The sequence below is a fragment of the Tamandua tetradactyla genome, chromosome 11 (assembly GCF_023851605.1).
Source record: "Tamandua tetradactyla isolate mTamTet1 chromosome 11, mTamTet1.pri, whole genome shotgun sequence".
NCBI lineage: Eukaryota > Metazoa > Chordata > Mammalia > Pilosa > Myrmecophagidae > Tamandua > Tamandua tetradactyla.
The window spans coordinates 76641812-76930169 of record NC_135337.1 but is presented as its reverse complement, the minus strand read 5'-3'; the positions used below and the strand labels follow the sequence as shown (position 1 = coordinate 76930169).

The 288358-nt window shown below is 48.9% G+C and overlaps 2 protein-coding genes, 2 long non-coding RNA genes and 1 pseudogene across 11 annotated transcripts; all 5 read right to left on the bottom strand.

Annotated features, from left to right (window-relative positions):
• Window positions 1-70881: 70881 nt before the first annotated feature.
• PTPRS (protein tyrosine phosphatase receptor type S) lies at window positions 70882-176530 on the bottom strand. Of its 7 annotated transcripts, none has more exons than XM_077121056.1 (34): window positions 176415-176530; window positions 136962-137155; window positions 129028-129173; window positions 128289-128430; window positions 123466-123654; window positions 117279-117389; window positions 105995-106264; window positions 103815-104396; window positions 102290-102423; window positions 100974-101118; window positions 95126-95431; window positions 93772-93965; window positions 91289-91406; window positions 89433-90041; window positions 88829-88926; window positions 87688-87941; window positions 86861-86954; window positions 86541-86756; window positions 85968-86125; window positions 85417-85428; window positions 85051-85163; window positions 83281-83328; window positions 82015-82112; window positions 81790-81913; window positions 81036-81211; window positions 80834-80953; window positions 79375-79529; window positions 78962-79247; window positions 78680-78858; window positions 77804-77930; window positions 77202-77327; window positions 73090-73244; window positions 72793-72928; window positions 70882-72212 (listed from the first exon to the last, which is right to left on the bottom strand). In XM_077121056.1, exons 2-34 carry the CDS (start codon window positions 137050-137052, stop codon window positions 72144-72146), a joined length of 5781 nt encoding a protein of 1926 aa, XP_076977171.1. In that variant the 5' UTR covers window positions 137053-137155; window positions 176415-176530; the 3' UTR covers window positions 70882-72143. The 7 variants fall into 7 exon arrangements, with proteins under 7 accessions (XP_076977171.1, XP_076977172.1, XP_076977173.1 ...); XM_077121057.1 differs by lacking the exon at window positions 176415-176530 and adding an exon at window positions 143443-143539; XM_077121058.1 differs by lacking the exon at window positions 176415-176530 and adding an exon at window positions 140659-140825.
• Window positions 176531-179564: 3034 nt separating this feature from the next.
• LOC143649599 (uncharacterized) lies at window positions 179565-184117 on the bottom strand. Its single transcript, XR_013159131.1, has 3 exons — window positions 184030-184117; window positions 183778-183935; window positions 179565-180411 (listed from the first exon to the last, which is right to left on the bottom strand). It is a non-coding gene; the product is annotated as an uncharacterized LOC143649599 (long non-coding RNA).
• A 62835-nt stretch (window positions 184118-246952) lies between these two features.
• Window positions 246953-284310, bottom strand: LOC143649598 (uncharacterized). Of its 2 annotated transcripts, none has more exons than XR_013159130.1 (3): window positions 284119-284310; window positions 272067-272158; window positions 246953-247408 (listed from the first exon to the last, which is right to left on the bottom strand). It is a non-coding gene; the product is annotated as an uncharacterized LOC143649598 (long non-coding RNA). The 2 variants fall into 2 exon arrangements; XR_013159129.1 differs by lacking the exon at window positions 284119-284310 and adding an exon at window positions 283592-283971.
• On the bottom strand, window positions 262784-264717 carry LOC143649597 (nucleosome assembly protein 1-like 1; annotated as a pseudogene).
• ZNRF4 (zinc and ring finger 4) lies at window positions 265808-267286 on the bottom strand. The gene has a single exon (XM_077119534.1). The coding sequence runs from the start codon at window positions 266944-266946 to the stop codon at window positions 265897-265899; it is 1050 nt and encodes a 349-aa protein (XP_076975649.1). The 5' UTR covers window positions 266947-267286; the 3' UTR covers window positions 265808-265896.
• Window positions 284311-288358: the final 4048 nt, after the last annotated feature.

Here is a 288358-nt window from a genome sequence, read left to right as displayed (position 1 = left end):
TGTGGATAGACCTTTCTGAGTGGGCTAAGAACATGAAGATATTTGTGTCCCATGTGAATGCGCACCAGAGGGTGACTTCGGCAGAGGAAGGTTTTAATAGTCAAGTGGATAAGCTGACCCGTTCTGTGGATATTTCATCACCCCTCCTGCCAAAGGGAAAAAACATTGCACTGGACAAGTAAACAGGCAAGGATGGCTTTATTCAAGAGAATAAGAGAGAGACTAGAACCAACTCAGTTGAGAACACAGACAGCAGGAGGTTTGGGGGCTGGGGTAGGTTCGTGGAAATGTACCTTAGGTGTTAAGGGAGTTTGATCACAGTGGGTGGTTTCCTGAGTTTGCAATTAGGCATTTGGTTGGGACACTTTTCTTTGACAGTGATTAGAGCACCTAGACCTTGTAAGGGTTGCGGGGAGTAGGGGGTGGGGGGCGAATAAGGCACCACTGCCCAGTTAGGGCTTCTCAGGCTCCTGGGAATCTTAAGGGCTGAGATGAGAGGGGGGCCAGGGGCCAAGCTGAAAATTTTAACCAAGCTAATGGGAAGGTAAAGCTGTCCTGGTCACCCCCAAAGAAACCCCAGGCCTATTAGCAGTCACCCCCATTTCCCCCTTCCCCAATTCCCTGCAACCACTGCTGTACTTTCTATCTCTGTGGATTTACTTCTCCTGGGCATTGCATACAACGGCATCCTAAAACATGTAGTTTTCTGTGGCTGGCTTCTTTCATGCGGTGTCATGTTTTCAAGTTTCCTCCATGTTTTTATCGTGCATCAGAACTTTGCTCCTTTTTATCGCCACCTAGCCCATTTTGTTTTTCCCTTCATCTGTTGATGGACAAGCCCTTTCCACTTTAGGGTGACAATCAGGCTGCTGTGAACTTTTGTGAACAAGGGTTTTGTAAGGACGTATACATTTTCACTTCCCTTGGGTGTATACCTAGGAGGGCAATTGCTCGATCCTACGGTAATTGGATGCTTAATTGTTTGAGGAGCCCACAAACTGCTTCCCGCAGCATCTGCAGCCCTCCGCTATTCCCACCGACAGGAGGGATCCAATTTCTCCCTATCTTCACTAACCCTTACGATTGTCTGGCTTTTTTTCCTGGCTGGAGGGCAGTGCAGGGTTGTCTCATGGAGTTGGGTTGGCCTGTAAGCCTGGGAGTGGAGGTGCAGCTCAGACTGGGATGGAGAGGCTAAGTGGGCTCTAGGGTGGGATACAATTGGCAAGCATCCTCAGTGCTCCCAGGCGAGGGAGCCCCAGATGAGGGAGCCCCAGGTGAGGAGCCCCAGGTGAGGAGCCCCAGGTGAGGGAGCCCCCAGGTGAGGGAGCCACCAGGTGAGGTGCTCCCAGGTGAAATGTCCCCAGGTGAGGGAGAGCCCACCAGCTGGGAGGGAGGCAGCTCAGAGCTGGGAAATCCAGGAGGCTCAGCCAGATGGAGCTCCCTCTAAAAAGGGCCTGGGGGGGAGGAGGGCAGACTGCTGTTGCCTACAGACAAAGGCTGAGAAGCTAGGCTGAGGGCCCTGCATTCTTTCTGGCAGCAAGAGGCCCCTTTCTTTGTCTGGGGAGACCTGGGGGTGGAGAGACTCTGCAGACACCCAGTTGTCTGCCCTGATTGAAATGCAAAGAGAAAATTAGAATTGGCCTCCTTATTTTCCACCCTTTTCTTCTGGGTTTTCATGTATTCAGCCGTTTCAGACTTAGCAGGTGAAAAAAATGGCTGTTGAGGTTGTTTTCTTTTCTTTTTTTTTTTTTAAAGAGATGATTTTCGTTTCCTCCTGGTTCAACTTTATTTAAGAGGATGTGGCCCAAAATTTAGTGGTCTCAGCTGCTCCATCCTGGTTCCTAGCCCAGTGGCCAGAACTCTCCATCAGTTCACTTTTTCTTTTTTGATTTATAAGGGTGTGATGGACTGAACTCTGTACCCCAATTTAGGCATGATCTTGCATTCTTGTGGGTGTGAACCCATCGTAAAAAGAGGATCTCTCCAAAAAGGATGTTTTGGTTAAGATGTGTCTCAATTTAAAGCTGGGCCTTAATTCAGCTTACTGGAGTCCTTTATAAACCAAAGAAATTCAGGCAGAGTCAGAGAGACCCACCTGCAAGCTGGAATCTGGAAGGCAGAGGGGCTTGGAAGAGAAAGGAGAGGACGTGGCCACGTGATTCGATGTTGGGACACAAACCAAGGAACCCCAGGGATTGCTGGGGGCCGGCAACAAATGTTACAGATTTGGGGAAGAAAGCACCGCCTTGCTGATGCCTTGAGTTTAGACTTTTAACCTCAAACGGTGAGCCAATTAATTCCTTTTGCTTTAGTCATCTCATATTGTAGTATTTGTAGTGGCAGGCCCAGGTAAACTAAGACACCAGGAGACTTTATAGAGCAACAAGTAGTGTCACCTGCCTTAGGGGACAGATAACCATAACAATAAATGAAATAATGTCATAAGAGCTTGTCTGCCCACCGTCTTGCACCCAAGACTTGATGTCTTTTGCAAAAAAAGAGAAAGAATCCAGTGCTCTACTCCAATGGATCATCCTTTTTCAATGCTGTATAATATTCCATTGTTTTAATGAAATGCGTTTTTCAAGTCTTTGTACAAGAATGTTCATAGGGGCTTTAATTCCAAACTGGAAACAACTTAAACACTTACCAAAAGCGGCATGGGTGAACAAAAACTGTAGTATATTCACACCATGGAATATTATACAGCAAAAAAAAAAAGATAGAGAGAGAGCAAACCAGCAAGCATGAATCTCACCATCATAAATATGCAGTGAAAGTATCATGACCCCAAATGAATCATTCTACATGGTTTCATTTCTACGAATCTGAAGACCAAGCAAAGCTAGTTCATGGTGCTAGAAATCAGAATAGTGGTTGGTTACCTTTGGGTTAAGAAGGTTGACCAGGAGGGGGCATGAGGGAACTTTCTGGAAGGGCTGGAAACATTCTATTATCTTGTCTGGAAGCAGGTAAGGATGGGTTGGGAGCTGAAGGGTGGTGATTTGGGTGGGTAAACATGTAGAAATTCATCCAGCCAGACCCTTAAGCTCTGAAATTTTACCGCATGTAAATTAAACTTCATTTAAAAAAAAAAAAAAAGGATGGGGAGGAGAAAAACTGCACCAGACAATGTTAAAACAGGCAAGGTCACCTTTGTTCTGGACAAAGGGGAGACAGAGCAGAACTCAATTCAGTGGAAACAAAGGACAACCTGTAAAAGACAGGCCAGGAGTGGGTTGGGGAGAGAAAGCCTGGAAGATGGGAAAGGGGAATTGGTCCCTGGTGTGGATGAGGTTTACTGAGGTTGCAATTAGGATGGGTTTGGTTGCAATGATCAGGTTACCTGGAGTCTCTGAGGGCTGGGTGGGGAGGGGAGGGGAGGGTGAGGTCAGAGTGATTTGATATTTAGAACGCTTAGGGTCTGAAGTTGCCTCTTTTTCCAATTTTTCTTGCAGTCTGAGTCCCATGTTTGCAAAATTTTCTGCAGTCCCGCAGCTGCAAAAACTAGTTTCAAGGTAATTGGGAGAAGGGAGGAAGTGGCAGGGGTACGTGATTAGCCAGAGCGTCTTTTTTGCTTTGACCCCAACAGAAGAATCAAGAGAGAATTGAAAGGGGATGTCCATCTTTGCAATCTAAAAGTATTGCATGCCATTTCCTGCACCACTTAAAATCATCTATTTATCGTCTGTGTTGGGAAGCCCTGGTTTAACTCAAAGGGGATCAGAAGAAGGGTGGGCTAGCCTGGCAAAGGCCTGGGAGGAGGGGAGCCAGTTTCCAAGAGCCTGGAGAGAATGGGGCTGCCCAGAGCTCTTACATGACACTTCCCCAACCCCAAGAGAAAGTGCTGTTTGTGACTGGACAGAATAGTTGGGGGTAGGTGATTCCCATGGGGTCAGTTCAAGATGGGCTCTGTTGTCTGCTAAAGACGTGACTGGTGAAGGCAGCTTGCAAGTTAGGGAGGAGCTGAATTTCTGGGACCACAATTTTAAGTTGAGGGGGAAAGACTCTAGCATTCCATCCCAACTTCCCCGCTGCCGCCAGCATCCAACTCCCCCACACATGCCAAGCTCTGTGGACATTCAAATGGTCCTTTGGGAGGGAGCCACATTTTCAGCCTTCCTGTGCCCCCTCCCCCCCATCAATAAAAATGACTTAATTTGCAAAGTCCCCTTCCGGGAATGATGAGAACAGGGGAAAACTCAACCTCCCCAAGTGGAATTCTTGATATTCTCACAAGCAGTGGGGACAACCAAAGCATTAGGCTGGGCCCCCAGTCTTGGGGGTTGTTCATATGAAACTTAGCCCCACAAAGGATAGGTCAAGTCTACTTAAAATTAGGCCCAAGAGTCACCCCCAAGAGAGCCTCTTTTGTTGCTCAGATGTGGCCTCTCTCTCCAGCCAACACAGCAAGCAAACTCACCACCCTCCCCCAGTCTATGTGGGACATGACTCCCAGGGGTGTGGACCTTCCTGGCAACGTGGGACAGAATCCTAGAATGAGCTGGGACTCAGCATCAAGGGATTGAGAAAAATCCTAGAATGAGCTGAGACTCAGCATCAAGGGATTGAGAAAACCTTCTTGACCAAAAGGGGGAAGAGTGAAATGAGACAAAATAAAGTGTCAACGGCTGAGAGATTCCAAGCAGAGTCGAGAGGTTATCCTGGAGGTTACTCTTATGCATTAAGTAGATATCACCTTGTTAGTCAAGATGTAATGGAGAGGTTGGAGGGAACTGCCTGAAAATGTAGAGCTGTGTTTCAGTAGCCATGTTTCTTGATGATGATTGTATAATGATATAGCTTTCACAATGTGACTGTGTGATTGTGAAAACCTTGTGTCTGATGCTCCTTTTATCTACCATATCAACAGACAAGTAGAACATATGGAATAAAAATAAATAATAAGGGGAACAAATGTTAAAATAAATTTAGTTTGAAATGCTAGTGATCAATGAAAGGGAGGGGTAAGGGGTATGGAAAAAAATAATAAAATAAAATAAAAATGACTTAAATGATGGGTTCAGTTAGCTTGCGTCAGTCCACACTGCCCTCCAATGCCGCTCTCACTGCCTGATCTCTGCAAGCTCTGTGCCCTCTGCCAGACATGCGCTTTTCCTGACTCTCACACCCTCTGCCTTGAAGAAATTAAAATCCTCCTTACCATCATGTCTGGAAAGCCTTTCCTGACATCCGCCATCTACCCAAAGCCCCTTTGCTCTGCGGACAGAGTCCTTGTACAAAAGCTGGAGAGGAAAGGCAGGGGTATGTCTTGTTCACTCTTGAATCTCCATTGTCTGCCCCATGCTCATTCAGAACAGTGAAAACTCCAGCCCCAGAAAGCCCAGCTTCAAGGCTTGGCTCTTTCATCTCCTGGCTGTGTCACCTTGGGCAAGTTGCTTACCCTTTGTGTAAAGGGTACCTTGTCATCGTGGTGTGAAGGACCATAAGATGCCACTCAATCTGGGAGCCCTTTGTGTGTTTGCTTTTTACAATCGTGATGGGGCCCCCCTGAGAAAATGGCAGAGTTGACAAGATTTAGCTCTGAGATTGGAAGTCTGGGTGACCCAAGGGGAGCATTGAGAAGCTTCCAGAAAACAAACCAAAAAAATGTTTCAAGAGAACCAGGTGGAAGCTGTTGGCCTCTTGTGACCTGGTCTTGGAAATCACAGAGGTTGAAAGAGTCACGAGCCACCTGCATTCAAAGGTAGGTGTCATGGTCAGGTTCATGTGTCAACTGGGCCAAGTGGTGGTTGGGCAAGTGCTGGCTTGTCTATTGCGATGAGGACATTTCATAGAATTAAATCATGATCACGTCAGCTGCATCCACAGCTGATTCCATTTGTCATCAGCCAAGGGGAGTGTCTTCTGCAATGAGTGAAGCTTAATCTGATCACTGAAAGCCTTATAAGGAGGATTCAGAAGAGACAGTCTCTCTTCCTGTTTCAGCCGGCGAGCCTCTCCTGTGGAATTCGTCCAGACCCTCCATCGGAATCATCAGCTTCACAGCCTGCCCTGTGAATTTTGGACTCTGCATTCCCGCAGTCACGTAAGACACTTTTATAAATTTTATATTTGCGAATGTTCCCTGTTGCTTCTGTTTCTCTAGAGAACCCTAACTAATACAGCAGGACGTAGCCCCCAACTCTCAATGAGACCAGAGTCAACAAATTTGTGGCTCATAACCCACCAGAGGCAAACACTGTTCTCCATGGGGTGTACGTCTTCCCAATCATTTTTCCTATGTATTTATAGTTATATAGATGACCCCCCCTAGAAAACATCTAGTGTCTTTCTTGTTGTTGATATTTAGCATGCTGTTTTTTTTTTAATGGTGATAAAGTATAGATACCATGGCATTTGTCATTTTTTAAAATACTTTCCAAAATACAATGCTTCTGAACTTTTTAATATAAACAAATGTGGTAGTTAGATTCAGGTGTCAACTTGGTCAGGTGAAGGCACCTAGTTCTGTTGCTGTGGACATGAGCCAATGGCACGTGAACCTCACCTGTTGCTGATTACATCTGCAGTCGGCTAGGAGGTGTGTCTGCTGCAATGAATGACGTTTGATTTAATTGACTGGTGCTTAAATGAGAGAACTAAACGTAGCACAGCCTAAGCAGCTCGGCATTCCTCATCTCAGCCCTTGCAGCTCAGCCCAGGCCTTTGGAGTTGCAGAAAGAAATCACCCTGGGGAAAGTTGTTGGAACCCAGAGGCCTGGAGAGAAGGCCAGCAGAGATCACCCTGAGCCTTCCCACGTAAGAAAGAACCTCAGTGGAAAGTTAGCTGCCTTTCCTCTGAAGAACTAACGAAATAAATCCCCTTTTATTAAAAGCCAATCCGTCTCTGGTGTGTTGCATTCTGGCAGCTAGCAAACTACGACACCTCTGCACAAAGGGATAGAAGATAATGAGAAAAAGCTCGTGAATTTCCACCAATCTCGAGATAAGGTTCATGAGCATCATCTTTGCTTTAAACTTCTCCTTAGAGCTCTCTAGCTACTTTAGTAATTTTTCTGAAAAATCTTGGGGCTCATGAGTCAAGTGAATAGCTGAAAAGTTAAACCCTTCTGGCTTTTCTTTTTCTTTCGTTTTTCTTGAACACTTTCATTACCTTTTCCAGTGTGGCATACCACACTAGCAGGTCTCTTACTGTTGGTCCTTCATCTTCAGATTCTGAGTCACTGTCCTTTTTCTCCTCTTCATCTTGTCAAAGCAGCAAATAATATCTTGGTAACTTTGGAGAAACATGCAGTTGTGATAACATTGACAGTTCTGGCACCATTCCAAATGTTTCTTTTGTAGAGTTCAGTCATCATATCCAAAGATGTTTTGGCTACAGTTGCATTGCTCTCTCTGAATATGGTGTGTCCCTTTGTAAGCTGCCAGAATGTGATATACCAGAACTAGAATAACTATTTTTTAGGGGGGGCATGGGCAGGCTCTGGGAATCGAACCTGGGTTGATGGTATGGCAGGCAAAAATTCTGCCACTGAGCTGGAATAGCTTTTTAAAAGGGGAATTTAATAAATTACAAGTTATGGTTCTAAGGAAGTGGACGTGTCCAAACTAAGACATGCAGAGAAAAATACCTTAATTCAAGGAAGGCTGATGGATCTGGAAACACCTGTATCAGCTGGGTCATCATGAGGCTGGCATCTGCTGGTCCCTAACTCTTGGGCTCTACTACTTTCAGCCTCTGTTCCTGTGGGGTTCCTCACTTTGCTTCTCCAGGGCTGGTTTTCGTCTCTTGGCTTCCTTTGGTTCTCTCCAGGTTCTAGTTTGCTTAGTATCACACGGCAAAGTCCGCTGGGCTCCAAGCATCTCCAAACATCTGTTCTCCGTGTGTCTGCATCTTTCAGCTCTGATGCTTCTGTCATTTCTCTGGCCTCTGTCGTTTCTGTCATTTCTGAAGTTTCTCCAAAATGGTCTCTCTTTTAAAGGATTCCTGTAATCGAATCAAAGGTTAATACCCACAATTGTGTGTGTCACATATCCATGGAGATAATCTGATTAAAAGATTTCAATCCGGGTGGGCTCAGTGGCCGAGTTCTCGCCTGCCATGCCGGAGACCCAGGTTCGATTCCCGGTACCTGCCCATGCAAAAAACAATAACAATAAATTTAAAAACAACAATAATAAAAAGAATAGACCATTAAAAAAAAAAGACGCCACCCTACATTATTGAATCGGGATTAAAAGAAATAGTTGCACCACAATATGGAATCAGGATTTAAACATGGCTTTTCTGGGGTACGTAATATTTTCAAACCAACATACATGTTGTACGAGGAATTCTGCAATACTACATTCACTTCATTGTTTTTGTGTTTTGCATTTATATACTTGACATCAGTCACAATATGAATGTATAAAGTCTTTCACAGAAGTTCATCACGTCAACCCAAAAGTTCAAAGAAGAGTTCTAGCAACCCTGCTGGATTGATGAGATTCTTATTTCTCAGCAAGATCAAAGCTTTGCAAAATGTCATTCCAAGACCTCAATCCAAGACAGTGTGATGGCAGGAAAGCAGATCTTTAGGACTTGAGGAAGCTTCTTAGATGTTCTGGGTAGCAGTGACCGATGTGTGCCATAAGCATCACTACTCCACCAGTTCTTTGCTGGGCTTATTTAGTTGGCATTTGACAATCCCCACATTGGATCTGTAGTGGTTATATTGCGGTAGAAGCTCCCTCGATGTAGGCCGGTGGGTCCTGCTTGATCAGATTCTGCAACTGTGGCAGGTTGTTGCACATCTTATTGCTGTTTCTGCTGGACATGTTGACTGCAGATGGGCTCAGCGGTGAGCGGTTCTCAGAAAACCCACATCCCTCAGAATCGTGCTTCATGGCATGACCTGAAGCAGCACGTAGGACACTCCGCAGGCAGAGCCACCTTCATTCTTAAAGGAAGCATTTGTCATTTTAGCCATTTTTAAATGTACAGGTCAGTGGCATTAATTAAATTCACAATATTGCACAACCATCTGGTGTCTTTTTTTTTCTCTTATTTTTCCTTGTTTTTTGCATTTTTAATTTTGGTAAAATATACATGACCTAAAAACCCTCTCAACCATTTTAAGTGAACAATTCTTTGACATTTTTTAATCACTTATTTTTCCTTGTTTTTGCATTTTTAATTTTGGCAAAATATGCATAACCTAAAAACCATCTCAACCATTTTACGTGGACAATTCTCTGACATTAATTACATTGACAAGACTGTGGAATTTTCAGCATGGTCTATTTCCAGACAATTTTCATCATTCCAAACCCAAACTCAGACTCATGTAGCAGTAACTCTGCATTCTGCAGCCCCCTTCCACTCCTGCTAACCACCGCTCTGCTTTCTGTCTCTATGAATTTGGTGTCTGGCTTATTTCATTCAACATCTCGTCTTCAAGATTCATGTATGCTTAGCATGCATCAGCACTTCATTTCTTTTTACAGTTGAATAATACTCCATTGTATACACAGACCACATTTTGCTTATCCATTTATCCATTTATGTACACTGGGATTGCTTCCACTTTTTGTCTATTGTGAATAATGCAATGAACACTGATGTGCAGTTATCTGTCCAAGTTCCTGCTGTCAATTCTTTTGGGTATATATCTAGGAGCGGAATTGCCAGGTCATATAGAAATTCTACATTTAATTTTCTGAGGACTCGCCAAACTGTTTCCCACAGCGACTGCACCATTTTACATTCTCACCAACAATGTACAAGGGTTTTTGTTTCCTCACATCCTCACCAACGCTTGTTCTTTTCAGTTTTTTTTTTAATACTAGCCAACCCAGTGGGTGTAAAGTGATTTTCATAATTTTAATTTGTATTTCTCAAATGACTAATGATGTTGAGCATGTTTGCATGTACTTATTGGTCATTTTAATTTTTTTCTTTGCGAAATATCTTTTCAAATCCTTGGTCCATTTTTTAATTGGGGTTGTTTGTCTTTTTGTGGTTGAGTTGTAGGTATTCTTTATATATTCTGGATATTAAAACTTTATCAAATATATGGTTTCCAAATACTTCTCCTTAATTGGTTGGTTGCCTTTTTATTTTCTTGCTAATGTCCTTTGCACAAATGTTTTTTATTTTGATGAAGTTCATTTTATATAATTTCTTCTTTTCTTGCTAATGCTTTTGGTGCAAAATCTAAAATTCATTGCCTACTATAGGTCCTGAAGATATTTCCTTATGTTCTCTTTTATGTCTTTACTTCTTTTTCCATGAAGTATGACATTTATGGTGAGTTTTTCATAAATGCCTTTTATCAAGTCTTTGGGAAGTCCCCTTGGGGGAACTGTGAGAAAGGGGGAACATTCAACTTCCCCATTTGGAGAATTCCTGATATTCTCACAAGCAGTGGAGACAACCAAATCAATAGGCCAAGCTCTCAATCTTGGGGTTTGTTCATATGAAACTTATCCCACCAAAGGGTAGGCTAAGCCTACTTAAAATTATGCCTAAGAGTCACCCCCAGAGAACATCTTTTGTTGCTCAGATGCGGCCTCTCTCTTTCTCAGCCAACATGGCAAACAAACTCACTGCCCTCCCCCTCTCTACATGGGACATGACTCCCAGGGGTGTAAACTTCCCTGGTAACGTGGGACAGAAATCCTAGAATGAGCTGGGACTCAGCATCAAGGAGTTGAGAAAACCTTCTTGATCAAAAAGGGAAAGAGAAATGAGACAAAATAAAATGTCAGTGTCTGAGAGATTTCAAACAGAGTCGAGAGATTATCCTGAAGGTTATTCTAATGCATTGTATAGATATCCCCTTTTTAGTTTAAGGCTAAACTGAAAAAGCTAGCGGGAACTACCTGAAACTGTAGAGCTGTGTTCCAGTAACTATGTTTCTTTAAGATGATTGTATAATGATATAGCTTTCATAATGTGACTGTATGATTGTGAAAAATTTGTGTCTGATGCTCTTTTTATCTATGGTATGGACAGACGAATAAAACATATGGATTAAAAATAAATAAATAAGAGGGGGAACAAATGTTAAAATTAAAAATATATATATTGGGTAGATGAAAATACTAGTAGTCAGTGAGGGGCGGGGGTAAGGGTATGGTATGTATGAGTTTTTTCTTTTTATTTATTTTACTGGAGTGATGCAAATGTTCTAAAAAATGATCATGGTGATGAATATACAACTATGTGATGATAATGTGAGCTACCGATTGTACACCATGTATGGAATTTTTATGTTAAGAATGTATGTGCTTGTACATTGTTTTATCAATAAAAATAAAAAATAAATGCCTTTTATCATGTTCAGTGAGTTTCCTTTGATTCATAGATTTTATCATGAAAGGATGCTGGATTTTGTAAATCACATTTTCTGTATTCAGTGTGATGATCCAGTGTATTTTTTCCCCTCATTCTATTAATGTAGCATATTACATTGTTTTTCTTATGTTTGAACTATCCTTACATTTCTGGAATAAATCCCACTTGGTCATAATGTACAAACCTTTTAAATGTACTGAAAGATTCAGGGTGTCACTATTTTGTCAAGGATTTTTGCATCTATATTCATAAGGGATATTGATCTGGAGAGTTTTTGTAATATCTTTATCTGATTTTGCTATCAGGGTAATGCTAACTCCATAAAATGTGTTAAGGTGTGTTCTGTCCTCTTTAATTTTTGGAGGTGTTTGGGAAGGACTGGGTTAAATGCCTTTAAATATTTGTTAGAATTCAGCAATGAAACCATCTGAACCTGGACGTGACTTTGTTGGGAGGTTTTTGGTTACTGATTCAATCTGTTTACTTGTTATAGGTTCATTGAGATTTTCTATTTCTTCTTACGTCAGATCAGGTCATTTATATCTCTAAGAATTTGTCCATTTCATCTAGGCTACCTAATTTGTTGTCATATAGTTGTTCATAGCCTCCTTTTATAATCTTTTTATTTCTATAAGTTTGGAAGTAATGTCTCTGACTTTGTTCCAGACCTTAGTTATTTGCATCCTCAGTCCTTTTTCTTTTTAAGTCTGCATAAAGTTTATTGATTTTGTTGATTTAAAAAAAAAAATAGAAAACTGACATTTTTACACCCTGTTTGTCACTATGAGCAAACTAGGGGCTGAACCCATGGTGGCCTGCTGTGGAAGCGGGGGATGAGAGTAGTAACCATCACAGGGAGAAAGCAATTTACTAATCTTTGTCATTATTTACCTGCCTCTCCATCCTGCTCTCCCCTGGATGCTGTACAGTGTTCTGCTCCATTCCCAAGTTCCAAAAGAGTTTCCTGCCTATTTAATAGTTGTCCCAGTGGGAGGACTGAGCCCTGGAGCTCCCTGCTCTGCCGTCTTCTCACAATCCTCTACGTCACTTCACTTCCTCGCAGGGCCGAGTGATAGTCCATCACATGAGTGGACCACATTTTGTGCATCCATCCTTCTGCTGATGGACACTTGGGCTGCTTCTACCTTTTGGCTCTTGTGAGTAATGCTGTGAGGAATGTTGGTGTACAAATATCTATCTGGCCTCTGCTTTCAGTTTTTTTTTGGTGTATACCTACGAGTGGAACTTCCAGATCCTATAGTAATTCCATGTATAATTTTCTAAGGAACCATCAAATTGTTTTCCACGTGACTGCACCATTTTATATTCCCAACAACAATGTACTAAGGTTCCTGTTTCTCAGCATCCTAGTTTCTTTCTTTCTTTTTCCTTCCTTCTTTTGTTTTCTCTTCCTCTCTCTCTCTCTCTCTGTCCCTCCCTCCCTCTTTCCTTCCTCTCTTCTCCTTTTCCTTCTCCTTCTCTTTAAATAATAGCCATCCTAATGTGTTTGAGGTAGTATCACTTTGTGATTTTAATTTACATTTCCCTAATGGCTAACAATGGTAAGCATCTTTTCACATTCTTATTGGCATTTGCATACCTTTTTTGGAAAAATACCTAATCCAATTATTGGCCCACTTTTTAATTGGGTAGTGTATCTTTTTGTAGTTGAGTTATAGGAGTTGTTTACATATTCTAGATATTAAACTCTAGAAAGTTTAAAATATATTTTCTTTCATCTCGTGGGCTTTTTACTTTTTGATAATGTTCTTGCATAAAAGTATTAAATTCTGTGTTTCTATTGCTGCTTGTGCTTTTGGTGTAAAATCTAAAAATCCATTGCTTAGTGCAAGGTCCTGAAGATATTCCCATGTTTTCTTGTAAGAGTTTCATAGAATTAGCTTTTATATTTAAGTCATCGATTCATTTTGAGTTCATTTTTATGTATGGTGAGAGGTGGGTATCTACATTCATTCTTTCACAAGTATTTTCAGTTGTTGAAGAATTTTTTCTTCCCCCATTGCATGGGTTGGCACTCTTTTTGAAAATCAATTGCCCATAAATGTGTGGGTATATTTTCGGACTATTCCATTGGTTCATATTTCTGTCCTATGCCACTATCACACTGTTTTAATTAATATGGCTTTTGTAGTAAGTTTTGAAATCAGGAGGTGTGAGTCCTCCAACTTTGTTCTTTTTCAAGATTGATTTGGCAATTCCAGCCCTTTGTAGCTCCATGTGAATTTTAAGGTCACCTTATCCATTACTGCAAAAAAAAAAAAAAAAAGGCTGCTGGAATTTTGATAGGGATTGCATTGAATTTGTAGATCACTTCAGGCAGTATTAACATATTAACAATATTAAATCGTCCAATCCATGAATACGAATGTCTTCTGATTTACTCAGCTCTTCTTTAACTGTTCCAGCAGTGTTTTGTTGCTTTCAGTGCACACATTTTTCACCTCCTTGGTTAAATTTATTCCTCAATATTTTCTTCTTTTAGATGCTGTTTTGAGTTTTCTTGATTTCCTTTCCTGGTTGTTTATTACTGGTGTATAGAAATGAAACAGATTTTTGTGTGTTTAATCTTGTATCCTGCAATTTTGCAGAATTTGTGTATTAGTTCTAGTAGCTTTCTTGTGGATTCTTTGGGAAGTTCAATGTGTAGAATTGTGTCATCTGCAATTAGGCATAATTTTACTTCTTCCTTCCCAAGTTGGATGTCTTGTATTTCTTTTACCATTAAGTATGATATTTGCTGTGGGTATTTCATAAATTCCCTTTATAATAGTTAGAAAGTTTCCTAAGATTCAGATTTCATAATGAATGATGTTGTATTTTGTAAATCCCCTTTTCTTCATGTATCGAGATGTTTGCTTTTTTCCCCTTTATTCTGTTATTGTGGTGTATTGATTTTCTTTTGTTGAATTATCCTTACATTTCTGGGATAAATATTCCTTGGTCACTGTGTATAACCTTTTTAATATACTGCTGGATTTGGATTGTCATTGTTTTCTTGAGGATTTTTGTATCTATATTCATAAGGGATGTTGGCCTGTAACTTTTTTGCCATATCTTTATCTGATTTTGATATCAGGGTAATGCTAACTCCATAAAATGTGTTGAATGTTCTGTCCTCTTCAGTTTTCAAAAGAGTGGGAAGGATTGGGTTAAGTGCCTTTAAATGTTTGTTAAAATTCAGCAGTGAAACCATCTGATCCTGGATATGACTTTGTTGGGAGGTTTTTGATTACTGATTCAATCTGTTTACTTGTTGTAGTTCATTGAGATTTCTTTTTCTTTTTGTGTCAGATCAGGTTATTTATATCTAAAAATTTGTCCATTTCATTTAGGTTTTCTAATTTGTTGCCACATAATTGTTTATAATAGCATCTTATAATCTTTTTATTTCTATAAATTTGGTTGTAATGTCCTCAGTTTTGTTCCTCATTGTCATGGTCAGGTTCATGTGTCAACTTGGCCAAGTGGTGGTACCTGTTTGGCTGGTTGGATAAGTGCTGGCCTGTCTGTTGCAGTGAAGACATTTCACAGAATTAAATCATGATCACGTCAGCTGCATCCACAGCTGATTCCATTTGTAATCAGCCAAGGGGAGTGTCTTCTGCAATAAGTGATGCTCAGTCTAATCACTGGAATCCTTTTAAGGAGGATTCAGAAGAGACAGGCTGTCTTCCTGCTTCGGCTGGCAAGCCTCCCCTGTGGAGTTCGTCCAGACCCTCCATTGGAATTGTCAGCTTCACAGCCTGCCCTGCTGATTCTGGACTCTGTGTTCCCATGGTTATGTGAGACACTTTTATAAATGTTATATTTGCGGTGTTCCCTGTTGATTCTGTTTCTCTAGAGAACCCTCACTAATACACTGATCTTAATTCTTTTTTGCATTCTCCTTCTCCTTTTCTTTTTAAGTCTGCCTAAAGGCTTTTATTGATCCTTTCAGAAAACTAATTTTTGCTTTTGTTAATTCTATTATTTTTCAAGTCTTTATTTCATTGATCTTTACTCTAATCTTTAATATTTCCTTCTGCTAACTTTGAGTTTCATTTGCTCTTCTTTCCCTAGTTTCTTTAAGTATAAAGTTAGACTATTGATTTGTAAGTTTGTCTTCTTTTTAAAATATGGTCATTCATAGCTATAAATATCCCTCTGAGTATGCCTTCACAAAGGTCCCATAAGTTTTGGTATCTTGTATTTTCATTTTCATTTGTCTTGAGATATTTCCTAATTTCCCTTGTGATTTCTCCCTTGACCCATTGGTTGTTTAGTAATGTGTTGTTTAATTTCCACATACTAACTTCTAGCTTTATTCCATTGTGGTCTGAGAAACTACTTTGGATGATTTCAATATTTTTAAATTGATTAAGATTTGAGTTTTTTACTTAACGTAATGTTCCATGTGTTCTTGAGAAGTTTACAGTTCTAAGCCTATGAAAATGTCCAAAGGAAGGCATCCAGGGAAAGATAGCCTTAATTCAAGGAAGGCTGATATGTCAGAACACCTCATTCAGCTGGGTTGTCACTTGGCTGGCATCTGCTGGTCCCTTGCTCCTGGGCTCTACTACTTTCAGCCTCTGTTCCTGTGGGGGTTCCTCATTTTGCTTCTCTGGGACTGCCTTTCATCTCTTGGCTTCCCGTGGTTCTCTCCAGCTTCTGGCTTGCTTAACATCTCATGATGACGTCTGCTGGGCTCCAAGCATCTCCAAACATCTGTGTCTCTGTTTGCCACGTATCCACATCTGTGTCAGCTCTGCTCTGAAGTTTCTGTTGGCTCTGCCGTTTCTGTCATTTCTGACTCTCTCCAAAATGTTTCCCCTTTTAAAGACTCCAGTAAACTAATCAAGACCTACCTGGACTGGGTGGAGTCACATCTCCATCTAATCAAAAGTTCACTCCCACAATTGGGTGTGTCACGTCTCCATGGAGATGATCTGATCAAAAGTTTCTGCCCTTCAATATTGAATTAGATTAAAATTAGATTAAAAGAAAGCTGTCCCCGCAAGATTGGATCAGGATTAAAACATGGCTTTTCTGGGACACAAAATAATTTCAAATCAGGGCACCCATTAATATAGATTTTATTTAACATATTTGCCTGTTAAATCATGGGGGTGATGTGAAGAAAAGTGGCTACAATTCCAAAGTACAATTATATGGGGTTTTATATTTACCTGTACAGTTTCCTTTACTCCAGTGTTCCTTGTTTTACTTATGGCTTTGAGTTACTGCCCAGGGCCCTTTTATTCAGCCTGAAGGACTGCCTTTAGCATTTCTTATAGGTCAGGTCTTCTGGTTTTTCAGCTTTTATTGATCTGTAAATATCTTAACATCTCCATTTTTTAAATGCAACTTTATTGCGATATCTTCACACAATCCATCCAAAGTTTGCAATCAATAGCTCACACTATCATCATACAGTTGTACATTGATCACCACCATCAATTTTAGAGCATTTTCATTACTCCAAAAATAAAAACTCACCAAACTTTCTGAGCTCCTTATCTCCCGTGTGTTAGTTTGCAAGCTGCTGGAATGCGATATACCAGCACTGGGACAGCTTTTATAAAGGGGAATTGAATAAGTTACAAGTTTGCAATCTAAGCCTATAGTAATGCCAAACCAAGCCATCCGGGAAAGATACCTTAATTCAAGAAAGACTGATGCATCTGGAACACCTCTGTCAGCCAGGAAAGCGCACTGGTCCCTTCCTGGTCCCTTGCTCCTGGGCTCCGTTGCTTTCAGCCTCTGTTCCTGTGGGGGTTTCTTACTTTTCATCTCTGGGGCTGGCTTTCATCTCTTGGCTTCCCTTGGCTCTCTCCAGGTTCTGGCTTGCTTAGCATCTCATGGCAATGTCTGCTGGGCTCCAAACATCTCCAAACATGTGTCTCTGTTCTCCACGTGTCCACATCTGTCAGCTCTGTTCTGAAGTTTCTGTCGCTCTCTCTCTCAATGCTGTGGTTTCTGTCATTTCTCTAGGTTCTGTCATTTCTGACTGTCTCCAAAATGTTTCCTCATTTAAAGGATTCTGGTAATCTAATCAAGACTGGCCTGGAATGGGTGGAGTCACATCTCCGTGGAATCAAAAGTACATACCCACAATTGGGCACATCGCACCTCCGTGGAGATAATCTAATCAAAGGATTCAGGCTACATTATTAAACCACAATGAAGGAAACAGCTGCCCCCTAAAGACTGAATCAGGATTAAAACATGGCTTTTCTGGGGTACATTATATCTTCAAACAGGCATATTCCACCCTCTGGACCCCCCCAAAAGACATGTATTTTCCATGTGCAAAATATGTTCACTCCATCACGATATCACAAAAGACTTAAACCATTTCAGTGACGTTACAAATACAGTAAAAAGTGAAAACCAGAACAAAGGTCGTCAAAGTCAGTGCCAGGCATGATCTGTTCTAAGGCAAAGAGTCTCATCTGACTCTGGACCTGTAAAACACAGAATGAGTTATCAGCTGCCAACATACAAAGGAGGGACAGTCTTAGGACACATGTTTCTATTACTGTAAGGAGAAATCGAAAGGTAAACATGGGTCACTGGACCCATACGGGGCGAATTCCATTAGATTTCGAAGTCCGAGAGTCATTTATCCTTGGGGCTCTCGAAAGCGGCAGTCCCACCTTTTCCAAGGGCCTTTGCAATGGCCTTGCTCTCTCCAAATGCTGGGGTGAGACTTGCAATACTGGGGCTCATTATGGGGACCACCCTTTTTGGATCCACTCCCTCCAAGCATCGGGGGAGAACCCTGGATCTTGGCCATCTCCGGGGCACATTCTCAGCACCCCCAGAACATGGGGTGGCAATCAGGCTCCCCCTAACCCCCGGTGTGTGTGCTCCACCCTCTCTGAGGCCTGAGGTGCACAAATCTTCCTGAACGACAAAGTGGATTGCCACCCTCTGCTTTGGAGGCAGTTACCCTTTCTACGTGCATAGGTGGGTCTGCTTTTCTGGCCTGAGGTTTCCTAGCTCCAGACCCCAGCCTCCTTGGTTCTGCCTCTGTAGACGTTCTTCCTTCACTTTGTCCCTTTTCTCTCCCTACTTTTTTTCTAAATACAAAAAAAACCCCACCAAATAAACACAAACATTCCTATTTTGATCATTCCGTTCTACATATATAATCAGTAATTCACAATATCATCACATAGTTGCATATTCATCACCATGATCATTTCTTAGAACATTTGCATCAATTCAGGAAAAGAAAGAAAAAGACAACAGAAAAAGAAATAAAATGAAAACAGAGAAAAACTAAAAATATACATACCCCTTACCCCTCCCTTTCACTGATCACTAGCATTTCAAACTAAATTTATTTTAACATTTGTTCCCCCTATGATTTATTTTTATTCCATATGTTCTACTCGTCTGTTGACATGGTAGATAAAAGGAGCATCAGACACAAGGTTTTCACAATCACACAGTCACATTGTGAAAGCTGTATCATTATTCAATCATCCTCAAGGAACATGGCTACTGGAACACAGCTCTACATTTTCAACCAGTTTCCTCCAGCTCTCCCTTACATCTTGACTAACAAGGTGATATCTACTTGATGCGTAAGAATAACCTCCAGGATAACCTCTCAACTCTGTTTGGAATCTCTCAGCCATTGACACTTTGTCTCATTTCACTCTTCCCCCTTTTGGTCAAGAAGGTTTTCTCAATCCCTTGATGCTGGGTCTCAGCTCATTCTAAGATTTCTGTCCCACGTTGCCAGGAAGGTCCACACCCCTGGGAGTCATGTCCCACGTAGACAGGGGGAGGGTGGTGAGTTTGCTTGTTGTGTTGGCTGGAGAGAGAGCCACATCTGAGCAACAAAAGAGGCTCTCTTGAGGGTGACTCTTAGGCCTAATTTTAAGTAGGCTTGACCTATCCTGTGTGGGGTTAAGTTTCATATGAACAAACCCCAAGACTGGGGGCTCAGCCTATAGCTTTGGTTGTCCACACTGCTTGTGAGAATATCAAGAATTCAACTTGGGAAGGTTGAATTTTCCCCGGTTCTCACCATTCCCTCAAGGTGACTTTGCAAATACTTTCCCACTCACTGATTGAATCACTCTGGGATTCATTGGGGCATCACTCTGGACAAACCAACAATATCTCATGCCCTACCCAAGGTTCCATGTACTTATAGTGTTCAACCAAGCTATCTACATAAGTTATATTAGGAAATGCACTAGTCAAAATATAAATTTTGTACCAAATAAACATTTTTTGCTTTAGTTTCACACATAAGTTGAAATTTTAAAATATTAATTACCATCTATTTTCAGCACCCTGCAGTAATGACATTCCTTTGTTCTTCCTCATGCAAAACATTTTAAAGGTTTGTACATTTAGTCACTATCATTATACACTCTGGGCATTCCTAGATTATACCATCTTAGTCTTTATCATCTATCTTTCTGATTTCATTTGTGCCCCCAGCCCTCCTCCCTCTATCATTCTCACATTTAGCTTCATTCAGTGTTTTAACATAATTGTATTACATTTTAGGTAATATTGTGCTGTCCATTTCTGAGTTTTTATATTCAGTCCTGTTGCACAATCTGTATCCTTTCAGCTCCAATTACCCAGTATCTTACCCTGTTTCTATCTCCTGATGGTCTTTGTTACCAACGAAATATTCCAAGTTTATTCACTAATGTCAGTTCATTTCAATTTTTCTCCCCCTTTTTGTACAAACTAGCAGTGGTTCCGTTTATATAGATCCCACGACACCCTCATTGGTTTCCTATGCCATATGCTGGGATCGTGCCCATCAAACAAAAGGATTTTCCACTAATCTTTCCTGGATAACTCTGTCTCCCATCCTGGCTTTTTCTAAAAAGGCTGACTGGTTCCACATTTGGTTAAATCCTCACGTGGGGCACTATTCTCTGGGGTCTCCCTTTTTGGAAGCCCAGAATTTTCCAGACCATCAATTTTTATTTCTTTGTATCTAAAATTTGAGTTCTCAGCTTATCTCTTTCCTCTTACACTTTACTATAAGCTGCAAGGAAAAACCAGGCCGCACTTTCCTTGTTTAATTTGGAAATTTCTTCTACGAATTATCCAAGTTCATGGCTTTTAAAACCTGCCTTCCAACTAAAACCTGCAGATGATTTTGCCAGATTCTTTGCCACTTTAAAATAAGGATTGCCTTCCTTCCAGTTTGCAATAACACATGCCTCATTTCTGTCTAAAGCCTCATCATAGGTAGCGTTAGAGCCTGCATTTCTACCAACAGTCTCTTCAAAGCATTCTAGGCCTTCTCTATCAAGCTTCTCACAGTTCTGCCAGATTCTACCCCTTAGCCACTTTAAAATCCATTCCAACATGTTTGGTATTTGCAAATTGCAGCGGCATCCCACTCTCACTACCAAATCTGCATTAGTTTGCAAGATGCTGGAATGCGGTATATCAGAACTGAAACAGCTTTTACGAAAGGGGAAATTCTTAAGTTGCAAGTTACACTTCTAAGACCATGAAAATGTCCAAATTAAGGCAAGGCTATAAAAATGTACAAATTAAGGCATCCAGAGAAAGATTCTGTTCTAGTTTGCTAGCTACTGGAATGCAATATACCAGAAACAGAATGGCTTTTAAAAAGGGGGAATTTAATAAGTGGCTAGTTTACAGTTCTAAGGTCAAGGAAATTTCCCAATTAAAACAAGTCTATAGAAATGTCCAATCAAAGGCATCCAGGAAAAGATTCCTTGGTTTAAGAAGGCCAATGAAGTTCTGGATTTCTCTCTCAAGTGAGAAGGCACATGGCGAACATGGCATCATCTGTTAGCCTCCTCTCCTGACTTCCTGTCTCATGAAACTCCCTGGGAGGCATTTTCCTTCTTCATCTCCAAAGGTCACTGGCTGGTGGACTCTGTGCTTCGTGGTGCTGCAGCATTCTCTGCTCTCTCTGAATCTCTCTCATTCTCCCAAATGTTTCCTCTTTTGTAGGATTCCAGTAAACTAATCAAGACCATCTGAATAGGTGGAATCACATCTCTATCTAATCAAATTTAATACTCACTCTTGATTGAGTCACACCTCCAGGGAGAATTGAGTCACATCTCCAGGGAGATGATCTAATTACAGTTTCAAACATACAATATTGAATAGGGATTAGAAGAAACGGCTGCCTTTACAATGTGGGATTAGGATTAAAACATGGGCTTTTCTAGGGTCCATACTTTCTTTCAAACTGGCACAGATACCTTGGGTCAAGAAGGCCATTGATGTTTAGGGTTTCTCTCTTAGCTGGAAAGGCACATGGCCACATCTGCTCACTTTCTCTCCAGGCTTCTTCCATGGCTTCCCTGGGGACATTTTCTTTACCCATCTCCAAAGGTTTCTGGCTGTGTGGGCTCTGTCAATTCTGATACTGTCCAAAGTGTTTCCTCTTGTAAAGGATTCCAGTGTACTAACCAAGACCCACCTGGAATGGGTAGAGTCACATTTCCTTCTAATCAAAAGATCATGCTCACAACTGGGTATGTCGCATCTCCGTGGAGATAACCTAATCAAAAATTTTCACCCTAAAGTATTGAATCAAGATTAAAAGAAAGGACGGTTCCTACAAGACTGGATTAGGTTTAAGACATGGCGTTTCCGGGGTACCTAATACTTTCAAACCAGCGCACCCCCTATTATTGACCCCTAGTAATGGTGTGGTACGTTTGTTACTGTTGACGAAAGAATATTAAGATATTACTATTAACTATAGTCCATAGTTTATAATAGGTGCATTTTTTCCATATTCCATTCTATGATTAACTCCTTGTAATAGTGGCGTACATTTGTTCCAGTTTATGAAAGAACATTTTTATATTTATATACTTAATCACTTTAGGATTATCTGTGTTTTACAGTTCCATGTTTTAACCTCCAACTTTTCCTTCCGGCGACATACATAACGCTAAACTTTCCCTTTCAACCACATTCACATACTTTTCAGCACTGTCAATTGTGCTCACAGTAAGATGCCCCCATCACCTCCATCATGTCCAAATATTTCATTTCAACCTACTTAAACATTCTGCATCTATTAAGCAGCCGCTCCCCATTCTCTATCCTCATTCTGTCTCCTGGTAATCAGTAACATTTCAAACTGATTCATAACCTAGAGGCCCATTGTTTACATATTGTAATCAGTTCACATCAGCTAGGTCACACGATATTTGCCCTTTTGTGTCCCACTTATTTCACTCAATGCAATGTCCTCAAGCTTCATCCATGCTGTCACGTGCTTCAGAACCTCATTCCTTCTTACGGATGAATAATATTCCAGCATATGTATATACCACATTTTGTTTATCCATTCATTTGTTGATGGACTATTGGATTGTTTCCATCTTTTGGCAATTGTGAATAATGCAGCTATCCACAATTGGTGTGCAAATGTCTGTTCACATCGCTGCTTTCAGATCTTCAGGGTATGTACTGAGTAGCAGGATTGCCGGATTATAAGGCCACTCTGTACTTGGCTCTCGGAAGAACCACCAAACTGCCTTCCAGAGTGGCTGTACCGTTTTACATTACAACCTACAGTGAACAAATGTTCCTTTTTCTCTACATCCTCTCCAACCCTTGCAATTTCCTGTTTGTTAATAGCAGCCATTCTAATAGATGTGAAATGACATCTCATCGTGTTTTTCATTTACACATCCCCTAACAACTAGTAACAATGAGCATCTTTTCATGTACTTTTTAACCATTTATATTTCCTCTTTGGAAAAATGTCTATTTAAGTCTTTACCTATTTTTAAATTGGGGTTGTTTTATCTTTTTATTGTTGAGACATAGGATTTCTATGTATAATCTGGATATCAAATCTTTATCTGCTATGTGGGTCCCAAAATTTTCTCCCATTGAATCAGCTGCCTTTTCACCCTCTTGACAAAGTCCTTTGAAGCACAGATGCATTCAGCTTTGAGGAGCTCCCATTTATCTATTTTTTTTCTTTTGTTCCTTGTGCTTTGGGTAAAGTCTAAGACATTTTTTGCCTATTGCTAGGTCTTGAAGATGTTTCCTTATATTTTCTTTTAGGCGGTTTATGGTATTATCTCTTATATTTAGATAATTTGATCAACTGTGAGTTAATCTTTTAAATTTATTTTTCATTTTATTTAGTCTTTATTTTATTACTCATCTGCCCATTTACTGGATAAAGGAAGTGTCAGTCACAGGCTGTTCGTAATTACAATTACAAAAACCATATAGTTATACAAACATCACCAAGAATCAAGGCTACTGGATTATATAGTTCAACAATTTCAGGTCTTTCCTTCTAGCTGTTCTAATACACCATAAACTAAAAAGAGATATCTATGTGATGCATAAGAATAACCTCCAGAATGACATCTCAACTCTATTTGAAATCTGCCAGCTGCTGAAACTTTATTTTGTTTCATTTCTCTTCCCCCTTTTGGCCAAGAAGTCTTTCTCAATCTTCATGATGCCGGGTCCCAGCTCATCCCTAGTAGTCCTGTCCCAGGTTTCCAGAGAGATTTATAACCCTGGTGGTCATGTCCCACGTTGAGGGTAGTGTAGTGAGTTTCTTTGCAGAGTTGGCTTGGAGAGGCCACATCTGAGCAACAAAAGAGGTTCTCTGGGGGTGACTCTTAGGCATAATCATAAGTAGGCTTGGCTTCTCCTTTGCAGGAATAAGTTTCATAAGTGCAAGCTCCAAGATCAAGTGCTTTGCTTACTAAAGTGGAGTTCCTAATGCTTGAGAGAATATCAGGAAGTTTAATATTTTCATATTTTCCCCAGTCCCTCAAGGGGACTTTGCAAATACTTTTTTATTTTCTACTCAAAATACTTTGGGATGTATTGGGGTTTTTATATTTTAACCTGTACAGAATAACAAGAGCTCATTCCCTATTCTAGTTTCCATGTAATTTTGTGGTTTAAATAAACTGAACATACACTTAGATAGTGTGCTACAAAATATATAAATTTTGTACCAAGTAAACATCTCTTCCTTTGGTCTCATACAGAAGTTGAAATTTTAAAATACAGTCAGTATCATCCTTCACCCTATATTCTGATTTACCTTAGTCCTACCCAATTCTATTTCATTCATATCTCTAATAGAAGTCGGATCTCCTTTTTAGCTTCTTTAACAGTTGCTATATGGAGTAATGCTGACTTTCAGAACTGCAGAACTCTAACTGTGAATCTCAGGTGTCACACAGACACCCAAAGTTCCAGGCAAGTACCAGGTTATATATATATAAACAGCTCAGCATCTCAGAATTTGGAAATAACTATTAAAACTCAGGAGTCAATGTGACTTCTGTACGAGTTTACAATCTAGGAACCTTTACAATAAACTTTATTGAACATTCAGTATTCTTTTTTTTTTTTTTTATTCAGTGGTCTTTGCAGCTTCTCAAAAATGAGTTAGCTATAAATGTGTGGGTTGATTTCTGAACGCTCACCTAGATTGTAGTGTCTAGGTTTCTGTCCTTGTGCCAGTACCATGGTGTTTTGATTACTGTGGCTTTGTAATAAGTTTTAATATCAGGAGGTGCGAGTCCTCCAAATTCATTCTTTTTTTTCCCAGAATGACATTTACTATGCAGGACCCTTTACCCTTCCATATAATTTGATGATTGCCTTTTCCATTTCTGCAAAGGTTGTTGGAATTCTGAGTGGGATTGTGTTGAATCTGTAAATCATTTTGCATAGAATTGATACCCCAATAATATTTAAGTTTCCAATCCATGAACATGGACTATCCTTCCATTTCCTTAGGTCTTCTCTGACTTCTTTAGCAATGTTTTCTGGTTTTCTGTATACAAATCCTTCACATCCTTTGTTAGATTTATTCCTATATAATAGGTTATTTTAATTTGCTATAATAAATGGATTAAAATTTTATTCTTCTGATTTTTCATGGCTAATGTATAGAAATACAATTAATTTTTGAGTATTGATCTTGTACCTTGCCATATTGGTGAAGAATTCATTTATTAGCTCTATTAGCTTTGCTGTGGATTTTTCAGGATTTCCTATATATATAGGATCATGTCTTCCACAAATAGGGAAAATTTTCCTTTTTCCTTTCCAATTTGGATACCATTTATTTCATTTTCTTGCCTAACTGCTCTCAGTGGAACTTCTAGTGCAATATTTGAATAACAGTGTTGATAGTGGCCATCCTTGTTTTGTTTCTTTCTTAGAGGGAAAGCTTTCAATCTTTCATCATTGAGTATGAAGTTTTCTGTGGGGTTTTCTTTTTCTTTTTTTTTTTTTTTTAATATTTTATTAGTTTTTGTTTGTTTGTTTGTTTTTTACATGGGCTGGGGCCGGGAATCGAACCGGGGTCCTCCGGCATGGCAGGCAAGCACTCTTGCCCGCTGAGCCACCGCGGCCCGCCCCTGTGGGGTTTTCTTATATGCTTTTTTTTTATCATGTTAAGGAATTTTGCTTCGATTTCCAATTTTCTAATGTTGTTATAAGGAAGGGACATTCAGTATTCTTTAATCAACAATTACCCAATCTCTGCCCACATCTGTCTCTTGATAACCTGTGCTCTCAGATTCAATTTTCAGAGTTGTTCATTAATAGTTCAAAAAGCTTTTCTGGGTGGGCCACAGTGGCTCAGTGGCAAGAACACTTGCCTGCCATGCCAGAGGACCCGGGTTCGATTCCTGGTGCCTGCCCATGTAAAAAAAAAAATAGTTAGTTCAAACTAGTGAGGCCTTAAATTATTTGTCCTTTCATCTCTGACTTATTTCACTCAATGTCTTTAAGGCTCATTCACCTAGCTGCATGCCTCATTACTTCATTCTTTCTTGCAGCTGCTCAGTGTTCCATTCCACAGTTCACCCTTCTATTCATCAGTTGATGTACCCTTAGGCCACCTCAATCCACTGCAAATTGTGAATAATGCCACCATAAACACCAGTATGCAAATGACCATTCCTGTCCCTGCTTTCAGTTCTTCCAAGTATATACCTAAAAATGTGGTTGCAGGATCATAAGGCTATACTTAGCTTCCTGTGGAGCCACACACTGCCCTCCAGAGGGGCTGCACCAACCGACTTCTACACTAACAGCGAATAGGTACACCTCTCTCTCTACATCTTCTCCAGCACTTATATTTTTCTGTTTATTTTTCAAACAGTTTCATTCACACACCATGCAATCTGTCCTAAGTAAACAATCAGTGGCACCTGGTATAATCACATAATTATGCATTTACCATCACAATCTATATGAGAACATTTCCATTTCTTCCACAAAGAAAGAAGAAGGGAAAAAACAATTAAGAAGATAAAGAATAAAAATAATATAAAGGAGGAACAACAGCAAAAACAGTAAGAATTCCATAGCCCTCTGTTATATCCCCTGCTATTGACGTTTAGCTTTGGTATGTTGCCTTTGTTATAATTAATGGAAGAATACTACAATGTTTCTATTAACTATAAATCCTAGTTTGCATTTGTCACGGTCAGGTTCATGTGTCAACTTGGCCAAGTGGTGGTACCTGTTTGTCTGGTTGGACAAGTGCTGGCCTGTCTGTTGCAATGAGGACATTTCATAGAATTAAATCATGATCACATTATCTACATACACAGCTGATTCCATTTGTAATCAGCCAAGGCGAGTGTCTTCTGCAATGAGTGATGCTTAATCTAATCAGTGGAAGCCTTTTAAGGAGGATTCAGAAGAGACAGGCTCTCTTCCTGCTTTGGCTGGTGAGCCTCTCCTGTGGAGTTCATCCAGACCCTGCACTGGAATCGTCGGCTTCACGGTCTGCCCTGTGGATTTTGGACTCTGCGTTCCCACGGTCATGTGAGACACTTTTATAAATTTTATATTTGCACGTGTTTCCTGTTGATTCTGTTTCTCTAGAGAACCTCACTAATACAGCATTGATTGTATTTTTCCATATACCATCCCATTTTCAACACTTTGCAATGTTGACATTCATTTTTTCTCCCTGGTGTGAAAACTTTCTTTTATCTGTACATCTAGTCACCATCATTGTCCATTCTAGGTTTCACTAAGCTATACAGTCCCAGTTTTTATGCTTTATCTTTTCTCCCAGTGTCATACATGCCACTAGCCTTCCTCTTTCAACCACATTCACACTCATCTACAAACCTTTCTCTCCTCCCTTTTCTTATCTGCCTGTAGTGCTTGCTTTAGTTTTGCTTGTAGAGCTGGTTTCTTGTTCACAAACTCTCACAGTATCGGTCTGAAAATATTTTAAACTCTCCCTCATTTTTGAAGGTTTGCCGCATATAGAATTCTTGGGTGTCAGGTTTTCTCTTTCTGTATCTTAAATATATGATACCATTGCCATCTCACCTCCATGGTTTCTGTTGAGAAATCAGCATATAGTCTTATCAAACTTCCCTTTTTATATGATGGAACATTTTTTTCTTGCTGCTTTCAGAATTCTTTCTCTTTGACATTTGACAGCCTGATTAGAAAGTGTCTTGAAGTAGGTCTATTTGGATCTATTCTGTTTGGGGGACACTGTGATTCTTGGATCTGTAAGTTTATGTCTGTTGTAAGAGATGGGAATTTTTTGGTGATTATTTCCTCCATTTTTCTTTCCTCCCCTTTTCCTTTCTCTTTTCCTTCTGGGACACCCATAACATGCATAGTCATGCATTTCCTGTTGTCATTCAATTCCCTGAGACACTGTTCATATTTTTCCATTCTGTTCCTCCCCTTTTATTTTGTATGTAGAATTTCAGATGTCCTGTCCTCTAGTTCATTAATCCTCTCTTCTGCCTCTTCAAATCTGTTGCTTTTTATGCCACCATTGTGTTTTTCATCTCTTCTATTGTCCCTTTCATTCCCATAAATTCTGCCATTTGTTTTCCCAAGCTCTCAAGTTCTTCTAATATGGTCACCCAGTATCTTCTTTATGTCCTTCATGTCTTTTGCCATATTTTCCTTTGACTCGTTGATTTGATTTTGAAGATTTGTTTTAACATCTTCAATTAGTTGTTTCAACTCTAGTGTCTCATTTGACAAGTTAGTTTGTTCCTTTGACTGGGCCATATCTTCATGCTTCCTAGTATGACTCATGATTTTTCTGCTGGTGTTTAGGTACCTGCCTTCCTTGATTTGTTTCTTCTGGAGGTTGTTTTCTCTCTTTTACCTAGGGTTTTCTTGCTGGGTGGCTTTGTTCTCTATCTGTTTTTTTGAAATTCAATTCAACGTATTCTAGACAACTAGTATAGCTTCTGTTTAACTGATTAGTTTTTCAGTGCTTTTTCTGGTTCTTGCCCTGTCTGTACAGAAGTTTTTTTGAGGAGAGTCTCCCCAAACATGATTGGGCCCCATCAGCTCTTTCCAGAGCAGACAGGCCCAGGTTTCAGGAGGAGGGTGTAATCAGTATCAGGTTTCCCTGAGGGTGAGACTCAGCAGGTTGTCAGACTTTCCCGTGAAACCTCTAGACTCTGTGTGCTTCCTATCCTGACCAGCATGTGGCACTTGTCAGCCTGCAGCTTCCCACCAGTGTAAAGTGGTGCAGTGCCTTTTATTCTCAGCAGAACCCCCTGCCAGGGGCATGGTTGAGACAGAGGCACAGGTACAGGATGGGCGTAAGCTGTTTCTGTTTTCCAGACTCTGGTGTCTGAATTCTCTGAACCAGGGCAGCCATTTGTGCTGGGCCCTGCACCCACCCCTCTCTGCCCTCTTAGGGAATTATCTCCTTCACCTGACCGGTTACTTTGTCTCTCAGACATCCCTTAACTCCCCCCTTGCCTGGGGCAGTGCTGACTATTGAAAATGCCTTGGGCTTTCTTTAGTGGGCTGCTCCAAAGTTAAAAATAATAACAATAAAAGAAAAGAGAAGGAAATTGAGTTAGTTAGATTCAATTGTCAACTTGGCCAGGTGAGCATACCTAGTTTTGTTGCTGCGAACATAAGCCAATGGTACGTGAACCTCATCTGTTGCTAATTACATCTGCAGTCCGCTAGGAGGCGTGTCTGCTGCAATGAGTGATGTTTGACTTAATTGGCTGGTGCTTAAATGAGAGAACACAGCCTAAGCAGCTCAGCATTCCTCATCTCAGCACTCACAGCTCAGCCCAGGCCTTTGGAGATGCAGAAAGAAGTCACCCCGGGGAAAGCTGTTGGAACCCAGGGGCCTGGAGAGAAGACCAGCAGAGACCATCCTGTGCCTTCCCACGTAAGAAAGAACCTCAGTGGAAAGTTAGCTGCTTTTCCTCTGAAGAACTAACAAAATAAATCCCCTTTTATTAAAAGCCAATCTGTTTCTGGTGTGTTGCATTCCGGCAGCTAGCAAACTAGAACAGAAATAAAATCCTTTTCGGAGCTAGACCCCTTTCCCTCGGGTTTGTCAGTCATACCTGGCTCTATGGGCCCCTTTTCTAGGGGCACAGCCCTTTTCCAGCATTCTGAGCTCAGTCAACATCAAATGCCTCTTATTTTTTTCACCAACTCTGCCTCCTCTCTGCTGGGAGAGACCTTGAGATTCCTTTTGTGCTTGATCTAGGTTTACCCATGTCCAAAGCTTTCCTTTAGTAGTCTGAATTTGTTCATTAAACCCACAATTGGAGCTTGCTTGATCTCTCCTTGCCTTACTCCTAGTAGAAACTGCTTCTTTTCCACACAGGAACATGACTCCAAAACAACCTGCTATGCCCGTGAGGGAGGGGTGCCAGCATCCACAGTCCTGGTGACTAACTTACCATTCTGTACTGTGACCTCATCAGTTGTACCCACTCCAGACTCATATACAATGTGTGTTTTGTCACAGAAGTCCCCTAAACAGTTGTTCTAGATGGTTCCTGGTTATTTACTAGCTGCCCTAGAGAATGAACCAAATTCCACACCTACTTATGCCACCATCTCACCCCGCCTCCTGAGTTAATTTTTTATAAGGAGTGAGACAGAGGTCCTGTTTCATTCTTGTGGTTGTGGATATCCAGTTCTCCCAGCCACATTTATTGAAGAGGTTGTTCTGTGCAAGTTGAGTGACCTTGGGAGCTTATAAAAAATCATTTGACCATATACCTGAGGTCTATTTCTGAACTCTCAATTCAACTCCATTGATGAATACTTCTGTCTTTATGTCAATGCCATGCTGTTTTGACCACTATGGCTTTATAATGTATTTAAAATATTCTCACTGCATTTGTCTTTTTCAGGTTTTTTTGTTTTGTTTTGTTTTGTTGTTTTTTTGCTTTTTGAGCCCCCTTTCCCTACCAAATAAATCTGATAATTAGCTTTGCCATTTCAGCAAAGTGGGCTGTTAGAATTTGTTTCACCAAGCTCTCAAGTTCTTCTGTACGGTCACCCAGTGTCTTCTTTATATCCTTCATGTCTTTTGCCATATTTTTCTTCGACTCATTGATTTGACTTTGAAGATTTGCTTTAACATCTTCAATTAGTTGTTTCAACTCTAGTATCTCATTTGACATGTTAGTTTGTTCCTTTGATGGGTATTACATTGAATCTGTAGATCAATTTGGGCAGAATTGACATCTTAATGATATTTCGCTTCCAATCCATGAACATAGAATATTTTCCTGTTTAAGTTTTTTTAAATTTCTTTTAGCAATGTTTTGTAGTTTTCTGTGTACAAGTCCTTTATATTCTTGGTTAACTTTATTCCTTGATATTTGCTTCTTTTGGTTGTTATCGGGAATGGGAATTTTTCTTGATTACCTGCTCAGAGAGCTCATTACTAGTGTACAGAAACACCACTGATTTTTGTGTGTTGATCTCATGTCCTGTCATTTTGCTGAACTTGTTCATTAGCTCTGGTAGCTTTGCAAATCTAGAAGTGTGCTGGTTTGAAAGAATGTATGTCCCCTAGAAAAGCCATGTTTTAATCTAAATCCCATTTCATAAAGGCAGAATAACCCCTATTCAATACTCTATGTTTGAAACTGTCATCAGATCATCTCCCTGGAGATGTGATTTAATCAAGAGTGGTTGTTAAGCTGGATAAGATGACGACATGTCTCTACCCATTGGGGTGGGTCTTGATTAGTTTCTGAAATCCTATGAAAGAGCAAACATTTTGGAGAATGAAGGAGATTTGGAGAGAGCAGAGAATGCTGCAGCACCACGAAGCAGAGAATTCACAAGCCAGCGAACTTTGGAGATGAAGAAGGAAAATGCCTCCCGGGGAGCTTCATGAAACAGGAAGCCAGGAAAGAAAGCTAGCAGATGATGCCGTTCTCGCCATGTGCCCTTCCAGATGAGAGAGAAACCCTAATTGTGTTTACATGTGCCTTCTCACTTGACAGAAAAAGCCTGAACTTCATCAGCCTTCTTGAACCAAGGTATCTTTCCCTGGATGGATGCCTTTGATTGGACATTTCTATAGACTTGTTTTAATTTGGGATATTTTCTCGACCTTAGAATGGAAAATGAGCAACTTATTAAATTCCCCTTTTTAAAAGCCATTCTGTTTCTGGTATATTGCATTCTGGCAGCTAGCAAACTAGAACAAGTAGATTTGTATATCCTATTGTGGTTATTTTCAGGGCTTTCTAAATTTAGGATCATGTCATCTAGAATAGTGAAAATGTTACTCCATCCTTTCTGATTTGCATGTCTTTTATTTATTTTTCTTGCCTGATTGCTCTGGTTAGAACTTCCAGCACAATGGTGAATAATAGTGGTGACAGTGGGCGTCCTTGTCTTGTTCCAGATCTTGAAAAGCTTCAATCTCTATCCACTGAGGATGATGTTAGCTGTGGGTTTTTCATGTATGCCCCTTTTCATGTTGAGAGACGTTTCCTTCTATTCCTATTTTTCAAAGTATTTTTATCAAGAAAGATGCTGGATTTTGCTAAATGCATTTTCTGCCTCAATTGAGGTGATCATATGTTTTATTCCCTTTCAATTTGTTAATGTGGTCTGTTATAGTAATTGATTTTCTTGGGTTGAACCACCCTTGCATACCAGGCATAAAACCCACTTGGATATGGTGAATAATTATTTTAATGTTCCATTGCATCGATTTGCAAGTATTTTGTTGAGGATTTTTAAAAATTAATTTATTTATTAATTTAAAAATTAAGAAACCAAATAAAACATCAACATATATAATCAGTAATTCACAATATCTTCACTTAGTTGCATATTCATCATTTCTTAGAACATTTGCATTAATTCAGAAAAAGAAATAAAAGGCAATAGAAAAAGGGATTATACCTACCACACCCCTTTCCCCGCGCTTTCATTGATCACTAGCATTTCAAACTAAATTTATTTTAGCATTTTTCCCCCTATTATTTATTTTTATTCCATGTGTTCTACTCATCCGTTGACAAGGTAGATAAAAGAAGCATCAGACATAGTCATATTGTGATAGCTATATCAATCTTCAATCATCCTCAAGAAACATGGCTACTGGAACACAGCTCTACATTTTCAGGCACTTCCCTCCAGCCTCTCCATTACATCTTGACTAACAAGGTGATATCTACTTAATGCGTAAGAATAACCTCCAAGATAACCTCTCGACTCTGTTTGGAATCTCTCAGCCATTGACACTTTGTCTCATTTCACTCTTCCCCTTTTTAGTCGAGAAGGTTTTCTGAATCCCTTGATGTTAAGTTTCAGCTCATTCTAGGGTTTTTCTCAATCCCTTGATGCTAAGTCTCAGCTCATTCTAGGATTTCTGTCCCACGTTGCCAGGAGGGTCCACACCCCTGGGAGTCATGTCCCATGTAGACAGGGGGAGGGTGGTGAGTTTGCTTGTTGTATTAGCTGGAGAGAGAGGCCTCATCTGAGCAACAAAAGAGGTTCTCTTGGGGGTGACTCTTAGGCCTAATTTTAAGTAGGCTTGACCTATCCTTTGTGGGGTTAAGTTTCATATGAACAAACCCCAAGACTGGGGGCTCAGGCTATACCTTTGGTTGTCCACACTGCTTGTGAGAATATCAGGAATTCAACCTGGGGAAGTTGAATTTCTCCCCACTCTCACCATTCCCCGAAGGCGGCTTTGCAAATACTTTTCCACTCACTGATCGAATCACTCTGGGATTCATCGGGACATCACTCTGGACAAACCTTGTTGAGGATTTTTACACCTATATTCATTAGAGAGGTTGGTCTGTAGTTTTCTTACAGTATTTAAAAAAAAATAAATTATTGAGAAATATCCACACATTTACAGTCCAACCATATTATACAATCAGTGGCTTACAATATTGTTACATAATTATGTAGTCTTCACCATGATCATATTTAGTACATTTGCATCACTCTAGAAAAAGAAATAAAAAGAAAAAAAAACTCATACATCCATACCCCTTAACCCCCCTCTCATTGAAATTTCAATCTACTCAATTTTTACCCTTTATCTCCCCCTATTATTAATTTATTTATTATCCTTATTGTCTTTTTTTACTCATCTGTCCAAACTCTGAATAAAAAGATCATCAGATACAGGGTTTTCACTATCACACAGTCACATTGTAAAAGCTCTATAGTTCTTTTCTTGTCTTTAAGAATCAGGGCTACTGGAACACAGCTCTACAGTTTCAGGTGTTCCCTCTAGCCATGCCAACATGCCATAAGCTGAAAGCGGATATCCGTGTAATGCATAAGAAGCCTTCAGGATAACCCTTTGACTCTGAAATCTCTCAGTCACTGAGATTTTATTTTGTCTCATTTCTCTCTTCCCCTTTTTGGTTAAGAAGGCTTTCTCAGTCCCATGATGCCAGGTCCTGGCTCATCCCCAGGAGTCATGTCCCACGCTGCCAGGGAGATTTACACCCCTGGGAGTCATGTCCCACATAGCGGGGAGGGCAGTGAGTTCACCTGCCAAGGTGGCTTAGAGAGAGAGACCACATCTGAGCAACAAAAGAAGTTCTTGCGGGGGGGAGGTGACTCGTAGGTATAATTATCAGTAGGCCTCACTTCTCCTTTGCAGGAATAAGCTTCGTCAGGGTGAACCCCAAGATCGAGGGCTCAGCCTGTTGAATTTATTGTCCCCACTGCTTTTAAAAATAACAGGAATTCCTCAGATGAGAAAGTTGAATATTTCCTACTTTGTCCCCAGTCCCCCAAGAGAACTTTGCAAATACTTTTTTATTCTCTGCCCAGATTATTCTTGATTTTATTGGGACATCACACTAGGCTATGTAAACCAACAAGATCTCATGCCCTATTCAAGATTCCCTGTAATTATGGTGTTCAAGAAAACTATACCAGTTAAATTAGATAATGTGCTACCCAAAATATAAAGTTTGCACTGAATAAATATCTCTTCCTTTGGTCTCACACAGAGGTTGAGGTTTGAAAACATGGGCCATATCATCCTTTACTTTGCATTCTGATTTACCTTAGTCCTATCCAGATCAGCTTCGTTCATATCTCCAGATGTAGTCTGAACACTTTTTCAGCCTTTTTTTTTCCTTGCATGGGCAGGCACTGGGAATCAAATCCAGGTCTCCAGCATGACAGGTAACAATTCTGCCCTTTAGCCACCATTGTCCACCCTATTTTGTCCTTCTTTTTCCTTTTTATTTTTCTCTGGAATATTTTAAAGCAAATTTCAAATACCACATCATTTCACCAAAATATGCTTTATTTGCATCTCTAACCTATACAGAGGTTTTTAAAATTTTTTATTACTGCATAATATATATACAAAGCAAAGAAAGAAAAAAGCAATAATTTTCAAAGCACTCTTCAACAAGTAGTTACAGAACACATGCCAGAGCTTGTCATGGGTTACCATTCCACCATCTTAGATTTTTCCTTCTAGCTGTTCCAGAACACTGGAGCTAGAAGGAATATATATATATATATTTTTATTGTCACAATCAACTCTTATTTCTCTTTTGTGAGAAATAACATATACAAAAAAAGCAACAAATTTCAAAGCACATTGCAACAATTAATTGTAAGACAGATTTCAGAGTTTGGTATGGGTTACAATTCCATAATTTTAAATTTTTACTTCTAGCTGCTCTAAGATACTGGAGACTAAAAGAAATATCAATTTAATGATTCAGCAATCATATTCATATGTTAAACCTTACCTTCTCTATGCAACTCCACCATCACCTTTGATCTTTCTAGCCCACTCTATATGGTATTTGGATTATGGCCATTCCAACTTTTTCATGTTGGAAGGGGCTGTCGATAATATGGGGTAGGGAGATGAAACTAGCTGATGTTCTGGAGAGGCTGGCCTCTCTGCATATCAGGATTTATCTTGTCCAGGGACCCATCTGGAGGTTGCAGGTTTCTGGAAAGTTACTCTAGTACATGGAACCTTGTAGAATCTTATATAATGCCCTAGGTGTTCTCTAGGATTGGCTGGAATGGTTTTGGTTGGGGTTTGGCAGCTATGATAGGTAGCAATGTCTAACTGAAGCTTGCGTAAGATTGACCTCCAGAGTAGCCTCTTGACTCTTTTTGAACTCTCCCAGCCTCTGAGACCTTGTTTGTTATACCTCTTTTCCCCATTGTGGTCAGGATGGCATTGTGGATCCCACGGTGCCAGGGTCAGACTCAGGAATTTTTCAGCCTTTTCTTTTAACAGTTCCTGTTGGGGTACTGCTGACTCTCATAGCTTCAGTACTCTAACTCAGAATCTCACGTGTCACGTAAGTAACCGAGGTTTCAGGGAACGACCAGGTTATGTACAAGCAACTCAACCTCTCAGGATTTAGAATATTGGTGACAACTTCTGTGGATAGGAGACTGCTATAAGAGTTTACAGTAAAGGGTCCTTTACAATAGACCGAAACTGATGATCCATGCTCTCCACTCCAATTCTCTGAGTTCGTATATTAGCGTTAGTCCATATGAGTGAGGCATGATAATATTTGTCTTTTTGTTTCTGACATTCCATTCGACCTAATAGGTTCATTTGACCTATTCAACATTCCTCAAGGTTCATTCACCCAGTTGCATACCTCACAGCTTCATTCCTTTGGGCAGCTGCTCAGTAGTCCATTGTATGTATACACCACAGTTCCCTCTTCCCTTCCTCAGTTGTAGTACTCTTAGGCCACCTGCATCCATTGTGGGTCACGAATACTGCTGCCAGAAACACCCATATGCAAATGTCCATTTGCATCCCCACGCTCAGTTCCTCCAGGTATATGCCTAACAGCCGGGTTGCAGGATCAAAGAAAACGCCACCCACCCCTGGCCTCCTGTGGAACCACCACCCTGCCCTGCAAGGAGCTGCACCTCTCCTTTCCCTAACAACAGTGAATAGGTTTATCTCTTTTTCTGCATTTTTTCTAGCACTTGTTTCTCTCTGTTCCTTTTTTTTTTTTTTTTGCATGACAGGCACCAGAAATCAAACCTGGGTCTCCAGCATAGCAGGTGAGTACTCTGCCTGCTGAGCCACCATGGCCCGCCCTTCTCTCTGTTCATTTTTAAACAATTTTATTCACATATCATGCAATACAACCCAAGTAAATAGACATGCCTTGGGGGTGCAAAGGTAGTTCGGGGGTAGAATTCTCTCCTGCCATGTGGGAGACCCACGTTCAATTCCTATTCCATGCACTTTCACCCCAAAAAACAGACAAACAAGCAAAACAAACAAAAACAAAAATTCAACAAATAGTACTGCAATAATGAGATACTCACATGGAAAAATAATGAAGTGTGACCCCACCATAGAGCATACAAAAAAAAAAGATAATAGAAATGCCTTCGCCATCATAATCTATATGAAGACATTTCCTTTTCTTCAGCATAGAATCCAAACCCCTCCCCCATAGCCCCTCACTTGTTGACATTCAGTTTTGACGAAATGCCTTCTTACATTCAGTGGAAGCGTATTACACTGTTACTGTTGACTACAGACCCTGGCTTGCGTTGATTGTACCTTTTCCTGTACACCATCTATTTTCAACCCCTTCCAATGTTGACATTCATTTGCTCTCCTTCATGCAAAGATGTTTTTATATTTGTGCATTTAATCACTATCATTGCCCACTCTAGGCGTTCCTAGATAATGCTGCCTCTGTTTTACCCTTTATCTTTCCTTCTGGTTTCATACATGCCCCCAGCCCTTCTCCCTCAGCCGTTCTCACATTCAGCGTCATACAGCCATTAACACAACTTATATTATTGTGTTACCATCAGAGAGTATCGTGCTATCCATTTCTGAATTTTTACAATCAGTCCTGTTGCACATTCTGTATTCAACATCCTTTCTTGATGAAGGCACCTCAGAGGAAAGGAAGAGAAGGGAACTTCCGCAATACAATAAAGGGAATATATGAAAATCTCACAGCTAACATCATCCTCGATGGGGAAAGACTGAAAGCTTTCCCTCTAAGATCAGGAACAAGACAAGGATGTCCACTGTCACCATTGTTATTCAACTTTGTGCTGCAAGTTCTGGCCAGAGCAGTTAGACAAGAAAAAGAAATAAAAGGCATCCAAATTGGAAAGGAAGGAGTAAAGCTCTCACTGTTTGCAGATGACACAATACTATATATGGAAAATCCCAAAAAATCTACAGCAAAGCTATGAGAGCTAATAAATGAGTATAGCAAAGCGGCAGCTTACAAGATCAACACCCCCAAATCAATAGTGTTTCTATACACAAGTAATGAGCAATCTAACAAGTAAATCAAGGAAAAAAATTCCATTTACAATAGCAATCAAAAGAATAAAATATTTAGGAATAAATTTAACTAAGGATACAAAAGAACATACAGAAACTACATGAGATTGCTAAAAGAAGTCAGGGAATGAAAGGAAGGGCATACTGTGTTCATGGACTGAAAGATTAAATATAGATAACTAAATACAGTTAAGATGTCAATTCTACCCAAATTAATTTATATATAACCACTTACTTTGCAGAAATAGAAGAACCAATAACCAAATTTATTTGGAGGGGCAAGAGGCCCCAAATAGCTAAAAATATTTTGAGAAAGAGAAATGAAGGGGGAGGTCTCAACTATCTAAAGTATATTACCAAACTACAGTAGGCAAAACAGCATGGTACTTGCATAAAGATAAATATAATGACCAATGGAATCGAATTGAATGTTCAGAAATAGACCGTCTCATCTATGGACAGCTGATCTTTGATAAAGTGGTCAAGCCCAACCCACCTGAGTCAGAGAAGTCTCTTCAATAAATGGTGTTTGCAGAACTGGATATCTATATGCAAAAGAATGAAAGAGGATCCATATCTCATACCTTATGCCAAAATTAACTTAAAATCTATCAAAGATCTAACATTGGAGTTAAGACCATAGAACTGTTAGAAGAAAATGTAGGAAAATATCTTATAGATCTTGTAACAGGAGGTGATTTCTCAGACCTTACACTCGAAGCATGAACAGTGAAAAAAGAAATAGATAAATGGGATCTCTTATAAATTAAACACTTTTGTGCATCAAAAAACTTTATTAGGAAAGTAAAAAGGCAGCCTATGCAATGGGAGACAATATTTGGAAACTATGTATCAGATAAGGGTTTACTATCCAGAATTTATAAAGACATTCTACAATTCAACAACAAAAAGACAAAGAACCCTGTTTAAAAATGGGCAAAAGACATGAACAGACACTTTTCAGAAGAGGAAATATAAATGGCTAAAAGGCACATAAAATGATGCTCAACTTCTCTGGCTATTAGGTAAATGTGCATCAAAACCACAATGAGATGTCATTTCACACCTACCAGAATGGCCATTATAAAATAAAATAAAATAAAAAACAGAAAATGACAAGTGCTGAAGAGGATGTGGAGAAACAGGCACACTTATCCACTGTTGGTGGGAATGTAAAATGGTACAACTGGTCTGGAAGGCAGTTTGGTGGTTCCTCAGGAACCCAAGTAAAGAATTGCCATATGATCCAGCAATCCCATTACTAGGTATATATTCATAGGAACTGAAAGCAAGGACACAAACGGACATTTGCACACCGATGTTTTTAACAGCATTATTTATGATTGCCAAAAGATGGAAACAGCCCAGTGTCCGTTAATAGACGAGTGGCTAAACAAGCTGTTGTATATACATACCATGAGATACTATGTAGCTATAAGATGGAATAAAGTCATGAAGCATGTAACAATGTAGATGAAACTTGAGGATATTATACTGAGCAAAATTAGCCAGAAACAAAAGAACAAATACTGCACGGTTTCACTAATATGGACTGTTCTAGTTTGCTAGCTGACGGAATGCAACATACCAGAAACAGAATGCCTTCTAAAAAGGGGAATTTAATGAGTTGCTAGTTTACAGTTCTAAGGCCGAGAAAATGTCCCAATTAAAACAAGTCTATAGAAATGTCCAATCAAAGGCATCCAGGGAAAGATACCTTGGTTCAAGAAGGCCGATGAAGTTCAGGGTTTCTCTCTCAAGTGAGAAAGCACATGGCAAACACAGTCAGGGTTCCTCTCTCAGCTGGAAGGGCACATGGTGAACACGGCATCATCTGCTAGCTTTCTCTCCTGGCTTCTGGTTTCATGAAGCTCCCCGGGAGGCATTTTCCTTCTTTATCTCCAAAGGTTGCTGGCTCGTGGACTCTCTGCATCTCATGGCTACATCGTTCTCTGAATCTCTCATTCTCCCAAATATTTCCTCTTTTATAGGACTCCAATAAACCAATCAAGACCCACCCAAAATGGGTGGAGACATGTCGTCACCTAATCCAGTTTAACAACCACTCTTGACTAAATCACATCATCCAGGAAAATGATCTGATTACAGTTTCAAACATACAGCATTGAATAGAGATTATTCTACCTTTATGAAATGGGATTTATATTAAAACATAACTTTTCTTAGGGGGCATACTTCCTTTCAAACCAGCACATGGACTAATGTTGATGAGTGAACTTTGAGATTTTAAGTTAAGAACACAGGTTATCAGGAGCTAGAAACAGGGTTGAGATTGGGCATTTGGTGCTGAAGGAATACAGATTGGGCAACAGTATTGATTGTAAAAATTCAGAAATGGATATCACTATACTATCTTATGGTATCTCTATCTGTCTTTGGTATTAGGGTGAGGTTGGCTTCATAGGATGAGGTAAGTGGTGTTTTCTCTTCCATGTTTTTTGGAAGAGTTGAGAAGAATTAGTATACTTCTTGTAATGCTTGTAAAATTCACCTGTGAAGCTATCAGGTCGTGGGCTTTTGTTTGTTGGGAGGTTTTTGTTTCTTTTTTCTCATGGGCAGGCACTGGGAATTGAACCTGGGTCTCTGGCATGGCAGGCGAGAACTCTGCCTGCTGAGCCACCGTGGCCTGCCCTTGTTGGGAGGTTTTTTTGGTTTTGTTCTTTTTAAAAAAACATTTTTATTGACAAACATAACAACAAACAAACACGAACATTCTTAACATATGAACATTCTATTCTTGGAATTAATGTTCAGGTTCTACACATAAAGCATAGCATCTCAGAATTTAGAATTAATAGTTGAAACTCAGGAGGAGATGTGAATGCTGTAAAAGCTTTCAATCTAGGAACCTTTACAATAACACTGATTGAACATCTGTACTCTTTTGTTAAATTTTATTTATTTATTTTAAACATAACAACATACAAATACGAATATTCTTGCCATATGATCATTCCATTTTTGGCATATAATCAATAATTCATAATATCATCACATGGTTGTAGATTCATCACTATGATCATTTCTTAGAACATTTGTATCAATTCAGAAAAAGAAATAAAAAGAAAAAAGAAAATAACTCATACGTACCATACCCTTACCACTCCTTCTCATTGATTGCTAATATTTCCATCTACGCAATGTATTTTAGCCGTTGTTTCCCCTATTTTTTTCTATACCCTTTATTACCCCCTTTTCATTGATCACTAGCATTTCTTTTATTTTTAAATTAATTTTTTTTAAACATAGCATACAACGCAAACATTCTTACCATATGATCATTCCATTCTTGGTATATAAACAATAACTCACAATATCATCACATAGTTGTATATTCATCTCCACCATCAGCTCTCAGAACATTTGCATCACTCCAGAAAAAGAAATAAAAAGAAAAAAAAAATCAAACATACCATACCCCTTACCCCTCGCTTTCATTGATCACTAGCATTTAAAACTAAATTTATTTTAACATTTGTTCCCCCATTATTTATTTTTATTCCACATGTTCTACTCGTCTGTTGACAAGGTAGATAAAAGGAGCATCAGACACAAGGTTTTCACAATCACACAGTCACACTGTGAAAGCTCTATCATTATACAGTCATCATCTAGAAACATGGCTACTGGAACACAGCTCTACATTTTCAGGCAGTTCCCTCCAGCCTCTTCATTACATCTTGAATTACAAGGTGATATCTACTTGATGCATAAGAATAACCTCCAGGATAACCTCTTGACTCTGTTTGGAATCTCTCAGCCATTGACACTTTGTTTTGACTCATTTCGCTCTTCCCCCTTTTGGTCGAGAAGGTTTTCTCAATCCCTTGATGCTGAGTCTCAGCTCATTCTAGGATTTCTGTCCCATGTTGCCAGGAAGGTCCACACCCCTGGGAGTCATGTCCCACATAGACAGGGGGAGGGTGGTGAGTTTGCTTGTTGTGTTGGCTGAGAGAGAGAGGCCACATCTGAGCAACAAAAGAAACTCACAGACATAATTATAGGTAGTCTTAGCTTCTCCAGTATAGAAACAAATTTAGTAAGAGCAAGCCTCAAAATCAAGGGCTGATATGATCTTGCAATCCCGCTGCTCAGTATATGCCTGGAGGACCTGAGTGTGGGGACACAATGGACATTTGCACACTGGTGTTTCTGGCAGCAGTGTTCACAGTGATTCACAACGGATGGAGGTGGCTTAAGGTACAACGACTGAGGGAAGGAAGGGGAAACTGTGGTGTATACATCAATGGATTACTGAGCAGCTGCAAGAAGGAATGAAGTTGTGAGGCATGCAACTAGGTGCATGAACCTTAAGGACTGTAAGTTGAATAAAATGTCAGAAACAAAAAGACAGATATTATCATGCCTCACTCCTATGGATTAACTATAATATAAAAACTTGGTGAACAGAAGTCAAGAGCATGGGTTATCAGGGTGAGGCCTATTGCAAAAGGTCCTAGATTGTAAGCTCTTACAGTAGTCACATATATTCAGAAGTTGTGACTGATATTTCTGAATTCTGAAATACTGAGCTGTTTGTATATAACCTGGTGGTTCCCAGAACTTCCAGGTATTTATGTGATACCTGAGACTCAGAGTTAGAGCCCTGAAGCTATGGAAGTCAGCACTACTTCATACAGGAACTGTTTAAAAAGTTGAAAAAGTGATCAGACTTCAATTAGAGATATGAATGACGCTGATCTGGATAGGACTAAGGCAAATCAGAATACAGGGTAAAGAATGATATCATCCAAATCTTAAAACTTCAACTTCTATATGAGACCAAAGGAAGAAATGTTTATTTGGTGCAAAATTTATATTTTGTTATATTTTGACTAGTGCATATCCTAATATAATTATGTAGACAGTTTGATTGAACACCATAAGTACTTGGAATCTCAGGTAGGACATGAGATTTTGATGGTTTGTCCAGAGTGATGTCCCGACGAATCCCAGAGTGATTTCATCAGTGAATGGAAAAGTATTTGCAAAGTCCCCTTCAGGGAATGGTGAGAATGGGGAGAAATTCAACTTCCCCAAGTTGAATTCTTGATATTCTCACAAGCAGTGTGGACAACCAAAGCAATAAGCTGAGCCCCCGGTCTTGGGGTTTGTTCATATGAAACTTAACCCCACAAAGGATAGGTCAAGTCTACTTAAAATTTAGGCCTAAGAGTCACCCCCCAAGAGAATCTCTTTTGTTGCTCAGATGTGGCCCCTCTCTCCCCCCAACACAGCAAGCAATTTCACCACCCTCCCCCTGTCTACGTGGGACATGACTCCCAGGGGTGTGGACCTTCCTGGCAACGTGGGACAGAAATCCTAGAATGAGCTGAAACTCAGCATCAAGGGATTGAGAAAACCTTCTCAATCAAAAGGGGGAAGAGTGAAACGAGACAAAGTGTCAATGGCTGAGAGATTCCAAACAGAGTTGAGAGGTTATCCTGGAGGTTATTCTTATGCATCAAGTAGATATCACCTTGTTAGTCAAGATATAATGGAGAGGCTGGAGGGAACTGCCTGAAAATGTAGAGCTGAGTTCCAGTAGCCATGTTTCTTGAAGATGATTGAATAATGATACAGCTGTCACTATGTGACTGTGTGATTGTGAAAACCTTGTGTCTGATGCTCCTTTTATATACCTTGTCAACAGACTAGTAGAACATATGAAATAAAAATAAATAATAGGGGGAACAGATGTTAAAATTAATTTAGTTTGAAATGCTAGTGATCAATGAAAGGGAGGGGTAAGAGGTATGGCATGTATAATCTTTTTTTTTCTGTTTTCATTTTACCGCTTTTTCTGCTATCTTTTTATTTCTTTTTCTGAATTGATGTAAATATTCTAAGAAATGATCTTGATGATGAATATGCAACTATGTGATGATATTGTGAATTACTGATTATATATGTGGAACAGAATGATCATATGTTAATGTTTTTGCTCGTTTGTTGTTAAATTTTTTTAATTAATAAATTTTTTAAAAATTTATATTTTGGGTAGCACATTACCTAATTTAACTTGTATGGTCAGTTTACTTGAACACCGTAATTACATGGAATCTTGAATAGAGCATTGAGATCTTGTTGGTTTGTACAGGTTATTGTGATGTCCCAAAATATATCTCAGAATAATCTGAGCAGTGAATAAAGAAGTACTTGTATAGTCCCCTTGGGGCACTGGGGAGAAAGGAGGAAATATTCAACTTCCCCATCTGGGGAATTCCTGATATTCTTGCAAGCAGTGGGGACAAACAAATCAATAGGCTGAGCCCTTGATCTGGAGGTTTGCCCCTATGAAACTTACTCCTTCAAAGGATAGGCTAAGCTACTGAAAATTATGTCTAAAAGTCAACCACAGAGAACCTCTTTTGTTACTCAGATGTGGCCTCTCTCTTGAAGCCTACTCTGTACGTGAACTCACTGCCCTCCCCCTCTATGTGGGACATGACTCCCAGGGGATAAATCCCCCTGGCAATGTGGAACCTGTTCCTGGGATGAGCTGGGACCCCGCATCAAGGGACTGAGAAAACCTTCTTGACCAAAAGGGGGAAGAGTGAAATGAGACAAAATAAAGTGTCAGGGGCTGAGAGATTTCAAACAGTCGAGAGGTTATCCTGGAGGTTATTCTTACACATTAAATAGATATTACCTTGTTAGTCAAGATGTAATGGAGAGGCTGGAGGGAACTGCCTGAAAATGTGGAGCTGTGTTCCGGTAGCCGTGTTTCTTGAGGATGATTGTATAATGATATAGCTTTCACAATGTGACTGTGTGGTTGTGAAAACCTTGTGTCTGATGCTCGTTATATCCAGGGTAGGGACAGATGAGTAAGAAAATAAATGAACAATAGGGAGGATAAGGGGTAATATAAATTGGGTAAATTGAAATACTAGTGGTCAACAGAGGGCAGGGTATAAAATGTATGAGTTTTTCACTTTTCTTTTAATTTCTTTTTCTTGCGTGATGCAAATATATAAAATGATCATGGTGATGAATACACAATATGTGACGATATTGCAAGACACAGATTCGACATCAACTATGGACTGTATGTGTGTGAGGATTTATCAATAAAAATATTTTTTAAAAAGTCAAGGGCTTCTTGTTTCTTAGTATGTATTGCAATTTTTGGCTGATTTCTGGGAATCTGATCATATTGATTAACAGGATTTTGAAAGTTGGCTTCCCCCTCTTGTCTAAGATTTTGTGGCTGATTTGGCTCATATTAAATGTCTCCTTTCATCAGTATTTCCCCACCCAAAACAGGGACCAGGGTTCTACAGAGAGGTGCAGGCCAGTTCCAGAGGGTCCTGGGGAGAGAGTCAGGAAAGCAGCTTCCCAAGTCTGCACTTTCCCAGCCTTCCCAGCAGGTGGCACTCTTTTGGCAGCAGCTTTCCAAGTCTGCACTTTCCCAGCCTTCCCAGCAGATGGCACTCTTTTGGCAGCCCATTCCCCACATGTACAAAGGTAAGTTATTTTTTAGCCCTCTGTCCCCTCTGTTTCTGAGGTGGGTGGCTTACCCAGCTCTACCAGTCCACAGCAGCCAGCTGGGTGAGAACTGGGCTGACCACAGGCTGCTGTCCTCAGTGCTGGAGGATGCTGGGAGCTGGGAGCTGCAGCCAAGTTCTGGCATTCCCCACAGTTTCTCTGTCAGAGTCTCCGTTTCTTCTTTCAGCTCTTCCTTGTATGTTGCAATGGTTCTCTGAGCCCCCAACCCATTGCTTTGGATCATTTTTGACCATTCTGTAGGTGGTTTTAGTGGAGGAGTGAGTTCTGCCTCTCTTTATTCCACCTTTGTCCTGGAAGTTCTCTCCTTCATTTTTTTTTTCTCATATTGAATTGATATTTATTTCAGGACACGCCATGTCAAAATAAAGCAAAACAGTCAACCCTTGCCTTTTACAATAAGATTGCATTATAAAAGTACTTTACAGCTCCATCCTGTCTTTGAGCATAACTTACTGGTATGTGGGCTAATGATTATCTGAAAGCATTCCTTTATTCAGGTCCATAATTCAAGTGCTCTCTGAATATTACAAGGTGACAGAAAGCAGGAAGTAAAACGAGGAAGAGGAAAGAGAGGGGAATAAAATTCTCCCAGTTAAAGGGTTTTGTTGCAATGAGAAGAGAAAGTATCAAGATATTGAATATTCTAGGAATGCACCCTCTTTACGAGTTATTGTAGGATTGCTGTCTAAGTTAATAACTACATTTGTAACTACATTGTTTGCAGGAAAAAATTTCTGAGTATATAGCTTGGCCTGCTGAATTCAATTTTGTAAACATTCTTAACACAGTATAAAGGTGAAAGACGACATGTCCTTCATTTTTTGAAGGATAATATTGCTAGATGTAGAATTCTTGGTTGGCAAGGGTTTTTTTTCATTTAAGGACTTAAAAATATGTCACCCATTGACTTCTGGTTTCCATGGCATCTGATGAAAAGTCAGTTCATCTTATGGGGGGGTGCCTTGTAGGTGACAAGTGCATTTTCTCCTGTTGCTTTCATAGCTATCTCTTTGTGTTTGGATTCTGACAATTTCAGTTTATTGCATCTTGGCATCAATCTCTCAAAGTCTACCCTGTTGGGGGTTTGTTGTGTAATTCTGTCCTTCACCGTTTGGGGAAGTTATCAGACTTCCTTCAAATATGTTTTCTGTCCTTTTTGGTCTCTTGTCCTTCTGGCAGTCCTAGGCCAGTGATGGGTCTGTCTGTACATTTGTTGTCCCACAGGTATTTCAGGCTCTGCTCACCTTTCTTTTTTTCCCTCCTTTTGTTCCTCACACTGTGTAATTTCAGTTGTCTTAAATCCAAGTTTTCCAAATCTTTCTTCTGCCTGTTCAGATCTCCTGTTAATTCCCCCTAGTACATTTTTTTTTTCATTTCAATAGTGTACTTTGCAGCGTCACAATTTCTGTTTGGTTCCTTTTAATACTTTCTATTTCTTTATTTTGTTCAGACAACATTTTCCTAGTTTCTTTAATTCTTTGTATATGGATTCCTTTAACTTATTGAACAAATTATCGACAGTTGATTTACAGTCTTTCACTAAACGTTTCAATATATGAGCTTCCTCAGGGATGGTTTCTGGAAGAATTCGTTTTTCCTGCGGAATGGAGCATACTTTACTGATTTTGCGTGTGTGTTAAAATTTTTTTGTTGAGAACTTGTCATTCTGAGTTTTGATGGTGTTATAACTCTCGAAATTTAAATGCTCTATTCCTCTGGGATTGCTAGTTGTTTGTTTTTTGATTGTTGTATTTTTTTTTTAATTGTCAATGGCTGGAGCTGCCAATGTGTGACTTTTCCAAATATGTTTTTGCTTCCACATGGGGTTAGAAAAGAGAGGAGAAAAAGGAGGAAACAAAAGAGGTCCTGCCTCTTTAAGCCTCCTGTTCCAGTTTGCTAGCTGCTGGAATGCAATATACCAGAAACAGAATGGCTTTTAAGAAGGGGAATTTAATAAGTTTCTAGTTTACAGTTCTAAGGCCATGAAAATGTCCCAGTTAAAGCAAGTCTATAGAAATGTCCAATCTAAGGCATCCAGGGAAAGATACCTTGGTTCAAGAAGGCTGATGAAGTTCAGGGTCTCTCTCTCAAGTGAGAAGGCACATGGTGAACACAGTCAGGGCTTCTCTCTTGGCTGGAAGGGCACATGGCGAACACGGTGTCATCTGCTAGCTTCTTCTCCTGGCTTCCTGTTTCATGAAGCTCCCCGGGAGGCGTTTTCCTTCTTCATCTCCAAAGTCGCTGGCTGGTGGACTTGGCTTCATGGTGCTGCAGCATTCTCTGCTCTCTCTGAATCTCATTCTCCAAAATGTTTTCTCTTTTATAGGACTTCAGAAACTAAGACCCACCCAAATAACTGGAGACATCCTGTACCTAATCCAGTTTAACAACCACTCTTGATTAAATCACATCTCCAGGAAGATGATCTAAGTGATCATGCTTTTGGGAATTGAAACAAAGCCCACCCCCCCACCCCCACAGCCAGACCCCAGTGAACTGAAGGAGCTGATCAGAAGTAGTAATCAATGAGAAAACCACACACCTCTTCACCAAATTTTTTGGTGTGTTGCTTTTTTAATTAAATTTTATTAGGCGGTAATCTTCATTAAGGCAAAGACTTCCAAAAAATTCGCACATTAATTATATCCCCAAAGCTTAATACTATGATTTTATCACAGTAGGTGTGCTGGTCTGAATCTGTGGTGGACCCCAGAAAAGCCATGCTCTTTGATCCTCATTCAATATTGCTGGGTGGGAGCATTTTGATTGTTTCCATGAAGATGTGACCCACCCAATTGTGGGTGGTAACTTTTGATTAGATGATTTCCATGGAGGTGTGTCTCCACCCACTGAAGGTGGAGTTGCTTGCTAGAATCCTTTAAAAGAGGAAACATTTTGGAGAGAGTCCCTTTTTTTTTTGGTAGAGCCACGTGAAAGCCAGCAGACGCCACCATGTTCGCCATATGCCCTTCCAGCTGAGAGAGAAAACTTGAACGTCATTGGCCTTCTTGAACCAAGGTATCTTTCCCCGATGCCTTAAATTGGACATGTCTATGGACTTGTTTTAACTGGGACATTTTCTCGGCCTTGGAACTATAAAGTAGCAATTTATTAAATTCCCCCTTTTAAAAGTCGTTCTGATTCTGGTATATTGCATTCCAGCAGTTAGCAAGCTAGAACAGTAGGCAACCAGTATGTATTTGTTAAATTGATTAATTAACAGATAGCATTGGAAAAAATGTCATAAATTTCTGTATGTTAGTGGAAAACAGCCCTCCACATTGCAGATACCTTATGCACATATCCTAAATTTAGACTCAGGAATGAAACATGTTTCTCCAATTTAGGTATATTTATGTTTCCTTCTCTCTAAGAAATTTCAGACAGAACTGCTAAAGGTTCTGACTGCCGGCAGAAATTGTTATTGCCATATGAATAAACATAAAAGAAAATGCAATGTGCATATTACTGATGTTAAAAGTAAAACAAGCAGAAATCACTTTGCTAGCCTCTGTTCTTCTCGATGGATCTCCAAAAACACAGTGATATTCCAGAGGCACTAAATAGAACCTGAAACCAAATTGAGTTTCTGCAAAAAATTCAGACTGCAAAATACTGAATTATCCTCTATGGCAGAAAAAGAGTATGGGATTTATTTTTGTACTAGCTCTAAATACAACAATTTGAGTTTTGGGATAAGGTTATCTATAGTCTGAAAGATTGTATGTAAAATTGATATTATTTCTCCCTGAACAATTTCAAGAATATAAAAATGAAATATTCTGAGACTGCGGTTTTCTTAGTCTCGTCCTAGATTCTGACTCATCTAGAGGTCCCCAAACTTTTCCAGTTCATGGTGCCTTTTGGGTCTTAATAATTTGTCACACTTGTACTAGGTCGAAACAAACACTTAATAGCTCCGTTTATTAGGCTCAAACAAGTTAATAAGTATTTACGTCCTAACAAATTAGCTTTTTGAAAAAATAATTTGCGTGAATTGGAAGAAAAATAATCTCTCTCATTTTTATAGTCATGATTTATTAATAATAAGATATTGACGTTTTTATTGGGTACTGCACAACCTTTCAAACCTTAGAATCAGATCAGGCATTGCCACCCTCATTTCCAATTTAAAACTGTTTTTTTTAAACAACAGTAATTTATTTTAATCATAGCAGGTAACAAAATACCAGCTTTACAAAGATGTGAGGGATGCAGATCGTCTAAAGTTGAAGATGTAAACTCTCTCGAGCTCGTAATTTGTGAAGAGTCTGGCAGAGGTTATATATCGCTGCATTTCCCTCAAAATATTGAAGATATATTGTGGTACTGCTCCTAGGTTACTGTGTCAAATCAGTGTAGTTTAGCACAAGTATTTGGAACCATCGGGCAATCAAGACTCTATGTTTTCCTTCTGTCAGCTTTAGTAACTTATTCTGGAGCAATTTGCCCAATTCACACAAAATGTCAAATTCAGTAGCATAGGTAGACATTGAAATTTACTTCTTTTTATTGCCTCTTTAGATCTGGATTGATATCTCCTGTTTCAATTTTGTAGTTATAACCTGTATTATTTTACCTCTCCGTCTTTTATTTTATTTTCAACTTTTTTTACTGTATAATATAACATATATATAAAGCAAAGAAAGAAAAAAGCAATCGTTTTCAAAGCAGTCTCCAACAAGCAGTTACAGGACACAGTTTGTCATGGGCTACCGTGCGACCTTCTCAGATTTTTCCTTCTAGCTGCTCCAGAACATTGGAGGCTAGAAGGAAAAAACACATTTCTATCATCACAATCGAACATTTTCTTCTTTTTTGTGAAAAATAATATACATACCAAAAAGCAATGCATTTCAAAGCACAGCGCAACAGTTAGCTGCAGAACAGAATTCAGAATTTGGCTTGGGTTACAATTCCGTAACTCTAAGTTTTTACCTCTAGCTGCTCTAAAATACTGGAGACCAAAAAAATATCAATACAATGATTCAGCAATCACACGCGTTTGTCAAACCCTACCTTCTCTGTATAATTCCACCGCCATCCCTGATCTCTCTCCCATTCTTTAGGGGTATTTGGGCTATGCCCATTCTAATTTTTTCATGTTGGAAGAGTCTGTCAATAAAGGGTAGGGAGATGGAACTAGCTGATGTTCTGGAGAGGCTGGCCTCTCTAGATTTTCGGACTTATCTGGTCCAGGGACCCATCTGGAGGTTGTAGGTTTTTGGAACATTATCCTAGCACATGGAACCTTTGTAGAATCTTATATATTGCCCTAGGTGTTCTTTAGGTTTGGCTGAAATGGTTTTGGTTGGGGTTTGGCAAGCTATGATAGGTAGCAATGTCTAAATGAAGCTTGCATAAGAGTGACCTCCAGAGTAGCCTCTCGACTCTATCTGAACTCTCTCAGCTGCTTGTACCCCATTTGTTACACTTCTTTTCTCCCTTTTGGTCAGGATGGCATTGTTGATCCCACGATGCCAGGGCTAGACTCATCCCTGGGAGTCTTCTCCCAGGCCACCAGGGAAATTTTCACCCCTGGGTGTCATGTCCCATGTACGGGGGAGGGCAATGATTTCACTTGCAGAGTTGGTCTTGGAGAGAGTAAAGCCACATCTGAGGAACAAAAGAGGTCCTCTGGAAGTAACTCTTAGGCATATCTATAGGTAGGCTAAGCTTCCCCGCTACATACATAAACTTCACAAGAGCAAGTCTCAAGATCAAGGGCTGGGCCTATTGATTTGGGTGTCCCTAATATTTGACACAGTATCAGGGGTTTCTCTGGCCTTCACCAGATTTTGTAGTATCGGGTCCTTATTGCCCAGGCTGGTACTAGAAAGCTGTACTAGGAACCTGGGCTAAGGTCCCAGTGCTGTTTGCCACACAGTAGGGCTGTAGGAACAGGGGATGCTGTGGCTACATGGAATGTAGAAATTACTGGTATTTACCACAATTTACCAGTCTCTTCCTCCAGCGCTTCCTTGGATGCTGCACAATGTTCCACTAGATTCCAAAGTTACAAAATAGTTGATTCAAACAGTTTCTGGCCTGAGTTCAATCGTTGTTTTGGTGGAGGGACAGATTCCTGGAGATTCCCACTTCATAATCTCCCCACAATCTTATCGATTTTAATGCCATTTAAATTTATTCTTTTGGGTTGTCTAGGTAGGCCACTGTACCTTTTTTTTTTTTTTTTCAAGCATGGGCAGGCACTGGAACTCGAGCCTGGGTCTCCAACATGGCAGGTAAGAATTCTGCTGCAGTGCAGCCATCACCCACCCTCTACTGTATCTCTTGCAATAAAGTTTTCCTTTTTCCTTTTCCATACCTGAGGCTCAGGTCTTGTTCTTCTCTTATTGTATTTGCTGGTTCTCTAGTACTATATGGAATGGTTGATATGATAATGGGCATTTCTTGTCTCTTTTCTGAATTTAATGAACATGCTTTTGAATTGGGAATTGGCAATTTATGTCCTGTGGGCCAAATTCAGCCCACAGCCTGTCTTTGTAAAGTTTTATTGGAGCACAACTATGCCCATTTGTTTATGTATTGTCTACGGGCCACTTAAGTGTAGACTGTTTGCAATGAGGACCAAAGCCTAAAACATTTACTGTCTGGTCCTTTACAGGAAAAGTTTGAGGACTCCCTTCTAAAGTCTCAGCATTTTCAAATTAATTTATCAAGTTGTGGAAACTCCTTCCTATTCCTGGTTTGCTTGGGTGTTTATTTTGGACAGTTACATATATTTTTTATCAAATGTTTGGAGGTGAACATGTATGTCCCTTTATTTTTTCCATTGATAGTTATCTCTTTTCAATTCCAGATATACAAAAGTGATAAAATGGACTTCAAATACTTAGCACTCAAGTTAAAATAAAACATTGCACATCTAGTTGAATCCTATTTACCCTTTGCAGAATACGTTCCCGTTCCTGCTCTCCAAAGAGAGGAGTTACCCTGAAGTTGTTTATAGATGGTTTCTCCAAGAGTTTAAAGTTTTAGCCCAACATTTAGACCTTTTGTTCATTTTAACTTTTGCATATGGTGTGAGAGTACAATGTCATTTTTTTTTGCATATATCTATATGGTTGTCCCAGCACCATTTGTTCTTTTCCTATTGAGTGGTCTTAGCATCTTTGTTGAATATCAGTTACCACAGACTGTGGGTTTATTTCTGAGCTCTCAATTCTCTTCCCTTTGTCTACATGTCTATTATTACGCCTTTGCTATTCGGTTTTGATTAGTGGAGTTTTGAAGTACATTTTGAAATCAGGAAGTGTGAATCTTCCAACTTTCTTCTTTTTTCAAGATCTTGTCTATTTGAGGACCCTTGAGACTCCATGTGAATTTTAGAATCAGCGTTTCCATTTCTGAAAAAGGTCACTGGACTTTGATAGTACATGAATTTGCAGATCACTTTGGATAGTATTGTCATAGAGAAGAATTTTAATACATTTGCTGCTTTCATGTTTATTCTTAACCAACACGTATTTGTCTGTTTTTTTATTTATTTTTATTTTTTAATTTATTTATTTATTAATTTAAAAATTAACAAACGAACTAAAACATTAACATGTGATCATTCCATTCTACGTATGTAATCAGTAATTCACAATATCGTCGCTAAGTTGCATTTCATCATTTCTTAGAGTATTTGCATCTATTCAGAAAAAGAAATAAAAAGACAACAGAAAAAGAAATAAAATGAAAACAGAGAAAAACTAAAAATATACATACCATATCCCTTACCCCTCCCTTTCATTGATCACTAGCGTTTCAAATTAAATTAATTTTAACATTTGTTCCCCCTATTATTTATTTTTATTCCATATGTTCTACTCATCTGTTGATAAGGTAGTTAAAAGAAGCATCAGACACAAGGTTTTCACAATCACACAGTCACATTGTAAAAGCTATATCATTATTCAATCATCCTCAAGAAACATGGCTACTGGAACACAGCTCTACATTTTCAGGCAGTTCCCTCCAGCCTCTCCATTACATCTTGAATAACAAGGTGATATCTACTTAATGCGTAAGAATAACCTCCAAGATAACCTCTCGACTCTGTTTGGAATCTCTCAGCCATTGACTGTTTGTCTCATTTCACTCTTCCCCCTTTTGGTCGAGAAGGTTTTCTCAATCCTTGATGCTGAGTCTCAGCTCATTCTAGGGTTTTTCTCAATCCCTTGATGCTGAGTCTCAGCTCATTCTAGGATTTCTGTCCCACGTTGCCAGGAAGGTCCACACCCCTGTGAGTCGTGTCCCATGTAGACAGGGGGAGGGTGGTGAGTTTGCTTGTTGTGTTGGCACATATTTGTTTTAAGAGATTTCAAATGGTCTACAAATGGAATTTCACAGTGCAGTTCTTTCTATAACCTCCTTGTTCTTCTCACATATTTCTGAAATTCATGCATGTGGGATGCATAGTTCCAACTCCTATCATTATTTATACATTTTCCTGCTGAAGACTATTTAAGTGGGTTTCAATTTCTAATGACAAATAATGCCACTTACGATCGCGATTGTACCTATCTCCTTAGACACACAGCTAAGGGTCTCTGTAAGGCATGTATTTATGAATAAAGTTGTTCAGTCAAATGGTTATGGACATCTTGAATTTACTAGATACTTTCAAGTTCTGCAAAGCTCCAATTTATTCTCTCTTACAATGTGAGTAGATCTTCTAAAGTTAAACCATCATCACATACCATAATTAATGCCCCACTGAGTTGTAACATACTATTCTTTTGATGAGATACATTCTGTTCTTTTAATGACATAATAGATTTGCCTTACTAATATTTTCTTAGCCTTTTTTTTTTTTTTACATCTAGGCAAATAAGAGGGATATGCTTATATCTCTCTCAGGTTTTTCTTGAATAGTTTGAGTGTCTCTTTTTCCTCCTTATAATCTGACATGATTTTTACAAGATGCAGATTTGTCTCCTCCTTGAAGATTTGGCAAAACTCACCTGAGAAAACATCTAGGAAAATGTTTAAATGTCTGTTCTTTAAACGTCATTTCAACATTTTCGAAGATTGTTCCCTTTTATATGACTTTGGTTTACTGCACTTGATTTTTTTCTATTTTATCATTTTGCATACTTAGTGATATAAAGCTGTAAATACACAACATATTCTTATCCTTAAAAGTATCTCCTCTGGTCAAGTCTACTTAAAATTTAGGCCTAAGAGTCACCCCCAAGAAAGCCTCTTTTGTTGCTCAGATGTGGCCCCTCTCTCCAGCCAACACAATGAGCAGTCTCACCCCTCTCTACGTGGGACATGACTCCCAGGGGTGTGGACCTTCCTGGCAACGTGGGACAGAAATCCTAGAATGAGCTGAGACTCAGCATCAAGGGATTGAGAAAAACCCTAGAATGAGCTGAGACTCAGCATCAAGGGATTGAGAAAAACCCTAGAATGAGCTGAGACTCAGCATCAAAGGATTGAGAAAACCTTCTGGACAAAAAGGGGGAAGAGGGAAATGAGACAAAGTGTCAATGGCTGAGAGATTCCAAACTGAGTCGAGAGGTTATCCTGGAGGTTATTCTTATGCATCAAGTAGATATCATCTTGTTATTCTAGATGTAATGGAGAGGCTGGAGGGAACTGCCTGAAAATAATAGAGCTGTGTTCCAGTAGCCATGTTTCTTGATGATGATTGTATAATGATATAGCTCCCACGATGTGACTGTGTGATTGTGAAAACCTTGTGTCTGATACTCCTTTTATCTACCTTGTCAACAGATGAGTAGAACATATGGAATAAAAATAAATAATAGGGGGAACAAATGTTAAAATTAATTTAGTTTGAAATGCTAGTGATCAATGAAAGCGAGGGGTAAGGGGTACGGTACGTAAAATTTTTTTTTCTGTTGTTGTTTTATTTTTCTGTTGTCTTTTTATGTCTTTTTCTGAATTGATGCAAATGTGTGGGAAATGATCATGAAGATGAATATGCAACTATGTGATGATGTGAATTGCTGAGTATATGTGTTGGGAATGTTTGTGCTTCTTGTAATTTTTTTTTAATTAATAAAAATTTTTTTAAAAAAATATCTCCTCTGTAAGAACAGTTAACAGGATCCTCTGTCATCCTCAGTATTACCTATTTATGCCTTCTCCTCTTTTATGGATATTTCCAAAGATCCAGTTTTTTATATTGCTATTGTAGTAGTTTTCTATTTCATTATTTCTGATTTTCTTAATGTGTTTCTTGTGTTCACTTGTTCTTTTTACAGATGCTTGATTTGAAAGCTTAATGGATTTGTTTACAGTTACTTTTCCTCATAAATTTCTTTAAGGCTACAAATTTCCCTCTGAGTACATCTTTCGTTGCTTATTTATTTTCAACGTCTCCCTCTCCGCATAAATGCACTTAAAACTTTCACTCTACCTCTGAGTACATTTCAGTTTTCATTTGTAGGGCTTTCATCTTTCAGTTTTAAAATATTTTGTATCTTTTGTTCTTATTTTTCTTTAGCTCCTTATCTGTTTTACTTTAATTTTTTTATTGTATAGTATAACATATATACAAAGCAAAGAAATGAAGCAATAGTTTTCAAAGCACTCTTCAACAAGTGGTTATAGGACAGATCCCGGAGTTTGTCATGGGTTACCATACGATCCTCTCATGTTTTTCCTTCAAGCTGCTTCAAAATATAGGAGACTAGAGGGCTTAAATTTTTTTTTATCATCACAATCGACTTTTTTCCATCTTTTTTTGTGAAAAATAAGATATATACAAAAAAGCTATAAATTTCAAAGCAATGCACCACAGTTAGTTGTAGCACATATTTCAGAGTTTGACATGGGTTACAATTTCACAATTTTAGGTTTTTACTTCTAGCTGCTCTGAAATACTGGAGACTAAAAAAGATATCAATTTAATGATTCAGCATTGTTATTCATTTGTTAAATCCTATCTTCTATGTATAATTCCACCATCACCTTTGATCTTTCCATACCTCTCTTTGGGGTTGTTTGGGCTATGGCAATTCAAAATTTTTTATATTGGAAGGGTCTGTCACTAATATGGGATAGGGAGATGGAACTATCTGATGTTCTGGAGAGGCTGGGCTAGGTTTCAGGACTTATCTGGACCAGGGCTCATCTGGAGGTTGTAGGTTTCTGGAAATTTACTCTAGTACATGGAACCCTTGTGGAATCTTATATATTGCCCTAGGTGTTCTTTAGGATTGGCTGGAATGGTCTTGGTTGGGGGTTGGCAGGTTATGATAGGTAGCAGTGTCTAACTGAAGTTTGCATAAGAGCAACCTCCAGAGTAGCCTCTCAACTATTGGAACTCTCTCTGCCACTGATACTTTAATAATTACACTTCTTTTCCCCATTTTGGTCAGGATGGAATTGTTGATCCCACAGTGCCAGGTCTGGACTTATCCCTGGGAGTCGTCTCCCACGTTGCCAGGGAGAATTTCACCCCTGGATGTCATGTCCCACGTAGAGGGGAGGGCAATGATTTCACTTGCAGGGTTTGGCTTAGAGAGAGTGAGACCTCATCTGGGCAACAAAAGGGGTCCTGCAGAAGTAACTCTTAGGCATGCCTATGGGTATTCTAAGCTTCTCGTTACCTACATAAGCTTCACAAGAGTAAGCCTCAGGATCGAGGACATAGTCTGTTAATTTGGGTGTCCCTAAAGTTTGACACAGTATCAGGGGATTCCCGATGGTAAGGTTTAAAAGTTCCACATTCTTTCTCCCCTCCCTCAGGGGACTTTGCCAATACTTTTCGATTATCTGCTTAATCTACTCTAGGATGTTTCCAGGTCTTACAATGATCTATACAGGATTAAAGGCCCTCTTTCTTATTCTGTGCTCCCTGTGTTTCAGTTGCTCAAATGAGCTATACAGATAGTTGAATTAGATTATGCCCTACAGAAAATTTCAGTTCCAGATCAAATAAACCTTTCTTCCATTGGTCTCAAAGACTATGTGTGATTCTACAATATAGGCACTGTCTTCCTTTCCCCTGTATTCCGAATTACTTTAACCCCAGCCTATTCAGTTTTGTTCTTATCTCTAAATACCAGGTTATATATATAAAACAGCCTCTCAAAGTCCAGAAATATTAATCACCACTCTGGACTTAATGTGTCTGCTCTAAAAGCTTACAATCCAGGCCCCTGTTTTCTTATAAGCATTTTCTAAAGGCGACCATACCATTGTTGTTTTTTTGTTTCTGGCTTATTTTGTCTCACCAAATGTCCCACATGTTCATCACATCGTTGCATGCCTCACAACTGTGTTCCTTTTTGTAGCAGCACAACCTTCATTCATAAGTATACACCATCGTTCACCATTCTACTTCTCCGTCAGTGGATCCCTCAGCCACTTGCATTCATCGGGCATCATGTAGAGGGCCCAAAGGCCACAGTCCATCCACGCTCTCAATTTTAGATAATTTCATTGTTTCCAAGAGAAAGAAAACTAATAAACACACCCTCACCAAATAGGAAATCTGAACCTCCTCTTAGACTTGTCCCTCCCCTCATTATTTACCTCTGCTGTGGCGGTGGTAGTCCTGGTGGTTTCCTTTTGAACATAGCTCATAGCATGCAATAGCAGTTTTCCCCCTGTACCCTGGACTGAAACACTCTTTATAGATGAATCATACCTTTGAAATAATTCTTGTGAGAACTTGTTCATATTTCTAGTGTGAATCAGTGGGACACGTAGATCTGTACAACCCCTTTCAATCTTGTTCATCTTCAGTATGATAATATTACTTTTAGACCCACTAGAGAACCACCTTCACTCCTATCTATTCCCTTACATTGGAGTTCAACCTCATTAGCTAAGGGTTCACCCATCTCTAGTTTCTATGTATCCCTAAGTCCCCTATATTCTGTATTATAAACCTCTGATTATACCTTTATGCTGGTCATAAAAGTGGAATCATACAGTATCTATCCTTTTGTGTCTGGCTAATTTCACTCAGCATATGTCCTCAAGGCTCATCCGTCTTGTCATGTGCTTCAGGACGTCATTTTGTCTTACTGCTACATAATATTCCATCATATGTATATGCCACATTTTGTTGATCCACTCATCTGTTGATGGGCACTTGGATTGTTTCCATCTTTTGGCAATTGTGAATAATGCTCCTATGAACATTGGTGTGCAAATGTCTGTTTGTGTCGTTGCTCTCAGCTCTTCTGGGTATATACCAAGTACTGCTATTGCTGGGTTATAGGGCAGCTCGCTATTTAGTTTCCTAAGAAAGTGCCTGTTTTAGTTTGCTAGCTGCTGGAATGCTGAATACCAGAAAAGGAATGGCTTTTAAAAAGGGGAATTTAATGAGTTGCTAGTTTACAGTTCTAAGGCCGAGAAAATGTCCCAATTAAAACAAGTCTATAGAAATGTCCAATCAAAGGCATCCAGGGAAAGATACCTTGGTTCAAGAAGGCCGATGAAGTTCAGGGTTTCTCTCTCAAGTGAGAAGCCACATGGTGAACACAGTCAGTGCTTGTCTCTCATCTGGAAAGGCACATGGAGAACATAGTGTCATCTGCTAGCTTTCTCTCCTGGCTTCCTGTTTCATGAAGCTCTCCGGGAGGCATTTTCCTTCTTCATCTCCAAAGGTCGCGCTGGTGGACTCTGCTTCTTGTGGTTATGTCGTTCTGCTCTGCTCTCTCTGAATCTCTTTCTCCAAAATGTTTCTGCTTTTATAGGACTTCAGAAACTAATCAAACCCCACCCGAATAGGTGGAGACACGCCTCTACCTAATCCAGTTTAACAACTACTCTTGATTGGATTACCTCTCCAGGAAGATGATCTAATTATAATTTCAAACATACAGTACTGAATAGGGATTAGAAGAAACAGCTGCCTTTACAAATGGGATTAAGATTAAAATATGGCTTTTTACATGTTTCTTGAAGATGATTGCACGATGATATAGCTTGCACAGTGTGACTGTGTGATCATGAAAACCTTGTGTCTGATGCTCCTTTTATCTACCTTGTCAACAGATGAGTAGAACATATGGAATAAAAATAAATAATAGGGGGAACAAATGTTAAAGTAAATTTAGTTTGAAATGCTAGTGATCAATGAAAGGGAGGGGTAAGGGGTATGGTATGTATAATTTTTTTTTCTGTTTTCATTTTATTTCTTTTTCTGTTGTCTTTTTATTTCTTTTTCTGAATTGATGCAAATGTTCTAAGAAATGATGAATATGCAACTAAGTGATGATATTGTGACTTACTGATTATATATGTAGAACGGAATGATCACATGTTAATGTTATAGTTTGTTTGTTAATTTTTTAATTAATTAATTAATTAACTTAAAAAGTATATATATGGCTTTTCTAGGGTACGTACATCCTTTCAAACCAGCACACTGCCAAACAGTCTTCCATAGTGGCTGCACTGTTAAAAATTCCACCAGCAGCGCATAAATATGTCCCAGTTTCTCCACATCCTCTCCAAAATTTATAGTTTCCTGTTTCTTTAATAGCAGCCATTCTTATGGGTGTGAAATGGTATCTCGTTGTAGTCTTGATCTACATTTTCCTTATAGCCAGTGAAAATGTGCATCACTTCATGTGCTTTTGAGCCATCTGTATTTGCTCTTCAGAAAAATGCTATTTATATCTTTAGCCCATTTTATAATTTGGTTGTTTATTCTTTTGTTGTTGAGTTGTACGATTTCTTTGTATATACAGGAAATCAAACCTTTGTCTGATATGTTATTTCCAAATATTTTCTCCCATTGAGTTGGCAGCCTCTTAATCTTTTTGACAAAGTCTTTTGAGGTGCAGAAGCTTTTGATTTTGAGGAGTTCCCATTGATTTATTTTTTTCTTTTGTTGCTTGTGCTTTGGGGGTAATGTTTAGGAAGCCACCTCCTATTACTAGGGCTTGAAGAAGTTTCCCTACATTTTCTTCCCAAAGCTTTATGGTGCTAGTTCTTATATTTAGGTGTTTGATCCACTTTGAGTTAATTTTTGTGTAGGATGTGAGATAGGGGTCCTCTTTCACTCCCTTGGCTATTGATATCCATGCCCAATTATTGAAAAGTTCTTCCATGCCCAATTATTGAAAAGACTATTTTGTCCCAGTTCAGAGGATTTGGGGGTCTTGTCAAAAATCAGTTGACCATAGATTTGGGAGTCTATTTCTGCACTCTCGATTCAATTCCAATGGTCAGTGCTTCTGTTTTTGTGCCAGTGCCATGCTGTTTTGACCACTGTAGATTTATAATCGGTTTTAAAGTCAAGGAGTGTTAATCCTCCCACTTTGTTCTTCTTTTTTAGGATGCTTTTAGCTATTCAGTGTCTCTTTCCCTTCCAGATGAATTTGGTAGTTAGCTTTTCCAAGTCTTCAAAGTAGGCTTGTACAAGTCCTTTATGTCCCGTGTTAAGTTCTTTCCTAAGTATTTGATTGCTTTTTTTAATTTTTTACACATAACAACATACAAACACAAACTCTCACCAAATGATCATTCCATTCTTGGTATATAATCAAAATCTCACAATATCATCACCATGATCATTTCTTAGAACATTTGCATCGATTCAGAAAAATAAATAAAAAGAAAAAACTCATATAGACCATACCCCTTACCCCTCCCTCTCACTGACTGCTAATATTTCAATCTACCCAATATATTTTAGCCTTTGTTTCCCCTATTTTTTCTATACTCCTTACCACTCCCTTTCATTGATCACTAGCATTTCTTTCTTTCTTTCTTTTTTTTTGCATAGGCAGGCACAGGGGAATCGTACCCGGGTCTCTGGCATGGCAGGCAAGAACTCTGCCACTGAGCCACCATTGCCTGCCCTGATCACTAGCATTTCAATCTATTAAACTTATTTTAACATTTGTTCCCCCATTATTTATTTATTTTTAATCCATATTTTTTACGCAACTGTCCATACCATAGATAAAAGGAGCATCAGACACAAGGTTTTCACAATCACACAGTCACATTGTGAAAGCTATATCATTATACAATCATCTTCAAGAAACATGGCTACTGGAACTCAGCTCTACATTTTCAGGCAGTTCCCTCCAGCCTCTCCATTACACCTTAACTAAAAAGAGGATATCTGTATAATGCATAAGAATAACCTCCAGGATAACCTCCCAACTCTGTTTGAAATCTCTCAGCCATTGACACTTTATTTTGTCCCATTTCTCTCTTTCCTCTTGTGGTCGAGAAAGTTCATTCAATCCCTTGATGCTGAGTCCCAGCTCATTCTAGGATTTCTGTCCTACTTTGCCAGGAAGGTCCACACCCCTGGGAGTCATGTCTCATGTAGGGAGATGGAGGGCAGTGAGTTTGCTTGTTGTGTTGGCTAAGAGAAAGAGGCCACATTTGAGCAACAAAAGTGGTTCTCTTGGGGGTGACTCTTAGGGCTAATTTTAAGTAGGCTTAGCTTATCCTTTGTGGGATTAAGTTTCATATGAACAAACCCCAAGAGTAGGGGCTCAGCCTATAGCTTTGGTTGTCCCTACTTTTATGAGAATATTAGGAATTCTCCACATGAAGAAGTTGAATTTTCCCTCTTTCCTGTCATTCCTAAAGGGGACTTTGCAAATACTTTTTTATTGACTGTTCAAATTACTCTGGGATTTATTGGGCCATCACTCTGGACAAACCTACAACATCTCATGCCTTCTCAAGGTTCCATGTACTTATGGTGTTCACTTAAACTGTCCACATAAGTTATATTAGGAACTGCACTAGTCAAAATATAAATTTTTACCAAATAAACATTATTTGCTTTAGTCTTACACATAATTTAGAGTTTTAAAATTTGAATTACCATCTATTTTCAACACCCTGTGTGGTAGTTAGATTCAGGTGTCAACTTGGTCAGGTGAAGGCACCTAGTTCTGTTGCTGTGGACATGAGCTAATGGTACATGAACCTCATCTGTTGCTGATTACATCTGCAGTCAGCTAGGAGGCATGCCTGCTGCAATGAATGATGTTTGACCTAAATGGCTGGATGCTTAAATGAGAGAGCACAACGTAGCACAGCCCAAGCAGCTCAGCATACCTTATCTCAGCACTCACAGCTCAGCCCAGGCCTTTGGAGATGAAGAAAGAAATCGCCCCAGAGAAAGTTGTTGGAACCCAGAGGCCTGGAGAGAAGGCCAGCAGAGACCATCCTGTGCCTTCCCACGTAAGAAAGAACCTCAGGTGAAAGTTAGCTGCCTTTCCTCTGAAGAACTAACAAAATAAATCCCCTTCTATTAAAAGCCAATTTGTCTCATTGTGTTGCATTCTGGCAGCTAGCAAGCTAGAACACCCTGCACTATTGACATTCTTTTGTTCTTCCTCATCAAAAACATTTTTAAATGTTCTACATTTAGTCACTATCATTGTACACCCTAGGCATTCCTAGATTGTACCATCTCAGTCTTTATCATGCATCTTTCCTTCTGATCTCATTTGTGCCCCCAGGCCTCCTCTCTCTATCATTCTCACATTCAGCTTCATTCACACTGGATCTTAGTGGGAGAGCATTAAGTCTCTCTCCATTGAGTACGATACTGGCTATCAGTTTTTCATGTATTCCCTTTATCATATTGAGGTAGTTACCTTTGAGTCCTATCTTTTGGAGTGTTTTTATCAGGAAAGGATGATGAGTTTTGTCAAATGCTTTTTCAGCATCAATTGAGATGATCGTGTGATTTTTCCCTTTTAATTTGTTAATGCGATGTATTACATTAACTGATTTTCTTGTGTTGAACCATCCTTGCATTCCTGGTATAAACCCCACTTAGTCATGGTGTATAATTCTTTTAATGTGCTGTTGGATTCGATTTGCTAATATTTTATTGAGAATTTTTGCATCTATGTTCATTAGGGAGATTGGCCTGTGGCTTTCCTTTCTTATAGACTCTTTACACGGTTTTGGTATTAAAATGATACTAGTGTCATAAAATGACTAATGTAGAGTTCATTTTTCCTCAATTTTTTGGAAAAGTTTGAGCAGAATTGGTGTTAATTCTTTCTGGAATGTTTGATAAAATTCCCCTGTGAAGCCATCTGGCCCTGGGCTTTTCTTTGTAGGAAGATTTTTGATGACTGAATCTCTTTACTTGTGAATGGTTTGTTGAGATCTTCTATTTCTTCCTGAGTCATTGTAGCTTGTTTGTGTGTCTCCAGGAATTTGATTTTATTGATTCTTTCTGTTGTTCTTTTGTTCTCCCATTCATTTCCTCTGCTTTAATCTTTATTATTTCTCTTATCTTGTTTGCTTTGAGGTTAGTTTGCTGTTCTTTCTCAAGTTCCTTCAGGTGTGCTGTTAAATCCTTGATTTTTGTTTTTTCTTGTTTTTTAATATAGGTATTTAGGCAATAAATTTCCCTCTCAGCACAGCCTTTGCCACATCCCATAAATTCTGATTAGTTGTATTCTCATTTTCCTTCATCTCAAGATGGCTACTGATTTCTCTAGAAATGTCTTCTTTGACCCACTAGTTATTTAAGAGTGTGTTATTTAATCTGCATGTATTTGCAAATGTTCTCATTCTTTGGTGGTTATTGAGATCCAGCTTCATCCCATTGTGATCAGAGAAAGTGCTTTGAATAATTTCAATTTTTAAAAATTTATAAAGGACTGTTTTGTGCCCCAGCATATGATTTTTCCTGGAGAATGTTCCATGAGCACTACAGAAAAATGTATAACCTTGTGATTTGGGGTGCAATGACCTATATATGTCTGTTAGGTCTAATTCACTTATCAAGTTATTTAACTTCTCTATTTCCTTGTTGATCTTCTGTTTGGTTGTTCTATCTATAGAGGAGAGTGGTGTATTGAAGTCTCCTACTATTATCATTGAAACATCTATCGCTCCCTTCAGTTTTGCCAATGTCTGTCTCATGTACTTTGGAGCTCCTAAATAGGGAGCATAAACATTTATGATTGTTATATCTTCTTGGTGAATTGACCTTTTAATTAGTATATAGTGTCCTTCTTTGTCTCTTATGATGTCTTTACATTTAAAGTCTATTTTATCTGATATTAGTATAGCTACTCCTGCTTTCCTTTGGTTACAACTTGTGTGGGAAATCTTTTTCCATCCTTTCACTTTCAATCTATTTGTATCCTTGTGTCCAAGATGAGCCTCTTATAAGCAGCATATAGCTGGATTGTATTTCTTAATAGATACTGCCAATCTATATCTTTTAATTGGTAAGTTTAGTCCATTAACATTCAAAGTTATTACTGAAAAGGCATTTCTTGATTCCACCACCTTATCTTTTTTATTTTATTTGTCAAATCTGTATATCCTTTTCCCTCTTTCTCTTTGTATTCTTTAAATTATCCTTAGTTTTCTCTTCAATTCTTTGCCCTCCTCTAGACCTCCCTCTCCTGTCTTTTTTTCAGCTGGCAGAACTCCTTTTAGTATTTCTTGTAGGGCCAGTCTCTGGTTGACAAATTCTTTCAGGACTTCTTTGTCTGTGAAAACTTTAATCTCTCCCTCAATTTTGAAGGACAATTGGGCTGGGTAGAGAATTCTTGGCTGGAAGTCTTTCTCTTTCAGGATCTTGAATATATCACATCACTGCCTTCTTGCCTCCAGGGTGCTAGTTCAGTAGTCTGAATTCAGTCTTATTTGAGTTCCCGCATATGTAGTAGATTGCTTTTCTCTTGTCGCTTTCAGGATTTTCTGCTTCTCTTCAACATTTGACAGACTGATTACTATGTGCCTTGGGGAAGACCTATTTGTATTTATTCTGTTTGGAATTCTTTGGGCTTCTTTGACTTGTATATTTATATTCTCTATGAGGATTGGGAAGTTTTCCCCCTTATATCCTCAGCTACTCTTCCTAGCCCTTTACTCCTCTCTTCTCCTTTTGGAACATCAGTGATTCTTATATTTGTGCACTTTGTTTTATCTATCATTTCCCTGAGTTTCCATTAATTTTTTTCCATCTTTTTTGCCGTTTGCTGTTTTGAGTCTTTGAAGTCAGTTATCCTGTCCTCTATATCACTTATTCTTTCTTCTGTCTCTTCAAATCTGGTGTTGTGTGCCTCTAGTATGTTTTTTATTTGGTCAACAGAGTTTTTACTCTCTGTGATTTCTGCTATTTTTCTGCTTGTTCTTTCAAATTCCTCTTTGTGCTCTTCTACTGTCTTCTTGATCTCCTTTGTGTCATTTGCTAACCCAGTTATTTTATTAAGTAGAGTTGTATGAACATCTTTGATTAGTTGTTCCGACACCTGTGTCTCCTCCGGTGTTTTAATTTGGTCATTAGGCAGGGTTATATCTGTCTGCATTGTTATGTGCTCATTGATCTGCTGCTGTCTTCGTTGCATGTAAATATCTTGATTAATTTACTTTGGAAGTTGATTTCTTTTCAGTAATCTAAGGCCTTATGTTTGCAGGATGGTTGTACAGCATGGAGCAGGGCATGGGGTGGGCACTCAGTGTGGTGATTTCTTTCAGGGCAGGTGGGGGCACAGGTTGGGGATGTTACACTGATGCTTGTGAACGCGGGTGCCCAGCGGCCAGGGAGGATGTAGCTGTACAGATGCACCGATCTGGGGGTGTGTAACCCTGGTGTGCACTGGTCTAAGGCACAGGGCCTTTTGCGTGCATGTGTAGAACTGCGGCAGTAGGTCGGTATTACACCTTCGTAGATTGGGGTCAGATGGGACCCGGCTGCTCAGGTCAGCACTTTCTCAGAGCTGGGAAGTGTGGCTGAGGGCTGTGCACATGCACAATTCTAGGACTGCCGTAAAGTGCAGTTCCCAGAGCTGAAGGACGTGATTGGGACCCCATGTGCATGTGTGGGTCTGGGAGTGCCGTAAACGAATGCATGGAGCTCAGATGGGGCGGAGTGAGGCTGTGCGACACTATGGACGGGGTGGGGGGGGTCAGGGGTAGCCTAGGTATGGAGGTTAGTGCCCGCAGCCTTTATGTGCTGGCAACAGCCTGCAGGGAACAGGGAGGGGGAGGGAGTGCTCGGGACGGGTGCAGGAAAGGTGGGTCAGGCTGCACTTGGGGTGGGGGTGGGGGCAGGTATGTGTACTGGGGGCAGGTGGGGTAGGGGGTGGCTGGAGCATGGAGAATGGGAGTGGGTGATGGTGTTCGGGTGCATGGAGTGTGAGGTGAGTCTCCAGTCCCGGGGCTGTGCTGGTGAGGGTAGCGCACCAAGGAACGTGGCCTGGCTTACTTCCTGGTCCCCGGCTCCTGTCCGTGCACTCCCGCGGGCTCTGCACCTCCACGCCAGGCTCCAGCCACCTGCCCCCAGTACACATACCTGCCCCCACCCCCACCCCAAGTGCAGCCCGACCCACCTTTCCTGCACCCGTCCCGAGCACTCCCTCCCCTTCCCTGTTCCCCGCAAGCTGTTGCCAGCACATAAAGGCTGCGGGCACTGACCTCCATACCTAGGCTACCCCTGACCCCCCCACCCCATATTAATTTGTAATTTTATTGCATTGTGGCTTGTGAGTGAAATCTGAACGTTGAGCTTTCCTTTGTGGTCTACCACACCGTCCATTTTCACTGTGGCTCCTCTTGTTTGGAAAGAACGTCAATTGTTTTGTTTGTCAGGTACAAAGTCCTATACATATCCATTTGATCAAGTTTGCTATTGCATTATTCATCTCCTCTAAAGCCTTATTATTTCCTCTTCATGGCTTTTTAGTTTCTGAGAGTTAGGTTCAGTCTCCCAGCCTAACCGTGGTTCTGTTCATTTCTCCTCCTGGATCTTTGTGCTTTAAACATTATTAAGCCATGTTGTTAGGGACAAGATATGTGTTTATCTAGGGTCCTTGCACTTCTCAGAGCATTAGGAGGCTTTGGCCCCTGTCAGGTCCTTGGCTCTGCTCTGAGATCTGTACCTCCCAGCCCGAGATGCTGGCCAGACCTGAGCCCAAGTCCAGGCTCTTTTGGTGTGTCCTTGGGTAAGACAGTTGACCTCTGTGTGCCTGTTTTCTCATCTCTCCAATGGCACACCTTTGGGAGGAGTAAATGAGAGTACACGAGCCAAGCATACAGTAAATGCTCAATAAATAGGGATGGGTATTATGGTATCCTGTCATGGGGTCAATTCATCAGTAGGGGCCCAGACCCTTGATGGTCATATCTCTGGGTTGAATTAATTCCTTAGGAACCCCCTCTTCCAGGAAGTCTTCCTATAAACCCTTGCCTGCCACCACCTAAACCCCCCACTCCAGCCATGAGCTCCTCAAGGGCTCAGGGTCACATACATACTGACATGGACTTTCATGGAAGATCTTTGTCCACTAGCCAGTCTGGAGGGTAAAGGAGCAAGGTACACCCTTATTCACTCCATGGGGCCAGGATTTGGCTAGTGGGATGGACATAAGGCTCAGGCAGCCCAGAAGACACAAATAAGAAAATGCCTCCTTGGAGGGGCTTCTAGGACTGGACATTGAGGACTGAATAGGAGTTCTCTGGCAGACCAGCCCATTGGTAAAGCCTTGGATGATTTAGGCAGGGCCAGACCTGGGTTAGAGTATGACTTTTCTGTCTCATGTCCTTCAACCTTTTACTAAGAAGAGGACTCCCCAGCTCTCTCCCATTCTTTTTTTTTTTTCAAAGAGAGAGTTTATCACTATGCACATAGTAGGAGAACAGACAGCCTAATGGCCCAAAATCTGTCTCCCTGAACTTGCTTTAATTCGGGCAGTTTTATTAGAGAAAAGGTGGGCAGGGCTTAGGATAAGGAGCACCATGGCTGTAGATGATGAAATTAGGTGATCTGATTATTGAGCGTGTGCAGATTGATTACCTACTTAGTCACAGAATGTATGAAAGAAAATGGTGGAATGAAGTCTAGGTGACCTGTAGGCTAAAGTCTAAGCTAATGCACGTCAGGTGGGCCCACTTTGATTATATCCAGTCTTGGTCATCAAGCTAATTTGGGACTTGGGGTGGGTTAGTTCCTGGCAGACCCAAGACCTTTCATTAACAAACATCAGGGGCTGTCTTTAGTGATTACAAGACTCTAAAGTTGAAAAATTGGATAACTAAGTACAGATGAAGGTTAGTCACAGGTTTTTACAATCACAGAGGCAGAAGATAAGGGCTGTGCAACCATTATCAGAGATCAAGGCAGCTGGGTTACATTTCAGAAATTTCAGGTATTTCCCTGCCTACTTCAATATACCAGAAAGCAAAAAGGAATATTTATACCAAAAGCATTCCTCAAATCCTGATTTCTCAGTTACAATTCCTCCCTCTCATTTGATAATTATCTCTCAGTCTTGAGGGATATCTGGGCAATGACTCTTCTAACTGCTTCAAGGCTGAAAAGGGGTATTGTTATTGAGGGGCCAAGGGATGAATCGATGAAACCAGTTCTTATTCTTGGAAAGCCCAGTACCTTTCCCACCCTCCATTCTTAAATTCAGATCTCAAGGGCCACTAAATGTAAACTTCACATGATTTTTTTCCATTTTTCTCCCTCTTCACTCCCTGACCTTCTCACCAATGTTATTTGTACTATTACTTTTTTCCCCTTGATTATACTTGCTGAAGATTTATCTATTTTTGGTTTATTTCAAAGAATTATTTTGTTAATGCAAGAAAGATTCTCAAAAATATCAATTAAAGTTGATTGATGTTTACTTTTTTCTTTCTTATTTGGGTTGGTTCTTTTCTAGTTATTTTAGAAAGCTTGGTTCTTTTATTTTTAAAATTCACTGATTTTCCTCCCCCCCCCCCCCCTTTCTAATGAATGTGTTCAAGGCTAAGAATTTTCCTCTGGTTGATTCTTTGGCTGCATCCCCACAGTTTCATCTAGTTTCTGCATGGTTGTTCAGTTTTAAAAACATCGTAATATCTAAGTTGATTCCTCCTTTAACCTATGCCTTATTTAGAAATGTTACAAAATTTCCCATTTGTGCTGGTTTGAAAGGATATATGCCCCCTAAGAAAGACATGTTTTAATATAAATCTCATTTCGTAAAGGTAGAATAATCTCTATTCAATACTGTATGTTTGAAACTGTAATGAGATCATCTCCCTGGTTGATGTGATTTGGTTAAGAATGGTTGTTAAACTGGATTAGGGGATGACATGTCTCCACCCATTTGAGTGGGTCTTGATTAGTTTCTGAAGTCCTATAAAAGAGGAAACATTTTGGAGAATGAGAGATTCAGAGAGGGCAGAGAATGCTGCAGCACCACAAAGCAGAGAGTCCACCAGCCAGTGACCTTTGGAGATGAAGAAGGAAAACACCTCCCGGGGAGCTTCATGAAATAGGAAGCCAGGAGAGAAAGCTAGCAGATGACACCGTATTCGCCATGTGCCCTTCCAGCCAAGAGAGAAGCCCTGACTGTGTTCGCCATGTGCCATCTCACTTGAGAGAGAGACCCTGAACTTCATCAGCCTTCTTGAACCAAGGTATCTTTCCCTGGATGCCTTTGATTGGACATTTCTATAGACTTGTTTTAATTGGGACATTTTCTCGGCCTTAGAACTGTAAACTTGCAACTTATTAAATTCCCCTTGTTAAAAGCCATTCCATTTTTGGTACATTGCATTCCGGCAGCTAGTAAACTAGAACACCATTGTAGGCCTTTTCAGTGGAGGCTAACTTTATCTCAGAATCAACTCCTGAACTAAGACCCAGAGATCTTATCTGGTATTAGTTTGTCAGAATTCCTGAAGATTTCTATTGTTGAGTTTTATAAATCCTGATTTTTATAAATGTACCACCTGTGTTCTAAGATTTGTTGGGGGTGGGGGGGTGGGGTTTGGCAGATCTACTCGGCTAGGCATATTAACAGTATTAGTCATATCTTACATATTTATACTTATTCTTTAGCTACTTGATTTGTTGGCTTCTAAAAGGGGTAGCCCCATTCTTCCTAAGATGGACCCCTGGCCTCACTATGACCACCTCTTCCCACCTTTTGAGCTTCTCTGTAACCTTGGTGGGGATATTTTGTCCTAACTCTGGCTCCTGTAGGTGGCTCTTCTACAGAGTTGGAAGGGTGTAGACCTTAAAATGACTCACCATCCAGTCCCCAGCCCATCCTAGGGGAGGCAGCATGATGCAGTGTCTGGGGCTATGGGTGAGGATATAAGTACAAACCTCCAGCTCCACCTCTGGCTTGTTGTGTCTTTGGGTCGGTGCCTGACCCTTTCTGAGCCTCAATTTCCTTATCTGTAAATTGAGCCCATGACTCCCCATCTCTGAAATCCTGGCTTATGGTTGACACCCAATTACGGTGACTACTATCAATGAGAATGTGAGGCAGCCCCTGCAGAGCCAGGGCTTGGGTTCTGGAGCTGCAGGGTTCTGAGTTCAAATCCCAGCCTGGCCATGTATTTGCTGTGTGACCTTGGACAAGCAGCATGACCTCTCTGGGCCAACACCTCACATTACTTTTTGCGTAATTAAATGAGAACGTCCACTCTCCAGTCCTTTCACCCACCATGGGGATGAGATGGGATGGGTGGGGGTACAGCAAAGACTCCACTCCAGGGCCCAGGTCGGACAATCTTCCTTTAATACAAAGTCGATAATATCTACATACACAGAGGTGGGAAAACCACCCAACTGCTTCCGTTTGAATAAACAAGTGTTGAAAGCAACGACAGATTTGCTCTTGTACAAAGAGAAAAACTCACTTGCTTGGGGGACTCCCGCCCATCTGCTTTTGCCCCAAAACTGCCCCAATGGTCCCAAGGGGGAGTGGTTCCTCGATCGAGGGCAGCACACACGCAATCCCTCTCCCCCAAAGAATGGGAACCTCTCCCTTGTGTTCGGCCCCCATCCTTGGCAGTGGGGATTGGTGGGGGAGCTCAGGCTGCCAGGGTGGGGGCCTCTGCGATCTCACTGGGCTCAGACTCACTGTGGGAGGGGCCGATGCCCCCCATCCCCCACCCCTCCCCCCTCAGAGCTGTACTTGATATGTCTGAGAATTTAATTAAAAAATTGTAAAACAAAATAAAAATAAAAAAAAGAAAACAGAAACAAATAAAAAAGCAGGCGCAAAAGGACTTCCCATTCTTAGTGACCTAGGCACACCTTCTGATGTTTTTTGTTTTTTGTTTTTTAAAAAAAAAGAAAAAAAAAAGGGCAAGCCGAGAGGGCAGTGGTTGGCCCAGCGCTTTGGGGAACACAGCGGTCACGGAGCACATGTCTACAGTGAAAAAATAGACCGTCTTTGAACAGACTAGGAATAAGCAGTTTTAAATTCATGGATCTGCAAGTCTTTTTGTTTCTTTCTTCTAAAAAAAAAAAATAGGAAAAAAAATACACTATTTTAAAAAAAAGGAAAAAACGAAATGTCACCGGTTACAGTTACACTGAGAGTTTAAAAGAAAGCTGAATTCCACTCCCCCCCCAGCCCAGCGCCCCCCGCCCCCACCCTGGGCAGGAGGAGCGGGAAGGAGGCCCCCAGGTCACCAGAGAGGAGGGGGGCAGCTCACGGGCCACTCACCACCCTCCTCTGGTTCTGGGGAGAATCCCTGTCTGCTTACCAACCCCCCCGCCCCCCACCCCGGAATCTCTCTTGATTTGGAATTGGAAGGAAATGAGGAATGTGCCAAGTATCTGAAGAAGGCGGCCGGTGCCCGGGGAGGTCTCTGGGGGTGGCCCAGGAGGGACTCAGGTGGCCGCGCTGTCCCTGGAGACCACACAGAAACGCTGCCACCGCTCCTTCCAGCCGTGCACGCCGTGGGGGGTCCAGGCCTCCAGGGCTCCAGGGCCAGCGGAGTCGGGCCAGGGGAGGCGGGACCATGGCTTTAGGTTGCATAGTGGTCAAAGCTTCCAAGGTATTCCAGCGCTGCCTGGTAACAGAACTGGTACTCGTCCTGCAGGGGGCGGAAGGAGCCAGCTCTTGTGAGTGCTTCCTCTGCTCTAAAGCCTTCCAGGGCTCCCTATTGCCCACCGGAGCCAGTCAAGCACCTCAGCACCCTTGGCACCCTCTGGGGGAATCCAAGCCCTGCAAGCAGCTTCACACGCCTTCTTGCCTTTGCAGAGGCTGTCCCCCTCCTGGACGCACACATACACATCTGGAATGCCCTTTCCTCTCCCTATGTGGGAGACCCAGCTCATCTTTTAACATGTGGCTGCTCTGTGGTTCCCAGTTGGAACCTTCCCATTCAGGCTAGAAGGTGGTGACTCCAGCTCTGTCGCTCCCAGGATGGAAGAGCTCCTGAGGACTTAGGGACCTCCGTCTGTGCTCTGGGCCTTGATTTCCCCATTTGTACACCATGGAGAGGTGGGGCTATTCTACTCATAAGGCCTCAGAGAAGATCCCGGTTCATCTGTGAATTCTTTGCCTGCCCCAGGTGATACTTCTCACCTCTGGACGCTAAGTCCACGCATGTGTCAGAAGACCAGACTAATCAGAAGGTGTTTGGGGCCCTGCCACCCCCAGCCCGCCCGCACCTCCGTCTGCACCATGGCCGGCCGCTGGGTCCGCAGCATCTTCACGGTCTGGAAGATATCCACCACTCCCTCGTACCGCATCCGCTCCAGCACGATGCTGAGTGTGATGAAAACGCCCGTCCTGCCCACACCAGCGCTGTCGGGACAAGCACTGGCAGGTCAGGGATAGGGACTTGGGAGAGTGGTGGTTTCACTGCCCACCTCCCCGGGGACAAAGACAGCCCAAACTGGACGTGCCTAGGGGCCGGGGTCTGTCCCTCATGGACCTCAGTGTCCCCAGGCAGGCGACAGGCTCACCTGCAGTGGACAGAGATGGGTCCATCCTGGCCAAACTGCTCCTTGGTCTTATGCACTTGGCCAATGAAGTCGATGAAGCCCTCCCCCGACTTTGGCACGCCCTGCTCCGGCCAGTCCGTGAACTGGAACTGCCGCACGGTCCGGGACTGGCCGTCCTGGAATGGGGAGAGCCCAGTTGTTTTCCTGTCCCTACCAACCTCCAATCCCACCCTCCATCCCTCAGTCCCAGGGACCATTCTTTCTGCCATCAAGCCCCACTGTCCTTCACCATCCAAATGATGCCACCTAACCCAGACATCTTCCGTGCCCCAAACCACTGCCCCTCTCACCACATCTCCAATTGCATCGAACACAACCATTCTCTACCATTCTCAGTCCCTTCACCATTCCATAGTAGTTTTCCGTTAAGATGTTTTATCTCCTTCCACCTAATGTTTACCCTCCCTGGTCCCATTTCCCATCACCACAGTCCTGTCACCCTCCACTCCACAACGAGCACCATCCCTCCACCATCTTCCCATACCAGAGAGATCCCACAAGTCATCTTCCATCCTTCATTCACTGGCACCATCTTTTACCATCCACTACTGGTAGCCAGTCATCTTCTACCACTCAACACCATCATCGTCCATCCTCTACCACTCAATGGCTCCACTGCACATCATCCACCCTTCCCCACTGATTACTAATTGATGACCCAAAGGCATCACCCAACACCATCATCTTCCACCACTCACCACTGCTAACTTCTTAACTTTGACCAACCAACAATGCCATCTTCTGCCGACCTTGTCCATGGCCCACCACTTGGCCATTCTTCTCTCCAATCCTATCTTGCCACCACCCAGCAGTGCCAGCCCACAGCATCATCATCTGCCATCTTCCATCCTTCATGATCCTCTGGCACCATGTTCCACCATCCATCTCTAACTCTTCCCTCTTTATCAACCAAGGGCACCCACCTTCCAGGGATATTCCCCATCTGCTCTTTTCCAGTCACATCTTCCATCATCAAAATGGTGCCACCCCACTATCATCCCCGCCACCATCTGCCATCCAGCAGTGCCATCTTACTGTTCCACCACCTCCTTTCTCCAACCCCATCTTCCGCTACTTTGTACCAGCCACCTTCACTGTCTCCTACCACTGACCAATACCAATGACCACCTGTCATCCTCCACTATTCAACACCGCCCTTGTTTATTATCCTCCAGCACCATCCGTGGCAAGCTGCGTTGTGTACCCCAGTTACAGTCATTAATCCTTGGTAAATAGGACCCTTTGAAGATGTTATTTTCAGCTAGGGTGTGTGTGGGTCTTAATCCTCCGACTGGAGACCTTAAAGAGAGAAAGCCACAGGGAGGTGCTTGAGGCCAGAAGTCAACTGGATCCCAGAAGAGAAAGGAGAGGACACTTCTACGTGATGGGAAAGCCAAGGAGCCCGAGGGGTGTCAGCCAGCCATCCCGCTGCTGACCCCGAAATTGTGACACAAAGTCCTGTGGTTTAAGCTAACCTACTGGTATGTGTCAGAGCAGCCTGGAAACTGAAACAGGCTATGGTACCAGAAAGTGAGGTTCTGCTATTAAAAATTCCTAAAAATGGAGAAATGGCTCTGGAATTGGGGAATGGATAGAGGCTGGAAGAATTGTGCGGGGCTTGATAGAAAAAGCTGAGGTTGCTTTAAAGAGACTGTTGGGAGAAATGTGAAACTGGTGGAAAGGTGATCATTGCTATAAAGCAACAGAGAACTTGGGTAACTACGTGCTGGTGTCAAACCGAAAGTGGAATTTGTAGGTGATGACTTGGATATTTAGCTGAACGGGTTTCCAAGCCAAGTGTGGAAGGTACAGCCCAGCTTCCCCTTGCAACTTTTAGTAAAATGCAAGAAGAAAGGGATAAGCCAAAAACTGAAGTGTTAAGCACACTACAGGCACCAACAATTGATGTGGAAAATTCTCAGCCTATCTGTGCCGGTCTGAATCTGTGGTGGACCCCAGAAAAGCCATGCTCTTTGATCCTCATTCAATATTGCTGGGTGGGAGCAAGATGTGACCCAACCAATTGTGGGTGGTAACTTTTGATTAGATGATTTCCATGGAGGTGTGTCTCCACCCACTGAAGGTGGAGTTGCTTGCTAGAATCCTTTAAAAGAGGAAACATTTTGGAGAGAGTCCCTTTTTAGTAGAGCCACATGAAAGCCAGCAGACACCGCCATGTTCGCCATGTGCCCTTCCAGCTGAGAGAGAAACGTTGAACGTCGTTGGCCTTCTTGAACCAAGGTATCTTTCTCCAGATGCCTTTGATTGGACATTTCTATAGACTTGTAATTGGGACATTTTCTCAGCCTTGGAACTGTAAACCAGCAACTCATTAAATTCCCCTTGTTAAAAGCCGTTCCATTTCTGGTATATTGCATCCCGGCAGCTAGCAAACTAGAACACTATCCAAAACAACGTGCTCTGAGAGTAGGGTGAGAAGTGGCTCTTCCAGGGACCTCTCTGAGTTTCCAAGAAGTGAGTCCCCAGAGAACGGGGCTCCAGGTGAAGGTTTCTGAACCTTCACTCAGTTTGGGGAGAGTTCAGGTGTCACCCCAATGTCTGGGGAAGGTGGGATCTAGGCCCCAGCTTTTAGGTAGAACGTGGGTGCTGCAAAAGCACTTTTGACAGGGTCTGACAGTAGCCCAAAGGACAAAGGATTGATCAACACTCGACTCTGTGACCTTGAAATCTAATGGAATTTCAGACTTGTTTGGGACCTACCACCCCTCTTTTCCTTTCAGTTTCTCCTTCTGGATGGAAGTGCCTGTCCTACGCCTGTCCCGCCACTGTATTTTGGAATCACGTGACTTGTCTTCGAGATTTCACAGGCTCAGAGGGATTCTGCCCTAGGAAAGACCATGCCCCAAACTAATTCCAATGAAACTCTGGATTTAGAGTTGTTCTAAAATGGCTAAGGCTTTGGGATGTGGTGATGGGAGAAATATATGCTGCATCTAAGGTGAGCATGTGTTTTGGAGGTCCAGAGGGTGGGCTGTGATAGATGGAATTATGAATCCCAGGAAAAAAAATATGTTCTAAACATAATCCCACTCCGGTGGGTGGGAAAGCTTCGTACATAGGACCTGTCGAAGATGTTACTTTTAGTTAAAGAGGTGGCCAGCTGAATTAGGAAGAAGCCTAATTACAAGAAGCCTTTTGGCAGAGAGAGCTATGGGAAATCACCAGAACCGAGGGGAGAAGGGAGAGGGCCTCGCCATGTCATGGGAAAACCAGGGAATCCAGTGACTGCGGGCCAGCCAAAGGACTACCAAAGCTGAAGGACGCAAGCCTAGCTCCCCAAAGCATGAGCTAATAGATTCCTGTTGTTTAAGCAAAGCTAGTGTGAGGTATTTGTCATAGCAGCCTGGAAACTAACACATCTTCCAAGGGTACCATCTTTCGCTGATTCTCTCTTCCGTACCACCTAGAGCACCCTTGCCAATGAGAGCTGTTCACGCATCTGACTTCAACATCCGCTGATGTCATCTTCGCAGACAGTACCTATTCTTGGTCTTTCCACCCCTGCATTCTCCAAGGCCCTCTTCCACCACTGATTCTCTATCACCCAACAAGATCACCTTTCCACGTTAGTCTTTACCAGTTGCCACCCAACAGCTGCCATCCTCTACCAGCCAACACCACCCTCTTCTCCTGAGCCTTCACCAGCCAACCACCCATCCTCCACCTTCAGCTTTTCAGGCCCTACTGCACCCAGGTCCCACCACCCAATTTTCATGGTCCACCATGCTTTCCATTCCACAGCTCCATTGTCCACCACCTTTTACCATCAATCCCATGAATCATCCCACCCCACCCTCAACCCTCCAATACCATCTTCTTCCCTAAGCCATGGGTTGTTGCCTCCAAAGAAATGCCCCGCTCACTCCCATTCTCACAACCCCCTGGGGCCACATTCCCTGGAGGGTGATGTCACACACACCCCAATGGGGACCACAGGGTTGGAACTGGGAAATAGCCCTCTCTTGTATCTATATGGTGGTAGGAATCTTTGGCCACTGGTTAACTCTCTCTTTCTCCTCCCAACCCTCTTAGCAACTGGTCCCCACACTCACCCGGGCGTCTGTGACCTTGAACTCCCGCAGGATGTACTGAGGCATGTTGTATTCCGCCATCGGATCCACCACAAAGTACTGGTAGCGGGCAGAGCGCTCGGCTGGCCAGTACTGGTGGCATTTCTCCTGCCAAGGAGATGGTGGCCATGGTCAGTTCTGTCCATCCCACCTGGCCCTTCAGTCCCAGCTCACCTGTCCAGCCCTGGCCCTGCCCATACCAGGATCCTCCCGCTATGACTTTTGCCCATTTCAACCAGCCCTTTAGTCCAAGCTCACCTGTCCAGCTTTGTCCCTGCCCACCTTAGACTCCTCTCACTTGCTCACCTGGCTCCTCCTCTCCAATCAGTCCTTCCATCTCAGCTCACCTGTCCAGCCCAGGCCCCGCCCACCCCAGGCTCCTCCCCCTCCAGTCAGTCCTTCCATCCCAGCTCACCTGTCCAGCCCAGGCCCCGCCCAGCCCAGGCTCCTCCCCCTCCAGTCAGTCCTTCTGTCCCAGCTCACCTATCCAGCCCAGGCCCCGCCCACCCCACGCCCACCTGGTCCCATCTCCACCTTGCACTTACCCAGCCTCGGCCCCGCCCACCTCGGCCCCCCGGGCTCACCCGGCCCATCTCCCTCAGCTTGGTAAGCATCACCACAATGGTTGAGTTGTTCTCCCACAGCATGCGCCAGAAATCCTCGGTGGTTTCCGCCAGCGGCCCCTGCGTGGCGATGTAGGCCTTCTGCTGCCTGTGGGGCATGCTGGGTGAGCCTGGGGCTGGCAGGTAGATAGAGGCCCAAGCACGGAGGGGGCCGGATGCTGCCCAGTGGGCCAGGTCTGAGCCAGGACACCCAGGGGGCCACCCACACCACCCCCGCTGCCTTCCTCCCTGTGAACGGCTGCTGGTGCTCCAGTGCCCATCTTGTTCCACCCTCACCATAATCCCCGTTTTGGATGTGGGGAAACCCTCATCCTCAGAATGAACTCCAAACTCATCACTGACTTCTCCTGCCTCTTCCCTGCACCCTCCTTGAGTAGCTTGAAGCTACATTTAGCTGTTTGGACAGGCCAGGTTCTCCCTCACCCTAGGACCTCTCCCTGCCATGCCCTCCCCTAGGCTGGGAGTTTCACCCTTGGCACTGGTGGACATTAAGCAGGGTCCCTGTCCTCTTTCTACTCAATGCCCATTGTACCTCCCAAGGTGTGGCAATAAAAATAAAGTCTCCAGACATTACCAAATGTCCCCTTGGCAGCAGAATTCCCCTGATTGAGAACTGCTGATGCAGAGGGACAGATGGAACCACATCATGGACAGCAGCCATCAGTTAAATACACATTGAAAGATTTCCTCTGCCCCCTCCTTGACTATACCAAGCTGGCAATGTCCATGGGGCTGTTTCCACATAAGACTCTCAAGGACAGACAGGGTAGAGACCCTTCCAAGGGCCCTGGCCTGACCGGCATGGGTCTGGGTGCCACTGTGGCAGGGTCGAGGTACCTGTAGCCATCGATGAAGCTGGCGTTGATGTAGTCGGAGCCCTCCACGCCCCGGATGGGCTGCAGGCACACCCGCGTACTCTCGTATGGCATGATGTTCACCAGGCGGTTTTTGAACTTGTTACAAGGCAGGTTGGCACTGATAAAGCGGGACGTGTGTGCCTTGGAGTTGGCCAGCCGCTGTGGGGTGAGCGAGCCGGCTGAGGTCAAGGCCGGGACTGCAGCTGCTCCCCTCCGGCCCGCCTCCCCTCCTCCTCCTCCAACCCGCCCTCCCGCACGGCACCTTGAACTCGAGCTCCATGCCGGTGACGTGCTCGCCGGGCTCCACCTGGGCCAGCTTCTGGATGTAGGCGTAGAGGCTGCGGGCGGGCACCTCGGTGTTCCCGCAGCCCACGGCCTCCAGCAGGGCCTCGTGGATGAAGCTGTACTGGTCCTCGGTCTGCACCATGTAGTTGCGCTGGGAGCGCATGAGCGTCACGTGCCCGTACACGTCCACCGTCTTCTCCGGCTTCATGCGCTCCAGCATGGCGTCGATGACGATGAAGCAGCCTGTGCGGCCCACGCCGGCGCTGCGGGGACAGCGAGGCGAGGCTCGGCCAGCTGCGGGGCGGGTTGGGGGGGGGGAGGGCAAGTCTCGGGCAGCTGCGGGGCGGGCGGTTGGGGCAGGCCGGTAGGAGCCCGGGCTGGGGTCCCTACCTGCAGTGGACCACTACGGGGCCCGCGTCGGGTGGGTTGCACGTCTTGACTCTCCGCAGGAAAGCCAGGAAGGGCGTGGGGTACTCGGGCACCCCGTGGTCTGGCCACGCTGTGAACTGGAACTGGCGAACCTCACGCTTCTCACTGGAGCCATTCTGGGAGTGGGGGGTGGGAAGGGGGGACGTGGCCTGTCACCGTGGCCTGGGGCCCCGCCTGCTGCCCACAAAGCTGATTGCCCGAGTTGGCGCCCTCCAGCCCGGGCCTCAGTCCCAGATCCAGCCACATCCCCGCCCCCACCATGTGGGGGTCTCCCGGGTGCCTCCTGCAGGGCTGTAGCTGGGCCCCAGCTTCCCCTACAGACCCGCCCCCCCCCACTCCCTCCCCTCAGCTGATGGGCGCACACAGGTGCTCAGGATACAACTCAGGAGACACTTTCACTCCTCTTACCCCACCACCCCATAGGTCAGCCACTGCCCTCCGCTGCGCCTTCCCATTCTAATCCACAATCCAACCAAGTCTTCCCTCCTATGTGATAGAATAGGATGTGATAGGATCCTCACCTCCCTTGGCCCCCCAGTCTGTCCTCCCCGCAGCAGCCAGAGAGTACCCGTGAGCCCATGAGTCAGGACTGGTCCATCCTCTGCCCACAACCCTCCATGGCTCCCACCTTCCTCAGAAGAAAAGTCCAAGTCCTCCCGAAGGTCCCCCAAGCCCTGCACACCCCTGCCCTCCCCTCCTCCTGCTCTCCCCCTCGCTCCCTCTGCTCCAGCCATGTGGGCCTCACTGCCCCTCTAGCTCACCAGCCCAGCCCAGCCCTGCCCCAGGGCCTTTGCACATGCTGCACACTCTGCCTGGAATATACTTCCTCCATATCGCCACACAGCAACATTCATCAAACTCCTTCCAGTCTCCCAACATACACACTCTACTGCTCTTCACAGCATTTTCCCTTCCTACATGGAAGGTTTTTACACATTTTGTCTGCATCTGCCCATTAGATGCACGCCGGGGCTGGACAATGTGTCTCAGACCCTGCTGTGTCCTAGTGCCTGTGTCCGAGGCCTGGTACACAGTAGGTGCTTAATATAGACTTGCCGGAAACACAGATGAACGAATCGAGAATCCTGACACCCTCCTGGTCGCCTACTCAGTTTCGCACCCTACTCAGGCCCAGCGTGCATGACAGGGAAAGTCCGAGCTCTCAGATTCCAAGCTGGGCGAGGCCAGAGAAGAGTGGGGTGCAGGGGTGTGTGTGACCTGGGCTGTGGCAGATAAGCCAGGGGGCAACAGGTTCCATGCCAGGCTGGCCTCTGTGGCTTCACCCTCTTGTCCTGGCCAGGGACAGAGGGGTGCCCTCTCCTGAGTCTCAGTTTCCCCATCTGTGAAGTAGGCTCTGCAAGCATGCGGTCCGCCTGGGCCCGTGGGGGACAGGGAAGGTGGGGGGTGGGGGTAGCGCTACCTTGTGCAGGGAGAACGTCCGCACGCAGAACGTGGCCAGCTCGATGGTGTCCAGCAGTGTGACCTGGATGAAACCGTATGTCTCCGTGCCCCTGTTGGGCCAGTACTGGTCGCACTTGATCTGCACCGGGCACAAGGAAAGGGAGTGAGTGGGGGCTGGGGCTGGCCAGGGCTCTGGGGGCATGGGGGCTGCTGGGCCTCACCCGCGACTTCTCCTCGAGCCGCGTCATCATGACAATGGTGGCCGAGCGCTGCTCCCACACCATCCGCCAGAAGTCGCCAAAGGTCTCGGGCAGCGGCCCCTGTGTGGCGATGTACGCGTTCTGCCGCCGGTAGCCGTCCACGTAGTTGGCGTTGATGTAGTCGCTGCCCACGAGACCTGCGGCCAGGGATCAATGGGGTGGCGGTGGTCAGGGCTCTGCTCTTCCAGGCTGGTTTCCGCCTGCTGCCTCCAGGGAGCCCTCTCTGACTGCTCCCAACATGCCCCCAAAATGTCCCCAGGGTGACTGGGGGATGTGCACCTCTCTGGGTCTCTCATCCTCAGTGCTATTGACATTTGGGGTTGGTGACTTCTGTGTGGCAGGGACCATCCTGTTTATTGTGGGTTGCTGAGTAGCACCCCTGGGGTCCACCCACTAGATGCAGTAGCATCCCTCATCCCTCAAGCTGTGACAACCATGAACATCTCCAGGTACTGCCAAGTGTCCCCGGTAGTAGAATTGCCGCAGTTGAGAACCACAGATTAGGAGGAATGGATGGAGTCACATTACGGACAGCAGCCATCAGTTAAATACTGGTCAAAAGATTCCTAGTGGCCTCTGGCTGGAGCTGGACCAGGTCTCAGTATCCCCATCGATCCACACTGGCCCAGTCCTGCAGCTGGATGGGGATATGGGTTCTGTGCGACCACTGAGGAGTGAGGGAGGGTGGGATGGAGCCCTGGGGCCCGCCTGCTACCTTCGATGGGCTGGAGGATGACGCGGGAGTGGTCGTAAGCAATGACGTTGGCGTAGCGGTTCTTGGGCTTATTTACTTCCAGGTTGGAATGCTCCCACGTGAACTGCTGCCCCGGATCGATGGACTGCCATTGGGGGCAAAGGGGAAGCAGGTGTCAGAGGTGGGGGTGGTCGGGGATACCTGGGGGGGGCTAGAGGGTTGGGATACGCAGCAGGTTCAGCTCACCTCATACTCCTGGGAGAGCTTGAGGCTGTCGTTGGCTTTGAGGCGCTCCGTGTGCTCGGCCATGTCCGCGATGGGGATGGGCGGGTGGCTGAGCATGCCTGGGGTGGGGGGGAGGGGGACAGACCCTGGCAGTGACTCGGGGGCAGGGCCGGAGGGCGGGGGGTGCTCTACAAGTGTGAGTCTGCGATGGAGCTGCGGTTAGAAGGGAGTGTGGGGTGGGGGTCGGGGTGTTGGTGGGAGGGGACGCTCCAGGGCGGTTCCCATTGGGCCCGAGTCCAGTGCCCCTCAGTGGGGGGGGCCCACCCATCCCAGGCCCCCCAATCCAGCTGGGGGTACAGGGGCTGAGGGGAGGAGGGTTACCCTGGAGGGCTCAAGCTTGCAGCGCTTCGTGGCGAGAAGCAGGCGGGTGGCACAGAAATGGAAGAAGCAGAGGCAGCCCCAGGACCTCTTGATATCCCGCTGGGGCCATCCCTGGGGTGGGGGTGGGAGGCTGACCCCGAACCCCCACCACGCCTTTATGAGATCAGAAGGACTGAAAAACCCTTTGCCCCATAGACTAGAGGGATGGGGGGATGGGATACACAAGTATGTCCGTGTTTTGGGGATCCCTCTCACTTGGGTGGGGGTTCCATCCATCCCTGAGTTCACTGGGGGCAGGAGTTGGTACAGTAAGGCCCTGCCTGGCCCTCCATCTGTCTCAGGGCTTTTGTTTCTCATTTCAGCAGATGGGAACCGTGTCATCCCTTATCCTTCAGAGCCCCATGGGTGGCTGCTGGAGAGGGGGTGGGATTTGCTTTCTCTTTCTGAGGGTCTGAAAGAGACCTTTCGGGGTCTGCCAGAGGCACCCCTACCCCGTCCCCGCCCCCCAGGGGCTGCTCGGCCGTGTGTGTTCATACATTCCGCATCTACGCTGAGGCTGGACCACGTGTCAGATGGTCTAAAGCCCCCACCGCCTGCCCCAGGCCACTCCCCGAGAGCCCACATTTTGGGGGGGGGTCCTGGACCCAGCCCGCCTCGGCTGGTACCGCCGTCTGAGCCATGTGCAGGCTGCCATCCTCACGGGCTCGTCCCTGCCCAGCACACGCGGACATGCGCTCACAACCAGCGACCACCCCCTCCCGGCCACCCCCCACCCCCCACCCTCCCGGGAAGTCAGCGCAGGACAGGCGGGCAGAGGCTGGAGACAGGAGGCGGGATGGAGAAACCAAAGATGGAAACAAACGAGGGGGGCGAAAGGAAGCCGAGAACAGAGAGACAGGAACTAACTTTCAAAGTGAAACCCCGACTCCCTGAGGGGGCTGCTGAGGCCTGAATCTGCAGAAACAGCAAACAATAAATAAATGAAAAAACGCCGGGGTGGGGCGGGGGTGTCCCGTCTCCCCCACCCCTCGCTGGGTGCGCAGGGGGAAACGGCATGCAGAACACACGCGAAGGGCAGAGTAACGATGAGGGACACATGGCCACCCGGGCCCCGGCTTGACAACCTGCTAGACACTGGCCAGTCCTGGTCCTGACCCACGACTCTGGGGAGACCCTGAAGCTTTTAGGCTCATCTGTGTGCACACACCCCTGGACCACCCTGGCCTTGGGTCCCATGCTGGGGTCAGCACAGGGGATTTTGGGGAAGGAAGAGGCAGGATGGTGATGGAGAAAGGGAGATTCGGAGGGAAGACATATGGGCCCATGCCACGAGCTTTGAGGGGAACAGCAGCCATCAGTTAAATCCTCATCTGGATGGAAACTCCAGGGACAGAAGAGAGATGAGGATACATTAGGAATGGCGTGTGAGGCCATGCATGAACCCTTAAGGAGGGCTGCAGCCATCGGTTAAATATGTATGTTTAAAACCCTCTTTTGGGTATAAATAGAGCTGACATGAGCCCATTCAGAACTGGGAAAGAGTAGAGAGTACATTAATGATGACATACGAGACTGTGCATGAGCCCTTGAGAACTACAGCCATTAGTTAAATACACATTTAAAATTTTCATTTCAATGGAAACAGAACTGACATGGCCAGTGCAGAGACAGAAGGAAAAGGGAGTACATTAGGATAGGCATTTGAGGACATGCATGAACCCTTAACAGGGGGCTACAGCCATCAGTTAAATACATGTATTTGAAATCTTCACTTGGATATAAATAGAACTGACATGAGCCAGTTCAGAACTAGAAAAATGAAGAGTATCTTAGAGATGATACATGAGGCCATGCATGAGCCCTTAAGGAGGACTGCAGCCATCAGTTAAACGCACATGTTTAAAATCCTCATTAGGGTGAAAACCAGAACTGACATGAGCCAGTTCAGAGATGGGAGATGGAGATCAGGATGCAGGTGGAGGAATACATGGAACCAGGTGAGCCCATAAGGAGAATAGCAGCCATCAGTTAAATGAAAAATTCCTTATTTGGTTAGAAGCTGCTGGCATGAGCCCATGAAGAGGGAGGAGACAGGGTAGCACATAAGTGATCAAGGACCCTGATTCATTTCTCCCACCAGGCAAGGCAGGTGACTTTAGCTGAATCCTGTTAACCCAAAGGGCATAAGCTCCTGTAGCCACTGAGAGGAGGGGTACAGGGTACAGGGAGGTGTCATTTCTGCTTCTTGCTAGGGGCACATCTCAAAGGAGTGTGGAAAATGTCTGAGAATACACCTCAACACCTGCCACCAAGTGGCCTTAAGACTAGAGGTGTCCATAGAAGTATAGCTCCTTATGCCCAGAGAAATGAGATGCCTTTTGGTTCCATTTTTTCAGATGCCCTTTAAACTCCCCAAGAGGACAGCAGCCACCAGTTAAAAGCAACGTAAAAAAAAAAAAGGACCTTCACTTGGTTGTAGAAAGAACTAACCCACGAGAGATCCAAGCCCAGATCTATGTAGAGTAGGAGCTATTTGGGAATCAGGAATTTAACCACACTGAGCACGGCCCAGTGGGGGCAGGTGAGGTTTCACCCAGTGGGCTGCCTTCTCTTCTCCCAGGGCATCTCCCTATTCCAGGGACACAGGTCTGCCTGGCACCAGGGATAAGAGTGTACCTGGGGTCTGGAAGTTGATGCGTCTCATTTCCACGGGGTCCTTGGGGTGGTGGGGGGCGAGGTCAGCATTGTTCAGGAGGCATTTAGTGCGGGGTTCTGAATCCTTGCGCTTACTTCGTGGAGAGGCAAGTGGGAGAGGTGGATGAGTACCAGGGTACAAAAGAATACATGGGCAGCCTGACTGCGTGTCCCAGCTGGCCAGTAGGAAAGGGACCGTGTACCCGTACGATTTAGGTACCCAGGACCTTGCACAGACACGCGTGCACCCTGCCCGAACAGCCAGGCATCCCCTCCCCTCAGGAGTCCATCCACTCCCCCTCCCCATTCTCCAGACTTAGGTTTCCAGGGGGCAGGGCCAGCTCTTACCTGTCAGGTTTGCTGTTTCAGAAAGTAGACGCAAGTGAGCATTGGGGAAAAGAAGAGAGATGAAGTCGTGCAGACCATCAAGGGCCTGCTCTGTGACTTTCTTAACCTCCCTGAGCCTTAGTCCTCTCTGAAAAATGGGGCTAGTTCTCCTTGGTTTCTTCCCCCAGCACAGCATACTGAGGCCTTGTCTCTCCCTCTCTAAGTTGGGACATGCCCTATGCAGCCGCTATAATTACTGTTCTCATCAGACCAGACAGAATTGGCTTTCCACCCCCTGGTCTTCCCTCTGGGACACCCCAAATCTTCTGAGTGGGGTGTAGGGCTTAACAAGAGGAGCCAAACTACTGGTTGGTTCAAATCCCAGCTGTGTGACTTTGGTCATGTGGCTTAACCTCTCTGAGACCATTTCCCCATCTGTACCACAGAGGGCTTCTGGGACAATTCTGAGACAATCCTTTCTTGGATTTTTCTAAGACAATCCCACCACCACCACCACCACCACCACCACCTCTTCCAGGAAGCCTTCCCTCCTGCTTGGGGAGGAGTCTCACTTCTTGTAGAGCAGGATGGCGATGACAATGCAAATGATGAAGACCACAGCCAGCACAGGCCCGATCACCCAGATGAGCCCCTCCTCACCATCCACAATGGGCTGGGGGTCCGGGTTATCCAGTTGGAAGGGGTCTGAGAAGGGGCTGGCCGCAAACGTCTGCAGGAACAGGGCCCTCCATCAGTGGTGGCCAGATGGATCTTTCTCAGACACAAGCCTGCCTACCTCCTTCCCCTTCTCTAAACCGTCCTGTGGTTCCTAAGAGTTTTGGCCCTTGATGCCTACGTCACTGGCCCTTGTCAACCTACTCTCTCTCTATTCCCTCCTCTGAAATCCCTTCTGTTCCTCTCATATCTTCAGATCTCTGCACATATTGTTCTGGTCACCTGGAAGGCCATTCTTTGTTAAACTCCTATTCATTCCTCAAAGCCCCAGTTCCAAAATCCCTTCCTCCAAGAAGCCTTCCCTTTGGATTTTCTCCAACCTCCAATTTCATCCTGCCCAGTCCTGATCACAGGGAGTTAGAGGAACTGTGTCTGGTTCTTTCTGAGGGCAGACACCACCAGGAACTTACAGGCTCACTCTTCTGTAACATAGCCAGCACGAAGAGTACATATCGGTGGCCAGGCTCCAGGCCCCGGTTGTCGAAGCCACCATACTGCTTCTGGTCACCGGGATGGAAGGTGGATGGCAGCACTGAGAAGCGAGCAGCAATGTAGGGCCGGGGTACCTCCAGCTGGCGTGAGTGCCGCAGGCTACGTCTCTGCAGCCGAGAGATGTCCTGGATGAGCTGTGGGAACAGAGGAGTGGCTAGCTCAGAGTCTGGCCAGAACAACAAGCCGTACAGAAGCCAGAACCTGTCCAGGCCATGCCAGTTGGGTCCCAGACCCTTACCTCCTCCAGGTCCATGTCCTCTGGGCTGCCCAGTGGATTCAGGAACTGACCGCCACGAGATTTGTGCAGAGGCACCATTACAATAAAGTAGCTCCTGTAGGGAGATGAGGGATGCTGGCTGGGGGTAAGTGGGGAGCCCTCCTTCTCTTAGTCCTTCCCTTCTGCTCATAGAACGGGTCTAGTCCCCTGCCTTCTACATACTACACCTCAGACACAAATTACTCCAATTCCTGATTCAAATCTCCAGGCCTTTGACTATAAAAGTATAAATGTTTTTTGCAAAAAGAATTCCTAAGACATAAATTTACTAACTCAATTAGTAAACTACAACTGTAAGTTGAAATGTAACTTCAATTGTACCTTCTACCAACAAAGCCCATCCCATGCGGGTCTACTGTCAAACTCCTACACATCCTCCAAAGCCCAAGCTCCAATGCCCACACATTCCTATAACCCTTAATTCTTCTCTGCCTCCTCTCCTCAATGGGCACAACCAGCCCTGGTGCCTCCCACCTCTACACCATGGGCTTACAATGTCTGTGTACAGCTCTGTTTCCCCACCAAACTGGGAGCCCAGACCCAAATCCTTTCAGGGCCCTCAGCATCATGCACATGGGGTCATTAGGAAATGTCTGAGGCACAGACTTAAGGCCACAACCACCTCACAAGCTGGGGCTGACATTGATTCCTATTTTATACAGGTGAGGAAACTGAGGCCCAGAGAGGTTAGGTGGCTGGCCCAAGTCCCAAAGCTGGCTAACATGGGTATTTTGAGGGTTAGGGTGAGAGGGGTAGCCTGGAGGGGTGGGGGTGGTGGACAAGCATACTGGACAGGCACGGGACTCTGGCCGTCAGGCAGGTACACCATGATGTAGCCGTCGGAATCAGGCTTGGGGGCCACGCTGGGTTTGGCACTGAGCAGGTTGAAGGCAGTCCAGGCAGTGACTGTTTGCTGGAGGCCACCTAGGCTGCTGCCACGGTTGGTCAGCACAAAGTTGTAGAAGGTGTTGGGTTTGAGGTGTGTGATGAGCTTCTTGGTGGTGCGGCCGTCCACATCCAACGTGAGCCCATTGTACTGGATCTGTGGGGCCAGTGTGGTTCAGCGGGGCCTGGTAGACTCAGAGCCTGGCCCTGGGCTGAGCCCTGACTCCACACTGATCCCCTATCCTGGCTGAGTTCTGGCCCCAGCTGAGCCTCAGTCCCAGCCCTGAGCCTTGAGCCCAGCCAAACCCTGGTTAAGCCCCAACTCTGGTGAAGTCTTGATACCGAACTGAGGCTTGACTCCAGACTGAACTTCAATCCTATCTGAGCCTCGATCCGAACTCAGCCCAAACCCTGACTGAGCCCTGAGCCCAGGTGAAGCCCAACCCTGGCTGAGTCCCAACCCTAGGCTGAAGCCTGATCCTAGACTGAGCTCAATCCCCAACCCTGACTGAGCCAATCCCAGACTTGACCCTGATCCCAGTTGAGTCCCAATCCTAGGCCGAGTCCCAGTCCCAGACTGAACCTCAATCCCATCTGAGCCCCAATCCTGACTGAGCCCTGATCCTAGCTGAATCCTCACCCTAGCTGGGGTCCCAGTCCCAAACTGAGGTCTGACCCCAGACTCAGCCTCAATCCTAGCTTAGCCCCAATCCTGACTGAGCCCTGATTCCAGCTGAATCCTGACCCTTGAGGACCCACCCTAGACTGGGAGCTTCAATCTCATCTGAACCTCAGTCCTAGCTCAGCTCCAACCCTAACTGAGCCCTGATTCCAAGTGAACCACAACCCTGGCTGAGTCCCATCCCCAGGCTGAATCCTGGTCTCAGACTGAGCCTCGATCCCAGCTGAGCCTCAAATCCAACTGAGCCCTGACCCCAGCCCAGCTTCATCACCAGCTGAGCATTGATCCTGGCTGCTCCCGACTCTGACCAACCAGCGGTCCTGGCCAAGCCCCGCCCCCTGACTCCGCCCACCTGCCCGCACCTTGTAGGGAGTGGGCGAATTGTAGTTGTCAGGGAACTCCCAGCTCAGCAGCACCGAAGTCTTCATGATCATCTTGACTTTGAAGTTCTTGGGTGAGACTGCACCAGGCAGCGGCCAAGCGAGGGAGAGAGAACAGGAGAGGCAGTGTGAGGGCCGAGGGCGACTGGACAGGGTGGGGGTGGGGGGTGGGGGGGCGGCCCAGGTGCGTCCTGTCGCCTGCCTGCTGTGCTGGGGCCCGTGGCCTTCCTGCCTGGCCCTGGCCCGGCCCTGCCTGCCCTGTCCCCAGACCCTGCTGCAGGAGACGGCACAGCCACGGAGGCTGCGGAGAGAAGGCGGAAGAAGAGAAGGAGGAAGAGGAGGAGGAGGAGGAGGAAGAGAGCGAGGGAGGATGGGGATGGAGGTGGCGGCGGCGGCGGCGCCACCCAGGCACGTCCCACCTTTGCCAACGCCGGAGCCTCGGGGTCCGGACTTGCCTCGAGCATTCACAAGGAAGCAGAAAAGTGGCCACTTACCTGGGCGGGGGAGAGGGAGGGGGCTGGGGTGGGGGCGGGCGCGAGGCCCGGTCCGGCTCGGAGGCGGGGAGTCGCCGTGCGCGCGCGCCTACCTTGGTCCCGCAGAAAAGTCCGGTAGCGGACGGGGGGGCTGTAGGGGCCGGGACCCTGGCGGGTGTGAGCTCGTACTTGGAGGTCGTACGCCGTGTCGGGCCGGAGGCCCTGCAGGGTGAGTGCGTTCTCCACGCCCGGCTCGGGTGCCGCGGCCAGCTCGGTCTCTCGGGCGGGGCCCAGGGCGCCAGCCTCCCGCACGGCCACCGTGTACTTGACAATGGCCCCGTTGCGCTCGGCAGGCACGGGCGGCAGCCAGCGGAGCAGGACGGTGCCCGCCGAGGCGTTGCCGGCCGCCTCAAGTATGTGTGGGTGGCCGCGGGGCGCGTCCTCCGGGATGCTCAGGACAGCGGCCGCCTCCTCGCCCAGGCCGCCGCGGCTGCGGGCTGCCAGCCGGAACACGTAGGTGGCCCCCTTGTGCACACCAGACGCCGTGTAGCTGTCCTCGGACGGGGGGAACTCAAGCGTGGCCAGGGGCGCGGAGTCCTCGCGGCCGAACTGAAGGCGGTAGCCCAGCACCTGGTCCTCGGCTGAGCTGGCCGGGGGCTCCCAGCGTGCCAGCAGGCTGCCCTCGGGGGTCTGCTGTACCGACAGGGTAGGGCGGCCCAGCACTGTAGGGACACAGGGCAGGCGTCAGGGTCCTGGGGCCACCTGAGAGCCCAGGAGTGCGGGCTGGGGGTCTGGGGAAGGGCCTGGCTAAAGAGGTGACATCTGAGCAAACACTTCAAGGAGGGAGTCATGGAGCTATCCTGGGGAACAGTGTTCCAGGCAGAGGGAACAGCATGTGCAAAGGCCCTGAGGTGGGAGGGTGCTGGGCAGGTGCAAACAAGGGCCAGGAGGCTGGGGCCTCAGAGAACCTGCTAAAGAAAACCATTCGCAGATGTCAAAGCAGACCCTTGTCCATCTACTTCCTTGCTCATCTCTTCACTTGTTTATCTGCCCCTCACCTACTGCTGACATAAGGCCAATACCCAAGGAGACAGGTGTCCCATACCCTGCCAGGTGGAACTCTGTGGTTCTCACAGTCTGGCAAATCAGAGGTTCTGGGGTCAGGTAAAGGGTGGGCAAAGTCAGGCCCTCAAAACAAACCTGGCCTTCTCCTGCTGCAGGACTTATCAGGGCCTTTAATAGTCTAGAACTGCTGGAAGGCCTGGGGCAAGGGCTTTGCTTGGCAAATTCAGCTCTAATACAACGACACTGAGAGGGGAGGGAGGTGCCCCCCTGCCCAGCAGGAGGGAGGGGGAGATCACGGGAGGCTTCCTGGAGGAGGTGATGCTGGGGCTAGGGGTTGGAGGTGACTCTGGGGCAGGTGGTTGGAGGCAGGTGGCAGGAAGAGTGAGGGCAAGGGCTGGGCAGCAGGAAAGAGCAGGAGGGGCTATGCCCAGCTGGGAGGTCTCGAATGTGGGGCAAATGGTCTGAGAGGGGGCTGGAAGGGACTCTGAGGATGGGAGAGGATGTGGGACAGAGGCCACAGGGAGTGGGAAGCAGCCTTCCAGCTGTCCCTTGAACACGCTGAGCCTGCTCTCCGCTGCAGGCCCTGCCTGGAACACTCTCCCCTTACATCTCCCCACCTGCCTCTTTCTCTTGGTTCAGCTCAGTTTTCCTGGAGAGAAACATTGCCTTTAGGATTAATGGGAGGGGTCTGGTGGAACCAGGAGGGGAAACTGAGGCAGGGCTTCCAGCAGAAAGAGAGAAAGAGACAACTCGGGGAAGCGCTAAGTAAGGCCAGATGGAGCATCTGAACAAAACGGATCCAAAGGGCAGGGAGGATCCCCCACATGCCTGCAGTCTTGGGGTGGGGGGGCAGCTCTGGTTGAGGGCAGGCAAAGGGGCATGGACAGGTGGGTGGTCCCCCTACCTGCTCCCTTCGTCACCACCACCTTGGGTTTGCTGCGAGTGCCGTCCCCTTTCATGGTGTAGGCAGCCACTGTGATGGAGTAGGCGGTCTCGGGCTGCAGGTTGCCAATGACCATTTCCTGTGGGCAGGGCAGCGGGTCAGCACCAGGGCTGGGGCCGGCCTGGCCCTCCCCTCCCTGAGCCAGGGCCAAGCAAAGCAGCCGCGGGGCCCCATCCGCGGACAGAGGCGTGCACACGAGCTCATGCAGACAGCAAGATGTTTGCACTCACACAAGCACACGCAGCCTGCCTGACTGCCCCAGCCCGACCAGCCTGGACCTGTGCAGCTGTCTCCAACCGGGTCCTTGGCTCCTACCCTCGACCCCCACCACGCCATCCTCCCTACAGTGGCCAGAAGATGCCTTCAAATGCTGAGTCCAGATCTGTCGCTCCTCTGCCCACAGCCCTCCATGGCTCCCACCTCTCTTAGGGGGAAAGCACAGCTCCTCCCTGCAGCCCCCCAGCCTCTGCACACCCTGCCCTGTCCCCTCCCTGCCCTCCCCTCCTCCCACTCTCCCTCTTGCTCCCTCTGCTCCAGCCACAGGGGCCTCCTTGCTGCTCCTTCAAAGCACCAGGCCCGGCCCTGCCTCAGGACCTTTGCACGGCCTATTCCCTCAGCCTGGATGACATCCATGGGTGAACGGGAGACACCATGGACGGGCTCACAAAGGCCGGCTTGTTAAACTTTCAGGATTCAGCGAGCCCTTTACTAAACACAGCCAGTGTTTAAAATGTCATCATACAGACTTATAATCAAGTAAGTCCCCTTAAGCTCACAGATACTCTCTAAAACCTTCCCCCTTTCTGACTGGTTTACCAAGGTTACAATAACATTGCCCTGGTGGTTATTTAAGCCTGTTGTAGCTGTGCGAACTGCACAGCCAGGCACCACCGAGGTAGCTCAAGATTAACCACTATGAGAATATTTACAGTGAGGTAAAGGAGCAGAGGCTATGAATCAGGGCTGCCGCCCCCCCCCCCCCCGGACAGCTGGTTGTTTGACACCTGCACCAGCGTCTACACCCTGCCCCTCCCATGGCTGTAGCTGCATGTATATCTGCATCTTGTTCTGTCTGCACTCCCCTTACCCCCTGCTCTGTGGCCCCCAGGGAGAGCGGGCACAGGGCTGCCTGGTGGCTGCTGTGGCCTCAGCATCTATCCCCACAGTAGACTTGTTTCTTCTACTGACACCAAACACTCATGAACACCCCAAGTTGCACACACTTAATAGCCACACATATGCCACATCCACAAAATGCACACCCACAAATGATCCAGCATGCCTGGGAGCTCTGGGGGAGAGGGTGCAGGAAAGGAGCACAGGGAGGGGGACACATATGGGGGTCTCCTGCCCCTAAGCCTCATGCTCATCTCTCCTGGGGTCTTGGAGGGAAGGGATATGCTGGAGACCCCCTGGGAACACTTCCCTTAGACTTGGAGAAAATGGGGAAGAGGCAAAGCCTATGGGAGTGGTGCCAATTGGTTACTAGACTCATTTTGGGGGCAAAAGGCAGACCAGAGAGAGGCAGTGACTTGCCCAAAGAAGCACAGCAAGCCTGACTTTCTGGTTCAGGGCCTCTTGCAAAAGCTCTGAGGGGTGACTGGTGACTGTTAATGGTGGTATTGGAGGCAGCCCCTGCCACCCTGTCCCTGTCACCCCTGGGCCCACATCACTTGTAGCTCACAGGCCAGAACAGGGAGGCCTTAGCCAGAGGGTGAAAATCCTGGGCCAGGTAGAGCGCAGGTAAGTAATAAGAGGGTGGGGGCTGGGCCAGAAAACCACTCAGGCTGTGATGTGCCAGGCCTGGGTCTGACGGGGAAGGCTGGGGAGTGAGGGGTGGGGCACCCATGGAGAAAAAGTATTCCAAGGGTGGGAGAGGGGAGCAGCTTGAGCAAAGGTGGGGGGAGTGGCCAGAAACTGATGCCCAGTGGCAACCTGACGGTGGGGGGGGGGGGGAGGGCTGGGATTCTGAGGCACGCCCAGGTGTGTCAGCTGGTGCCCAGGTAGCCCCTCCAGGGAGCCCAGCAGGTACCCGCGGGGGATGGGGGATTTCCCCAGTGGGTCAGCCTGCCTCACGGGGAAACAGGCTGCAAGCTGGAAAAGGTGACCAGGCCCGAGGGCAGGAGATCCTTTAATGGGGGGGGGGGGTGCGGAGAGGATTGGGAAGGGTAGGGTAGGGGTGGCAGCACGGCAGGGCCCGCGGGAGGAGCCCAGCAGGAGGCCGGGGGGCTACTTACGTATTCGGCCGTGTCGTCCGTCTCCCACTGGGGGCGGGAGGAGGCGGCGGGGGGGGGGGGGGAGAGAGGAGGGAAGTGAGGGGGGGGAGGCGGGAGGGGCAGAGAGAGAAAAGCGCGCAGGGGCGCAAGGAGGGCGTGGCGGGGGGGCCCGGGGCGCCCCGCCCCTCCTCGGAGCCCCGCCCCTGCCCCGCCCCCCGGCCCGCCAACCTGGGCGTCCGCCAGCATGACGTCCTTGATGCGCGGCGGCCCGCGGGCCTCGGCGCCCTCCATGCGCACGTAGTGGACCTGGTAGCCGCGGATCTGGCCGTGCTGGCGGCCCGGCGCCGGCGAGCGCCACAGCACCCGGATGGCCGTGGCATTGAGCGCCTCCGCCTCCACCTTCCGCGGCGGCGCGCTGGGCACTGGCGGGCGGGAGGGGCCGTTACCGGGGCGGCCGGCCCCACCCCGGGGCAGGACCACTCTCCCGATGCCGGGAGGCCGGGGCGCGGCCGCTTGGCTGGGGGCCCTGGGGGGGGTACGGCCCCGCGGACAAAAGGGAAACTGAGGCTGCACGCACATACACACACACCCCTACACCCCCATCCCACCCTAAGTCATCTGCCTGGGGTCTCGGGACGAAGAGCTTAATCCCTGCCGACTGTCGGTTCCCATAGCGATCCCTCTGAGCTTGTTCCCATTTTACAGGCGGGGAAACTGAGGCCCAAGGAGTTGATTCCTGGGATCGCGCAGTTGTGATCTGGATTTGATCCCAGGGAACCCAACGCCAGGCTCCTAAATGCTCCAGCAGGCAGCCGGCCCACCCGGAGCTGGAGATTTTCTCAGTTTGTCCCCCACATCAGAACAGAGGGGCTGCGATTTCATCTCTTCACTCCTCCTAGACTGCTCAGCTTCTACCGTTTGACCCCAAACTGGGCCCACCCGCCTGACTTTACGGCTTAAAGGTGTGTCTACCTTGAAAATCAGCCACTGTGGGAATATTTCCACTGCAGCAGCTGGGCCAGGGTTACAGCCCAGGGTCTGTGTCCTCCAGCAAGCTGGATGCTGAAAGCCACCAGCTCCCAGCTGGCAGCGGACTTCCCAGGACTGAGGTCACAGAGAGAGGAACCTCCACATCCTGGGTCTCTACAACCCAGGTTCCTGGGGCCGAGGGCCCACAGTTTGCTTGTGGGTGCTGCTTGCTGTTTGCTATGCTTCCCTTCCATGGTTTCCACCATTTGACCGAAATACAGGGCTGCTAGCTTCAGCTGCCGAGCACAGGGCTCGCGAAAGAATGCTTCAAAGCTGAGGCTTCCGGCAAGGTCTAGAACCCTCCCTCCCAGGATCAAGGAATTCCAAGACCAGAGAATAATAACGAAACCCCATCTGCTCCACAACTACTGGGTGTCAGTCAGCTCCTGGGCTAAGAGCTTTAGGGAAAATAATGCCCGGGATGTAACCAGGCAGGCTGCTTTTCCTGCTCTGTGTCTCCCCACAGCTGTCACCTTCACCGCTTGACCACCAGCCCAGTTCTGCAGCGAGGGAAGGCTCCATCGCGGGGGTCCCGGGCGGGGGTGGTGCTTACCGTCCTCGTCGGTGCGGATGACCACGGGCGAGCTCTCGGGCCCTGGCCCCACCTCTGTGTGAGCGATGATGGTGATTCGGTACTTGGTCCACTTCTCCAGCGCCTCTAGCAGGATCTGGGTGGTGGTCGGGGGGATGGCGTTCACCTCCTTGGGTTCCGGCTCCTCCGAGCCCAGTGGTCGGTAGCGGACGGTGTAGCCCACCAGGGCCCCGTTGTGCGTTTCTGGCGGCGGCGGGCGCCAACTTACCAGAATGGCCGTGGAGCGCGTGCTGACACATTTAACGTCTTGAGGGGGGGCTGACGGTTCTATTGGAGGGGGGGAGAGCGTGGGGGGAAGGGAGGGAGGCGGGATGGGCGGGGAGGGGAGCGGGGAAACAAAAGATGGGAAAGAGAAAATAAAAAAGAAGATGATAACAAACAAAACAGAACCAAACCAAAGAGAAGTCGAACCCAAAAGAAGCGGGTGTCAACCAAAAGTGAGATGGGTGGGCGGAGGGGGGGGGATGGGGGGCCAGGGGGCGGGGGGGGAGGGCTGGCCAAGAACACTGCTCTCATCACCCAGGGCTGCACCTACCAGGCACACAGTAGGTCTCCGGCAGAGGGCAGCCACGGTGCCCACCGAGCATATACCTGCTGTGTGGCAGGCCCCGGGACCAGAGAAATAGCAATGAAAGCCCATTTATTAGGCCCCTACTAGGTGCCAGGCACTGTGAGAAGGGCCTCAAAACTGACACAAAAAGCACCTATTCACTGGACACTTACTATGTGCGAGGCATCGTGCCAGGGGAATAGCAGCAAGAGCCACATTTATTGGGCACCTACAATGTGCCACCATTCCAAGGGCTTCAGAGAATAACAGGAAAAAATTTTTTTTGTTGAACACCTACTGTGTGCCAGTTTCAGAGCCATAAAAGTCCCATTTATTGGGCACCTACTGTGTTATAGGCACACTGCCAACAGTGTCACAGAATAACAGCAAACACACCTATTTACTGAAGACCTACTGTGTGCTGGGGAATAGCAATGAAAGCCATATTTATTGGGCACCTACTGTGTGCCTAAGGGCTTCAATAAGCACAATGAAAACTCCATATACTGAATATCTGGGGTGCGCCAGTCACTGTGCTAAGAGCTTTAGAGAAAATAATGCCCATGTCTTGAGCACCTACTGTGTGCCAGTTAGGACATCAAAGGCTTTATAGAGTAATGATGACAGTACCTATACATTGTATACTTACTGGGTGTCAAGTACTGGGCCCAGGGCTTTTACAAGATAACAGTCCCTGGTTAGCGCCTACTGTGTGCCAAGATTTTAATAGACTATAGTTCTTCTGTTTTGAGCCCCTACGGTGCACCTGGAACATCTAAGATGGACCTTAAGTCCAAATCAATAATAGGCTTCATTTATTGAGCACCTACTATGGGCTATGCATTTTAACAGCCCTTTAAAGAGTAAAAAACAGCAACTGCCATTTATGTAACACCTACTGTGTTCCAGGCATTGTGCTAAGAGCTTTATCAGGTGACAGGTAATAATGCCCACTTATTAAGCACCTACTATGTGTTAGACACCATACCTTATAGAATAAGTTAAGAGCATTCAATTTTTAAGTACCCTACTGAGTATCAAGCACCATGCTAAGAGCCTTGTTGGATAACAGTAGTAACAGTCCCCGCATATTAAGCATCTACTGAATGCTGGGTACTGTGCTAAAGGCTTCACTGAAAACCAGTACGGGCTTCCCACATATTAAGCACCTACTATGCGCCAAGTACTATACTAAAGGTCTTATAGAATAAGTTACTAAGTCTCACTTCTGAAGCACTATGTGTACCAAGCACTGTTCCAGGGGCTTTATCAGATAACAGCAATGGCACTCCCATATATTAAGCACCTACTGTGTGCCATACATTGTGTTAAGGATCTAACATAAAAATAGCAGTAGTTATATTATTTATCGAGCACCCATTATGCAAACACACTGTGCCAGGGGCTCTGCAGGCAACGGTGCGCCTGGCACCAAGCTAGGTCCTCTACAGACTATAGCAACATCCACCTAAGCACGGGCTACATGCCTAGCACCAGGCTAACCTCTTCATAGCAAGCACCCTTACTAAGCACCTACTGTATACCAGGCAATGTGCCAAGGACTGTGCAGAACAATAATCACGGCCCCCAGGTTTGGAGTATCTATTAGGTGCCTGGTACCAGACTAAACTTGTTTCACAGTGAAAATGGCTGCTGTTTACTGGGTGCTGGCTGCGTGCCCGGTACTATGCCAATCTCTTTTTAGATTGAAAACAGTCATTGCATTTATGGAACAGCAGCTGTATACCAGGTACTGTGGTAAGGGTGCTCTATAATAACGACAGTCCCCTCCTGTTAAGCACCTACTATGGGCTGGTTGAGTGCTACGCCAAGGGCCTTGTGGAGTAAAAGTACAACAGTCGTCACATATTAAGCACCTACTATGTGTTGGGCCCTACATGAAGGGCTTTGCTGAATAGATGACAGTCCGTACATATTAAGCACCTACTGTATGCCAGGAACGGTGCTAAGGGCTTTGTGGAATAATAGTGACAGTCCCCACATATTAATGAGCACTTACTGTGTACTAGGGGCTGTGCTAAGGGCAGTGGGGATAACACATTGTTAAGCACCTGTGTGCCAGATACTGCATTAAGGGCATTGCTGATGATAAATCTCATGTTCTGTGCACCTACTGTGCGCCCAGATCCCTGAACTTTTTACAGACTCACAACAGGCCCCACTTATGGATGAGGCACTGCTCTAAGCACTTTCCCTGTATTATCTCATTTGATTCCCACAAGCCCCGACAGGTGGTCAGAACTGTCACCCCCATGTTAGCAGGTAGGGAAACCCATTTCAAAGACCTCCTCCCTGTTTTTTTGGAACACATCACTGGTCGTGTACCAGTTGGGTGACAGGACCTATCTTGAGTGCTTGTTGTGTATCACCTCCTTAAATCCTTCCAAAAATCCATCTGACAGGTGAGGAAACCAAAGCTCGAGAATGACAAGGGGGTATCAGAAGTGGGACCTGAACCCCCAGCAGTTACCCGTGGGCTGCCTCCAGATGGGTGCCTCAGCCTCGGTCTGTGCCTTTGTCAGCTCAACCCTGCTGAAGATGGCTGGGGTCACATTCCCTCGACTGCTCACAGTCTCTGCCTCGCCCAAAGGGAGGCCCATAGAAGCCGCTGGTCTTGTTCGATGTCAAGGCACATGGAACCCTCCAGATCTTGCCAGCACTGTTTGCTCATGGAGCCCATGTTTACAGAGTACTTCGTACATGTGAATGCATTTGCTGGGCTGGGTTCTGGGATCCTGAGACAGATCAGAAACCCCTGCCTTCGAAGACATCGGGCAACCAAGGACCCCAGAGGCCACCCCAACAGCCCACTTCAACAAGAATGACCCTTCTAATCTCACTGGAAGCAATACACCGGGCACCCCTCTTGAGGATCTAAATGGGCCCTTCCCCATTTCTTGACCAGCCACCCCAACCAAAAGTGCACAGGTGGTCAGGCAGGAGCGGGAAAACCAACCAAGGAATGCACTGGAAGGAATGGCATTGCTGAAAAAGGGGGACGAAAAATAAAACCAAAACCATAATAAAATAAAAAACAACGATGATGGTGATAATGATGAGAAAAACCATAATAAAAGAAAGAAAGACGCCTTCCAGAAATTTCCCAGTCTGATTACCTACCTTCCACTCTTCAACTGCTAACTTACAAGACTTTCTTACGAGGGAGGGAACGACGGAGTGCTGAGCTACGAGGCCAGACCGAGCTCTTGGTGGGTCTCTGGATGGGAGCCAGCCCACAGGCCTGCTCTGATCCCCAGCATGGGGCCAGTGTGGTTCCAGGATGGTGCCAACGAGGCGAGAGGGTGGCACGGTGTCTGGAGAGACCCACGGCTGAGTGGTCTGGCCTCCACCTACCCTTGAGTTCAGCCTAAGCAACCCACAGCCCATGGGATACGCCTGGCCCTGAGTCTTTGCTGCCAAGTTTTCTTGGTCCCCACCCATCTCGGGGTGAGCAGCGGGGTGTCCCTTCTCCTCCACTCCCTGTCCTGGGCCGCCCCAGAGGGTGACGTGGCTGGGCCGAAGCCGCCTTCTAGACGACCTAGGAGGCCGTGTCATTCACAATCCAGCCCAACCTGTGTGATGTCTCGGGAAAGGATGGTTGTGTGGGAAACCCAGACGCACGTGTATGTGTGTGGGGTGGGCATGAGGGAAACCCAGACATGTGGGAAACAGACACACACGTGTGAGGGGGTAGGTGTGTGGGAAACCCAGACACACTTGTGGGGGGATAGGCATGTGGGAAACCCAGACCCACGTAGGGAGAGGTGGGCGCATGGGAACCAGACACACGTCCAAGGCATCACGCGGTAGGGGTATGGTTTTTCGAGAGCCCTCATGTCCGGCGAGGTGTGCCTCTTGGCAGCTGGGAGATTCCAGAGCCCAAATCAGAGCTCTGGATTGTCTGGGCCGCCCAGAGCTATGCGGGAGGCGTGGCGAGGGCAGGGGGCTGGGAAGGGCACACCGGGTGGGCCGTATTTGTGAATCTGCTTGAGACCAGCGTGTACTCACCTTGGCGGCACCTCTGCCGGTCTCTCACGTGGCTGCCCGAGCCACAGGCCACCCTCACTGACCTCCGTCTCACTCACAGACACACCCAGATGCTTTTGGAACTGCCCAGCAGGGTGGCTTGGCTCGGGGTTGGGAAGGAGGAAGGGAGGAGGAGGGGAGGGGACTGGGGGGGACAGCAGGGGAGCTGAGTCTCTGAGACTCCTGATGCCAGTGGCCTCAGTCGCCCTGACCAGCATGGACATGGCCCTCAACTGACCCTCTCGCTACCTGCGGCAGCCCCCATGGGCCCCCGTGGTCTAAACACCGAGGCCGCTTCGGAGACAAGACCTAAAGCAGATGTTCTGCCAAGACGGACAGGAGGCGCCCGGAACACCGTGAGGGGGCCACAGCGGGAAGGCCACGGAAGGAAAAGCCACGATTGAGGGGCCACAACAGGCTGGACTGAGCAGAAAGCAGGCAGCGGGAGTGAGGGGTGGGAGAGGCAGGAGGAGAAGAGAAGGGGCCTGCTTGGGCCCTATTTCTGAGGCAGGGAGGGTGGTGACAGGAGCCACGGCGTGGCCTGGAAGCCAGCTGCCAGGCTGGAGGACAACTTAGGTGCGATAGATAAGCGGGACAAACCCAGCAAAGAACTTGGGAAATTCATGAGTCCCATATCTGGGGCTGAGCAGCAGCTCCAGGTCTGTACTACCCCCCACAGGCCCAGCCTCGGCATGAGCTGTGACTCCAACCCCCCACCCTTGCCCCCGGGTTTTGAGAGCCCCAGTCCCCAGGAGCAGGGACATATGGGGATCCAGGAAGGCGGGGGGGTCTGTCTGTGTGTCCTTTGCTCTCTCTCCAGGAATGGCGGGAGGTGAGCTCACTTTACAACCTCAGAGCACTCCCCGGAACTTCTGGGTGCAAGGTGGCTGCCCCTTGGGGGCCCCGATCCAGGATGAGAGAGAGAGAGAGAGAGAGGGAGAGAGGGGGAGAGAGAAAGAGACAGAGAGAGAGAGAGAGCAGGTCCAATGGGACACAGGATTTGGGGTGTGCTGGGAACCTTGCCCCAAAACTAGGGGAGACACCGGCTGCTTCTCCTTGTCCCTGAGGTCGAGCAAGGCCGCCAGCCCCAGGGAGGACAAGAAAAAGTCGGGCTTCCGGCTGCGTGGAGGGGGCAGCACGGGCAGGGCCCGGAGGCGCCCCCCACCCTGGCGGCAGCGGCCCCCGCAGGGAAGGGCGGGCTGCGACACCTACTGGACTGCAGCGTGCGCTGCCGCACCACCGGGCTGTAGGCGCCCAGGCCCTGCGGCGAGCGGGCCGCCAGGCGGAAGGCGTACTCCGTGTGCGGCTTCAGGTCGTCCACCACGAAGGCCGTCGTCGGCTCGAAGGTCCTTCCCACCTGGGGGTGGGCGGGGGGGGGGACAGAGACACGGAGACACAGAGAGACAGAGACAGACATACAGAGACAGACAGACACAGAGACAGACAGACACAGAGAGACAGAGACACAGAGTCATAGAGAGACACAGAGACAGACACAGAAAGACAGAGAGACACAGAGACAGACAGACACAGAGACAGACAGACATAGAGACAGACAGACACAGAGACAGACAGACATAGAGAGACAGAGACACAGAGTCATAGAGAGACACAGAGACAGACACAGAAAGAGAGAGACAGAGAGACAGGGACATAGTGTAATAGAGAGAGAGACAGACAAAGAGTCAGAGAGACAGAGACAGGCAGAAAGAGACAGAGACAGAGACAGATAGACAGAGAGACAGACAGACAGAGACAGAAACATAGCGTCATAGAGAGACAGACAGATATAGACAGAGACAGAGAGACAGAGACAGACAGACAGAGACATAGAGAGTCACAGAGAGACAGAAACAGACATAGACAGAGACAGACAGAGAGACAGAGAAAGAGAGACACAGAGAGATACAGAGACATAGAGAGAAGCAGAGAGGCAGAGATAGAGAGACAGAGGCAGAGAGATAGAGACAGAGTGACAGAGACAGAAGAGAGATTAGATATAGATAGGAGAGAAAGAGACAGAGATAAAGATAGAAACAGAGACACAGAGAGACAACGAGACAGAGACCAGGAGAGACAGAGAGAAAGAGACAGAAGAGAGACAGGGACAGACAAGGGAGAAAGAGGCAGAGACAGAGATACAGAGAGACAAAGAGAGACCAGAGAGGGAGGCAGAGAGGCAGCGATACAGAGACAGAAGCAGAGAGGCAGAGATAGAAACAGAGAGATAGAGCCAGAGACACAGAGACAAAGAGACAGAGAGATACAGAGAAACAGAGAGGCAGAGAGACAGAGACAGAAGAGAAAGAGTCAAAGACAGAGACACAGAGGGAGAGGGGAGAAATGGGAAAAGAAGAATAAATAGACGACAGAGAAGGGAGTAAGATGCTCGGGGATAGCCAGCGCGCCAGGAGAGAAGGCAGGAAGGGAGAGGAGCAGGGCGGGAGGGGCAGGGAGAGGGACAGTGAGTGGCGTCCACACGGACCGCCCCCCCCACCCCCGGCCCGGGCCCCGCGGTGCCCAGGTACCTCTCGGCCGTGGTCACCCTCCCGGAACAGCAGCTCATACTTGATGATGCTCTCCTGCCGTGGGGGGCTCCACGAGAGCCCGATGCTTGTCTCCGACTTGGCCTCGGCCCGGAAGTTCATGGGCTGGCCGGGCACTGGGGTGGGAGGAGAGGAACAGAAATGAGGGGGCACTGGGGGTGGGGGGTTCACCCCAAGAATGGGCGCCCTTGTTCTCCCACAAAGAGACATGTGCAGCTCAGGCGCTGTCCTAGAAGAAGCAGGCCCGGCATCTGGATGTTTCTGGAAGCTTCTGGACGGTTCTCCCACTGCTTTTATATTTCTGGGAGCCCACAACCGCCCTTCATCATCAGTTGTCCGCCTCCATCCCCCCTGCCCTCTGTTCTTCCAGCGGAAAAAGACAATTTGTCCAATCCCCTTTTCGGAACATGCCAGTATCCCCTTCTTCCAAATCAGACGACAGAGACACTGGTGGGACGATGTTTGGAAATGCACGTCGTCGCCCTGCTTGGCCACAGCAGCGTCCTCAACTCCCCTTTCCCCCCGCTCAGGAGGGAGCCTGAGTCTTTCTGGATTTTAGATTTTCAGAAGGATTGGGAGGAAACCCAGGGAGCGCCATCCCCGTGCATCAGCCTAAGGGGACTGGGAAAGCAGCCCTCGGCCTTCGTGTCGTTTATTCTATCATTTCAAAAGAAACAGCCGATGGAGGGAACTGCCTGAAGATATGGAGCTGTGCTCCAGTAGCCACGTTTCTTGAAGATGACTGTCTAAGATATAGCTTTCACAGTGTGACTGTGTGATTGTGAAAACCTTGTGTCTGACGCTCCTTTTATCCACCTTGTCAACAGATGAGTAAAACATACTGAATAAAAACAAATAATAGGGGGAACAAATGCTAAAATAAATTTAGTAGATTGAAATGCTAGTGACAAACGAAAGGGAGGGGTAAGGGGTATGGTACGGATGAATTTTTTTTTGGTCATCTTTTTATTGCTTTTTTCTGAATTGATGCAAATGTTCTAAGAAATGATCAGGCTGAGGCATATGCAACTAGGTGATGATATTGTGAATTACTGATTATATATGTTGAACGGAATGATCATAAGAATGCTTGCATTTGTTTGCTGTTATATATATTTTTTTAATTTAAAAATTAATAATAAAAAAAAAGAAACAGCCGATCTGGCCGACGGGAGGGGTGACAGATGGGCGTTCTCAGGCTCAGGTGCTGGCGGGGGGCCGGGGCCGTTGGCACGGAAAGCAGGGCACTGTCCCCCTCACCTCGATTGCAGGGGCCCTAAGCGGGCGCCGAACCTGACTTCCCCAAGGACGTCAGAAACGTCAAGCTTTGGAGAATGACCCCCTACCCTCCCACCTCGGCCCGGGGTGGGGGAAACAAAGACCAGCATGCAGCTCACGGACGGCGCAACAGCATGGCCAGTTTCGGGGAGACTGGGGGTGCCGCGGGCCCCGAGTCCCACCCCCGTGGTTCCCGGGTGGGGTAGGGGTGGGGGTGGGGGGGTCTCACCTCCCTGCTGCGTCTTGACCTGGATGGGGTCCGACAAGGGCCCGTCGCCCACCGAGGTGAAGGCCAGTACGCGCACAGTGTACGTCTCGTCCTCCAGCAGGCTGCCCACGGTGGTCAGCAGGCTGTCGTCCACGTTGTGCTTCTGCCAGTTGCCCACGGGATGCTCGGGTTCCATGGTGTAGTAAACCCTGTAGCCGCGGATCAGGCCGTTGGGCTCCACCGGTTCCTCCCACTGGATGATCATGGTGGAGGAGCTCAGCATCCGGGCCTGCACATTACGCGGCGCGCTGGCTGGGGCCTGCTCGCCTGTGCGCGTCACCACCGACTCGCTGGGGGGGCCCTGGCCGATGGAGTTGACGGCTGACACCCAGATCTCATACTCAGAGTTGGGGCTCAGGCCGCCGATGCTGTAGCGCGTCGTGGTGATGTCCTCCTTGATCTGGTACGGCCCGTCCTGGCTCTTGGATTTGTACTCGATGACGTAGTAGGACACGGGGTCGGGGTTGCCGGAGTCCCACGTGATGGTGATGCTGGTGGCCGTGTTCTCGGTCACCACGGGGGTCCCGGGGGCTTTGGGGAGAGCTGTGGGCGGGAGGCGGAGGGGGGCGGTGGTCACGCGTTGGGCCATGCTGGGTGCGGGCCCGGGGGCTGTGTGGCTTTCGGCTACTGTTGCCCTCTCTGGGCTTTGATCTCCTCGGTGGTGACACGGGCCTAATGACCCTTTAGCTCGTCATCTATAGTGGGGGTAGGTTACATGCCCTGGGCTGATGCCTGTTTTTTTTTTTTTTTTTACATGGGCAGGCACCGGGATCGAACCCGGGTCCTCTGGCATGGCAGGCAAGCATTCTTGCCTGCTGAGCCACCGTGGCCCGCCCGATGCCTGTTTTTATAACTAAAATTTTTTCTGGCACTCAGCCATTGTCTACGGCTGCTTTTGTGCCCCAACAGCAAGGGCTGAGTAGCTGCAACAGAAATTAGATGGCCCATAAAGCCGGAAGTATTGATTCCCTAAGAAAAACATTAATGCTTTTAAGAAAACATTTGCTGCTCCCAGTCTAGAGCTCTCAATGGCTCCCACCTTCCCAGCCACAAAAGCCTCAGGTGTGTTTTCACCTCACATTTGCTGTTTCCTGGACCTGGGAGGGCTCTTCTCCCAACCAGTTGCATGACTGTTCCTTCTCCAGTTCTTATCACTGGAGTCGGCTCATTTTCATGTTCATTTTTGAGTTCTATTCATGGCTGTGCCCCAGTGCCTGCCATGAAGTTACCACCTGATAACTGCGACTCTCTCCCACTTGTCCCTGGATCTCTTGCAACATGGGCCGCACCCCAAAGCATTCCCCAGAAGACGTTTAATCTCAGCAAAATGACCATCAAACCTGCTGACTCGGGCACTGTCTACAGCTCGAAAGCAGAGGTTGGCAAACTTCCCCCGTGAAGGGCCCAGCAGTAAATATTTTTGGCTTTGTGAGCCAGATGGCTCAGTGGCAACCCCTCAGCCCTGCTGTTGCAGCACGAAAGTAGTCTTGGACGAAGCGTAAACAAATGCACATGGCAGTGTGCCGACAAAACTTTATTTACAAACACATGCAGTGGGTCGGATTTGGCCCCCTGCTCCAAAGCTTGAGAAGTGTTCAAAGCATCCTCTGGCTCTCACTACAAATTTGAGACACCAAAAGAATCTGCAGTCCCCTCTGTCCTCTCTCTCTCTCTCTTGCCTCTGAGCCTTTGCATGCTATTCCCCCTCCTAGAACACTGACTGTTTCCTATCCCCTTTGCCTGGCTCACTCCTGTTCAACTTTAAGGTTTTCAACTGGGACAGTCCCTTCCCTGGGAAGGCTGTATTGACTTACCTTTCCTGGGAGGTGAGACCTTTCCTCGAGTCTGAGCTGCGTCTCTATGTCCCCCGTAACACCCTAACTGGCCTGGGTTGAGGCGTCCTGGTTTCATGAGTGTCCCCTCCACCAGACTACGAGCTCAATAGACCAAGTCTATGTCTCATTTCATATGGCCAGGCCCAGGAGAGCAGACGTTTGTTCCAAGAATCACTGCCCATTTTGCAGCCAGTGAATAAGTGCCATCAAAACAGGAACCCCGAGGTCCTGCCACCATATGTCTCCCCCACCCAGAGCCGGAGTCTCACGGACAAGTCTGCCCCTGACCCCCACACCCCCACTTACATTTCACTGTGATCTGGGCCACGGCCTCGATGACACCCAGGCTGGACATGGCCACGCACGTGTAGTTGGCCGAGTCCTTGACGTCCGTGAGTTCCAGCACATTCCGTCCCACAGGCATGTCGTCTTCAGGGGTCAGGTCCTCGGCCCCCTGCATCCACTTGACGTAAGGCATGGGTGAGCCCACGGCCACGCAGGTGATGTTGACATTCCCCCCTGGCATGATTTCATGGCTCATGGGCAAGATGGAGAAACGAGGGGCCACACGGCGGACTGGGGGGGTAGGGGGTGGACGGGATGGCGGGGTGGGGGGTGGAGATGCAAGGAGGGGTCAGGTGGGATGGGAGAGGAGAAAAGAAAGGCAAGCAGGAGGAAGAAAGAAAGAAGAAAGGAGAAAAGGAAAAAAAAAAAAAGCAGAAAACAATTTAAATAGGGCTGTCTCCTTCCCCCCTCCCTGGGGGTGATTTCTATTTTTTTTTTTCCAAATGAAAAGAGAAACGAAACAAACGAAATCGAAACAAATTAAGAAACCAAAATGCCAACACAAAGAAACCAAAAACTTCAAAGGAAGGTATTTCACAAAACAATATATATAGAAAGATATATCAATATATAATAAAGAAACATGAAGCATTATTTCATAGCAACAGGGTTTCAGAGACCAGAGTGGCTGGTCACAGCACAAATACGGACACAAAAATTTATCAGCCGTTTCTCATCTTTGGTGATGGATGTGGCTTCTGGGAGCGGGCCCCCACTCCAACGCCCCCCCCCCCCAGAGTGTTGGGAAGATTCCAGCAGAGGTGGGGGGGGTGTCCCTGGGAGGGTCTGACTTCCAGCCCTTCCTGTTTCTATGGTGACCAGAGGGGGCAGGCTGCAGGAGAGCTGGAATCAGGAGACACCGGGGGCCCTGGGAACTCGGGGTTCCCCCCCACCCCAAAGCCTGGGCCCCTCTCCCGCCCCCAACTTCCCCGGGGCCCTCAAGGAAAAGATGAGAAACTCTAATGAAATTTTTGTGGTTTTTTGGGGTATAGAAACCCTTCCAGAAGCTTCTGTCGGATCTGACAAGTTTCCACCGATAAATGCAGCTCTCAGAATCACAAACATCATGCAAAACAGGTCAAGAGAAAGAGAGAGAGAGAGAGAGAGGGAGGGAGAGAGAAAGAAGGAGAGAGAGAGAGAGAGAGGCAGAAGGAGGGACAAAGAGAGAGAGAGAGGTAATGCAAAGGGGAGGCTTGAACCTCAGGGGACCTGCACCCATGCGGGTGTCCGAGAGAGGAGAAGGATGAGCAGAGAGAAAGAGGAAAACAAAACCAAAAAAAAAAAGCAAACAGAGAAAGAGGGACAGACAGAGGGAGGGACAGAGAAAAAGAAAGGAGGGGGGAGGGGCCCACTTCCAATGCTGCATGTTAATTCTAGCAGATGTGACTCAATATGACATAGCACATGTTCACATCACAGCCTGGCAGAATAATCAATAGGATATTAATTAATAATCATAATCATAATAATCGAGGGAATGAACTTGAACGCTGGGAAAACAGGGGCATGTTCTGTGCGTTTCTTAGCGGGGAAGGGGATGCGGCCTTCTGTCCAGTCTCGCGGAGCACGAAGGCAGCAGGATGCGTTTCGGGGGGCTCCATTTTCGGAAGTCGGATGGGTGGCGGGTCAGAAGGAGAAAGGGGTGGGAGCTAGTGGGCAGCGGAACCTCCAAAAGGTGCTGCCACCCCACAGGCGGCACTTAACTGCAGTGGGAACAGCTCGGGTTAGCCTGGGAAATTCTGCTGGCCGGAGAGGGGTCATCTCTGGGTAAGAGCTTAAGGCTAAAGAAGTCAACTGAGCTTGGGGTGGGGACGGGTTCTTGTCTCTAGGTTAAGGGGATCGAGTGAAGGGAAATGACTCCCACTGCCCCACTGGCCTCTGATCTTTTGCATATGGTTGGGGGGGGGGTCCAGTCCAAAGGGGACGATTTTGGGGTCTGGTCCTCCTTCAGAGGAGGCAGCAGAGGGCTAGAGGGGATGAAGACAGAAAGCCCCAGTTTCCTTCCAGATAGTTATGGCTCCTGCTGGAAATCCCAGCCCTGCTCCCTGGATCCCAAATGGATGCAAAGAGGAGGAGGGAGCTTGGAGGGGGGTGAGAGTGAGGGTCACGGGGCTGACAGCCCTTCGGAAAACGAAGCCCCACGAAAAGTCCAGAGTCACTTTGGAGACAGGATGGAGGAAGGGCCAAGTACACCAGGAGAAGACATCAGGATGTGGGGAGCGGGGGACACAGAGGGACCATGCAGCAGAGTGGAGGTGAGGGGTGGGCAGGGGTGGAGGGCTGAGATGAGGGGCTTTTCTGGCAGGGCCGGGGCGGAGGGTGGGGGAGTTGGGGAAGAATGGGGTCTGGCCGGCCAGCGGACGTGGTCCAGGCCAGCTGCTGGCATCCACAGCAAGGCGCGGGGTGGGATGCTGATGCTCAGTTGTCATGGAAACGGAACACGATGGGGGGGAGGGGTGAGCGTGGAGCTAATTAATCAAGGACAGAAAACGGCATTGACGTCCAAAACAGAACCAGGGAAAACAAATGGGAAAAAAAAAAAAAAAAAGGCCAGAAAGAAAAAAAATTTAAAAAAAATTTTTTTTTAAACCCGAAACATCAAAAACAACAGAAAAAAAGCAAACCAAAAGAACCCTCCAAAACAAAGTGAAAAACCCAAAAGCAAGAAGAAGAAAACATGGAATGGGTGTGGAGCTGAAAATCGGGGTCTGAAAGGAGGGGGGCTGTGGCTTCCCCAGGGGGGCGCTCCACGGCAGAACACAGGATCTGACCTCCCCACCAGCACCCAAAAGGGGGTCGAGGCAGCCTCGGGGGCAGAATCCTCATGGAAAAAAGAAGCCTCGGAGCAAACCAGCCCGGCCCCCTTGAGCCCCTCTCTGGGAAGGCCCTCTCAGCAACTCACTTGTCAGGGACACCCTGTCCCTGTTTTAGAGGTGCTCAGCCCTAATTAATCAATTAGCCCAGAAGCCCTAATGGCACTGCCAGGCAAATTCCCCAAGGTGCCAGACTCCCACCAAAAACCTCTCAGGGCTGAGGTGGGGGAGCTGATGTGGGGCCCTTTGGAGGTCCCTTCCATTCAGAACCTCAGTTTGCCCATCTATGAAATGGGCAACCTAATGAGAAGGGCACAGAACTGACTGAGCCCAGCTGTGGGGATCACTTAGTTTCCTTCCGGTCTCCCAGGGAGTTTGGAAGGTCCAAAGATTCTCTATCTTAAAGGAGCTTGGGGGTGATTACAATAAAAAAAAAAAAGGAAATGGCCAGAATTTCCATGGTATCCCAGCTTCATTTTATTATTCCTAACAGCTTTGACGAGCAAAGTTCTTAGGCCCATTTCACAGGCAAATCTCAGGGAAGTGACAGGACTAGCTGGAAGTTTGACGAGCAAAGTTCTTAGGCCCATTTCGCAGGCGAATCTCAGGGAAGTGACAGGACTAGCTGGAAGTTACAAAGGAAGTTGGTGGTGGGGCCAGAGCTTGAAGCCAGGTCACTGCCTGTCACATAAGTCAAGCCCTTCTCTCACCACAGTTAAGTAGGTTGCTCTAGACTGTGGGAGAAAGCAAGAATTATAGTCAGGTGTCTTTTTGTGGCATCTGGCTCTTTCAAAAACTTGCGTGTCCTCATATTCTGGGGATATCAAAGATGGCAAAAGTACCCATCAACCTATACACAGCCCCGTTAACTGAATAAGGCTCAAAATTATGCTCAGTTGCATAATATCCAGCAGCCATCAAAATACATGTCCAGAAGCCATCAGTTAAAGGCTCACAGCCTAAGGCTCACTTATAAGAGGCTGTTCAAAAGGAATAAGATCTATCCTTAGGATCTAAAGTTTGAATGTGAATCCAATTTTCCCTTCTGTGAAGAGTAAAAACTCACCCAGAAAACCCTGTTCACACCAGATCTTATCTTAAAACATCCCCCCATCAGGGTGTCATAATTTGGGAGATACTTCTAACTTTTTTTAGTAGAGACAAGGCATACACATCTTGAATACATAAAAGACTTGCAGTACAGAGTTGTTAATTAACCATGAGTCAGTTAAATGGGGGAGGACACTTATCAACAACAGTCATTTCAGTGCCCACAATCTCCAGCATGGCCGGCAGCCATCAGTTAAAACAGGCCCACCAATAAGTTGCCAAGGCTTGCTCTGACCTCTGTGAAACTCTGCCCACTAGCTTTCTCACCCACCTCATTTGTTTCTAAGGGTGAGCTGTAGGAAGGAGGCTGGTTTGCCACAAGTTTGAGGAAGATCATCCCACGGGCACTGGATGGCTCGGGGGTCCTGGGAAGGCCGCTGAGCATCCTCCCAGCTGGCACAGGTGGGTGGCTGATGCTATGTTCTGCCCGGTTCAGTGCTGACACCCCACCCGTGTTATCTTTCCACCCCCGGCTGCAAGCTTGAGGTGCGGGGTTAGAGAGTAAGGTGGGCACGGAGCCCAGGGGACCTCGAGGCCCCGCGGGACCCCCGCCCCCGATTACCGACCTGAATGGAGGGTCCAGGCGGGTTATAAGGGGACCACACCAGCCTTGGTCCTCAGCACGCTGCAGCTGGCTCTTGTTTCCAGCTCTTCTCGTCACCGAGTAGCCGGGGGGGAGGTCCCAGCAGGGGGGGGACCCGCGTGGGCGAGGGGGGGGGCAGGAGGGCAGGCTGTGGGAAGTGGGCGGGTTCGGGTGGGGGGAAGAGGGCGGGCGCTTCAAACCCCGATTCACATGGCAAAACAACTCCAAAAACCCGTCAAAGCAACCGGGAGACGACCCCTCCCCCAGGCAGAAATTCAAAAACCAAAAAAAGTTGGGAGTGGGGAGGAGGGTGTTGGGGGGGGGACGGTGGGAAACGGAGAGGGGTGCGGAGAGGTGTGGGGGAGGGGAGGGGGAAACTCAAAAGTGAGGTGGCCTGGTTGAAGCACTAGTTGGGGACCCGACAGTGTCAAACATCTCAACAATTCAGCAAGCCACAGCTCCGAGGAGGGGGACAGGGCAGGGGTGCTGCGGGCCATTTTGGGGTGGAAGGGACCGTTTCTGGTACCTCCAAACTCCAAAATGAGAGGGGGGTGGGGGGAGGAGGGCGGGGGTCGGAAAGGAGAGATGCCAGGAAGTTGTGCAGCCTCCACGGGTTTCAGTAAAGCTTAGATTACACCTGTCAGGAGAAGGGGGGGGGCAGTCCACGGCCTAATTCCAAAGCCCATTTTCTCGGACCCCTCCTCTTCTGAACCCCCCACCACCCCACCCACCCCCAGCAGTGGGCAGCCCAGGCAAGCTGGGGCCCACCTAGCACCTTTCCCTTGCCCTACCCCTCTCTGCCCTCCCGCCTCTTCCCCACTACCCCCACCAGCTCCCTCGGCCACAGGGATGGCATGCAAAGCCCGGAGGGACCTGGGGGGGGGCCCTGGCTTGAGGGCTGGCCAGCGGCCATGGCAAGTCGTTGGCAGTTTTGGCTGAACTATAGATAGACAGAGGTTTGTTGATCTGGTTGTTTTGTTTTTTTTTTCTGCTTTTTTTTTTTGCACCCCCACCTCCACCCCCCACCCCCTTATCCCTTCTCATTTTGTTTTTTTTGCTTTCCAGTTCCAGCAAAAAAAAAGGCACGGCTCTCCGGCCAATCGGCTCCCCTCGTCCCCTCGCTGCAGCCACCAGAGGGCCACCAGAGACGTGGGGCCTTCCAAACGACAAGGTGTAATCTAATATATCCCCGCAGCAACTCACCCCCCCCCTGGCTCCCCCCACTCCCCAAAACAGAGAACAGAGCGAATGCAAAGGGAGAGAGCAGGCAGCAGGCGAGAGGTTATCCAGAGCTCAGTGTTCCCGCCGCCCGCCAGGCCCAAAGAAAAGAAGGGGGGCCCGTTTTCCCGAGCCCTGGGGGTTGCCTCTTCCCCCCGCCCACCCCCCGCAGACTGAGGGTGGGACAAGGAGAAAGACTGAGTGCTCATGTCCCCCCACCAGCCAAGGACCCCGCAGGAAGGGTGAGGCCAGCTGCCAAAAGTGGGGAGCTCGCCAACACCCCCATGGGAAGGGAAATAAGGAGGGGTGTCGGGAGCACCCAGAGGTCACAGCTCCCAGATGCCGGGCTTGGGTTTGGGACGCTTAATTTTAGGAGAGAATTTGTTCCATGAGATTCCACGTTACAGATTTATCTGAATGAGGCCCCAGGAGACAGGTCTCGGATAAGGGGTTCCCAAGAAGTGGAAAGTGGGAAGCCTGGAATGATGGGCTTCCAGCGTCAGATGACAAGTCCCCACGTCTCAACTAGGCATTCGAGATCTGGGGTTAAATTATGCCCATGCTCCTCGGAAACCCTGAAGATTCCGTAGGACCCCTCGAGGTGGGATGTTTTCCCCGTGTCGGCACAGTGCTCCGATTTCTCCTTGTAGGACCGGGGGTGGGGGCTGGGTGGGGGCACCCCATTTAACTGGGTCCTTGGGCCCCGTGGCTTAATCACGCCACACTGCTGCCAGCTCCAACAGGGGGAGTGACACCGGCCTGAGCCGCTGGGCCACACTCGAAAGACTTACAGTTTCATAGTGATAAAAAGGAAAATTAACGGCCAGGTGGAGTGTAATATGAACCCATCACCTTGACACCTTGTCAACAGGCTCAGCTGCACCTTCCCGGGGTGGGGGTGGGGGGCTGGGAGTAGAGCTCCCTGCTGCCTTGAAAAAAAGAAAAAGGGCTTGGTTTTGACTTTGGCCCTTTGGCTCCCAGGGATAAATTTTAGGAGAAGGGCAAGTCCAAATATCCTACCCCTTCTAAATCACCCTGTCTGTAGAAGCTGGAAATTGTCAACCCAAGGATGCATTAGATTGGAGGTGGGGATTCCTTGTAACTTACTCCCTAGACTGACTGCTCTGGCAATAATGTAAACACTTGCAGCTTGCAGGAAAGAACAGGGCAACTAGCCCACTTTGTCTGGCAAGCTGGTTCTTATCTGCAAGGGTAGCTTACCACTTGGGCTGGCCCTTTATTGGCCCCTTCTGGCTCTAAGACTACTGAACTTCTGGCAGGGGTGGGGGACGGTTAGTGACAGGGAGAAGATAATGAGAGCTGGGGCTCTGGGGAACTGGGGGTGGGGGATGGGGTTGGAGTCAGGAGAAAATGAACTCATGGGATGGGCTCCCCAAAGAACTAGTGGAAAAAAAAGAAGTCTGAGCGGATGAATTAGCGTCTCTGATCCGATTCGTTTTAAAGCAGTTTCCCATGTATCATCTCATTCAAACAGTGGATCTGTAATGTATATAAATGGGGAACTCGAGGAATGGAAGTGGCTTGCCCAGATGATCTGTTTTTGCTGTTTTTTGGCTCGGTGGGAGCCTCTCAATTTCCCTAAGGCTGAGGAACATTTGGGATGGCTCTCACTCAAGTGTCCAGCCTAAGGTCACAATGCCAGCATGGGGTGGGGGTGGGGGGACAGAGGCAGCATTTGAACCCAGAACTTGTGCTCTTGCCCAAGAAGTTCGAGTGGTCTTTGGAGGCCCTTAGTCGCCCCTCTGTTCCCATTCACCAGGATATCGGGACAAAGCAGCCTTGGCGGTGGGCTCGGGAGACCCCTCGCTCCCGCCTGCCGGGGCATGGAGTCTCTTAACTCTGCGTGAGTAAAGGGAGAGAAGGAATCAATTCTCTCTCACTGCACCGGAAGTCCTCCCGCCAATTTGGCCTTGGACCTCATAACTGGGAAGGAAGGACGAGAAGCTGCATTGCACCTGGAGACTCACATCGATGTGGCGTAGAAGGCTGGGGGCCAAAGGTGGGAAGTCTAGAAGGAATTCGAATCTGGGGCAGGGGGGATGGTTTTCTACTGGGGATGGAGGGCGTTCTCAGGGTCTCTGCCTTTCCTTGGGGAGGGAGTGGAAGGGAGAAGGCTTGCAGGAGTGAGAGAGACACAAGAGGGAAAGAGAGATGAAAGAGAGAAAGAGGCAGCAGGAAAGTTGGGGAGGCAGGAAAAGAGACAGTGGAGGGGGAGGGGGGTAGAGGCGATGTCCAAGAGCCCTGGCTTTTTTTTTCAAGAATTCCACAGCTCTGGTACTCAGGCACTCAGAAAGTGACCGTACTTCTGGGCAAAACATGCCCCCATGGCCTGAGCCTAGAGGCTGGGGGAAGGGCAGGGGGATAAACAGCAAGCCTTGTCACCTGGGAGGCAGAGAGGGACAGCACTCCCGGGCACGAGAACTGGCCAGTTGTTTCATTTTTTTTTTCTTTTGCCAAATTCTGCCATGCTTACTCCACTTTCCAATGGGCAGTTCCTTATCTGTGCCCATCCAAGATGCATTGAATCCTTCCAACAGCTGCCGTTTTGGGAGGACGGTGCTGTCGTCGTCACCCCACCACCCCCACCCCCATCCCCCATTTTAAATTGGCCGCTTTCAGTTTAAACGTGTGGCCTTGATGGCTGAGAACCCGAAATACCCATGCCCATCCGGCTGTGCTTCAAAGGCCAGGGCTTTTTTTGGGGGGGAAGGGGGGCTCTGGGAAGGTGGGTGATGGGCTCCCGCTGGCAGAAGGATGGGGAGATACTGGCGTAAACTCCCGTCCAGCATGGGTGACCCGGGAGGGGGGGGGCAGGGTGCCGAGGCACCCCCTCTGGGAAGAGGGGGCTGGCCAGTAAGGTCCGGTGACCTGGGCTGCTTCCCCTATATGCCCCACCCCAGCTGTGACCTCCCCCCATCCTCTGCACCCCCTCCCTCGGGGCCTTGTGCTCTGGGCGGTCACTTTCTGTACAGCCCCACCCCCACCCCCACCCCGCAGCATCCCAGCTGTGGGACCCCTTCCGCCCCCCCCCAACCAGGTGGTGCTCGGACAGGAACACTGGCTTTTAAATCACGATGTGTTTGGAGAACAACCACAGCACAGCTCAGCCAGAGGAACCGAAACCAGAAAGCACGGCAGAACACAAGACAGAACAAAGAACAAAAACGCTCTGGGGTGGGGGGGGAGGAGATGGGAGCCAGGTAAAAGGGATGGGGGGGTAAAAAAACAAAAACGAACACATCGGTTCCCCCCCCGAAAAATGAAAAAAAAAGCAAAAAAGAAAAGAAAAAAGTGAAAAAGAAAAAAAAAAAGTAAAGGAAGAAAGAAAGAAAACCAAAGGAGGAAAACGGAACCGAAGACGAAAACACTCCAACAGAAGGCATTGGGAATTCACCAAACCGAACCGACAAGAGTGGCATGCAGAGAAATTTGTAACATTCTCCCAGCATGCATCAGGCCCAAGTTACCATGACGACGAGGAGTGCAAAAAAACTTAGCAACAACATTACCAACGGATGCAGAGAAGGTGACCACAATGCAAGCATCACATGTGTGCGGCCGGCCCTAGGCCCAGCTGGGCGCGGCTGAAATTTTCGTGTCTTTCTGGGTTTTGCTCTCACTTGGCGGTTTTATTTATTTATTTATTTTTTGGTCTGTTTGCTTTGCGTCGATTATTCACATTCCAGGTTTTTTTGTTTTTAGTTCATTTTTCTATGATTTTTTTTTTAAATCCGTGTGCATGTCTGTGTGTGTCCAAGTGCGTGTCCGTGTACGTTTCGTGTGTGTGCGTGTCACTTTCAGAATGTAAAAATGTGGGTAAAGAAAGTAAAAAAGAAAAAAACACACCAACCTTCTCGAAGCTCTGAGGGATGTAAAGGGGGTTTGATGCGGAACACAATGACATGGGGAGAAGAGAAAAAATAGGGGAGATACAGAGAGTAAAAAGAGGACTTCCCAAGGCTAAAAGCTGCAATAGTTTGTTGTCGTTTTTTTTCTCTTTAAACCAAAAAAAAACCAAAAAATTAAAATTAAAAAATAAAAAGAACAACAATGACCTTTTGCCTCTCTTTCCTCCACTCTGCCCTTGACATACAAGATCTATATCTGTTTTTTCACCATCCTTTTTTTTAAATCCGACTTTGGAGCATCTGACACCCAGGCGGAGCTGGAGAGGCTGGACCACGCCCCTCAGGGGCCCCCCGCAAGGAAGGAGGCTCGTACCTGGTACCCCCCACTTCTGGGGTGGGGGTCGGGGGGCTGGGATGCAGAAGATGCCCCCCTCCCTTCTGGCCCCCTTGCTAAAAGCCCCACCTCGCCCACCCCAGCCCGGTGTCCACACTCTCTGAACCCTGCCAGACTTACAAATCCCCACCCCAGGTGTCTGCAGAGAAATAAGCAGGTTAGGCGGAAACGCATCGGGGGGGGGGGGCCAGGCACGAGCACGAGGGGACTCACCCGAGGTGGTGTGGCAACGCTTCGGACGTGCCCTCTGCCCACCCGAGCACCCACCCCCACCCCCTCCTACCCCCGCTGCGGCCTCCTCCTCAGAGACCAGGTGTAAAACCCAAACCCCAAAAAGAACCGGCGTCGGTAAAGGGTCAGAGCGGGTGAAGCGGGCCCGCGGGCTGGGGGCGCCAAACGGGGGAAACCGAGGCATGGAGAAGGGTGTGTCTGGTTCGGTGACACGAAGCCAATCGGGGCCGGGCTGGGATTTGGATCGGGGTCCCCACAGCCCAGCGGGAGGACACGGGGTGCGGACAGAGGGGGCGGCCCGAGGGATGGGGGGGCGTAGGTGAGTAAAGACTTTCCCACGCTTTCTCCGCATGACTGAGTGGGACCTGACGACCGATAAGAAATGAGTGGGAGACACCGCAGTGGCTCAGGTGAGGAGGGAGGGCTGGCCGGGGGACCCTCACCCCCACCCCATTTTTGGCCTAAACGTGTCCTTTCCTGAGAGTCATTTGCAGACCGAGAGCCCAAGGCTCTGGGGACCGGGGTGGGGGCAGCTTCTAAGACCCACCCCCACCCCCAACTCGTGGATGAGAGGGGACTGGGGGGGGGGCGGGGACGGTGAAGCAGGAGCTACGAGGCCACGGACTTCGGAGAAGCAAAGCCAGCAGACGACAAGGGAGGGCACGACACATCACTGAAGCCGACTGGGGGGGGTGGGGGGCGGGGGGGGGCAGAGGCCTGCAGGCTCCCCCGGTTCCTATAGGCCCAAGACCGACTCCCCTGCCCCCAGCCCCCGCCTTCCCCTCCCCCACCCCACCCCACCCCCCTTAGCCCAGCCCTTGCCCCACCACCGCTGCCACCGCCACCGCCGCTGCCACCTCCCCCCACGTCCCGCGTGGCCCACGGGGCTCCCCCGCGACGTCCCGAGGGGGCCTTCCTGCTTGGGTCTGCAGGGACTGGGGGAGCCCGGAGGCTGTGAGCCCGAGGGAGGAGGGTGATGACACGGGGCAGGGGTCCCTGCCATGGAGCTGGGGTTGCCGGTCCCTACCTCGCACGTAGAGGTTGGCGGGTGAGGAATAGCGTACGCCGGCGCTGTTGGCGGCCACGCACTCGTATTTGCCCTGGTCAGTCTCTTCACTGCTCTCTATCTGCAGGGCGCCTGTGAGGGGGGAGGGGGAGAACACCTGACCGGTCAGGGAGGGAGGGGGGCACCCCGGAAGCAGCTGGGAGAACTGTGCCCCTGTCCTTTCCTGTCCTGCACCGGAGAGGAAAGAGTGGAGCTGGACCCCGGGGCTGCCGGGGCTCATCTCCCAACCTCACCCCACCCCCTCCCCCAAGCACCCCGAATCCCCAGCATTTCCTCCACCCTCGCTTTGATAGAAGCACACACACACACACACACACGTGGCTGGCACTTCAGAAGCAACTGCCAGGTTGCACGCCAGGGCTGGTGGGGAGCATGCCACATCTCCGGGAACCGTGGGTGACCCAGGAATCCAGAGGGGGAGGCCTCCAAGGAATGTGCAACTCCAGGGGAGCTGGTGGTTGCTTTGCTGGTTTCAACCGGCGCCCTTGAGTAAATGAACAGGGAGTCTGGGCTCCTCAGGTGTGTTTGAAATCACTGGCCTCAAAGCCCTCCCTGGTGCCTGGACATCAAGGGTGTTTTAAAGAAGCAACTCAGAGCTGGCCCACATGCCTTCAGGGATGTAGGGACTGAACTGTGTCACGTGTGTTTGAAACTGAAGGCCTAGATCAAAACCCTCAGTGTCTGAAACTAACTGACCCTGACTCTGAATTTCTCCAGATGTTTGAAGTTATCTAAGTAAATAAGAATATGTCTGAAGTCAGCACATATGTTTGAAACCACAGGCCGGGATTAGTCAAGATTCTGGTGCCTGCGAGTAATTGAATTTCGTGTGTGTGTACGCATGTGTGTGTGTGAGAAATGATTATCCTAGATCCGAAGTCCCTGATGCTGTGTTAGTAAATGAGGATGAGGTTGAACTTTCAAAAGTGTTTGAAATCAGGGTTCTGGATGAAACCTTGAATACTCACAAATAAACTTGGGGGTGAAATGCCCTAGATATGTTTGAAATCACGAGCCTGGATCAAAGAATGTATTTGGTCTAGAGTGAATCAAGATGATGCCACTTTTCACAAGCATAGCTAAAGTCACAGGCTCGAACTGAAGGACTTGTGCCCATGAGTACATGAAAATAGGGCTGGTTTCCCGGTATATTTGCAAACCAAACCTGGATCAAAGAAAGTGTTGTCTGGAGTGAATTAAGACAATGCCCATTTTCACAAACATAATTAAAATCACAGATCTGAAGTAAAGGGCTTGTGCCCGTGAGTAAATGAAAATAGGGCTGATTTCCCAGTATGTTTGAAATCTCATGCCCTGATGAAACACATCACTTCCCAAGAATATATAAAAATGAATGAACCTTCCTAAGAATATCTGACATCGCAGGGTGCGATAAAAAACCTCAGTGCCCACAAGTAAATGAAATAAGCCCTTATTTTCCCAAGTAAATGGGGCTGAATGAACACCTCTAGTTATGTTTGAAATTACAGGCCTCGAAAATATACTTCAACACCCATGAATAAAAAAAACGAGGCAAAGATTTCTACAAGTATTTCTGAAAGCACAGGCCTGGCTCAAAGTCTTTGCAGACCATGAGCAAATGACGGTGTGTTTGAATCACAGTCTCTTTAATCAGAGTCCCTGCACCCAAAATTTCAAGTCCAACCTCCCGAGGAGACCCCTCCACCCCAGCTTTGCTCATGAATATCCCACAGAGGTACTGTGGACCCAAAGAACTGGGTGCCTGCCCCAAGCACAGGGAAGTTCTCTCTGGGGGACAGGAATGAGGACTTTGCCCCTTAAAAATGCATCCTACAGTCCCCCGACCTCAAGGCTCTGGGGAAGCAGGCAAACAGGTTTCACTAGGGAGGCCCAGAGAGGCAGGGAATCTGCTCTGGATTGCACAGCACTTCGTGGCAAAGTGAGGAAGAACTACTTGCTGGCTCTTCCCCGCCCCAGGCTCTGGCCCAGGCCTGCTCTAGCCCCCTCTCTGGGGCAGCTCCAGGTAGATCCCTAGACTCAAAGTTGCCCTTTGAGTTCTGGTCTCGTGCTCCTCTAGGCTGGACCCTCCCAGAGTGGGGGATCAGGAGTGGGCTGGAGAGCCCCTTCTGCATGCCCATTGCACAGATGGGAAAACCGAGGCTGGAGACCCTTGACAAGGGCCCCTGGTTCCCGAGGCTTGGGGTGACTTGCGGGAGTGCGGGGTGCTGTCCCTTCCCCACAACCAGGGACGGGGCGGTCCAAAGAGTCACCATCACTACCAAGCTTGTCTCCCCAGCCACGGACAGCAACACAGAAACAAGACTGGACGGACACTGGGTGGAGTGGCGAGGATGAGACCTGTGGAATGGGGGGGCTGGGCAGTCCCTGTGGAGCCTGGGGTAGGGGGCTGGGCAGGCACTGACAGAGAGCCTGAGTCAGTCGAAGGGTGGGTGAGTGGGGAAAGAGCCTCTTACCTCGAATCGGAGTGCTTTCTGTAAGGGAAGCAGAGAGAGTCAGATGAAAATCATAAGGCAGTCGTGGGGGGTGGAGGCTGGGCCACAGGCTGGACCTGAGCACTCTGTACCCCCACCCCCGGGGCTGGGGTGTAGGGTCTGAGCCAGCTGGGCCTATGGCCATGAAGACCCTTGTAGAGGAAGGAAGAAGAGGCAAGGCTCCTGGGAGCAGGGTGGGGTCCGGGACTCGCCAAGCAGGAGGGCTTCCTGCAGGAGGCGGGAACCTTGGGGGAGGGCAGAGCCGAGTCTAGAAGCCTCTCTGGTCTGGCCCAAGAGGCATCTCTGCCCTGGCCAGGCCTGGCCATTGGTTGCTGCATTTCTTCTGGGCCCAAGGGTGAGAAGCCAGACCATGGCCTCTCTTCTTAGGGGGCTTTCAAGTTAGCATCAGGAGGCATTTGGGGGGTGGGTGGGTTATCTTGGAACTCTTGTTAAAAGGCAAGAGGAGAGGGGTTAGTGGCCCAGGGCCAGGCACTGATAGCGCAAAGGGAAGAGGGGAGGGTGTGACGGGGGCGACAGCAGAGGGTGGCCCTACATCCTTCCACACTTCCAAAAGGAAAAGAGGAAAGGGTTCCCTGCTTGCCTGTCAGTCTGAATCCTGGTCAGCTGGAGGGTGAGACTTCAGAAACAGAAGACCCCAGGCTAGAGTGGAGATGTGGGGACTTCTACTCTGTGGTTAACCGAGCAGAGGACTGGGAGTCCTTCAGAGGAAGGCAGAGGCAATGCCAAGAACGGCTACAGATGGTGAAAACTATGGGCTCCTTCTGTCCCGTTTTACAGATGGGCAAACTGAGGCCCCAGAGAGACCAAGGGATTGTCTGAACCAGAGGCAGTGGAAAGCCTGGAATCTAGCTCCCCAGCTTCCCAAGCCTGATCTTTTTTGGCCCCTGTATTAAAACTTGCCAAATCCTCACCCCTGGAGTCCTTCTCCATACTTTATGGGTGAGAAAATGGGCATCTGCCTAACGTAGCACTTCTAGGATCTGAAATTTATACTGTCCTTGCCTCAGAACTGGGCGGACACAAAGTACCTCTTGGATATCAAAGGTGGTTCCATTTCCCAACCTGGGGAAAAGGAGAAGGTACTCTCATGGGTCATTATCAGTCACTCTCACCTTAGTAAGAATTTGCCCAGCAGGTAGGTTTTGGGGGATTCAGGCTGGATGCTGGGAAGAGTAAGAAACACCAGGCACAAGTCAGACTGGAAGATTCCACCACCCCTACCATGGACACAACCCCCAAATTTCTATAATTAAGCCGCTTCCTAGCCCAGAATGGGGCAGGGGGGGCTCTGTTAAGCATAAAGCTCCACGAGCCCCAGGAGTCCCCTGAACTCCCTGCAGTCCCCATTTCAGGATCTGGCTGGTCCTGGGGCTTTTATTTTTCCTCTTTTCCTTGTGGTCCCCTCTGCCTGTTGCCCCCTTGGTGCCCTGCTGGGGAGGGCTGGGGACCGGGGAGGGGGAAGGCGTTAGTAAACATGCCACACGGAGCAGTCACTGTTACTGTCACGGTGGCTGTTAGTCTGGGGGGGAGGGGAGGAAAGAGGGGACGTTAGTCATGGACGTGGGGAAAAAATCAGACTTACCAAAGGTCTCTGAACATTTACAACAGAGGGGCAAGAAAAGAGAACAGGAGTGTTAACGGGTGGTCAGCGATTCAGAAGCTTATATCCCTGTCAGGGTGGAGATGGGGGCAGGGCACAGGGAACCCACGCCAATCATCGGGTTTATTATTATTAATCAAAGCAGTTTATGTTCATCGGACACGTGAGTCCGTTGCCAGGCATTCCGTCAAGGGCACCTCACGATAATGCTATGAAAATATTGCTTCCAGAGGAAACTGAGGCTCAGAGAAAGCGACTTGCCATGGGACACAGCTGCTAAATGGCAGAGCTGGGATTGGAGCCCAGAATCCAACTGGATTCCCCAAAGTTGCTATCCTCTGCTGTCTGCCCAAGTCCCCAAGCTGCAAATATCCTGAGAGGTTGGGATGGGGGGGGGGCAGCTGTTTCTCTACTCAGAGACAGAATGTCTGCTCTTTCAGGGAGGGGAGGAGAGAGCAGAGGATGGGCACACAGGCTCCTTGGAGGATGAGGAGGGCACTGAGGACCCTTGGGGCGCCTGTTGGGAGGGGTGGAGGTCCTCAGAGGAAAGGGAGAGAGAAAGCAAAATAAGGGAGTGCATGTGGGCTGCTGGGTGGTTTCAACGGGAACATGCAAAGTGGCAAGGCCTCAGACTGGTGGCAGCTGGAAAAATAAATACATGACACAGACATACATCACGTGTGTGCCAGCGTGCATCCTTGCTAAGATGCGACACATACAAGATTGCACACAGTAACATCCCTGGCATGCGTGTCTGCATATACACGCAGGGGACAGCAGTGTGGTACACGGGTAGCTGAGACACGCAGACCAGCTTTGCTGTGAGAAAAGAGAAGGCAAACCTGTGTATGCCCATGGTCTGGCCTGTGCATGGGACACAGGTCAGGCCAGCAGAGGACATCGGACACATACACAAATACACACACACACAGAGGCAGACATGCCAGGAGGCAGTGGACGACTGACAATGCACACGCAGTCCTGCAGACAGGTGGATTCACAGAGGGGGCACACAGAGACAAAGTCATGGAGCCATCCAGCCCCAAGGTGACCATGGCCTGGTGCTCCGTCCCAAGGCCCCCTGGGGCCTGGACAAACAGGCTGGACTGCCTCTGGGTCTGTGCAAGTGTCACACACCCTAGCCTCTGCCACCCTCTTCATGGCTTGTCATCACCTCTTCCATCTTGGCCCCATTATAGCCATACTGCTTCACCATTGGAGACACTCTCCCTCTGTAGCTCTCTATACCTCCCCATCATCTTACCTGTCTTTGGCCCACTGTATCTCCTCTGGATATGTCCACTGTGTCAACACTAGAAATATTCTCTTGCTATTTCCTTATATGACTTCTCTTTGCCCCACTATATCATCCCCTGGACATACCTACTGCTTTGGCACAGAAAATGCTCTCCCTCTACCACCTTCCATGGCTCCCCATTACCACGACTGTCTGTGCCCCATTACATATACAGTGATTGGGCACTGAAGAGTCTCCCCTCATCACTTTCCCTGTCTTACTATCACCTCTGCCCATCTGTCCTCCATTGTGTCCCCAATGCTTGGGCACTGCAGAGACCCACAGTGGCTTTTTGTTACCTGCAACTGTCTATGCCTCATTCTGACCCCACTGCTTGGGCATTGGAGACACTCTCTCTCTGTGGCCCTCTGTGGCTCTCCATCATTGTGTATGTCTATGCCCATTATATCCCCACTGGCCAGGAATTGAGGACCTCTCTTTCAACCATCCGCCATAGCTCCCTATTGCCCCTGCTGTCCGTGCCCCATCACATCCCCACTAATCCAGCTTTGAAGATATCCCCCTTCCATCATCCTCCATGGCTCCCCATTACCCCCGCCTGTCTGTGCCCGTAATATTCCACTGGTTCAGCTTTGAAGACACCCTCCCCCACCCCCAATACCCTCCAGGAGGCCACATCATCTCTGCCCACTCCCCACCCCCATTACTCCCCAGGGCCAGGGCACTGGCATCGTTCCCTTCCCTGTGCCGCCCCCCACGCCATGGATCCCACCCGCTGCTGGCCCCTGTGCTCACCTGACCGCAGCTGTTTGATGCGTCCGTGGCTGACGCTGGGGTCGACAGGCAGGAAATCCTTAAACCAGGTGATCTCGGGGTCGGGGTTGCCGCTGGCGGCACAGAGCATGGTGGCCGTTCGCGTCCGCTCCACGACCTTCAGCTGGGGGCCCATGTCGATGTTGGGGAAGCCGGGGGGTAGCTGGTCCTCTGTGGGCGGGGAGGGGGAGAGATGGGGCAGAGGCTCGACGGCCGCGTGATTGCCGTCCTGGCCCCCAGCCTGCCCCAGAAAATGGGGAGAAGAGCCCTCGCCTGGCAGCCTGGGGTCTCGCCGGGGTGGGGGTGGGGGGGGCACAAGTCTGCCCTCCCCATCCCGGGGACCTTTGACAATGTCCGGGGCAGGGGGTGCTCCAGGCATCTAGTGGACGGAACCCAGGGCTGCTGCTCAACACCCCACGATGCCCAGAGTGCCCCCCCACCGCAGAGCACGACCTGGTCCCGAGTGTCAACACTCCAAGATAGGGAAGTGCCATCAGCTGACAGCAACCAGGACTCTTCGAGACATCACAAGGGCTGCGCCACCCCTGCCATGCTCTCCCCTGCCCACCCCACCTCCCACCCCACCCCCACCCCTTGCTCTCTCCCACCCATGCCCCTGCTCATGCCATCCCAGGGCCTGGAACGCCTGTGCCATCCGCTGTCTACTTAGCTAAACGGTGCTGTATTATAGTCTTACTGGACAGAAGCATAATTACTCTGTTTGTAATTATCTGGGTCCTCACTCTGGCTTCAGCGCCCAGCTCACGGCCTCCTTCTGACCCCAGGGTTGGGTACTGGAGACACTCTCTCCCTGTGACCTTCGATGGCTCCCTATCATTGTATATGTCAGAGCCCATTATGTCCCCAGCTTTGGGTCAGTTTTGAAGACACCCTCCCTCCACCATCCACCATAGCTCCCCATTTCCCCTACCTGTCTGTGTCCCAATATATCCCCAGTGGTTGAGCTTTGAAGACACTCTCCCTCCACCACCCGCCATAGCTCCCCATTTCCCCCACCTGCCTGCGCTACCGTCCAGGGCACCATACCCTCTCTGACCCTCCACACCTCCACAGACAGTCAATAGATTTGTGACTCAACCACAAGCTACCATCAATCCAGAGAGGCACCAGACTTCCAGACCTCCCCATGGGTCCCCCAGGGTCATGCTCCCTTTGGCCTCCCTAGAAACTGCCGGGCCCCAAGTGCCAGCTCCCGGCAACCTTGGGCGTGGCAGGAAGGTGGTTCCAGGCTGATGCGGCCTCCACACCGCGTCAACATGTCCCAGAGTCGATGCTGCGGTGGGAAAGGTAGCTGGGGCCGGTGGGAGTCCTCTCAGACAGGCCCTGCCTGCTCCCGAGTCTTCTTTTCTGCTCCAACTCCTACTGGCCTCCCACCCTGCACCCGGCCACATCCAGGCCAAATGATGGACAAAGGGTCCCTGGGTGGGGGGACGGAGGTGCCTGATCGGCCACCACTGGGGGGCTCGTAAGTAGCGGCCAGGCCTGCGGCAAGACGGGATACTGCAAAGAACAGGAAGACTTGCTCTACCCCTGGAGTTGGAAGGACTTCCAAGATGAGTGGCAAAAACGGAGAAAATTCCAATGGACAGATAGAGGAGACCCGAGGGCTGCAAACCATGGCCCCTGGGGTGGTATCTGGCCCATCCATCTGTTTTTGTAAATAAAGTTTTATTGGGACCCAGCTCTGCTCTTTCCCTACCACAGCCCAACCATGGCAGAGTGAAATGTTCTGGGCTGCAGAGCCAAAAATATTTACTCTCTGGAGTGTCACAGGATGAGTGTGCTGACGCCTGGTGTAGACAAGGCCACTGTTCGTGTAAAAAAGGGAGACGATGTGCACGGATTTGTTCATAAATGCTCAGAAGGGACATGGGTACAGTAGGGGTGTCCGGGATGGGAAATGGGTGGCTGGAGACAGGTGGAGGGGCTGAGCACGCAGTGGGGGGCTGGAGGCGGGGACGGGACAGGGGAGGCAGGTAGGGCACAGTCACCCCCCATTCCCTGCTGGAGCAAGAGGCTGTACTTCCAGCCCAGGGGTGCGGGGCAAATCACCCCAACCCCAAGCCCCGAGTGCCAACTACAAACCAGGCAGTATCTAGGGGTCTTCCCATGCCCTTCTCACGGTCCCCCTCAGAGATGGGTCCATTTCACAGACAGAGAGACTGAGGTACAACTGGAGTGCGCTTGTCCCAGGTTGTGCAGCCAGGATGTGATGATATCAGGATTTGAACTCATGCCCAGCTGAGCCTAGAGGAAGCTGCCAAACCAGGGCTGGATGTCTCAGGGGTCACAGAAGCAAGCTGGATCCCAGTTGAGCTGGTCCAGGACCCCATCCATCCTTCCTGGGCCAGAGGCTCTGATTGGGCACCGGTGACGTCACCAGAGGTTAAGGTCAAAATGATTTGCCTTCAGGCTCATGGTGGAAGGCTGGGCATACGTGTCCGTGTGTGTGTGTGATGGTGGAGGCCTCTGATGCATGTGACAGGCCTTTCTGCACTTCCTTTTCCACCGTGCATGCGGACATGTGGGGTTCAGGCATGCCCACCGGTGCCACACCCACACCCGGAAGCGTGAACACGCATGAGCTCCTCCAGGGCACGTGCAGCCCCGGGGCGCATTCTCCGTGGGTGCCTGTGGGTGGCAAGCGGCATGCCCGTGTGTGGGGTGTTGCAGCGAGGTTAGGTGGAGAGGGGAGGGTGCGGCGGCCGCCTGGTGGCTCTGAGCACTCCTAATTAAACAAAAATGCTCCTTGTGTACCACACTTTGCCCAATTCCTCGGAGTTTAATTAAAACAACGGCTCGGCTTGGGTGGCCTGGGCGGGCTCCGCTATCAGCAGGCTGAGGCAGGGACTTGGGCTGGGAGCCGGGGCTTTGACCGGCAGTTCGCTGGCGGTGAGTTGCGGGGAGCTGGGGCAGTGCAGGCAGGGAGATGGGGACCCATCAGCCACCCTGGCCTGGGCACCCGGCCCGAGCCCCCGCGTTCTCCTGAGCCTCCCAGGAACATGGAGAAGCTGAAGGAGCCTGGGAGCGGAGCAGAGACGCTTCTTTCCCAGAGTCCCAGAGACAGGGCGGCTAACGGAGTCACAGTGTGTCCTTTTAACTCTGCGCCCTCACGACAGAAGCTGGCACGGGACGCACGGGAGACAGGCCGTTCCGTCTGTGCCCGGGAAAGGTCAGGGCAAAAATATCTGCCGGGAAGGGGGAGGAGGGGGACAGGAGGGGACGTGCAGGCTCCTCCCTCTGTCTCCAGGCATGGAAGGCTATGGAATTCACGCGGCCTGGTGAATTAAACTGAAGGGCCTCTTGTTAAAAAAAGGATTGGAGATTTCAAGGCATCGATGCCAGAACCCTAAAGCGAAGCCCTTCCCGGTGCGGGGCCCCAGTTTGCATGCTCATATTGTCCCCTGGGGTCACGGGGCCAGGGTTTGGGACAAAGTGCCCCTGGGGTGGCTGGGACAGCCCCTCCCAGAGTTTCAGACCGGCTCCCCTTCCAGGCTCCACCACCCTGGAAGACTTCTGGGGGGAGCATGGGTGAGGGGAACCCCATACTGTGGCTTCAGATAAGAGGGCCCAAATGTTCCTGCAGGTGAGAGGCAGAAGCCACCCACCCAAGAGGTGCAGAAGGGCTGGCCACAGCCGGCTTGTTAAACCCAAGATAACAACAGCGATGACAATAATAAGTAGAACTAAGGAAACCCTCGTGGTCTGCCTGCTAGGTTCTCTTAACATCCTTCACCCATCTGATTCACATCGTCGCCCCTGGCGGTGGGCACCCCTGCTGCCCCATGTTAGAGACAAAGAGATTGCAGTTCAGAGAGGTTCGTTAACTTGCCCAAGGTCACACAGCTACGAAGTGGCAGTGCCGGAATGGGAACCCAAGCCAAAACCCTTGACCCCTGTGCTCTAAAACAACCTTGGCAAAGGGGAAGGTGGCAGGGAGTGCCTGGGTGTGGGCTGGCAGCAAAGCTGTTTGAACGAGGCTGTTTTATAATGGGGAAGAAATTTCCACAGACCCCTGGCCCGTCTGCATGAGGCCAGCAAACAGGCCAAGTCAAGCGGTGTTTCCAAAGGATTTGTGGGAAAAGAATGGTAGAAGTGGCGGGCAACTTTCCGTCTACCCAGCATTGACTTGTCCTTTCTTCATTTGGGGTAATCGGCCTGGTCTGGCCATAGTATCTGCTGCTCCTGGCTGCATTGACTGGCTCACAGATCAATAAGTGATCTGAGCTGGGGGACAAGAAACATCAGCCCTAAGTTATTTAGACCTCACTTTTTTGGGGGGGGAGGGGGAATTGAGGACGGAGAGCTGTGAGCCTGGAGTTAACAGTGACTCGTTGAGGATATGGGAGAGAAACTGAGTCCTGAAAATATCATAGGAACTCCTGGAGCTGGTTGAACCTGAAGCTTGCTTACCCGGTGGAAATCTTAATTGCAATGACCAATTAATAATCCTTCTCGCTTGAGCTAGTTCGAGTTGGTTCTGCCTCCTGTGATCAGAAGAACGTGACTGAGATGATGGAAGAGGAAGGCTCCGGAATGTCACTAAACACGTGCCACTTTCAGTCCCTAAGCTTCTCTCCCTCTTGCAAAGGCTCAGTAAGCACCCACCAGCAGGCCCTGGGCCCAGAAGGTGTGAACGGGCTGGAGAAGGAAGATCGAGGACTCCCAGAGGGAAAAACCCCAAAGGAGGAGTGTTTGGGGTCATTCTCTTGGACTCCTTTGACGTCCATCCCCAAGGTCCAGTGCCCGGGCCCCTTCCCCACCCGCCTAGAGGCACCCAGTACCTCGGAGGACAGTGAGCTTGGCGTGGACCGTGATTTCCCCGACCGAGTTCTGGGCCACGCACTCGTACACGTTTTCATCCCGGGGCGTCCGCAGCGGCTGGATCCTAAGCACGGCACCTGCGCTCTCATCAAACTCGATTGTCTGCGTGGACAAGGGAAGGAGGGCAGGGTGAGGATGGGGTGCCTGGACAGCCCTAGGGACATGTCTGGGAGAGGAGCTAGGGGCTGTATGTGTGTGTGTATGTGTGTGTGTGTGCACGCAGGCACGCATGTGTGCACGTACATCTGTATGTTGGCGTGTTAACCCGTAGAGTTGCTGATGTAAACGCGCCTGAGACAGAAACTTGGGCTTGAGGACATCTGACAAGTAAAGGGTACTACATGCATGCAGAGGTGTGGCCTGTGTGTGTAAGCACGTGACCGGCGTGTAAAGTCATGTACGAGCATGTTGGATGTGGAACTGTGCACCTGAGCAGGTGTGTGTATGCAGAGTTGTGAATCCCAGTGTCTGGGTGAGTGAAGGCTCAGAGAAGGCAAGGCCTTGCTTGAGGCCACACAGCACGGAGGAGGCCGAGTGAGCGAGCCTGGCAGGGGCCTCGCTTAGCAGGTAGGAACAGTGTGCATGGCACAGAGAGGGGCCCATCTGCAGAGGGTGGTCCAGGGGCCCCCATGGCTGCTGCCGTGTTTGGGGAAGGGGTTCACACTGGACCAGGGCTGCCTCCTCCTGCCCCATACTCACCTCGAAGCGCTGTGAGTTGACCTTTTTGCCCTTCTTATTCCAGGTCACCCGTGGCTTGGGGTCGCCCGTGGCCTGGCACACGAAGGAGGCCACACCTCCTGACACGCCGATCTGGTCCTTGGGTTCTTTGATGAACCTGGGCGGCTCTGGGGACGGAACAGGGAAGAGTGGCCCGGTCCCCACGGGGGCCACACCAATGTGCCCTCTGCCCCCTGCCTGGCCACAGAGGTCCCATGTGGTCCCAAAGGTGGGTCGGAGGAGAAGACAGGCAGATACTGCCACTCAATGCCTTTTCTGGGAAGTGGCATCCAGGGCACCCCAGGATTTGCATGGCCACCCCATCCCGACCTGGACACACCACAGGGCACATTCACACATGGACACCCCCCAGAGGGGCTTGCCCGCTCTGACCGGTCCCAAGGAGGGGGGATTCCTACAAGTCTGGAGTTCCCCAATTCAGCACCTGGAGACCCCAGTGGGGTCCAAACCCTAAGGAGTTCTGGGCCCTGAAAAAAACCTGGTTGAATCTCCTGGTGGGGGCCCTGTGGGGAAACTGAGGCACCAGGCAGGGAAGAGGGGGATGGTTAAGGAATCAGGGGTTGGAACTGGCATTCGAAACCCAGGTTCCAGCCTCTCGGACCAGGAGGTAGCTGGACACAAGGGGCTGGGGTTCAGGACTGTGAGCTGGAGGTGGGGCCTCAGAGGGGACTGTCAGGGTTTCCCCAAACCTGCGCCTGAGATACCCGCGACCACTAAAGTAAGCTTTTATTGAGCACTTATTGTATGCATATTGTATGTGCGGTGTGACCAAATCCTTCCGACAGCACTGATGGGGAGGGACGGGCGCATAACCCCCATTTTACACATAGGTAAACTGAGGCAGAGCTGAGGTGAGGCACCTGCCACGTGGCTGGCAAGGGGATCTGAACCAGGCTGGGTACTGAGTCCGTGTTCTTCACCCACCCAGAATGATCCCAAGCATTAAGACTCGCCAAGAAAGTCTCAAGAACTTTCCACCAAGAACAATCTCAACTCTGTGCTTGGGCCGGGTCCCAGGAGCCAGCAGATTTTTATAACGTTTCCTTTCTAACAGCTTTTTTTTACAGTAACCATCGACTCCTTCCTGCCAAGGGATAAAGACTCCCACCCCCTCCTCCCCAGTATTCATAGTAAGACCACAGTGTAGTCTTTAATATGAATTCTGTTACTTCTAAGATTTTCATGGCAGATTCAAGTGCTGCAACGGATTTACAAGGCCCCTCAGGAAACAATCAAGTATCCAACAAAAGGGGATCATGTAACATGCTAGTCTCTCCACTCGGTGGAATACTAGGCAGCTGAAAAAAGGGACTAGGGTGCTTTTTTTTTTTTGCCCTGTCATGGAAGACAGGCAAGATATGTTGTTAAATGAAATAAAGCTAGGGAGAATATTTAGAACACTGTTCGATAAGAAAAATGAAAAGAGAGAAAAATTGTGTGTATGCACGTGAAGAGAGAAAGAGAATATATTTTCATTTACAACAAACTGGAAGTAGTAGCTGCCTCCCAGGGGAGAAACTAGGTGCCTGGATCCAGCAGTGTCAAATGCTTCATGCCTTGGCATTCTTGTTTGGATTTAGAACTACTTAAAGCAGAATTAAAATTACTTTTAAGAGATAAGATCATTTAAAATAAAAGATGAGCCAATTAACAGAAACCATTAGGTGAACAAAAGTTGGGGATTCGAGGAGAGGCAGAAGTTGCCCAAATTTTGGGCAATGCTGACTCTCTGAGCTTCTTAGGACCAGCCAGAGATGGGCAGAGTGAGTGTGGAATCCACCCGGGCTCCCCAGAAAGTTCTGGCTGCTCCGGAAGCTCTGGGAAGCTGGGAGAGGCCTCCGGTTCCAAGTTTGGGTCTCCCACAGGCCCCAACTGCTCCCATCATTGGCTCAGGCCACGGTCTGAATAAGACAGAGTCCCTGACCTGATGGCCGGGGGGAGGGGCCCCTCACCTCCCTCCTCCCCAGACCATGCTCCTATTAATATGACCATGTGCATTTAGAATGCTGTGCACAGGCACACCCAGCCTCATTCACTCTGAGCCAGTGATTGTTCATCCTGTTGAGATTGTACACAGTCTCAACTCAGGAAGGCTGCCCAGCGCGCACAGGGTCACACACAGCTCAGCAAGGGCAGTGTCGGGGTTTGAACCCGTGTCTTCTCCTCCCATCACCTTCAGGCTTTGGGCCCGATCTAGGGTAGATGATTCGCTCCCCGAGGCTGGTCCGGCCTCCCTGGCTCTGACTGCCAAGGGCTGTCCCTCCTCCAAGCCTCGGGAACGGTGACCCAGGACGACAGCCAATCCCCAGCCAAGGACACGGGGAAAAATCACTGTGGCCGGGTCAGGAATCTTACTACTTCTGGGAAAAATCCACCCACGGGAGCCCTCGGAGGGAAGAGGGGAGTGGCGGCGGGTGGCGAGAGGCCTCCAGCTGCCTGTTTACAACTCAGAGCCAGGGATACACCCCTCGGCCGCTGCGATCCAGCAAACCAGGGATGGAGACGTGGACAGGCCCTTGCTGGGGGCTGCTCCTGCTCCCCTGCATCTGGAAGCTTCCATCACAGCTTGGCCAGCACCTCCCCCCCAGGGAAGCCTTCTCAGAGACCCCCTATTGAGGCTCAGGTGACGTGCATGGGGCAGCTCCAGCTTCCTGGGACCTCCCCCCAACTCCTCTCTGGCCGAAGTGGAGGTCCCCCTGACATTTGGAGTCAAAGAAGCCACCTCTCACTGTGAGGCTCAGAGGGGTCACACACACACACACACACGCACACACACCCAGAGAGTAAGCACCTTCTAGGCCAATGTCCAGAAGGTTCTGGGATCTGAGCCAGCCAGGAGCTTTCCTGGCCCATTGTGTTTCCCCATGAGACAGTTTCTTACAGATGCCTGGACGTTCTCATTTGGGCAAACCCTCTCTCCTCTTCTTGCAATGCAGACAAAGGGCGCAGGGAGGATGCAGCGGGGCGTAAGCATGTCTTGGTGACCAAACACCCACCAAGGTGGTGGCCTGGATGGGTTGGGCAACAGTCTTATGCCCAGGTCACAGAAAAGCAAAAGCGAGGCACGGGAAGGGCGAGAGACCTACCCCAGGCTTGTGAGGGGCAGGACAGGATTCAGACTGGGTCCCAGCTAGACCTGGATCCCTGTAAATAGTGTGCGTTCAATAAATGGGATGCTAGGTCTCCGCTGACCACAAGCACTGCATCTGTGCCATTGCTTAGACGAAGAGACTGAGGTTCTAAGTGATGATGCCAACAGTGTAGAGCCTGGGATGGGAACTCAGGCCTCTTCCAAAATCTAGGGCCTGAGCCTTCCCCTCCCTGTCTCAGCTTGGCCTGATTTCTGTTTTTCCATTTAAGATTCTGCGGGGAAGAACTCTGATGCCAGAGCCTGTGACCTACCCACCCTGTTGCCTCCAACTCCGCCAGGGCTGGCCCCACGGCATCCTGGGAAGGCCTGTTCAGACCAGAGACTGTTTCTATAGCACAAACTGTTCCTCCTGGCACTGGACGCTGCCACTGCAGTTGCCTGCCCAGAACTTCCGTGGCCCAAAGGCCCATATTCTGGTGGCACCCCAAGGTCCCGGGGTCACCTCCTAAAGCTGGCAGTGGCAACCACACCCAGGAGACAGGGCTTCTGCAAAGAGGCCCACCTGCTGGGGACCAGATGCCCAGCAATGGAGCGAACCCTGTTACCTGCCAGGTGCTGATGTGCAGCTCACACTTCCTCATCACTCACCTGCACCAGCACTGAAATCTCCACCCTGGTGACCTCCCAACCCCCACTCTACCCCCCTCACTCCGTCCTCCCTGCAGCAGCCAGAGGGAGCCGGGGAGCCTAGAAGTCAGGGCCTGTCCCTCCTCTGCCCATAGCCCTCCATGGCTCCCACATTCCTTGGGGGAAAACCCCAAATCCTCCCTGCAGCCCCCCACCCACTGCAGGCCCTGCCCTGTCCCCTTCCTGCCCTCCCCTCCTCCCACTCTTCCCCATGCTCCCTTGGATCCAGTCACAGGGGCCTCCTTGCTGCTCCTCCAGCACGCCAGGTCCAATCTTGCCCCAGGGCCTTTGCACAGGTTATTCCCTCTGCCTGGAACATCCTTCCCACAGATTTCCATGGAGACAACCCCCATCTCCTCTCTGCTCAAGGGTTCCCTCCACACTGCAATTCTCTGACTAGCCTTCCCCTCGCCCCTCACCTCTTTTCCCTGCTTGGTTTTGCTCCCTGGCTCACCCACCAGGCAAACAGCACTCAGCACCCTAAGGCAGGGATGTTTCTCAGTATTGTCCCCTGTGCAGAAAATAGGGCCTAGTATGTAGTAGATGCGTAGTAAAAGCCTAGTGAATGGATTGGACTTCAACTAGAGATATGAATGAAGCTATCTGGATAGGACTAAGGCAAACCAGAATACAGGGTAAAGGATGATATGGTCTAAATTTTAAAACTTCAACTTCTGTGAGACCAAAGGGAGAGATGTTTATTTGGTGCAAAATTTATATTTTGGGTAGCACATATGCTAATTTAACTTGTATGGTCAGGTTAGTTGAACACCATAAGTACACTGAATAGGGTGTGAGATCTTGTTGGTCTGTACAAGTTAGTGTTCAAACTGATATATCCTAGAGTCATCCAAGCAGAGAATAAGAAAGTATTTGGAAAGTCCCCTTGGGAGACCAGGGAGAAAGGAGGAAATAGTCCATTTCCCCACCTGGAGAATTCCTGATATTCTCACAAGCATGGAGGACAATCAAATCAATAGCTGAGCTCTTGATCTTGGGGTTCGACCCTATGAAACTTATTCTGCAAAGGAGTGGCTAAGCCTACTTATAATAATGCCTAAGAGTCACTCCCAGAGAACCTCCATTGTTGCTCAGATGTGGTCTCTCTCTCTAAGCCAGTGTAGCAGGAGAACTCACTGCCCTCCCTCCTACGTGGGACATGACTCTCAGGGGTGTAAGTCTCCCTGGCAACGTGGGTCAGGACTTCAGGGATTCGGTGGGACCCGGTATCTGGGACTCACCAAAAGGGAGAAGAGAGAAATGAAACAAAATAAAGTCTCAGTGGCTGAGAGATTTCAAACAGAGTCAAGACGTTATCTGGAGGTTATTCTTATGCAATTTTTAGTTTATGGTATATTGGAGTGGCTGGAGAGAAGTACTTAAAACTGTTGAACTGTGTTCCAGTAGCCTTGATTTTTTTTTTTATTTTGATCATTTCATTCTACATATATAATCAGTAATTCATAATGTCATCACATAGTTGCATATCCATCATCATGACCATTTCTTGGGACATTTACATCAATTCAGAAAAAGAAATAAAAAGAAAACAAAAAAAAATTCATACACACCATACCCCTTACCCCTTCCTTTCATTGATCACTAGCATTTCAAACTAAATATATTTTAGCATTTGCTCCCCCTATTATTTATTTTTATTCCATATGTTCTACTCCTTTGTTGACAAGGTAGATAAAAGGAGCATCAGACACAGTCACATTGTGAAAGCTATATCATTATACAATCATCTTCAAGAAACACGGCTACTGGAACACAGCTCTACATTTTCAGGCAGTTCCCTCCAGCCTCTCCATTACATCTTGACTAACAAGGTGATATCTACTTAATGCGTAAGAACAACCTCCAGGATAACCTCTAGACTGTGTTTGGGATCTCTCAGCCACTGACACTTTATTTTGTCTCATTTCTCTCTTCCCCCTTTCAGGCGAGAAGGTTTTCTCAATCCCTTGGTGCTGAGTCTCAGCTCATTCTAGGATTTCTGTCCCACGTAGCCAGGAAGGTCCACACCCCTGGGAGTCATGTCCCACGCAGAGAGGGGGAGAGTAGCCTCGATTTTTGAAGACGACTGTATAACTATATAGCTTTTACAATGTGACCTATGATTGTGAAAACCTTGTGTCGGATGCTCCTGTTATCCAGGGTAGGGACAGACAAGTTAAAAAAACAAAGAATAATAAATAAATAATAGGGGGGGATAAGGGGTAAAAAAAAAATTGGGTAGATTGAAATACTAGTGGTCAATGAGAGGGAGGAGGTAAGGTACATATGAGTTTTTTCTTTTTATGCAAACATTCTAGAAAATGATCACGGCAATCAACATATAACTATGTGATATTATTGTGAGCCACTGATTGTACACCATGTATGGATTGTATGTGTGAAGAGTTCTCAAAAAAATAAAAAAGTCCACTGAACGAACTGATGACCAAGGAGCGAACCTGAACTCCGTGCCCTCCACACCCTCGACAGAGCAGCCACTCTGCAGCATCAGTTTCCCCACCTGTAAAACAGGGGATGACCCCAGCTCCAGGACTGCTGAATGATAAAATGGACACACATGCCCAGGAATGTTGTTATCAGGGCAAGATGTCGAGGCGACAAATATGTTATTTATTCAATCAATGTAAGTTAAATCTGGGGGTCTCACTTGGGGGTAGGACATTTCTGTCTGGAGACATTTCTGCTTGTCACAAGTGCGAGGGCTCCTGGCATCGAGTTGGGGGGGCCCCAAGGAGGTGGCTCAACATCCTCCAGTCTCCAGGATGCCCCAACCCCAAATGTCAACGGTGCAAGGGGCTGAGACCCTGCATTAAATGAATGAATGAAAACTCAAAACTGCTCAGCGCCTTTTTCCCACCATTCTCGCTGTGGGGAAGAGAGTCCAGGAAAACAGAGGCCCTTAGGATCGGCCAGACAGATCATGGCTAGCCATGCAAGGCCCCAGACCAGGAGACGGCATGACTGGTGGTTCAGAACCTGGATTCTGTGCCAGGTGGTCCTGGGTTCAGATCTCAGCACAGCCACTCTCTAGCAGTCACTTAACCTTGCTGTGCCTCAGTTTCCCCATCTGTAGGACAGGGACACTCACCTTGTTGGGTGTGGCGGTCGATCTAAACGTGTAAGGGGTTTATTTAAAAAACAATGTGAAAACAAGAAAAATGTGAATGGATGAGGCAGGATGTATGTCTGTGGGATCAGCCTAGCAGCAATAATTAATAGGCTCCTGGTAAAGGAGGAATCTGAATCCCATTCAATAAGGTGGAAATGGTGGCCAAGGGAGGTTGAATCAATGGCCTTGAAATCAAATGGTGAGCTGGGAACAGAGCCAGGATCCAAACCCGCCTGCAGAAAACTACTTCTTTCCACGATAGGGAGCCCCCCCGGCCTGACCCCACATGTCACCCGTGGTACTGTGCAATGCCTCCCTGCGGTATACCTAGAAATGCAGCTTTTTCATCTCCTCCAGGACCTTTACATGTGCTCTTACCTCCACCAGGAATGGCCTTTCCGTTGGTGAACTCCTATGCATCCACAAAGCCCCAGCCCCAGTGCCCTCTCATCTAAGAAACCATCCCTGATCTTCCCTGTTTCCAACTCCTGCTCCCTTTCTCTGTCTGAGAAGGTCTGTCTGCCTGGGTGCCTGCAACCTGGGTGCTAGCATGTACTGCCTGCTGTGAAGAAAAGAAGAACTAACTTTTATGGCTCACTCAGGGGTGACCTCAAGTAAGTCCCTGCTCCCTCAGAGGCTTGGTTGTTCTCAGTGGGAAAATGGGGAAAGGAATCAACCTGGCACAGGCTGGCTCGAGATAAAGCTAGCAAAGTCTGTGCTTAGCTGCTTGAGAAACGGGTATTATTGTTGGTAATTTTACCGTTTCATTAATGTCACCATTACGCAGATATTATTGTTGCTACTTTTACCGTTTCATTAATGTCACCATCACGATGTACTTGTGAACTCTCGGGGCCTAGCGCACAGCAGACCCTTAGCTCCACTTCACTCCTGGAAAAACCAGGAGCCCCGGGGAGGAGAGCTGGGGACAGGCGTTCGCACGCGCGCACAGGCCCACGCACATGTCACCGCGCCGGCCGCCTTTACCTTCTGCTGCGCAGCCTCCGATCAGCAGGACCAAGAGGAAGCCCACGGGGCCAACCACGGACGCCACACCAGGGCCCCGGGCAGGTGCCATGCTTGGCAGCGACCTCCGACTTATGCCCTGGGGAGGGGTGGGGATGGCCCCCCCCAGGTCCCTCACAGAGAGGCTTCGAGCCGAGTGTCAGACGGGGCAGCGTCTGTGGAGACAACAAAAGGGCCATGAGAGTCTGGGAAGGAGGAGGGGCAGTTATGGCAGGAGGAGGGGGAGGCGGTGGGGGGAGATGGGGAGGGAAGAAAGATGTGGGGTGGGTCCCCAAACCCCAGCTGAGTCCCTGGCTGAGCTTCCACTCTGGGCCAAGCCCCAAGTCTGACTATGGTTGAGCCTGAGCCTGGCTGACCCCTGACCCCAGCTGACCCCTGACCGCAGCTGAACGCTCCCACTGTACTCACTGCTTCTGGTTGCCATGTGGTGCTATGAGCTGCCGCCCAACCACACGGCCCCCCACTACCAGCAGTGCACACCTGCCCCTTCGCCCCTGCTCTAACACTTCCTATGGCTCCCACTGTCCCAAGGGAAAACACTCCTGCCAACCTCCCATCCTCCTCTAGCTCCAAGGCTGAGCTTGTCCTGCCTCGGTGCCTTTTTCCTGGGAATGCCACTTGCTGCCCCCCACCCCGGGACAAGTCCCTCTTCCTGCCCCTCATAGGTCACACCTCCCCATCCCCCTAAACCCCAACTCCACATCCCAGAGTCTCAGAAATGACTAAAATCAGAAATGACTAAAATTTGCAGATTAGATACAAATGTAGATCACACAGCATTCGCAGCCCCCAAGAGCCTAAATTTCTCCAGGGCAGAAGGGAACCCTTGCCACAGGTTCAACCTTGACCCAGGGCCTACCTTTCCTTCTCCCCCACCTCCACTTTGGCCACAGCCAGCAGGGCAGAGGGCCAGGGCGGGGCAGGGGAAAGCGGAGGGTGGGGCTCCTGTGGCTGGGTCAAGTCCGCAGCCACCCTAGGTCATGCCCTGAACGGAAATGGGCTGCAGCCACAGGGACGGGTGCCCTGTAATGATGGGGCAAGTCCCTGTGATTTCGGCTCCCAAAATACCCAGCTGTGGTCAGCTCACCCAGCCCCAGGGCGGCCCCGGGGAAAGGCCGGGCCAGAGGTGCCTGGGTCATGGCTCAGAGTGGAGGCAGGGGATGCCTGGGGAGGCACAACATGTGCACAGTCAGGCCACAGATGCCCAGTCAGACCATCCACACACAGAAACTAGACATGCTCACAGGTGGATGCAGATGGCCTGGCAACCATGACATATATGGGTATGCGCACAGTCAGTCCACAGGCAGGCACACGGGCTCAGACACAGTCAGACCACAGGCAGACAACGAAACCAGACATGGACACAGATACCTTCATGCACAGGCAACGGAGATGGGCATGCACACAGTCAGGCATATAAAACATGCACATAGTCAGACCACAGGCACAGATGGGCACAAAACCAGATGCCAGAGTCAGGTATGCAAAGTCAGACCCAAAGCACATACACACAGAAAGACAAGATACACACCCAGGATCACAATCGGGCAGACCACACATACCACATAGTAGGGACACACAGTAGGACCAGAGATACAAATAGGCACTCCCTGCGGATGACAGTCAGCCAGATGAGATACATAAACAGGGTCATAGTCAAGCAGATAGTACATATAACACAGCCCAGCCCCAGGCAAATAAAAACACACAGTCAGATCAGATCAGCACCTGGGCGCCCAGGCAGATAAAACTCACACATAGATGTGTGCACACAGTCAGGCAACAGATACAGGCAGCAGACCACCCCTGCACACATGGCCAGGCAGCAAATTCAGATGTGCCAAGTTGGAGTGCTATCACTCACACATGCATGCATGAAGCCAGGCTATGGGGACAAGACTGCACACAGTCAGACTGCAGGTACAGCTTCACACTCATACTCAATCAGCTGGGGAGTGGCAAGATGGGAAGAATGAAGCCCACAGCGCAACTCCTTACCCTGTGGCCCGCTCCCCACCCCCGACGGGCCCTTTAAGAGCAAAAGGAGCCAACGAGGAAGGCAGTGGCCCTGGTTGAGAATGACTGGGTGACCAGAGTGGCTGGTACCGCCCAGATGTGCCCACAGAGGCACATCTGCTAGCCCCACCAGGTCAGTAGATGTGCAGAACTTCAGAGCGCCCCTGGGGAAACTGAGGCACTGCAGCAAGTCCAGGGCCCAGAGGGGCTTGCCCCACCATGGGCCCTGGGGCAGTGGCATCCGGGCTGCAGCCTCAGTGTCCTTTCCTAGGAAGGCTGGCCTGGGCGGGGTCACCCACACAGAGGGCCTAGGAAGGGAGGTATAGGAGGACACCGCTTACTCCCCAGGGAGCCAGCAGCAGCTGCCTTCTAACCAGGCAGCCCCTAATTACTCTCCAGCTCCCGCAGCACCCCGCCCTCCTGGGCCCAAGCCCTTGCACTGCCTGGCTGAGGACAGGCATGGGTACCTGCAAGGCATGGGTGACGGAGGCAGGAAAGGGGGTGGTGAGGCCAGGACAGACAGGATAAACGTCCCAATGTCTTTCAGGACCCAGCTCCTCCCTGGGGAACTTCCTGTGATGGGGGAGGTGGGAAGGGGAGAGCCCTCCCACGGCCAACCACTTCCTGGAAGACGCATATACAGTCAGAGGAGAAGGTCAAGAAGTCTCAGCAGCTCTCCTTTCAAAGTGCACCCCAGACCCATCGCATTGACTCTCTACTCTTCTTCCACTGGGTTCATTTTCTCCTACTTGGATCCCCACTGTCTGTCCCTCCTGTAGCAGCCAGAGGGCACCTGGGAGCACTTAAATTGGGCCCCATCCCTCCTCTGCCCACAGCCCTCCATGGCTCCTACCTTCCTCAGGGTAGAAGCCCAAGACCTCCCCACGGCCTCCCAGGCCCTGCCCAGTCCCCTCCGTGCCCTCCCCTCCTCCTGTTCTCCCCATCGCTCCCTGCACTCCAGCCCCACAGGCCTCTTTGCTGCTCCTTCAGCACGCCAGGCACGTCCTGCCTCAGGACCTTTGTACATACCGTTCCCTCCACCTGGAAGCTTTGCCTCCAGATTTAATGTTATTTGGTTGAAAATTAATGGGTGTTGGGAGTGGCAGTGTAGGGGGCTGGAAGGTGTCTCAGCTCAGGGAAGGGCATGAGGCGGGACAAGAAGCTGCACTTGGGAGCTCCTAGGGAGAGAGGTGAGAGATGGAGGTGGGTGGTGGCGCCTGGATGCACAGGACATTAAGGAACCCTGGGCAGCCCTGGACAATGAAGGACATGGTTAGGTTGGCACCTGGCCCATCCTTTGTCCCTGCCCTTGTGCAAAAGGGGAAACTGAGGTGGGCGTACCAGGGTTGCATGGTGCCACAATCCCTGAGCCCTGGGGGGACGTGTGGCTGCAGAGAAAGGAACAACTGCCCATAGGAGCCACCGGCTACTGCCGGGAATAACTCGGGCAGCAGCTGAGGCTGAGCAGGAGTTGGGGAGGACAGAGAGGAGGGGCCTGGGGAAGTACAGGGGTCCCCACCGGCCCACAGTTTCCTTGCAGATGTCTGTGCATGCTTCATCTCTGCCAGGCACCGAAAGCCCACTATGGCCAGTTCACAGCAGGGACGTGCCTGGCGGGACCCCCAGCTCTGGAACCCACGTGAAATTATTTGTTCACGGTCTCCCACGGCCTCTGCATGAATGGAGGAAAGCTGGCGACTCTCTCTGCACCCAGTAGAGCCTGCTGGGGGGCCGGGTGGGCACCCATTCCTGCCAGGCACTGGGGGACGATCACGCGGTCAGCCCTGCATGCCCACGCACTCCAGGGAGCATAAAGGGGTCATTATGACTGGGCAGCGAATAGCCTCTGTGTCACCCGCTCCAGGCGGGGTCTCATGGGGCCTGAGGGTGCCCAGGGGCCCTGCCCCACCCCAGCTCCAGCCCCAGGGTCTGCCCCGTCCCGGGAGGAGCTGAGGGAGCAGGGGGGTGGGGGGAGAAACCTGGGGACTCTTCTCCCCAATCCCAATCCTAGGGGAATGCCCAGGGCCCCAGTTGAGAGGGAGCTAACAGTGGCAAAGCTGGCATGAAAAAGACCCCCTGTCTCGTCTCCCAGCTCTCCCACCCCACCCACCCCCCTTCTTGGCCTCAGGACTGTCCCTGCTGCTTGGGTCCCCACAGCCCTTCGAGGGCAGGGCCGGGGCCTCTGACCTCCCAGGACTCCGCACTGCTCTGGGGGCGCGAGACCTACACCCTGGCTTTTAGCTCCACAGCCACTGGTGGACTCAAGATGGCTTCAGGCAAGCCGCTTGCCCCCTTGGGGCCTCCATGTCCACCCCCCACTGGAAATGGGCTCAGGGTGGGATCCTTTCCCGGAACAGGGCCGAGGGATCTGGCCTTAATTGGCTATTGCTCAGCACTGGAAAGACACAAAAGCTCAGGGCGCTGTCCCCAAGGGATCCGGTGGCCAGGAGTGGCTGGGTGGGGCTGGGTGGGGGTCCAGGTCCAGCCCGAGAGAGAGAGAGAGAGAGAGAGGAATCAGTGATGCCCAGCGGGTGCTCCCCACCCCCACCCTTCATGTTTCTTCCCACTTGAGATAAGGACACTGAGGCTCACAGAGGGCCCATGGAATGCCTGGGGTCACACAGCTCTCGACAGAGTCCCACACCCCCACTCCCCGCTCCCTGGGTGCCCAGCTTTCCAGGCTTGCCTCTGCCAGGGCGAACCCCATGCTGGCTTCAAGGAGGAGCTGGTGACACCAAGATGTGCATGCATCCCTCTCCTGCAAGGCACTGGGACCCGGGATCGCCTGAATCCATGCACCCTCTCTCTCCCCGGGCTCTTCCCACAAGCCCTTGCAAAAGTGACCGCAGCTGGCAGGACACAGAGGGTTGCCTCCAGGTCCCTCTTGCAGGGACGCCCTGCCCTAGCCCAGGCCACCTGTCAATGCATCCTACAAGCTGCAGCCGCAGGCTCCTCATCCCCCTCCCAGGCAGAAGTGATCTGCCATCACTTCTGGGCCCCTTTGCCCCTACCTTAGGGCCAGCTCTGCGCTAAATAAACCCCTCCACGGCTCCCCATTGTTGTCTGTTAAAACCCAGAACCCTAACCTTGCCCTCTAGACTCAGCCTCCACCAAAGCCTATCACCCACCACCAGTGCACTCCTGTCCTCTTTGTTCCCCAGCTGCGTGCCGTCTCACTCTCCCTAAGGGGATGTGTATCTGCTGTTCCTTCCACCCAGCACACCCTTCCTCACTCCCTAGGAAGCCTCAGCCCTCACGCTCCGTCTCAGATCTTGGCTGAGCTGTCACCTCCTCTGGGAAGCCCTCCTGGATGCCCTCAGCCCCTTTCTGAGCCCCCCTGGCACTCTGGGAACCTGCCTCCCTATGCCACCTCCTCCTGTCCCAGGCCTCTCAGTCCCCCTGCCCGCGCCAAAGGTCTAGCTCATGCCCAGCCCCCTACCACCCTTTGCCCTTGGTGTTCGTACAATCATGCCCATTTCAGAGAAGGAAACTGAGACCACAGGGGGAGGGCACCGCAGGCAGGGGAAGCCCGCAGGGGCTGGCAGCCAGCTGCAAATTCCTTACCTCTGCCCCGGGGGCTGCTCACCTCTTCTTGGGGGTGGATAAGAAGCTGCAAAGCAGCAGACAGCTGGGGGCAAGTGGGAGTTCTGCAGGGTACTTCCAGCCCCCCCAGGGTTGCCAAAGCCTTGGTAGGAAGCAGGGCTGGGGACACACCAGGGGGCCCTGAGGCATGGTTTGGTAAGCAGGCATGGGGGTGTAGGAGTGGAGCTCAGACACAAGAACGGGGAGAGGGAAAATGGCAACTGAGTTGTGGTCCTAACCAGGCCAGACGATAACACCCCAAAACTCTCTTTGGGCTCTGATCCCCCTATTTTTTTAAAGCTCTGGCAGAGTACAGTGTGTCTCTGGGATCCACAGGCTGGAGCGGAGCACGGACCAATAAGGGAGAAAAAAACTTTCTGCAATTTGGGGGCCTGGCTGGAAGCTGGGGCTCCAGCCCATCTAACCCCCCACCACCCCCAACCCCCGCCATGGTACTGCCATTTCCTCTCAGGTCTTCTCCCAAGAAGGCCTAAGGAGCCCCCTGATCAGGGCGCCCCGGAGCTGGTGGAGAAGGCTGCCCCATGCTTGCTCCGCCCCCGGGACGTGGGGGAGGGGGTCGGGCCAGGGGCCAGAGCGAGGGAGGGGGCCCCCCCGCGAAGCATAACGGTCCGGAGTTTCCCAAAGTGCCAACAACAGGCCTGAATGGGGGGTGGGCGCCAGGCACTGGGGGGCTCGGCGCTGTCCCTGGGGGGTGAGGGCCAGGCACGCGAGACACGGGGGGACCCCCCTCGGAGTCAGGGCGGTGGGGAGGGCGAGGAGGGGACAAAGCCCTGCACGGCCTCGGCCTCGGGGTGCAAGGGGGCTCACGGGGTGCACTCACCCCGCAGCTCGGAGATCCGGGGCCCGGGCCCCTCCCGCTGCCGCGCGCTGCCTCCGCGGGGCCCGCAGCAGCCCGCCAGTCCCTCGGTTCGTCCCTCTGTCCGTCCCGAGCCCGCCGAGCCGCGAGGACTCGGGAGAGGCCGAGGCCCGCGGGGGGCGGGGCCTGTGGGCCGGGGGCGGGGCTGGGGCGGGGCCACGGCCGGAAGTGGGGCGGGGAGACCACAGGGGAGGGGTGGGGCCCGATGCATCGATGGGGGGGTCTGTCCGGTGCTGGGAGACCCCCCCACCCCAACTCGCCCGGGTCCGGGTCGGGGGGGATCGCAGCCATGCTTCCCCCTCCACCCACCCCACACGGCTCGTGGCCATGGCAACGCAGGAGCGGGAGGAATGATGGACAGGGCGGCCGCGGACAATCGCTCCCCCCCCCCCCCCCCGCGAACACACCCAAATCGGGAGGTCGGGGAGGGGGCATGAGGGATCCCCTCCCAGCCCGGGCTGAGTGGGGGACCCAGCAGCAGAAGAGGCCCCCAACACCGAGACAGCGGTGGGGGGGGGGAGCCTCCTGCTGCGAGTCCAGTTGGAGTCTAGGGGAATGACAAAGTGGGGGGCCACCGTGGCAGAGCCCCCACCCCCGACCTACACCTCTGGGGAGGGGGTGGGGAGCGCACGGCCAGATTGGAAACAGATGGGGCGGCGGTGCCAGGCCCGCGACACCCGAGACAGAGAGGCGGGGGTGGGGGGGATGGGGAGGATTGGGGGGGCAGGGGGAGGCGCAGCCCAGCCGGAGCAGCCAATCCCGGCCAGCGTTGTCCAGGGGTGTGGGTTTGAAAACCCTGCTGCGGCGGCCGAGGCTGGGGAGGTCCAGCGGGTCCCCAGGTTGAGCGCAACAATGGGGGGGCAGGGACCCCTCTCCAGAGGGATCCCACCCCCACCCCCCATGCCTGGTCACCATCCCTGGAGCAATCGCCTCTCAGGCCACCATCAGCGCTCAAAAAAGTACACGGGGGTGGGGAGCCAGCGTTTACTGAGCGTACCTGCGCCCCTGAGCCCTAGGGGGGAGACCCACGGCCACCCCCATTCTCCACAGGTGGGGGGGGCACGGGGGAAGAGAGAGAAATGACTTGTCCAAGGCAATAAAAGCAGAGATTCACACTCTGCTTCGGGTCCAGACGCCAGGAGGTCCCGCTGCCGAGGAGGACAAGTCATTATAATATTTAAAGCGCCTCAAGTGTCAAGAAATAAAGCACCACTCTACCACCCCCTGTGGCTCCCAGCCGGGAAGGGGAGACAGATATGGGCGTGGCCAAGGCTTTGGTGGGGGACACACAGGCAGCTGCAGGAACCCCAACTTGGGTGGGGGATAATTCACCTCCCCCCATCTGCACCCCGCTATGGCCACCCCAGCACCAAATGCCTCTCCTTGCCGGATAACCCCAGTCTGCCCCTTTCCTTGCCTCAGTTTCCTTCCCTTGCAATGAAGTATATAAATCCCACCTCCTGCAAACACTGGGGTGGCCTGAGCTGGATGCTGGGTGCACAGTAGGTGCTGCCCCAGTGTCTGGATGCAAACTCCCCACCTCATCCCTTCTATGGCAGAGAAAACAGTAGGCACCGAGTAAACACGGGACCCTTGACTTCTCTGCTTCTGTCCACAGCCCCCATCCCAGCACCCCTGGGAAGGTGCATAGTTGGTGCTTTGTGGAGGTAGCACCTGGCCACCAGACCATGTGCGGTGCACAGATTTGTATCAACACAGGTGTGAAAAAGACCAGCTTGGTAGAGAACCCACCACAGGGAAATCCCGCCGAGCGCATAGTAGGTGCCTTGCCTGCACCTACTGGCTCCCAGCCCGGGCATAGGCTGAATACAAACCCAGGTCTGAATCCCGGCATGCCCCACATAACCGTGGGCAAGGACCCACACCACTCTGGACCTCAGTTTCCCCATGGGTAATGTAAACTGGGTATACCGGATACGCTCAATGGATGCGCATCGTCAGGGTCAGCGTGGTTGTGTGAGCCGGGACAGACATGCCTGCCACCCCTTCCCCTGCTCTGGGCCTCTCACCCATGTCTCCTTGGAGACAACCTCTTGCCTCCATAGGGTGACAGGGCACCCAGGGGCCTGGAAAGAGGCCAGCATCTGGTTTCCCCACAACTGTGTCCCCCATGGCAGCTCTGATCAGCCCCGCCTGTTAAATGCATGAACAGGGCTCTGCCTCTCCTCCCCTCCCCACCTGCTTCCACACTGTGACCTTACAGCACCTGGCATGTAGTAGGTATACCACAAACACTTACGCAAAAGGAGGGCACCCACCTCACTTATTCTCCCCCCCCCCCGCAAAGTCACGCTGGGGGTGGCGCCTTTGTCACCAAGTAGGTGTCTTTATCTGCCCTCTTTCAAACAGATGTCTCGGATCACCTGCTGATTGCCAGGCTCCATCCTAGGCTCTAGGGATCCCACAGTGACCAAGACCCACGAAGATGCCTGCCCTCATGGGCTGGCACTGCAGTGGGGGCAATGAGTGGGAACCCAGAGAAGTACAATGCACAACGGGTCAGACCAGTAAAGACAAACAAAGCAGGGAGGAAGGTTGGTGTATGGGGGGCGGAATAAAGCATTAAATGGATGGGGAAGGTGGGGGGGAGAGGAGCAGGAGGGAACCAGAAAGGGGGCAGGTGACAAATGAACAAAGACCCGGTGGGAGAAGGTGAAGGAGGTGTGGACATCTGGGAGAAGAGGGTTCCAGGCAGAGGGTACAGCCTGTGCAAAGGCCCTGAGGCAGGGCAGGAGGAGGGGACAGGTCAGGGCCTGGGGGGCTGTGGGGAGGACTTGGGCTTCTCCCCCCAAGGAAGGCAGGAGCTATGGAGGGCTATGGGCAGTGGAGGGAAGGGCCCTGACTCAGGGGTTCATGGGTGCCCTCTGGCTGTTAGGGGCTGGACAGACCCTGGGAGACAAAGATGGGAGCTGGGGGAACCAGGCCGGGGGGCAAATGCACTGGTCCAAATGAGCAATGATGTGGGTTTCACTAGATGGGATAAGGCGGGGGTGGGGGATTGGAGATTGGAAATGGTCGTTGGTCATCACTTTTGCTCCCTCTACGTCAATGCCCGCATGCCCACTTGACACCCCCATTTTCCCGTACCATCTCGTTTCTCTGTCGGGACCCCCATTTGCCCAGGTCTCCCCACACTGGAAGTGACCAACACAGCCTTGGGGGACACTGCCCACACCCCACACTCCCGATAAAGCTCATGGGTTTTTCTATGCCCACCTTAGCCCCATGTCACTACAATGGAGGCAGAAAGGAAGCCGTGGAAAGGAGACCCGTTCCTCAGTTTTCCCATCTCTAAAACAGGGACAAGAATAGCATCTACCTCTATTAGCTTTGTTTCATTTTTTGTTTGTTCTGAATACCTACTATACTCAGAAGGTTCTGAAGGCACCCAGCCCACCCCTGGCGCCCATAAACCTGATGGGAGAGACAACATTCCCGCTTGGCCAGAGAGGCCGCCCCACCCTTTCTGGCCTCCAATCTGGTGCGTCCCCCAGGCTCTTAGCTCCTTGTCCAAACCCACTTCATCCCTCAGCTCCGCCACCTCCAGGCAGTCCTCCCTGACTGCCCCTGCCTTCCCGGCACCTTTCAGGGCTGGCCCCGGCAGGCCCTGAAGGAAACGCGGGGTCCATGTATCCCCTGCACACATCCGGGAGATGACTGTCCTTGAGGAGGAACACGGGACCAGATTGCCTCAGCTCTTGCAGCTGGGACATTTGGGGGTAATTTTTTTTTTCAAAATAACTTTTCTTCTAATTATAAAATAGGCGCGTGCAGCAGAAAATTAGGGAAATTCAGCATAAAGAAGAAAATAAAAATTGCCCATCATCCACCTCTCGGCCAGAGAGACTGTTAGTGTTTGGGCATCATCATTTGTTCTCTCCATGAACGTTTATTGAGCACCGACTGTGTGCAGGGCTGCTGGGAGCACAGTGGTAGGCGTGACAGAGCCAGATACCCCCACCCTGCCCTCATGCAGCTCACGGACAAGTGGGGAGCCGGGTACCCAAGGAGAAGTGTGGTCACTAACATAATGCTGGACAGCCCTGAAAAATGCCAAAGAGAAAATAAAATGGGCTGCAAGGATCCAGATATTGGGGGTACTTGGAGGAAGGGGGAGAACCTCTCAGAAGAGGTGACATTTGGGTTTAGACCCAAATGAATTGCAAAAGTCAGACATGAAATTTCAAAGGGAACAGACTTCCAAGCAGGAAGAACAGCAATGAGAGTGGCCCAGAGTCTGTCTGCTTCCTTCTGGTCTTTTTCCTATGTGTGTAGATGTGTACTTTTCTTTTTCAAATGGGGGTCACCCTTCTGATCCCAGCTGCCAACGGGCAATGCATAGAGCTTAATGGATTCCCACTTGCTGGGAATCTCTATCAATAGCCACCATACAAGGAAAAGCCTCAGACAAAAACGTTGCCAAGGTTTCCTGCAGATAACCTCCAAGGAGGGGGTGACGCCTTTGGGATAACGGCGAGGCCTTTGAAATCTGGCCTGATTGGGGGCCCTGAGGCAGAACTGTGCCCCAGACACCCCAGGGCAGGACAAATCCCCCCACTTCCAGCAGCCTGTCCCCCCTCTTCCTCTAGTTGGGACCAAAAATCCCTGAAAATTTCATTTCAGCCACAACCATGAGACTCGTGCCCTTGGCTTCCAGAGCAAGAGAAACTAGTCAGGCAGCTTCCTCAAGGCTCCGGGGCTCCCCAGAAATGGCTCTGTGCCCAGGGACCCCACCCCATCCAGCGTGGCATTCATGACCTGAGGCAGTGAGCGTGTGCTGACCGGCTGTCCCTGGGCTCTGGCGCCGCGTCTGCCTGCCAGCCTCGCCGCAGCGGGCACAGTGCCCACCGTGGGCATGCCCCTAGCTGCCTTTTTTTACCCACCAGCTCTACCAGGCCTGGCTACTTTCTTCTCCTTCTGGACACATCCAGGACTCCTTCAGGCATGGCTGGATCCAGCCAACCTGCTCCTCCCATATTCACACACACACACACACACACACACATATACACACCAATCCAGTTCATGGCAGGTTCCCTCCTTCCAGGGGCTCAACCTGGACTCCTCGCCTCGCCTCACCCCCGCACCCTGGTCTGGAAATACTCTCAAGTTTCCTTCCTAAATATCTTGTGAATTTGTCTCTTTCTCCATGAGCTCCCTACTCCTTATTTCAGCTTCCATCATCTCCTGCGTAGATCCGTGCAGTTACCTGCACCCTGGTGCCCTGGTTCCCCCCCACCCGCCCCACATAGCAGCCAGTGAGCACCTGTGAGCCCCTGAGTCATGACCTGTCCCTCCTCTGCCTACAGCCCTCCATAGCTCCCACCTTCCTTGGGGGAAGAGCCCAAGTCCCCCCCGCAGCCCCCCAGGCCTTGCATGTCCTGCCTGTCCCCTCCCTCCCTCCCCTCCTCCCACTCTCCCCCTCGCTCCCTCTGCTCCAGCCACATGGGCCTCCTCACTGCTGCTCCAACTCACTGGTCCTGCCTCAGGGCCTTTACACAGGCTGTTCCTTCCCCCAGGGACACCGTTTCCCTTATAGATTCATGGCTGTTTCCTTCTTTCTCACAGCTCACATCTCACTCCAATAGCACTTCCTCAGGGAGACCCTTGCTGGTCACCTGCTTCAGGTGGCACAGCTGTCACTCTCTGGTCACACACACCCCTGTTTTATTTCCTTTTTGGCATTTCTTATCATCTGAAATCATCTCCTTTATTTCTCATTTCCCATATTGAGCCGCACTGTCCCATACAAGACCCACCAGCCACACAGGCCTCTGTCAATTCCAGTTAAATAAAATTAAATACAACTTAAAATTCAGCTCCTCGGTTGCACCAGCCACATTTCCAGCGTGGTTCGTGTCTAGGGTTTGGAGATTGCGGCCACAGCACATTTCCATCGCTGCAGAATGTACTCTGGACAGGGGTGGAGCCAGGGACCCAGGTCAGCCTCGTCCACTGCAGGGCTCCAGGGCCCAGCACACAGTAGGCGCTCAATAATTGCTTTCTAAAGAAATGTACGAACAAATGAATGAAGAAGAGACCTTGTGGGGCCTGGTAGCTGCACATCTCTGAACTCCCCAATGGCCAGATAAGGAAACAGAAGTCATGAGAGGAAAACCCTGACGCACCCGGGATTCGAACCCAGGTCCACATGGCTCCCAGCCCAGGCACCCTCCTGGGGCTGTTGCTCCAGTCCCAAGGACAAGAATTTTTAAAGTCCACCATGGCCATGGCTAGACTCCATTCTGGAGCCCGGCGCCTCGGCCGACACGCTGACTCAGCCAGAGGCAGTCGGGCCAGTCCCTGTGCCAGGCCCCTGCGGCCAGACTGGGCCCCTGCCAAGCCTGCTGTCCCCCAGGTTCGAGCCAGAGAGCCAGCCGCGGCAGCTTTAATGGACTCGACTACATCCTCTCCCCGATTCAAGCACCTTCCCCTCAGTCTGCAGCCAGCCGGGTCTCCGAAGAGGGCAGGTGCAGCCATCCCCGTCCCAAGGCCCCTTCTTCGAGACACTGCCACATCCCGGCATCGCTCATTTAAACTTTCCTTAACCTGTGCCTTTTCCTTAAATTAATTTACTTCCTGCATGCACTCGAAAGTAACCCTAGAAGAGGAATAATGAAAAAAATGTACCCAGTTCTTGATGTTTGCTGGAAACTGTTGCTAAAGCCGGCAGCAGCCCCAGATGGGAGTTTGTTATAAGGAGATCAGCAGGAGTTGGTGTTAAAGACAAGCCTACCCCCCCCCCACAACGAGCCTTCCTCCTTGAAAGCGTTAGTGAGACGTGGCCGCTGTGTGGCTCCAAGCCACAGGAGACCTCCCCTGTGGGACGCCCCCAAAACAGCCCTCACCCAGGAGCCAGTGAAGTCCCTTTCTCTTCCCAGCTGTGTGGCCCTGGGCAAGCCCTGGCACCTCAGTTTCCCCACCTGTGCACAGAGTGGGTGGGCTATTTGGTGGCTGCCGACCCCCTGGGGCTGCTCTTTTGTGAGTTCGGGGCACGTGAAGATGAGGGAAACTGAGGCAAGCCTAAAAGAGAGAACTCCGTGGTGGGGTGAGGTTTCATCCCTAATCTGAGCTAAGTGAGCTGACTTCCCTCTGGGCTGGCTGCAGGGGGACTAGACCTGACTTGCTCATTGCTGTATCTGCAGCACCTACTGTGCGCCAGCTGCCATCCTGGGTCAGGGGATGCAGACAACCCCCGGGGGCTTCTCTTCCAGGGAGCTAGAGTGACAGACAGAGGAAGGCACGCAAAAGTAGGGGTGGGGAGAGACATCAGGGCAGCAGGCACGGCATGTGCAAAGGCCCTGGGGTGGGAGCAAGCACAGGCATTCTAGGGAAAGGGGAGGACCGTGGGGCAGGGTTGGGGGGAGATGAGGACAGAAGGGGTAATGGAGGGGTGACTGGGACCATGATTCCCGAGGCCACATCAGTATTTGAAGAAGAGGCAATCATCACAGCCCTGGGATCTGGGAGCTAGACGGGGCCTCTGAGGGAGAAAAGGGACTTCTCCTTTCACCCTGTCCTCCAGCATTTACAGAGCACTTACAGTATACCAGGCTCCAGGCTGGGGGCTGGAGATGCAACAATGACCCAGCAGCCCTGATCGAGGCAGGTGTGGGCACCACAAGCTCAAAATCAGAGCCGTGATGGAAGACGCACACCTGGTGTGGGGCAGGTCGGGTGTGTTTCCAGGTGGAGGTGGCGTTTAACATGTGCAGGGTGAGAAAAATTTCACTGGCCGAGGTGTGGAGATTGCGGAGACTGGGGAGTGGGGAGGGGGTCCCAGGCGAAAGGAACACCACGGCAAAAGGTCTGCAGGCAAGAGAGATGAACGCTCAGAAGGTCTGGGCAAAATAGAAGCAGTGGGGTGGGTTGCTTAGGCTAGGTTCCACCTCAAAGCCAAGGAGGCGGAGTCATGAGGGGCCATAGGGAGGGGCTGCAGGGTGGGGGACCCCTGCTTGGCCTTGGACCCACTATGTGCGCTCAGACGGGGCTCCCCAAGCCTCACATCCTCAGAGATCAGGGAGGTTTGGCTGTAGACCCAACCCCATCTCCCCCTAGATCTAAAGCCACCCATCAGGCACTTAATAGAGCAGAGTACTCAGAACTGAGCCAGGCATACAGCAGGTGCCTAACAAATGAACTACTTAGTATTCCTCACTCTCCCCATGTGCCAGACATATGCAAAGCAGTTCTGTGAACTCCTTGATGACTGCTATCATTCTCCCCATTGGACAGGTAGAGAAACTGAGGCACAGACAGCAGCCACAAGTGGATTCAAATTCTCACAGCTAAGGAACAGCAGAGAGGAGACTCAAGCCCAGGCTGGTTCTTAAGACCCCCACCCCCACTTGTACGGGCCTCAGTTTCCCTCCCCAGACCTCACCCTCCTACCTCAACTGGAGGTCACAAATTCCCAGAATTTTGCTACATCTCAAACTGGCCTGCCTGGAACCTAGTGGCTTACGAATGGGCAAGTGCTTTGTCTAGAGGCAAAGGATGGATTCTGGCTCTCAAATGTATTAATAATTATCATTTATTAGATATGGATTATTTCCCAGCAGCGGTCCCCTGCGATGGTGGTGGGTGGGGGTCACATTGGGGGTCCGATGAGCAGTGTGCCCTGGGAGCTGGCAGTGGGCTGGACTCCACAACTATACAGTGAGTTCTCTTGCCCCAGGGCCTTTGCACATGCCAGACCCCCTGCCCTGCATACTCTTCCACCAAATATCCACGCAGCTCCTTCTTGACAGCCTCTGTTCAAATGTCACTATCACAATAAGATCCTCCCAGATCTCCTATTTAAAATTTTGCCCCCACTCTGGCACTCCCCATCTACCTTCTCCGAATTTTTTTTCTCTAAAGCAATGTGCCACCCTCTGACATTCATATTTTTCTTCTTTCCTTGGTTTATTCTCCATCTCCCCAACTGGAGGGCCAGCAGTGCAAAGGCAGGAATTTGTTCCTTCAACTTCTTCATGCCTGGAACAGCCAGAGCCTGGCACACAGAAAGTGCAAATATTTGTGAAAGAGAAGAAGGTGGGAAGGGACGTTACCTCTTATCCACCCCCCAAAGCAACCCCTGTTGTTGGTTTGTGTGAATCTTTCATCACATAGTTTCAGACCAAACTCTAGAATACTGAGCGACTTTTTAAATGAAACTGTATCATCCTATTCGTATCATTCCCAGCCTGCTCCTTTTCAATGATACTCCAAACACTGAACACACACGTCTTTGGCCTCTTTTCACCTGCTATGTAATCTCCAATCACAAGGCTGTGGCCATTTGTGACCCAATCCCCTGTTGGTGGACACTTAGGTTAGTTCCAATTTTCCTGACCTGGGCCGATCCAGTGGTAAAAATCCCCACCGATGCCTCCCAGGCCCTCGGGGAAGCATTGCTTTTTGCATGCTGGTGGGGTGGAGGAGCTGGTTGGTTTTGGTGAAGTCTAAACACCCAGGACCCCGTCACACGCGGCTGGAATCATGTATGTTGGCACAGAGCCTGAAGAGGATAACTGGGTACTGTCGTCCCAAATCAAGTTTGCGCATTCCCTCCAGATGCATTTTGATGAGATGACACATAGGAGAAAGCCCTCACAGCAAAAGACCTGAAACAACCTAAGTGCCCAACAGTAGGGGATTGGTTAAATAAATAATGGTACAAGTGACAAATAATGACAAAGGGATACCAGGAAGATGTGAAAAGGAATGGGAACCTAGATGTACAGCTATGCAATTCATTTTCATTCTTAAGGGAAAAAAACAAGGTACAGAATGTCTGTAAAAGATGCTACAAGAAAGAAAGCTTTGAAAGCAAGAATTCAAAAAGATACTCGTACCCTTATGCTCACAGCAGTGGTATTCACAATAGCCAAAAGGTGGAAATCACTTATGCACCCATCAAAAAATGAATGGAAAAAACAAAAAACAAACAAAAAGATGAATGTAGAAACAGAATGTGGTATCTACACACAATGGAATATTATTTGGCTGTAAAACTGGATGAAGCTCTGATGGGGCAGCAACAAGCATGCAACTTGAAGGCATTATGTGGGGGGAAATAAGCTAGATACAAAAGGACAAATATTGCATGATTTCACTTATATAAAATACCTAGAAACTCATAGAAAATTCATAGAGACAGAAAGTAGATGACAGGTTTCCAGGGCCTGGGGAAGGAGAGACGGGGAGTTATTGTTTAATGGGTATGGTTTCTGCTTGGGATGATGGAAAAGTTATGGTAATGGGTGATGGAGAGGGTAATTAACACTTTAAAAGTAATTAATGCCATTAAATTATATGTTTAAAAATGGTTAAAATGGCAAGCCTTATGTTATAGATGTGCTATCACAATAAAGAGTGGGGGGAAAAAAACAAGGTGCAGCATGGATTATAAAATATTTGATTTTAAAAAAGTAAAATACATATATATATAAATCTATAAGTCTAGTGAATGTTCACAGATTGATCTCTAGATCCAGATAACTGCACTACCCAAAGTGATAACCAGTAGCCCCAGGTGGCCATGCAAATATAAATGCAATAAAATTGAATAAAATCGAAGACTCACTTTCTCAGCAGCACGAGCCATATTTCAAGTGTTCAATAGCCACATGTGGCTAGCGGTTTTACCATATTGAACGGTGCAATCAGAGACCACCTTCATCCTCTCAGAAAGTTCTATGAGATGGCGCTGCTCCAGAGCAGGGAATGGCAAGCTCTGACCCATCAGCCAAATCCGGCCCCCAGGCCTGGTTTTGTAAATAAAGCTTTATTGACACTTAGCCACGCCCACTTATTTACATATCGTCTCTGGCTGCCTTGGCATTGTTTGCAACAGTCAAGAACTCTGGGCAGAGACCTTCCAGCTGCAAAACCAAAAATATTTACTATCTGGCCCTTTACAGAAAAAACTTTGCTGAACCTTGAACTAGAAGGAGATGCAGAGAGGTCTGGGGTTGGGGAGCCGGAAGGAAACCCCACTGTGAATCCTTCCCAACGTCCTCAATTGTATTGTGTCCCAATGCATGCATTATCTAGCCAGGAAAATAAAATAAAAAATAAAAGCTGTCACAGAGCCATGAAGCCGATTTCTCCCGCAGTGGCACCCAGAGAGCCCGCTTCGCCTGGCCGTGGATTTTATCACGCTTCAAACAATTTTGCCAAGTAGACGGGCAACAAATGGCATCTCATGGCATCTCGTTGTTTTAATTTGCATCTCCCGGGCAAGAAGTAGGAGCTCTTAAAATGCAGTCTACTCATCCAGTCACCCTCCCCCCACCACCCCCCCCTCACCCAGGACTCCGTGAGGGCAGAAATCCAGGTTCATTTCTGCTGTCACTTCAGCTCTAGAGTGAGAACCCAACAAACAAACCCATGCCAAGTGGGGGGAATGCGGAGTGAGGGGTGCAAGCCCGGAGCTGGGGCTGCGGGCACAGACCTGGGATCACTGGTGACAGAGAGGAGGGCATAGAGTGCCAACCCAAGTGTCTTTTGATGCAGTCTGGGGGTGGGGGGCTGGGGCTAGCTTCTGAGCAGGCCAGAAGTGGACATTCTTCCGGGGGGGGACGTGGGCAGGGCAGGTGGAGGTCTGGCAGCCACAATTTGGGGAGCTGGGGCTGGATGGGGGGAGAGCTACGGACTCCAAGCCTGAAGAGGAATTATGTATTCATCAGAATCTTAAACAAAAGCCCCACGGCCGCCTGTCAGGAAGACTCTAGCTTTTATGGTAATCGGCGATGAATTACCCACAATGCCTGGCCAAGCACTAGTGGTTCTTGGCCTGGATCCTAAACTAATTTTTATACGCTCGTGTGTATATAATTTTGCTTGCTCGCTCTTGTTCCTGTTTCATCATTAGTGGGAGTGTGGTGGGGGGGCACCTTGAGTATAAGGTGTTGGGGGGCAGCACATGAAGACCTCCAGCCCATAAGCCTGGCTAGCATTGGGCCCAGGACCCAGAACCTATGGAGGCAGGATCTGAGAGGCCAGTCAGGGCTGAGGGGTGCCTGGAAACCACCAAATCCTGGATGCTGGCAGGCATGGGATGTGCAACTTGCAGGAATGCAAAGGGAAATGGTGGCCTTTGCCAGGTGCTGTGTGTTCTTAGGCAAGGGTCTTAACCCCTCTGGACTTCAGCCTTCTGTTCTGCTGTGTGTTCTTGGTAAAATGCCTTAACCTCTCTGGACTTCAGCCTCTTTTCTGCTGTGTGTTCTTGGGCAAGTGCCTTAATCTTCAGCCAGAGGGAACAAAATCCTTCTACACCCCGAGCCTTCTCAGCCAGCCTCTGACTCAAGAGCTCCCCATGAAGCTTGGAGGTGGCCCCCAGACCTCCCAGGGACACTACTTGGGTTGGAAGCTGTTATAAGTCTTTGATACATATTAACTCATTTTATCAGCCTGCTGGGGTACTGTCATTATCTCCATTTGATAGATGGTGAAACTGAGGCAGAGAACAAAGCATGCTCCTTGGCCAAATCTACCAACCAGCTCGTTTTCAGCACCGGATGGACACCCACTGACTAACTTAGGAGTTGTCCCCCTCCCACAGGAGTCCCACGCTGACTCCCCAAGGACAACCAGCCCCATTACTCCTGGGACCCTCAGCAGGCATCCCCCTAACTGGGGGTCCCAACACCTGCCTGCCTACCACCTTCCCCATCTCAGTTCCTCTCCTTTGTCCTCCCAGGAACTCAGGCCAAAAACCTAGGATCCTCCTCAACTCCTCTCATGTCTCCCAGCCCCCACCCCCACATCCAACCACTTGGCCAATCCTGGCAGCTCTTCTGAAAAATCTTTCCAGAATACACCCACTTCTTCTCTGCCTCAATCCTAGCTGGATCCACATTTCTTGCCTAGATCTGTACATTCGCCTCTCTGCCCTGGGCCCCCGGCTCCCGCCCTCTCCCTCTACAGTATGTCCACCTTCCACAGCAGCCAGAGGGCACCCATGAGCACCTAGTCAGGGCCTGTCCCTCCTCTGCCCACAACCCTCCATGGCTCCCGCTTCCCTTGGGGGAAAAGCCCATGCCCCCCCCACAGTCCACCAGGCCTGCATGCCCTGCCCTGTCCCCTCCCTGCCTTCCCCTTCCCCCCGCCTCTTCCTTGCTCCCTCCGCTCCAGTCACACGGGCTTCCCTGCTGTTCCTTCAGCATGCCAGGCACGGTCCAGCCTCAAGGCCTTGGCATATGCTGTTCCCTCTTCTTGGGACACTGTTCCCCCAAATCTCTGCATGGCTCTTGCCTCACTTCCTGCCGGTCTTTACTAAAATGTCACCTCCTCAGTGAGGTCTGCCCCATTCCCCTGCTTTATTTTTCTTCAAGTCACGGCATACAGTAGGTGCTTAATAAATATTTGCTGAGCAATTCATTGTTTTATTTATAATCTCTGGCATTCTATCTATGTACTTATTTCAAGTGTGTCACCCCACTGGCACTCCATGAGGGCAGGGCTTTTTTTTTTTTTTTTTTTGGCTTGTTTACTGCTCTGATTCCAACACCTGGCTCAGGGCGCAGCACACAGTAGGTGCCCAATAAATACGGATCAATGAATTTCTAGACACCCATCAGGGTCCAGGGCCCAAAGAGGCTCTGCAGTCATTTCCTGAAAACACGGACACTTTTCACGGGATCCGAAAGAAAATTTTCTACCTGGCCCCCCACATCGGCACAAACCCAGGCCAAGGGCAGGAGAGTGGGTAACACCTGTAACTGGTCCAGTGGGAGGCGGCCAAGGAAAGTGGGAAACCATCACAGACCTCCTCAAAGCTGTTATGGGGAAACAACTGCTCACCCAAGGGGTGGCAGAGTAGAGACTCACACAGCAATCGTGGTGACTGAGCAAATGTTAAAAACACCCGACGGCCACGTGCTCGGCAACAGGTCCCTCAGAGACCTGGTGAATGAGCACATAAAAGCAAAAGTAAGAGACAAATCAACACGATCATCAAGAGTGGACTAAGCATGTCAATGGCACAGTATACAGCTCCGAAAAAGGTGGTGGCAGTTCTGAAGTTATCCATACCGTTAGCAAGTGTGCATGGCCTGAGATGGGGTGTATGAGAAGGGCAGGAAAGGTTAAGAGGGGGAAATATACCCATATTTCAGAATGCTGATGTGATGAATGAACTGTACTTCCCCAAAAGAGATACGCTGAAGTCCTAATGCCCAGTGTCTTAAGAATGCAACCTTATTTGGAAAAAAGGTTGTTGCAGATGGAATCAGGCAGGTTAAAATGAGGTCGGATAGAATATGGAATTGGGTTGGCCTTTAATCCAGTAAGACTGGAGTTATTATAAGAGGGGAGAATTGGACAAACAAAGGGGAGAAGACCTGGTGACAACTGAAGCAGAGAGTGCCTTTGATGGCTGGCAAGTCAACACCAGAAGCCAGCGGAGAGGCCCAAAACAGGTTCTTCCCTCCAAACTTCAGAGAAAGCCTGGCCCTGGGGACACCTTGATTTAAATGTCTGTTGTTTTCAGCCCCTTAATTTGTGCTACTTCCTTACAGCAGCCCCAGGAAGCTAAGACGGCTAAAATCATAATAGCAATAATGACACTAGTTGCTAATATTTTATATCACATATCGTGTACCAGGCACTGTTTAAGCAGTTTCTGCAGAAGGATTCTCCTAGGGCTCCCCATTTTACAGATGAGGAGACTAAGTCTCAGAGAGGTCGGCTGATTTGCCTAAGTTTGCACAGCTTGAAGTTAGCAGAGAGTCCATGCCTGGCCTGGGATATGGTGACAATGGGAGCTGGCAGATGAACTAGACGTCTGACACACAGTGGATGCCCAATAAATGCTGTGGAGATGCCTGAGTGGGCAAAGGCAGCACTGTGCCCAGTGGAGATGAGGGAAGCTAACGAGCAGTCGATCGGACAAGGCTTGCTGGGAAGAAGAGGCGAGGGCTTGAACAATCAATGCAAATACATAGGAAATTGGGTGGCTGGGAGCAAGGGGCTGGCTCAGGAGGAACAATTGGCCGTCAGTCTCATTTCCTCCTGTGGCAGAGAAAGGCAGGCCTGGCCAGGGCCCACGGCTGGCGAAGAGCCAGGGTCTGCGGGGACCTCCCCACCTGTCACCTAGTGATGTATTCATCAGGAATGCGGGGGACATGATGACCATCTGCAATGGCCGGCAGGAGGGGGCACAATTGGGCACTCCTTGAGTAGGAAACTGAGGCCCAGAGAAGGGAGAGGGCCTGGCCTGAGGTCAACATGGGCTCCAGCCAACCTCTTCTCCTCCTTGGCAGCTCTGCTGTCTGCCTGACCATTCAACCTGTGTTTACGGAGCATGGAGCCCGAGACCGTGGATTCAACATGGGTTTGATTCCAGGCTCTGCTCTCTGCTTACTGTGTGGCCATAAGCAAGCCATCTCTCCTCTCTGACACTCAGTTTCTCCATCTGTAAAATGGAGGCTGCTGGTTGTTACCCACCATCCCATAGTGAACAGAGTGGAAGTGGAATTTAGAGAGGCCTGAGCCTGAATTGTGGCTTAGATGCCTTCTGGCTGTGTGGCCTTGGGTAAGCAGCTTGTGCTCTCTGATGGGGATGCTTTCCCTTGTCTTCTAAAGGATCCCCATTTGAGCTCCTGGATCAAACCATACCTGAACCTGATTACTAACATCAGCCTCCATAGTTAGGAGAGTCACTCCATTTCCCTGATTTGTACTAAAGTCAGTGTGATTTACGAAACCACCTAGCACAAAGTCTCGTTAGTGGCCAGGGCAGGGAGCTAAGCGTATCAGACCTCAAAGGGTATCTCGATGTGCTGAGGAACTTTGGACAAGGCCCAAACCTCTGAATCTCGAGCGTTTCAGAATGTGGTCACCAGAAAGCAACACCCATGTGGCACCCTCGTTCCTGGGGCTGAGGGCAGTTAGTAATCACCTCCCACGTGCCAGACTCAATGTAAGACCCTACCCTGCCTCTGCCCATGCTGTTCCCTCTTCCTGAACACCCTTCCCTCCCCTCTATGCCCAGGTATCTTCCACTCAACCTTCGCATCTTGGATCAGCCGCCACCTCCTCCAGGAAGCTTCCCCTGACTTCCCCTCTCATTGTCCATTCTCAGAGCTCCCACCCTGCCCCTACACTCCCCCTCCCTTTTCCCAGTTTCAGGTCTGGCAATTACCATATTTCACTGTATCGAAGACGCATCATTATTTCACTGATCAGCTGAGAGAAAAACCTCCGCGAATTCCACCAGACACGACTCCCTTATCACGTAGAATTATTACTTGACAGCTACTTAAAGAGCTTTTCTTAGACTTGTTCGAATATAGATTTTCATCCTTTTTCACTCCTGGGCTAGGTACAAAAATGGAAAATGCAAGTGGTTCGACTCTTTCTTAAACTCCTCTGGGTTTCAAGTCTTAGCTCTTTCGAATTGTTTTTTGCTCCGGAGTCATCAATGTGGGGTTTTTGCACGAGGCCCCATTTCCTGAGGATGTGGCATCGGCCATGGGCAGCTGCCCCCAGAGTGCCAGGACCCCCTCCCTGGCTGCCACCACCCACCCTGCAGGACCTATGGAAGGTATGACAATGCCAAGGGCTCCCACCACTTACTTGTGTGGCTCAAACACTGTGGCTTGTCAACTGACACACAGTAGGGGCCTGTTATGGTTAGAGAAGACGCTAAAACAACCATCCCCCCTTAAAACAACACCCGGGCACAGAGCAGGCACTCAAAAGCTGGTACTTGGGTGAACAAACCAATAACTGAGTCCAAGTTCAGAGGAAGTAGAAGCGTTCAGAGGTCACGCAGTACCCACAAAATCCCACAGCGAACTAAAGACGTGAGGGCAGAATTCAAATCCAGGTCTAACAGAATTCGTGGGCTTTTCTCACCTGTCCATGCCCCTGCCAGAACTTCCAAATAATGTTTCTAAAACAGGGCAGGGTGGGGAGAATTTGAACTCATCCAAGCCTTGAAATGCACAGTGGTTGCATCGTCTACCTATAAATTAGGAAGAAGCAGGTGGCAGGTATTAAGTGCTTGGGAAGGAAATGAGGCGACAAGGCAATTGGCCCAGACCTCACCATGTCTGAGCTGTGTGTCCCTGGGCAGGTGACTCAACCTCTCTGGGCCTCAGTTTCCTCATCTGTAAAATGGGCATAAAAGTTTCTTGTTCCCTCCTCCTCGTCGTTGTGAAGCTTGCAGAGCTGTTTGCAGCCCTCGGAAAGTGGCCAACAAATCGTGGATTTTTCTTTTTGTTTCTTCATGGACCCGCCAGGTGGGCCATCAAACCACCCCCCACCCTCAACATGACTCAGCGAGAAAGCCCACCCAAAGCCCATCCAGGGCAGTGGTCCACTGCTCCATGTTCTCCATTTAATGACAGTAAGTCCCTGGAGGGCAAGCGCCTGCCCTCCCCCCTGTATCTGCAATTCCACGTTCCGGAAACATCTATGGAAGGATGGAGGTGAAAGCAACTGCCAGGACTGGCCAGTCATCCCAGAGATGGGAGGAAGGAGAAGGGGGAAAGTTCTGCCAGTGCCTCTGGCCTGAAGACTGGAAGCTGCCCTTGACGCCTTTCTCCCTCACCCCAACATCAGACCTGCAAGGCCTGTCTGCTTCACCTTCAAAATCCCAAACCCATCCATTTCTTCCCTCTTCTCTGCCTCCACCTCACAGCGGCCCCATCATCACCCACATGGGCCCATGTCATCCCCTCTGCCCTGGCACCCCGCTCCTGCCCTCATCCCCCACAGGCTATCCTCCCGCAGCAGCCAGAGGGCGCCTGTGAGCTCTTGAGTCAGGGCCTATCCCTCCTCTGTCTACAGCCCTCCATGGCTCCCACCTTCCTTAGGATAAAAGCCCAAGTTCTCCCCATGGCCTGCCAGGCCCTGCGTGCTTTCCCCTTCCCCTGCCCTCCCCCTTGCTCCCCCTACTCCAGCCACCCGGGCCTCCTCACTGCTCCTCCAGCTTCCAGGCCCGGCCATGCCTCAGGGCCTTTGCACGGGCTGTTCCCTCTGCTGGAAATGCTCTTCCCCCAGGCACCTGTGTAGCTTACCCCCTTAATTCCCTAAGGTCTTTCCTCCACTGTCACCTCCACAGTGAGGGAGAACCCGCAACCCTGCTTCAAATGAAAACCCTCATCCCTCCATCCTAAAGCCCCCTTTCCTGCTTTACTTTTGTCCTCTCACTACCATTCAACATACTAGGGATCTGATTTTGTTGATTCGTCTCTCCTGATCAGAACATGAGCCCTGCAAGGCCATTTAGCTTTATCCACTGTTAGGTTCCAGCACAGAGCCCCACATACAGTAGATGACCATGAAATATCCCATGGATGCAGAGGAGGGAAGTGGCTGCGGCAGAGCGGGGCTGGTGGCAGAAGCGTCCACACCTACCCTGGCTGCGCCCTTCCTGTCCCCCACGTGAGCCGCTTCTGGACCCGGCAGCCGACACCTGCTGGGCAGGAAGCAGGGGCAGCTGGCCTAGGCAGGGTTAATCCCTTTCCTGGTGGGAGGGGGGCTCGGCCCCTCCCGGAGCACTGGGTGGGTGGGTAGATGAGCTGGAAACTTGAAGCCAAACAGACACTGTCACACAGACAAGAGGCCTGATATCTATTTAGCAAATAAACCTATTTACTTAGGCACCTCTCTTTTACTCACTTTGAGCCCTGTGCTTTCCTACAGGGTTCCCTTGTATTAACTCATTGGACAGCACCCCCACCCCCCACCCCGGCCGCATAAAGATCCTGGGAGGCTGGGGTTATAAGATCCCCATTTTACAGATGGAGGAACCGAGGCCTGGAGACACAAAATAAGACGGAGCTGGGATTCAAACCTAGGGCATCAGGTCCCAGAGTTTGATTCATAACCACTGACCCACAGGGGTCTCGATAAATGAGAATAAGAAGACACGATAAGGGGGTGCAAGTGTGGTTCAGTGCTAGAATTCTTGCCTGCCATGCAGGAGACCTGGGTTTGATTCCCAGTCCATGCACTTCCCAAAAAACAGACAAGCAAGCAAAACAAACACACAAAACAAAATTCAACAAATGGTGTTGCAATAATGGGATACTCACATAGAAAAACAATGAAATGTGACCCCACCATACAGGATCCAAAAGCAAAAGAAGACATGATAATGGAAAACTGTCAGGAAGTTTTCGGGAGAATTTGCCGTGTGCTCAGCCAGGAAGTGGGGGCGGGGGAAAAAAGCAACCTGACCTCATATCCCCAACCAACAATCCAGTGATGTGGGTCCATTTTAGCAAAGAAGAAAACTGAGTCCCTGCGGGGAGAAGTGATTTCTGGAAGGTTCTACAGATCGGAAGTAACAGAGTCCCAGAGCTGGTGCTAAATTCACCAAATCCTGCCCTCTGAGAAGGGCAGGTCATTTTGAAGAGGCTGATGGTGGCAATGAGGGTGGCTCATACACGTCGAGCACCCCACTGGGTGGCAGGCCCCGCGTGGGAAACCCTTAGGGTCCCCATTTCACAGACAGGCAAACTGAGGCTCATGGAAATTCAGCCACCTGCCCAAGCCTTGAGACTGTCCCCATTTCCAGAAGGGTAAACTGAGGTTCAGAGAAGTTCAGCCACTTGCCCAAGCCCTGATACTGTCCCCATTTCCAGAAGTTCAGGCTCAGAGAAGTTCAGACACTTGCCCAGCATCACACAGCCGGCAAAAGGCAGTGCTGGACCCCAAACCCAGGGCTTCCTGACCAGAATGAGAATTCCTGGCATCCATAAGTAGGTAGGAGGGAGGGAGGCAACCAACCAGACACGTATCATGAAACCTACATGGCACGTTGGCGATGGGAAGTCAGCCCTGGGGGTGGCTGGGCTCCATCCGGCATGGGGGGGGGGCAAACAACACCCGACACCAACTTTATTTTTAAAACACTCACGGCGATAAAGCGGCCGGCCCGTCGGTGCAGCGTCACATCCGTGCAGGCAGAGGCCCCGGAACACGGGGATGCAGCTATTTTAAAGGGGCTATTTCTGGAGGCCGAGGTGAGAACTTGGGGCGGGAGGAAGGTGCAGCAGCAGCCACAGGGACCGGCTCTGGCCTGCCCGGACAGGATGGTGCAGAGGTCCCCTGCTGGGTGCAGATGGGGGGAGGGACCGCCGCCAGCTGGAACAGCCTCCTCCTGCCCCCCACCCCACCCCGTGAAGCCAGGATGTGCTTAATGCTAAATGCAAAACACATGTACTGGGCCCTACTGTGTGATGGTCCTGCTGAGGACACAGCAGGGAGGGAGCCAGGAAGCAAGATGCATCTTACAGGAAGATGGTACAAACCGTGGCAGAGCCGGGTGGAAGGGCGTGTGGCAAATTTAAATTTAAACAGGGGGTCCGGGAAGGCCCCACTTAAAGGTGAGCCGAAGGAGGGAGCTATCTGGGGGAAGGGCATCTAGCAAAGACGGTCCTGAGGCAAGACTGGCGAGCTGGAGGGGCAGGACTGGCGAGCTGGAGGAGCAGCAAGGAGCCCCCTGAAGCTGGAGTAGAGGGGCCGAGGGGGAGACCAGGAGGAGGGGAGGGCAGGGAGGGGACAGACAGGGCGTGCAGGGCCTGGGGGGAGGAGGACTTGGGCTTTTCCCCCAAGGGAAGGTGGGAGCCATAGACGGTTATAGGCAGAGGAGTGACAGGCCATGACTCAGGGGCTCACAGGCGCCCTCTGGCAACTGCAGAAGGACAGACTTCGGGGGGTGAGGGCAGGAGCCAGGGAGCCAGAGTGGAGGCATCTGCACTGACCTGGCTGAGCTCTGATGGGGCCAGAGCCAGGAGAGACAGAGGAGGGGGGAAAAGTGAATGGACAACTGCCCCATTGCACCAGGCTGTAGAGGATTAGAGTTAATCCATGGAAAGTGTGCAGCCCAGAGTCTGTACACAGTAGGTGCTCAATAAAGGCTCACTTGTATTATTTGAAGGCCTTGGTCTCTGTAGCCTGTTTGAGACCTGCCTCCTAAGCAGGGCCCTGGGAAGACCCAGGAGCAGAGGGTAGTCCCCATTGCTGGAGACATTTTGTAGGTTAAAGGGGGATATAGTTTCCTCTCTCACCACCCCCAAACCCCCGCTGGCCTGGCCCAGGATGGAGAATTCTGATGGGCCCAGAGCCAGGACTGATGGTGGCAACCCAGGGAGAGGCAGGGCCCACTGGGGGAAAGGGAGAAGGAGGCTCCCACAAGCCTCAGATGGTATAGCCACTTACTGTGTGACCCTGGGCAAATCTCAGCCCCTCTCTGAGCCTCCATTTGCTTATCTACAAAAGGCAGGCAGCAGCCGTGCTTTTCTCACAGGGCCATGCAGATTAAACAGGACGATGTGTGCAAAGGCACAGCAGGGATCCTGGGGCAGAGGCAGCTCCCGGTATATCCAGCCTTTACCTTGCCCTCACCTTTGCACCCTTTGGAAAACTTCCAGTTTGGTGTCTCCAGATTAGAGAGGCAACAAAATAGCCGCATTCTCCAGAGAACATAGCCGCATTCTCCAGAGAACATCGTGTCTCGAGGCTCCGGAACTAGTGCTGTTAGCATCAGGTGGAGCTACAAGTGCTGGAAAACCCACAAAAGGGGCTGGGACACGAGAAGAGTCATTTCTCCTGGTACATAAATCAAGTTTCCAGGCCGGCTTTTGGGGGCTACTTTTGCCACCCCATGATCATCATGTCTCAGCCTCCTTCCATCTCTTTGATCCCCAGCTCTTATCCATGACATCTGCCTCATGATGCAAAATAGCTGCCTGACTGCCGGCCATCATCTCCATACTCCAACTGGGAAGCATACACTACCTTCCTTTAAAGGCATTTTCGGGAACCCCGGCTCCTTAATCCCACTGGTCAGAAACGAGCAACAAGGTACTCTGAGAAATGTACTTCTTTTTTTGACCCTAGGTGGCTGTGTGCCCAGATAAAAAGCACAGAGTTCAACTCCTATGGAGGAGGGGACAAGGGATATGGCGGGACTGTGCCACACACATACCAATGCATTTGAGACTCTGGTCTGGAAGGGGTGGAAAGTCAACAGGATCAGCCTCCTGCCTCTGAGCCGGGATGGTTTCCCAAGGTCTCCCAGCCAAAGCGCAAGCTCTGCCCTGCGTGCGCCCCGATATGTGGAGACCCCCACCTGTGGCAGGCCTGTCCTTCCCGAGCTCCACTGCCCAAGGCATCAAGCATCCCCCACCCTGCTGAGGACACACAGCCGATTCATCTCCTTCTCCTCGGTAAACAACTGTCAGGGAAAATAAATAGTTTTTAATAGGCTCATTAATTGAATTCAGGGAGAAATAACCTTCTCCCTGGGCCGTTGAGAGGGGCTGTTCGGAAGCAAGCAGGAAAGTTCAGGGACCTCAGGACAAGCAAGGGTGGAGGAAATCCGAACTCCTAGCCAGGAGAGGAGACCCCCCCACCCCAAGCAGCTCTGGCTTCGGAGGAAGTCTCGGGGGGAGCTAAGGCACCCGTACTGCCTAAGCAGCACCCAAGCCTCTGCTCCAATCCTGGGACGGCCACAGCCTCCTGCAAGGATTTCATGTCATTTTCTTTGCTGCTCTCATCGCATTAATTTTTCAGGTTCTGCCTTCTTATGCTAAGGATGCACCAGTTCCCATTTACGAGCGTGAAGGGAAGTTTTCTCTTTTAAGTTTTAAAAGGGAATCAGTTTGGGGCGGGCCACGATGGTTCACAGGCGGAGTTCTCGCCTGTCATGCCGGAGACGTGGGTATGATTCCCGGTGCCTGCCCATGTGAAAATAAAAGGAATCAGTTTGAAGAAAACCATCGAGTTAAAAGGGACAAATATTGTGATTAATATTTGGGGCGGGCAGCACTAGGCAGAGCACTGGACAGAGAGTCCAGACACCACATTGCAGCCGGCAAGGTTAGCCAAGCACAGACAGAGAAGGTCAGAACTGACACCCCACCACCCCTCCCTGACTCCCAGCCTCAGAGGGCTCGGGCCATAGTGATGTGACTCAGTTTCCCCATCATAGCCCAGGTGGGCCCAGAGCAGCCCTGCCCATGCTTCTCACCCGACCTCCTGCTAACATCGATCCAACATCTGCCCAGGTCTGGCGCCCGGCTGCTATTGATACTGGCATTGATTAGAGGCCGCTGGGAGAAGTCAGTCTTGGGCCCACCCACTCCACAGCACCCCGAAACCCTCTGGTCCCCAAAGCCCTAAGCCCTGATCTTGCTTCCAGAGAGTGTTAAACACTCTATGCCTCCATTTTATAAGCCCCATTTTACAGAAAAGGAAACTGAGGTCCTGGACGCTGAAAGTGCTAGGGTCCCACTGAGGGAAAGGCTGAGCCAAAACTCGAACCTGTGTTCTTCAAATACCAAACCTGACCCCAAAAGAAAGCCTGCGGGTACACAGGTAGTTTAGTGGTTAGAAAGCCCGCCTTTCATGCCAGAGACACAGGTTCAATTCCTGGACCATACACAGCCCCCACCCCACCAAAAAAAAAGTCCACCTGTTCCCAGTGGGTGTCTAGGTAACTTTCCCAGCTGTCTTGCCGAGGCACAGGAAAGCAAATAAACACCAGGACTGGACAAGGCTTCAAATCACCTGACCCCACCTCTATGCATTGTGTGAGGATCCTCTGACCATCTCCCCAGGACACAGGAAATCTCAAGGCTGCTTTGGAGACTGCTGACACACCCCCGCCCCCCTACACCTGTCCTCAGACTCCCAGCTCAAGGCCAGCTGCTCAGATACATCACTCTTGAATCACCGCTTCTGTCTAAGACACCTAGGACACAGAGACTCAGAGAGGGTGAGTGAGTGGCTGAAGTCACACAGCCCCTCTGTCCAGGACCTGCTCTCCTGGCGGCCACTGAGGCGGCTGCACCCTGCAATGTCTGAGAATTATCAGAGTGGAGCCAGGAGCACTGGCTCAGATAGGCCCAATGCGAGGCTTTCCAGCCATTACCTGCCTAATCGGGACAATTAAAGTGCTATCAGGTGGAGGTTGCGGAGAACCAGGCAGGTTAGTCTGGGGGACAGGAGGACCTGGTGGAGTGCCTATCCTGGAGAGGTGACCACACAGACCATACAATACCCACAGAAGAAATGAACATCAAAAGGGGTGGTGAGTACAATGACAGAATAGGAAGAAAGAGAGCTCCAGGCTGCCAGAACAGTATGTGCAAAGGCCCTGAGGTTGGAACAAGATGGTCCATGTGACTGGAACAGAATGAGCGAGGGGGAGAGAAACAGGAGATGAGGGCGGAGAGGCTGGGCGAGGCCAGGCTTGTGGCTGCAGAGGAGAATTTGGGTTTTGTTCCTGTTTCTCCTCCCCGATCCATGCCTCAGTTTCCCCACCTGCAGGATGGGATGATGGCTGCCACCTCTCCAGGCTGTTCCAAGGATGAAATGAGAAAATGCACCTGAGGCCAGCCCTGGGTCAGCCCCCCTCAACGAAGCCAGTGGCTGCTGCTGTGGGGGCAGGGGGTGTGACTGCCAGCGGGGTTTGCTCGTAAAGATGGGGTAGGGACACAGCCATCAGTCCCAACTGCGTGCCCAGCACCGTATCGACACGTCACCATTTAGCCACCCCCCCACACACACACCACGATAAGGCAGGAAAGACTGTCCCCATTTCACAGATAAAGACACTGAGGCTCAGGAGAAGGGAACCAACGGAGCTGCCTCAAGTTGACAGAGAGTGCCTGTGCCAGGACTCAGACTTGAGGGTTCTCGGGAACCTGAAGCCTTCTGCTAGCGGAGTTGGGGGGTCCAGATACACTGTGGCAGGCATGACCCATAGGAAAAGTCCCCATACCCGGCAGCCCTTCCACATCCCACCCATCTCGGGAAAGTGACTCCAGCTCCGTGACTTTCCCGCATCCATCCAACAGGGACAATTACCCATTTGCAATAATCCATTGGCGGAGGGGCCAGGAGGAGGGCGCAGTGCGAAGCTGTCAGTAATCTCGGGCATTTGGGCCCAGCAGGATGTCAGGGAGGAGAGGGAGAGGGTGGACATTTGTTCAGATGAGCCAAGCCACCTGATTTCTCTCATCGCCAAAGGTTTTTAAACCCCCATTGTGCTATTGGCGCTGGGGCTTGGATAAAATTCTTTTTTCATGGGGCCTGGGCATTGCCAGTGGGGTGCGATAGCCGGGCATGTCCCCAGAAACACCAAAGCGTCTCCCAGGGGTGCAGGGTCACCCCCCCCACCCCAATTGAGAAACCACTAGTATAGGCTCAACACACACCGGCCCCAAGAGCAAATAGGTATGCTCCGGAAAGGAGGGAACAAGGCTAGCTAGAGGATTCACAGCCTGCCCCATGGAACAAGTCGGATTCCTTCCATGCAGCATTTAATTTAAGTCGGGTGCATCCCTACCAGAATTAATATAATAAGAGTTCACGCTCATCAAGCCTGAAGACAGACCCATGCCCCAATCTCAGGCTGCCCCCTTGAAGTAGCGTGCCCGTGCCTCAAAAATGAGCCTCAGAAACAAGCATTAAACCCCATGTTTACAGCCCAGCCCAGGAAACTGATTAAGCGACAGCCAGGGAGATGTCCCAGGAAGGGGACACACCCCTTGATTTCTGTAATAGGTTGCATTACGGTGTTTCAATGGGAAAAAAGAAAAAAAAAAGACAACAACCCAAGGATGTGAAATGGAGCGATTTCATTAAACTCTAGATTTCTGGTTTTTCTTCGGAAAACCAGCAGATCTGGCCATGAAGCCATTTGGAAGTGGCCCTGGAGGATGGAGGGAGCCTGTCCAGCCCACACCCCTCGTGGAAGGGCTCAAGCCTTGATGGGTGCTGGGCCCATCGTCTCTTCCTGCCTCAGTTTCCTCTCCGGGCCTGGCCAGCCTTTCCATGCCAGGTCCTGGATAGGCTGGGTGACCCTGAGCAAATCCCTCTCCCTCTCTGGGCCTTGGCCCAAAAGCTGTCCCCGTGGGTGATTTCTGAGCTCCCTGGTCTCCGACAGCACCGTTTACACCCATGCGTTCTAAGTGGGCTTCTGGCTGCCCATGTTTAAAATGAGATCAGAACTCCCAGGAGAGTCACCTCCCAACTCCATTCCCCTCCAGCCACGCATCCAGAAGGCAACCCCCTCAGAAAGAGCCCTCCCAAAGTAGTGACCGGGCAAAGTGCAGGGAGCCGCCCCAATTTTCCTTCTCGGCAAGGACCTGTGACAGCCGATGACATTTCTCTGGCTTTTTAAAAACATGTTCACTGTCTCCCCAAACCAGCTACAAGCTCTCAGGGCCCAAGGACCAGGCCCTGCTTTATTTACTGCTGTTTTCCCAGAATTTTATTTTCATTTGTTTTGACTTGAAAAATATATAAATGCATAAAAACTCACGCAGCGCTCTCTGTCTGCCAGGCAGACACTCACGCGTGTATTTCTCACCATAACCCAGTCTACAAGAGAGGGATCATCCAAAATACCCATTTTCGAGAAGAGGAAACTGAGGCAAAGACCAGCGACAAAACTAGCCCAAGGCCCCGCGGCTGGTGAGGGATTTGAGCTCAGAGTTTGGCCCCTCCATTCCTTGGCAGCCAGCATTTGACAAATTACCGAGAGATTGAATGAATGAGCTGGTGAATGAATGAAGAAATGAATGCTCACTTATAAACTGACCGTGAGTCAGGGTTGAACATTCTCAGTTCCAAAGCATCCCTGACCCACCCTGAGAGTATACCCCATGAGAGGGTTCCAAGCCTCCCAGGGGTAGCCGGCTGCCCTCCGTGCCTGCCCGGGCCCCTCACAGCTCAGCTCCCACCAGGCAGCTGGCCCAGCCCTCCACAGAAGTGGGGCAGCTTTCATTAGGCAGCCAGTGAGGGGGAACGCCCCACTTTGCAGCCGCTGAGTCATCCCGACATCTGCTGGACCCCATCGAGAGGCTGGCGGTGGGGTGGGGGTGGAGTGGCTGGGGGATCCCCACTGGGGCAGGTCCGGTATTAATTAATTCAATCCTTCCAACAACCTGGAGGAGATAACAGAGGCCCAGAGAGGTTGAGCAACTGGCCCCAGGTCACACAGCCGATAAATGACTGAGCCGGGATTTGAACCTGTGCCGAGGAAGGCAGCCCCCAGCTCTGGAGTGTCGTATCTGCAGCAACTCCAGCCGGTGAACCTGTCACCAAAAGGATGATGTCCTGACTTCTAGAACCTTCCAGGGGTTCAGAATTCAGGTTCCAGTACCAGCTGCCCCGGGTTAAAGAATCCCCGCTCGGTCATTTATCTGCCGTGCCAAGCCTCCGCTCTGGACCTCAGTTTCCCTCTCCGCACATCGGGGCTCCGAGAACTGCAGCTGGGCTTCTGGAGGATCTAAGGGTTAAAGATAATGCGGAACCTGGCACGGGGCACAGACTCCCAATAAATCAGAGCAGTTATTATAACCCAGCACCCCCTGCCCGACATCCCCTCATTTGCTGATCACGGGGGTTAATTATAAGCGGCATTAAATTATAGACACACACAGACACACTGCACTCGTTTCCCCAGAACCCCTGAATTTCCACCAACATTCAATTACCCACTCGGCAGCATTGACAACACAGCCTCCTCCCATCTTCTCTCCACCGGGCGCGGGGTCCCAGAGCCGCAGCGGCTCCTGTCCACGCAGTGTGGGACAACCACCCCAGCCGGCAAGGCACACCTCGAGACTCTGCGGGAAGGCTTTCACACACGCGGCATCTGGTCGCACCCCCGCTCGCCACCGCACTGCCCTGTTTTGAGAGACAAAGGGCCGCAGAGAGGGAAGGGGTGGGAGGCTGGAGGCTGACCCCACCGCCAGAGGTGCAGCCTTGTTTTACAGGCGAGGAAGTTCCCGCACAGAGAGGGTAAGGGGCAGGGTGGCGGTCACACAGGAAGGGTGAGAGAGAACAGAATGGGGATAAAAAATGGGGAGTTTCGGTTCTGGGGCAGAAACAGCTGTCCTTCCTACGAAAGACTCACGGTGAGGAACGAAAAACCCAAAGGCCACCTGGAACCATGCGGTCATCATTAGGATGTCCCTTCGAAAGGGGACACCTGCCATCCAGCCCACATTAAAGGCTGAATTTGGGGGGCACAGGCTGCCCTGACCCAGAAACCCAAGCTCCGAGCCCCCAACTGGGGTGTTTCCTTGGAAACCGGAGGCAAGCCGGGATGCCAGGCAAAAGCCAGGGCTTGTTTTCAGGTTTGGAATCCCTTTAGCCTCTGTGGGACCAGCGCCGATCCCTGTGTCCAGCCTGGCTGGGGTGAGGGATGAAAACTCCGCAGAGGAGAAAAAAAAAGAGAGAGAGAGAGAGAGAGAGAAAGAGAGCGACAAAAATAAAGCGATGTGAAAGTCGCGTCCCTGTCCGTGAGTCACTGCCACCCGCTCATTAATTTTCGCCTTTCCAGAAGTGTAAGCCAATTGATTTTTCATATTCCCCACGCAGCCAGCCCCCTCCCTCGACGCTTTTGAAATATCAACCAGAGACAAGGCAGAAGCAGTACATCGGGCTTCTTTCTTTCTTTTTTTTTTCCTTAAAGAAAGAAGAAGAGAAACTCAACAATTACGGACCACATGGGACATCCTTGAGTTTCTAGAAGGCCAGAGAGGGTGAAAAGCTGGGTCATGGGGGAGGGACCCAGATGTCTGTCCCAATTTGCTGTGTGTCCCTGAGTGAGACTCTGCCCGTCTCTGGGCTATGGTCTTTGGAGTGGGGTGGCGATCATGCTTTCCCGCTCTACCCTGCGTCAATTCTCAGGCACCCATTGACGAGCATTCGAGCCTCTCTAGCACCCTCTCATCGGGTGCCCTAAACCAACAGCTTCCTGGTTCTCCACAAGGGAAGTGGAAAGAGGACAAAATGCGGGAACAAAGCGTTTTTGCAGTCTGCGGAGGCCCTCGAACCCTCGCTGCCTCCAAGAAGGGAGGCGACGTGTCCGGTACCCACAGTGGGTTTTTTGCTTTTATCAGCTGGGCACGTGGCTGCTGTGACCGGGGCCCGGCAGTTAGGCCTGTCCTCGCTGGAGGCTGCGCCATCCCACCTGGTGAACGGCTGGGGGGCTCTTAAAATACCCCACACTGGGCACCGTCTGCTGCGGGGAAGGACAAAGCAAGGGCAACTCGCACCAGCTTCGCCCAAAAGGAGCATCCTCTTGGTTACACGTTCTGGCAAACAGGATGCCCCCCACCCCCCATCGCCGTGGCATCTTATCTTAGCACATGGCTTATCTGCCTCCCATATCTCTTCCTAGGTCCCCCTCCCCCTACCGCTGTCCAGAAGCCCAAGACCCCCAGAGAGGTAGCCACCAGGGTCGCCCAAACCCTCCACGGGTCCCGACTGATTCCACAAATTGAGCCCTAATGCAGCTGGGGGGCAGGAGAAGGGAGGAAGGGAGCTCCCAGCCGGAAACATGAAGCTTTGTCAATCTTCTCCCAAACCCCGCCGGGTTTATAAATATCCACCTTTATTTTTAGGGTTTTCCACCGGGCTCACCCCCATCCTGAACTCTCAACACCCCCCTCTTCTCCACCCTACGCCAGGCGGCTGCACGCGACTTAAGAGAAGCAGGTGAATGGGGGGCCACGCGAGATGACACGGGGGGGAGCCCCCCTGTCTCGGGCTCATCGGTGAAGCCACAGATATCTCTGCACCCAGGTCCCAGAGGTGAGAAGCACAGAGCTCGGACACCTGTGAAATGCTGCATCCGCAGGTACGAACCCCGAGGGCAGGGCGGGAGGGGAGACAGAGGCCCATTTCCAGAAGCCCCTGGCCAGGCAGGTGGGTGGTTTTGTCTCCTCGGCTGGTCCTGGCACTGGGGAGCCCCAATAAGGGCCCCCCCTCCAACCCCGTGCTCCACGCTCTTATCCAAAAGAATAAAAAGATGGGAAGCAAAGGCTCCCAAACCATCCTGGGTGCTGCTACTGAATCACTGCCACGTGCCAAGCTTTCACCCTGTCCGCAACCCTAAGCCACAGAGGACAAAAGCCTCGTGGCTCCGAGTGGGGTTCCCCTGGCGTGCCAAGATACCCGGGTCCCCTGGGAAGCAGGGGAAAAAGAACTGGGGCTCTCAGCTTAAAGGGGAGCAAGCAGAAGCACAGGCTATGGGGAACTGCGACTGGGCACACCACGGGAGGCGGATGCCTGTGCTTAAGGGCTCGGATCTGCGCCCACCGCACATCGCCTGGTGAGGGACCCTGGGGGAGCAGCCAGCCAGCCCCCAACCCCACCCCTCCAATGCCACCCCTTAGGCCACGCCAGAATCACCCATCATCCATCCCCACCAGGGGATGAGGGGCAGGCCAAGCCACCGCCTCCGGGGACAGACACTGACACGACAGTACCAGCACCCCCCCCACCTGGCACCCCTTCCGGGGGGGGGGGGCGGGTGGTGCCAATGTCATCGGCTAGGGTGACAGAAATAGAAAAGGCCATAAGCTCACCAGCCAGGCTGGGTCTCCCGTGATGGTTCTGTTTGCCTGAGCCTAATTACACCAACTCTCAGAGCGAGTGTGATGGTCCCCAAGGGGCTGGGGGGGGGGGGAGTGCCCCATGCAGAAGTGCATCGTCATGATAAAGGGACAAACCCCCTTGGCAGGTTTGGGGGTGGGGGGGTAGGGTGGCCGGGGCAGTATGAGGCTTTCTGGAGGGGAAGCACCTAGAGACACAGACAGACAGCAGGCAGAAAGAGATGCCAGGCGGAGGGCACTGGCGGAGAGGGGGGACACTGGAGGGGTGGTTTGTCCAGTCACAGGTCCAAGCCTGTGGGCGCTGGGATTTGAGAGGCGGGGAGCGGCCGCCCCCAGCCCCAGCTGCCTGTCTTCCGCCGCCAAAGTATCATCTGGCAAAGGAAGAAGAAAGGAGCCAAGGGACAGAAGGCAAGATTGGCAGGGGGAGGGGGGTACAAAGGAACCCGGGGAGGGGGAGGGGAGCTATGCAAATGGCAGAATCGACCGAGTCCCTCGGTCATTAATAAAACCTCCAGCAGCAGCAGCAGCTGCAGCAGCTGGCATCACCGGGGCAGAGGCGCCGGCTGGCTCGCTCACTCTCTCCTCGCGGGCAGAAAGCGGCTCCGAGGGGAAAGAAGGGTGCCCCGGACAAAGAGGGGACCGTATCCCCTGCACCCCAGGGACAGCAGCCATGGGGGGAGGGGGCACATAGAGAAAAGGCTGGAATCCCAGCAACCAAAGTCAGGGTAGAAGCTGGTGGAGGACCAGAGAGGGGGGTCCCCAACCTTAGGACCCTTGGAGAACCACTGGCTTTGTCCCAGCTTCTCAGCATCCCTGGCACTCAGCTGGGACAGGGGATACCTCAGACCCCCCTCATCAGCCGCGGTGGCCAGGCTGATTTTTCAGGGGTTCAGCCAAAGGTAGACTCCACCGATGCTCGGAATGGGCACTCTAACCCCCGATTGAGATAGGGGTGCGAGGGAATCCCGGCTGAGCAGGGAGGGAGGGGAATGGCCCCCCTGAAGGAAGTGCTAGGGAGATGGATTTTGGGATCCCTAAGAGGTGGCTGAATTTGAGGGAGGGTGGCCGAGGAAGGGGTGCCCTCAACAGATGCATATTTGGGGAGCCACTGAAGGAAGATTTCAGATGGGGGGTAGGCGTCACTGAAGAACCCGGGTTCCAGATTGGGGGGGGGGAGGTGTGGCTGAGGAAAGATTCCAGTTTGTGGGGTGTTCCCTGATTTGAGAATTTTGGAGAGAAAGAGGCTGAATGGGAGTTCCCCAATTTAGGGGGGGGGAGCTTTGGTAGGCAAAGGGTCCAGGATTTGCCGGGAACAGTGCTAAGAAGGGATCCTAAATCTAGGAGGGGAGAGTCTCCTGAAGAGCAGTGAACTTGGCCCCTAGATTGGCCGAACCCACGCGTGCAGGGTGCAGAGATGCTAACCCGTGGGGTCTCCCCTTAGAACACGCCCCGCGCCCCCACCCCGCGCCCCCTTCAACCTGATTCCGACGGACCCGCCCCCAGGGATGACGTCACCGCTACCCCCCAGTCCCCCCAGGGGGCTCCCGGGGCTTGCAGAGTCCGCGGGGCTGGTAGCTCCAGGGGCGGCTTCCCCTCTCCGGGGATCCCCACGGGGCCCCCAGCTCCCGAAGCGAGGTCGGGGTGTCCGGCGCGTACGCCGGTCGGCCGGAGCCCCTGGGGCCGGAGGTCCGGGCTCGTCCCGCCTGGGGAAAAGAGGAGGGGGCGCCGGGCCGCAGAAGGGTGGGGCAAGGACAAGGGTGTCGGAGGGGCGCACCCCAAGGGATCTACGGGGTGGGGAGGCGGTGAGGAAGAAAGTGGGTTGAGTCAGGGGTACCCCCGGGGAGGGGGCAGATCCGGAAAGAGCAGGCGGTGGGCGCCGCAGCCGCCCCGGGCGCACCGGCCGGACCCGTGCCCCCCACCCCCACCCCGGCTCCCGTCTCGAGCCACACATCCTAGGCTCATCTCCACTCCGGGGCGCAGCGCACCCCCAACACAGCGCCCCCTGCCTCCAGAACCCATCCCCGGTCCAGCTGGGGCCGGCACCCCCGCCACACACACTCACACACACTCACACACACACACACACACACACACACACAAGCGCGTCCCCCCTCCGCGCTTCTGCCTCGCCCGCAGCCCCGGGTGGTGCAGCCCGCGGCGCTTGGGAAGCTTCCAGCGGGGGGCTCCGGGCCATTCCCACCCAGTCCCCCCACACACACTCCCACGCCGCGGGGCGAAGTCCCCCCTCCCCCCGCCAGCAGAGCCCTCCCCGCGGCCCAGCCCCTCGGGGGCATTGTTGGGAGGCAGCTCTCCCGACGCAGCGCTGGGAGGGCAGCGGGCTGCAGCCGAGCAGCCTCCCCCGCGCACAATGGCCGTGCGGGCTTGCCGGGCACAAAGCCGGCGCGCTGCCCACTCCGCTGCCGCCAAGAACCCCCCACACCCCACCCCCAGCCGAGCGCCTGGATGGCTTTGCGGGGGTGGGGCTGGGGGACTGGCTATTATTTTTCTGGGGTGGGGGGCATCGAGGGCATGCATCTCTTCCCCCGTTACCTGCAGGCAGGCTGGGCTGGGCTCCCCGGGCTCTGCCCCGCTTCACATCCTGGCTGGTGCATGGAAGCCGAGCGGAGCCCCGAGCGCCAGCGGCTCGCGGCGTGCGCGCGCCGGCCGGGCTGCCGGGCGGGCGGCGCGGGGACACTCACTGCGGCTCGCGCGCCACCCCCCCACCCGCCCTCCCTAACCAGCCCAGCCGGTGACGTCATCCCTTCCGCCAGCACCGCCCGCCGCCGGCCCGGGGGCGGAGCCGGCCCGCGCCCGTCACTGCGCAGCCGCGCAGTCGCCACGCCCCCCTCCGCCAATGAGGAGGCACGGGCCCGGCACGTGGTCCGGGGGCGTTTAAAGGGCCGCGGGAGCACGTGGGGACTGCCGGGTCCCGCGGAAGCACGTGGGCGGCGGTGTTAACACAGAGGGGCCGCTCCGGCCCTGGAGGCCGCGGCGGATGTCATGTCTGGCTGTAAACCCTGCTGGGGCTCACTTTTAGCCTTTGGAATCAAAGCCAGCTGCCTCGCCTCGGCCCACCTGGCCCGAAATTCCCACCCACAGCCCTGGCCCTCGGGTCACCCAGCTCCGGGCCTCTTCGGGTCCCTCCAACATGCCAAGTTCGTTCCTGGCTCAGGGCTTTTGTCCTTCCCTTTCCCCCTGCCAGGAATGCTTTTCCTTCTCCTCCTCTTTTCAGATTTCCACTTCAACCTCAGCTCCGGGGAGAGAGCCTCTCTGGTCGGGCCGCCAGCCATTCCATCATTCCCGCTTGTATTCTAGTCACGCTAGGATGTGACTCCATGAATGAGGGGACACGCGCAGAGCCCTCTCCTCGGGGACTGGGGATCCCTAAATATTGACTGAATGGATGAGTGAATGGATGACGTGGGGGGGGGGTGCAGAGTAACCACTTCAACACGCATCTCACCTGCTGTGACCGTTCCCTGCTGAGGTGGAGTGAGGACAAACCAGCGCAGACTGTGACTCGCTGTGTGGAACCCTGAGCGTCAGTCTCCCCACTTGCAAAAATGGATTTGCTTCTCCGGGTCTCAAGCGCCCCATCTGCCAGAGGGGGCAAAGGTAGCGCCTCATCACGCAGACAGCGTGAAGATGGATTGTGAGGATGTGCCTGCCTGGCCTGTGGGTGGGGAGAACATATGAAAAAATTAAAAAGTTACTCTCACGGGCAGTGGTGGGGCAAGTTTGGAGGCTCAAAAATGCCAACCCACATTGCACTCGAGTTACCGTGTTTTTGAGTATGTTGAAAGCATTTATTTCCTCCAGGTACATACATAGAGAGGTCCAGATGCCCTGAGAGGGAATCAAGTATAGAATTTTGTGTTTTGGTTTTTTTCCTCTAAAATCGTTGATTCATTCATTCGGGGCTAAAGAGGCAGATAAACAAAGAAGCATTAACCCCGGGAACAAAATGGGAAGGCGGAAGTCATAAACAGGAGAAGAGAGAGGAGATGATGAATAATTAAACAAAGAGCCTAAATTAAGCTCCTGAGTTTCCCAGCGGCCAGTGCAGCGGGCAGGTTAGTGGAACCCACTCTGTCGTCCTTCCTGTCTGAATGACCCTGGCCTGGCTGTTTTCTTGTCTCCATTCAGAGGGGACACTGCCCCACCTTCCAGGACAATATGGGATGGTCTGTGCGCGGATGTCAGACCCACTAGGTGTTCAAACCTCAAGTGCTCGATGGAGGCAGGAATGCTGGGGTCTGGAGGGTCTGGAGCCTGGCCCAACCTCCTTTTTCTTTAAGGGGAGGGACCTTGCATGAATCACTTGCATACTCTGAGCCTCAGTGCCCCCATCTGCAAAAAGGGATACTTTGAAGGCTTCTTGTGATCAAACAAGGAAAATACAGTGTCATGGGTGGGCCACGGTGGCTCAGCAAGCAGAGTTCTCACCTGCCATGCCGGAGACCCGGGTTCGATTCCCGGTGCCTGATCATGCAAAAAGAAAAAAAGATACAAGTGCCGCATGTACCCAGTAAACCCATCCGTTCAGCCTATGCACTGGGCTGGGGAGACAGAAGTAACCCAAGCAGTGCACACAATCCCTGCCTCCTGGAAGTCACACTCCTCATACCTTGTTGGGGATAAAAGCCCGAGTCCTCCCTGTAACCCATAAGCTCCTGAACGATCTGCCCCCCACCTCGTCCCTTTCCAGCCCTCCCCTCCTCCCATTCTCCCCCTCAGTCCCTCTGCTCCAGCCACAGGGGCCTTCTAGCTTCTCCTCCAGCAGGCCAGGCCCAGTCCTGCCTCAGGGCCTTTGCACATGCTATTCCCTCTGTCTCTAATTCTGTTCCTCCTACTCTTTCCAAGGCCAGATCCCCCTACACCATCTAGTCTCTGACAGCTCCCCCACCATCCCACCAAAATGGTCACACATGGCCGTCTGCCTCCCGATGCCAGAATATCTACCACAATTCAGAGTAATTTTATGTTTTTGCCTGTTCGTTTTCTGTTTCCCTCTCTAGCCCTGCTTTTCCTGCCTGTAAGTGAGGATGATAATAGCCTCTCCCTCCTAGGGTTGTGAAACAAGTTACAGCTTGTCCAGGCAGCACCGGGCATGGAATACGGACTCAAGAAAGGGCTGCTCGATAAAAGTGGACATTGTAAATGGGAAAATCGGGATCGCTGGCCAGAAACGGAAGTTGACCATAGACAAGAACATAATATTCTAGTGAGATCCTGGCTAGAGGTGGGCAAGTTTCAGAAAGACCTTAGGGTTGCAGCAGCACAAAACCAAGGCTTCCCACGAGCCAAACCTTGCAGATAACTGAAGAGGGGAGAAAAGTGCTCCCCAAGGGAGTGGTTTGAATCTCAAAGTTTTGCACTGGGGAAAGCACTAGAATTGGAAAGTGGGGTGTGGAGGGCACCTGGCACGCTGTAGGTGTGACTTATTGTTTGTTGGGTGAATAGTTTAGTTAATGAACAATTCCCTCTCTGTGGAAGGGGCCCTTCTCCCCATCCTTTGCCAGCCAGACCTCCCCCCCACACCCTACTGTCTCCCAGCACCTGGCAATTAAATCCATTGAGGGTTTTTGGGTTTTTTTTGGGGGAGTGGTGCATAGTCTGGGAATCGAACCCAGGCCTTCTGCTTGAAAGAAGAGCATTCTACCACTGAACTACCTGTGCATGCTCCATTGTGGTTTTTTTTTTTTTATTTATTTTGTATTACCAAACCAAAACAACACGCAAACATGAGCATTCTTGACATGCAGACATTCTGTGCATGGTGTACAATCAATGGCTCACAATATCATCACACAGTAGTATATTTATCACCATGATCAGTTCGGTTGTGTTTTTTTTGAGACAACTCTGGGGGTCCCACCAGCAAACCACCAGCCGCCTGTTGCTAGGTTTGGACACAGCCACTCTCAGGCGCATTCAGGATCCGGATTTAAATTCCTGGGAGACAGGTTGGAAATATCTCTGCTACAACATTGCCTCACGACAAGAGATTCCACCATTGTCACATAGTCTTTCAAATTGAACATCGCTCTCTCTGCAAGTTCACTTCAAATGCGAAAGAGCAAGGGGACAGGTGGGAACCACCCCCCACACACACACACACACACACTCTGCTGAGTGCCTTGCTCTTCATTGGGCTCCACGTGGGATCCACTGATGCAGCTTTGCAGGTAAGGGTTGGAATTCTGGAGTCAGGCAGGCATGGGTTCAAACCCTGGCTGTCACATTTGACAAAGGTCAATGTGGTAGTCTGAATCTGTGGTGGACCCCAGAAAAGCCATGCCTTTTTATCCTCATTCAATATTGCTGGGTGGGAGCATTTTGATTGTTTCCATGAAGATGTGACCCACCCAATTGTGGGTGGTAACTCTTGATTAGATGATTTCCATGGGGGTGTGTCTCCACCCACTGAAGGTGGAGTTACTTGCTAGAATCCTTTAAAAGAGGAAACATTTGGGAGAGAGTCCCCTTTTGGTAGAGCCACGTGAAAGCCAGCAGGCGCCGCCATGTTCACCACGTGCCCTTCCAGCTGAGAGAGAAACATTGAACGTCATCAGCCTTCTTGAACCAAGGTATCTTTCCCTGGATGCCTTAAATTGGACATTTCTATAGACTTGTTTTAATTGGGACATTTTCTCGGCCTTAGAACTGTTAAACTAGCCACACATTAAATTCCCTTTGTTAAAAGCCATTCCGTTTCTGGTATATTGCATTCTGGCAGCTAGCAAACCAGAACAGTCAACATCCGTTTATGATTTAAAAAAAGAAAACAGATTAAACAAACTAAAAAAAGAAGGAAACGCCTCAACCTGGTAAAGGACATTTATGAAAAACCCACAGCTAACATTACACTCAATGAGGAAAGACTGAAAGCTTTCCCCCAAAGATCAGAAATGAGACAAGGATGCCCGCTGTCACCATCGTTATTCAATACTGTACTGGAAGTTCTAATCAGAGCAGTTAGGCAAGAAAATGAAGTAAATGTCATCAAGATAAAAAAAAAAAAAGGGGATTAAGTAAAACCATTTGTATTTGCACACTCAACAGGCTTGTACATAGGAAATCCTGACAAAGCCACTAAAAAAATCTATTAGAACTAGTAGAAGAATTCACCAAGGTGGCAGCATACAAGGTCATAAACAGGTATCAATTGTGTTCCTATGCAGTAGTACTGGACAAACTGAAAATGAAACTAAGAGGACGATTCGATTTATAATAGCTCAAAAAAAAAGAATTTAGGAGTAGACCTACTAAAAGAAGTGCAAAACGTATATGCTGAAAACAACAAAACATTGCTGAAAAATGAATGATAACCTAAATAAATGGAAAGATATCCACGTTTATGGGTTGGAAAACTACACATTTCTAACATAAGCAATTCCCCTCCCCCCCCCAAAAAAAAAATAAAGGTGATCTACAGCTTTAATATAGACTGTATCAAAATCCCAACTGGCTTCTGGGCAGAAATTGGCAAGCTGATTCTAAAATACGTATGGAATTGCAAGGGACCCCCCAAAAGCCAAAATAATCTTGAGAAAGAAGAACAAAGCTGGAGGGTTCAAAACACTTCCCGATTTCAAAACTTACTACAAAGCTACCATAATCACAGTGGAGTAGTACTAGCATAAAAATAGACGTATAAATCTGTGGAAGAGTATTGGGAGTGCACAAGAAATCCTTCGAGTTACAGTCCATTGATTATGAAGAAGTATACTAAGACAATGCAATTGGGAAGGAACAGTTCCAACACCATTCAACAAATGGTGCTGGGAAAACTGGATAGCGACATGTGAAAGAACGACCCCTCCCTGCTACCATAGACAATAATTAACTAAAAATGAATCATAGAGCTAAATGTAAGGGCTGAAACCTTAATACTCTTAGAATTAAATCTTCATGATCTTGGATTAAGCAATGGTTTCTTAGATGTGGCACTAAAAGCACAAACTAAAAAAAACATCAATAATTTGGGTTTCATCAAAACTATGTTTCAGTAGACATCAAGAAAATGAAAAGACAACCCACAGAATGAGAGAAAATACTTGCGAATCACATCTCTGATAAGGGGCTTGTATCTCAGAGTATATAAAGGACTCTAAAAACTGAATAATAACAAGACAACCCAATTTAAAAAGTGGCAAAAGATCTGAACAGACATTTCTCCAAAGAGGATGTACAAATGATCAAAAAGCACAATAGGGAAAGGCAAATCAAAACTACGATGAGATGCCACTTCACGCCCACAAGGATGACTGTAATTCCTTTTAAAAAGACAGATTATAACGAGTGTTGGCAAGGATGGAGGGCTATTAGAACCCTCTGACCTTTCTGGTGGGAATGTAAAACAGTTCAGCTGCTGTGGAAATCAGCCTGGAAATTCCTTAAAAGGATGAACATAAAGTCACCACGAGACACGGTAATTCTAGGTATATGCTCAAGAGAAATGAAAATACACTGTGCGAAATCGCATATGTGAATATTCATAGCAGCCTTATTCAGCTTCACCAAAAAGTGGAAACCATCCAAGCGCCGATCACGAGATGACTGGATAAAGAAAATATGGTCTGTCTGTGCAAATGGAATAGTATGTAGCCATAAAAATGAATGATGATCTGATAATTGCTACAACATGGGTGAACTGTGAAAACACGATGCTGAATGAAAGAAGCCAGCCACAGAAGGACAAATACTGTATGATTCCACTCATATGAAATGTCCAGAAGAGGCAAAGCCATAGAGACAGAAAACAGATTAGAGGTTACCAGGGGCTTCGTGTAGGAATTGGGGCGGGGGAGGGGTGGCAGATGACTGCTAATAGGGACAGGCTTTCTCTTTGGGGTGATGAAATTGTTCAGATTCACCAAAGTCAGATTATGGTGGTAGTTACAGAACTCTGACTATAGTAAAAGCCGTTGAACTGTGCACTTTAAATGGGTGGATTATCTGGTATAGGAATTATAACTCAATAAAACTGTTCTACTTTGGCTCTTTGTGAGTCCGAGCAAGTCAGGCCTTTCTCCTCTCTTAATCTCAGATTCTTTTGGTTATAGTTGCACCTCCCTATATATAAATGTACAATGCACCTCATTATACACACATATATGTATAATGTACTTCATTCCTTTGTATTACTGAGTCATTTTCCCATACTATTATGGATCGAATCATGTCCCCCTCTAATGTTCAAACCCGAATTCCAGGTCCTGTGCATGTGAATTTATTTGTAAAGAGGGTCACAGAAGATGTTACTAGTTAAGGTGAGGCCAGACTGAAGCAGGATGGGACTTAATCCAACGTGGCTGGGATCCTCATAAGCAAGGACATTTGGACATGGTAGCAGAAGACTGAGTTATGGCTCACAGGCAGCCAGCACGCAACCCCGCTATCTCAGGAATATAATAAATTCCTGTTGTGCCAGCCAATCAGCCTGTGGATGTTTGTTATAGCGGCCCCCAGCAAACTAAGACACAGCAAATGTTTTATCCATTCACTCACCGAATGGACATTTAGGTTGTTTCCAATTCTGGGGTGATTAGGAATAAAACTGCTGCTGAACACTCACATGCAGGGTTTGTTTCTTTTGGATAAATATCCAGGAGTGGGATTGATGGATCAGTTAAATAATTCTTTAAAAATAGCATCTTTATTGCCTGCCATGCACCAGATCTGAGTTCGATTCCCAGCCCAGGCACACGCTCCATCCCCACCACCAAAACAAAGCTTCTTTATCTTTGTGGTGATGGAACAGTTCTGTATCAGCCTGGGGGCCTCCCGGGGAGAAATGAAGGGGCTGTGTCCCCCCACCCTCCCTGGGGACACAATGCCAAGCTCTAAATCAAGTCTGTTATCTCCTGCCAGCTGCTGCGGGTGTAGCCGCTGGAGCGTCTTGTTTTACCTGTTCACCACCTGCGTTGGATGGGGGGTGGCTGGCCGGGTTCTGTGTCCAGGGCAGAAGGGACTCCCCACGGTCTCACCATCTGGGCCCCCTGCCATGAGTGCACCACACCAGGAGCCTTCCACTTTCTGCGGACCCCAAGCAGGGCACCTGGACTTCTAAGGAAAAGGAGGAGACCACGGGGTGATTTTAAGTCCTACACACAGAACATGAAACACCGCGAATAATCACTGACTGTCAAGGATACTCAACTTCCCAATTCTCCTTCTGGAAGAAAGTCTCAGGTGGGTGCTAGGGCATGGCAAACACCTGTCTCCCAACAGTCACGCAACATCCTTTGCAAAGAGAGAGAGAGAGAGAGAGAGAGAGAGAGAGAGAGAGAGAAAAGAAGGAGCTGGGGAGCCTGGGGCCAGTTTTGATTTGAGTTTTTCACTCCCACTGATTTCACTCCAATCATTTCACAGCTCAGTCCTCTTTATCTTTTTAAACTTTGTCTCACTTGTTCTGTTGACTCCTATTGTTACTTGCCTTTGTGCATTCATTTGATTTGCCCTTGCCCTGAACACTAGGGAAGATACAATGTTGCTTTTTTTAAAAGGTTTAGTTACATGAAAGCAAACAAATGGGCTGTTAGGAAAGGATTGAGTCCCAGACCGGTGGGGCTGCAGTTGGTAGGTCTGAGGAGGACAGAAGAAAAGATTGAATCGGCTGGTCGGAACCTGCTGATGCCCGGACAGTGTTGGGCTTACTTAAGGAAACCTGTTTTACAGAGGAGGAAACTGAGGTTCAGAGTGGTGATGCTTTATTCTTTCCTCCTACCTCCAGATATCTGTCTCAGGCCATCCAATTGCATGGCTTGAGCGCTCTGCTTCTCTCTGCTCTTTTCTGTCCTAGCCAGCTCCTCTCCCCAGCAGCAGGGGGCCTCTCAGATCCTTCCAGAGCACAAAGCTGGCCCTTGATCTTAAGCTGGGCTGGGGGCCTGCGAGGGAAATTTGCTTGTGCAGAGAGAGGGTCAATTCCCTTTATTTGCATATTGTGCCCAGATGCATCTTGGGAATAGACTACACTTCAATTGGAAAAGAGTGGGGAGGAGGTGGGCCTGGAGCCCCTGGAGAGGTGGGTGGTGGGGAAGAGATCTTTCTCTGGGCAGAGTTAGGAAGACCTGGGACAGGGGTGAGGCATGGGACTCCCAAGGCTCCAGCGTCATTCCACGGTGACATCTGTTTGCCCCATGACAAGCCAGCTAGACGGGTGAAGCTGTCAAGGGTTGTATTTTTCTTCCAGAAGTTTATAAAGCAGTCCTCAGTATGTCCATCTCTAGTCTGGGCACGTGACATTTGCTTCTGAAAACTGAGCGAGCAGCAGCCCCCAGCAGGCAATTCAGTCCAGCTTGTGCCGATCAGTTAGTCGATCAACAAACACTCATGAGCAGCTTCTCATTGAATGTGCCCATGTGTGCACAGTAGATGCTCAACAAATTTCATGGTGTTGTTACATGGTGTTGAAGGAAACTGAGCCTCAGAGAGGGGTTGCAGGTTCGCCAAGCACAGCATCGGGCATGGAAGCCACAGCTGGGCTGGGACTCAGGGCTCCCTGCCCTCCCCCTACCACCCTCACTGGCTCCCATCTGCCCCAGGCACACAGGGAATGACTGAGCACCACGCGGCTGTGAGTAGGATCGCCCTGGCAGCAGAGATGTCGCGTAGGATAAAATGGGAAGTGCTAAATAAATCTGTCCATGTCCCAGTTACACACCCAAGCTCCTCTGGGTGTGTGGAGCTGGTACTCTCAGGCCCAGGAGGGGAGAGCTTTTCCAGTGTCCAAGAGCCCAGGGCTGCTGCGGCATTTCTGACACTCCACTGGGGTCCCTCAGCCTATGGCCACTGTTCTTGTCCCCCAATATTGTCACTACTTTTCTGGCACAACGAAAAACTGAAATAGTGGGATGTATCTGAGCTGGGAGCAGGCGGCTGAGGGAAGGGGGAAGGTCATAAACAGAATGAAAGGAAGTTCCATCCCATGGATTCCTGCAGGGTGCGGGGTTAGGGACTGAAAGCTGCCCCTGCAACCAAGAGCAAAGTCAACTCTGTGAGTTAAGAATGACTGTTTCTGCCCGCATTTTATGATGGAGCAAATCGAGGCTCCAAGAAGGTAGGGGGTGTATTGGCAATCACACAGCTCAGGCAGGGCTGGGCTTCTTTCTGACCCCTAATGTCTTCATCCATCTGACATGTTTACTGAGCATCCGCTAGGGCCACGCTCTGTTTTAGGCACAGGGGGCAAAGCAGGAAACAGAACAGGCAATAATCCCACCCCTGCTATTTTAATAGGGGTTGTGGATGCAAAACCAGATAAGTCATCAGACTGACAAGAGGGCAGATGGAAAAGGGAAGGGTGAAGAGTGCCATAAGGCAGTGTCAGGGAACAAAGGCCTGGAGGAGGTGGCAGAAGAGGCTTCCAAGCAGAGGTTACAGCTCGTGCAAAGGCCCTGAGGCATAACTAGGCCTGGCATGCTGGAGGAGCAGTCAGGAGGCCTGTGGGGCTACAGCAGAAGGAGGAGGGGGAGAGCAGGAGGAGGGGAGGGCAGGGAGGGGACGGGGCAGGGCGTGCGGGGCCTGGTGAGCAGCGGAGAGGACTTGGGCTTTTTCCCTGGAGGGAGGTGGGAGCCATGGAGGGTTGTGGGCAGAGGAGGGTTGGGCCATGACTCAGGTGCTTACAGGCGCCCTCTGGCTGCTGCGGGGGAAACAGACTGAAGCTGGCGGTGCAGGTGCAGGTGGGAGGTGATGGGGCTGCATTCTGGGTGCACGCAGTAGAGGGAGAGAAGTGGCCCAATGGGAGCCCGACTTGGGAGATGGAGCAACTCTCAGCCACGCTTAGGCTCAGCTCAGGCTGCTGCTTCCTGCCCAAGACTCAGCCTCCAGGGTGCACCCATTAGGGCTCATATCACAGTCCGGGGTTCCACTAGCATTGCCAGTCAGTGTCCCAGGTGCTATGCAGCGAGGCTGAGGTGTGTGTGCCTCCCGCTGCAGGTCACATGCAGCCATGCAGCCCCGGAGCACTTGAGCCAGGAGTCCCTGGAAGTCTGAGCAAGGAAACGCTAATGACATCGCCCCCAGAGGCCCATGCCAGACACGGCTGAAACCCCAATGGTAGCCAGAGCCCCCCAGTGGCCGGGCCTGGAGGGGTGGCACCTGAAGTTGCATTTCCTGAGCGTGCCTTCTGTTGCAGGTCCTGTTCCAGGCACTTTCTTGCAAATCTTCATCAGCCCGCGGAGGTCTGAACTGTCATTGCCCCATTTTATAGGCGAGGCCCTGAGAGGCTGAGAAACCAGCTCAGGCTGGTTGGAAACCCAGTCTCTGTCACACTGTTGAGCTGGGCCAAGGCTGCCCTAGGGCCTTGGGTTGAGATCCCCTCTGCCCATAAATCACAGGCAGGGAGGGGGATTGGGGAGTCGGTGGATATCTATGATACAGGCTGACCTTGCACACCTCCAGCGATGAGGCCTTCACTCCCCATCGGGGAAAGCTGCATTATATTTTGGACGTGCTAAGAGTTAGAGAGCTTTTCCCTTAATCCAGCCAGTCTCCGTTCTCTCCCTTTAACATCTCCTCTTTGGTCCTTTCCCATTCTCTTTCTCCCCTCCTTCTTCCCTGTCTTTCCCTTCCCCTCTCCTTTCCTTTCCTCCTCCTCCAGGCAGCCCTCCAGCTATCTTTTTAAGGCCCAGAGATTGTGTCAAATAGATCTATCCGTGGTTTAAAGGCAAACAGAACTGCCACTTGACAGCTGTGCGTCCCTGTGCAGTTCATGTCATCTCTCTGAGCCTCAGTATCCTCATTTGGAAAAAAAGAAGGCAATATTCTTCATCCTGTTTGCCCCTGTGGGTCTCGATGCCTGGCTCAGGGCTGGCACACAGGAGATGCCCAATAAATGTCTGTTGAGGGAATAAATGTTGGTTTCCTCCTTCTTCCACTTCAGTTATTGGTCCTTAGATTAGTTGTCACATGTCCCCAAGCTGACTCTGCTTAAGGGTCTTCCCCCAGGAGAAGGGGATACCAGGGGTCCCCCAGAGTCTCACTCACCCCCTCACCAGGACTCACAGGGCCCAACCACCCTGTCCCTGCTCTGTCCTCTCTGTTTATCATGCCAAGCTCCTTCCTGCCTCCTGGCCTTTGCACATGCTATTCCCTCTGTCAGGAAGGCTCTTCCAGCTCCCCCTTTGCTTTTCTCATTTATACTGTAGGTGAAAAGTCAGATGAGATCTCCCACCCTTCCAGCTCCCCCTCATTGAGTAGTTTGCATTTAAATCATTAATTGAAATAATTCATTGTGTAATTAACTGCTTAACATCTGTCTTCTCTCAAATTCGGTGTGCTGTGAGGGCAGAGATTTTCATCTGTTCTGTTCAAACTCATAGCTTCAGCACCTAGGACAGCGCCTGGCATACATAAGGGGCTCAGTAAATGTTTGTGAATGAAAAGAAAATGAATGACACGTGTTATACTCCGTAGCCTCCTTCTTCCTGATGATCCTGTGTGTCAGAGTTTTATGGATGAACACACACCTCATGGGGAGGTTGCAAACAGAGAAAGTGGCAAAATCACCTCCATTTTTCTGCATTCCATACTCCTCTTAATACAATCCAAGATTTTTTTTTTTACAATCCAAGATTTTTCATATATGGGAAATTGTATATATATATAATTTTTGCTTTTTCTGCTTTTTCTTTCAGGAGAGGAAAATGTTAAAATCAGTTGATGCAGCCAAGAGCCTTTTAAGTCTTCAGACAATTCTGAAGAAGGAAACGATGGTGGAAGAGCTTTTAAAAAATTCTCATTTATTAGGAAGAGAAAGAAAAAATGCCATTTCAATAAGAACGGGGCTCGTTAATGCTGGAATATAAAGATAGACACTTCCTGTCCTCGACACGCAAACTTCCCCCGCAGCTGTGTGCACCAGGCCCTCGGGAGAGGCTGGCACAGCGCAACCTTAAAGAAAGCGTAATTGCTCTGGAGTTGAAGGCCCACGTGATGGTGGAGCTGTGCCAAGACTGAGTGAAGGTCAGGGGGGCTGCAAGGTGCTGTGGGGAGGGGCTGTCCTTGCCCCCCCACCAGGAGACTTGGGCCCCGGGACCAGGGGACAATCCATGCCTGTGGCCAGCTGCACGTGGGTTCTTATCCTGCGCACAGGTGCTTGTCCTCCTCGGGCGGGAAGTTTGTAGCATGCACCCAAGTCCTCGCTGTGTGACCTCAGACATGGGTGTCCCCTCTCTGTGCCTCAGTTTCCCCATCTGCCAAATATGGACAACATGTTAACATTGACTCTTCGCTGTGAATATTTATTGTTGTCATTGGTTATTCTTATGGGTTTGTTGTTTTCTTTCATCATGCCCCTTCCCAGGTGACTGACTGGCCCTGGGAGCTTTCCTGAGAATTGTCCTGGACCCTCTGACCCACGAACCCAATGCCTCACCCACATGAGACTTCACCCTTCAGTCATAGCAATTGTATTAGGGGTGATTCCTATGAGCTGAGATGATCAGATTCTGTTCTCTGAGAGTTTGGGGTCAAGGCCCCCCAAACCCCCACCCCAGGTTCTAGATGCCACAAACGAAGCCCCTGCCTTGTGGGGAACAAGCAAACTGAGGAATAAAGAGGATAACTTCATGTCATGACAGTTGTCACCAATACTGAAAAGTACAATGGCATGGAAGAGGGACTAGCTGTCAGGGAGACTTTAGCCAGAATGATCGAGAGGAGGTGTTCTCTGCAAAGCTGAGGCATGGAGAAAAGAGAGAAGGAGAGCAAAGATGTTGGGGAGGGGGTCTGTGGGCAGGAGGGGAAAACGGGAGTTTGGATCTCATCCTAAGGCAAGGAGAAGACACTCAAGAGATTTTCAGCAAGGAAGGCATGCAACTGGTGCTTTAGAAAGATCAATCAGGAAGTTGAAGGAGCAATGTTTGCTGAGATGGGAAAAGTTTCCCAAAATCCCGACCACACAACTGTCCACTGATGGAAATTAGCTACCTGGGGCTGGGTTGAGAAGGATTCTGAGTCTAAGTCCCATCTCTGCGGAGAACGAGGTGCTGCAATCTATTAGTGAAGCCTGGGTCTCCCCTCCTAGGAAAACATTCTGTTACTGACTAATGATGCCTGTCATGCAGCTGAAATGGCGGTGGTGGTCCGTATGCTACGTCTTTGCCTTCATGGGCTAAGGGGCTGCTTCTGCTCAGAGAAAATCCACCAGACCTTGCCAAAGAGCAAAGGATGGTTCCTGGACTCAGAAAGACTGAGGTTCAAATCTTGGCTGTCTTGCTTCCCCCTGTAGGACCTAAGGCAAGCTGCTTCCCATCTCCAAGCTTCGTTTCCCTCCTCTGCAAAGAGAAAACAGAAATCTCATACTCGTGGAGTTATTTTGCGGATTCTGTGAGGTGGGATGATTAACGGGCCTGGCACACAGGAGAGAGAGGCGCTGGCCTCTCCAAGCCTCACTTTGCTGTGGCCCAGGGTCTGAAGCCAAATTGGCTTTACTGCCAGGCCCAGCTCCAGGGTTGGTGCCAACTCTTCCCTGCAGGCCTGGCAGACACCCTCTGCTGCATCAAGTACCTGAGTACTTGTGCCCTGGTGCCCATCATCCACAGCTAGGCCCCCAACTGGTGGCGGCATCCATAAGACAAAGTGAGCGTAGAGACCGTTGGATCTGGGACTCTTGGGGTTGTTTGGGGGAAGTGGGGGTCCTGCACCTGAACTCCACTCACTTTCCGTCACCTGAGCCTGCTGGGGTGCTCCCTGCCAATCTGGGAGGGACTGTCCCATGGCTGGCTCCCTCCCATGCCTTGGCCTTGTATCCCCACATCAACATTCATGACTGCAGGTGGCAGTGATCACTTTGACTGCTTGGCACGGTCTGGGGGCTCAGCTGGCATAGGGAGGAGCTTTGGGGACCTGGAAGGAAGACAGGGACACCCCCAAATATATCTTGCAAGTGCCTGACTCAAGGGTGACTTTGGAAAGCAATAAATGTGCAGGTGAAGCGAGGGGCAGGGTTGAACAAGCCTTGGGAACCGGAGGCAGGAGGAGCCTCTCTCCCAGCTACCCCAGACTTCCTCTGGCTCCCTGGTGCTCATTCTTGTCCCCCCTTGGCATCCCATAGTCCATCCTCCACTCAGCAGTCAGAAGGAGCATTTAAAACACCATGCCCTCCCCTGCGTCAACCCTCCCTTGGTCCCTCTTGCCCCAAAGCTAAAGCCCAGACTTCCCTTGTGGTCTGTGAGTCCCCAAGGGCCCCAAGCCATCCTCTCCCTCCTCCGCAACCCCCCTGCTCCCCTTGATGCCATCCCCCAAGTCTGCATCAGACGCCCCCTGCCCTGCGCGTCCGCAGTTGCCCGGTGCTGTAACTGCCTTTGGGTGCCGAATGCAGCAGGGCCCTGAGTTACCATCGCGCTGAAACCCCTGCCAGCCTCAGGGGTCACTTCCCAGAGAGTTCCCATCATACAGATGAAGAGACTGGGGTTTAGAGGGGCCCCGTGACTTGCTGGGACAGGAACCCCAGTCTGACTTGGCACCCTGCCCCTCACCTTTGCTCCAGGGCGCCTCCTCCCAGATGCCCCTGAGTGGGTGTCGGGCCACCGGCTCACAAGTCTGAATTCTGGGCTTGTGGCCCTCACCTTCCGGGCAGGCAGGGTGTGAGTGGGGCCCCTCGCCCATAGCTGGGATGGTTTATATACCATCCCAGTGTGTATATTATAATATAATATATATATATACCATATATATTATAAATATATGTGTATTATCTATGTATTTTTTTGGGGGGGTTGCATGGTCCAGGAATCGAACCCAGGTCTCCTGCACGAGAGGCGGGCATTCTAACCACTGAACCACACGTGCACCCCTCTGTATATGTTTTTAATCTCACAAAAAGATGCAGCTGTTTCTCCATGGTGTGTCAATCATATATTGTTTCAGTTTCTTGGACTGATGCCTTCTTTACGCTAATGCAGGAGTTCTTACCTGGGGCACTTAAAAAAATAAAACAGTTTTATTCACAGACCCTACAACCCATCCTAAGTGTACAATAAATGGCTCCTGGTATCATCACATAGTTATGCATTCACCACCACTATCTATATGAGAACATTCCCATTTCTTCTGAAAAGAAAGAAAGAAAATCCGAACCCTCTCCCTTCTATCCCCCATTCCATTGTTTTGACGCCATCTCAGCATAGTGGCAACAAGATGGAGCAATTGTGCTCGAGGTGGAGTGCGCTGATTTCTCCCTGCAGCTCACATTTCCAAAGATCCTTGCAGTAAGATTATCACTGTAAATTATCTATGCATGTTTCCCTTTTTTTGAGACCCTGAGAAACCAGCCCAGAAGGACCAACCTAAGTATTCCCTGGATGTTGCCTTCCTTCTGCTCTGATCGCTTTGGAGAAGAAGTTCAATGTTGGCATCCGGTGTTCGAGAGGGTCAGCTCAGGGGGAGCTGGGAAAGAACTGGAGCTCCGGGGCCAGGCAGGCACAAGTTCAAATCCCCTGGGATGGGTATTGGGTGACTTAAGCCAGGGCAAGGATGGCAATTTTCTACTTATAGGAAAAGAGAAAGTTCCCCGAATTTTTTTATACCTAGAAAGGGAGAAAAACATAATGGTTAAAAGCCAGACTTTGGCCCAGGTTCAGACCTCTGACCAGCTGTGTGACCTTGGACAAGTCACATAACCTCTCTGCATCTCAGTGAATTTATCTACAAAATAGAGCTGTTGACACCCACCCCATAGGGCTATTGGGGTGAGGGTGTGATGAATTAACACCAATAACGTGCAGAAAATAGGGCTTGGCATGAGTCAGGCGCCATCTAAGCATTGTTAACTTGTGAATCCTATCAGTTTTACCTATTCAAACAAATAAATCCCTAAGATTAAATTTTTTGAATGTGAAATGAATAGTGCAGGGAGAGTGCTTAGCACCTGGCACCAAGCCCACGGATGGCCTCTGTAATCCCCAAGCTGGTGAGCTCACCTCTCTCCTCCCTGCTCCCATCCTTAGTTCTCCAGGGACCTAGTCTCAGAGCAAGTGACGCAACCTGGGGAAACCGAGTCCCTCTGGCTGCAGGTCCTCCTGCAATAACTCACCCAAGCAGGGGCCCCCACCAGGCATTCCGTTCTCAGGGGAGGGTCAGGGGTGGGAAGCAGCTCCTGTTTGCCTTAATTAGCATCTCTGGGGAGCCGGTTGCCATGACACTGGGAGGAAGTCTCAGGCTGGGAGAGGAGCCTGCTCAGGGTGCCCCGGGGGAGACCCTGTCCCCCCAGCCCCCAGTGGCTGGCCCAGCCAACCCACTCACCTCAGCAGCTGAGAGTGAATTTAGGCTCATCTGATTCACCCCCAGACATATGACCCTTTTCCTCATCTGTGAAATGGGACTAATAAAAAAATTTTTTTTTAAATTCCTTCCTCAGAAAATGTAATGGAACACAAAATGTCTGGCTCTGCGTCAGGAGATCTATTGTTGTTGTCATTATTGTGATTTCATTTGGAGACAACAGTGGTATTTTCAATATGAGCCCACTTAAAAAAAATGCTAAAGCCCCCAAACCATTTCCATGCAGAGAAAATTGCCTGGAGAGCAAATATCACAATATTAGCTGTGGTTATGACCAGAAGCTGGAACTAAACATAATAAAACTATTCTTATGAAGAATTGTGTGCTCAGGGCTTTCCATATTTAATCCTCCCAAGGAGCCTGATGTGGGGGCGGTTGTGACGTCATGGTCCAGATAAGGAAACTGAGGCTAAGAGAGGGGGTATGCTTTGCCTGAAGATTTGACCCAGGCACCCAGTTCCAGGATGCTTGGATCCATCATGACTTTTATCTATTGTTTTCTCTTGGCTAGTGCCAAGGGGTCTTTCGATAAAGGCAGGGTGGGGGGTTATCATAGAGCAGAATTTGGGGGGCAAGGAAGAGGAATGAATTCTCCAGACTTGCTCCAGACAAGTCCCCTAAAGGACTTTTTTCAGCAGTTGTGCCTGTGTGGCCCCAAGATGCTGGTCCAGTCAACCAACTCAGGTTAGTAGGAGAGGAGACCAAGGAAGCAAGCCTGGGCACTAACTTGAGGATGTTGGGGAAAGTGACTAGAAAAGGTGGGAGGAGATCTGGAGATAGAGCAGATTGTACAGACACTGAGGGGATGGGTAGATTGGTGGATGGGTGGGTGGGTGGATGGATGGATGGATGGATGGATGGATGGATGGATGGATGGATGGGAAGATAGAAAGATACATGGGTGGATGGATGGGTGGGTGGATGGATGGGTGGATGGATGGATGGATGGACAGAAAGATAAATGGGTGGATAAATGGGTGGATGGAAGGATGGATGGATGGATGGATAAAAAGATGGATGGGTGGGTAGATGGATGGATGGATGGACAATAGATAAGTGGGTGGATGGATGGGTAGATGGATGAGTGGGTGGACAAATATGTAGCTGGCTGGCTGGCTGGATGAGTAGATGAATGGATGGATGGATGGATGGGGAGATAGATGGGTGGGTGGATGGATGGATGGATGGATGGATGGGCAGGTGGGTGGATGGATGAGTGGATGAATTGATAGATGAGTAGGTGGGTGAAAGGAAAGAAAGAAGAGTGGAACAATGGGTTAGAGGAGGATGAATGAGTATGAGTAGATGGATGAATGGAAGGAAGGAAGCAAAGATAGGTGGGTAGGGGATGCACAGATGGCACTCCTAAGGGTAATTTCAATTGCCCTGAGGCCAGCTCTGTCTTACCAAGCAAAATATGTGCTGAGCATATGGCCTCTCCAAATCCTCAGACTGAGTTCGGGGTGGGGTTCCACTGATATTTTCACTCCAGAATTAGGGTATCTGAGGCTAAGAAAAATAAAGGCGCTTCCTTAAAATCTCAACAGTGGGCTCTCCTCACCGCTGTCCTGAGACAGCCTTGTCACTGGTGACTGCCGCGGTACCAGATCCTGCGGTCGTATTTCAGTTCTCATCCTCCTTGAACTCTTAACAGCATCCGACACATCATCCTCACGTGGTCCCCCAGGGCCGCACACTCACCTGGTGTGCTGGTTTAAAAGGATGTACGGGCCCTAGACACGCACGTTTTCATCAAAATCCCATTTCATAAAGGTAGAATAATCCCTATTCAATACTGTATATGTTTGATTCTGTCATCAGACCATCTCCCTGGAGATGTGATTTAATCAAGAGTGGTTGTTAAGCTGGATTAGGTGACGACATGTCTCCACCCATTTGGGTGGGTCTTGATTAGTTTCTAGAGTCCTATAAAAGAGGAAAGGAGATTCCGAGAGAGCAGAGAATGCTGCAGCACCACAAAGCAGAGAATCCATCAGCCAGTGCTTTGCAGATGAAGAAGGAAAACGCCTCCCGGGGTGCTTCATGAAACCGGAAGCCAAGAGAGAAAGCTAGCAGATGACACCGTGTCCGCCATGTGCCCTTCCAACTGAGAGAGGAGTTGTGACTGTGTTCGCCATGTGCCTGTCCAGCCGAGAGAGAAGCCCTGACTGTGTTCGCCATGTGCCTTCTCACTTGAGAGAGAGACCCTGAACTTCATCGGCCTTCCTGAACCAAGATATCTTTCCCTGGATGCCTTTGATTGGACATTTCTTTAGACTTGTTTTAATTGGGACATTTTCTCGGCCTTAGAACTGTAAGCTAGCAACTCATTAAATTCCCCTTTTTAAAAGCCATTCTGTTTCTGGTATATTGCATTCCAGCAGCTAGCAAACTAGAACACCTGGCTTCCCTCCACCTCCCCGACAGCCCCTTCCTCAATCCCCCTACCATCTCCTTCCTTTCTCCTCTGCTCAATTTTAAACACAGGAGCGCCCCTGGCAAACTTCTCTTACCCCCACTTCATGCAATCCTGTGGACCCAAATACCTTTGTTATCTCCTTATGTCTTCCGAAGGTATCTCTCCCCTGAACTCCAGACACTGGCCAATTTCAAATTGGTCTCTCAACTTGAACGTGGCCCAAGCTTGAGCCCCACCCATCCATCCATCCCCTGCCCCATCTCAGCTGAGAGCAGCTCCTATTCCAGTCCCTCCTCCGCCCACAGGCCTCCACGGCTCCTACCTTACTGGGGTTTCAAACTCAAGCCCTGCGGCCTACCAGGCCCTACATAACTTGCCCATCCCCTCCCTGCCCTCCACTCTCTCCGTTCTCTCCCTCGCTCACTCAGCTCCAGCCGCACTGGCCCCCTCGCCCCCTCGGGACCTTTGCACTTACTGTTCCCTGTGCCCAGAATGCTGTTCCCTCCAATCTCCCCTCAGGCCCTTCCCTATATTCTTTCGGACTTTAGTCAAATGTCATCTTCTCCATGAGGCTTCCCTGTTTAAAATCCACCTCCCCACATACATCTCCTCCTCTTTTGCCGCCTGAGTCCCCCCTGCTCTCTCACTACTGTCTGCTCCACTATGCATTTTACTTGCTTCCTTTCTAATGTTCGACATCAGCTTTTGAAGGCATGGTTCATTCTGTTGTGCCCACCATTTCCTTGCACCCGCCACAAGCTCTGCCACATAGTTCATAATTGTCAAACGTCTAAATATTTAGGGCACCTACTATTGCTGCAGCCTGCAAGATGTGGCCAGGAAGAGAGAAAATCTAACCGGTGCTGGACAGGCATCCCATACTGAAAGGACGGGAGGTGCCTGGCTGCAGCCCCAAGATGCGGGCCGAGAAAAAGCCCCCTCATGGGTTTTCATCCTGCCTTCTGCTCTGAACGCTGCAGGGGCGTCCTGAGCTGGGTTCCACTTCCCAGCCCGTGCATTTCGTCTCGGTACCTCCCAACCCCCGAGGTTCTGAGTCTGAGGAAGTTTCTCTCCCCAGGATGTTCACGCCCAGGCCTTTTGCACTCTGGACCAGCAGCACTTGAGCCTGGAGAGGGAAAAAAAAAACACCAAAAACCTTAAAGGTCAATGTCTATAATTGAATTTTCCCTCAGATAAAAATAGCATCTTTGTAATCGTTTAAATGGTTCTGAGGGAATGAGAGAGAGAGAGAGAAAGAGAGAGAGAGCCGCTGGAGGGGCTTCTGTGAGGGGCTGCCGGATACTGCGCTCTCCCAGCCAGCAGGCGTAAGTGTGAGGGTACGTGTGTGCACGCGTGTGTGCACGCGTGTGTGCGCGCACACATCCACGTGATGCGTGCATGTGCTTGTGCGTGCGCGAGTGTGTGGGCGTGTGCTTGTGGGGGCGTGCTTGTGCGTGTGTGTGCGTGTGTGTATGCGTGCGCGTGTGCACGCGCTGCTGGGGGCCTGCCTTCACACTGCACGCGGCCATTCCAAGAGAGCCATCGCCTGCGAAAGAAAAATTAGAGGATGGGGTTTCAAGCCGCAGGGTTGCCCCCTTGCCACCCCGGGGAAGTCCCCGCCCTGGCTGAGTCCCAGTTCTTTTCCCCGTGTGAACTGGTGTGCAGAGTGGTTGCAACCTCAGTGGACTCTACATGAGGGCTGCCTACCGGCTCAGCAGGAGCCGGGCTCAGCAGGGGTGGGGCTTATGCAGGGGCGGGGCTTAACTGGGGGCGGGGCTTGCCCTGAATGAATGGTCACTGTCGAAGAGGGCCCCTCATTAAGGGAATTAAACTTATAATGAGTCCCATGAAGCTGATGTATAGAGAGAATGATGAAGCACATGCTTCCATGCGTAGAAAAAAGACTGGACCGCTACGTTTGGCGGTTGGATGTTTGATTTTGCACATCAAAATTATACATCAGAAATCTTAGGACTATGCCTGAGCTTTGATGTCATCCTAAGAAATAATTGTGGCTGTGGACTGAGCTTCAGCTCCAAGGAGTTACTTCCTGAACTGTAATAGTGACATGTCAGATAACTCAAGGTGGGCAAGTAGAGGGGCTGGATTTAAAAAAATAAAAACAGTCAGTGTGTTGCCATTAAATAAATTACAATGCATATAGTTGCCCAGAGAAAAAGACTAAAAGGAAGGACACTTAGATGTTACCACTCTGGGGCTGGAAAGGTAGCCAAATTTTCTTTCTTTCTTTCTTCCTCCCTCCCTCCCTCCCTCCCTCCCTCCCTCCCTCCCTCCCTCCCTTCCTTCCTTCCTTCCTTCCTTCCTTCCTTTCCTTCCTTCCTTCCTCCCTCCCTCCCTCCCTCCCTCCCTTTCCTTCCTTCCTTCCTTTCCTTCCTTCCTTCCTTCCTTCCTTCCCTTCCCTTCTTTCCTTCCTTCCTTCCTTTCCTTCCTTCCTTCCTTCCTTCCTTTCCTTTCCTTCCTTCCTTCCTTCCTTCCTTCCTTCCTTCCTTCCTTCCTTCCTCCCTCCCTCCCTCCCTTTCCTTCCTTCCTTCCTCCCTCCCTCCCTCCCTTTTCTTCCTTCCTTCCTTCCTTCCTTCCTTCCTTCCTTCCTTCCTCCCTCCCTCCCTTCCTTTCCTTCCTTCCTTCGTTCCTTCGTTCCTTCCTTCGTTCGTTCGTTCCTTCCTTCCTCCCTCCCTCCCTTCCTTTCCTTCGTTCCTTCCTTCCTTCGTTCCTTCGTTCCTTCCTTCCTTCCTTCCTTCCTCCCTCCCTCCCTTCCTTTCCTTCCTTCCTTTCCTTCCTTCCTTTGTTCCTTCCTTCCTTCCTTCCTCCAATCCCTCCCTTCCTTTCCTTCCTTCCTTTCCTTCCTTCCTTCCTTTCTTCCTTTCCTTCCTTCCTTCCTTTCTTCCTTTCCTTCCTTCCTTCCTTTCTCTTTCTTTCTATCTTTCTTTTTTCTTTTCTCTCTATCTATCTCTATCTCTATCTCCTTCTCTTTCAATTTGTTATCTCTTTGTTTTTCAATTGGGATTTTCCAAATTTTCTGCAGCAAACAGTTTGTTGTATTTCCACTTGGCAAATAAAGAAACTGAGGCATTAGGCTGCTGAGCCCCTCTCTGGGACTCTCTGGGTCCGAGGTCACACAGCTACTGAGGATCCGAAGTACAGGTAGTCAAGTTCCCAAAGCCTCGTGCTTAACCACTGAGCTGCTCATCCTAGGAAGGGTGGATTAGATGGGCAAGTCTGGGAAAGGAAGAAAAGAAGTTGGAACTTCCTGGCTTTATAGCCAGCTCTGACGCTCACTCCCTGGCAGAGGCTGGGCCAGTGACTTTGCCTCTCTGGGCCTCAGTTTCCACCTCTGTGAATGCTCCCGGGGCTCCCACCTCACATGGGGTAAAAGGCCAAGTCCCAGCCGTGGCCCGTCCCCTCCCTGCCATACCCCTCCTCCCGCCCTCCCCCTCACTCCCTCTGCTCCAGCCACTCCGGCCTCCTCACTGCTCCTCCAACACACTGGGAACTGTGCTGCCTCAGGGCCTTTGCACTGCCTGTTCCCTCTGCCAGGAATGCTTTTCCCTTAGAGACCCGGCTGGCTCACTCTGTCCGTTCTTCAAGTCTTTTGTTCAAACATCACCTCCTCGGAGAGGCCTTCTCTGACCACTCTGACCACTCTCTATTCTCAGTCTCTGCTTTTTTTGTCTTCTTGGTCCTTTCACAACCAGTAAAAGGTTGAACCAATGGTCTATCTACTGGTTCATTGCCTGTGTGCCCATCAGATTGTCACCAATTGCAGGCAGTGATGTTGTCTTTTTCATTGCCGTAATCCCCAAGGCTTAGAACCCAGCCTGGGACCTTATCGGTGCTCAATAAATAAATAATAAACTGATGAATGAATGAGTGAGTGAATGAATGAAATCTGCACAGTCGGAGGCTGCTAAAGGCCCCATTTACAGATAGGAAAAGACACAGGTCAGGGAGAGGACCTCGGCCACCCCAGGTCCCTGGCGGTCAGTGGCAAAGGTGGGATTTGAACCAGGCTGGTCAGTTTCCACAGTTCTGCCCTCCCCCCGCTGAGGGGGTGGGGGTGAGAGCTGGAGGGGAGGCGGGGAGAGGGGGACTGCCGAGCTGCTGCTAGAAATCTGGCTCCAACCTTCAGGCAATCGATCCACCAGAGGCTACTCCATGGGGTGCTTTTCCCGATTGCGCTGGAGCGCGCCGGGCCCCTGTGGTGTGGGGCGACCAACAGTCTCCCTGGCAGCCCAGGCCCCCCAACCCAGATGCACATGCCCTGGGCTGAGCCAGACTCTCTGGGAGCCTCCAGGGAGGGGGCATGTCTGTGGGTGGCAGCGGCCGCATCTCCTGGGCACGTGCGTTCTGCAGAAAGAAACGGGGAAAGACATTCACCGTGGCTGAGGAAATGGAAAAATCGAACTCGGACCGGATCTCACTTTGCACTGATCTGATTGGGGGGGGAGAGATGGATGGAATCCAATATTGGGAGGGGAGGCGAAGAGCCGGCCTCTGGAGCTGGTGGCAGCTTGAACGCCCAGCTGCTTGGCTGTGTCAGAGAAAATTGCCACGTGGGGATCCCAGCCCTGGGTGTTTAACCCGGAGAAACATCCTCACATGTGCACAAAGAGGGGGGTTCCCACCATAAGTACACAGAACTTTGAGTAGGACATGAGATTTTGTTGGTTTGTCCAGAGTGATGCCCCGATAAATCCCAGAGTGATTTGAACAGTGAATAAAAAAGTATTTGCAAAATTCTGTTCGGGGAATGGTGAAAATGGGGGGAAATTCAACTTCCCCAAGTTGAATTCTTGATATTCTCACAAGCAGTGTGGACAACCAAAGCTATAGACTGAGCCCCCAGTCTTGGGGCTTGTTCATATGAAACTTAACCCCACAAAGGATAAGTCAAGCCTACTTAAAATTAGGCCCAAGAGTCACCCCCAAGACAGCCTCTTTTGTTGCTCAGATGTGGCCTCTCTCTCCAGCCAACACAACAAGCAAACTCACCACCCTCCCCCTGTCTACATGGGACATGACTCCCAGGGGTGTGGACCTTCCTGGCGACGTGGGACAGAAATCCTAGAATGAGCTGAGACTCAGCATCAAGGGATTGAGAAAACCTTCTCGACCAAAAGGGGGAAGAGCAAAATGAGACAAAGTGTCAATGGCTGAGAGATTCCAAACAGAGTCGAGAGGTTATCCTGGAGGTTATTCTTATGCATTAAGTAGATAACATCTTGTTAGTCAAGATGTAGTGGAGAGGCTGGAGGGAACTGCCTGAAAATGTAGAGCTGTGTTCCAGTAGCCATGTTTCTTGAGGATGATTGGATAATGATATAGCTTTCACAATGTGACTGTGTGATTGTGAAAACGTTGTGTCTGATACTCCTTTTATCTACCTTGTCAACAGACAAGTAGAACATATGGAATAAAAATGAATAATAGGGGGAACAAATGTTGAAATAAACTTAGTTTGAAATGCTGATGATCAATGAAAGAAAGGGGTAAGGGGTATGGTGTGTATGAATTTTTTTCTGTTTTCTTTCTATTTCTTTTTCTGAATTGATGAAAGGGTTCCAAGAAATGATCGTGATGATGAATATGCAACTATGTGACGCTATTGTGAATTACTGATTATATACGTAGAATGGAATGATCAAAAGTTAAGAATGTTCACGTTTGGTGTTTTTTAGTATTTAAAAAAAATAAAAATTAAAAAAACAAACAAACAAAGAGGGGGTTTCCTGACTGTTTCCGGTGGAGAGGATTGGGAGGTGCATTCGTCAAGGGGGAGGAGGTGTAGATAAACCAGCAGTCCTGCCCCGGATGGAAAATTATGCAGCAGTTAAGAAGGAAAAGAGATCGGCTCTGCTTTTTGTTGTTGTTGTTCAGAGGGATTGTCCTGACCTTCCAGGGAAACTCCCGGTGTCCAGAACCCGCGAGGTCCTGCAGGTGGAGGGAGGGCTGTCCTCGGATAGCGTGCAGCAGGAAGCCCCTCTGTGGGCGCTGACCTTGACTCCCAGAGGGCGTGGAACACCTGCAAGGGGAGAAGTGCTGACACTGGCATCGTAAGTCTGAAGGGGTCCTGGGAGAAGCTTCTGCTGGCAGCTCGGACCATCGTGCCCCGCACTAAAAACCCGGCTGGTGTCACTATCACGCCCTCCGGGAGTGCCGGTCAGTGTGCGTGTGTCGTGTGTGTGTGTGTGTGGGGGGGAGTTGCTGCTGTGGAGTAGCTGGAGCTACTCCCATCGCCAGGTGCTCTACTCCCGGAAATGCCACTACTGATCAAACCCAGGCAGTGTCCCGGGAGCCGCGTTGGCTGGTGGTGACTGAGCACCCACACTGCGGCTTCTTAGGTCTGCCTGCTGGTCACCGGTCCGTGCGACTTCTGTACTGCGTGGACACTGCTGTCCCATGCAGTGACGTGGGAGTGCACACGGCGGGCCTGGTGGTCCCGTGTGTGTGTGTGTGTGTGTATGTGTGTGTGTATGTGTTGCCCTCTCCCAGGAGCACCCGTGGGGCGTCCTGCCTCGTCTCTACTTTTACAGACATCCTGGGGACATTGCAAAGGAAGGGCCGGCCGAGGACGAGCTGAGCAGGCTGCGGCCTTAGGAGGGATTTTGGCGTGAACACAGACAGCTCCAGCTCCTGAGTTTACCGCCCCTCCAGCTGAGGTCGCAGTCCTGAGTGGGTGTGCAGGCTGCAGGAGCCCCCGGCCCCAGCCAGCAGCTCCCTGCTCACGGGTGGCATGCTCAGTCACAGAGCGGGCAGGGACGAGCACCCACGGTCTTCACCTGCTCCTCCGCAGGCTCTGAGGCAAGGTAGAAGGAAGGGTGATGGAAACTGAACACTGGTTTCTATTAAAGAGAGAGGGAGGGAAGGAAGGGGGGGACGGAGTGAAGGAGGGAGGGAGGGAGAGAAGAAATAGAAAGGGAGAGAAAAGGAAAAAGGAAGGAAGAAAGGAACAGAAGGTGGGATGGAGAGAGAAAGAAAGAAAAGGAAGAAATTAAGAGAAAGGGAGAGAAAAGGAAGGGAAGAATGGAGGGAGGGTGAGAGAGAGAGAGAAAGAAAGGAAGGGTGAGAGAAAGAAAGGAAGAAAGGGGGACAGAGGAAGAAAGAAAGGAAGAGAGAGAAAGAAAGGAAAAGAAAGAAAGAGGGTGAGAAAGAGAGAAAGGAAGAAAGAAAGAAGGAAAGGAAGGAAGGAAGGAGGGAAGGAGAAAGAAAGAACGAGAAAGAAGAAAAAGAAAAAAAATCAGTTCTTGTGTTCTAAGCTGGCAAGGTCTCCAGGACAGAGATAACTTGTGGGGGGGACCCGTGTTTCCTAGCAATACTAGCTCATGTAGCAAGCGCCAAATACCTGTCAGGCACTGCGCTAAGCGTGTTATCTGGAGGATCTCATGAGACACACCCATTTTACAGATGGAAAAATGGAAGCACAGAGTGGTTAAGCAACTGGCCCAGGATCACGCAGTGGCAGAACTGGGAATTTAATATGGGTTCTTGGGCGACCATATCTATGCTCTTACCCTCTCTGCCCCTATTTGTTCATTTGTTCACTCAGCAAACACTGTCCAACCCTGTTCGAGGTGCCCGAGACAAGCAGAAAGCAGGAGGGATGATATTCCCTGCCCTCCTGAAGCTGAGGGGAGCTGGAGAGAGACAGAGAACATGCAAGTAAGCAAACATGATCATTTCAAATAATGATAAGTGATCGAACTGAAACGAGGTGATGAGGGGAAAGGTGATGGAAGGGGGAACTGCAAATTTAGCTGGGCTGGTCAGGGAGGGCCTCTCTGAGGAGGTGACATTTGAGCTGAGGCCCAAAGGATGAGGAGTTGGCTGCCATGGGGACATGAAGGAAGGGTGTCCCAAGCAGAGGGAACAGCACATGCAAAGGCCCTGAGGCAGGACCTCTCTGGTGAGCTGGAGGGGCAGCAAGGCGGCCAGTGTGGCAGGAGCGGAGGGAGTGAGGGGAAGAGCCGGAGGAGAGGAGGGCAGGGAGGGGACGGGGCAAGTTGTGCAGGGCCTGGAGGGCTGCAGGGAGGACTTGGGCTTTTCCCCCCCGAGGGAGGTGGGAGCCATGGAGGGCTGTGGGGAGAGGAGGGACGGGCCCGGCCTCGGGGCTCACAGGTGCCCTCTGGCGGCTGCAGGGAGGATAGGCACGTTGGGGGAATGAGGCTGGAGCTGAGGGAGCAGGGTGGAAGGACTGCATGGGTCCAGGGTGGGTGATGTTGGGGCTGGACCTCAGTGGAGGCAGGGGAAGGGGGAGACGTGGATACATTCTGGAAAGATTTTGAAGGTGGAGCCACCTGGATTTTCTCAAGTAACTGAGGGTTCATAAACACCATACCAGCCCCTCTTCCCGGCACCTCAGTAGGGTGGCATGTCCCCTGCCCCAGACAGACCCCGGGCAGTTGGAGGGGTAAAGCCTTCCTACCATCCAGGGCCCAGAGACGCCTGGCCTCCTCCCCAGGTCACACAGCAAACCAGGGGCAGGCCAGGCCCAGGTCTTGGGCCCCCGTGCCACCTCCCTGCTATGCCAGCTGAGACCCTGCCACCTCTTCTGGAAACAAAGATAAAGAGGTTGTTTACTGATATTATTTTTAAACAAGTACTCAGCAGAACAGACACACTTGGCCCAGCTGCTTCCATGATGCGTAAACGGTTCCCTCAGGTGGTCCCGGGCAGCTGAGCCCTGGGCACAAAAAGCCTGTGTTTTGGTCTCCTTTAGAATTGTTTTTAATTTTCTTTTCTTTTTTTGGCTATCCTATATGTGACCAACTTTTTCCCGGTTTTTGTATGCAAAATCCCGAGTCCCGGAAAACAGCTCAGCCCTGTGCAAATAGGCCTGTTTAACCCACGTGAAAGGTGCACACACACACACACACACACACACACACACACCATGGGCGGGTGGCATGGGAGCACTCAGCTGTGGGCAATAACTACTCTTATTTTATAAAGTTGTGCAAGGAGTAACTGTGATAATCCGTGTCCTGGTATACAGCAAACACTCACTAAATGCTACTCTAATAGGGCAGGGGAGGGAAGGTGTTTCAGATGCCTTTCAGACCATATTAAACCAAAAGGGACTTCGGACATGCCGAGCTCACACAGAGTCCCAGTGGGTCTGCAGGTTGAAAATGCAGCCCCTCTCTGGCTCTACAACCTTCTATGGCTCCCACCATCATCTGGGTTAAGTCCAACCCTCCCCAGCCCCACCTCAAGTCCAGGAGAGCCTGTGTCACACACACCTCTTCCACCACTCCTGAATCATCCTCACCACCCAGGTTCCCACCTCTAGACTTTCGCACATGCAATTTTCTCTGTCTGGAATACCCTTCCTTGCTCACCTGGAGAATTCCCACGCATCATTTAGGCCCAGCAGTGGCCTTTTCCCTCCAGGAGTCCCTCCCACCCTTGAGCAACTCTTGCCAAAGCACCTAAAGCAGGGGTTAGCAAATCACAACCTGTGGGTCAAATGTGGCCCCTGCCTGTTTCTCTAAATAAAGTTTTATTGACACACAGCCACACCCATTCGTTTGCATGTTGTCTCCCAATGCCTTCATGTTAAAAATGGTAAAGTTGAATGTTCGGGACATAGGCCATGAGGTTTGCAGAGCCTAAAACATTTACTGTCTGGGACTTTTTCAGGAAAAGCTTGCTGGCCCCCAACCTTGGGGGTGCCCAGCCCAGGATCCCTAAGATTGAAGGAGGCAGACACAACCCTGTCCTCACGGGGCTTTCAGTTCAGTGGGGGAGACAGGTGATACATTCTTAAAACCACAGGTTGTGAAATGAGCCCACAAACTCAGGTGAACACCTAGTTGTTTTATCCTCCCAGTATCAGTTTCTCTTGAGGAACCACAGCTGAAGTTGTGGTTGGGGGTCTTTTCTGGGGCCAGAGAGGGTCATCCTTGATCAGCATGTTCCTCCTTCATAAGTCCAACATGTGTAACCTAGCCGCTTCTCCCCCAGCCTTCCTTGACTCAGAGTGATAAATGTGACTGCACCATAACCGGAAATTTTTATGCAGCAAAAGACACCAGAGACCGAATTAAAAACAATGGATAGATTGAGAGAAGATTGCTGCAACAAGAATAACAGGCAAAGGATGTGATGCCGTAATATATAAAGAGCACTTACAAATCAATAACCAAAAAAATGCATGATCAAAATTCATAAGAAGCAGAAATACACATTCAAATGGCCAGATAACCTATGAAAATAGTCCCAGCCTCAAAGGAAAAAAAGTATATCATACGTCATGATGTACTTTTTAAAGACTGGGAAAGAAAAATTCATCTCTGTGTCTATAGCCATTATATATTCAAACCTGGCCCTCTTCTCCTTGTTCATGGATACTGCACATGTCCAAGCCTTTGTTGCTGTCACTTAGGTTACTGACGCCCACCCCCAGCCTTCTACAGTCCAGCTGCCACCCCTGGATCCAAAACCTCCACTGGCTCCTGCTGTTAGAACAAAGCCCAAATCTCTTGCTGCAGGCCACAAATCCCACATGATCTGCCCCCATCACTTCCCCACCCTTGCCTCCCTCTGTCCCCTCCAGCTACGTGGCCTCCTCACTCTTCTTTGACCATATCCTGCACCCTCCTGCCTCAGGGCCTTTGCACTGGCAGTGCCCTCTGCCTGGAGTCTTCTCCCCAGATCTTTTCATGGCCAGCTCCTCATCTAACCCTGGTAGCCTCGCTCTGCCCTAGCCATTTGCCTGGACGTTGGACACCTGCCACGCACACATCACTGTCCCCCAAGGCAGGGGACTCTCGCTCTAGTTCTGGGTGGGACGATTCCTAGTTTCTCAAGCCCTTCTATGCCCTTGCCCTCTTAGAGACTCACTTTTGCATATTAAAGGCTCTGACAAGTCCTGCAGAAGAGACACCTATTGGATGGTTTCCCAGATTCACCTGAACACAAGCTCCGTATTCCACAGCACAGTTTGTTGGACATTACGCTGGAGACGTCACCATACACCACTGCCCTCTCTTAGTCTCCTCTTTACCCCTGTCATGAAAACCCAGCCCAGTCGCGGGAGAATTGTGGGAAGCACTTTACAACAGATTAAAGCAATAATTACCTCGAGGTTAACAGCGATCCTAAAATAGCCACCATTTTGACGCCTTTCCACCGTGTCCTGGGCACATTGCTAAGTGCTTTATGTGTGACATTTTATTGAATCTGGAGAGATCGGGGATTCCTAAATGCACCCATTTGACAGATAAGGAAACTGAGTCTCAGCTAGGGAAAAGCACCTGCGCACATCGCCAAAACCAGGGCTCCAACCCAGATCTGACTGCCCCACAGCTACCAGGCTCTTGCCCAGAGGTTCCCTGGTGAGCGGGCAAATCCACGTGGGGTCAATTCTGAGGGCAGGGACAGGATGAGGGAAGATCCCTCTGGCCTCCTTTGCACCATCTGCGAGGGAGTAATGAACTCCCGGTTAGACCCCCTCGGCTTTTCAGTTTTCTCTTTCTCATGTACACGGTCTCCTACTTGCAGAGTCTGCACCAGGTAATTATTACCTTGTACCATCCTGCACTTGTCCATCAAACGCCTCTCTGAAAGCTGCTCTGTTGCTGCTTGTAATAATAAAGCCAGCAGCTGTCACCTTTCAAGGGCTCATCTGCACAAGCACAGCTCACCCAGCCTCCGTTAACCCATCGAGGGCAGGCGCCGTGGACAACCCATTTTACGGATGAGAAGAGTGAGGTCCAGCAGGGGGAATGGCTTGGTCGCGAGAAGATGCACGTCCCAGCAGCTGGATTCCAGTGCCGCCTGGCCCTGTGCCTGGCTGCTGGTTGGCATTTTGCTTTATTATTTTCCGGGCACCCTGTTAATTGTCTGCACCAAGCAATTAGCACGTTCTTTATCTATTGCCCAATGTCTAATTGTCCAGACCATGGAACTTGGTGACTCAGAACCTCCCTTCCTAATTGTCTTCCCTGCATAATTAGTGCCTCGTTATATACGGCTCTGTGGTTGCCTGCGCGCCTATAGAGTACCAGCCTCGCCTCTAAATGTCTGGACTCTATAATTAATGTCTTGTAATGGGGTGTCCTCTCGGCTCTGTGCAGTTAGAGCTGCCTTGGTTCCAGGGAAGGGAGTAGGCAGTGCCCAGAGGAGGGGCTGCAACCCCTGCCTTCAGGGAGGTCATTGTCTAGGTGGGGAGATGGTTTGTGTGGGACTCGTGGGAGCCACATATCGTGGCTGTGGAACCAGACACAGAACCAGAGCTCCTTCTGCTGGGGGAGGGGCCATGGATGCTGGGTAGTGCAGGATGCATAGGAGTTCAAGAGGTGGAAGGGCATTCCAAGCAAAGGGAACAGCATGTGCAAAGCTTCAATCATTGGAAAGAGCTGGGCACTGGTTGGGAAGAGGGGGGTAAAAATTCGTGTCACAGTCTTGCTGGCATGTAGAATCGAGGCAGGCAAATACTCGAGGAGGAAAAAAGGTAGATAAGTTGAGGAGGGCCAGATCACTGGCGAAGGTATGGAGGGCCAGCCTGAGGGGCTTGAATTTGCCCAGGGAGGGTTTGAGCAGGAGGAAGGGCCCATCAATTATTGAAGATTGGTTATTTGACATAATATTATTGACGAATGATTGAAAAGCAATTGTTCCTTAAAAAGACTAATTTCTCTAGTTGCTATTGGGGGAACAAATTGGAGGGGTGGTGGAGAATGGATGGTGGAGGTGATTCCTGTCTTCCAGAGATGAGACAAAGGTGAATTGAATGGGTTGGGGACAGTGGGGATGGAAAGGAGGGTATGGGTGCATGAGATATTTAGGGGAAAGGATGGGCAGGGTGTGGGAGCGGACGGGTAATGGATGGGGAGGTGGGCAGAAGGGCACCTGATGCCTGGGTCGGTTGGGGGTGGGGGGTCGGGTGGGGGTTGGAGCTGCTCCTAAGAAGGAGACACACGGAGGTTTGTAAGGAAGATTTAAGTGCCATTTGCATCCCTTCTAAGGGGGACGATGTTAGCTATCCAGGACTGGAGGACAAAAACAAGGACAGGGTTGGGGACACAGCCTTGGGAACCATACCTGAAGCTGCAGAGGTGAGTGGGTGAGTCCACCAAGAGGGAGACAGCAGACACCCGTGGGCAAGAAACCTAAGCTTGTTGTAATAAGCTGCTGATATTTGAGAGTGGTTTTGTTATGCAGCATTAACACAGCACTAGCTGACTGCTATAAGTCTCCTGGCACAGACTGAGAATGCTCTGAGGCCAAACTCCTTTCGAGAGCAAATGAGCCCAGAGATGTGCTCAGTCCTTTCCACGCCATCCAGCCCAGCTTCATTGGCACATCTCTGAAATTCCCAGCAAGGCAGGATCCCGTTTCTACAGCTGCTCTCTGTGTTAAGAAACTCAAGGGGCTCCAATAGGTTCTGTGGTAAATTGCCCATGAAAGTACCGGGGAAAATCTAGCTCGGGGGGGAGAAGAAGAACTGTGGTGATATATCTAGAGGAAGAAAAAAAAAAAGATTTGGGAGCTCAGCAGTGGAATGTTCTATACGAACCTCTTAAAAGCAAACACAGGAGACACGAGCAGTTTTTAAAATGACAGACAATACAATGGAAGATAATATATTTAAAACCCATATCAATTGTTAACAGACCATAAAAATACAGCTACATTAATCTGAACTGTCTGTCACGGACTTACGGAGCAGCTGTGTGATTTTGTAGTTTCGCTCCTGGAGGCTTCCTTGACACTTTCACAAATACATCTCAATTTATTTGGAAAGGACAATAGAAACACTGCTTTGCTTTCTTCCGTTCTTTCTCTCTTCTCCCTCTTCCTCTTCCACCCCTAAACAGCTGGGAGACCTTATCAAGCCGGCCACGCCTGTCTTTTATTTTTTCCCTTGGAAAAAAAAGTTTCCATTGAGTTCTCAAGTCCCTGAATCTCAGGGCCATGGGGAAGGTTCAGGAGAGTGCCGTCACCGCTGTGTGTCTGCAGGCAAGCCCCTCACCCTCTCTGAGGTGTGCCTAAATCCACATCTTCGTAGGATCCCCCGTGTCCTGGCCCCTGCCCCATCCCCTCCCTGCCCCTCCTCCTCAATCTGCTCCAGCTCTACAGGCTTCTTAGTCATTTCCCCAACACTCCAGGCCCCGTCCTGCCTCAGGACCTTTGCACCGGCTATTCCCCCTGCTGGGCCATCCTCTCCCATCCCCCTCCTCCCATGCTTCCCACGTCTGGCTTTTCCTCTTTTTTTCAGGTCTCAGTTCAAATGCCACCTCCTCAGTGAAGCCCCAGCTAGAGACACCTGCCTGGTTGTTCCTTTCACAGGCATGTCAATATCATTCATGTTTTGCTTCCTTCCCTGCCTTTATTGGTGTTTGGAAAGACTTTATTTAATTGTTCATTTGCTAATTTATTGTCCTTCTCTCCCACTAGACTGTGCTTCATGAGGATAGAGACTTTTCAGATCTGCCTTGTTCACCGGGGTCTCCCTGGTGCCTGGAATGAGACCTGGCATACAGTAGGAGCTTAATAAATACTTGTTAAGGGGGTAAATAGAAGGGGGAGCCAGCAAGACGCTCCTGGAAGAAAGAGGAGCTTGGGCAAGGCTTGGAGGCAGGAATTTGTCATTTTAAGTTCTGAGCCACAGGAATCGGGGGTGGGTCACCCCAGCCTTTTTCCTTGCTGGGAGAGGGGCTCAGGGCTGGTGATTCGAGGGGTGCAGACCATCTCCAGCACCATGCCCGCTGGTTGGGGCGTTGCTGCCTGGTCCATCTGCCCCCCACCCCCACCCCGCCCATGAGAGCTAGCGATAGCTTAGGTCCCAGGCCCTCTTCTCACCTCCCCCCATCCAAGGCAACACAAAATCACCGCCACTGTAACAGCAAAAACCTTCTCACTGCCAAGGAAGGCCCAGGACAGATGTTCCCCGGGATGGAACATCTGGGCCACATGTTGCCGGCAGCTGGTAGGAATCATGATGCTGCGAAGCGAGGGGACATCTGCTGAAAGCTGGGTGGCTCCGAGTTGCCTCCCGGTCGACTTCTGTCTGCCATTGGAACTTCCCTGATGATTTCTCTGGGCCAGGGATGAAAAGGTCCCAATCCCGGCTTCCTCCCCAGAGCCTCCCATCCGTGAGGCCCAGGCTTTGCCTCCAAATTAAACCCTGATTCCAAGTGCTTTTTTCCATCCCACCCCCACTTCATTCCATCATCCCTCGCTTGGACTAGTGCAGTAGCCAGCTCTTGGATTCTCTGATCTCGCCTCCTCCTACTCTTCCCCTCGCCTACTCCATTCCAGCCACACATGGGCCGCCTCTCTGTTCCTTGCACACGCTAAGCATGGCCCTGCCCCAGGGCCTTTGCACGGACTGTGCCCTCTCCCAGAACTTGCCTCTCATTTTTGGCAGATTCCTGCTCATCTTCTAAGCCACAGTTCCAATGTTCCCTCTTTCCACTCCCAGCCCCCAGGGCCACCCATCTGCCCAGCCCTGACCCCATGGGACTGGGTGCATCTGTGTCCGGCTCTGTCTCTTTACCAGCCTGGGGCTCCTTGGGGCCTCTCAGCATAGAAGCTGGGCACACGGAATCCATCAGGAAACACTTGCTGCCCTGAGTTCATTTTTCCTTCTCAGATCCCTCTTGGTCTGGGTTTCCTTCTAGAAGGTCCACAGAGGAGGGTTTGAGGCAATATGTGGTTGGAAGAGGGGAGTGGGGGCTGGAGTCTTGGAGTTGGGCTTGTGTGGCAGGCACACTTCTTAGACGTAGCTGGTCAATTTCTTGCAGGTGGCTTCAGGGTCCCTGATGGAGATTTTGAGGGAATGTCCCCCAAGTCGCCAAACCACCCTTTAGCAGTGCCCAACTCTGACGCTGGCTACCCAGGTCCCATCCCCCTCCTGGCACTGCCCTCTCAGCCCCAGGCCCCTGCCCCCTGCTCCCAAATTGCAGTGTTGCCTCAATCACATTATCGACGGCAGAAGAGGGCCTAGTGGCGAAAATGTTTGACTCTGTAACTATGCAGGCTGCATTCAGATCCCAGCAGCCCTGCTACTTAAATCCATTCTGTGTGGCCTTGAGCAAGGCAAGCAATTTCTGGGCTCAACCATGACCGTGGCGTCTGGGACTAATACATGGGACGCACTCACCTCTTTCAGGAAGCCCTCCCAGATTGCTTATCCCAAAACCTACTGGGCTTCTGCTTTGCCCACTAAAGCCCCATCTTTTCCTGCCAAGTTGACACACATGGGGTGCAATTTTTCACCTCGGAAAGGCCACCCCAAGCAGAGGACACGTGTCTCTGGGCCTCAGTTTCCCCATTTCTACTAAGCGTATAATAGTCCTTACCTTTTCACCTTGTTATACAGATTAGATGAGTTCCTATGCATTTACACCTGAGACTGTACCTGCTCACTGAAATTGCCGAACAAGTGTTTGCTATTGTTATTGTGATTTTTTTTTTTTTTTTTTTTTGGATCTTTCGGTGCCGTCTCCATTGAACGCTCCCCTGTTCCAGAGTGCAAGGTCTTATGTCCTGGCTCGCAGCCCCTGCTCTGTGGCAGCCACTGCAGCTGGGATAGAAAGTTTCCAGCTCTCTTCTAGGGGTGGTGGGGGCAAACTGGGGGGAGGGGTGCCTGGCAGCCCCTCTCTGGGGCCCTGCCTTTGCAGAGCAAGCCCAGTGCATTTGCTGAGAACAGAGGTTTTTATTCAGGACTTCGGGGAGATTGGCGGAGCAGGGGGGGGGGGTGTCTAAAGGTCTCCAAACCAGCAACCTATGGTCAATCCATCCCACCCCGGGAACTTCTGTGTTTCTCAGCAACCCCAGGGGAGAATGAGTCAAAACAACAACAACAAAATCAACAGGTCCCCTTCCTGTGCCCAGGAACCCTGAAGGAAACCCAGCCCTGGCCCCTAGAAGTGACCCTGGGGGTGACCTTTGCCTGTAGCCTTGCCCAGCCAATGAGGAAGCGCCGCTGCGGGTGCCTGGAAACCGTTTCCATGACACCCAGGAGCTTCAGTCCCTGGAAGGGCTGGTCCAAGGGTGAGGGGCTGGAGAGGAGGGGGGGAGGGGTGAATTGCTTGCTCGGTAACCATGGCAGCGCCAGCAGCTGCGGGAGCCAGGCCCAGCTGGCACGGAGGCACCTGCCCCCCGGATCCCCATGCCACTGCCGCCCCCGCCCCCAGGCCCTCATCCTGGAGCAGATGGGGCGACTGGGGCCCAGAGACATCTGTCATCCCCGCCGGCTTGCCCTTCCAAGATGAAAATCCGTACTCCACAAGGACCAACTTCAGAGGGTGGGGGGTGATGGGAAATGGTGAGGCCTTAGCGGGCAAAGCAGAGGCCCTGCAGGTTGGGGCAGGGCAATCCGGGAGGGCTTCCTGAAAGAGGCGAGTGTTTCTCAAGCTTCAGCAGCAGATGTCAGGGCTGTGGTGGGCACCCCACCTGTTCCATGATCTATTTAATATTTGCCTTCCACTGACTTGTGCCCTTTCAAGGAAGTGTAGTTAAAAACAGAAGCTCTGCTTCCCTCCTGTAAATGGAAAGCCAGTTGCACCTGCTACAAATAGAAGGTGGGCGGCAAAAACACACACGCTGGAGACAAAACGTGGCTATTCCATCCTGTCAAGGAGTCGCTGCCTGCTCCCTTACAGGGGAGATCAGAAAGGAGTTAAAAGGCCCCGAGCTCCTTGCTCTCGTTTGCCCAAGCAGGAGGAATGAAAGAGGATTCAAAAGGGACCTTGTCTTCCAGTGGCAGTTAAAGCTACCTCATCACTTGTTCAGGTACCACCCAGAATCATTTCTGGTCTTGCCTCTGATGAGAATATTGGGCTCCAGATGGAGGATTTTTTTTTTTTTTTTTTTTTTTTTTTTTTGGTTAGAAGGGGAAGGAGGGAGTTCTCTGCAGGGAGCATGGCAGGAGTGGACAGAAGACAAGACAGTGGGAGCTTTTGTTCCCAGGCCAGAGAGCACGGTGCCTTCTGAGCTTCTGATGGTTTCCAACAGGGGAAGCAAAAGTAAATGCTCTGAGTCTAGTGGGGGGCACTTGGGCAGAAAGACAAGGTGTTGGCAGCTGGAAGAAGCATGAAGACAGGGACTGAGAAGGCAGCCGAGGCCCAGCCCCATTCCCAAAGTCACCCAGCAAAGGCAGGATTCGAACCTGGGCCATGCTGTTTCCCAGTCACCACAGTAGTCAAATCTGCTCCCTTGAGAAGCTTCTGGAAACAAAGTGTTCTGGGCTTAGAGAACTTTTGGGAGGTCCCTCCTCCCTTCCCCTTTTAGATACCCACTTTCATATATTAAAGGCTCTGTCCAGTCCTGCAGGAAAGAACACCTGTTGGATGGTTTCCCAGAGAGCCTGAACACAAGTTCCTTATGCCACAGCACAGTTTCTTGGACATTATTTTGGAGGCCTCACCATATACCATTGCCCTCACTTAGTCTCCTCTTGTATCTGAGGGTCTGATATGAGAGAGACAGACAAGGGTGAACAAAACTGACAAAAAATCTATAGTAATAATTCTTATTTCTCCAAATAGACATTTCTTGGCTTATGCACCTGAAAAGCTTGGAGTTGCAGCTTATAGGTATGGCTGGATCAAGGAGCTGAAATGACAATATTGACGCTTCAAAAACATTAGCACCTTGATGGAGGTAGAGTTGACATACAATAGACATATAAAAGTGTACAGTTTGATAAGTTATGGTGTGTATACACATCCATGAAACCACAAACACAGCCAAGGTAATGAACATGATCCCCCAAAGCTCCCTCAGTCTCCTTTGTAATGATTCCCTCTCACTCTCTTTGTGCCCAGGCAACCACTGATCTTTCTGTCACTGTACATTAGTTTGCAATGTCTAGAATTTTATGTAAATGGAATCATACATTATATACTTTTTTTTTTTTGGTCTGGCTTCTTTCACTCAGCATGATTATTTTGAGAAGAATCCAAATCATCATGAGTTATCAATACTTCATTGATATTGAGTAGCATTCCATCACGTGCAGGGACCACTGTTTGTTTATCCATTCGCCTGTTGATGGACATTTGGACTGCTTCCAGTTTGGGGCCGTTATAAATAAAGCTGCTAAGAAATAAATGAGCATTTGTTTACCAGTCTTTGCGTGGACATCTGTTTTCATGTCTCTTGGGTAAACATCCAGGAGTGGACTAGCTGGCTCTTCCACCTAAGAAACTATTAAGAAACTATTTTTAAATTTTTAAAGAAATTGCCAGAGCGTTTTCCAAAGTGGTTGTGCCATCTTACCTTCCTTTCAGCAATGTTCCAGTTTGCCAACATCCTTGTCAACACTTGTTGTGGTCAATTTGCAATTGTAGCCATTCTAATAGGTGTTTTGTGGTATCTCCTGGTGGTTTTATGTTGCTCTCCCTATGAAGAATGCTGTTGAGCATATTTCTATGTGCTTATCAGCCGTCAATATATCTTCCATGATGACATGTCTGCTCAAATATTTTGCTCATGCTTTTAAAAAGCTGGGTTGCTTTTTTTTCATTTTCTCATGATTGAGAGTTTTTAAAACAGCTTTAATGGGATCCAGTACACATACCACAAAGTTCACCTGTATAAATGATACAATTCAATGACTTTTAATCTATTTGCAGATTTGCACAACCACAACCTAATTTTAGAACATTGACATCACCCCCCAAATAAGCCCTGTACCCATTAACACTCACCCCCTTATCTGCCCAATATCTGGTAACTGCTAATCTCTCTGTCCTGTAGAGTTCTTGTCTGTTCTGGACATTTCATGTCAATGGAATCATACAAAAAGTGACCTTTAGTGTCTGGCTTCTTTCACTTAGGTTATTATTTTCAAAGTTCATTCACGCTGTCTTGGGTATCGGAACTCCATTCTTTTTCATGGCTGAATAATATTCCATTGCATGGATGGACCCCATTCTGTTTCTCCATTCATCAGTTGATGGACATTTGAGTTGCTTCCACTTTGGGTTACTGTGAATAATGCTGCTATGAACATTCGTCCATAAGTTTTTCCATGGATTTAAGTTTTCAGTTCTCTTGGGTAGATTCTTATGGAGTGGGATTGCTGAGTCATATGGTAAATTTATATTTCACACATTAAAAAACTGCCATATTGTTTTCCACAGCGGCCACACCGTTTTGCATTCCCACCAGCCAGGCAGGAGGGTTCCAATTTCTCCACAGCCCTGCTAACATCTGTTATTATCAGTCATTTCGGTTATAGCTGTTCTAATGTATGTAGAGTGGTAGCTCGTGGTTTTGATTTGCAGTTCCCTGATGACTAAGCCTGGTGAGCATCATTTCCTGTGCTTATGTATCTTTCATATATCTTCTTTGGAGAAACGTCCATTCAAGCCCTCCGACCATTTTTAAATTGGGTTATCTCTTTATTATTGAGTTTTGAGCATTCTTTATATATACTGGATAGAAGTCCTCTCTTAGATATGCAATTCACAAATACATTCTGTGGCTTGCCTTTTTATTCTCTTTTTTTTTCTTTTTTTTTTTTTTTTACATGGGCAGGCACCGGGAATCGAATCCGGGTCCTCAGGCTTGGCAGGCAAGCATTCTTACCTGCTGAGCCACCGTGGCCCACCTGCCTTTTTATTCTCTTGACAGTGTCTTTTAAAGAACAGGAGGTTTAAATGTTGATGCAGTGCAACAGATAAAATACTTAGGGACCTCGGAGGACACAGCCTCCTTTCCACCCTCTCTGGTGACCAGATGGACCAGGCCGTGCTTACTGAGGGCTTTGTACACATGCCAGAACTCATCAGAGGAGGTTCACGCCATGGTATCACCAAGGGATTGCTTTGGTGATAGTGAGGTCCCCATCACAGGAGGTAACCAAGGCTTCAAACCCAAGCACTGAGGCTCCAGCTCTGTCCAGTTGAATGATGCCCCATTCTAGAGAAAAATTCATGGACGCTGTTATTGACCTACACATGTAATTACAAAAATATATATAACTTGCTACCTGCCATATAAGGGAGAAATAAAAGAAAAATTCTTTATACTAAAATTCTGTGTATTTCAATATGGAAAAGCTCCAGCAAGACCGTGATGGAGGATACAACAAGGTCAGAGCAGGCAACCTCTGCCAGGCTGGACTCCAGTCACAGCTGCCTGGACCCTTACAGCTTTCTTCCCCTTGGTCCCAGGCTCCTGTCCTCACTGCCACCCCCATTGCCATCCCCACAGTCTGTCCTCCCCACAGCAGCCAGAAGTGCTTGTGAACCCCTGAGCCAGGGCCTGTCCTTCCTCTGCCCACAGCCCTCCATGGCTCCCACCTCCCTGGGGGGGGGGGAAAGCCCAAGTCCTCTGCCTGACCCCCTCAGGCCCTGCCCTCCCCTTCTCCCACTCACTCCCTCATTCCCTCTGCTCCAGGCACAGGAGCTGCCTCACTGCTCCTGTAACTTGCCAGACAAGTACCAGCCCCAGGGCCTTTGCATGGCTTTTCATCCTTGAAGTCTCAGCTCAAAAGTCACCTCTTTAGAGAGACCTTCCCTGATCCCCCAGCTTAAATGCTCTCCCTCCACTCCTTATTACATTCCTCCATTTTCTTGTCTTCCCTGCACTTAACATTTTCTGATATTCTCTCATTTGCTTTTTCCTTTGCTCTCTGTTCCTCCCCCACTGGTGCAGGAGCCTCAAGGGAGCTGGTGACTTTTCTGCCCTGTTCCCTGCTAGAACAGCACCTGGCGCACAACAGACATTGAACACCTTTTAATGCAATGGGTGAATAAATGCATGCCTGCATGGCCTCATGCACACCCGCTTTCCCGATGAGCAAGCTGAGGCACGGAGTGGTTCAGTCAGCCAAGAGGCAGAGCCTGGCTTCAGACCCTCCAGGGCTCCTGCTCCCAAACTAATTTCCTAAACGTCCCAGCATGGGGCGGGGGGGCGGGGGGTGGGGGCGGGGGGCGGGGTGTGTGTGGCAGTGCCCAGCAGGGAACGGCAGTGAAGGAGTTAACCACCCCCCTCCCACCTGAGTCATCCGGCCTGGGTCACTTTGTGCCGCGTTCACACATCGCACACAGTTTCCAGCTCCCTCGGCTCCCCTCCCCCCTTACCCCAGCCCCCCTCCCCAACCCGCTCCAGAGGGAAGCATATTCGTTGCCATGGCAACCATCTTGTCTCCTCTTTGACTGGGGCTGAGTGACAGCCTTTGGGGCCAGATGAAGTTGCTTGCCACCCACACTGGAGAGAGAGTAGCCCCCAGCAGTGCCAACACCAGATATGGGTGCACGGGCCCCCCCGCCCTTATTTACCAGCAGTCAGGGAGCTGGGATGGGGTGGGGGGTGGGGGGGTGCCACCATTAGAGTTGGGTGCTTTGGTGTCTTTTCGGGGGCCTGCATGAGCACGGAGACCATGGATGTGGTGCACTGAAAACCTTGAAAAGAAAGAAATTGTACCTAATCCATGTTATAACTTCCACTCTCAGCCCAGAGGGTGGCATGCAGTAGGTGTTTAATAAATGGCTTGGGGCGGGAGGGAGAGGAGAGAGAGGGAGGGAGTGATAACTTAACACTGGTTATCTTCAAATGTTTTGCCATCAGCCAGTTCCCTGATCAGTTAATGTCTTATCAGCCAACACTTTAGTTATCAGATCAACACCTCTGCTCTCTTCTTTGTCAGAAATTTTCAGGGAAGATGGAATAAAAGGCAACTGAGATCAGAAAGCAGGATTCTTACCTCCGATTCCTGCCCTCCATCCTTCCCCACCCCCACCCCAAGGCTCCCAAGTTTGGCAGAGGGAGTTGACTGTTCTTGGCCAACATGGATGAAAAATGGAGTGGGAAGAGTGATTTTTCAGGCCAGAGGGAATTCCAGGGTGAAAAAATGGGGGCTCAAGTTTGTAAGGAAGGATTTTCACACCTGTGGAACTGTCCAACCCAGAAGGGATTGTTTGGTGGTAGTGAGGTCCCTATCACAGGAGGTAGCCAAGGCTTCAAACCCTAAAGAGCCTAGAGAACCTTGCTCAGGAAGCTGTGGAGGGACCTAGAGTTGGGGGCACACTGAGATTCTTTTCTTTTTAATTCTAAGATTCTATGCCTGGGGTTCCCCAGAAAATCCCAAATTTCCACAATGTTCGAAATCTTGGCAGTTGCTCTAAGATCTTCTGATTAGTTACATGTTTCATCAATGCCACAAACATCCATTGAGCTCCTTCTGTGAACCAGGCTTGTTCTAGGAGCTAGGGATACAGCAGTGACCAAAATAGACAGAAATCCCTGCCCTTGTGAAACTGACAGCCCAGGGTGGGGAGAACCAGGAGAAATGGTTTAACTAATGGATTCTAATCTGTCCAGTGCTGAAAAGTGCCATGGGAGAGACAAAGCAGGAGGTGGGGGGGGGGGGGGGTTCTCTGGGAGGACTGAGGTAGGAGAATTATTTAGCTGATGAGACCATACTTGAGCTAGATTGAGAAGATAAGAGAGGATGTCATGTGGAGATCTAAGGAAAAATGTTCCAGACAGAGGAAACCCAAGGGCAAAGGCCCTGAGGCAGAAACGTGCTTGGCATGTCTGAGGAACAATCAGGAAAAGATAGAAGGGAATTGAAGGTGAGGTAGATTGGGAAGGAGGTGCTGGGGAGATCTCATCTGAGCTAAGGAGCCAAACCTGCAAAGAGCCAGGGGTTTTCCAAGCAAAGAGCAAGAAGCATGTGCAAAGGTCCTGTGGTATGAATGAGCTTGGAAAGAGAGAAAGAGAGACATGCAGCCACAGAGGCAGAGAGACTATGAAGCAAAGACAGACCTGAAGAAAGAAATAAATAGGGGCGGAGAGATGGAGAGACAGACATAGATGCAAAAGTTCTCATTGGCAACGAGCCATATAGATGGGCACAGAGAGGAGTTGGGAAAGCTTTTGCAAAGCACAAGGTCTTCCCAAGCCAACATCACCTCTGAATAGAGGGAACAGAATGCAAAGAGTTTCCCCAATTCAGTGACCTGGACCTTGTGCTTGTGTCTTCAAGAGAGACCCACCAAACCCTGAACTTTCTATGCCCATTACACAGCATTCTTCCAAAGTACCTCAAAGTAGGAACTCACTGGTCCTTATAATAGATGAGGCTCAAGGGGGCGGTGTAGCAGGCAGCTTACAAAAGTGGCCCCAGATGATCTCCTGGCACTCTTGTTCTTGTATAATCTCTTCCCTTTGCTTCTAATGAACAGAAAACGGCAAAAGGAAAGGGATGTCACTTCTATGATTAAATTACAAAGACTGACAGCCATCTTGCTTGACTCTTTCTATTGATTCTCTTTCTTTCTCACTTGGGTGAAATAAGCCGTTATGGGGGTGCAGGGTCACGTGGCAAGGAACTGGGGGGTAGTGTCCTATCAACAGCCAGTGAATAGCTGTCTACTCCCCTCGGCTTAAATAAAATAGCCAGAAAGTTCTGTGCCCCATCAGGCAGGACCTACATGCCCTCATGAACCAGAAGCAACTGCAGAATACAGACCTTTGTCTCTCAGCACCCCTTAAGATTAAGGGGTTGGAACTCTCTGAGGGGGGATTTGAGGCAGGTTAGAACAGGAAGAGAGGGGAGAAGGAAAAAAATGTGAATGAGCTCTTGAACCAGGAGGGTTAATCAAGTCCAGGAGGGCCTCGGTCTGGCACAGGTTCCCAGCTGCCCAGAGACTCCCCAATTACAGGAAACACCTGGTGGCAGCCGACCCATCTAGAACCAAAAGAACCCCACCCGAGTCAGCCATCTACACAGGTGGGCGGAATCAGTGGACCCACCCACACGTGCTGTGTAACACCAGGCACTGCCCTGGAGAGAAGAGAGGGTAGAAGGAAAAACCCTGAATAAGGAAGGGGTGGGGGTGTAAGTAAAACTCGTCTATGAAAGCAAACAGCGGGAGGGCAATGGCAGCTCGGTGGCAGAGTTCTCGCCTGCCATGCAGGAGACCCAGGTTCGATTCCTGGTCCATGAATTTCCCCCCCCCCAAAATTAAAAATTAAAATTCAACAAAAGGGTGCTGTAATAATGGGACACTCACATGGAAAAATAATGAAAGGTAACTCTGCCATACAGCATACGAAAAAAAAGATCAATATATTGTATTTCAATGTGATGTTTGTATGTTTGTTTGTTAAGATTTACAATATATTGTATTTCAGTATGAACAAAATAATTTACAGGTGGCATTCATTTAATTTTAGGCTTCAAACTGAAAGAAACAGCTGGGGTCATGGCGGCTCAGCGGGCAGAGTTCTCGCCTGCCATGCTGGAGACCTGGGTTCGATTCCTGATGCCTGCCCATGCAAAAATAAATAAATAAATAAAAATAAACTATAGATTAAGAAAGAAAGAAACAGCTGAACACCACTAGATTTTGGGGGTGACTTGTTATGCAGCAATAGCTAACCAATACACAGGATCATTTGTCTGAGATCACACAGCTAGGAAGTAGCAGAGCCAGAATTCAAACCCAGGACTCCATGGAGATGTGTTCAATTCCTTTTCAGCAATGACTGATGGAACCCATGCTCAGACTTTCTAACAGTAGAGGGTGGTTGCTTCCCTATCAGGAAACAAAAATCAAAATGAAAAACATGGTTATAGGATTCACTTCCTTGGAAACCACCTCAAACCCTGTTTGATTTCTTTCTGTTCCTTGAATTCGCCAAGATTTCTACGACCTCGAGATCTTTGTCCTTGCTGTTTCCTCTTCCTACAGCACCCACCCCATGGCTTGCCTTCCCACAAGCTGTGGTACCAGCTTCAATGTCACATCTTCGGAAAGGCCCTTTGTGCCCCAGGCCCCTGCCCCAGCTACAGCCACCGCTTCTCTCTCTAGCACTTCACCCATTTTTCTTTTCTTTGTAACCCTTATCACACTCAGAATTTTTCTTGATTTTTCTGCTTATTCATGAGCTGTCTCTCTACTCCATTAGGGTGGAGGTTTTTATCTGTTTTGGTCACTGTTGTGTCCCCAAATCCCAGCACAGCTCATGGCACACAGTAAAGACTCAATAAATATTTTAGGAAGCTCCCAAACGGAGCTCGCTCTGGCCATGCACAACGGCCTTCACAGCCCCGAGCCTCAGTTTCCCCACCAGTGAAGAGGGCATCCACCCTGTATCGGGGGCATGACGCTGCCCAGTGAGGCCAGGGGTCAGGGAAGGGCCGGCAGTCCAGGCACTGCGGATCCTGGGTGCTGTCCGTGGTGCTGAACGGGGCCGGGACGCTCGATCAAATGGGTTCCTGGGAGCCCCTGCTTGGGGCGGCAACTTGGGTAGGGGGTGGGGGTTCGTCTTTATGCTGTCCACACTCGAGCTTCAGAATCCGGAATTTCAGGATGTAGCGTGGTCCCCTTTCATTTCTGTCTCTCTCCCCCACCCCATCACTCTGAAATTTTAGAGCTCTTCCCTCTGTCCACAAAGGGTTCAAATTTCTCCAGCCACTGGGATAGGAGAAACAAGGCAAAAAAGACCTTCACTAAGCACCCTGTCTGGCTATTGGCCATTTATAAACGACAGCACATTGGGGCATAAATGGTCACCATGTCCCCGCCACAATTCCACCCTGTGTCTTGGTTTCCTTGTCAATACAGCACCTTGATTGATGGATATTTCAATGCCTCCTTGATTCCCAAGGGCCCCTCCTCTCTTCGCAGCTAAAAAAAACATGATCTTATTAGCCCTAAAACACCTGGAAGTGAGAGCATGAGGTGCGTGAATAATTTATTTTGTGAGTCATTTTAATATTTTATAATAATTGTGATGAGCTGTTGGTTTTGTGTAGCTGTTTGGGTGTCATTAAGACAGAGCCGGGGTTGGTCTCTGCTGCTGAATGTGAAACTTGTGCCTTCTCTGAATCATTGGGGTGCATGGCTGGGAGCCCGGCTGGGGGTAAGAGTCAGCCTCACGGGATACTGAGGGTAAGCAGATGTCGCTTGGAGGTCAGTGGGTGCTGAGCAGGCCAAAGCTGTGGCTATATCGGCCCCGTCTGCTTTTTCTATTTATTCAATCATTCAGTGAAGCATTTACTCACTCGTTCAGACTCTCTAAACGCCCTTCATTACAGTGAAACCGAGCTCAGACTCCACTCCATGGTCTACCAACCCCTCTCTGATCTTTCTGACCTGCTCTCCTTCCTGCATCCCTCTCTACTCAAGCCACACTGATCTCCTGGCTGTGCCTCCAACACACAAGCACATTTCCACCTCAGGACCTTTGCACTTGCATTGCCTCTCTCCCTGTGATGGGCTCCTGCTGGCCCTTTAAGCCCCAACAGACATCTTGTCTCCTGGGTCTCGAAGTGGTAGGATTTGGAGAAGGGAGAGGAGGGGCTGTCAGAAGATGTGCTTAGCAGGGAGCTCAGACCAGGGCAAAGACTTGGCTTGTTAGATGCAACCAAAGTGCTCATGATTTAAGTCTATGAAATGTCCTCACAGCAACAGATGGACTAGTGCTTACTTGCCCAGACAACTGGGCACCATCAGCTGGCCAAGTTGACACATGAACCTGCGCATTACACAGTTATATAGAAATACAATTTATTTTTCATTATTGAAATTTTACCCTGCAACCTTGCTGAACTCATTAGATTGGACTGTTTTTTAGTGAATTCCTTAGGATTTTCTATGCACAAGGTCATATCATCTGCAAATAGAGATAGTTGAATATCTTCCTTTAAATATATATGCCTGGTTTGTTGGTTGGTTTTTTTGTTTTGTTTTGTTTCAGTTTTTGCTGAATTTCTCTGGTTAGAACCTCCAGAAGGGGTGAGAGTGGACCACCTTGTTTGATCAACACCTCAGCATTCACTAAGTATTATGATAGCAGTGAGTTTTCATAAATGCCCTTTATTAGGTAGAGGATATTCCTTTCTTTTTTAAAAATTTTTATTAATAAAACCAATCAACGTACAATAGGAACATTCTTTTTTTTCCAACACATAATTGTATATTCATCATCATGATCATTTCTTAGAACATTTGCATCAGTTGAGAGAAAGAAATAAAAGGAAAACAGAAAAAAATTAATCAATACCATACCCCATACCCCTCCCTTTCACTGATCACCAGCATTTCAATCTACCAACTTTATTTAAAAATTTGTTTCCCCCTATTATTTGTTGATTTTTAATCCAAATATTTTACTCGTCTGTCCATAAGGTAGAAAAAAGGAGCATCAGACACAAGGTTTTCACAATCACACAGTCACATTGCAAAAGAGGGTATTCCTTTCTATTATGACTTTATTGAGTGTTTTTGTCATGAAAAGGTGTTGGTATTTGTCTAATATTTTTTCTGTGTCTATTGAGATGATTGTGTGTCAGATCTATTGATATGGTGTACAAAGGTTTATGAAGCTTAACACATGCGTAGATTCATAATAAGGACCCAGAACCATTCCCTCTTCCCAAAAACCCTTCTGTTGCCCCTCTGTACTCACACTCCCCAACCCCCCACTCCCGCCTTCAACTCCTGCACCCACCTATCAGGTTCCTATCACTATAGTTTAATGATTTTAAGAGTGTCATTGCATGAGTTACCTTTGACCGTTCTAACAAATTACCACAAATATGGTGGCTTAAAACAACACATATTTAATCTCTCCCAATTCTGGAGGACAAGCATCCAATATCAGTTTCCTGGGGTGAAAATTAAGGCGTCTGCAGGCTGCAGTCTCTCCGGAGGCTCTAAGAGAAAATCTGCTTCTTGCCTCTTTCAGCTTCTCACAGCTGGTTCCTTGGCTTGTCCTTGCATCACGCCCATCTCTGCATCTGTAGCTGCTTCCTCTTCTGTCTGTGTCAAGTCTCCCTCTTCTTCCCTCTTATGAGAACACTTGAGACTGCATTTAGCCCCCACCCATATAATCCAGAATCATCTCCCAATATCAAGATCCTTAACTTAATCACGTCTGCAAAGCCCATTTTGCCAGATAAAGCAATATTCACAAGTCCCAGGGATTAGGGCCTGGTTTTCTACTTGGGAGCCAGTATTCAACCTGTATAGACTTCCTCTATACCAGAGTAATAGAGATGAAATCAGACAGTGTATACTTTCTTTAGTGAAATAAGACAGTATATACTTTTTTTGTGTCTGGCTTCTTTCACTCATTATTAATGTCTTTGACAATCTCCCAGGTTTTTGCACATATCAATCATTTGCCTCTTTTTATTGCTGAGTCGTATTCCATTGGACAGATGTGCCGCAGTTGATTTATTCATTCACACTCCTAAGGAAATGCTGGTTATTTCCAGTTTGGGGCGATTATGAATAAATCTGCAACTAGTATTCACATACAACTTTTTGTGCAAATGTAAGTTTTCATTTCACTTGGATAACTGGGTCACTTGGTAAGGGTGTAATTACTTTATAAGAAAGTGCCAAATGGTTCTCAAGAATGGCTGTGCCATTTTATATTCCTACCAGTAATGCTTGAGAGTTCCAGTTCCTCCATAGCCTAGCCAACACTTGGTATTCTCTCTCTCATTCTCTCTCTCTCTCTCTTAAAAGATATGTAGCCATTTTAAAAGACATGTGATATTTCATCACAGCTTTAATTTGAATTTCCCTAATGCTTACTTATGTCAAACATCTTTTTCACGTGTTTGTTTGCCATCTATATAATCCTTTTTGCTAAAGTGTCTGTTCAAGTCATTTGCCCATTTTAAAAAATTAAAACGTGAGAGTATCATAGATTCACATGCAACTGTAAAAAGTAATACAGAATATGCCTAAGAGTTACTTCTGGAGGACCTCTTTTGATGCTCAGATGTGGCCTCTCTCTCTCTAAAGCCAACTTTGCAAGTGAAACCACTGCCCTCCCCCCTACGTGGGACATGACATCTAAGGATGACAGTTCCCCTGGGGGTATGGGACATGACTCCCAGGGATGAGCCTGGCCCTGGCACCATGGGATCAGCAATGCCAACCTGACCAAAAGGGGAAAAAGAAGTGTAAAAATAAGGTATCAGTGACTGAGAGAGTTCAAATAGAGTTGAGAGGCTGCTCTGGAGGTCACTCTTATGTAAGCTTCAGTTAGACGTTGCTACCTGTCATAACTTTCCAAACCCTAACCAAAACCATTCCTGCCAATCTTGAAGAACACCTAGGGTACTATATAAGATTTTACAAAGGTTCCATGCGCTAGGGTAATTTTCTAGAAACCTACAATCTCCAGATGGGTCCCTGGACCAGATAAGTCCTGAAATGCAGAGGGGCCAGCCTCTCCAGAACATCAACTAGTTCCATCCCCTTACCCCATATTATCAACAGCCTCTTCCAATATGAAAAAGTTAGAATGGACATAGTCCAAATACCCCTAAAGAGTGGGAGGAAGATCAAATGTGATGGTAGAGTTATACAGAGAAGATAGGTTTTAACAACTGAGTATGAGTGCTGAATCATTACATAGATATTTCTTTCAGTCTGCAGTACCTTAGAGCAGCTGGAAGTAAAACCTAAAATTGTGGAATTGTAACTCATACAAAACTCTGAAATCCGTTCTACAACTAATTGCTGTGATGGACTTTGAGATGTATTGCTTTTTTTTGTATGTATATTATTTTTCACAAAAAAAGAAAAAAGAGGAGGAGTATAACAGAGAAGCTAGGATTTAACAAATGAGTATGACTGCTGAATCATTATATTGATATTTCTTTTGGTCTCCAGTGTCTTGGAGCAGCTGGAAGAAAAAATGAAAAATCATGGAACTGTTCCCCATACCAAACTTTAAAATCTGTTCTATAACTACTTGTTAAAATGTACTTGGAAATGTATTGCTTTTTTGTATGTATGCTATATTTCACAATAAAAAAAAACATTTAAAAAAGTAATACAGAAAAACGTAGGAGTAAATCTTCATGACTTTGGATTAGGCAAATGGTTTCTCAGATATGACAACAAAGTCACAAGTGACATGAGGAAAAACGAAGAATTAGACTACATCAAAATGTAAAAGAAAGTGAAAAGGCAACCTACAGAAGGAGACAAAAGAAGGCACTAGGACCCAGAATATATAAAGAGCTCTCAAAAAAATAAAAAATAAAACTAATAACAATTTTGAAATGAGCAAGGGATTTAAATCAACATATCCAAAGACTGTACAAATGGCCAATAGGCACATAAAAAGATGTTCAAAATCATTAGTCATTAGGGAAACACAAATCAGAACCACACCATGATATATCACTTTACATCTACTAGAATGAATCAAATCAGAAAAATGGACAGTAGCAAGTATCAGTGTGGACTTGGGGAAATCAAAAACTTTCATGCATTGTTAATGGGAATGCAAAATGGCGTGTGCAGCTACTTTGGAAAACAGTCTGGCAGTTTCTCAAAAGGTTAAACATAGACTTACCACGTAACTCAGCAGCTCCATGCCTAAGATTTCCCCCCCAAAAATGAAAACTATGCCCCCACAGTAAATTATAATGGATGTTCATAGCAGCATTATTTACAATAGCCAAAAAGGGGAACAAGCCAAGCATCTATCACTGATGGATGAATCAACAATGTAGTACAGCCACTCTGTGGAATGCTACTTAGTAATAAAAAGGAACAGACTATTGATAAGTGCAACAACTTGAAGGGAACTCAAGGAAACAATGTTGAGTGAAAAAAAACATCCAACTCAAAAGATTATATACGGTCTGGCCAGGTGGCTCAGCAGGCAGAGTTCTTGCTTGCCATGCCAGAGACTTGGGTTCAATTCCCGGTGCCTGTCCATGCAAAAAAAAAAAAAAAAAGACAGGTTATATACTGTCTGGTTCCATTTATATAACAATTATAGGATTGGAAAAAAGATTAGTGGTTGCCAGGGCTAGAAGGGAAGTGGATGTGGATGTGATTATAAAAACGGCAACATGAGGGAACTTTGAGGTGAGGGGAATTTTCTGTATCTTGGCTGTTTTAATATCAATGCCCCCAGTTGTGATACAGTACCATAGTTTTGCAAGAGACAGAGAATAGATTTTCATCTATTGAAAACGGAGATGGCTGGGTAGCTCAAGGGACCCTGGTGATGCAAGAGACCGTACTGTATCTTGACAATGGTGGTGGCCACGTGAATATGCACAGGATATCAATTGTGTAGAAATAAATACACACACACACATAGAAAACACACTGCTGTGACCATTGGCATATAGATTTTCATGTACACAAAAATTTTCATTTCTCTAGGATATGTGCCCAAGAGTGCAATTGGTGGGTTATATTGTAAACACATATTTAATTCTGTTATAAAGCAAACAGGTCAAAACTTCCAGACTTTTCCAGAATGGCTGTATCATTTTACATTTCCACCCACTGGGTAGGAATGACCCAGTTTCTCCTCATCTTCATCAGCATCTGGTGTTGGTGCTATTTTTTATTTTAGCCATTTTAACAGCCTTGTAGTGGCATCTCTCATTGGGTTTTAATTTACATTTCCCTAAATGGCTAATGATGTTTAACATCTTTCAGATACTTGTTTGCCATCTGTACATCCTCTTCAGTAAAACGTCTGTGTATGCCTTTATCCATTTTTTTTTAAACCAGGTTTGTTTATTTTTTTACTTTGAGCTTTGAGAGTTCTTTATGTTTTCTAGATATATGTCCTTCGTCAGATATGTGATTTGCAGGTAATTTCTCCCAGAGTGTGGCTTGTCTTCCTGTCTTTTTTTTTTTTTCTTCTTTAACGTTTAGTTTTGAAATACTTTCAAACTTGCAGGACAGTTGCAAAAATAATACAAATTCCACACAGGGAGCTCCAACATACCCTCACCCTCCCAGATACTCAATCCACCAATTTTAACATTTTGTTTTATCATTCTATCATATCCATCTATCATTTTTCTATCTACTCTATCATCTATTATATATATATAATACATATATTCTGTCTTTGTAATGGTGTCTTTCTCAGAGCAAAAGTTTTTAATGTTGGTGAAGTCCAATCTATCAATTTTATTTCTTTTATGGATTATTCTTTTGTTCTCATGTTCTTACGTCTCAGAACTTTTTGCTGATCTCCAGGTCTGGAAGATTTTCTGCTAAACATTTTATGGTTTTACATTTAACATTTAGATCTATTTAAAATTCTATTTCAAATGTGATGGAGAACCTGAGAGGGTTTTCAGCAGAGCGGAGTTTATCCCGGGGTACATGGGGACCCATTGGGGGTTCTGGACTGAGAAGAGGGGTGGATGGAGAGAAGACTTAAGCAACTGAAGTCAGTTAGCCCATGACAACCTCACTCTGGGCCTCAGTTTCCCCCAGGGATCTGGAAGATTCCTTGTGACCACATGAGACCACATTTCTGTCTATTTATCCCCCATGCCCTTCCAGGCTTCTGGGACAAACTCAAGTCAACTTCTCCTCCTTTCCCTCCCCCCCCCCCCAAGTGCCTCCCCAGGTGTTGCAAGCCTGGGCCTCAGTACACAGATTTTTAAGAGTGAAGGAGAAGGAGGGTGACTCAGTGGGACCGCTCAGGACTCACCTGACCCCGAAAAATCTTGGCTCCTTGCATCCTGGATGGAGAAATCAGGTCATTTTTCAATTCCAGTCATTCCCCTTCATACATAAAATGTGCCAAGAGCCACTTTCCCGAAAGTCTAAATTGAAAGTAAATAGCACAGGGACAATTCTCGGTGATAAAACCGCCGATTCTGGAGCTTCTTGGGATAATATTTATTTCCCCCCTCTCACTAATGGCTCCAGTCGCAGTCCCAGGTTATTAAAGTAATGCGGTAGCTTAACCTGACTTGGACTCCATCCTTCCGGGGCTGGACGGTCCCCCGTGAAGCCCCCCGGCGGCCCCTTCTGCCGGACAATTATACAGATGGTTGCTGGCTGGCGGTTACTGTAAATCAGAAAGCTCCTCAGCCCCGGTTTGTTTTTCTTTATTGAAATAGTTTACATTTCATGCATTGCAAATGTCACCGCCTGGGATTGGACTTAACTCTTTCTTTGAGATGGGACGGATGGCTCTGGAAATGAAAAATCATTCCCATTTTCAGGATGAGGACATCAAGGCTGGGAAAAAACGCTGTCGCTTGCCCGAAGTAGCACAGCTGGTGGGTCAATGTGCCAAAAACAGTACTGAGACTTTTTTGGTCCTGTTTTTGAATGCCCAATTAAGTTATTTTCTTTGTGGCAAAAATTAAAAAAATTAGAAGACACAGAGACATCTACAGAAGGCATTGAAATCGCCTGTCCTTTTAAAGATAAACACAGCCAACTGGGAACATGGCCTTCCAGAGTGTTTTTCCCCTGCCTGCATATCTTCTCATTCATGCACAAATGTTTACTGGGCAACTCCCATGTGCAGGGTGAGGTTTTAGGTGAGAGGGATACAGCAAGAAACAAAACAGACATACAAAGATCTGGAGGAGGCACATTCCAGACCCAGAGGAAAGGCAGTGCAAAGGTCCTGTGTCAGGACATGACCTGGTCTGTTTGGTGCTCAGTGAGACCTCAGGAGTGACCGCTCGGTATGGGGAGTTAGGGAGGAGGGCAGGGAGGTCAGCTGGGCTCATGGAAGGCATGATAATTCTTAAAGGTAGACCACCAAGGTTTGCTGAGGGATTGGATGTGGGATGAGAGGAGAGGAGGAGTCCTGGGAGACCCCCAGGATCTGGTTAAGTGCCAGAAAGACCGAGCTGCCCTCAGATGAGATGGGGGTCCATGGGATAGAGAAGTTTGGGGGGAAGGTGGGGGACACAGTGTGGGCATGCCGGGGGCGAGATGCCGTCGGACCCCGGCATAGAGATATCCAGGGACACCTGGGAGTCAGGGGAGCCGAGCCTGGAGACAGGACTTGGGTGCTGCCGGGGTGCAGATGATGTTTATCACCCCAAATGTGGGCCAGGCCCCCGGGAGGTTCTAGGTGCCCGAGGCCCGAGCCCAGTGACACTGTGGCTGGAGAGAGGGCCTCGGCGCTGGGAGGGTGTGTTGGGATCCAGTGCCCCCCAGGACAGCGTGTTCACCCCGCCTCGTTTTAGTTTGCAAAATGGGCCCAGGAGCAGCTTCTCTGTCTCTGTCTCTGTCTCTCTCTCTCTCTGGCTGCACCGCAAACCCCCAGGGACAGGTCTCCGCCCCGGAGGGTGGGGGATGTGACTGGGAAGTGGCCGCCCCCTGCCCCAGGCTGCGGGTAGAAGGGAGCCCACCCCCCTCCATTTGGAGGGAAGCAGACAATCTTCAGGAAAACTCTGTGTGAGATCCTGGGTGAGAAAGGGCTCCACAAGTCAAAGTGCTTTTGCAAAAATAAATAGCCTGATTAGCATAAGGTATGCAAATGTATGCTAATGTGACAACTATTAAAAGATTCCAAATGTCATCGAGGGAAAACACACCGGGTCCTGGCTGGGGTTGGGGGGGTGGGGTGGGCAGGGGATGGGAGGAGAGGACTCAGTCCCGACACTGGAGATAAAGTCGGGGAGCCCACCCCCACCCCCCATGTCACCAGTCTTCACACACAGAGGGTATTTCAAGATTTCTGGAGCCCTAGGCGAACTCCTCAGAGCTATCCTTAAAGGTATGAGTGCTGAGCCCTGGAAGGACCCCATAAGTCCCCTCAAATCTCCCTCCAAACATTCTGACAAGTGCCTCAAAACCTTTATGCAGGGAGAGGAAGCCCCTAGCTTCACCATTAGTGCACGGCTTTGATCTGAAGATGCTTCCTGAGAGAACAACCTCATGGGGCACAGACCCCAAAACAGGCTAAATGGAGAGACTTCCCGCAACAAAAGACACCCCAACCCCTCCAAGACCTGTACAAGTGAGAACTTCTATGTGTCCGTTTAAAACCCATACTTAGCCTCCCTCACTTCAGTACAAACTTTTCGTCCTTTCTCCCCTGTTGGTTTTCTGAGATACACAGACAGACAAAATAAGATCCAGGGAAGATGAAGCAGGAGGCTTTTCTCAAGTCACATCGCTGTGTTATCTCCTCTAATCACCAAAACTATTTGACAAGCAGGGATCCCTGAAAGCGTTTTCAGGTGAGAAAACAGGGTTCAGAGAGGTGAAGCAATTTTTTTCCAGGTCACACAGCAACTGCAAGATAGGTGAGGTCCCAAGCTTCACCCGACCAAATTTCAGTCCATCTTGCACCACTTTCATACCACCTCTACTATTACTTACTGAATATTTTCCTTGGGATTGACTTGCTCCTTAAAAACTTAAGTCTACTTAAAAGGCTATTGTTTATCATGACTGTAAATGAAAAGTCAGCATTACTTACCATAAGTAGACATTAGCTCAATTAAAACAAAACTATGCTATTAATTTCTGAACAGAGTTCATTGCTTCCCAGACTCTGAGCTGTGACCTGCTTTCTCTCTTTGTCCACATGGGAGATTCCCAAGCATAAGAAGTGTTAAAGATGGATTAGCACCCAATTAAGACTTTTTCCTTGAAAAAGAAGTGCAAAGGAAGAGCTTTCTCACCCACGAGATTCAATAGCATCTAAGGTTGTTCTATGCGTCACCTAAAATCATCTCGTGAGCCACCAAGTTGGTGTCTATATACCTGAGGGACAGGAAGACTTGTCCCAGAACCCCGACTTCTGGCATTGTAGCCAAGCATCCATTTGGAGATTTATGCTATCAGCATCTACAACCACATCACTACAGCCCAAAGATGGAGAAGGCATGGTAACATCTATGCATCCACTTCTCTACCCAACCATCCCACTACCCAGTCATTTATCCATCCACCCATCCATCCACCCAATCATTCACCCAAACATCCACGCATCCATCCATTAATCCATCCCTCCATCCAACCATCCCGTCATTCATCCATCCACCCACCCATCTACCCACTCACCCCCCACCCCCCACCTATCCATCTACCCACCTGTTTATCCACCCATCCATCCTCTCATCAATCCATCCACTCCCCATTCAGTGAACATCTATCCAAGCACCTACTGTGTGACAGTCACTGTGCTAGGATAGTGGGACCCAGTGGTGATCGAAACACACCTGGCCCCACGTCCTTGGAATTTCTTCAACTAGTGAAGATACTTTCCATCTGTTCAGCAATATCATGATGTGAATTAAAGAACGTATCTCCTTTGATTTGCAGAGATGAAGGTCATTGTGGTGGACCTTCATCTCTGCAAATCAAATGGTGGTGGACCATTGTGGTTGTAGGGTATTCCTACCTGCATTCCTTCCCCATCATCGGAGGCAGGAGCACCCTGATTTAACTGCTACCTAGGAAATGTACCACGTGTTAGAGACTGTTCACAGCGTTCTCCAAACCCAACCCAATTCTGGGCACATGACAAAACTACATTTCCCAGCATCCCTTGCATCTGGGGTAGACAGGTGTCCGAATGTAGCCAATGGAATGCGGATGGAAGTGACGTACGATCATTTCCGGTCCTGCCCATGCTTTCTCCAAGCCATATATTGAAGATGGTAGATCTATAGAATAGGAGTTGCTCCCTGAGTGCTATGGTTTTAACCACCTCAATGATGCACTGACCTCCAGCTCCACCCAGACATGGCCCCAGAACTGAAGCCGGTTCCTCCAGGATGCCTCCTCCTGGAGGTCGACCCGGTACATCCTACCCAATCCCAGATATATAACTTTTACCCCCACACCAGTGAATCCTTCTGTGCCCCATCTCAGCAATGACCCCCCTATTTTTCTGGAAACCTGTGAACAGGTCTCAACTTTATCCCTTTCCTATCCTTTCCCCCAATTCCTCGCTCATCAGCTCCTATTGATTCCATTGTTACTGTCACCAGTCCACCCCCTCTGTCTGTCCCCACCTACTTCATTCAAACACTAGCAGCCAGAGGGATTACTCCTTCTCCATGGCTTTCTTTGGCTCCCCCAATACCCTCAGGAGAAAATCCAGAGTTCTTTTCAAAGCTCCTCAATGACTAGCCATTTCATTGTTCCTTGTCCTTCCCTTACCTAACTCTTACTCATCATTAGATTTCATCCCTCCAGGAAGCTTCTTCTAATGCTCCCCACCCCCAAGGCTGAGTGTCCACAGTGGTACCTGCTCACGTGTTGGCCCTTTCCCTTTCCTGTCTCTCTTCATTCCCCACTCCTCTCTCAGGACCTCTTGGGATCACCTCCCATATAAACTACTTGGCCCCAAATTCTTGTTTCAAGGGCTGCTTCCACGAACCCAACCTAAGACACTACAACAAAAGATCTCTCGGCTCTGTGACTCAGGTGCCCACTCTTCCAGGGGAGGACTTCGGCGTGCTTTGGAAAACACCCCATTGCCTCTCCCTCTTTGTTGGCTGTGGCCCTTACTGCCTCCGCACACAGACTGCGACATTTGCAGTTGTGTATTAATTGCTTTTTTTTTTCAGAAGCGAATTGCTCTCCCTCAATATGTGTGTGTGCGTGAGTGAGTGTGTGTGTATTTTAATGACTTTCTCTTCTTGAGATCAGGCCAGATAGCTTTTTGAAGAAAGTCTGCCCAGAGCCTGGAACATATAGAAAATTCTCCCAGCTTAATAGCACTCCCACCCGCCCGCCCATCCATCACAGGCGCATCATGGAATGAAAAACAAGCACATTGATTAGATCTATTTCTAATCGACAGCCTAAGCTTCTGTTCAGGATCTGCCATTAGAGGGAGAAGTTGGCATGGAAGTGGCTCTGTCTTGTTTCTCAAGGACATGGGATCCGCAGGAGAAGTGGAAGAATCATGCCAGTATTTGACGAGCATTTATTGGGCACCTATTGTGTTCTGTGTCCCGTGCTGCATGCTGGGAACATAGCAGTGACCAAGACAGACCCAGCTGTGCCCTCAGGGCCCTATGCGGGAGATAGACACTTCAGCAGTGGTCCATGTTGACAGCCATGATGGGGGATACTCAAGCAGCTCTAGGGGCCTGACCCAGACTAGAGAATCAAGGAGGGCTTCCTGGAGGCAGGGAAAGCCGAGAGCTGTAGGCTGAGGAGGAGTCACCCAAAAAAAAGAAATGGGAAGGAGAGCTGCAGGGAAGGGGAATAAGATGGGCAAAGGTCTGGGATGGGGGAAGCTGAAGGTAAACGAGTGGGGAGTGAGTGGGTGGGAAAGGAGAAGAGAAGTAAGAAGTTGGTAGGGTCCTGTGGGGCCTTGAGTGCCATGGTAAGGTGGATCAGCTTTCCTGCTTGCAATAGGGAGCCATAGAAGGATTTAGAGCAGGGGCATGGGTGACCATTTGTTACAAAATCATTTCCGTTGTTGTGGGAGACAAGGTGGAACAATTAGCCCAGGTGAATGATGATGGGGGCTCAGAACCAGGGCAGAAGTGAGGGAGAGCGGGAGAAGTGAACTGCTTGGGGTATGTTTTGAAGTCAAAGGGGAGCTGGGAGGAGGCAGGAGAAAGAGAGGAATAGAAGATGAAGGATGAAAGAGGCACTGGGTTTACGCCCCCATTCTCCAGAGGCCCAGAAACCACAGCCTGCCTGCAAGTCCCGTCTCCTCCAAATTCCACCCTCTATGGTCTGGCTCAAGAAGGCCCCCAGCAAAGAACCCCGTCCTGTTTTCCAAAGAGTCCTCAAAGGGGGTTAACGCCACTTCCTCGGTGCAAAGATTGAGGCACAATGGGTGAAAAACATTCCATCTCTGTAGTGATTCCTCCACACGCATCTGCTTACAAGGTGCAGATGTAATACCTGTTTTTAAATTCAATTAAGTCAGACTCAGTTCTGCTCCTAGAATACATTACCCAGCCAGGGACGGCAGGGGGGAAAACAAAGATAGGGAAGAAAAACACACGCGCGCACACACACACAAAACATAACAAGACCTATTTGGAGATTTCCCTCTAAATGGATTTTAATTCTCTCGATTTATCAGAGGCCAGAGGAGCTGCTGACAGCCACCCTTCGGTGTCTACGAGCTCCATTTCTGCCGCTGGTTGAGGAGAGAAGGGACCCAGCTTATGCTGTGATGGCGTCTTCCTGTGGGAGGTCTGGGGGCCCCACGAGCAAGCAGGGTTTGCATGCCACCTATGCCACTTGCCCTGAGCGAAGTACTGTGCCCGCTCTTGGCCTCAGTCTGGTCGTCAGTAAAATGAGGCAATAATTGTGTTGACCCCGGAAGACTCTTGTGAGCAGTGGCCCAGCTTATCCAGCAGGACTCAAGTCAATCCCTTAGTGTAATGCCTGGTGTCCCATCAGTACGCAGTAATGTGGGGGTGAGGAAGATGGTGGTGGTGGTGATGATAGTGATGAAGATGATGGCGATGAAGATGGTGATGGTGATGGTAATGATGACGGTAGGTGATGAGGATGAGGATGGTGGTGATGGTGATGGAGATGAAGATGGTGATGATGATGGTGCTGAGGATGGTGGTGATGGTCATGGTGATGGAGATAAAGATGGTGATCATGGTGATGGTGATGGTGATGATGATGTTAGGTGATGAGGATGATGATAGTGGTGATGGTGATGGTGATGGAGGTGAAGCTGGTGATGATGGTGATGATGATGGTAGGTGATGAGGATGGTGGTGATGGTGCTGAAGATGGTGGTGATGGTGATGATCATGATGGAGATGAAGATGGTGATGAGGATGATGGAGATGAAGATGATGATGGTGACAGTGCTGAGGATGGTGGTGATGAAGATGGAGATGACAATGCTGACAATGCTGATGATGGTGCTGAGGAGAAGGATGGCAGAGGTGATGGTGACGGTGACGATGGTGGAGGGTGTGATGATGAAGATGATGGTGGTGATTAAGGCTGTCATTGTTGAGCTTACCTTCCATCGGAAGTCCAGCCCTGTGCTCAGCCACCGTAAGGGAGAGAAAAAAGAAATGTCAGGCCTGAGCTCTGCTTGTGAAGACTGGAAGGCTTTGGAGAAGCAGGGGAAGGAAGGGGAAGGATGGGTGGACTTGCTACGCATGGGTTGTAGGTGGGAAGGAACCTCGAATGTGCTGGGTGCCCTGCCACAAAGGTCCCCTGTGCCAAAAGACTCACTTGTAGGTCTGGGACCCTCCAGAGGGTCTTTGTTTTCATAGAGCCTGATAAGCAATACTGGGAGATTTTTTAGATGAGAGCTGGAAGGGATTTCTGAGTAAGGAGATATTTTGGCCTCAAGGTATCTGGAGTCCTGGCCTGCAATGTCCCCTGGGGACCTCAGCAGCCCACACCTGGCTTCTCTAGAAGGGTAACTTCATCTGTAGGAGACATCCCTGCATCCCAGCCACATAGCTTCTCATCTGGCCCTTCCGAGAAGGGCACAGGGGAGGATGAGAGGTGTGACTTATGCTGTTCCCAGGATGGGGTTGGGGACAGAGGCTGAGGAGGGGGAGCATGAAAGGGAGAGAGACAGATAAAACAGTTACCCTTGAGGGGCCTGCCTGGGATGGGCACAAAGGAGGTTTCTGAGGATGGAATGTTCCATGTCTTGATCTAAGCTGTGGCTGCGTGAGTCTATACCTGTGTGATAGTTCTTGAAGCTGTATGCTTTAAAGACTTGGCATACTTTGGAATAGAAATTATCCATCAGTGGAAAGGAGGGAGAAGGACACTGGGAGATAGACAAAGAGTGAAAAAGGCAGAGGGAAAGGAAAAGAGTGAGAGTCATAGAGATAGAGACAGGAGAAACAGACACCGAGAAGCGACAACAGAAAGAGATGGAGATGGAGAGACACAGAAGATGAAAGACACAGAGACTAAAAGACTGAGCTAGAGAAAGAGATAGAGTCAGAGGCAGAGAGACAGATAAACATGGAGAACAGGGAAAGAAAGGAGGGATAAAATGAATTTCAGGGCAGAAGCATGGGGAGAGGAAGAAAGTTTGGGAAGACTTGAGGGAGAGAAGGCCAAAGTAAAGGGAAAGGAGGAAGAGAAAATAAGCAAATGGCCCCAGAAAGGGGGAGGGAGGGAGCGGCTGGGGAGGCTGGGAAGCCTGGAGCTGTCACACACGAACATGTCCTTAATTGTAATTACACAGGAACATTTAGTTTGTAGATGCAGCAGAAATGAAAACGCTGTACATTGCCCATTAATCTAATAGCTGTTAGTCAATCATTCTTCAAAAAGGGCTCTGGCTGTGGTGGCTGCAGGCAGTGGATCCCAAGAAATGGTATTAAACTAACGATACCCGCAGGGAGAGCCTGAGGGGCAGTTCTGGGGAGAACAGAACTTTCACAAAAGTCCTGGCTGGTGAATTTCACAGCCCTGCAGGCAGCTGCCAGCCCAGAGATCAGTGGCAGGCGGGTAGGAATTCTAATCTGCAAGGCTGGGTTAGGGATGATACAAAATATCCAGAGGAATCAGGTGGCTCTTTTTTAACTCATCCTGGGGGGTGGGGAGTGGGGAAGGCTTCCCAGAAAGGCTGCCTCTAAAGCATGCTGAAATATAAGTGAAGGAGGCGAGCAAAAAAGAAGGGAGAAGGGCCTTCCAAGCAGAGAGAGAGAGCAGCTTGTGAACGGCTGAAAAGGGAAAAAGCAGGCATCTGTGGGGTCTGAGTGTGACTGTAGGAAGTGGGAAGAGGGATAAATGGAGAAGGCAGCAGAGCCCAGACCACCCAGGCCTTTCTAAGCCACAGTGAGGAGACTGAACTTTGTCCTAGGAGCAATGGGGAGCCATTGAGGGTTTACAGCAGAGGGCACAGGGTCAGATTTATATTTGTAAAAGATATCCTTGTCTTTGGAGGCGGATTTGAGGGTCATCAAATATGACCATCAGTCACATTTGAGGGTCTCAAAAACAGTGAGCTCCCCGGCCCTGGAGAGAAGTAAGATAAGGCCACTGCGTTAACCACCCACGGGGCCTGCGGATGGGTGGGGGTTTCAGCAACAGGAGGAGGCTGGCATTGCCGAGTGAGGGCTGTTACCCAGGACAGTGGGAGTGGAGGCTGCGGACAGGGGTGGCATGTTGTTACTAATCACTCCAGGGTGGGGGGAGCAGGCTTGAATCTCCTTCCCCAAGATGGGGAGGGGCGGGGAGTGTAGATGAGTCAGGGGTGCAGGCGCCAGAGCCGGAGGCTTGAGTCAGCGCCCAGTGTATACCGCTCCTCTGTCACCTCCAGTCAGGGTGACCCACTCATTCATTTGACCTGGAGCAGGGACCTGGTGGGGAAAGGGGGTGTAGGACGAAGCCACTCAGCTCGCCTCCTACTTCTCACTCATCCTCGAGCATCTCTACCTGTGCATCCAAACATGAGCTCGAATCAAAACTCCTCCCAACTTCAGAGATCAGTGTGACCCCTGAGACTGCAAGTGCTGCAGCTAAGGACGTCAGCAGGACTCCATACAGCAACTGCTAAAAAAAAAGAGCTGAAAAGGAGCTCAGACTTCAATCAGAGATGAGAATGAAGCTGATCTGGTTAGGACTAAGGTAATCAGACTAAAGGGTAAAGAATGATATGGACTATATTTTAAAACGTCGGCTTCTATATGAGACGAATGAAAGAGATGTTTATTTGGTGCAAAATTTATATTTTCTGTAGCACACCATCTAGTTCAAATTGCGTGATCAGTTTATTCCAACACTGTATTCACATGGAACCTTGACTAGGAAATGAGATTTTATTGGTTTGTACAGGTTAGTATGATGCTCCAGTAACTCCTAGAATAATTTGAGCGGAGAATTAAAAATATTTGTAAAGCCCCTTTAAGGGACCGGGGGGGGGGGAAAATGTGGAAATATTAAACCCACCCCACCTGGGGAATTCCTGATACTTTCACAAGCACTGGGGACTACCAATGTAACAGGCTGAGCCCTCGGTCTTGGGGCTTGCGCTTATGAAACTTATTCCTGCAAAGGCGAAGCTAAACCTACTTTGCCTAAGAGTCACCCCCAAAGAACCTCTTTTGTTGCTCAGATGTGGCCTCTCTCTCTAAGCCAACTCGACAGGTGAACTCACTGCCCTTGCCCTCTACGTGGGACATGACTCCCAGGAGTGTAAATCTCCATAGCACTGTGGGACATGATTCCCTGGATGAGCCGGGACCCAGCATCACGAGCTTGAGAAAGCCTTCTTGACCAAAAGGGGAAAGGGGAAATGGCACAGAATAAAGTTTCAGGGGCTGAGAAAGTTCGAATAGAATTGAGAGGTCATTCTGATGCATTATATAGATATCCCTCTTTAATCTTTGTATTAGAATAGTTAATAGGAATTTTCTACAACTGTTGAACTGTATTCCAGTAGCCGGGGTTCTTTTTTTCTTTTTTGGGGGTGCATGGTCTGGGAATCGAACCCACGTCTCCCACATGGAAGGTGTAGCCTGGATTCTTGAAGACGAGCGTATAACACTTCAGCTTTTATGGTGTGACTGTGTGATTGGGAAAACCTTGTGAGTGACACTCCCTCTTTCCGGGGTATGGACAGATGAATAAGAAAATAAAGACAAAAAATAAATAAATAATAGGGCTGTGGGGGATGTTTTAGGTGTTCTTTTTTCTTTTCATTTTTTCAGTTCACAAACTGATTGTGGCGATGAATGCACAGTTACGTGACGATACTGAGGACCACTGATTGTCCATTTTGGATGCTTATGGGGTACGTGACTATATCTCAGTACAATTGCATTAAAAAAAAAATCTCCTCTCAGTAGGACTGCGATGAAATGCTATTGGCACCATATCCAAAACACACCTCCTTCTCATCCCCTTTTCACCCTCTCCACAGCTCCAGCCCCATCATCTTTTGCCTGGACCAGTGCAGTACCCTCTTCCTTGGTCCTCTGCTCCCCCCACACTCTGTCTTGTCGCGATGGACAGTGTGAATCAGGTCAGGCTGCCCACAGCCTCCTGTGGCTTCACCCTTACTTGAGGATAAAAGCCCAAGTACTCTCTGAGGCCCACCAGGCCCTGTTTCCCTGCCTCCTCCCCTCCCCCTTGCTGCTTCTGCTCCAGCCACACAGGTCTTCTCGCTTTTCCTCCAACATGCCAGGCTCGCTTCTGCCTCAGGGCCTTTGCATTTGCTGTTCCCTCTGCCTGGAACACTCTTCTTCCAGAGCTTCTTTTTACTCAGCCTAAATATCACCTCCTCCTGCAAGTCTTCCTTGATTGTTTTTGCTGAAGAAGCTTCCAACTCACTCCCTTCCTTAGCCCCTTGCTTTTATTTCCTTCATAGCACGGTGGTCCTCTTTAATGCCCCCTGTATTGATCTGTTGAAGTCTGAAGAAGCTGGCTCAAGGCCTGCCTTGATCACCAGGCACCCTGTATAAGGCCTGGTACACAGCAAGTGCTCAGTATGTGCTTGATGGCTGACTGGGTTATCTTCACAGCAACCCTGGGATATGGGGACATTTTTCAACCCCATTTCCACAGCAGGAAACCGAGGCTCAGAGAGGGCCTGGGAGCCAGGGGACTCCCTGGCTGGAGAGTGCACCCAATTTCTGTGGGGTGAAAGGTGGTTTCTGAGCCCCTGGAGATCCCCTGGCTGGCCCCCTCCCAGCCCTCACCCTCAAAGTGTGGTCCACTTTGACTTGGAGAGGGTGTGTCCCCGCTACCTTTGGTGTGTGTGTGTGTGTGTGTGTGTGTCAGAATCTGGAAGTCTCATTTATCCAGCGCCTGTCTGGGGGAGGGGACACTCCCATCCCCCTCCTGCTATCACCCAAAATAGACCTTTGGATGGTCCAGCGAGAGGACCAGGACCAGGGTAGGGGGCGACACGCTTACAAAGACCCGCTCACACATCCCCAGAGGCCACCAGTCCCTCCGTGCACGCGCTCCCTCCCCTCCCCTCTCCCTTCGCCCAAGCCCCTCCCCCGCTGGCCTCAGCAACCCCCTCCCCAGTCCCTGGGAGCAGGAGCCAGGCCCCGCCTCCCCCCAGGAGACCGCAGCCAATGGCCGCACTGCCTGATGAGGTAATGCTCCTCCTCGGCGCTCCCATTGGCTGACCCGGAGATCATTCTGCTGTCGCCCTCGAGAAGGTGGAGGCGGGGTGGGCGCCGGTCCGTGCCGTAGTGAGGTGGGGGAGCCCCCAAGCCGGGGTCCAGGCAGCCCCCAGGAGCGCGGGCTGGCTCAGACAAGGCCCCGGGGGTGGTCCCTGGGCACCTACCCCCACGCTACTCCCCTAACTCCTGCTCCCGTCTCAGCTCAGGGGAATATAGAGACCCCCGCCCCCGCCCCCCCACCCAGGGACTCCCCAATCCTTCGGCAGGAAAGGAGGAGGGCAGACGACCCCCAGCATCCAAAGACCCCCGAGCTGCCCATTCCAGACAATTGAGCATTTATTGAGCGCCAACTGTATGCCTGCTCGTGGCTACAGCAGTGGGCAACCAGCCCGGGCTCCGTGTGCTCGGCCCCCAGCGCCCTCTCCTTCCCCGCCCCGACCGAAGGTGGGAACCGGGGGGTGGAGGGGGGGGGGGCGTCCGGGCAGCCGGGCGGCGCTGTCACCCGCGTCCACCGCGGGGCGGGGACGGCAGAGGCGGGCGGGGGAGCGGGGCGGAGGACCTCTTAATTATCTTGTTCACTTGCTTATTTTCTGTGAACTCCGGGAGGGCTGGGGGCTGTTCCTCCTTGTTCATTGCTGTGTTCATTCAGCAAACATGGGTCTGACGTTTCCCCACCGGCTTTTGTTTTATTTATTTACTTTTCCCCTTTTATCCATTCCCACCCCACCCCCTTTCCCTCCCTGTAAACATTTGAATGGGTGGCCTGTCTCTCTCCTTACTTCCTAACCTCCCTCCCTCCTTGCTCTTCCTTTCTTTCCCTCTTTTTTCTTCCCTCCCTCTTCCTTCTTTCTTCCTTTCTTTCTCTTTTTCTTTCCCTCTTCCTTTCTTTCCTTCTTTCTCTTTCTTTCTTTCATCTTCCCTTCTTTCCTTTCCTTTCTTTATTTCCTTCTTTTTCTTCTTCTTTCCTTCTCTATCTTTCTCTCTTCCTTCCTTCCTTCTTTCTTTCCTCCCCCCTCCCTCCCTACTTCCTTCCTTTATCTCCCCCTCTTTTCCCCTTCCCTCCCTCCCTCCCTTCCTCTCTCTCTCTCTCTCTCTTTAGCCCTGCATGATATTGGAGCCCGCTGCTTTGTCTGCCTGTGTTTCTTTTCACTTAACTTCCTGATTGAGGAGTAACTTCCATCTAGCAAATAGACAGCTGGATACATTTTTTACCTAAGTACAAATGCATGTCACCAGCTCAGATCGAGCTATAGAATCGGGGCCTGGACTCGTGGGGGTGGGGCTGGGGGCCGGGAGGTGAATGTGACAAATTCAGGGTGGGTCCTCTCTGTCTTGGTCCCATATGGAACATTCCATCTCCAGGAAGACTCCCCCAGGGCTCCCCTCCCCTCATCCAATTCCTCCCCTTTCCCAGGTATCCTTTCCAAATTTCCATCACCACTGTTTGCTTGCCTGCTTTTAAAATTTGGATAAATGGGGGAATCGTACAGTCGAGAATCTTTTGTGTCTGGCCTCTCACTCAGCATCACACTTTTGAGATTCATCCAATTCTGTGTGTGTATCGATAGTTCATTCCTTTTTATTGGTGAGTTGTATTCCCTGGTACAGATGGACCAGGGTTTGTTTACCCAGTCACCGGCTGGACATTTGGGTTGTTTCCTGTTTGGGGGCTGTTATGAATTAAAGCTGCTACGACTGCTCTCGTATATGTCTCTGTGTGGACATATGCTTTCATTTCTCTTGGGTAAACAGCTAACGGTGGGACAGCTGGATTGCCTGGTAGGTGTGTATTTAACTTTTTTTTTTTTTTTTTTTTTTTTAAAGGAAAGACAGAGAGAAGGAAGGAAGGATAGAAGGAAGGAAGGAAGGAAGAAAGGGAAACATTTTTAAACATTTTCTTGTTTTATTGTATTCTGTTTCTCCGTTTTTTGTTACATGGGCTGGGGCCGGGAATCGAACCGAGGTCCTCCGGCATAGCAGGCAAGCACTTTGCCCGCTGAGCCACCGCGGCCCACCCTGTATTTAACTTTTTAAGGAACTGCCAAACTGTTTTCCAGCGTGGCTGCACCATTTTGCATTCCCATCAGCTGCGATGGAGAGCGCCTGTGAATCCATGTTTGGGGCATGCATTTTTTTTTTCTTTCCATCAATTGTATTCTTTCTTTAAGGGTACAGTCTGGTGAATCATGAAGCTTAACCACTTCCTCTGTCAAGGTATATAGCAATTCCATCACCCCAGAGTGTTCCCCCCAGACATGTGTTTTGTTTTTTGGCTGAAAAAGTCTTTATCCCACCTTTCTTTTTTAATGGCTCAATTGTATTTTTTTCCCCTGTTTTATTGAGATATATTCACGCACCATACAAACCATCCGAAGTATACAATCGCTGGCTCACCGTATCATCACATAGGTGTGGATATGTCCCCATGATCAAATTTAAGACATTTTCATGGCTCCAGAACTTAAATAAGAATAAAGATTAAACCCAAATCTTCCCATAACCCTTGGTTGCCCCCATTGTTGACCCCTAGGATTGGTGTTGTAAATGTGTTACCATTAATGATAGAGTATTAAAATATTACTATTAATTATAGTCCATAGTTTGCGATAGCTAACTATGTGTTTACCCATATACCCCCCCCCCCATTTTTTTGTGTGATATGTGTTTGGTCTTTGGTATTTTCGCGTGGGCAGACACCAGGAATTGAACCTGGGTCTCCAGCATGGCAGGTGAGAATTCGGCCACTGAGCCACCATCGTACCAGATATGTGTATTTTATTTATTCCTTTCCTTGTTTTCTGCTCTCCAGGCTGTGTTTTGGGGCACCACCCACGTGCACCTCAATGGACATCCATGAGCATGCCTCTTTGGCTCTCTTAGAGAACCCCTGGGCTAGAGGGCACCCCATAAACTTAACTCACCTGAGTCTTCTCCAGTGCATTTCATTCTTATTATTGTAAAATTTTTACAAGTACCTGCTGAACACATCCTGTGGCTAGGCGACATTCCAAACACTTTTTCTAAGTGCGGATTAAGTCATTTAATTCCCTTGCCCCCAAACACACACACACACCAAACAACACCATTTAGGCATTTTGTCATCCCCATTTGACAGATGGAAAAAACGAGGAATGGAAAGGTGATGTCACCTGCCCCAGCCCTGTGGGATGAAAACAGGTGAACAGGACTGAGAAAGCCTTCTTGACCAAGAGGGGAAAGAGAGAAATGAGACAAAAGAAAGTGTCAGTGGCTGAGAGATTTCAAAGAGTCAAGAGGTTATCCTCGAGGTGATTCTTATGCATTATATAGATATCACCTTTTTAGTTTATGGTGTATTGGAGTACCTGGAGGGAAGTACCTGAAATTGTTAGAGCTGTGTTCAAAGCTGTTGTTAGCCTTGTTTTTTGAAGGCAATTGGATAATGATACAGCTTTTACAATGTGCCCATGTGATTGTGAAAACCTTGTGTCTGCTGCTGCTTTATCCAGGGTATGGACAGATGAGTAAAAAAATAAGGGCAATAAATAAATGATGGGGTGGGGTAAAAAAAATTGGGTAGATTGCAATACTATGATCAATGAAAGGGAGGAGTACGGCATATGGGATGAATGGGCTTTTTCTTTCTTTTTCTGGAGTGATGCAAATGTTCTAGAAATGATCATGGTGATGAATACACAATTATGTGATGCTATTGTGAGCCGTTGATTGTGTCTTTGAATGGACTGCATGATGTGTGAAGATTTCTCAATAAAAAGATTAAAAAAAAAGAAGAAGAAGAAGAAGAAACAGGTGGAGCTAGGGTTTGAACCCGGCTCCTCTCTCCTGTTCTTGACCTCCTCACCCATTGCCTTCCAGGTTAGTAGAGCCGACACAGCCCCAGCCCACACCCGTTGCCCTGCAAATCCCACGGGGAAAAAGCTCTACAAACAGAATGCTTTTTTTTTTAATTAGGATGACTTTAAAACTTACTGAGTATCAAGAACTTAGCTGCCCTGTACTTATTGATCACCTTTATTTATCCCGTTTGCTGGGAATAGTCTTGTTATTGCATCGTGTTTGATTTTTTTTTTTGGGGGGGGGAGGGAGGGAGGGGTTTTAGGCTGCCCCAGGCCCTGCTTGGGTGTCAGGTGATATACACTGAATGCATCTCACCAGCCTTCCAAAATCTGGAAAGCTCTGGATTCCAAAACACATCTGGCCCCAAGGATTTCAGGTAAGTCATTATTATTTATTGAGGCTACTGTGGGCCACGGATTCTTCCAGAATGGACCTAGCCCTCCACAAAGTTCACAGCCCATTGGGGGCAAGACAGACAACATAGCACCTGATGGATGCAGCTGGACGCTAAGCCTTGGCACGGTGGATGCCCAGAAGAGGCTCCTGACTCAGGCGAGTGGGTCAGGGAGGCTGAGCCAAGAGCCGAAAGGAGGGAAGACAGGGTGTTCCAGCAGAAGGCGCAGTTTGTGCAAAGGCCCTGGGGTACCTGGAATTTGGGCTGCAAGGCATGCTGGGAGGGGGGAAGAAGACCCAGGTTGACTCCCGCTGGCCTGCCCAGAATCCCCAGCCCTGTGCACACGCCCCTGTCCCTCCTGGTGAGCCCCCAGCCCCCTCCTCTTCTGATGCCAGGGAACCAGGGTAAGTTGTCACTGGTGTCCCCTGTTGGGGGAGGGGGCCGTGAAGGCCAGATCTCAGGACCTCCTCGTATCCTAAAAGGCATGGGCAGCCCTCCCTCCCGTCTTTGACTTGGATGTCTGGGCCCTGGGAGGGTGTTGGGGGCGGGGCCACTGAGTCCTGGAGGCTCCCCAGCTTCCTTCGCCACCGGCTGCTCCACGGCTGAGCAATTTTCTTTTTGAAAGAGGCTTTGCTCCACGGAAACCTGGCATCTCTGTGCATCAATTGTCTCCTCCTTCTGCCTGTCTGGTTCAGTCCAGAAACCTGGGAGTCAACAGCTCCTTTCTCTCTCTCTGCCTCCCACTGCCCCATATGACATATCAGCCAATCCTGCTGCCCCTGCCTGCCGGATTTATCACGAATCCTCCCACTTTCCATCTCCTCCTCTGCCTCCGCCTGGTCCTGCCCCATCATCACTCGCCTGGTCACCTCTGCCCTCGCCCCCCCCACCCCGAGCCTGTCCTCCCCAGGGCCCATCCCCCAGGGCCCTGGGCTCCCTGCCCCGTCCCCTTCCTTCCCTCCCCTCCTCCCACTCATCCCCTTGCTCCCTCCACTCCAGCCACACAGGCCCCCTCGCTGCTCCTCCAGTCCTGCCTCAGGGCCTTTGCATAGGCTGTCCCAGCTGTCTGGGCTGCTTTTCCCCTAGCTGGAATTACTTCACTTTTCTTTCTTTTTTTTTAAACGTATGTCAAGGGGGTAAGTCCTAACAAGGCAGTGGCTCTGTCTTGGTTGCAGCTGTCTTCCTGGCTCTTGTAAGAGCACCTAGCACACAGTAGGTACTTAATAAAGGAATTCCTTCCAAGAGGGAAAGCATGAATTCATGGAACCACAGAGCAAAAAACAAAACAACAAAAAAATGCTTGGTGTATTCCCAAAGTCCTGGCCGTGGCCACCGATTGAGATGTTGAAAATAAATAAATAAAGCCTCCAAATTTTGGTCGCCTCCCTCCGCCTTTAATTATTTTGTCGACAAGGCTCACAATTCAGCAAGTCAAGGTGGCATTTGAGAGGGACGGTTCCCTTTAGCATAGCTGACAGCTAATTTGTGGGAAGTTTAATTACAGGCGGCGTTAATTAACTGGCAGAGCGCTGGGCAAGGAAGGCGGCCATCTGTTCCTAAAAAACGTTCTCCCCTCGTAGGCCCGGCTGCGAGGCCGTGATGGGTGGGCAGGGAAGAGGACCGGGCATGGGGAGAAGGCGGAGGTGCAGGAGTAAGTAAGAAGGAGGAGGACCCGGTGACAAACTGCAGATCTCACAGCTTCCTTCCCAACGGGTGCCGGGGCCGAGTTGCTGGCAGCCAGCCTGCTTGTGTTCTCCAGCATTTTGCAGCTGCCTCCAGTGGCTGCTGAGGATGGCAAGAACAGCTTCTTGGAGTCTGCCTCCCTTAGGGTTGTATCACTAGGAGCAGAGGGTGTGGGAGAAAGGAGGTGAGGACTTGCATTGCTCTCAGCCTCAATTGGAGCTTGTTGGCACTCACCTAGGAGGGATGGGAGGAAGAAATGGGGCGACGCTGTGGGTGAGGCAGTCACCCCTTTATCCAGCTGTTATTCAGGGGGATGATGGAGAAATGGGGCAAAAAAACCCTGGAGATGGGCTTCTTGGGTTTGAATCCCAGCCCTGTCCCTTCTGAGCTGTTTGACCCAGAGTCAAATGCTTAACCTCTCTGGGCCTCACTTTTCCTATCTGGAAAATGGGGATGATTCTAAGAAGACCCATTTCACCTGGTCTTTCTAGAATAGTTGAGCCCAAACATTCTCAGGCTGCTGAGGAGAGCTTGATTTGCTATAAATTCAAAGTGTGGCTATTTGCTGTTATTTGAAGTATGGGTTTGTTAAGGGGAAAGTAGCGTTGCCTGTTGGGACTTTGGGGCCTGGTATCAGCTCTTCCTTTTTCCTGAAAAAAGAACCTCTCCACCCCTGCTCCTCAACTCTATCACTTGCTTCTACTTTATGCTTTGGTCTTAACAAAGGCACTATCTCCTCACAGCACCCAGGAATCCTGTCAGGGCCCTAATCGTACATCATTTTCCCCACTGGACCAGGAGCCCTGTGCAGACAGGCAGTAAGTCTGTCTTGGTCAGGGCTGTGCTCACAGCACCCAGCCCAGGCACTCAGGAGGTGGCTGGCACCCACTGATGTAGACAAACGCCTGGAGCTTTGACCCAAAAGTTAGGAAACATAGAAGCCAGTGGAATGCAGAATTCAAAGTCAAAGTCATTCAGAGATGGAAACCACTACCTCACGTGTGAGAGTGAGCTCCCTGTCACCAGGGGCATACAAGTGGAGGGTGCTTGCTCAGGGTCCTGTCCAGGGACAGAAGTTGGACGTCTCAGTTCACAACTGAGTTTCTTACCATACACTTTGACAAAGGCAGGGGCGACGATGTGTTGGTGGGCAACAGGCAGCCTCAGTGGGATTCTGTGCAGGGGAGGGATATGCTGCCACAATCCATCTTTCCCCACATCTGATATCCCCTCCAGCCTGGACCCCCAGGCAGAGCCCCAACGCTGCCTCCAGGGTACCCAGCATGGAGCAGGCAGAAAAGGGAGTCAACACTTCGCTGAGCAGGCACGTTGGCGTCCAACTTCCAAGTGGTTCTGAACAGCCCTGCCCCTTCCAGGGCGTGTGGTCTCAGCACGTCAGGGCCCTGCCGGCTGCCTCAGTTTCCCCATCTGTAGAAATGAAGGCGCCTGCCTTGTAGACTTGTTGCAAGGAATTAAGGAGTGCATCGCTGGGTCCCTGGGAAGTGTTTCATTCAATTCACTCAACAAATATTCATTGAGCACCCTCTGTGTGCCTGGCTGTGTTCTGGGCTCTGAGGACAGATTCTCCCAAGTCATGGTGTTCACAGTCAACTCGGGGAAAAGACAGTAAAAAAGCAAGATGTATTACACCAGAGGGTTAAAAAGCACTGAAGAGAAAAAACAAAAACAGGGGAAAAGAGATGGAGCCTTACCAGAGTGCAGCAGCTTTAGGTGAGGTATCATTCTGGGGGGAAAGCATTCTAGGCAGAGGGAACAGCCCATGCAAAGGCCCTGAGGCAGGAGTGTACCTGGCATGTTGGAGGAACAGTGAGGAGGCCTGTGTGGTTGGAACAGAGGGGGTGAGGGGGAGAACAGGAGGAGGGGAGGGCAGGGAGGGGACGGGGCAGGGCATACAGGCCTGAGGGACTGCATGGAGGAGTTGGGATTTCCCCCCTAAGGAGGTGGGAGCCATGGATGGCTGTGGGCAGAGGAGGGATGGGCCCTGACTTGGGAGTTCACAGGTGCCCTCTGACTGCTGCGGTGCTGGGGGGACAGGGAATAGGGGGTGAGGGAGGGAGCTGGGGCCCTGGGATGGGGTGTCTGTATTGCCCCGGGCAAGTGGTGATGGCATTGGCCCAAGGGGATAAGAAGTGTGTGGGTTCAGAGGACAGAGCTGGGGGGAGAAGGGGGAGAGCCAAAAAGGAATTCCGTGGAGCACCTGAAAAGATGCAGCTGCCGTGTTTCAACTTTCCCTTTTGAGCTATGACACCCACACAGTCGGGGCAGGTCTGGTGGGGAAGGAGGTGTGCCCTCAGAGATGAGTTCAAGTCCTGGCTCTGCCACTGACCTGCTGTACCACCTTGGGCAAGTCACTTTCCCTCTCTGGGCCTCAGTTTTCTCAGCTGTAAGTGGGATATGATTCATTTCTACCCCCTTCACATCTCAGACAAGAGATCTGCCTCCAGAATCCTTGGCCACTACCCCTGTCTGGCCCCATCAGCTCTTTCCTGGACCTGTGCATTTGTCTCCTCCCTTTTCTCTCTCCCACTCTTTGCCCCACCAAACAAAGCTTTTAAAAGCATTAATCAGCTCACGTCCCTCTCTGTGGCAAAACCCTTGAACTGCCACTTCACCAAAGATGCACAGAAGGCAAAGGAGTGTATGAAAAGATGCTCAAAAGCATGAGACATTAGGGAAATGCAAAGCAAAACCAAGATGAGATATTGTTTCACTCATCACTTATCTTCTAACTTGACAATACCAAGTGTTAGCAAGGAGACAGTACTCCCTGCTGATGGGAATGCGAAATGGTGTAGCCACTTTGGAAAATGGTTTGGCAGTTTCTTAAAAAGTTAAACATATGCTTCTCAAACAGTGCAAACTTCCCACTTGGGTTTTCATCCAAAAGAAATGAAAATGTCCACACAAAAGCCTGGACACAAATGGTTATAACAGCTCTTTTCATATTTGCCCCCAAACTGGTAACAGCTCAAATTTTCTTCAGTGGATGAATGGATAAACAAACTATGGTTGGTCTATTCAGTGGAGTACTACACAGCAATAAAAAGAAGAGGATTCCTGATGAATGCAACAATTTGGATGCTTCTCAAACACATTACGCTGAGTGAAAGATGCTAAATGCAAAAGGGCATTCCATTTATATGACATTCTGGAAAAAGCAAAAGGAAAGGGACAGAGAACAGGCTGGTAGAGGGCAGGCTCTGGGGAGTGGAAGCCTGGATTTTTGTCCCGGGGGTTTGGGGGTGATGGACTGTTTTGTATATTGACTATGGTAATGTGAATTCATGACTATGCATTTGTCAAAACTCTAAGGATGGTGAACTATACAGGATGATGTTATTATGTGTAAATTATACTTTGAAAGTCACCCCCGCCACGGCTCCCCATTGCCCTTGGAAGCTAAATCAAACTCCCCTCCTTGGCCTAAAGCCCCTGCTCCATCAGCCCCCATTTCCTCTGACTCTCTTCCAGCCATTCTGCCTGCCTCAACATTTCCCACCTCCAGGATTTTGTCCTTGCAGTTCCCTCCACCTGGAATGCTGTTCCCTGCATCTGCCCCCACATGTTCGCACCTTCCTCTTCCAACAGGTTACCTCCTCAGGGAGGCCCTCCCTGAACAGTCCAAACTAAATTTAGCGTGTTCCCCAGGACCCCATTATCTCATTGCATTTTCTTAACACCCTGCAATTCATGAGTTGGTAAACTTTCTCAGGGTGGAATATCTCCCAGTTGTGACAGTAGATGTCACAGCATGTCACCAGGCACAAAGTAGGTGTTCATTAAATATGGATCAAGAGGTAGTCGATTGAAAGAGTGTAGTACATGACACCCTGCGCATTGGGGTTCGAATCCTGACTCGGCCCCAGGCATGCTGTATGAGTTCAGGAAATTTGCTAAACTTCTCTGTTCATCTGGAAGGTGGGATTAACAGCCTTTTCTCATGAGGGTAAGGGGAGGTCTGGCAGGAGGGGGCCAGAAACCAGCCCTGGGCACCCCAAGTTCTGCCAGCAAGAGTCCCGCTGAGGGAAAAGACAGATCATTTCCACATTCACAGACACCTTGGGCCCCCAGCTTTGACCAGGTCAGGGCTGCACTTCCGGGTTTGTGGGGAGCATTGGGGAACATTTTTTGTTGAACAAAGGAATGAACGAATCAATGAATACAATCAATCTCCTTATATTGGCAAAGCAAGGCTTCAGACAACCCAGCTCTCCCTGCATCTTTGCCCTAGGGCTCATTTTGTTATTCTCCAAACTGCAAAAGTTACAAAAGGCTCAAAGATATCAGGGTTTAATTTACAATTCTAGCCAGGTGCTAGCTCTTGGTTCCTCTGCCACCGAACACTGAACTCTCTCTCCTGTACTTGCAGCCCCCCTTGCTGCCGCCAGCCTTTGTTTCATGGTGCTTTGTGGGTTCTGATTCACCCCACACTGCCAAGTGTACCGCTGCCCAACTCCTGCTTTTCATGGCGAACTTTTCCTTGTCCTTCAAGCTCAGTGAAGATCTCCCCTGAACCCCCTCTTCTGGGGTCCCCCGCCCCATCCTTCCTCTCCCCAGACCTGACCACACATGGCTGTGTACCGCTCCATCTCCCCCCAGCGTGGGGCTCCTTGAAGGCTGGGCTAGGGATTGAACCTCTTGGGGTCCCCAGCATTTCCCAGCACAAGTCTGGACCCTGAGCCAGGAACCATAAGCCAGAGACCTGGGTTCAAATCCTGGCTCAGCCACCTTCCAGCCATGTGGGTCTAGGGGAGCCACTTCCCTTCTCATGGACTCAGTTTTCTCTTTTGGAAAAATGGGGGTACACCTGGCTTGGGGTGCAGGGAGCTAGTGCAGGAGGGAGCTCAGCTCAATCGCAGCACATGCTGCTACTGTTCTGAGTCAACACCCCCCCCCCATCAAGGCTGGCTCCCCCATCCTCCAATGCCTCAGTTTCCCTGTTCGACCACACTCCCCCTTAGGTAAACACAGATGCAGCACCCCCTGGATGGGCTGGTGTGTGTGTGGGGGGAACCCTCTGCTAATGCTCACCCAGGGCACCAGGGTTGGCAGGGCTGGTGCCACTAAGCTGGCAGTCCTTGGCAGCACCTGACTTTCCTGGAGGGAGCTGGAGGAGGGCTGGGGCCTGGCTGTCAGGGGCACCAAGGGGGCTGGGATGAAGCCAAGGCTCCTTCTCTAAGGGGGCAGATCCTGGGGGGGAGGGCAGGAAATGCTATGTACACTTATTAAGCACCTACTGGATGCCAGGCATGAGTTTTCAGGCCCATTAGCTACACTATTTGGCCTCCTAGGATCACGTTTCTTTTTCCCAGTGCTGATTTCTGCTCATTCTTGTGTCAACCTAGAAGACACCACCTCCAGGTAGCCTTCCAGATTCTCCAGGTTGGGTCAGGCACCTCCCTTTGGGTTAACATGGCGCCTGGGCTTCCCCCGTCCTAATTCTGATCATTTGATGTTGTAAGTGGGCAGGTCACTTAGCGGGTCAACAAAAACTGATGAAGCGCTTGGGGTTCACTAAGAATCATGGTTCTAGTGAATAAACAAGTATTTGCAAAGTCCCCTTGGGGAAATGGAGAGAAAGGGGGAAAATTCAGCTTCCCCAAGTGGAGAATTCTTGATATTCTCACAAGCAGTGGGGACAACCAAAGCAATAGGTTAAGCCCACAATCTTGGGGTTTGTTCATATGAAACTTAACCCCACAAAGGATAGGCTAAGCCTACTTAAAATTAGGCCTAAGACTCCCCAGAGAACCTCTTTTGTTGTTCAGATGTGGCCTCTCTCTCTCTCAGCCAACACAACAAGCAAACTCACTGCCCTTCCCCTCTCTATGTGGGACATGACCCAGGGGTGTGGACTTTCCTGGCAAAATGGGACAATAATCCTAGAATGAGTTGGGACTCAGCACCAAGGGATTGAGAAAACCTTCTCGACCAAAAGGGGGAAGAGAGAAATGAGAAAAAATAAAGTGTCAATGGCTGAGAGATTCCAAACAGGGTCCAGAGGTTATCCTGGAGGTTATTCTTATGCATCAAGTAGATATCATCTTGTTATTCAAGATGTAATGGAGAGGTTGGAGGGAACTGCCTGAAAATGTAAAGCTGTGTTCCAGTAGCCATGTTTCTTGATGATGACTGTATAATGATATAGCTTTCGCAATGTGACTGTGTGATTGTGAAAACCTTGCGTCTGATGCTTCTTTTATCTACCTTATGGACAGATGAGTAAAACATATGGATTAAAAATAAATAAATAATAAGGGGAACAAATGTTAAAATAAACTTAGTAGATTGAAATGCTGGTGATCAATGAAAGGGGGTAAGGGGTATGGTATGTATGACTTTTTTTTCTGTTTTCTTTTTATTTCTTTTTCTGAATTGATGCAAATGTTCTAAGAAATGATCATGATGATGATATACAATTATGTGATAAAAAAGAATGTTCGAATTGTATGTTGATTGGTTTTATTAATAAAAATTTTAAAAAGAAAAAAAAAACTGATGAAGCGCCAAGTAGGTGTCATGCTTAGAAGTTTCTGTGCTGTTGTGGTCCACATTTTGCAGATGAGGAAATTGAGGCCCAGAGAGGTTGAGTGGTGAAGGCTCAAGCACATCTGGCCTGGGGCCTGGTACACAGGAGGGGGTCAGTAAAGAGCCTGTTCCATCCCCAGTGACGGTGGCCTCACTCCCTCCCCTGGCAGGCTGTGAGAAAGGTTGTCTCTCTGATGAACCAGGATGCACCTGTTCCCTTCAAGCTAAGGGTGTGGGGGATCATTCATTCACTCATTCGACAAATTGTATCGGACAGCCATCGTCAGCCAGGTTCCACGAGTGTATCTGAATGGCAGGCAGTGCTGGCTGCCTCCCAATATCTGCTCTCTCCTTTTTTGATAGCAATAGAACCCCCAGTTTTCAGCTGGCCATTGGGTCAGTCAGAGTAAAGCTACTTTGCCCACCCTCTCTTTCACCCAGGTGTGGCCACATGGCTAATTCTGGCCCCGGGAGGGTGAGCAGAAGTGGAATGCAGCACTTCTGGGAAAGTGTCCTTGAAGGGAGATGGCAGGCCCTTCCTCATCCTTTCCTTCTGATTGACTGGCATGCGGATGTGATGACTGGAACTCAAGCAGCTGCCTTGGTCCATGAGGAAGGGGCCACCTGCTGAGGGTGTGGAGCAATGAGATGGAAGGAGCCCAGGCCCCAGACACTTTGGAGCCTCTGGGCCATCCCTGGACTGACTTCAGGAGTAAATAAGGTCTGTGTGCGTAAGTCTTGAATCCCATGGTCACCTCCCAGCCTAGCAGCCACATTTGCCCCTTCCTGTCTCCATTTCTCATCCTCACCCCCTATGGTAGTAGATTCCGTGCCAACTTGGCCAGGTGAAGGTGCTTAGTTCTATTGCTGTGGACACGAGCCGATGGCATATGTGAACCTCATCTGTTGCTGATTACATCTGCAGTCGGCTAGGAGGCGAACCTGCTGCAATGAAGGAAGTTTGATTTAATTGGCTGGTGCTTAAATGAGAGAGTGCAACGTAGCACAGCCCAAGCAGCTCAGCATACCTCATCTCAGCACTCACAGCTCAGCCCAGGCCTTTGGAGATGCAGAAAGGAATCACCCCGGGGAAAGTTGTCGGAACCCAGAGGCCTGGAGAGAAGGCCAGCAGAGATCGCCCTGTGCCTTCCCACATAAGAAAGAATCTCAGTTAAAAGTTAGCTGCCTTTCCTCTGAAGAACTAACAAAATAAATCCCCTCTTATTAAAAGCCAATCTGTCTCTGGTGTCTTGCATTCCAGCAGCTAGCAAACTAGAACACCCCCTTTCGAGCCTGTGGTACAGAGAGGGCAGCACTGGCTTTCAGCACAGCCTCTATTGGTGGTGTTGGGGCAGGAGCTGCTGCCAGGGCTCTGCAAAGGTGGAAGAACAGTGCTGTGGCCCCCAGGATTCCCCTGCAGGAAGCTCATCCCACCTCTCTGTGCCCTCACCACACATACTCACACATTCACACACTCACACTGGTACGTGCACACACATTCTCACACATACACGTGCCTGCATACTCACACATAAATGTACCCACGTACACATGTACACACTCACCCCCAAATACACTCACACGTATGCATGATGCACACACACATGCTCACACATGTGTACAGCCCACACACATGCACACACTCACTCCAGAATAGCTCACCCACACGCATGCATGATGCACACACTCACGTACACACGTGCACACGTGTACACACACATGCACACACCCTCCAGGATATTCACTCACATGCACGCATGATGCACACACTCACATACACACGTGCACACGCATGTATACCCACACACATATGCCACACTCACGTATGCACACCCTCACAAGCAATTGTACATGCTCACACACTCACTCAACAAACATGATAGACTCACTCATAAATACACCCACACACATACATCGTCACATGTACACATGCGTGCACACACACCCCTCATACACAGACACCCACATACACACTGTACTACACATGCATGCACACTCATCCACGGGCATGCACACACATACTCATGCACACTCTCTCGCATGCACACTCACACAGTACATACACACACTCATGCACATACACACACACACACACACACTATTCCAAAACTGAAGACCAGTCCTTTGCCATCATTAATCCAGGAAGGGAGACGCTTCCCCTACAGTACTGCAGAGGTCCCCTCCTACATGGTGAAGTACAGAGAGCAAAGCACAAGCGAAAAATGCTCCTATGTGTGTAAAAAAGGAAATGTCTCATCTAAACACAAATGCCAGGCCAGACTACCAGGGTCCAAATCCCAGTGCCATTACCCATGTGCTGTGTGGCTCCAAGCAAGTCACTTGGTCTCTCTGGGTCTCAACTGCCTCACCTGGAAGAGGTGATAAGTCCTCCAAGCTACTTTAAAACTCTGATGGCTTTATGTCACCTCACAATAAAATCTAAATACTTTACTTGCACGGCCTACCCCCATCCCCTCTCTGCCCTTCCTTACTCCAGTTGCCCTTTCCACTCTCTTTACTCCAGTCGCATGGGCCTCCTTGCTGTTCCCCCAACACTCCAGGCACAGCTCTTCCTCAGGGTCTTGCACTGGCTGTTCCCTCTGCCCAAGATGCTTTTCCCACCCAGCTGCCTCTTTCTCACCATTCCAGTCTTAGATCCAATACTCCCTGCCTGACATTGACCAGCTCTTCTCATCTCCTCACCCACCCCTCCTATATTGGACTCCTGGTACTTATCTCTAGGAGTAAATCTCCCTGATTACTTGTTATTTATTGGCTTAGTGTCCATCTCCCACATGGAGTCAGTCCCGAGGGCAGAGATTTTTCTCTGACTTATTCACTGCTGTGTCCCAGTACCTGGAAGAGCTCCCAAACGCTCAATAGGGCCTCACTGGAGGTTGGCTGGGTGCACTGTTTGAAACTGTTATATACCCTGGAAAAACCATGTTCTTTTTCCTAATCCAGTCTTGTGGAGGCAGACCTATTGTTTAGGGTGGGGTCTTTTTTTTTTTTTTTTAATAATTTTTTATTAATTAAAAAGAAATTACAAGAAAGAAACACAAACATCCGTAATATATGCTCATTCCGTTCTACATATATAATCAGTAATTCACAATATCATCACATAGTTGCATATTCATCATCATGATAATTTCTGAGAACATTTGCATCAATTCAGAAAAAGAAATAAAAAGGCAACAGAAAAATAAAACAAAAACAGAAAAAGAAAAAAAATTTTTACATACCATATTCCTTATCCCTCCCTTTCATTGATCGCTAGTATTTCAAACTGAATTTATTTTAACATTTTTTCCTCTATTATTTATTTATTTTTTTTCCTGAATCTACTATGTGCTTTTATTTTTTTATCCAATTTTTAAAAATTTTTTTAATTAATCAAAAAAAAAAGAAAAGAAATTAACACAACATTTAGAAATCATTCCATTCTACACATGCACTCAGTAATTCTTAGTATCATCACATAGATGTATGATCATCATTTCTTAGTACATTTGCATCGATTTAGGAAAAGAACTAGCAAAACAGCAGAAAAAGATATAGAATGTTAATATAGAGAAGAGAATTAAAATAATAATACTAATAAAATATATATATATATATATATATAAAGGAAAAAGAAAAAAAACAAAAACAGAAGATACAAACAAACAAACAAACAAAAAAACATATTTCAGGTGCAGCTTCATTCAGTGTTCCAACATAGTTACATTACACTTAGGTATTATTGTGCTGTCCATTTTTGAGTTTTTGTATCTAGTCCTGTTGCACAGTCTGTATCCCTTCAGCTCCAATTACCCATTATCTTACCCTGTTTCTAACTCCTGCTGGTCTCTGTTACCAATGATATATTCCAAGCTGATTCTCGAATGTCGGTTCACATCAGTGGGACCATACAGTATTTGTCCTTTAGTTTTTGGCTAGACTCACTCAGCATAATGTTCTCTAGGTCCATCCATGTTATTACATGCTTCATAAGTTTAGTCTGTCTTAAAGCTGCATAATATTCCATCGTAGGTATATGCCACAGTTTGTTTAGCCACTCGTCTGTTGATGGACACTTTGGCTGTTTCCATCTCTTTGCAATTGTAGATAATGCTGCTATAAACACTGGTGCGCAAATGTCCGTCTGTGTCTTTGCCCTTAAGTCCTTTGAGTAGATACCTAGTAGTGGTATTGCTGGGTTGTAATCCATTCTGCCATTCTATGTCTTTTGAGGGAAATTCAGTCCATTACCTTTTAGTGTTATTACTGTTTGGATAATATTTTCCTCTACCATTTTGGCTTTTGTATTATATATATCATATCTGATTTTCCTTCTTTCTACACTTTACTCCATACCTCTCTCTTCTGTCTTTTCGTATCTGACTCTAGTGCTCCCTTTAGTATTTCTTGCAGAGCTGGTCTCTTGGTCACAAATTCTCTCAGTGACTTTTTGTCTATAAATGTTTTAATTTCTCCTTCATTTTTGAAGGACAATTTTGCTGGATATAGAAGCCTTGGTTGGAAGTTTTTCTCTTTTAGTAATTTAAATATATCATCCCACTGTCTTCTAGCTTCCATGGTTTCTGCTGAGAAATCTACACATAGTCTTATTGGGTTTCCCTTGTATATGACGGATTGTTTTTCTCTTGCTGCTTTCAAGATCCTCTCTTTCTCTTTGACCTCTGACATTCTAACTAGTAAGTGTCTTGGAGAACGCCTATTTGGGTCTATTCTCTTTGGGGTGCGCTTCACTTCTTGGATCTGTAAATTTAGGTCTTTCATAAGAGTTGGGAAATTTTCAGTGATAATTTCTTCCATTAGTTTTTCTCCTCCTTTTCCCTTCTCTTCTCCTTCTGGGACACCCACAACACGTATATTTGTGCGCTTCATATTGTCATTCAGTTCCCTGATCCCCTGCTCAAGTTTTTCCATTCTTTTCCCTATAGTTTCTGTTTCTTTTTGGAATTCAGATGTTCCATCCTCCAGTTCACTAATTGTAGCTTCTGTCTCTTTAGCTCTACCATTGTAGGTATTCATTGTTTTTTTTATTTTTCCTTCTTTGTCCTTCACTCCCATAAGTTCTGTGATTTGTTTTTTCAGATTTTCTATTTCTTCTTTTTGTTCAGCCCATGTCTTCTTCATGTCCTCCCTCAATTTATTGATTTGGTTTTTGAAGAGTTTTTCCATTTCTGTTCGTATATTCAGCATTAGCTGTCTCAGCTCCTGTATCTCATTTGAACTATTGGTTTGTTCCTTTGACTGGGCCATATCTTTAATTTTCCGAGCGTCATCCATTATTTTCTGCTGGTGTCTGGGCATTTGATCAGATTTCCCTGGGTGTGGGACCCAGCTGGTTGAAAGGTTTTTCTGTGAAATCTCTGGGCTGTTTTTCTTTTCCTGCCCAGTAGGTGGCACTCGTGGCGCTCGTCTGTCTGCGGGGCCCACCAATAAAAGATGCTGTGGCTCCTTTAACTTGCCAATCCGAATCTCACAGTCATCCCGGGAAACCGCGCGTGGAGGGGGTGGGTCGCCGGCCGCCGTGGCTTGGGGGACTGCCGGTCCAAATTGCCCAGCTGGCCCGAGACGCCAAGCGTGGCGGGAGGGCCCCACTATCCAACGTTCCCAGTCAGACCGGGGAGCCACGTGCGTGGAGGGGACCCCAGTCGCCAGCCGCCCCAGCCGGGAAAACACGCGCCCCTTGGGTATCTCACCGCAGTGGATTCTCCCTGCCCGTTCAGCCGTTCCAGAATGGGGTACGCTGTCTTTTTGGTCTCTGTCGTGGCTCCGGGAGCTGTTTCGTATTGTTTCTGTTTCTTTAGTTGCTTTTCTGGAGGAGGAACTAAGACCCGCGCGTCTTACTAAGCCGCCATCTTCTCCGGAAGTCTAGGGTGGGGTCTTTTTGATTAAGTTGTTTTCCTGGAGTAGTGACCCACCCAATCGGGTGGGACCCGATTATGTGGTTTCCATGGAGATGTGTCTCCACCCATTCAAGGTGGACCTTAATCTGCTTGCTGGAGTTGTTCTAGTTTGCTAGCTGCCAGAATGCAATATACCAGAAACGGAATGGCTCTTAAATCGGGGAATTTAACAAGTTGCTAGTTTACAGTTCTAAGGCTGAGAAGATGTCCCAATTAAAGCAACTCTATAGAAATGTCCAATCTACGGCATCCAGGGAAAGATACCTTGGTTCAAGAAGGCCAATGAAGTTCAGGTTTTTCACTCAAGTGGAAGAGCACATGGTAAACACAGTCAGGGTTTCTCTCTCAATTGGAAAGGCAAATGGTGAACACAGCGTCATCTGCTATCTTTCTCTCCTGGCTTCCTGTTTCATGAAGCTCCCCGGGAGGCATTTTCCTTCTTCATCTCCAAAGATTGCTGGCTGGTGGACTCTGCTTCTCGTGTCTATGTCGTTCTGCTCTGCTCTCTCTGAATCTCTCATTCTCCAAAGTGTTTCCTCTTTTATAGGACTCCAGTGACTAATCAAGACCCACCCAAATGAGTGGAGACATGTCGTCACCTAATCCAGTTTAACAACCACTCTTGATTGAGTTACATCTCCAGGGAGATAATCTAATTGCAGTTTCAAGCATACAGTACTGAATAGTGATTAGAAGAAACGGCTGCCTTTACAAAATGGGATTAGGATTAAATACATGGCTTTTCTAGGGTACATACATCATTTCAAACCAGCACAGGGGTCCTTTAAGAGGGAACCCTTTTGGAAAAACTCAGAGCCGACACAAACAGACACATTTGGAGATGCAGGAAGAAAACGCCCCTAGGGAAGCTGTTTGAAACCAGAAACCAAAGGACCAGCAGATGCCAGCCATGTGCCTTCCCAGCTAACAGGTATTCTGGACCCATCAGCCTTTCCTGAGTCAAGGTATCTTTCTCTGGATGCTTTAGTTTGCAGTTTTTATAGCCTTAGAACTGCAAACTTGTAACAATAAATTCCTTTATAAAAGCCGATCCATTTCGGTATATCACATCCCAGCAGCATTAGCAAACTGAAACACTGGACTAACCTCGGAATCTTAAATTGTGGCAGCCACATTCGACTTTCCCAGGGGAAGCTGCAAGGGTGGCTTTGGCCCTCTGCCTCTTGACCCTTCCCGTCAGCATCCAGCAAAGCAACTGCCCCTCATTCACCCCAGGGAGACCCCTCAGCATGACCCAATCCTTCTGAAGGGAGAGGTGCTGGCTGCTGAAGCACCTTAGCTGCTCACCAAAAAAAAACTAGACACGTCTGAATTTTGTCTCTGAATCCAGCTACAAATCCACAGGCAACAGAGGGAACTAAGGAATAGGGGAATGACATCACAGGGACACGGTTGGCAAAATCCATGCCAAACTATATAGTTAATAGTATCATTATACTAATATTGTTTCATCAATTGTAACGAATTGCCACAGGAATGCAGCGTTACTAAAAGGGAAAAGTGTGCGTGTGTGTGAGGTGTATATGGAAACTCTACTGTTGGCATGCTTCTTAAGTAAACCTTCAATTGTTCTACTAGAAAGAGAAAGGAAGGAAGGAAGGGAAAGAAAGGAAGGCAGCAAAGAAGGGAGAAAGAGAGAGAGAGGCAGCAAGAAAGAGGAGAAAGAAAGAAAGACAGAGAGAGGGAGGGAGGGAGATAGAGAGAAAGAAAGAGAAAGAGGAGGGAGGGAGGGAGGAAGGAAAGAAGGAAAATCCAGACTGAGGCTAAGCCCACAGGGCATATGAACCAGTTGCTCCAAGAAACAAATAGCAAGGAAAAATAAAGAGAAAGGGAGGGAGTTGCTAAAAGAGACCATTAATGAATCTGAATATTATCTGGACCCTGATTCAAAAGACCCAAACACAAATTTTACATTATAAAAGACAAATGGAAATGTGAATGCTGGATGGGACATTTGATGCTCTTATGGAATCATCATTTTAAGCATGATCGTGGAGTTTGTGGTCATGTGGCCTTCTGGACAGTGCATCTTTCTGAAGCTGACTCTCCCCCCCGCCCCAGGCACGGCTGACATGTGAGGTGGGAGCAAATCTAATCTCTGGGGTTGGGACCCTGCATGCACTGTCGGGGTGTGAGCTGCCTCCCTGGGCTCCCCCCCACCCCATGCCAGGCAGCAACCCCCTGCCCTGCTCCAGTCGGGACAACCATCAGTATCCCCAGATTGTCACCAAGTGTCCTCGCGGGGTGTTGGGGGGTGTGTGTCAAGCCATGTCCTGGGCCAAAGGCAAGGGGCAGCTCCCCAGAAGCCCTGGAGCGGTGGCTGTGAGCCCGTCCGTAAACGGGACCTTCGAAGATGGCACAAGCAAAGGCGGGTCCCAACCGGAAGAGGGTGAAGCTTGGTTCACGGTGGCTGCAAATCCTGGGAAGCACAGGAGCGCAGACGCAGAAAGCAAAGCCATGGGGGGGCGGGGGGGGGGGCGGACAAAAGCTGGAAGCCAGCGGGACCCGGAAAAGCGAGGAGAAGGCGTCACCACGTGTGTCGCCATGCAGTGGAGAAGCCAAGAAACCCCAGAGAAGGCTGAAGGCGATGGCCCTGGGGGGCAGCCAGGCTGCTGGCCGCAGGAAACTGGGAAGCCAGTGCCTTCCTGTTGCAAAGCCAGCCCATTGCATGGCACCTGTCTGAATAGCTGGGAAACTCGGACAGAGGGAAAAAAAAAATCCCTTCTTCCTCACCCTCTGCCTCAGTTTTTTTTTTTTTCATAGCTGTATTTTAATAGTTACATGACAAAAACATTCCACAAGAACCAAACTATGTAAATAATTAATAAATATGCTTGAGAGGGTTTGTGCATTCAACATATATGACAGAAAAACTGTAGTCAAAAGGCTAGGGGGAACAAACTGGTCTCGAAAAATATGAGTTCCTTTCCTTAAAAAAATAAAAAAATTGCCAACTCTACCAAGAAAATACAAAACATAAGGCTGTATATATTAGGCTATTGCAGAGCAGGTTATCTGCAAGGCCACATACATCCTGCTTCACTGCTGCCTGCACACTGCTGGGTTTTGTTCCTTTTTGGGGTCATAGCCTGGATCATTTTCTACATCTCCTTCTTCCTTCTTCGATAGTTTCTCCAGGAAAGTATAACACTGATCTTGGGATTATACACGCACGTAAAAAGTGGCCAATTTCAACGCTTGCAGCAAGAATAGCTTTAGCAGCAGCGTTTGGATCTCCACTCTCAAGAACTTCAGGAGAAGCAAAAAAATTAAAGAAAAAGATGCTGGTCCAGATCCAATAATTTGATTTCACAACTTAAAAAAAAAAAAATTAAAGAAAGTCACAGTACGAACTGTCCCACATCCCTCGTGTTTCTGCTGCTTCTTACTGGTTTTCAAAGTGACATTCTTTCCTTTTTTTCCCCATCTGTCTGACACCCTGCATCACCCATAATTTCTGGTCCATCAAAAGAAAAGGGATCAGATTCTCACAAGGAGTGTGGACAACCAAAGCTATAGGCTCAGCCCCCAGTCTTGGGGTTTGTTCATATGAAACTTAACCCCACAAAGGATAGGTCAAGTCTACTTAAAATTTAGGTCACCCCCAAGAGAGCTTCTTTTGTTGCTCAGATATGACCTCTCTCTCTCAGCCAACACAACAAGCAAACTCACCACCCTCCCCTTGTCTACGTGGGACATGACTCCCAGGGGTGTGGACCTTCCTGGCAACGTGGGACAGAAATCCTAGAATGAGCTGAGACTCAGCATCAAGGGAATGAGAAAACCTTCTCGACTAAAAGGGGGAAGCACGAAATGAGACAAAGTGTCAATGGCTGAGAGATTCCAAACAGAGACGAGCGGTTTATCCTGGATGTTATTCTTACGCATTGAGTAGATGTCACCTTGTTATTCAAGATGTAATGGAGAGGCTGGAGGGAACTGCCTGAAAGTGTAGAGCTGTGTTCCAGTACCCATGTTTCTTGAGGATGATTGTATAATGGTGTAGCTTTCACAATGTGACTGTGTGATTGTGAAAACCTTGTGTCTGATGCTCCTTTTATCTACCTTGTCAACAGACGAGTAGAACATATGGGATAAAAATAAATAATAGGGGGAACAAATGTAAAAATAAATTTAGTTTGAAATGCTAGTGATCAATGAAGGCGAGGCATAAGGCCTGTACGTCTTTGTCAACACTTCATTTGTGAAATCGTTATTGAGTTCAAAGTGAAATTCTAAGACGAAACTCATAGGCTGACCAGCATTCAAGAACTTCGCTTGAATATCCTTCAAGCACTTCAGAGTAAAAATAGGGCCGTCATGTTCCTGAGCCATACCACTAAACAAGTCAACATTCTTAAAAACAGTCAACCAAAATTCAGGAATTCCTTTGGGATCTTCCTTTTTCTTCATCCTTTTTCTCTTCTTCAATCTTGGTCTTTTCTTTCAGTTCCTCCGAAATGTCTTCCTCGTCTGCTTTCCAGGCACGTTCTTCTTCCGTGGGTTTATAAATTGCATGGATGATCGCAAATCAACTTATCTAATAGAGGCTGGTTCCTCGTAGAATGTGGCTTCTGCCTGTGCACACTTAACTTGAAGGTTTTTGAGGGCATTCACTTGTCTTTTAACCACCCTAGGCAAGCTTGCAACGTATCCTGTTGGTGTTTCTACCAGACCATCAAAGCCTTTCTTTTTTTCTTTCTTTCTTTTTCTTTTTTTTAACGTGGGCAGGCACCGGGAATCGAACCCAAGACCTCTGGCATGGCAGGCAAGCATTCTTGCCTGCTGAACCACTGTGGCTTGCCCCAAAGCCTTTCTTGAAGGGCTGCAGGAATCTGAGGATTTTGCATCATTTGACCAGTCAGCTGACATGCTTTGATTTTTGTTTTTTTATCAGTTTCTTCTTCTACTTCTTCAGCATCATCCAACTCTTGATCAAGCTCAGACTGTTCTCTGTTGTCAATGTCTGCCATGTTGCAAGAATCCCAAATATCGGCAGTTTGTATGGGGAGCCAGGCGGGACTGCAGTGGCAGGAGTAGGAGACGGCATGGTTTAATGGGGTGCATCGAATTGCAGTGTCTCTGTTTCGGCCTGTTTTCCATCGTCGAAAAGCATGAACGATGACCCAATCCAAGCAAAGTCCAGAGTTTAGTTCACGGCAACGTACCCCAGTTGCCATCTCCATTGTGACAAATGGCCCAGTATTCTAGTTTGCTAGCTGCTGGAATGTGATATACCAGAAACAGAATGGCTTTTAAAATGGGGAATTTAATGAGCTGCTAGTTTACAGTTCCAAGGCCAAGAAAATGTCCCAATTAAAACAAGTCCATAGACATGTCCAATTTAAGGCATCAGGGGAAAGATACCTTGGTTCAAGAAGGCCAACGATGTTCAACGTTTCTCTCTCAGCTGGAAGGGCACATGGCGAACATGGTGGTGTCTGCTGGCTTTCATGTGGCTCTACCGAAAAGGGACTCTCTCCAAAATGTTTCCTCTTTTATAGGACTCCAATAAACCAATCAAGACCCATCCAAATGGGTGGAGACATGTTGTCACCTAATCCAGTTTAACAGCCACTCTTGACTAAATCACATCAGGAGATGATCTAATTACACTTTCAAACATACAGTATTGAATAGGGACTACTCCACCTTTATGAAATGGGATTTTGATCAAAACATGGCTTTTCTAGGGGGCATACTTCCTTTCAAACCAGCACACCCAGGTAATGTCAAGTCGCTGACATTAGGGTACGTCCTGGGTGAAGAGCCAACGGGGGCCTCTCTGAAGCACCCTTGCAACTTTTATGCCAATCTGAAATTATTTCACATGAAAATGCTGGTTTTGACATCGAGGTTGAAATGCATATGCTCAGTCGGGGGAAGCCAAGCTCCCGTGTTCCCGAGTAAAACTGAGCCCCGTCTCAGTGCAGGGAAGATGCCTCTACCCCCCCCACCTCTGCATCCACCTGTACAAACGGGGCACCCCTCGGCCTTCCCTACCCCACCCCCACACACAGCCCCAGGCGGCCGGGCAAGCAGCAGCAGCAGGGGCTCAAGAACCTGTTTTCAAATCCACTTTATTCTCTCCAGATCAGAGACATTCTGCATTTGGGCGCCCACGGGGTCCCGGCTCGTCGGGGCCGCGGGGCTCAGGGTGGCAGTGGGGGCTCCTCCGAGGTGGCCCCTAGGGACGTGGCGCTGCAGCGGCGGTGCGGGCCGGGCCGGACCAGCAGCTCCAGCCTCCGGGAGCGCAGGCGGGCCTGGATGGCCCAGAGAGGGGGCGGGTGTCCGGGCAGCGAGGGGTCGTCGTCGCCGAAGCTCTCGACGGTGGAGTCCGAGCCGTCCTCCGTGCCGGCCACCGACTGCTTGCACACGGGGCAGGTGCGCCGGAGGGCCCGGGAGAACCAGGGGTCGATGCACCTGCAGTGGTAGGTGTGCGAGCAGGGCAGGATCTTCAGGCGGTCGCCCTCCTCGTACTCGTCCAGGCAGATGGCGCACAGGTCGTTCCTGCGGGTGAAGGTGCGGACCTGGGCCTTCTGGCCCGCCTGCGTCTTGACCGTGCGCCGCCCACCACAGCGGCCCCGGGTCCAGCGCCAGAGGCGCCGCAGAAGCAGGAGCGCGGAGGTGAGCAGGACCAGGGCGCGGCCCAGCACCCAGGACAAGGCCAGCGCGGGGTGACAGTCCAGGTCGGGGCCGGGCGGGCGATCGGGCAGCAGGAGCACGTGGGCCGATCTGTCGCAGCGCAGGATGATCCGCAGGTCCTGCGAGGCGGCCTCGCCCACGAACACGGAGGGGATGGCGATCTGGCGTCTCCGGGCCTCGTGCCCGGGGCCCATGCGAACCAGGTGGTCCGAGCGCACGTTGTGCACGATGGCTGCCCCGAAGCCGGCCCGCTGGGCGTGCAGGACCTTGAGGTCGAACGTGCAGTCGTAGCGGCGGATCAGGGCGATGGCGCCCAGCGAGGCGTTGGGCAGCCGCGGGCTCTCGATGGGCTGGCACGCGTTGGGGGGCTTGGCCTCCTGCAGGTAGCCCCGCAGGCCCTCGGGGGCCAGCGGCGCCCCGAACCTGGCCGGCAGATCGGCGAAGTCCACCGTGTTTGAGTTGCCTTCCAGCACGGCCCGGACCACGGCCTGGGCCGGCAGAGGCAGGGCCCACAGGATCAGCGCGGCCTGGAGCGCCACGGGGATGGGCGCCACCATGGCCACCGCTCCCTCCGGCCGCGTGGAGCTAGGTCCCGCTGGGGACGGCAGATGGGAGACCGTCGGGCATCTCCAGGGTCTCCCCGGGGGGTGGGGGGACCGCGGCCGGGATGGGGAAGCTGAGATGAGCCGGAACCGGGGTGGGGGCGTGGCTTGGAGAGGGTCGAGCTGAGCAGCTGGGACCTCAGGGGCTCCTAGGTGGATTCAGCTCCCAGAGACCCCCTGGGCTGCATGGCGAGCTTGAAGGCTGGTTGCAGCAGGAGCTGACCTGGGCCTCCTGGAAAGATGACACTGGGGCCCGGAATCCTCAGAGTTCTAAATGCACCGCCCCCTGCACCACCCCCACCCCAGCCTCTGTGACATCATCTGGTTACATACATATTGTCCCCCAGGAGCTCCCAGCTGCCCGGGCTTGTGGGTGGTGGGGAGATGCTGGGCAGGCTTTGGGAGAAAAAAGGCTCAGGGTATCCCCAGCTCCTGGATGGACACCAGGATGTCACTGCCAGCCTCAAGGACCCGGCACTCACTCACGCTCGGCTGAGACTCCAGAAGCATCATCTCACTGAGCCTTATCTGAGACTTCCAGTGGGACCTGAGCTTGTTCCACTCACATAGCCCATGAGGTCACTTCTTAAAACCCAAATTCCTGACATCTCTCCTTCCCTGCCCTTCCTCTTGCTCTCCTACCTCCCTCTCTCTCTCTCTCTCTGCTCCAGCCACAAGGGCCTCCTTGCTGTTCCTCCAACATGCCCCAGGCTCAGTCCTGCCTCAGGGCCTTTGCACATGCCTGGGACCCTTTTCTCCACCTTACCTTATCAACTCCTACACATCTTCCAATGCCCAGCTTCCCTTTCGACCTCGACCAAAGCAGTCCTCTTCTTGCTCTCTTGTCTCCTTCCCCTGCTTTGTTTCCCTCATAGCTTTGCCCCCCTCAAGCCCTATGCCTTGTCTCGCCATCGCCCTGATCCGCCTCTACGACTGCACGTTCGACCTCAAGGTCCTGCATACCCAGCTGATAGTCTCCCCATTAGACTATCAGCTCCTTCTGTCTGTTCCCAGCCCCTAGCATAAAGTCCTATACACAGCAGGCCATCGCTACATATGGGTGGGAGAAATGAATGGTCACTGTTCCCATCTTATAAATGGGAAAACAGTTCAATTTGGGATCTGAAGTCCTACATTCACTCAGCATCAACTTATTACTGCCTGAGATCTGATTTCACCGCCCCCCGCCCCGCCCCGATTGGGGGGCAAGCACATCCCCAACGAGCAAGGCACAGGTTGATAGCTCTCCCCTCCTGGCCCAATCACAGGCCTCCCTCCCTGGAGTTTAAGTCTCCATGGGGAGATACGACACTTCTTCAAGACAGAAGGAAGCACTGATGGTGGAGGCTGAGGCAGAGGCAGAAGTACAGGACAGTTCTTCTTCTGCTTGACCAACTTTGGTCCACTGTTTTTGTCAGGAGATTTGGGGTGGCAAGTGACAGAAAATTCAACTCTTTCTGGTTTAGGTGGAAAAGACAATTTATTGGTTCACATAGATGGAAATTCCAGAGTGTGGGGCTCAGGGACACCTGGCACCAGGCACTCAGGATGACATCACCGGGAATGGATTCTTCTCCCACTCAGCCCTCTCATTTCTCTGTGTTGAACATGCTCCCAATTGGGTTTTCCCCTTGTTATGGACAAGTTGGCTCCACGAGCTCCAGCTTGGCTGGTCCAGAGGGAAGAGAAGGCCTCATTCCTGATGAGTCTCCTTGATCCCGGGTGAGCTCCATCTCGGATTGGCTGTGTCCTGTGCTCATCACTGGAGGCGGAGTCAGCTCCACCCAAGAAGCATGCGGAATGGAGCAGGAAGAAGCACGAGCATCCACTCCACCCTCTGCACCAACTGGAACTGGAGCTGGAGCCCCTGCCCCCACCCCCAGCCGAGCCCACACTCCTGGACCCCTCCTCTGCATCCTGAGCCCCAGTGCTGTTATCTAATCCAGTGGTTCTCCACCAGGAGTGAGTCTGCCCCCCAGGGGACATTTGACAATGTCTGGGAACATTTTTATTGTCACAATCAGGGTGGTGGTGGTGGTGGCTAATAGGTGTAAGCCAGGGACACTGCTCAACATCCTACAATGCTCGGGATGACCCCCCCACACACACACAACCAACAGTGAGTTGGCCCCAAATGTCAACAGTGCTGACATTAAGAAACTATGAGTTAATACAGTCCCTCAGCTCTAATGATGACTAACATTTATTGACAATTACTAGACACTAAGCAATTATAGGAATCCCACCTGAATCAACTTGCTTAATCTTCATGAGAAATCTGAGGTGGGTGCTGTTATTATACCCATCTTTCAAATGAGGAAACTGAGGCCCAGGAAGCCTAAATTAACTTGCCCAGAATCCTACTACTAGAGCGTAGCCAAGCTGACCTTGCTCGACCAGTTGTCTTGATCTGAACCCTGATTACACTGATTCATCCAACAAAAATTCAGACTGTTATTCCACAAGCAATTTTAACTTAATACTTGTTTTTCTTTCCTTAAGGCTAAAATAATCCCTGTTCATTGCAGACTACCAAGGAAACAGTTCATATTTAATCCCATTGTACTGGAATAATGGATGTGAACATTTTGGTTTTTAAGCCATGTTTCCCCACACATCCCCAGGGCTGGGTCTCTACAGATATCCAGGGATATTTTTCTTAGGGTAACTTTCAGAGGGTGAACTGTTTAGCCAAAGGGGAGATTTTCATCAGGCACATTTGTTGTTTGCAACCAAATTTTCCTCCCCAGAATTTATGCCAATGGCTGTTCCTCCAGGTCAGGCCAAAAGTAGCCATTTCCCTACAGCCTCACTACCATTGGGTGTTAATATTTTAAAAATATTTTGTTGGTTTATAATCCCCAACATAGGAAATACTACCCGACAAATGATCCAATTTCTACAACAAATAAATTCCAAGGGGGAGGGGAGGAAGGCGTGTTGGGTATAGACAGTATAGATTAAGAAACTCAATAACAAAACGCCCTATGTAGACTTTGTTAGGATTATGATTTGAACAAGCCAGCTAAAAAAAAAAAATTATGAGATATCTGGAGAAATGTGAACATTCACTGGTAAAAGAAAATGAATCTTTGCCAATGTAATGGGCAGGAAAATGGTGTTAAGGCAGTCACTGCTGTTTAATTTATGCATTCTTTTTGGCAAGCAATTACTAAGCCCCTACTGTGTGCCAGACCCCTTCAAAGCTGGAAACCTTCCATGCGTGAGCCCACTTAAACCCAGTAATTGGTGAGGTGGGGGCCGTTTCCAACCCCCATTTCACAGAAGAAGACTCAGAACTGCGAGAAGTAAACCGACTTGCCTGGGTGTATCAGCTGCTACATAACAAATCACCCCAAGTTTAGCAGCTTAACACAACACACTATTATTATCTCATAATTTCCGTGCACCAGAAGTCTGGGAACATTTTAGCTGGGTTCACTGCTTCAGGGTCTCACCAAGCTGCAAACCAGATGCTAGCTGCTCGACCCCTTTCCAAGCTCCTTCAGGTTGTCGGCAAGATTCATCTAACTGTGGTTGCAGGCTTTTGGCCAGCAGCCTCTCTCATCTCCTAGAGAGCACCTGCAGTCCCCTGCCCCAAATGGCCGTGTGCTTCTTCCAAGCCAGCAGGAGATACTCACTCCAGACTGCTAAAAAGGAGTCTTCTAAGATGTAGCCTAATCGAGAGAGTGATTTCCCACCACCTGTGCCATATTCTATTAGTTAGAAGCAAGTCGCAGCTCCCACCTGCTCACAGGGAGGGGATGACACAGGGTATAGTAACGGGAGGTAGAAATTAGTACCGTCTTCTTGCAATTCTGTCTACCTCACCAAGATCACCTAGGGAGTGAAGGAAACAGCTGGATCTAGACCCAGGACTCTGGTCTTCACAACTTCACTGGGGTCCAGCCTTCTCGACTTGTGTCCCCTAAAATGATATATTGCCATTCTAACTCCCACTACCTTTTTTTTAATTAAACATACCAACACACAAACAAACATTCTTACCATATGATCATTCCATTCTTACTCACAATATCATCACATAGTTGTATATTCATCATCACCATCATTTCTTGTAACATTTGCATCAATTCAGAAAAAGAAAACAAAAAAATTCATGTACACCACACCCCTTACCCCCTCTTTCATTGATCACTAGCATTTCAATCTACTAAATTTATTTTAACATTTGTTCCCCCTATTATTTATTTATTTTTAACCCATATGTTTTACTCATCTGTTGATAAGGTAGATAAAAGGAGCATCAGACCCAAGGTTTTCACAATCACGCAGTCAGATTGTGAAAGCTATATCGTTATACAATTATCTTCAAGAAACATGGCTACTGGAACACAGCTCTACATCTTCAGGCAGTTCTGTCCAGCCTCTCTATCACACCTTAACTAAAAAGGTGATATCTATTTAATGCGTAAAAATAACCTCCAAGATAACCTCTCGACTCTGTTTGGAGTCTCTCAGCCACTGACACTTTATTTTGTCTCATTTCGTGCTTCCCCTTTTGGTTGAGAAGGTTTTCTCAATCGCTTGAAGCTCATTCTAGGATTTCTGTCCCACATTGCCAGGAAGGTCCACACCCCTGGGAGTCATGTCCTACGTAGACGGGGGGAGGGCGGTGAGTTTGCTTGTCATGTTGTAACTCCCAGTACCTTTGACGGTGAACTTATTTGGAAATAGTACCAAATAAGATATCAGACGGAATCAAGTTAAGATAAAGTCCTACTGGAGTAGGATGGGCCCTAGATCCAATTAGGGTTTTCCTTATAAAAAGCCCATATGAAGACACATGGCTGGACAGATACACAGGGAGAAGGCCAGGTGATGATGGAGGCAAAGTAAAGTGACCGAGCCACAAGCGAAGGATTGCTGGCCACCAGCAGAAGCCCAAAGAGGCAAGGAGTGTGCTCTAGAACCTTCAGAGAAGCAGGGCCCTGCCCACACCTTGATTTCAGACTTTGGCCTCCTGAGCTGTGAGATAACACATCTCTGTTGTCTTAAGCCACCCAACTTGTGGTTCTTAGTTATGGAAGCCCTTGGAAATGAAATACACTCACCATCCACTCTGTAGTTTCCCAGCAGACTCGCAGGGCCCTGCCAAAGCCGGGGGCTGGCAGATAATCACTTCCCATGTGGCAGCTGGTAATTGCTGGGGAGGGAAGGGAACGGGCAATTTCTGAGTAGTTAAATCCAAAGCACCCACGTGCATTTAGTTCATGTGAAATTTTGATTTATGATGTCGGCGTGGCCTTGGCCCCCGGGGGTTCACCCAGCGACTACAAGCAGATGCCAAGCGGATTTTGGGGGTGCGGTCTCCACATGTGCTAAATGGGAATAATAATTGTATCCACTTTGCTGGGTGGTTGGGATTAAAGTTTTTACTTACCACTTAACCGTGAAAACCAACATTGTGTACACATTGTCTGTAAAGATGCTGCTGGAAAGGAACTTTGGAGGTGAATCCACTTTACGGATTGGCAAACAGAGACCCTGATCGTTCAGGAAATAGAAATCTTCAATAGCTGCTTTTCTGTTTGGGAGGGAAAAATCCTAGCTGTGGGCGTAGCACTGGAGGCTTGCTTGGCTGCCCTCTGGAAATATATGATCCAATAACGGTAGAATTTCAGGCAACAGGTGGAAAACTTTGGGAAGGATTGGCTTAAAGCCTTAAGATTTAAATCAAATCATGCGATCCTCTCCAAAAACCCCTCCAAAGGCTTCGTGGTACACTAGGAAAAAAACCTTAATTATCCCCGTGGCCCACAAGATCCTGCATGACATACCCCATTCTCTAAACTGGAGGGTGCATGTAAGTATAAACTTGGCTTAAGGGAGCAGGGAACAGCATGCCAGGAATGGGAACAGCATATGAAAAGCCCCTGAGCTGAACGTGCATTGAATGTTTGGAAAATTGCTAGTCCTTCAGGGTGGCTGGGACGGAAGAGAGATGGATGAAGGGTGGGCAAGGCCAGAAGCAAGCCTGGAAGATGGGCAATCTCAGGTTTACTGAGAAAGATGGGAAGCCATGGAAACATTTACAGTGGAGGCAGGGCATTGCGTGGATTTGTGTTTCCCATTTCTGCTCTCTTTTTTCAGCATTGTTTGGCTAGTTTACAATGAGTATGAATTCATTGACTACTTCTGTAAAAAAAAAAAAAAAGAAATCCTGGGAGGGCAACGGTGGCTCAGTGGCAGAATTCTCGCCAACCATGCCAGAGACCCGGGTTCAATTCCCCGTGCCTGCCCATGTAAAAAAAATAATAATAAACAAATAAATCCTAAAAGCCAGAAGTAAAAAGAGATTTGTGTCCTGGAAAAAAGCCCTCTGGTTGCTGAGTGGAGAGTAGGCTGGAGAGGGAGGGGGAATTTGGGAGACTGGAGAGGCAGCCCAAGAATCTAGAATGGGGGCAGAGAATAGGGATGAGAGGAAAGAAGTATGAGAGAGTCAGATGAAACAATCAAGGCTGGACAAGTGATTGGATATGAGGGGGGAGAGAAAGGAGGGCCATGGATGCAGCTAGCACAGGGGAAATGCAAAGTTCATCCATTTCTACATCTTTCCCTTCTTGGTGCTACTATCTTGAATACCCTTTGGACAGTCAACTAACTGCCCTTTCTAACAGGCAGGTTCATGGACCAGTTGGAGTTTTAAAGCATCATTTTTTTTTAAGGTGTTTTCTATTTGTGGCAAGCGATACTGATTTTTCATTCATGAGCCTCATAAAATCTTCTTTTTCTTTGGGCAGGGGGTCTCATGGGCTGGGAATAGAACCCCAGCCTTCTGCATGGCAGGCGAGCATTCTACCATGGGACCACCCGTGCACCCAAAGTTTACTTTTTACACAAAGATAAAAGGTGAGTTGATCTTTCGAAAATGGTGGACAAAAGAACAGGTGGATGATTATAGAGCTAAAATCAAGAAAGGGTTAGAGTTCTCCAAAGATGAATGTTTGATAAGTACAGGTGAGGGAAAAGTGGAGAAGGACTCCTCACCCCTGGATGCTGAGAAATCTGGGTTTGAAGCTGGCTCTGCTCTTTCAGGCTTTGAGATGGTGGGTGTTGGGGACTGAATCATGACCCCCCAGAAAAGACATGCTCAAATCTTAATTCATGCCCCTGTGGGTGTGAACTCATTTGTAAACAGGACCTACTGAAGATCTTGATATTGGTTAAGTGTTGAATCAGGGTGGATCTTAATCCATCTAATTTCTAAAGAGAGGAAATTTGGACACAGTACGAAGCAGTAGAAATGGAAGCCAAAAGTCAGAGAAAGCCACAAAAGACCAAGGATGCCAACATGTGGCAGAAACAGAGATGCGAGCCAAGGAATTCCAAGAACCAAGCCAAGGAATTCCAAGAACCAAGCCAAGGAACCCCAAGAACCAAACCAAGGAACCCCAAGGACCAAGCCAAGGCACCCCAAGGATGAAGCCAAGGCACCCCAAGGACCAAGCCAAAGCACCCCAAGAACCAAGCAAAGGAACCCCAAGAACCAAGTCAAGGAACCCCAAGGACCAAACCAAGGAACCCCAAGAATCAAACCAAAGAACCTCAAGGACCAAGCCAAGGAACCCCAAGGACGAAGCCAAGGCACCCCAAGGACCAAGCCAAGGCACCCCAAGGACCAACCAAGGAACCCCAAGGAACAAGCCAAGGAATCCCAAGGACCAAGCCAAGGCACCCCAAGGACCAAGCCAAGGCAGCCCAAGGACCAAGCCAAGGCACCCCAAGGACCAAGCCAAGGCACCCCAAGGACCAAGCCAAGGCAGCCCAAGGACCAAGCCAAGGAACCCCAAGGACCAAGCCAAGGCACCCCAAGGACCAAGCCAAGGAACCCCAAGGACCAAGCCAAGGCACCCCAAGGACCAAGCCAAGGAACCCCAAGGACCAAGCCAAGGAAGCCCAAGGACAAAGCCAAGGCACCCCAAGGACCAAGCCAAGGCACCCCAAGGACCAAGCCAAGGCACCCCAAGGACCAAGCCAAGGAAGCCCAAGGATCAAGCCAAGGAAGCCCAAGGACAAAGCCAAGGCACCCCAAGGACCAAGCCAAGGCACCCCAAGGACCAAGCCAAGGAAGTCCAAGGACTGCAGCAAGCCAGCACGAGATGCTACAGACTCCAAAAGTCTTTCAGCGCTTTATGCTGCCTTATGCTGAAATTCTAGCCTCCCAAACCACAAGCCAATACATTCCTGTTGGTAAGCCAACTCATTGTGTGGTACTTAGCAGCTCAGGCAAGCCGAGATGGTGGGCAGGTCTGTTTCTCTCTCCAAACTTTGCTTTACGGATCTGTAAAACGGGCATCACAGCAGTATCCACCTCATAGCCCTGTTGGGAGAATTTAATCAGTGGTTTCAGGTAAATTAAAATACAATGCAAGGAAAATCATCACCCTCCCCCCTAAGTGGCATACAGGGGTGAAAATCTGACAACGCTGGGCGTGACTACCAGGGTTGAGTCTGGCCCTAAGACTGTGGGATCAACAATGCCTTCCTGACCAAAAGGGTGAAATGAAGTGAAATAAAATAAGGCATCAACGGCCAAGAGAGGTAAAATGAAGTTAAGAGACTATTCTAGAGACTAGTCTTATGCAAGCTTCAGTTAGATAGTGCTAATTGCCAAGGTTTGCTAAGCTCCAATCAACATCACTCCTGTTGAGTCTTAAGAACATCTAGGGCTAAAACAGAGACTCTGTAAAGGTTTCATGCACTAGGTTTGCCTTCCTGAAACATGTAATTCCTAAGGGTTCCTAGGTCAGAGAAATCCTGAAACCCAGAGGGACCAGCCTCTCCAAGATTGTCAAATAATTACATCCCCCTATCCTTTAGTGCAGACACCCCTTCTCAACATGAAAAAGTCAGGATGGGTATTGCCCAAAGATCCCTATAGATCAGGAGAAGGATCAGAGGAGAAGGAGTTACAACAAAGAAAATAGGATTTAACAAATGAGTGTGGCTGCTGAATCACTGTATTAATATTCCTTCTAGCCTCCAGGGTTTTGAAGCCGCTAGAAGGAAAAACCTGAAATGGTGGAACGGTAGCCCATGACAAACTCTGGGATCTGTTCTGTAGCTACTTGTTGAAATGTGCCTTGAAAATCATTGCCTTTTCCTTTCTTTGCTTTGTATATATGTTATATTACACAATTTTAAAAAAAGTTCAAAAATATATAAGAGGGTCTCTTCACATTCCCTCCACTTTCTTGTCCCATAGGTTCATTGCCCCTCTCTATACCTCTGTGTGAGTGTTTTTTCCTCTGTTCAGAGCACCCTCTCCACCTTCTTTGGTCTTGCAAAGCATTACCGCCCTTTCTTTCCCTGGATCAAGTCCACAAAAACAATCCCAAAAGAAAATCGAGTCCTGGCTTCAAATCCCAGCCCTGCTGCTGGTTTACTGTGCAACCATCGCCCATATCACTGACCTTCTCTGAGGCTAGACTTGCTCCTCTACAAAACTTGGGATAATAAGACCAGCTAACTATGGTGGACACGTGTTTCAAGTCAGGAGCATAATATGTCTGTGGGAAACCACCTCTCCCCCAACTCTGGGGAGGTCACATGACCCAGGTCTAGTCACTGCATTCTCAGAGCCACAATGATTGGTTCAGGATGAGACAAATGGCCCAAGCTGGGCCAATGAGAGCCTGCCCTGAAACTCTGCCTGGGATCTACTGGGAAGATGGCTTTTCCTGCTTTGGCAGCTGAATTATGAGAGGGAAATAAGTCTTGGATACTTTTACAGCCTGTAAAAGGGAAGACCCTGCTTGGCAAGAGGTGCTGTTGGGGCCCCCCTCTTAGCCTCTCAACACTCGATTTCTGTGCCTGCTGGTCTGCCTTCCAATTGAGAGCACCTATGTCTCTCCCAAGTGTTTCCTCTCTTTGCTGGAGTCCACTTTTCCCATGTGCAGGAGAGGCTGGATGTGCCAGAGAATTAACACCCCTGGGAAGCATCTCTCAACCAACAAATGATGGCTGTTAGTGGGCAAATAGATCACCCCCTTTGGCCCTTACATGCATGTTCTACACCATCTCCCAAAGGCCCCATTAGGACTGAGCTCCAGTTGCCCACAGTGATAATTTGCTTGATAATGCATCCTTTACTGTCTTCTCTTTCCTGTCTCCTCCACTCTCCTACCACTGTTTTCTGAGCTTGCTTCTGAAATAAAGTACTTGAACTCAAATTCTTGTCTCAGTCTGCTTCTGGGAGAACCTAGGTTAAGATGCTGCCTGAGAAGAAAGGTAGCACATAAGAAAGCAGAACTGAAAAAGGCTGAGAGAACTGGTCCCTAAAACCATCATTCGAGCCTCTCAATCCAGCTGACCCTGAAGGCCACACAACACCTCTAGTTATATGAAATAATATATTTCCTTTCACATCTAACATAGTCGGAGGGGTCTCTATCTCCACACAACTCACCTCTCAGAGGACCAAAGAGGCTTCCAGGAGCTCACAGGAGAAAAAGACACAGGGCATGATTGTGAAAAGAGTTTGAATTCTCTTTTTCTGTTTTACCACTGCATCCTACTCTTAACTTTTCTGGTGGGAACTTCCCTCTGGGATGCACAGGGGGAATATTCCAGGGATTCACTGGCTGCTCTGACAGCTGGATGTGAAACACTTATCAGAAGGGGTGATGGGATGTGTCTTTGTGAACCTTTATTTCTCTGGAAGCCAAAGTCCCGACCTCCTTCTGTTGGTGCATTTCCTGCTAAATCACAGCCTGGGTTTGTCCATGTGTGGGTATTCAATACACATACACAGAAACTGTGATTCAGACTGACTGATATGGCCCTGTAAGTTTAGGTCTGGGGGCCTGGAGTGTGGTGAGGTCTGTAAGAGCCAGAGAGAAATTGCTGGTGAGTCAGTCACCTGCAAGGTCAACCTGGGTGTCTCTGTTTCTTCTCTCTGTGTCTCCATCTGACTGTATTTCTTTCTCTTTATGAATCTCTCTCTCTCTCTCCATCTCTATCTTTCTATTTCCCTATCAGTGTCTCTTTCAGTCTTTCTATGTTTGTCTCAACATCTGTTTGTTAATATCTTCCTCTGACTCTGCGGCATGCTTGTTTTCTCTCTCTGTCTCCATCTCTTTCCATCCATGTCTGTCTGTCTTTGTCATTTTGTTCCTGTCTCCTTTTGTCTTTTTCTCTAACTCATCTCTATTCTTGTCTTTCTATGTTTCTTTCTCTGCGTATCTTTTTGTCTCTCTAAATCCATTTATTTCTATTTCTGTCTCTCTCTCTCTTGCTCCTTCTCTCTGGACCTTTCTCTGCCTCTCTATCTCTATTCCTTTTTCCCACCCCTCCCCAGTCTCTCTCCTGATCCACAGTAGATACACAGTGGGTTTTCGCAACTTCCAGTCCAAAGACACTGTTTTCCTGGACACAGACAAGCCTGAAGTTGGGAGAGAGGAGAGCTGAAGACTTAAGGTCCAATCTTAGCCCTCACTTTCTGGGTATCTGAGTCCCTTCCCTTCTCAACACCTCAGCTCCCCCACCTCCAAAATGAAGATTATGCAATGCAGAGTCAGCAAACATTTTTCTGAACAGAGTTTCCCATGGGCCCTCCCGTGGCACCCTTTGAGCTTGAGGCTGTCAATGTCCCTATTGCACCCCCGAGGAAGCTGACATGCAGAGAGGGGGTGAGCCCTGCCCAAGTGTCACAGCTAAGAAGAGGAGAGACCAGGACTCAGCTCCCATCACTCCTTTCCCACTGGCTTTGTCCCAGCCCAGGCCCTGCCAGGCCAAACGTCCAGCTGGAAATGAAACAGACTTGCTGCTTCATTTGTCTTTCTTCCTTTCCTGTTCCAAGGTCCCAATTTTTATGCCGGGATAATTAAACTTGTGGAGACAGAAAACATTGCTGGGAAAAGGAATCTGTCTGCTCAGGACAATATGTCCTGGGCTCTCATGAACTCCAATATCTTGTCTGGTGGCCCAATTTCTGCCCAGGTCTTGCAGGTGACTGGTAGTTAGGGGACAGACAAGGAGAGAAAACCCACTAGCATTCCACACTGGCCTAAGAGTTAGCCTTGATGGTGTTCCACCTTCCCATGGACAGGTGGGTGGGGAAATGCAACCCAGAGAAAGGAAGGTCCCAGCTCACCAACGAATCAAGGACAAAGACAAGATTCAGATTTCCATCTCCTCAAATGGACCAGGGTTTCCCATAAGCCCTGTCCAGGTCGCTCACAAGTCAACAAAAGATGAGCTAATATTTATGGAGCTCCTACTGCATGCCGGCCCTGTGCTAAGGGTTCAGTACACACTACCCCATTTCATGCTCCTGCCATGGTTTTGTGGCAGCTGTCAAACCCATTTCACAGTTGAGGAAACTGAGGGCCTAAGACTTCAAGGACCCTGATCGAGGTCACGTAGGAAGTGAGAGAGCCCAGATGTAACCTGGGGCAGCCTGACTCCAGGATCTGCTGTCTCTACTATTACCAACAAAACTGTGCTCTTAACTGAGGACCTACGGTGTGCCAGGCAGTGTGTTTGGCACCGCAGGTATAGCAGTGACCAAGACAGAAGCTCGGCTCTTACAGAGATGACATTCTAGCTGCGAGGGAGGCAGAAGAGGCAGTCAATAAATAAACTAAATAAGTGAATAAATATTACAGACATTTCATAAGCTAGGCACAAAAAGGAGAGATATTATATGATTCCACTTCTATGAAATATTGGGAATAGGCAAATTCATAGAGACAGAAAGAAGATTAGAGGTGACCAAAGGCTGGGGAACAGGGGGACGGGGAATTGTCCTTTAATGTGGGCAGAGTTTCTGTTTGGGGTGATGAAAAAGCTTTGGTGATGGATGGTGGCAACGGTGGTACAATATTGTGAATGTAATGAATGCTCCTGAGCTGTCCACTTAAAAATGGTTAGGATAGGCTTCATTTAGAGACAAGAATGAAGCTGACCTGTTTGGGACTAAGGTCAATCGGAATACAGGACAAAGGATGACACAGTCTATATTATAAAGCTCCACTTACTGTATGAGACCAAAGGCAGGTTTATTTTGCCCAAAACCTAAATTTTCTACAATACCTTAAATCAACCTGCCTGGACAGCTCATTTAAACAACCCAAGCACATGGGGCCCAGAATGAGAACTAGGCTTATAAGTCTGTATAGCTTAATGTAATACCCGGATACATCCCAGGGTATTTTGGGCAGATTATTAAAAAGTGTTGGCAAAGTCCCTCAAGGGACTGAAGATTAAATGTGGAACTATTAAACTTGCCCACGTGGGAAGACCCTGAAACTCTCTCAAACACTAGGGACTCCCAAGTTAAGAGGCCAAGCCCTGGATCTTGAGGTGGCCTCTTGTGAAACATTTCTGTAGCAGAGAAATAATTCTGGAAATTTCTTGTACCTCCAGAAGACCTCTTCTGTTGCTCGGATGTAGCCTCACTCTCTTTAAGCCCAACTCTGCAAATAAAATCATTACCCTCCTCCCTACACAGGACATGACATCTAGGGGTGAACACCTCCCTGGCAACGTGGGACATGACTCCCGGGAATGAGCCTGGCCCTGGAACCATGGGATAGGCAATGCCTTCCTGACCAAAAACGGGAAAAGAAATGTAACAAAATAAGCTATCAGTGGCCGAGAGTGTTCAAAGAGAGTTGAAAGATTATGCCGGAAGCTACTCTTATGCAAGCTTCAGCTAGCTGTTGCTAGTTGCCATGGTTTGCCAAGCCCCAACTAACATCACTCCTGTTAACCCTAAAGAACACCCAGGGTTCTATCTGAGATCCTACAAAGATTTCATGCACTATGATTACTTTACAGAAATCTACAGCCTCCAGATGGTTCCTAGGTCAGATAAGTCCTGAAACCCAGAGGGCCCACCCTCTCCAGAACATCGCCTAGTTCCATCCCCCATCCAATACTGTCAACACCCCTTTTCAACATGAAAAACGTTGAATGGGCATAGCTCAAATATCCCTAGAGATTGGGAGAAGGGCAAAGGAGAAGGAGGAGTTATAACGGAGAAGATAGGATATAACAAATGAGTATGACTGCTGAATCATTATATTGATATGTCTCTGAGTCTTCAGTGTCTTGGAACAGCTAGAAGGAAAACCCTGAAATTGTGGAACTGTCACCCGTACCAAACTTTGAAATCTGTCCTACAATTACTTATTAAAAAGTGCTTTGAAATATATTGCTTTTTTGTATATAAAAACATGCTTTACTCCAGTATTTTAGAGCAGCTAGAAGTAAAAACCTAAAAGTGTGGAATTGTAACCCATGTCAAACTCTGAAAGCTGTTCTACACTAATTGTGATGCTGTGCTTTGAAATTTATAGCTTTTTTGTATATATGTTATTTTTTCACCAAAAAAAGAAGGGAAAAAAGTCGATTGTGATGATAAAAAAAATATTTAAGCCATCTAGCCTCCTATATTCTGGAACAGCTAGAAGGAAAAATCTGAGAGGATGGTACGGTAGCCCATGACAAACTCTGGGATCTGTCCTGTAATTACTTGTTGAAGAGCGCTTTGAAAACTACTGTTTTTTTTAATTTCTTTGCTTTATATACATGCTATACTATACAAGAAAAAAACAAAACATGTTTTAAAAAGTTATATCACAACCAATATGGAATGGGAAAAACTCATACACACTGACAGGTCCATGTACTTAAGAAACCAGGAAACTGTACAATTTTAGGCTATTTGAATCCAAAACTTCTGCCATATTACCATGTTAGCTCCAATCACTTGTCAAACTCATTTATACAGAATAATGTGTTCTGAATTTTGTTAGATAACTGAGGAATTAGGGCTGTTAGCAAATATACTAATATCTTAATCTCACCTTAATTAAGAAATTTTAAAAAAAACAAAAAACTTACTTATATATGATGTCCAAAGGTGCCTCCCTTGAATGTGGAAGAGATGAGGGAAAATGTGAGCAGAAGAGGCTTTTTTTTTTTTTTTTTTTGGGTGCATGGTCCAGGAATTGAACCCGGGTCTCCCCGCATGAAAGGCAAGCATTCTAGCATTGAACCACCAGCACACCCAAAAGAGGTTTATTTTTGCCTGGAGGGAGAAATCCTTTTCTTTCCGAAGGGTGTGCTGTGCATATCAATTAATTGTGTCCTAAAGTTGGCCTCAGTCTATCAGGTCTTCAGCTTTCAGCCTGGTCTATCATAAGGAAAACCATGCTACAAATACCCTGGTGAGTAAAATGATTTCATACTTCTATGGGTCATAAGCGGATTCTTCTCCATTAGCAGAAATGAAAATAACTTTCCTAGTAGAGGAGCGAGCGGAATCAGGTCATTCTTCCCAGCTCGTGAGACAAAAGGGAAGAGTACACAGTCCATCCCATAATGTCCCCGTAGCCCCATTTTGACACAGCCATCTGCTTTATAAGAGTACCTCTAAGAATTTAAAATACTCAGATGAAATTTACACGCCATGTTGTTCCTCAAGACATCTTCAGAGAGCAAACCAAGAAACTATGGACATGCTGTTTAGATGGAAATGTTCTACCATGCAAAGATAAACTATGGGATATGCATAAGATAAAAAAATGCATTCATTTTAACAAATAATTTTGAAGATTATTAATGATATTTTTAAAATACTTTCAAGTGTAAAATGATACCATGTACTTCAAAATTTATGATGGGAAACCACGGAGAAGAGAGCCTATCTATGGGCACATACCCACTACGATGCTTTGATGAGTTTCTAAGGAGGGAAACAGTGAGAGAAGAAAGAACAAAGATTGAAAATGTAAATTAAATACATTTAAACGATAATTTAAGAAACAGAAAAACCAGGATGGAAAATTTTGTGTTTTATATGTTTGTGTATGTCTGTGTGTGTGTATATATATATATGTTACCATAATAAAAATTGAGAAAAAAAAAGAAAACTGAAGAAATTTCACAGTGTTAAGGGGTATAAAGGCAGTCCAGCAGACCTTGTGGCTGGGAGAGGGGCAGCATTAGCCGGGGCAATCAAGGAAGGCTTCCCCAAGGAGTGGAAGTGTGAAAGTGAGGGACAAAGAGCTGAGAGAGAAAATCTCTCTCAAGAGGAAGGGCATGTGCAAAAGCCCTGGGGTGGGAGCAAGCTTGGCACATTCAAGGGAGAGCAAAGTGGCTGATGGGGCTGGAGCAGGGAGGCAGAGCTGGGGGAGAGGCAGGCAAGGACATGACGGGAGGAGATCCATTGTGCAGGGCCAACTGGCCACAGTGGGCTTGGGCTATATGCTAAGGGCCATGGGGAGCCATGGCAGGGTTTACGCAGGAGAGGGCTAGGATCCAATTCTCATCTTTAAAAGTTTTATCTGGCTCTAGATGTAGAACAGATTGCGGCTGTGGGAGAGCAGGGAAGAAGCTGGTGTGGCCAATCCAGGGAACCCAGGAGGAGGCTGGACCAGGGTGGCCACGGGGACAGAGAGAAGGGAAAGGACTGGGGCTTGGTAGGCTGGGACTGGTGACCATTTTTGAAGGATCAGGATTTCTCTTGCTCTGGGTCTCCCAGTCCTGCACCTGAATCGAGGTCAAGGCACACAGGAGGTGCTTAATAAGCACTCAAAGGGCCAAAAACAACGCGGATAACACTCACCGAGCACTCGCTGTGGGCCAGGTCCCCAGCTACGAGACTGACAGGCTTTCCCCCTGGAACTCTCACTCCAGGCCCAGGGGGCTGGATTCTCATCACCCCTTTCTCCAAGGGGGGAAACTGAGGCTCAGAAGAAAAGTGACAGGAAGTAGAAGGGCTGGACCTCAAACCCAGCACACTAGAAACTGTCCTTATTTGCAGACAAGATCTTGATCCCAAAGGCATTCTGACCTTCCACCTGCCATGTCCTCCCATGATGCAATGGGACACCCTAGCATGGGCCCCTCCCATGAAGCTGCAGGGCAGCCTAGCCCCACCTCTTCCCTTGAATGCACTGGGACGGCACAGCCATGACCCATCCCATGATGCACCGGGCAACCCAACTCTCTCCAGGTGTACTGAGACAGCCTGACCCCATGCCTTCCCATGACACACTGGGGTCACCTGGACATGCCCATTCATAGATTCCGCTGGGGTTGGGCCACCCTACCTCCTCCCATGATGCATTTGAGAAGCCTACCCTTGCTTACCTCTTACAGTGCAATGAAGTTTTCTGGCCCCACCCCTTCCCATGGTGCATTGAGGTGGGCAAGCCCGACCCTTTTGATGGTGCACTAGAGAAGCAAGGCTCATCTCCTCCCAGGATACCCCAAGGCAGCATGGTCTAGTTCCATCCTTTCAGTGCACTGAGGAGGCCTAGCCCCTCCTCCCAGGGTGCACTGGGTTAGCCTAACCGTCCCTCCCTCCCATGGTGCACTGGGGAGTCTACCTCTGCCTTCCTCCCATGATGCACTGAGGCGGCCTAGCCTCACCCCTCCCGTGGTGCATTGAGGTATCCTAAACTTTCCCCTAAAATGATGCACTGCGGAATGTGAGTTCATCCGTGCATCAGCGCATCCAGTTTCCTGAGCTGCTACTTACTTATTTCCTCAAAGCCTGTTTTCTTGCCTGCTAAGCAGATTCATCCCTCCCTTACTAAAGAGATTGAGTGATGCCACGTGTGCAGAAAACTTCGCTAAACTCCTATTCCTTTCTTCGTCCCGGTCAACAATTCAGACGGGACCTCTGCTGGGATTGGGGCTGACTTCCTTTCCTACTTCCCTGGGAATTAGGGTAGGCACCTTCAAGATGTCTATTAGGTCAGCTTGGTCACTTCCTGGCTGTGTGACCTCAGGCAGGTTACAGAACATCTCTGAATCCCAGTGTATTCATCTGTACTGCGGGGTGACAGCAGCACTTCACAGGATTGTGGTGAGGGTTGTTTACTAGTGCACCTGCAGGCTGAACCCTGAACAACCAGGACCCACAAGATATAATCAGAAAGCAGTCATATTGTTTCCTCCTGTTGTTCCAGCAACATATTTCAGAATTCCTTGGTATCAGTGTGGTTGCACCAGCTGGGTGACAAACATCCCCCAAGTCTAAGTATCAATATAGAGTGACTTTGTTCATTCTTATGGCATAATCCACTTGCCAGTGGCTCGCAGCTGCACACGGTATTCAGGAACCCAGGCTCCTGCCACCTGGAAGCTCCACATTACCTTCTACCCACAGTCCCCTGGCCAGAGCTTAGCCTTATGGTGGCACCTAACAGCAGGGGAGGCTGAGAAATGAAGGCCAGTTGCATGCGCAGGAAGGAAAGGAGAAATATCAGTGCTGATGAGCTCTACTTCCCTCTCTCATGCATTTTTTTCCTGACCATTTTTGGTTGATAAAAATAATGGTTTATAACCTCTGCAGTCCCTTTAAATCACAATGCTGTTTCAATCCAGAAATGATCATCGAAACTTTGACTTAAAGTTACAATGCTTCTCCTTCCCCATCTGGCTCTGAAAGCGGAGGGAAGAAAGGGAAAGATCTTTCTTTCCTTCTCCCCCTTCTGTTTCCCCTCTTCACATCCTGCTAAGGAGGTTGCTGAGCTAAACAATGGAGAGGGATAGTGATGTCAGGAAAGTTCCTCCTTGACTGGTATGTCTTGGGATGCCTTCAAGTTCTGTGGGCTGAGAAGGTGTTTACAGCTCTCGCCCCCTCCTCTTTCCTCCTCTTCTCCCTCCTTCTCTCTCTCTCTCTCTCTCTCTGTCTCTCTCTCTCTCTCTCTCCCCTCCCCCTTACCTGTCTCTCTCATCCTTCCTACACTGGGACCTTTTGACCCTCCTTCTTCCAATGCAAGAAACACATTTCCCTCTGGCTGCTGCTTCACCCTCAGTCCTGCTTTTTCCAGATACTACCTGCTGGGAGTCCTTCCCCGCTTTAGGCAATTTTAGAGGGAGGGGGTGTTTTTTAAACTGTTCCAAGCTGCTCTGTCTCTCTCCGCAGCCCACATTACACCCTAGGAAAGAATTCTCACATGCATTGCCCTGACCGCTTCAGGGCACCCATGTTCATCCAGAGGGGACCTCTGTCCTTTGCTTCCACCCCTGAGTCACCCAGCAGCTCACCTCCTGTCTAAAGGTTTAAGGACAGAGTCAGGCTCCCAGCTCTTTTGCTTGGAGGACCCTCTTAGATCATTGATAATATATGAGAGGTTTAAAAGTTGGATATCCAGCAGCACGTTGTGGGCAAACAGGCTCTCTCCTTCACTGACAGTGGGAATGCAAATTGACGCAATCCTTGGGGATGGAATTTTTTTTTTTTTGCTTTTTTTTTTAATTAAAAAAAATTTTTTTAAGCATAACAACAAACAAACACGAACATTCTTACCATATGATCATTCCATTCTTGGTATACAATCAGTAACTCACAATATCATCACATAGCTGTATATTCATCACCATGATCATTTCTTAGAATATTTGCATCAATTCAGAAAAAGATATAAAAAGAAAAAAAGAAAAAAATGCGTACATACCATACCCCTTACCCCTCCCTCTCATTGAATGCTCGTATTTCCGTCTACCCAATACATTTTAGCTTTTGTTTCCCCTATTTTTTATACCTCTGACCACTCTCTTTCATTGATCACTAGCATTTCAATTTACTAAATTTATTTGGACATTTCTTCCCCTTATTATTTATTTATTTTCAATCCATATGTTTTACTCATCTGTCCATACCGTAGATAAAAGGAGCATCAGACACAAAGGTTTTCACAATCACACAGTCACATTGCAAAAGCTGTATCATTATACAATCATCATGGCTACTGAAACACAGCTGTACAGTTTCAGGCACTTCCCTCCAGCCTCTCCAACATATCTTAACTGAAAAGGCGATATCTATATAATGCATAAGAATAACCTCCAGGATAACCTCTCAACTCTGAAATCTCTCAGCCATTGATATGTTGTTTTGTCTCATTTCTCTCTTCCCACATTTGGTCGAGAAGGTTTTCTCAATCCCTTGATGCTGAGTTTGGGGATGGAATTTGAAACAATATTTAGCAAAATTGCCAATGCATCTGTATGAATGCCATATTTCACCCATAATTTCATTAAGGTTAAATGTAAGATGCATTTTACCTTTGACCCAGAAATTAAACTTGTGGTCTTTTATCTCCCAGACACTCTTTTCATTTGCAGTATTGTTTATAATGGCATAAAAGAGGAAGGGACTTGAAAGTCTGTTAAGAGGAAGATAGCTCCTGCTATCTTCTATGCAATGGAGTACTATGCAGCCATGTAAAAGAATGAAGACACTCTTTATTTACTAATATGGAAAGGACTTCATTGGGAAGGGAAAATGTTATTTTCAGAAGAGTGTGCATGCCATACTAGCATTTAAAGAAAAAGAGAAGGAACTCAGATACTTGTACACCAATGTTCACTGCACATTATTCACAATAGCCAAAAGGTGGAAACGACTGAAGTATCCATTAGCAGATGAATGGATAAACACAGTGTGGCATACCCACCCGATTAGAAATGAAAAGAAATGAAGTTCTGACACACAAACGACAAACAAGGATGAACCTTGAAAACCTGATGCTCAGGGAAAGAAGCCAGATACAAAAGCACAAATATTGCCTGGTTCCATGTCTATGACATATCTAGAATAAATAAATTCATAGAGTCAGATAAAGACAGTAGATTCAAGGTTATCAAGGACTGGGAGAAGGAAGAATGGGGAGTGACTACTTCATGGGTGCAGAGTTGCTGTTTGGGTTGATGGCAAAGTTTTGGCAATAGAGGGTGGCACTGCATTGTAAAAGTAATTGATGCTGCTGTAATGTACATTTGTAAATAGTTCAAATGGCAAATGTTGCGCTGTCACTATGCTACCAAGATTTTTTTTAAAGGAGTTTACTTCTGTTTGCATAACTTACTCTGGAGTGAAATACAAGAAAGCAATAAAAGTGGCTAGAAGGTGTGGGAGGGATAGGAAACAGGCTGAGAGGGAAAAGAGACAAACAAAACTTTTCCCCAGACATCTTTTTCACACTGATGATTTTTGTGATTGCATTCCCTAGTCCATGCATAAATGAAACCCTAAAAGAAAGCAAGCCCAACGGCTAGCATTCTGATGATTCTCTTTGGAAATTTGCTCCTTGGCTGGCCGCACCTGTTGAATTTTGGGTCTCCTTTGCATCTTCCAATTTAACATTCAGTTACACCCAGAAAGAACTGAGACCGGTGCATAGTGGGTGCACGTTACAGGCTGCTGCATTTGAAGAGGAGATGACGCCACTTTGAGGTGGCAGCTCTTAACTCAGATGTGCTGTTGCAACGTGGGGCCACCCTGAGAGAAGGGCCGGAAGCACAGCCCCCGGAGTCTCTCACAGGGAAACCACTGCCATGAAACAAAAGGAAAGATTTCATTTACTTAATGGCATCT

Excerpts from the sequence above, each read along its gene's own strand:
- PTPRS (XM_077121056.1), bottom strand. The coding sequence starts at position 137,052 with ATGGCACCTGCCCGGGGCCCTGGTGTGGCGTCCGTGGTTGGCCCCGTG. Across the intron at positions 91,407-93,771 it reads TCATGCTGGCGGACGCCCAG|GAAATGGTCATTGGCAACCT; the intron begins GTTGGCGGGCCG and ends CCCTGCCCACAG. Across the intron at positions 72,213-72,792 it reads CGGCCATGGTGCAGACGGAG|GACGAGTACCAGTTCTGTTA; the intron begins GTGCGGGCGGGC and ends CGCCCCCTGCAG.
- ZNRF4 (XM_077119534.1), bottom strand. The coding sequence starts at position 266,946 with ATGGTGGCGCCCATCCCCGTGGCGCTCCAGGCCGCGCTGATCCTGTGG.